The sequence below is a fragment of the Epargyreus clarus genome, unplaced genomic scaffold, assembly GCF_041222505.1.
Source record: "Epargyreus clarus isolate Ecla_fem2 unplaced genomic scaffold, WU_Ecla_fem_2.2 ptg000021l, whole genome shotgun sequence".
NCBI lineage: Eukaryota > Metazoa > Arthropoda > Insecta > Lepidoptera > Hesperiidae > Epargyreus > Epargyreus clarus.
In genome coordinates, this window is record NW_027332228.1 from 15,881,453 (window position 1) to 16,169,810 (window position 288,358).

A 288,358-nucleotide genomic window follows, 5' to 3' on the forward strand; every position below is an offset into this window, starting at 1 on the left:
TGTATTTTAAAAACGTTTTGTTTCAAGTTTTTCTTTGTTTTATAATATAGGAGTAGCCGACGAGCATACAGTCCATATGATGGTAAGTGGCTACTGCCGTCCTTGGACATCTGCAATCAAACCCAGATAGGATTACATATTCCTACCTGAGGTCAGCCACAGATGCGCCGTTACCCCTGGACTAAACTGGACTAAGCTGGAACGCCTCGAAAAACCATATTTCCCTTACCACACTTTTCGAACCAGAACACAACGCTGCTGTTATGAGGCAGAACTAGGTGTGGCGGTGGTGGCGCCGGAGTCGAACCACATAGGGTTCTACCACCTTAATTTAAACTATCCGTCCGATTTATTTAGTGTCAAAGAAAAAGTTAATCTATTTACAATATGCGTACCGAAAATGTATCTAATTAATTACTATTAATCCATTCATATAAAATTTACGTATCATCGTATGGTAGACACATCAATATAGCTCTGACAACTAAGTATAGTATAGCCATATCTTTATGAATTGTATTCTCCAGGTTATACTGGTGTACTTATAGACTGTAATACTGTAAAGTTTCATTCAAATCCGATTAATATAAGGCACAAACATCCATCCATACTCACAAACTTTCGCCTTTATAATATTCGTTGGATATTATAAATGTTTTGACGCAGTGCAGTTTCAAAAACTCCACATATCCGATTAATCTAAGTTTTTGTTTACAGTGGGAAATTATAAAACGATCAAATAAAAAAAACAACTTAGCGACTGATAATGACATACTGTTTTAATAACTTGCGCGACTACATTACTAAGTGAGCGACTACATCACTAAGTGAGCGACTGGAAATATAGAGAGGCAACTTTAGTATTAAGATAGATTAGGTTTTTGTAATTGAATTGGTTAGGTTAGGTTGGAACATATAAGACAATATAAAACGAAGCGAGCAGGGCGTGACAGCGCCCAGCGAGCGGGTGGGTCCAATCTGTATGAATTCAGACCTTACCTTAATTCATGATCAATGACATGTGCACACAATATTCTACTTATTATAGTATTTTTCAAAGTGATTTTTGTATTCGAAACACTTCATTTAAAATAAAATGCTGCTCAGTATTAAAAAAAAACATTTGCTAAATATTGAATAAAACGCAGGACGTAATGTTTACACTTAGAAAAATATTAGGTCGCTCAAATTAATGTTTGTAAGTTGCTGTTCTGTTGATTTCTCGTCACTCGCAGCCAGTTGCTCCCTTAGTAATACTATAACCAAAATTCATTATTTTTGTCATTCAATTTTTTTATTTGCAGTCACTCGTTTAAATACTACCCGTTTAGAATCCATCCGCAAATTTCATTTCCATCGTCAAAAAATACCTTGTTTGTGACAAAAAGCCCAGTGACAAATTTACAATTTAGCGACTATCACATTGTGTTTTACGGAAATTCGTTCCTGTATTGTATAGAATTGGTTATGTTAGGTAGAAACATAAAAGAAAATACAAAACTAATTGAGCAGGCCACACACATAATTCATTAATTTAATTCATAAATTTAATAGTTAATTTAACAATTGATAAAAATGTTATTTAATAGAATTAATTAGTAGCTCATTCGCAGCTTTACGGAATGTATCCCTCGGAGCTTTAGTAAATTAAACAAGTCGTATTGAATTCAACATTCACTGATAAATGACCCAAATCGACAAGAAGAGAATAATAAAGGTCATTCACCATCTTGTTGATTGGTAACAGACCCCAGATTAGCTTATAATGTACTGCGTTTCAGACATCCACAATAGCTTATACCTATATATACTTAAAAAATATTTTTTGCAAATCAGACGCAATAATTTTATAAGTATGGCGGAGTTTAAATTCAAGAGTAAAAAGATACCAAGGATAAATCGCAAAAAAATTACAATCCCAAAAAATGGATCTAATATAAATTATCCACCACAAGCATTTAAAGTGGTTCTGGTTTTGGATCAAAGGTAGCTCTTCATAGGTCTTCTGACGAAAGGTAGATTTAATAATTTATTGTTAATTAATAAGTGACCACATCATCCTTGATATAGGATCTTAAACTGAATATATCATTCACGATACGCGAGCCCTTATAATAGCCGCTTTTTGCTAGTTTAAACAAAATATTTTTGAGATCTATTACAAAGGGCTAATTAGAAAACAAACTTTAAAAAATCGCTACGAGTTAAAACAAACTACTATGAACTAAAAATAATAGAAAACAAGTTGTAACAACGGGGAACCCGCGGGGCTTCTAATAAATTAACTTTGTTGGCGCGCTGATGACGTAATTATAAGTTTGCGCCGCGTCAGATAATTAAGATTATTCTTCGCAGATTGTTTTATGATGGAACTTTTATATTTTTTTCCCTTAAAATTCCTGTCACTGTTTCAATTCGTATTTAATTAGGTGGTGTTTATTTAACCTTTGGTATTTTGACGATTTAGGAAGTACTTTTTTTGTTAATATTTAGGTAATGAATTTTGTAGCAGCAGTTAAGCAGTGATAGCTTAGTGGTCTGAAACTTGGAAGACCGAGCTTCCGATTCCAGGTACCTACTATGATATTCTAAGTTATGCGTGTACCTACTAGAAATAATATTACGAGTATTATTGCCTAAAGGGTGAAGAAAAACATTGTAATGAAATCTTCACGCCTGAGAGTTGGTAAGGCTTTATGAAGTCCATTCCTCGCCAGCACGGTGTACTATGGCTTGAAGCCTTCACAATCTTAGAGGCGCCCCATGCTCATTGTACTTGTAGCTGTTTTCAAATATCTACCGATGGCTGTGATCACTTCCCACTGGATAAATTGCTAGTTTGTTTGCTACTACAACTTCTGTAAAATACGCACCAATGTGCCTAATTGACAAAGATCTGACAAAACCGTTATTATTTGTCATCAGTGACAGTAAGTGTACAATAGTAAAGTTAATACAATTTTCTCTTTAACTTTGCCTTCTCAATTGAACAAAGTGTAAAAATTGCTATTTATCATACTCTAGAATATTCACGTAAATGACACTTGTGTAACTTACAAACACATTTCAGCCGGCATACTTGTCTGAAATTAGCAGAAAGATCAAAAGTAACGTAACACAGCATGAATTATGCACAAACTAGCGCTCGCACTCAGGTATGTTCGGCATCGACCATTCCCCGCATTCTTGAGAATGGCGCAATTTAAAAGCTAAGAGCGGATGTACTAGTAGTTATAAAATAATATCCCGACTGCTCAGAATTATAGCTTATGTTAGTAACGCAATTTATAGAAATACAATGATATCTCGTATTTTAAAATCAGTCATACCGTTTGAGATAAAGAGTAAGAAATGCATACTTTCGTAAAATATTACCCTCTGCAGTTACAGTTACAAGACCAATGTTAAATATACCTAGATGTTTAAATGTAAACTGTTTTTGAAAGATCGTAAAACATCAATCGAGTGCAGATGTATAACTAACATTTCTGACATGAATCAGTTTAACGTTTCGGTGGAAGACTACATATGACTTATGAGACGCCCATCTCAGTCCTGAGGAGTTTCAACGCATCTATAATCGGATTTACTTACATACCTATAGTTGGGTCAACCCACGCTAACCTAAATTCTATTCTAATCAGTGACCACAGACTTACGTCTACAACATTTTCCATTGAACCGCTTCAACGAGTTTTCTACTCGCTTGTCGCTTATACCTCAGACCATCGTCCGCTACAAGAACTTTTCTAATAAACGTTACCTACATCCGGGGTTGTCATGCGGTTCCGTCGCATTGTTACCAGCCCATGAAACCATGGGTTTGCTACGGTTTTAATCTTTCTGCTGATAGATTAGGAATAAATTGAATTAGGGTTTGGGATCTCTTTAAAAACTTTTCGTTTGAGGGTAGGTAAAGGGTAGGTTGGTTTTACATGTGGTTGATTGATTGAGGTTGCTTGTGCCTATGGAGATTAACTACAAAATTAAATAATGTAAATGCAAATGACGTAAGTTAGTTAAAAAATGATGTAAAGCCCTTTTCGTAATTAAAAATTGAGAAAGCAAATGGAATCGTTTATTTACGAAAACTTTTAATATTTAAAAGAGTATAATTTAAGAAATTCAGTCATTATTTTTATATAAATACTTATAATACACAAAGTTATGTTAAACGTAAGGTCCTAGTGAACGCGAAGAGTGTAACGCTTAAGAGGAATAATACACAAAACATATTAAAATTACACTAAAATATTGTTTATCCGTAGCCTCAAAGAACATATTTTAAGGTTAAAATTATCAATTCTTAGTTTTAGTGCTGCTTATAATTTAAAAGCTAGTGGTGTAATATAATACTAAAACAGAAAAATAAGTAACACCTTCTAATTACACACGAAATAAGAAACCGGAGGTTACATTCAAATTACATAATTTTTATAAAGTTAACACATAATGTTATGAACTCCGTTGATGACAGTTATTTTGTAGTGTCTCTTACTACTATAGTTACTATACTTGTTATAATTACGGCCACACTGTCAAAGCATTTTATATTTTATCAATTGACTAGCTTACCGCGGCTTCGCTTCACTACCTCTCAGTTTGATATAAATGATCACTAGCAAATTTAAGTTTAGTCAACGTTTCCATAGAAAATTCGAAATAAAGAGTATATAAAAACATTCATATATAAAAATAAAACGTTGTGTAAAAGTTTGAAGTTAATTCATTAACTAGTTTTTGAGTTATGCGATTACAAACAAACGGTAGGCGAATTTTTATCCAATAAATACATAGAGTTGAAATTACCTTACAGCGTGCATTCACGAAATATAAGCTTTTCTACGTCGAGAATTCGTGCTTTAATCGATTTTAAACCTTATGTTCGGTATTACAGACCCTAGTATTGATAAAACACGAATTTCCCTCACTTACGGTAAATTACGATTTTTTCTAACACGACACGCGACACCTGTGGCCAGTGTCGAATATTATTTTCCTCGTTAGCTCGCCGCAACTCGATACTGATAATCGAGTGGATATCGATTTCGGAAACCGTAGAAAGCAGAATGAGACGTTCGAATTTTGAACGCGTGTCACGCAGCTGACGTTTCGACGTTTGTGGGTTGTGGTGTAAAAAAAAACTTTATGATGGAAGTGAAAAATGGTCACTTGATATTTGGTGGACATCTAAACAACATCGAATAGAATTTGTAACAACACATCTGTGACCGTAGGTTGGACTTTAATCTTATTCAGGGTTGATTACAAATTTACAAATTTCTAGGTGATAGTGAAGTTTTGAAGTAGTTCTGAAGGTGGTAGAACCCTTTGTGGTTTGACTCCGGAGGCACCACCACCACACCTATTTCTACCTAATAACAGCAGTATTAGGCGCTGCTGTGGTCCGGTTTGAAGGGGGTGGTAAGGGAGACAGACGTTTCCGAGGCCTTCCAGCTTAGACCTCAGGGGTAGCGGCGCATCTGTGGCTGACCTCAGGTTGGAACATCTAATCCTATCTGGGGTTGATTACAGATGTCCATGGGCGGCAGTAGCCACTTATCATCAGGTGGACTGCATGCTCGTCTGCTACTCCTATATTATAATAAAAAGTGACTTCTTATCATCAGTTTATTGCTAATTTACTAATTAAATTTGATAATGTTCTTTGTAAGACTAAATTGTTACACTTCGTATACCAATGTATCCCTCCTCGCTCCTCTAACTAAAACACAGCAACGCTTAACACTACTACTATAAGTATACTACTACCATAAAGAGTTCTACCTTCAAATTTGGAATGGAAATTGAAAAGCCATCACCACACTTCGCATAAAAGCGTCGCTAAAATAAGCAGTTTCATAGTACTCGCGGTATCTGTGACGAATCTCTCATTCCTATTTCACGGCGCGCGTGGCTAATCGCTCGTTTTGTTCAAAGGTAGGCCGTGTTCCTAAACATGTATGTTTTACTTTTGTGGATGTCCCACTGCAAGAGGGCTGCTATGTAATCTGCTATGCTATATTTTTTGATGTGATTGCAACTTTAGCACGCATGAGGAATGGTTGCCATAGGTGTGAAGGTGGTATAAAATTTTGTAGTTTGATTCAAGAGGCGCCACCGGGACACCTATTTCTGCCTAATAACAGTAGTTAAGCGCTGCTCTGTTTCGCATTGAAGGGTGTTGCAAGGGAGACATACTGAGGGGCTTCATGTTAGTCCTCAGGTAAGTGACGGAACTGTGGCTGACCTCCTGTAGGAATCTAATCTGGGAATCTTTTCTATGGGGGACTATAGATGTCCAAGCGGCAGTAGGCACCTCACATCAGGGGGACTACTTTCCTACTTTAACACTATAAAAAAATATGTGATTGTCATCCATAACATTTGTACACTTAATTTGATTGCCTCAATTAGAGAAAACTGATTTACGAATTCTGATTCGGTCTGGTGTTTTAAAATTGTATATTTCTTTGTCTACGGCACCCACATGGGGTATCTTAGTATGGGAGTATAACAAGTAATTAATTTAAAAAATCAAAAACCCGACTGCACCAAAAAGGCTGAAGTAAAATTTCCAAAAGCAGTGAAATAGGCATTTCATTATTTTTATCCAGAAAGCCAAATACGAAGTTTCATAGTAGGTGTCTGCTTCAAAAACAAAAGATGTTCAAACAATATTATCCTATTTTATCCTCGTAGTGTTCATTTACGCTAATAAAGAACCTATGTGTAAAATTCCAGCACGCTCAAGTTCAGCGGTTTCCCTTTGCGTTGATCTCTGGCACAGCAACTCACTCATTTAGTCAGACAGTCACCTCGATGTGTATATACGAGTATATATGTACTAGCTGACCCGGCAAACGTTGTGTTGCCATATAAATAAAAAAATGTTAAGGATGAACAACCCTTATCACACTTAGGTGTAAAAAAAATAGATAGTGGCCGATTCTCAGACCTACTGAATATGTATATAAAAATTGGTGAAAATCGGTGAAGCCGTTTCGGAGGAGTACGGTAACTAACATGAGAATTTTATATATAAGATATATTATATAATGTATGTGTAATCTCCTCTTAATTTCCTTTATTTTGACACCCTACTCGATAGGTTTGGTTAACTTTTTTAAAACGTGTTAGTTACTATTTCGCGAAAAAAATCACTATTTCCGGTCTATAAAATATATAACTTCAGTAAATCAAAGTTTCGGTCATTATTTTACCTCGTTAGAGGTAGCATTTCATTATTTTTATCCAACAAGCCTGATACAGAATTTCATAGAGTTTGCTTCAAAATTGACGATTGTTCAAATTAATTTTTAACCCTTATTTTAACCTCTACGGGGTTGATTTTTCGGAGGGGGATAAATAAGTGCGTCCTTGTTCCTATCCAGAAAGCCAAATACAAAATTTTATAGTAGTTGCTTCAAAATTAAAGGATTTCAAAAAAACTGTTTTCCCCTATTTTACCCTCTTAAGGGTAGAATTTCCCAAAGGCCTTTCTTAGTACTTATTCAAGCTATATAGAGAACCTGTGTGCAAAATTTCAGAACTGTAAGGTCCTTGGTTTAGGCTGTACTTTGATTTCTGAAAAATGAAAAAGTCATTTAGTTAGTCAGTCAGTCAATCACCTTACTGTTTTATATATATACAAATATGTTTTTATAATCTCCGTTTAATTTCCTTTCATTTGATACCCTACTCGATAGGTTCGGTTAACTTTTTTTTTTAAATTTGCTACTATTTCGCGCCAAAAATCCGCCATTTTGATTTTTTTTTACTAACACCTATCTAAGGACACTCGGGTCATTGAGAAAAATATAATGACACCTTAACTGTTGAAATTCATCGAGCCGTTTGTTAGATCAGATCAAATAAAGAAAGACAAACATACAAGATACGCGCGAAAAACATAACCCTTCCTTGGCAGTCGGGTAAAAAATGACCTGACCAGTTACTCGCTACTCGATGCATAATTGCATATACAGCAGGTGCTTTATGCAATGTGGAGATTTGGTCGAGTGCGCGGAGTACTGTTGGGAAGTGCATTGTGATTGTTTGAATAGTAATTTGATAAATGAGTGTCCAGTTGGAATGGTAAATAGGTGTTGAGAACAAAATTAAGGTACACGTGGGCATAATAAAAACCTTAGTACATCAGTACTGTTGTGAAACGAAGAAATGATTTCTTAGATAGCGAAAACAGAATGAACAGTAAATAGTTAATGAAAATAAAAATACTTTGAAAAACATTTTCAATTTTTTAATGGCAAATAATTAAAGTTGTTCTATTTCTTTAATGTTATCTTTATTATATCTTATTCAATTACCATTAGTTTTTGTTATTTCTGAAATTTTCTTCTGGAAGATATTATATTAGAAGTATTCAAAGTTCATTAGACTGTTTATTCAGTACAAAGTTTGTTTTCTTTACGCAAAGAACTTTGTTAGTATATTATGTTAGTAGAAGTTTCCTTCAAGTCTGATTCTCAGATCAAAAAAGATAGATTAAGCCGCTACAACAAAAATAAGCTGCTCCTCTTATTTTTTGACGTTGTTTGTGAGAAATCAAGTATTGTATGGCTTTAAAGTAAATGAAAAAGGTTTAGAGGAAACCCGTATACCTGAGAATTCTGTCAATATAAAAGTTCTCAAAGGTATGTGCAGTTTGTCAACTTTTACGTAGACATCATGTTAGACGATAGTCTTCGCGCTCTGAAAGGAGACCCACTAATCGAAGTGTTACTATAATGTAAATACACTGTGCTTCAATTCAATTTCGTAAGGCGTTGTCTTTCATTTTTGGTATGAGGGTCTGATGTTTTTATAACATCCCTGAGTTCAAGTTTCTTAATAAGCGGTATTTTTAGTAACTTCAGAACTTGCGCACTTGACTTTATCTAAAGCTCATCAAGTTTTTGCTTTTCGAGTAAGCTTTTAAAAGTTATTAGATGTTATATAAAAGTTTTATGTTAGACCCAAAATACTAGAAGAAAATACAAATGTAATAACAGAAATAGCTTTGAAATGTAGTTGGGCTATTATGATGAATTTTGTGAAAACTTTTAAAACTCTCTTTGGTTGTTGAGTTTTAGGACGCATTGCAGTAACGTGGTGGAACATGTTTAAAACTTTTCTAGGTCGTAGAAGAGATTTTAAAAAAGTAGAAAGAAAACAAATCAACAAAACATAACCTAAAATTTTAAATTAAAATATGAATAATAATAAAATAAAATTTATAAAATAAAAACGTCGTCTAAAACTCTTTCTTACGGCATAGTTCCCAGAACGCTGGCAGCGTTTCCTCGCTGTACAGCGAGGCTAATTTTTTTCCGAAATTGCTGCCAGCCCTCTGATCACCCGATGCGAGGACAAGCCTGTGGGACACGGCTTTCACAATTTTGTTCATATCAGCCGAGTATGGACCCAATGTTTCAGTTCCAAGCGCCGCAAATTCATAATCATTTATAAGAAAATAGATTATTAGAAGTTATAAGATTATAAGATTCGTATCTGAAGTTGGCCACATATACGTTGCTCTCTCTAAGGGCTAAATTGGAAAGCCTGGAAAGTATGTCTCCCTTACCACACCCTTTAAGCCAGAGTACAGCGGCGCTAACAGTGCTCTTATTAGGTAGAAATAGGTGTGATGGTGGTGCCGCCGGACTCGAACCACACAGGGTTCTATCACCTTCTATATCTATGTTTAGATATGTTTACCTTCATCTTTAAACTAGATGATAATTAATTTCGAATACGCAAATAATTTAGAAAAATATTCTGAATACCTAAACTTTTATATAGCATTTTTTAAAAGGAAACAATAGATGGATACTACAGTTTACGTTTAAAAACTGCAAACGTTTACTAAACTGTAAATGGACTCTGAATTCGATTTCCATTCGGGTCCATTCGTATCGGAAAACGTCCGGTGCGGCCATATTTCCGGAATTAGGACGTTGCAACATTGCATTGCGGAGTTGCATTGAATTAATAGATTTTTGGTTCGTACCTAACCCGGATGTTTGTAGAAAAGTGCCGCCAAGTGAAAAACGCTTACAAGTCACAAAGCTAACGCTAACGCGGCGGTTTTGTATGACGTCATTTTGATTGGTCAATAAGAATTTTCAGAAGATTGGCCACGAATATGATTTTTTTTACGTACACGTAACCGAAATAAGTGAGTATTTTTATAGTGTTACCCTTCGCTCAATTCTTCTCCGTTGCAAAAAATATGTGAAAAGGTGGTAGGTAATGATATCGTCATAGTGAGTAATGTTCCACACACCATTAGGTTCCATCATCTTTAATTAAGATGGTGACCAACTTACATTTTGGTACAAGGTGGTATACCTTAGTCCCTAGGAGTGATTGCTGGCTTCAGGTAGAACCTATATGAAGTGAGTCACAAATGCCCATGGGAGGCAGCTTCAGGTGCAAGCTTAATTGCTCCAGTATTACCAAAAAATAACATGCTGACGTATTTCATTGATCCAGAAACTTTTTATATGGTTTTATGTATTAACACTTCAATAATTTAATATTCTTCGACTTGAAGGTAAGTTTCTATAAGAACCTAAAGCAATTTTAGGATCCAATATAGATTTTCGCGGCTAATAAAAAGATTTAAAAACTATTCCGTCAAAGCTCTTTATCTCACATACCATGCGGTCTTGTATCCGTTCGAAATAGCTTTATAGGTCGCCAGCAGCACCGGGTTCTAATTCCCAACCCTATTCGACCCTTTTAAGGGTTGTTTTCGCATGTGGCAGTTTTGACGTGATATAGGAACGCAGTGACGCAAGAATGACGCAGCCAGCCACCCGTGAAGCCTCGATAGCGATTTTACGATAAAACTAATAGACTTTTCGACTTGCGGTCTAGTAGAGTTTTGGGTGCAGTGGAAGTCGTTATTTTCTGATGACTTAATATGTTTTTGTCTATAAAGTATAAACAATTCCTTACGTCAGGTTTTTTACTTTATCCAGCAGTATAGAGTTTTGAACAGTGTTTTGGTCTGAAGGCTGTGTAGATAAAATATAATATTTTCATGAGGCGTTTCAACGTAGTCTTCAAGAGTATCAATGCACCTGTACCGATCTTAGTTTCCACTAACCCTATTTGACATTGACTACAGATGCCTATAGGCGTTGGTGATTACATAGCCTGAAGTTTCTTACTCATCTTCATAAAAAAAAAAACCTTAAAAACGTTTGCTATTAATTTTCATAAACGATATTTTGACTCTTTTATTATAATTATTAGATGTTTAAATTAGAAAATTTAACCTATAAAACAGATTCTATTGAACAAAGGGTCTATAAATAGAAATATTTAGCCAAAATCGCCCATACAATATTTTACACAACGAGTGTTTAACGCACAGGTTTAACCTATTAAAGTCTACGTTGAGACTTGAAGTACCTTAGTTATGTAACGAACGGAAATATAATTTTATTTATTTACATATACATATTCGTCATACATTACAACACTTTTATATCTTTTCATTACTGTGCTCCATTGTAGTTCCGGATTGTGCGGAACCCAACAATGGCCGTCACTCAGCGTCGCACAACAATACGCGTATCACGTGTTACGCCTGACATCTTATCTGTTGCTACTGGTATATATCCGGATATATACACATGTGTATATAGTATACTATCATTGTAATAAAGTAGCGATAGCCTACTAGTAGAATATTCGATGACTCAATTGAGTGATCCGGGATCTCTGTTTTTCCGATGTACTATGTAAACATGCGCGTATTAAAACGATTTTTCACATGTTTTAACAGCAAAGGAAAACATAACGAGGAAACCCATATGCCTAAGACATATTTCTAAAAAAAAAGAAAATCAAGGGTAATGAAGTCTAATACACACTTGGCTATTGACTTTGGCCTAATTCTTCTTATTGCGAGAGAAGATCCGTGGCCTGCAGTCGGTTGAAAGGTTGCCTATGATGATATCATTGTATCTGAACACATCGGAATACACACTACTACATCTAAATTGCAATTGAAGCTGTTTTCCATTGAGTTAAAATTAATGCGGACAACATACCATCAGATAAACTGCAAGCAGATTGACTCCTTTGCTACTGAAAATATTTCATTTATACCAACAACATGAAGGTGGTAAAACCCTTTGTGGTTCAACTTTGATGGCTTCGCCCTATTTCCGTCTAATACCAGCAATGTTCATGGCTGCTGTGTTCACGTTTGAAGTGTGTGGTATGTCAGACATACTTTCCATTCGAGGCATTCCAGCTTAGTCCTCAGGGGTAGCGACGCATCTGTGGCCGACCTCAGGTAGGAATCTAAACTTATCTCGTATTGATTATAGACATCCATGGGCAGCAGTAGTTATTTATCATCAAATGGACTGCATGCTCGGCCGCTACTCCTATATAAAACACATAGATATTTCCTTTTATTTCTAACACATAATAGCAATATACAATGTTACGTTCCTACCATTAGAGGAGTGTATTTCAAACACAAAACCACACCGCATTAAGCTAAAAATAGGTATCCCCGTTTAGGAGCATTATAATAGTTTCCTTAATAGGTCTTTGTTGGTCAAAAGCTTCCGCGTGAATATTTAGCAAGTTTTACCAAACTTTGTTACTTCCTAAAAGGCGAGTTAGTTGAGCTTGGGTTTAGTTTTAGAGTTTAAAATGTGAAGTTGCTTCCTTTGGGATACATTTTCCAAAATTAGAGTTTAAGTTTTGAGTTAAGATTTTTATTTTTTACGATCGTCAAGTGTTTTTAATTCGGTGTTTTATTTTTTTATGGATGAGAAAGATAGCGTAGCGCGTGTAGCTTAAAATGTAGCCTTCATGCCTTATGTTATCTCCAAAGTTTGGCAAAGTCTGGCGCGATCGGGAGTTGCTAGTGGTTAAAGTATTTTAGCAACCGAGCAAGAAGTTCATCTGATGGTTAGTGGCCACTGCCATATGGACACCTGCTATAAATTTCACATAATTTTAGAATCCCACCTAATGCATTACCTGTAAGGACAATAATTGGTATGCCTATAATAAGAATATCTCCCTTAACACGGATGTTATGAAGTAGAACTTGCCATTCAAACCAAAACCCAGTAGTGCTCAACACTGCTGTTATGGGGCAGAAATAGGTGTGGCGATGGTGCCTCTGTAGTCCAACCACAAATAATTCCACCACCTTCAAGCACTTCTGTGGATACATTAAACCACCGAAACCGATTCTTATCATTGCATCATTAAAACCTTGTCGGATTACCTATAACCCGTTAAGCACAGTGGTGGTATCTTCCAGGTTTCCTCTTATGGAGCGAGATTCGTGCAAGCAGGCAAGTAAGCAACATGTCACAAGCAACAACAAGCATCGCGGAGTCACAGCTACCGAGCTAGCTAGCTACCGAGTATGCACAGCACACATTGTTCGTAGCCGCAATAAATAAATGACACAGCTCTGCGCTTTGTTTATCTCGAGATGATATCGGGTGCCAGGATACTTTATAGGGCTGTTGCAAGTTATAAACGGCAGGTTATTTTTTTACTTGGCAGATTGAATCATTATTAGGTAAATGCAAATGTTTTTTTCTTGCGTACATTTGTTACATTTTTTTTTGTCTTAGGTCAAAGGAAACTAAAACATTTAACAAAAATACAACCGTGATCAAATATCCTTGCAAAGTATTATATAATTTACATAAAAGTTGGTTTGGTAGACAGTTCTGAAGTCGGAAATTATAAATTTCAGAAAATTGAAAATACATTACACCTACTCGTATTTCTGCCTCATAACAGCAGTGTTAAGCGCTGCTGTGTTCTGGTCTGAAGGGTGTGGTAAGGAAGACATACTTTTTCGAGGCGTTCAAGCTTAGTCCTCAAGGGTAGCGGCGCATCTTTGGCTGACCTCAGATAAACATATCTAATCTTACCTGGGGTTGATTACAGATGTCCATGGGCGGCAGTAGCTACTTATCATCACGTGGACTGAATCCTCGTCTGCTACTCCTATATTATAAAAAAAATCTTACCATTTTTCGGTAACAGTATCTACAATTTAATTTACACGTTATACATATTTTAATGCAAAAATATCCAGTATCTTTGCATTAAAACAATACTCAGTTTTTAATTTTTTATTATATTTTGGAAACCAAGTTACTCTTATAACTTGGAACACGCGCAAACTTGTCTTCGATAGCGTTACATGATATAGATCATCAGAGGTATCATAATCTTTTGAAACTTATTGTCTTGTAAAAAGATACGAATACAGCGGCGAGCAACCAGTGAACAATGTTTACTACTACCACTACTACTAGTTTTGTTTATATTTGGCTGAGGTAAAGGCCAAGAGTTACGTCCATTATCGATATCCAATCTATCCAATGAGTTTTCAACCAAAGATCTAAATTTGACAATGCTTTCCCCTGCTTTCTAAAAATTTATATATTTGTATCTTTGGTAGGAAATAATTTAAATCCTACTGACATCATCTTGGATTGATTGACGTTTCACATATTTTAGAACAACTTATTACCAATTGGTAATAATTGGCAATAAGCATCCATTTGTAAATAAGTCATGAATGACATTTTTCCTCTAGAAATCATACATTCATCATTTCATCATTTATCATCATTTGCTACAGATTGGGACGAACATAAAAATGATCATTGCAAAATGTAAGTAAAGAACTAAAGGTAACGATTATTGTTTAATACAGTAGCTTAATTTTTTGCTTACCGCAAAGCTATTAAAATAAATTAGCAGAAGTCATTACTGCATTCGTTTTGGAAAAAACTGACAGTAGCCTTTGCTGTTATACCCCGTGTATCTTTCAAATGGTCGTATTAATAACCACTAAGAATTAATTAAATTAATTTAGTCGTGCGAAATCTACATACAAGCATACAACCCACTAAGAAACCAATGTTACAACTGATAATATTATCCCAAAATTTATCCAGTCAAATCAGCAACATCTCAATTTAACCGCAAACTTGCCGCTAAAACACCGCAATTGTAATGCGAATTAATATCTACCAGTAAGTATTACGTTATTAGAATTTCATAGCCTCCAGAGAGCGAAGTTCATTAATAAAACTTAATTAAGTCCACATTAAGAACGTCAGAGCGGATTTACTGAACGTCACTTAAACGAATTAATGGGATCTGGCGAGATTAAAGGGAACACCTTTCGGGTGTGCATACGGGCCTATATTGTGTGCGTTTACGTCTCACGAAGAACGAGGAACGATAAGTGATTAGAAGTAAATATATGTGACAAGAATGTCATGAAATGTATGTGACAAAAAAGTTTACAATCAATTTTTAAACGAGTTAGGATCAGTCATATCACAAGATATAAATCATGAGGATAACTGGCGATCCGCATTGCGTAGCAGTCACCATACCGGTCTGACGCGCAGAGGGTCCCGGGTTCCATACCCGGTCAGACGGGTATATAAAAGATGAATTTAGGGTTCTGTTTTTGGGTCTGAATGTTTGTGTATTTGTCTTAATGTGTGTCAATGGCACCAACGACAAAGGGAATCCTAGTGTGGGGCTGTGAGTAAAAAAAGTATAGGTACCGCTTTCAGATTTACTTAGGCACATTTTCTATCATCATAACTAAAAACGCCATATATAGAATACCATATCGGTCTGACACATAGAGTTGCTGGTTTGAACTCCGACCTGGTAGACATCTTTTTATTCCTAAATAACGATAACATAAGAAATCTTAATATGAAGGTATGGCAATAGAACTCCTTAAGTATCAGTCTGATTAGATGTTTAAAATATCAAACTAAGTTATATTATTTTGGTTTAGGTTAGGTTTCGGCAATTGTTACTTGCTATACGCATTCTTTGAATTATCGCTTCATTTATTACTCGCTTACCGTGAAACCAGTCCTTTATACCACATGCGTAGTAACGACATGCGATTTCCTTAATTGGGTTCAGTGCTTTGTTGAACGTTATTCAAATAATGGATTGATTGCTTCCGAAGACATGTTGCTTGCTTCACAGAGAATGGGTTAATTAGTCAATGCTATTCGATTCAATCTAATGAACAATTTACAATAGTAGTAAGGCGCTAATGCTTATACTACGTAGAGTTTACTGCTAAACTCTACGTAGCTAAGCAAATACAATAAGGTAGATCTATTATGCTTTTATAGATAATTATGTGTTTATTTATAGGTAACGCATAAAGTGTAAGTACGAAAAGGTTAGTGAAATAAAATAAAATGTTTATAATATTTTGCAACGGCCGCTGAGGAAACTTAAAAATGTAGATTTGCAATGTTAGTTTTCTTAATAATTCTTTTAACTTCTGTGTCGAATAACTTTTATTTTTAGTGAAGTGTAAATAATATTTTAATTTAATATTTCGCAGTATATAAAAAAAAACGCGCTTTTAAAAATGTGATGTGTTCTCGTATATTTCCAATTTCAGGTAACTTTCTACTCCTCAGACTGAAATGCTTTGACCGCCTGTTTTTGTGAGAATAAGCCTCCAGAGTTAATGGAGTTTTCTGCCCTAAAGTCTGCTTAAATTAGTGTTCTATTCACTAACAAACTACAATTTAGGGCTTCTTAAATGCCTTAAAATTTAGGTCAAGGTGAAATGAACTGACATTGGTATAATCAGCTTCTGTAATCTGTATAGAATGGAAATTATGATTGAAAATCTGAAGATAATACCAGGAAAGGTTTAAAAAGTTAGTAAATATAAGATATATTTCATAAATAGATTCTGAAGCGGAACAAAGTCTGCCGGGTCAGCTAGTTTTAAATAAAATTTTGGTTTGGTTCCATTGACACTGGATTTCATTTCGTTTTTGTAAAAATAAAACATCATTTATTAGTCAAGAGTGTCCTCAAATGTGCGATTTTGTAAAATCAGAGGTCTGGGATTCTAAATCGGAATCCCGATCTAGAGACTGAGTTTCAACCAATACGCTATCACTGCCATTATTGCTGCCATAACTGGAGTATTTCCCAACTATTATTAATTACGTAGTCTCCACACTTCGCCTACCGCCATGTGTATTTCCTGTTTATTTTTATAATTAATAAAGAAAATAAGCAAACTGTCACATCAAAGTGGTTAAAAATATATCAGGATAAACAGAACCGTGTTTGATTTATTTTCGACTGTCACTCTTTTAAAAATGTCTAAACACGTTTATTTTTAGCACGACGCGGGAATCTGGAAGACTTTTTGTATATAGTAAACTTTTATTATGCTAAAGACAGACGAGCTTGTAGTTCACACGTTAAGTAGTCACTACAGCGAATGAAAAAAGTAAGTAATAAACAAAAGTTAAAAAGAAATGTTTTTTGATAGAATCTTTTCTTAAGTTACTTAAACGTAGATACTTTACTAATTTTCTATGTTCCTCTATAAAAATAACCACCTCTGTTCAAGGATATTACAATTTGTAAATATCTTAACTGGGTATGTATTACACTCAAAAAGATTAACATTTTAAAAGTAAGACATATACATAAAGTTCATATTCCTTACGCAACCTCCAAAATTAAAAAAAAACGCATAACTATTTATAGCAGACTTGGCACGATACTAACACCCTCGAACATATTGACACGCGCATTCCTATAATCGATTCAGGACACTCAAACAGTGACAGGTCCATCAGTTCGTACAATAATATGGCGCTGACCAGCATTTGGGAGTGCTCAAAGAAAATCCATTAAAAAGGAATCCGCTTACGGACCCAGATCTCCGTACAATACCGTAATCAATTCTGGAGTACCCTTCAAATATTTGGGGTCGATTACAGCATCTGTTACTCTACCCTACCCAGCTTCCAAACGCACACGAAACCCACTCTTACGTATTGCGAATAAGGGTCTATGCATTAAAACCTAACCTTTATGAGTTTCTACTTACCACATGCTACGAGTCTGGTTATTAATATACAATCGGACCCTTCGGCGTATTTTGAGATTTTAATGTTAACACTTCACTGCGTGGTTTGAGTTATTGGAAGTAGTGTGACCCTTCAAATGCCTTTAAACTTTTATGTCTTAGTCAGTACTTTAAGGAAGATCCTTTTCGTTTTTGTTTGTGTCGTGTGTGTGTTTTTTTAAGTATAGGAGTAGCTAACGAACATGTGGTCTCCATGATGGGCAGTGACCCCTGCCGCCCATGAACATCTCTAATCAATCCCAGATAATTTAAATATTCTACCTGTGGTCCGCTGTAGATACTTGCTGCCTCTGAGGGTAAAGTTGGAACGCCTTTTCATAATTATCTCTCGCTTACCACCAAAAAGCAAAAGATGATCTAGACAGCCTAACATTACCATAAAAATTCAGGAAGGACTTTTGTATTACACCTAATAAGTCTAAATATTACACATACCAATTCATGCTAAATAGACAAGCTGGTATGTTCTATGTCATTATACCAAAAAAGCTTGTAAAAATATCATCTAAATCTGAATAAAAACTTGTTTTAATTGATATTTCAAAAATATCCATTAAAATGATAGGTTTTAATTGAAGCAAAATGAATACATACCGTAATTATTTCAATGCAAAGTTATTATTTATAATCTCCTTAACTGACATAATACCACAGATAATACTATAATAAGATATACAAGTGGTATTGGTGTGCATAGGGGAAAATGCAATTAATTTTATCACAAAAGCCTTATTAGGGGGTGGAACAACGTAAGAGGAATGTTTCGTTTGTATTGGATATCTATAGAACAATCGTGTAAAGGGCCTTTAGAAAGCCTTAGTGGCCTTATGCCATATGTCCGTTTTTCTGTCTTATTGGAAAATATAAATGATTGACTAGCAGTACCCAAGACTTCGCTCGCTTTTTGTTGAATCATAATAAATTATAGCCTTTAGCACTCCTGAATAGTGTAGCTTTCTGATTGTGTAAGAATTTTCATGATCGGTTCAGTATTTAAGAAGATTAGCCCTTACAAACCCGTTTTTTTCAATTATGTGTCTTTCTGTAGAAAAAAGTAGATAAGTAGAAAAAAGTTAAGAATTTTATAAGAATCAGTACTTGTATAGGAATTAAACTATACAAATATACAACGTACCTATATACCTACAAAGTCGTAAACATACAGAAAATCCACTGTTTTCAGATTTAATCCTACCTACGTAGACAATTTATAACGCTCTTTAAAATTATAATGTAGATTTGATAAATGATCTAATAAAAATAGCTCTTTCACAAATTAATGAAATATTTCACGTAGCACACGAGGTGTTCTATATAAATTTTGAATGTGTCAGAGTTCGGTGTGAGGCTTTCATTACCCATAACGTATTTTGGCTGCGACTAGGGTTTGTGCACACTGTCGTCTACGTTCCGCTCACGATTGACCTTTAACATTTTGTGCCCGGTATTAATAATCAAATCTATCGAATGTTTTGTCTACACAGTGTTGGAGTCGCCATTTTCTTTATGCCATATAGAAGAGTTGTTTTTTTGATGAGGTGATCTCCTGAGATAATGCATTGGATTGTCAGACGAGTGTTGTTGCTTGTCGGAAAATTCTGTTGTTTGTCAGGTTTACTGCTTTGGCGTGTGTGGTTGTGTATATGCCAATATTCTATCTCTCTCTCTAGTTGGTCCCTCAATGCTGAGGATCGTGACTTCTTTGCTTTATAGCGTCTTTCCAGATATTGCGATTAGTGGCCTGGTGTGTCGCCTTGCTGACCGGTACCTTTAGATGGTCCGATACTTTGTCTGACCATCGTTTTGGGCTGCGTCCTCTGGGTCTTTTGCCCTCCACCTTGCCTGTCGCGAGTAGTTTTTCCAGGTTGTCACTATTTCTTCGGGCTATATGACCGAAGTATTTAAGTATGCGCTGCAGGCAAATACTGGAAAGACGTTAGGAACGCTCTAGGAGTAATTCCTTTTAGATGGATGCGTTGGTCCGGAAAGCCAATATGCCAATATTATGTTGCGTGAATAGCGGATGAGGTGACGAATATAACGACTGTATATAACGTATGTAGGTATATAACGTGTGTAAATGTATTATAACGCAGGCACGTGAAGAGCGACTAAATTTACTTCATTACCGTTAACATAACATGTACAATGTCACACATAAGTTACACAGTACACACACACACACACATACTGGGGTGCATGCTCCTTTGATTTTCCTATTAAACAAAAAAAAAACATTTTCATTGCACTTTATATCAAAAAGTAGATAAATGGTATTGCGTATAAACCCTATTCTAATCTGAGCTGAAAGGGCCAAATCTGTCCTCCATTGTGACGTAAAACAATGACCCTTACCTTACTAAGCCCGGACTTGAACCCGGAACCTTCCCGAGTTGAAATAGGTCATTATCGGCTTTCTCTAATCCTGCTTTAAGGGACCCACCTGACCTAAGACCCGGGGTCTTCGGTTTACTTTAAATTGACCAATACAGCATAATATATTGCAGATAAATTTCTTATATTGCTTATGAAGTTAGGAAGCTAATGCTTTTAGAAGGTTTTTTGACTCTTTGTAACTCCGGCGGTACTATCGCCACACCAATTTCTGTCTAACAACACCAGTGCTAAGCGCTGCTGTGTTCTGGTTTCTAAGATGTAGTAAGGGAGACATACTTAGCCGAGGCATTCCAGCTTAGTCCTCAGGGGTAGCGGCGTATCAGTGGCCGACCTCAGGTAGGAATATGTAATACTACCTGGGGTTGTTTACAGATGCCCATGGGCGGGAGTAGCCACTTACCATCAGGTGGAAAATGTAAAAATAGCAACAAATACTTAGCCGCCGCGGAGACCCACACAGTAAGTCTATCGCATATCCACACAAAGCAAGTTCATCTAAAAACCTACATCTCAATCAAGGACCCCACGCATTTCCCCACACTTCAACATACCCTGGCCGCTTCGAGCGATAAATCGGTGTGCCCTATAATTATTTGTCGGAGTTCATTAATAATGCATAACTCGATCAAATGTGGCCTGCTTGAGGACCGTGCACACAGGGTTAGTTTGAATTTAAATTAAATAGCCTAAGGTTGTGTCGTAATAGGTTTTTGTGTTTTGAATAAAATATAGAAGCTTGTTTTTAATTTTTATGGGTCTGTGTAGATCTCAAAGGTGTACTGATTTCTGCACTTACAACCCTATGATTTTATGCTTCATGTCGTGGATGTAATAACATAAATAACGTAATAAAGTTATTACAATCTTTAAAAAAGGATTCATTTCTGTTTCTCTCTGACTACTCGGCTGACTAAACTTTCTACGTATTACATCGGTATGAATTCTTTTTTTTTATAATATAAAAGTAGCAGGCGAGCATGCAGTCCCTGATGGTAAATGGCTACTGCCGCCCATAGACATTTGTAATCAACCCCAGATAGGATTAGATATTCCTATCTGAGGTCGGCCACAGATGCGCCGCTACCCCTGAGGACTAAGCTGGAACGCCTCGAAAAAGTCTGTCTCTTTTATCACACCCTTCAAACCGGAACACAGCAGCGCCTAACACTGCTGTTATTAGGCAGAAATAGGTGTGGCGGTGGTGCCGCCGGAGCCGAACCACAAAGGGTTCTACCACCTTCCATTCGTTACAAATACTTTTAATTCTGAGAGGAGACGCGTGTTATACGGAGTTACATAGTGAAGGGGTTAAGGACAAATGGGTTAAGGATGTCGATAGTAGGTAGGTACTACAAAGTAAATTATTGTAGACGATAAGTACTAAGACTAGTAGTTAGATGGAACTAAAATTATGTGAATAAAGATAAAATGTTAAATAATGTGGCAATAGCTACTTTAAACAAGAAATCATAACTTACTTTTATTCACTTCTTTACATGACAGTCATGTCAATACATCGATACTGAAATATCGATTCAGTCAATGTAAACGCTCTCTAAAATAATCGAACACGAGCGTGTTATTCTGTAAATTAAAACCTACCTTCGCACGCATAATCGACTGAATAAATATCGTGCAAGTACCACGTGTTCTCGATTCCCGCTTGGAAAATCCGTCGTGAGTCGCCTAATTTCACAGAATTGATCATTAATCTTTGCTTATTGGAAATATAACTATGAACGTATATATCTTGACTCTTGTTTTGCTGTGGGGATAGCACACATTGTTACATGGGGTTGATTGGAACATCATAGAACTGCGATTTGATATTGTACTACGATTCAAATCGTCTCATCAAATCTACGTTATTTGTCTTGCGACCTTGCATATGGGGGATCTGCAAGAGTAAGAGCAATATTCTGGTATTCCTGCTCGATACACTAACAGTGAAAAATATTATTTATTTCTGCGATTAAACAATAGTTTTAAATGTTGTGCGTTTAAAAATGCGGAAGGGACGCTTACACGAGGCAAGTAGTCCTCAGAAGTAAAAGTACATCTTCCACCAAGGTAGAAACATAAGATTATTTGGTGTTGCTAGAGTCGTCATTAGTTGCACTCATCATGCTCTTTTGTACAATTTTACAATTATATAAAAAAATAAGAATTTTCGGTACAATTCGCGAGTTACAATATTTTCCTTCACAGTTATACTAAGTAGATTTTCATACAGACGAATCCAAAATCTCGAAAAGTTAATAATGGAATTGAAACCAATGAAATTACGACTGGTAACACAGCAATACCTTATTACCGCTGCCTCTGATTATTCGAAAAAGACGCTAAATTGATTTTTAGTTACGGCGCAAAAGACTTACAAAGTCGAAGAACTTTCGTACATATTGATCCCAAGAAAACAAACATACTTCAAAGGATTTATATCAAAGACACGTGGTAACTCCCGGGAATTGATTCGCTTTTAAAATGTTAATAAGATTCTTGACTCGACGACGGGTTTATTTTCTGAAGACAATGATCCTATCATGATTGTATCGAAGAATATAATACAAGGGACATGAGGAAACTGTAGTCTTCATGCCACATGTTTGTTTCATCAATTAATTGTCATGTTGCAGTTAAATTTCTCTCTCAACATAAAAATCTTAGGCCGAAGTTACAACTTGCTGGCTATGCACTGAAGATTTTAAATACTAATAAAAATAGTTTTAATCTGTTCGCTAAGTGTGTAAAATTTGAAAAACATTTTAAAAATATTTTAACAACGCAACCATAGTCAGGTTTCGTTGACTTATTAAAATTAAAATATTCATTGACTAAATTAACACATTAACGTAACATATTAATTATTTATGCCGTATACGAATTTAGTTACGTTAGCTATTCCGACCTACTACTTTATGCTCTACCCTCATTTCTATTTAATATACAGTTTGATAATAGCTACAGATATTTGCAACAGTGTGATGTATATATAGATGCCAACAGAGACGGGAGAGAAAAGCTGTTCAATCGATAATACAACGAACATCCCTAATTCGCAGAGGAATTCTTCGACGTGACAAAGCATAACTTCGCTCTTTGAAACGATTCAATTCCTATTTTAATGCTCTTATATTGTTCCTAGAACGAGGTATTACCAGCTTTTCAAAACAATTGTATAGCAAAAGACTAACATAGTTAATTTATTTATTTGTGGAACTAATATGGTTTGAGTTATATTTTTTATATCAGTGATAGTAGGAGTGCTACATAATATGCTAAAAGCAGTGTTATGTACCATAGTGATTAGAAACATGGCATAACCACAGATTAATAAATAGTTACTAGCATAGCGAAGGTTCGAATGTTCGAATTATAGTCACTCGCCTCTGAGTTTTAAAAGTTATGTATTAGAAATTAACTATTACTTACAAAAACGGGAATGGAAAACATCGCGAAGAAACCTGCATTCCTGAGAGTTCCGTAATCTATCAAAGAATTAACAAAATATATTAAAAGTTCGCTTGTTAAAACACTTTACGTACTCTGTTATATGCATCGAAATAGGTGACACTCGAACACCTGGATCTAGGTCAGTGAATGCGGAGGCACTTGTTTCGACTGATGACACTTTAAAACACTTCGCTTCTTCGTCTATAGGCTACTTTTCTGCGTTTAACTTTAAGTACCGATATATTTAGATATTTTGTAGTTATATAGCTTTACTTTTATCCAAAGTGCCGTTAATAAGATTTTTGGGACGGTAAACCAAAAAAATGTGTTTTTTGTTTTACCCGCATTTTTGTGTAATGTTGAGATACTTGCAAATAATCTGTCGAGTAGCTGTCTGAACAATGACATGTATGTAAACGCCATGCACGAGTAAAGACTCACAATACTTTTATTCGCGCTGAAAAATACACCCCGCAGGAACGAACGTAGCGAGTACCGTATAAACTTGAGTATAATAATACTTGCATCTATTTGTCTGTTTTCAGTTTGCCGAATATATAAATTGCGTACTACAAAAGAAAGTAATTAGTAAATATTTGTATCTTTTGATCGAAAGTTAATCATTAATGATTAATACTTTCTGCATATTAAATGACGATTTCAGTTTAATATAGTTCGTAATGAATCGTGGAACTGGAGGTGATTAATCAGAAATTTTCAGCAATTTTGGATCAAGTGTCCACTGCGCACTGTTAATAAAACTCCTACAAATTACAGTGCGGCCTGCTTCGTCATTGTGTCCCACTACGAAAGATATAGCGGAAGAGATATAGTTTTAAGAGTTGGTACAACTTGCGAAAATGTAAACCTACTTCAAATTTACCTTCAAAGTAGCAATACATTATTGATCCATTTTTAATTTCCTCCATGCAGTTGGTTGAACATATTTTGTGTAATGACGGAAGAATTTTTTTACTAGGATTGTAGTAACAAACATTATGTAGCATTTGCTTAGCTCTTTTAGATTTTAAAATGAGTTTAAGGGCTAAAGATTCAGATATAATATCGCTTGTGGACTGAGTTCTCAGCACTGACAAAGTATCGAAAATTAATTTCGGGTTCCTAAAATAATAATTAACGGGTTTTAACCCGTTGGCTATGTGAATAGCAAACATATTTTTTTAATCTACTCGCCTCTATAGTGAAACACGTTCCTTATTCCCGCGAAATTATAGCTTCAAAATATTTCACGCATAATTTTACGGGACCGCAAATTAATATATCATATTTAATGAAGTGATGCAGTGAAAAAAGTCGTTAAACTTATTAATACGCGTACCTAGGAAATTTGATACGGCGTTCAGATATACGTAGATTACTTTCATATTGTCTGAAGCATTATATATTTACTTTATATCTTTCATACGAGATATTCTTTATTTCTTATTGGGCTTTCGAAGTAATTACACGAAAAGCTAATTACGTAATCTTCAAAGTTCTTGCATAAATTAGAGATTTATTAAAGATGCACTATAAATTTTTTTCTGAAGCATGCATTAAGGTTATTGTCAAAAGCGTGCGTTATATCTGTTAATGGATACGTCTTTTTGTTCCTTTCCGGGCTTCTAAGTAATTACTAATCTTCAAAGATTTTGCATTTGACTGAATTTATTTATATAATTTTATTAGAAATACGGTATATTATTTAATTAAACCGATTTAAGCACCATTGATGATGATTTTTCTGACTGGTTGCGTAATGATCTTTGTAGATCTTCGTAGCGATCAAAATTTAGGGAGATCTACGTTGAAACCAAACTAAAGTCTTTATTCACCTTACTCACAGGATTATTCTGTTTTTGTAGTTTCACAGGGAACGCCCCGCATTTTCAGATTTACTTAGCAACACTTTAAAAAACAAGAAACGCTTTTTACACTCACAGCCCCACACTAGGATTCCCTGTATCGTGGATGCTATGGACACACACATAGACAAATACACAAACACTCAGACACAGAAACAGAAATCTAAATTCATCACTCAGGTGTCTGTTTGGCCGTGGATCGAACCCGGGACCCTCTGCACGTCAGACCGATATGGTGATTATCATAATAGTCAAACACATTTAAATTGAAAGTAAAACTAAACCATAACAATACCACATTAAACCGATCTACAGTTTTTAATGACCTGAAACGTACATACATGAGAAAACAATAAAATATAAAACACTGCACATATTATCATTATGGACTCTATAAAATATTGTTTATGGGCGTTCTCACATCCGATCGGATTCGATATGTCTCAATTACGACGAGTTTAAAACAATAAAAGTTAATACATGAACTACTGTCGTACCACGAGCTAATAAACTTATAATAAATATAATATTGTCTGAAAATTTTACTTATATTTCTATGTCTCAGTGTAACATAAAGAAAAGGCAACGTCACGTCGTATCTTTATATATATATTTCTTATGTGCGTGTGTATGTCACTGAACTCCTCCTAAACGACTGGACTGATTTTGATGAAATTTGTTGTGTGTGTTCAAGGGGAGTTAAGAATGGTTTAGATTCACAATTTAATCCGTGGGAAAAGGTTTTTTTAATTAATTTTTAATTCGTAAGTAGTTACAGAATCGGAAACTATGCATTTGATCAAGTGATCTTACCATGATCTTTACCAAAGTTGTTGTCCTAGAGCCCACGAGGGTTTGGGAGTTGTTAGACCAATTTTCGACAGATGGCACCACTGTCATTCCAATGCAGGTACAAATATTCCGTTTTGCGGAAAAAATGCGTGCGAAGCCGCGGGCAACACTAGTTTTTTTATAAATGTTTAAAAAATTGATAACCGATAACCTTTATGGACTGCTATCAAAGAATAGGAACCGGGATGTTTTAACGTGCTCTCCAAGACACTGAACTTCACTGAAGTGAGTAATTAATTAATTTGTCCCATATTTCAAGCTTATTTATAAACTTCACAGGCCATTTACGTTTTTACAAGCCGTGGCAAACCGCCGCGTGCTTTTATTTTATGTAATAAAAAACCATTTTCGCTAAATTTACCCACTATCCTCGCTACTCGTTCCTCGCCAGCAGTGAACCCAATGTTTCAAAATCCATAAAATTGAATATATTATCGACAAGTTTCTTTATTCCGAGCATTATAATTTCAGTTGGTTTATTTATAGAGGTAATAATGTCTTCGATTTACATAAATCGTGTTTTAATTACACGTTAGAGATAATTATACGGGGCTTGTTTTATGATGAACGTTGATAGCGTATATTGTGTGCAGTCAGCCTTGAAGATGAAAGATACTAAAACTTTTTATTGCTATGATTTCGTTTTGTTTACCTTTTGGTCGTGAAGTATACGTGTACGTTGAATGAAATTGTTCATGAGATTTTTGTGTTTATGCCGGCTGATGTGACTATCTTAGTCCTCAAGAATGGCTACGTATCCACTACGGCAGTGTCCACTTTTTATCAGATGGGTTGCTCGCACATCTTCAATTCAAACAAAAAAAATAAGGTTTTTTAGCAACACATAATTTGCCTGGGATAATAAATGCCTGGGATTTGAACTTCAAACGCCTCGATCGAGAGGCCGAGTTTCTTATCCACTAGGCTATCACTGCATTGTAGAGGACTCCGGGATCTCCAAAGGAACGCAACCGGATTCCTCTTGGTTTTTTTTTCTGATCTAGCTAGGAATATCGGTCGGACGGTCCCACTGGTTGCTGGGTCTGACACTGCCTGGCGTAATTCCTAAAGGTGTCCCGCTTGGTGGTAAGATCTCTTCGTGGGATCTGCCTGGCTAGCTACCACCCTCAGGCCGAAGTCTACCGCCATTAACGATTCGTCGTATTTCGGTAGTGCGCCTGGGAGCCAGTTCATCCCTTTATCCTCCCCTCCCATCCTCTGTGGTGCTTCCGACGGCGTATCTTTCGGGTCCAGTGGGTTCTTCTAGGTGTCGTTGCTCCCGGAGGCGTGGTGTATTGGCGTATTGGGGGCCAGGGAGACCTGGTGAAACGGTTTTTTCGCTGGCCGCCCGCCGGTTAGTTGGGGACCCGAACCCGGGTAACACTTAATTAACCTCTGGCTCGGGAGGCTGTCCCGCCAACCGGTGAAAAATCCCGTTGCACGATTGTTCTGCCGGAGTAAGAGACCGGAGTGGAGCCGGGCAATCGTGCACGGGGGGGACCGGGGGCCCTTCCGTCCCCCGCGCCAGCCCACACCAGCCCAGTCCCACATTACCACTGAGAGTACGGCGCTACGAGACCCGCACCTTGTCCCGTGGGGCGTCGAAGGAGCATCGCAAATCCTTTCTAATTCCTCCTCTTTTTTTTAACCACCATCATGAAAAGGCATAATAAGAGAAAAGTGTACTCAGCGGCAACCTCCTCCACACTTACTGTGGACATGTGCAACATCAGGGGGCTTCATTCCAATCTTGATGCCGTCCATCACCACCTTGAGACGGCAAAGCCGGCTTTCCTCTTTTTGACGGAGACGCAGATATCACCCTCGGGCGATACATCGTATTTAGATTACCCCGGCTACAGTTTAGAACATGCCTTTAGGCGTCGAGCCGGGGTATGTGTGTATGTTCGGAGTGATATCTGCTGCCGCCGTCTCAGCTGCCTTGAAGACAAGGACCTATCCTTGTTGTGGGTGCGCGTGGATATTGGGGGGCAGACCCGCGTCTACGCGTGACTATATAGGTCCTACAGCGGAGATGTTGAGACAACTCGACTATTCGAGCACGTCCAGTGGGGGACTGACAAAATGCTGCAGCAGTGTCGTTCGGCGGAGTTGGTGATTCTGGGAGACTTTAATGCCCACCATATTGAATGGCTAGGCTCCCGAATCTCGGACTTCGCCGGAAGTATGACTTCTCCTTGGCATATGGGCTCTCCCAGGTCGTACCCGGTCATACTAGGGTACCTGATATAGAGACCCATACTGCGTCTTTGCTGGAACTTCTGCTGACCAACCATCCCGATGACTACCAAGTGATGGTCAAGGCTCCTCTTGGATCTTCTGACCATTGCTTCGTAAGTTCTTCTGTGCCCTTGTCGCGTCCCACAGGAGGCTCGACCTCCGGGGAAGCGACAAGTTTGGCACTACAGTTCAGCAGATTGGGACGGGTTCCGGGAATTCCTGGCCTCGTACCCGTGGAGACAGATATGCTTCGTCTCGGGTGATCCTAGCACGTGCGCTGACTCTGTGGCCGACGTCATACGACAGGGCATGGAATGCTTCATTCCAAACTCTGTCGTGTCTGTCGGCGGGCGGAGTCAGCCCTGGTTTGATAGGCCTTGCGCTAAGGCATCACGTCATAAGCAAGAGGTCTACCAAGCATGGGCATCAGCGCACGCGTGCAAGGATCCTAAGACCTCCGAGCTACGAACTGCACTTAACGCTGCCTCCCGTTCAGCAAAGAAGTATATGGCCAAGGCGAAGTCTAGGCACATTGGCAGAATTGGCGAGCGACTACTTAGTTACCCCTCCGGGAGTCGAGCCTTCTGGTCGCTGGCCAAAGCTGTCGAGGGTAATTTCTGTCGCTCCTCACTACCGCCCCTGCGGAAATCAGACGATTCTCTGGCCCACACGGCAAAGGGGAAATCCGATCTTCTGGGCACCCTCTTTGCCTCAAACTCGACTCTCGATGACAAGGGGGCCACACCGCCGACCATCCCGCGGTGTGAGGGCTCTATGCCTAATATACGCTTTACGCAGAAAGCTGTCAGGCGAGCTCTATTGTCCCTTGATGTCAAGAAGTCGAGTGGGCTGGATGAAATCCCCGCAGTGGTGCTGAGGACGTGTGCTCCCGAGTTGACTCCCGTCTTAACGCGCTTATTCTCACTTTCCTATACCACAGGTCAAGTACCGTCTTCGTGGAAGGTAGCCCTCGTTCACCCGATTCCCAAGAAGGGTGACCGCAGTGACCCGGCTAATTACAGGCCTATTGCGATAACCTTCCTGCTCTCAAAGGTAACGGAGCGTGTGGTTAATACCCAGCTTCTGAGGTACCTCGAGGATCGCCAGCTGATCAGCGATCACCAATATGGTTTCCGCAAGGGCCGCTCAGCTGGTGATCTTCTGGTGTACCTCACACACCGGTGGGCGCAAGCCGTTGAGAGCAATGGTGAGGCGTTGGCGGTTAGCCTGGATATCGCAAAGGCCTTTGACCGGGTCTGGCATAGGGCCCTTCGCGCGAAGCTTCCATCTTACGGTCTTCCCGAGAGGTTGTGCACATGGACAGCCAGTTTTCTGTCTGAGCGGCAAATCAAAGTCGTAGTTGACGGGTGCTGCTCAGACACAAAGCTTGTTAACGCCGGCGTCCTTCAGGGCTCTGTCCTCTCTCCCACACTATTCATTCTGCATTTCAATGACATGTTGCAAAAAACTGGCAGCATTCATTGCTATGCGGATGATAGTGCGGGAGATGCTGTGTACACAGGCCGTGCAAATACCTCTCGGACTCTCGTGGAGGAAAGTAGAAACCGACTTTTGTCTGAAATCGAGGACTCTCTGGAGCAAGTCTCGACATGGGGTCGACTTAACCTTGTTGAGTTCAATCCTACGAAGACACAAGTCTGCACGTTTACCGCTAAAAAAACCCCATTCGTCATAGCGCCACGATTCCAAGGAATTCCACTCACCATTAATAAAAGTATAGGGATCATAGGAGTTGACATATCGTGTGATGTGCAGTACCGGGGTCATTTGGACGTTAAGGCGAAGTTGGCGTCAAGAAAGCTGGGCGTCTTGAACAGAGCGAAGCAGTACTTCACTGCGGGGCAACTGCTTCTGCTTTATAAGGCGCAAGTAAGACCCCACATGGAGTACTGCTCACATCTCTGGGCAGGGGCGCCCCAATACCAACTTAACCCACTTGACTCCGTGCAGAAACGCGCAATACGAATCGTCAACGATTCGAGGATCTCCGATCGGCTAGAACCTTTAAGTTTACGGAGGGACATAGGTTCCCTCTGCGTGTTCTACCGGCTTTATAATGGTGAGTGTTCCGAGGAACTATTTGACCTGGTGCCTACGTCACCATTCCTCCATCGCACCACTCGCCGAAGGATGAAGTTCCATCCACACCAACTGGACTCGTGGCGGTCCTCCACGGTTCGGTTTGCACGGACGTTCTTGCCACGGACGTAAGATGTGGAATGAGCTTCCTCCCGAGGTATTCCCGGAGCGCTATGACATGGGGCTCTTCAAAAAAGGTGCAAAAAGAGCTCTCCTTCAAAGCCGGCGATGCATTGGCGACTCCTCTGGTGTTGCAAATGTCCATAGGCGACGTTAACTACTTTCCATCAGGTAGCACGTCTGCTTTATCGTCAGGTTCAAATATATAAAAAAAAAGAATATTAATTAAAGCTAAGTTCAGTTAAGTCAAACAAAAAGAAGCACCTGACATAAATGTAATTTTGGAATTGAAATAAAAACGGAACAAAAACACTAGCTCGATGATTCAAGGTAGATAAATCCGTTGAAATTTTAATAATTAATCTCAAAATGTCTCGATGTCGGCGATGTTCAAGCGTTTATCTAAAAACTGACGTTACAAATCAAGTACTAGACACCCTCGTCATAATAAAATTCAAAATTACGAGCTTTGATTCCATTAGGACACGTTCATACTGTGTAACTCTGTGTAAATCTATGAATTCTCAAAATTATTTAGTTACAAATAATATGTGTATATAATATGAGTATATACTGTAATAAAGAAGATCCTACACAATATGCCGGTATTGACGTGCAAATGCCAGTTTTCAACCTAAATAGCAATGAATTACAATTCTTATACTTTCAATTGATAAGCATAATTAATATTGCACAAACATAACACACAAATTTAAGTCCAAAATGTACAATTTAAGATGACGAAACCAGGAATCAAATGTAAGACTCTGTCCGTATCACACTACTATTTTAACCACCACTACATATGAATGTAATATAATAATGTTTTACAATAAATCAATACACACAATAAAATGTACAATTAACATACAGAAAATTTACAATCACATAGCTTACACCTATAAAATTATCATACACAAAATAAAAGTATAAAGCTTATCTTTGGTAATAAGTTTTTTGGGTCCAACTAAATCTTATCAAGTTGTAAACCAGCGTGCATTAGCCCTAATCCGGCCGTTAAAAGGTCCTGTCCGGTATTGGACACCTGTCGACATCCCGCTACAGATTTGTTCGATCGTATGATTAAGGAGTAGGAGCTTCGTAATTTGAAAAAGCTACTTTTCTTTTTATGAAGCTGCTCTTTTTGATAGGCTATATTGATATAGATAGATACGTAATAAATTGAACTTAGTTATGAATCTTCATTTTGGGAACTCAGAACACATTCTTTATACACATTCATTATATAGTATGTAATTAATAATTTGGTAATTTAATTGAAACAGCCATTTTAAAAACAAAAACATTACAGTATTAGGAATTGAGATCATTGACATAATCACAAATGGTTCAAATACCTTCAAATCAAGTTATAATACTTACCTAATGGGTTTACCATTAGGTAAGTACTATTAACAAATAAATAGTAATTTAAAAGAATATTCAGCATTACAGTATCACTGCTGGACTCAAACTCCCGTCAGAATACGAGTTCAAGTTCGTAAATTAGTAGTCACACACACACACTTCAGGGCCAAATCTTATTATATGAAAAGTTTAACCTGTATATAATTTTACAAAAGCTTGGAAAATCCAAAAGTGCACGACTCATAATGCTCATTTAATTATGAAATATAAAAAAAAAAACTTAAGTCGTTCAAAATTAATTGCCGAAAAAACAGCTGTAGTAGGAAGAAGGTACTGCACAAGCGCCCCTGGTGGAATAAATGTACATAATATCTATAGATATACAGTCTTGTAGTTTTCGTTTTTTATTAATTGCAATTAAACGACACTGAATTAATTAATCATTCGCATTCAGTGACCTACAATCGTCGATTAGAATTTAAAAAAAAAAAAATTAACTCAAATGATGGATTTTTTCACAAGTTACAGTGTTTTCAGGTTTCACACATGACGGACAGGAAATTTTTTTGACCTATTTTGGTGTTTTTTTCCAATTCTCGTGCAGTAAATCAATTTTTAAAAAGTATGGAATTAATCTCCATTAAATTATCTCGACAATAGTATGCAAAATATCTTGATTCCGTGAACTATCAAGGCTATAATAATAAAAATAGCCGCCAAAATGAAGCGTTTGAAAAAATTTTTTCGATCGTAAAGCACTCTCTGATGCTTCGCATCATGAGTCGTGCAAAAACAACCATATGAAATACTTGTTGAATTGTGAGAAAGTTTATGCAAATAGATGAAAAAGAAGTAGGTACACATAGTCTTAATGTTACTCAACCTATTGGATTCCCATAAATATTGCAACATTTACTCGATTTTACCCGTAAATGTTGCAAATCTTAACTTTAGCTGAGAAATTCATCAACTTGCTATAGGTAAACATTACGCGTAATTTTAGCGTTATTTAGTGAAGAATTCATCCTTTACAATAAACTGTATTGAAATTTCTTATCAAAATGCATTAGTCCATTCATTGACAAGAGACCCGTCTGTACATCGTCAGTGGGTTCGCTAATCCAGACTGCGACTCATCAAGCCCTGTCGACGCCAGTCTTCCGCCCTTCCTTAATAGATATAATTGGATGCTGGCCATTCGATATCGGGATCAAATGACAATGGTAATAACCCTTTCTTGGCAATCGAGTAAAAATATCCTGTGACTAAATTGTTGAGGGCTTTCAAAGATCTTGAACAATTCCTCCCACGAATTTTGTTGCTTATGTTTTACACGGACATGAAATGACGAACATATTATTGTTTTATAAGATGAGTAAGTGTTAAACACTAGTCTTTTCTGATTTGAAGGGTATAGTAAGGGTGGTAAGAACTTAGCCAATTATGCTAAGCTTTCCAACTTAGTCCTCAGGTATGGTCGGATTGTAGCCGACCTCAAATGAGTATCTGATCTAATCTGACCATGGACGGCAGTGGTCACTTACCGTCAGGCAGACAGCATGTTCATTTGCTATTTCTTTTTTATAAAAAAAGAAGTGATAAGTATATCCTTTCTTGTGTATAAATATTTTAAAACCACTTCATCATATTCCAAAAATCGATACAATCTTCCCCCGAACATCATCAATTAAGACATCCTTTTCATTTTAAGGCGATTAATAACGTGTGTCAAACATTGGTCCAAACCCAAAACATTGGCCCAACACCAAACATGCGCTGTTGGTGGCCCTTATCACTCCATCGTTGTTCTTGATTCATTAAGCCATGTCCGATTATTCGTGGTACAATCGAATTATCTCCAACATCGAATAGACGAAAACGATTGGGATCTGATCGTAAACATGTTGTTTTGACGTGGAATCGGCGGGCCACACACACTCATTCACATATAGATAATTACAGAAGATACCTATGTGAATAGATGAATTCTGTGCGGTACTGTTTTCCGTAAATTTTTAATTAATGTTTCATATTTATAGGAACAGAAATGAACAGATGGACCTTCTGAGGTGCTGGTCTACACTAATATTATAAAGAGGAAAACTTTGTTTGTTTGTTTGGTTGTTATGAATAGGCTCAAAAACTACTGGACCGATTTTAAAAATTCTTTTACCTTTTGAAAGCTACATTATCTACGAGTAACATAGGCGATATTTTATATGAAATATATTTGATAAATAGATTTTGAGGCGGTACAATTTTTTCCGGGTCAGCTAGTATTTGATAAACTTACTATGAAAGACGGTATAGAAATACAAGAGCAAAAATATGTAGCATACAAGATACACCATCAAAAATATTGTGAAAAAAAAACAAACGTCATTAATTCAATATCTCTTATTCTAATTTCTATCATATAACAAAAGAGGCAGTGTCACCAGGAAAACAAGAAATATTATTAAGTGCAGTATCGCACGAGAAAAATCGTTCATTCATTTACGTAAACTGATGTATTATATGTCGTTTAGTTAATATATAAAATTGAACTTAACTTTAATTAAAAGTTCTAACACTTAAAATGTTAATCTACATAGTTTTTGCGTGTTAATTAGTCACTCAGTCTGTTAAATGACAACAGCGTGACATTATTTCTGCAATAAAATGTGTTTTCATGCCTAAACACCATGTCTATTTATTTAACGACCAAACAGCTATCAGCAACTAACCGCTACAACTTTGACACCAATTTTGTCCCTTTAAAACGACTTCAAAACAATTATTCCGTACCTTAAATGCCCATTCACCGTTTATTTAAAGTCAAAACTGAATTTTCAATCAAGATCCATATCGCTGCACTCATTAAACCCAAAACAAACAGTATCCATTCTTAAATTAACAATTGTAAACCCATTCGCATCATTCTTGCTTCGCCCACTCCTTTGTCCAAGCTATTTAGGGTCTTGGTCTAAGGTAAAAGAACTTTAAAAGCATGAACTATTTCATTTTTGATGACGGTGTATTTTAATTTATTTAATACTAGCTGACCCGGCAAAATTTGTACCACCTCTGAATCTATTTATGAAATATATTTCATATTTACTCACCTTTTAAACCTTCCCTGGACTTCCAAAATTGATTCTAAACTAAAATTAGCCAAATCGGTCCAGTCGTTCTCGAGTTTTAGCGAGACTAACGAACAGCAATTGATTTATATATATATATATATATAGATAGATGTGGTTACTAATAACATTATTTGTAAGAAAAATTTTAAGCAAGACTGCTAAAATAACACTGTTTACATTTATGGCTTTCCTATATCGTGGGTATTATGGACAAAGACGAATACACAAACGCCCAACTCCAGAAAAGAAATCTAATCTCATCATCTAATTTTTGCTTGCTCGGGGTTCGAACCCGGAACTCGCGTGTCAGACCGGTATGATGTTCGCTCTGAAATCAGATACACATGTCATCTTTGCGCGCAATGCTTTCAGTATGCAAAGTCTAGTATAGTATTTACTACCGTTTTTCTGTTGTAAGTTGTATAAATTAAGCCCATCATTTCCTTCTTCAGATTCATTTGCTGTCTTCTTCCGCTTAGTATGTGTTTTTATATAATTTAGGAGTGGCAGACGAGCATGCAGTCCACCTGATGGTAAGTACCTACAACCGCCTATAGACATCTGATGTTCCGCTACCCCTGTGGACTAAACTGGAACGTCTCGGAAAAGTATGTCTCCCTTACCATACCCTTCAAACCAGAAAACAGCATCCTTAACGCTGCTGTTATGAGGCAGAAATAGGGGTGGCAGTGGTGCCGCCGGAGTCGAACCACAATCCTACCAACTTCATCTTCAAAATACCCAAAGCACAGTCAATTCTTTAGTTCTGAAATCACTTCCAACTTGGACCCGCGTTCTACGTGTAAGGTAAGTCACGACCGGCCACCGAGCCAAAAGCGACATTTGATAGTATCATTCCCCTTCCATTTGACCTGAGCGGACCTTTGAACGCTATTGGACCGGGTTTGTCTTTTGCATCGACTTGTTGAATTTACCCAGACTGAATTAATTTTGAGGAGTTTCCGCTGCCCCTACTTGGCAATGTGCGCCTGACATTTCTTGAATATCAAGTCCCTTTGTTATTTATCATGGGACAATTTAAATGGAGTCATGTTAAAAGTCACGCGTTCATGTTACTTAATAGTTGTATGTAAGGAAATTTATTTTCTCTCAAGTCAGTCTGTCTGGTATAAAATAATGTTCTAATTTCTATTGCTGATAAAATTCTCAATTTATCACTGGTGCCAAAATTTAGTCTCTTAGTATTAGTATTAGTGCTTAAATGTAATCTCTCAAATATAATAATACATAAAAATTAACAAATTTTAAAACCAAGCATTAGAGTACGTAAAATATTGAAACAAACTTTTTTTGCGTTGAAATTTATTTTTGGTACAAAAAAAGAAATAACATTAAAGCACCTAATTATATTTTAAAGTCCACCGTTGCTACTCAAGCGAGTCTCTTAAGGAGAAGTCCTGAAGCCAGCGAATCAATCAGGACCCTTATCGACAAAGGGCTGAGGAAGGCAATTCATCAACTGAAGGTCACAAGGGTTTAAGCCTGGTGGCTTTTTGTGGTGCGCCAAATTAATTTTGCTTACTTTGAATTCTGCCGTTTTATGAAACATTTATTTTGAATTGTATTTACTACGGAAAAATTTATGCGTAAAGTTTTTAATACTACCGTTTCCAGTCAAATGTAATAAAATTGTACGTAATATTATTTTGTAATATACAATTTTATAGTACTAAGGGGAGAGAATATTATAGAATTTTACACTTGATTGATTCTGTAGAATTTTGATTAGAATTTTGACCTGGTTACGTTGTTGACATGACGTTTTGAAATTGATAAATTAGGAGTTATGTGAATTTAACAGAATTTTTCGTTATAATCATTCATTTACTAACCTCACCGTATATATTATACTTAATACTGTCAGAACTTATTTATATTTGTATGAATTTTAAGTCTCCGGTTTGTCCGAGTAGTATTATAGAAATTTTGTGTACTAGCAATAATAATGCAGGTAAAAATATATGTAAATACCTTCGAGAGCCATGCGTTTGCGTGGCGACCGGTCAGCGTGATGCACCATCTACTCGTACTACACTACACCGAAGGTCCAAAAGGTCCCGTGACCACGAATACATATATCAATCAATCCGTCCGGTGACGACAATCGTAATGACTGTATGTTTCGTGTATTGTGACAGAAACGTCACTAAGAAACCTTGAATTTGTCACAAATCATAGATGTATAACCTATATGTCATTGTCATAAATAAAGTTTTCTAATCATTTTAACTTATTTTTTATTTCTATTTTCATTTATATTACGTAACATTATTTTACGTAGAACGTAAGGTTTTGCAAAAACTTCGAAGTCAAATAAAGGCTTTCATATATCAAACGTTTTAAGAGAACTTCTTTAAGAATGTTATCGTCGTTAATAAGAAGCTTGGATATTAACGATATCACATTTTTATAACGTTACATTAAAGTAATAAGTGACTCATTTGATACTACAGTTTAAAAACAGATGCGGGTAGGTGAAGTGGGGACGACACCTTGGCGGCGCTCGAATTAACAGAGAGCGACATTCTGGTCGGAGACTTCAGCAAGAGCAGTCGAATAACGGAGATACTTGTGTAGTTATAATACTTCTAATCACTAGTGTGAACTTACTTACGTATAATTGTTATATCGTTACTCTGTACCGTTTATGTGACTATATTATTACATGACTTCAAGACCTACAAGATGAGTTTGATTTCATCAGAAGTGTACAAGAACCAGCTCACAATCATGGACGGCGATTCGTAAGTACGAACATACTTGACACAGGAATAAAAACCGTGAGTTAAAACATTATTATGTCATATGTGAATTCATCTTGGTAGAATAAGTAAAAATGGGGGTAGATAAATGTCGTTGATGTAAGGGAAAACTCATTTGAATTAAGAAAATGGATAGATTGAGACTAGTAATTCAATGAAATGTTAATACCCTCTGAAAATGATATACTTAAATTTTGTGAACAAACTTTACTCTTATCAAATTACTTGTTAACATTGTAAACTGAGGTGTTTACTTCAAAATAAGTGCATTTTCTGTGAAGAAGTGTCTAAAAATAATTTTGCAAGGCAGTTCTTGTGGTAAATCTGTCCATTTGGTTAAATTCTGTGGTGTAAAAAGTAAATCCTAATTGTTCGAAAGTTACACCTACTTTGAAATATATAGAAATACACGTACTTATGAAAATATTTTAAGGATCTTTAATCTTAAATGTCAGGCTTTATAGATATGGGAACCTAATGGTTGTTAATATAGGCTAATGTACGCCAGAAATTGCATACAGGTTAGATTTGAATTTATTTTTGATAACTTTTAATGTTTCAAACGGGGTTTACGTATATGCGTTTGTTTTTATTGTATGGAAGGGACTATGCGGTAGCAACAAACGCAGTTACAGAGTACAGTATACCTACTTGATATAAGTGACACGTTTATTAAGTTGCAAAATTTTGATTATTCATAATTGTACAGAAATGTATAATATCTACGTGGTACATATTTAACTGCCTGCAAAAAAGTATCACGACCACGGTATTGAGTGGCTGAGTGTACCCAGGAGGGAAATGGTAAATGAGTTTAAGGTTTATTGTTTTTTTTTTTTTTTTTGGATATTAATTGACTATATTTAAAAATAAACTTGCATTCACATCTACATTGTTCACATTTTCATTTTATAAATCAATGAAAGTTTCCTTTTGATTTCATATACTTGATACGTAATTGTTATGAAAGAAGCATACGTACGTTGCCAAATTTAGATTTCCATCAATTCTAGGCGAATTCACGCAGTACTGTGTACTACTGTGTTTTGACTCCCATAAAGTATAAATGCACATTAGTTAATGATCTATAAGAAAACTGAGAAACTTATGCGCAGCGGTCTTTGGAATATTATATATAAAAATATCTCTCTTATCTCCCATTCTACTTCAGACTGACTCACTTATACATAATATTAAATGTCTGTTTTAAATTTAGTATGCAACGTTTCGTTTTGTATTAATATTTCTTTACATCTCGTAATTTTAAATCTTTAAATTTCAATTTGAATTTGACACATTACACGTCCTTTTGGTTTGAAAATTGGGCACTATCAAATACTGGTAAATGAAGTTTGTACCTTAAACGTTGAGACGCTTAGACTATCGATATTATTAATTATGTGAGCCATTTACGAAATGATAAACGGGATCCACTTTGTATGGGATTGAGAATAAATTATTTTAAGTAAAATAATAATAATAATAATAATAAATTGATGCTTTTATAACTTGAGCTTAGTTCTATTTACAAGTTACAGCAATTAAGTTATTATACGTATTAAGTGAGAAACGGTCACTGAAGCCTACATAAATTTAGATAGTCTCTTGTATACCATATTTAAAATGAGTCTTGCCTGCGACTTTGTTCATGTGGAGTCAGAATATAATTTGAATTGCATTTTTAAAACGAGTCTTGCCTGCGACTTTGTTCATGTGGATTCAAAATATAATTTGAATTGCATTTTTAAAACGAGTCTTGCCTGCGACTTTGTTCATGTGGATTCAAAATATAATTTGAATTATACAATGCCCTCTGTCAAGATCACGGAGTACGTTAGTAATTTGGAATTGTCCATTACCTGGTCATGTAATGTTTTTTAAAAAAAATGTATACTTTTGACATCGACTTCGTAGTTTTGGTTTTAATGCATTTTCAAATATACAAACCGACAGACAATTTTTCTTTTTCAAATATATTCGATGTAAACACGTGAAGATTTCATTCTTATTATATGTATATCATAGCCAAATGAATAATAATGTAATCAAATAAAAGCATAGGTACATTTCGATGGGATTTTCTTATACAATAATTTACTTTTCATATAAATTTCATACGGTTCACAATTGCGTCATGTCTAGGTTTCTCTATAGAAACATCGAGCATCTCCTTGAGAGTGTTGGTTGTAAATGATACATATTATATTAATATAATCTATATAGATATTACGCACTAATATAATTTTTATTACAAACTATATAAAAGTCAGGTGAAGCCGAGGCGTTTGAAATATATATAATAAATATGAATTGTTCGGTAATAAGGTGTATCATAAGATAGTTTGACTAACTGTTTGTTTGGCTGGCTGGTATAAAATCATGATCAACTTTAATAGACCTTTTTCAGGTCATAGAAATTTTAGGTTGTGATTGATAAGGAGCCACATGTTATGTAAAACAGTTATAGTTTTAAATCTGACGATCGTGATGAGACAAAATTAGAATCGGACAAGATTATTAAAATCATGTCATGTCATAGGTATTTCAAAATTTTTAAATAAATCTGACCGTTCAAAGTAGGTAAAAATCGAATTCAAATATTCCGTTACATACATACAGGTCAAGTTAATAAAAGCGTGGCAAAAATAAAAGCGTGTTTAAAAAAAATCTTTTATCAGTTGTAGACACAAATAAGTATAGTTAAATAATGGCCGGTTTCTGAAGTCATTTTTCTTGGTAGGTAGTTTACGAGTGTGTATTCAATAACACTATCCGTTTGATAACTACCTACGGAAAAAAAAATCCGCTTCCGAGGAACTCAATGTAAGACAAGGTCTGTTTAAACTCCGTTTAGATTAACGGACCATTTTAATGTGTTTATTCTTTCCATAACATTATTTGAGTTTTTTTTTTTTTAAAAAACGACGTTTGCGTAAAGTCTAGCAAATCTTCCTTAGTATAATGCATAACTTTTACAGTAAAATAGCCCAAACTATAACTTCCTTATGGGAATCTTAATTTAAAACTTTTGGTGAAATAAAAAAAAAAAAAAAAAAAAAAAAGTTAAGTAGTTAAGCCATACACAATTGACAAGTATGTCGCTGACGTGAACGCATGGGTCCTTTGCTTTGTTAATTAAATTTTGAAATTCATGTAATAGTATGTATTATTATAACTGAATATAAATTCAATTTAATGTAATGAAATTTCTTTCTGACTTTCAAAAGTGGGTTATGTGGCCCTACTTTGAAAGAAATAATTTGAATTTGTGATAAATAACGTAAAAAAAAAATTGGGTTCATACAACTTATACGTGTTATATTGTGTGAAATTCATGGTTAGTTTACCATTATTTAGTCTTTAACTTTGATATCATTCATTTCAAATATTCACGATATATTATTATTTTGATACTGCTTCATCAGTTGATAAAAGACGTACATTGGAAAGGCAACTATTTGTATAAAATAACATTGTAATAATTAAAAGAAGTACTAAGTAGTAATAAAATAATTTTATAATAGTATTTTGAGTCGCACAGATTCATTTAGTGGCCAACTATAGATCTATCTATCTATCAGTATAACAGTTATTGAACAGGTTGTTGAGCATTCCGAAATGGACTAATAAGATAAACGTCGTTATTCTGATGCGTAACTTTATCGAATCAATAGTTGTTGGAGATTTAACTATTGGACTTAGAATCCAGACATAAGTAAAGTGGGCAGCTAGATGTTGTCATTACTGTAGGTGTAGGAAATTTTTTTTAGTTTGATTTTTATTTATCTGTAGTTAAGATGGATTAGTGCAGATGCCTCGAGCAGTGTAATGTTCGCGGGTGTCTCTTGGTGATGCATATGGTTGGGTGTATGTATGTATGTATGTTGGGTGGATGTATTACATTGAGTGAATATTGCATTTTTAGAGTAAATTTGAGTTGAGCACTGGCCGAATGTTATCGTAAACAAGGTATAAAAACTGCGGTGATACATGACTAGAGTGATCCTATATGAACATCACCTAGTTTAAACCGTGTGTTTTATTATTTAACAATGGTCTAATGCATTCGCTTCAATACCTGTCGCGCATATGACATTTATGTAAAGAGTCCTTATGAACTATGCCTGCAACAGAAATCCGTGGTGAACACTGTTGGGGCAGATTTATAACCTAGGTGATACACAACTAGTGTGATTCTGTATGAACATCACCTAGTTTAAGCCTTGGTTCGGATCAACAGTTCGGGCTTTTTACATGCGAGTCGGTATTGCAAGAAAATGCGTAGAGTTTAAGCCATGTTTTTGATAAACAGTTTGGGCCTCTTACGTGCGAGTCGGTATTACAAGAAAATGTGTAACTCTTCTGGACTTAGGCATTAAACAACTGGTTTTCTTTTGCAGCTCTTGCATCAGACCATACACGATCGAGGACGAACGTGTGAGCAGGACGGCCGAATGTTATCGTCGTTAATAAGAAGCTTGGATATTAACGATATCACATTTTTATAACGTTACATTAAAGTAATAAGTGACTCATTTGATACTACAGTTTAAAAACAGATGCGGGTAGGTGAAGTGGGGACGACACCTTGGCGGCGCTCGAATTAACAGAGAGCGACATTCTGGTCGGAGACTTCAGCAAGAGCAGTCGAATAACGGAGATACTTGTGTAGTTATAATACTTCTAATCACTAGTGTGAACTTACTTACGTATAATTGTTATATCGTTACTCTGTACCGTTTATGTGACTATATTATTACATGACTTCAAGACCTACAAGATGAGTTTGATTTCAAGAACTATAGTAAATAGTTTTCAAGTGTTGATTTTACTCAAAACTTGAACTTTGGTCCTCTGGCATATTATGCAAAGGCATAATCAATAGGAACCTTTATCCATGAAAGGGGCTGGGGAAGCAATTCATCAAGGGAAGGTCAGAAGGGTCTTAGGCTGCTTTTTGCGACGCCAAATTAATTCCGTGTCAGACATAGGGCAAGGTGACAACATGACATTTATGAATTTATTAAAGGTGGTAGAATCATTTAAGGGTGAAATATAGGTAAAAGAAAAATAGTTTACCGGTATGAGTTTTGGACTATTTTACTAGTAATCTAGGTTTAAACCTATTCAGGCGTATACAGACTTGAATTTAAAGCCATAAGGGCAATAACTATTTATTAATATGTGATAAGGGTCTGTGTACAAAAGGGTAATTTTTTGATTATCCATATTTTCAAAGGGATTTTTAGTGCATTATATCGTATCTAGCTTAGGCAAAGTAATTCTTTGTATACAAAGAGGAAACACGTAATTAGTAGAGTAATAGTAATAGGAAGTTTTCACCAAATCAAATCGTAATTCTTATTTGTATTACTGCGACAGTATTAAAAAAGTAACCATATTGTGGTTTGCTGATGAAAACAGTTATTTTAAAAAAAAACTTAAATTATAATCACCAAAATAATTTCCACCAATTTCTTATAATGACAAAAAGTGTTAGATAATTATGAAAATTATTCTGAATATTTAACCTACCTACAATCAAATGTATCGGCTTCATATAAATAAACTTTATTATACAACTATGTTAATCCAAAGTTTACATATAACACCTGTTCCAATCCGAATATTAATCAAACGTGTTTACAGCATTAAGAACATATTGTCATAAAGTTTACTAAAAGGGTATCTTTATTATAGAGGGTTTAGGTGCATTTATAGTAACTTAGAGACCAGTTTGATCATCGGCGAACGACAAGCGATAGATATCAGAAAATTTTGCACGATTTATTTAAACACTAATATGCTATAGAAGTGTATTATTTTATGTACTTATATCCTTAGTAGAGATTAAGGTCTTTTTTAATTTTGGAATCGAGTTTATAATTAAGATTCAGACTTTTCATTAGTAGACATATAGTTGTATCTAGCTAATTCGAGGATATATGTAAATAAAATTAATTTCTTTAGTACTTACCATGGATAGTTGATGTCTTGCTTATAACCTAGAGAATGGTGGTCGCCAGTATCATGTTCCACCGCTGGACACGTGTCACTTTGTAGTATCATACTTTACTATACAATATAGAATACAAAACGGGTCGATTTTGTAACAATTTGTGATATTGTTTTGTCTTATAATTTTATGCAAATGACATTTATTTCTAAGCGACTTTTTTGCTTTCTATCTCTTATACTAACAGTAGAACAAGTAGGTTATCAAAAAAATGGTTACCTTCGTAACCCTGCGGTAGCCGAGGGCTATTTTTATTTTTTATTAAACAACATCACCTGCCTATTTATGACCCTACTATTTTAATGGCATTATAATGTATTTAAATGTATGCCCAAAAATGCCGGTTGAGATGTGGTGGCTTTGTAAGCGGTTATAAAAAATCATATTCTCGTCATAAAATATTTTTTTTTAATTGGTAACGTTGTTTTAAATTGATATTAGTTATCAATATACGAATACTACTGTTATATTATTATTTAAACAATGTGTGTTTCTATCTTTTGCAGTTGTAGTAAAAAATAATGAATTATTGTTTACCAACGGTGAACACATTGTTTAGGTATTTGACATACGAAGCTTTTCCTGTGTAGCAGTCGTAGCAGTCTGCTATATAAAATGTCCCGGTCCAATCCCCAGCCAGGCAGACACCGATATTTTCAAATCAGATTAATATTCCCGGATTCACAGATTATTTTACAGGCGGTTGCAGAAAGTATTATGTATTTCTTACTTGTAGCAATCGCATGTAAGTATTTTCTATCTATCCGCTATCACTAGCGCCATACGCACAATTATTCACGCTACTAGGTGCGAAGTACAAACCGACATCAAACACCTGCGGTAAAACATTCCCCCTTCCGAATTAGCCCTTACATCGGACGAAGGGTTTATTATGCCCCGCATGCATAGACGGGTTGTATGCATTTGTAGGCATGATAAAATACGTAGCTGAAAGTCTATGTACTGTTCTAATCACTAACTTTCAAGTGTATGTTTTGTGAAAGTAATTGAAATATATTGAGGGCAATAGTCATCTTAAATTAAAAGTAAGTACCTATAATTAAGTGACATAGGTAGTTCGGAGTACTTTTCAACCGACTTCCCAAAGGAAAAGAGGTTATCTATTCGTCGCGTATTCAGCGATTATTTCGCGATGATGCGACTACAGAAATATGTACTAAATCAACATTTATTTGAATTATTTTTTACTTTGTGACAAAGCAGTCGGTTTTATTTTTATGTTATTTTTTTTTAGGTTTCTGTTATAAACATTTTATAAAGAGTGGAGTAGTAAATGAGCTTCCAATCCTGATGGTAAGCCGTCAGGCGATGGTAAGCCTGTGTACCTCAGCTATCTCGATATAGAATCAGTTTTACATGAAGCCGATCACAGATTTACAGAAGCGTTGCCACTCCCGAGGACTAAGACGGATGCCACATATTTAAGTTGCCGGCTTCAACACCCTTCCACCTAAACGGAGAACTGCTTCACACAAAAATAGCCTGAAATAGATAATGGTGGCATCTCCCCGGTTGACCCATACTGACTCCATTACCCGCCATACATACCTACTCGTACATACTCATAAAAAGTATAAGCATTAAAATCGCTGCTTCTCACAACGTACCCGGCTTACTTGCATTGTTAAAAGTTGGTTCTCCAATTTACACGGGTGTCATGGCGGTATTTTAACTTTGTCTAAATGTGTGTCGAAGGAATTTATGCGTTTTGTTTGTAGAACCATCGTTGCGTGCTCAAAGTAAGTTTGTGACCCGTCGGGAATAACGTTTAGTGGATAGTGGAGTTTGTTCGTGTGTAAAAAATAACTACATTCATAAATCCACATTACGATTTTTCAGTGATGATGGTGCAATGGATACACAGATGAATACTTAGACCTAAGACAGATATTCAGATTTATCAATTACATATGGCTGTCTGGCTGGCCATAGATGCCTTTCTGCCCCTGAGGATTGAGTTGGAATATCTTGAATATGAGTATCCCTCTAATCACCCAACAAAACGGAACACAGCAGCGCTGAACACTGCTGTTATTAAGCAGAAATAGGTGCGACTTGTGGTCAATGGTTTAGGACAGGAGGGAAGTTCAGGAGGCACCATCACCTCTGGAGTTGAACCACAAAGGGTTTTACTACCATCACAGATTTAGCTTCAGTAATTTAGGTTTTGATATGATTTGTATCCATTCGCTTTTGTATATAAAATGGATTGAAAACTTACCTCTAAGCTATTGTAGTCTTACGTATTTACACAAATATTTCACGTTTCGTTTGTGTATTGTGAGCAAGTTGTCCAATGTCTACGGCTGTCACGTCAGTATTGACTGTGTGTGTGCTAGGAATTTGAGTTAATGGTTTAAGTGTATTGTGTGTGAGTCATTGTTGGGCGGCCTGAATGTTTGTAACTCTATTTGTATTTTCTAACCTTCTGTCGCGCTTTGTTAAGAGTTGGAACTTGTATTTGCATAGAGTATTCTATATCATGGCCTATTTGTATTGCATAGTTGTATTGTAATTTTTTGTATTGTTTATGACGTATTATTATTATATTACGATTCTTTAATTACATAAACGTAACTGATGTTTTTAAGTATATATTTATGTTAGCGGGGATTTCCTGACTATCTTAATTTCTAACGTAAGCGAGTGAGATTGATGAGGCTAAAAAGATACAGCTATTGAAATAGTACAACTTAAAAAGTGACATAGATGTGCAAACATATGTTTACTTATGGTCAGATGGACTGCACTATACTTTAATCTTCTCACATCATCTGGAACTGGATGTTAAGGCTGCTTCTATCATTGTAAAGATAAATGATATAAGGTTTACAGCAGGTAAGCACACATAAATAAAAATGCCAAAAACACAGTTAAACATAATTTATTTCATATTATTTCAATTATCACAGATCCATTTATTTTAATAATCATCACGTTAACAAAAATATATATAGACAGTCTACGGCGGTGATGAATCCCGTTATAAATCATGCTTAGTTATTACATTTTCTACGTATCTTGCAAAGTATTTACATTCGATTACTTTATATACATAGAGAAATAATCTTTATTAGCGGCATGCTTCGTCAAGCTAAAAAGTGACTGACAATTATTTGAAATATTCTGACACATTTAAATGTTTATATTTACAGACATTGAAAGTGTCAGATTCTTGCCTAGCAGTCAGAGTAATATTTTCCTATACAATTTATATTTACTGTAATACGGTTGTGCAGGCGCAGACATATTTTTTTAAGAAACCAACGAGGTTTCGTTTGCATTATAGCTAATAATAACGATTATTATTAGCTATAATGCAATTTTGAATTATAAAATTATTTTGTAAGGCACGACACGTGTCTGACACGCTCAATGTCTGTAGATATAAACAATCCTTTATACTTAAATACTTAGTTGTGTTTAATGTTTTTAATTTAACATTTATTTATTGCAACTTATCCGTTTTACTTTGTATTAATGGTAATTCTATTTAGTTTTTAGTTATAAAAGTAAAAATTTACAAAATTTAAAAAACAGCAAAGCACTATTCAGGTGTGGGTTCGTTTGTGTCTAATAGGAACTATTGCGTAGCATATTACCGTTATAGTTAAAAGATTAGTTTTTATTAAAGAACTTCTGGAGGTCTATTCTGTACATACGTTAACGAAGTTTCGGATCCGTCCAAAACTTAGCTATTTCACTATCGTAAATAGTCATCACGAACCGATTAAAGAATTGATGCATTTTTTTCAAACGCTCTTAAAGCCAAAAAAAGGTAAGTAAGGTGTAATAGAAGAACAGTTAACTTTTCTCAAACACGAAGTATAAGTGCGCTTCTCCACTTCGAAACTTTGGATATCTTGTGTACAGAGTAGACACACAAATTTGCATGAGTGAATGTATGTGAGTGTATGTGTTATGACGTCATTCACTTAAGATCCAAATGACGTGAAATTCTTAGTAATAGTACATCGAAAACAGCTGCAGTAGTAAGTTTTCTGCTTTCCTATAAATGCACCTTGTGACTTATCATTAAATTACAGTAATTAGGTGTTACTGTGTTTAGGCCGCGATACTACTGACTCTCTTAATAGTATGACAAAAATTACAATAAGTTATACTTAAAACGGTCGCTTTTTAACTTGAAGAAAGCCGCGTGAAGTTTCATGAATAGTGTTTAAATATTTCATAATAAATGCAGTTAGCTCGTCTTTTGTCGCTAAAAGTAAACGAGAACTCGCTAAGCTATTAGGAATTTGACAACATTAAGCTCAAGACACGAAGTATTATAGTTATTGCCAAAATAATGCTGTGGTTTCACATTTGGCACGTAGTTCTAAACGAAATACACTGAAAGTTCATAAAAGCAAAATAAACATAAACCTAGCATATACATCTGATACACTGAACACTCAAACACTTATAAAAAATAACAAAATAACCAACCATACACCAACAGCGTTGGCGGTTTCTTTTAAAGACATGAGGCACTATTATTGCTACTACAATATAATTTATTAATCCATCGCTTATCTACAGCAGAGATGATTCTATACAAAATAGACTACCACGATTTTACAACAGGCCGATGGCCAGAACTAATCTAATATAACATTTAGTCTACAGTACAGAGTCCGAATACAGCTCGAGATTAGTCTGAACATTTACCTTACGAATTCATAACCAAGACGGTCTACCTTGTAATAAGTCAGCGGCGTCGTGCCTGTCCATCTGACGTAACGCGGTGGCTAGAGAGTTGGTGGCTGTGGGGCCGCGCTCTCTGCACTCCCACAGCTCCAAGATAGCTTCGGTCGGCGAGCTCTTTGTGGCGAACCACGTCGTATAACGATCCACGCCGAGCCGGGACGCGAGCGCGCGCCAGTCGTTACCGCGAGCGTTCGGCGGATCCAATATAGCGCATAGCTGACGTTTTATTCGTGCATTTAATTTGAATGGCCCCTCCGCACACTCGTTTACTCCAGTTTCGTTCACTGTTACGTTCCGCTTCGCACTCCCGTCGCTGCCTTCCTCGCTGCGACACATTCTAGCCTCTAACAGATTCTCCGTAATGTTGAAGCTGCGCTGAGACTCGGCGCGCGGCGACCGGCCCCGAGGTGACCGACTTCGGGTATCCTCAACCGATATTCGGAATGTTTGCTTATAGGACGGATTCGTCCGCTGGCACACGGATATAGCAAAATCAATATTGTCGCAGTCGTGTGTCCTCTCGACTCCGAAGCTGCAGTGCAGTGCGTTGTAATGGGATGTCCACACGTGATTGAATGGGATCTCCTGATAAGCGATTCCCGGCTTCGCTTTCCAACCTGGGCTTATGTTGTCTAGATTCAAACATAAATTGGAACCGCCGTCTTGGAAAAGCAAAGTTTTCGGGCGGTCGAGCAACACGCCGCCAAGTTTCTTCTCTTGTTCTTGGCAATAGTATGGCGCGCACGGAGTGTCCTCAAAGATATAGAGCCTAATATTGTACTCCGAAGAAGCCTCGTTTAGTAGGGCCGGGGCATATACAGCCAATTGGAGGGACTTTACGGCCTTTCCATTAAAACTTTCACCGACTAGAACGAACGTTGAAAGCAAGTCCGTTACGAGGAATATTTTGTCGTTGTCGAGTTGTGTGAACACTGGGGTGTTAATCGTCTCTTGTCCAAGACCGACGACTTTCTTCCATTGCGGTTGACTGTTGTCAGTTTTTGCGTTATTATGATCGATGCCGTACAAAGCGAGGTTCCAGAATCCATGCTTCAAGCTAGCGCAGTGAGGTATTTGCAGAATAACCGACTTGTTTAATTGGAGGCGCGGTGGACCACACTTAACTACCGGACTCAGTTGCGTGATGCCTGCAGGCAAAAAAAGAATCTTTAAACAAAATGGTCGTATAAAACGATCTATGTTGAGACCTCATCCGCCTAAGGCCCGCTCGATATTGCTTTGCATAAATTACGCCTCTCGATTTCATACCGTAATTACATAGGTATCTTAAATTCTACTTGGAAGTCCTCGCTGTATGAAATGTTGGTTCGTTATAATAATTTAATAAGCGTTCGAGTTAAAGTTAGAATCTACAAGCAATTCCTGTCTTTACACGTGTTGCAACAACTTTGGTATCAGATAATACTGCTTTATACATTAATATTCCATTATTCGTATTTGCAGCTATCCAATTAACACTTCGCAAACTCACAGAAACTTTAAAGGACTAAGATTAAAGGAATTATAACTGGGATAATGCCGTCTCCAACTGAGAAATCATGTCGGAAACAGAATGTCAGGAGAACTTAGTTGTTTGTCAAGACTAAGTGAGTTAAACAGAACACTGGGTAATTATCATCGAGAGAAGGCTAACAGACGAAATGTTTGTTATTAAATAAGTTACGGAATTTTGAAATTTAAGATTAAGCGAAGCGAAATAAATGGACGCTTCAATGAATACTATCAAATGTATTTAAAGATAATATAAATTATTTGAGAAATAATAAATCTCGAAAAATCCTATCGCTTATACGCCAAAGTGACAAAATAAAATGGAATGTTACTATCCTCTAAGTTTGAAACTAAGTTAATTATTTGTTCAATATTGGAAAAAAAAGAAATAGAATTCTCAAGACCAAATTAAACAAAGATCAATATAAGATAGCTTATCGGCAAAGTAAATAAAACAAATTTTACCTTTCCCGAGCCTTGGCCTGTATCTGTCGTCCTTGACAACCGCCACGTACATCTGTTCCCTGCGACCCCTGCTGAGTGATCCCTCGGGAATGGACAACGCCACGCCGGCGGCCGGTAACGCCAATCTTGATCCAGCACTGGACACTGATAGGGATTGGGATGTTGGAGAATTTGAAACTAGTTCGGCCAATTGGAGCGTTACTGATTCGTTAGCGGCATCGTACATTGAACCAGCTGGAAGAAATATTCGCGTAAGAATATCACATTAGACTTTAAAAGTTGAGGAACTTTAATATGATTTAAGAAATGAAATTTAATTAGTTAAATTTTATTTATTAATTTAATTAGTTTTATTACTTAGTTATGCTGTTTCATGTAGATAATATGATATAAATTGTACGCAAATAAGATAACAGTTAAAAAAGTATATCAGACTAAAATGAAATTTAATTTTTATCAAATTGTAGCTCAGTAAATTCTAATTGAGTACTTAAATTGAATGCTAAATTACTTTTAGTTCCTTCTGACTTCGTATTGTGCCATTTTAATAACATCAACACAATTTCAATTTAACTCAAATTTCACAATTTCGTACGTCAGACTAAAACTCACAGAAAGATGTTTATTTGAAAAACTTTTCGCTGGAACTCGTAAAAGTTTAAATAGAGCGTTTGCTCGAGATATTTGAGTGGCATGTTTAACTTTTATGACTGGTTCTGAGATTATACTTACAGCTAGTGAAACAACTCGAGACTGAGTGCTCGGATTCGCTGTAGGGCTTGCTGTCGTACTCATCACTTTGGCCTTTGCTCGAAGCGCAAGGCGTGACTTGATGGTCGACCGGGGACGCGTAACTGCAAGAAGGGCATAATTAGTTCATCCTAGAACCGAGAGCTTCAGTTTTAATGATGTAGAACGCGTTGTCTGAGCTACGCACCATTAGAGCGCGGAGAAAGATGTATTTGATATTCGATTTGCTCTTTTCAAGTACAGATTTAGTGTTCGTCAAATAAGTAGACAAATGTGTGCTCAATATCTCAACGTCGCTGCCTAATGAGGCATGTTTGGTAATGAAGTATCTGCTTAAGTGATTCATTAAGTAAGAATACAATTAGAAGACGTGGAACTACAATATAAGACTATATAAGTTACCTTGCAATTTTTATAAAATAGTATTATGTTTCATCATATTTTCTGTACATTTATAAGAAAAACCATGTCACGTTAGACCCAATTTTGTACAGGAGAAAATGTTAAAAGTGGCTACCAATAGCACTTAACGAAATTAGATCTACAGTATAGCTATGGGAGATGTTAAGAGGATATAGTAATAAATATAAATACAAAAGTTAAAGTGATAAAATTTGCCGAGGAAATACAGACTCTATCTAAATTACAGTCTTCAGAGAAATTGACGGTGACATTATATTTACATTAAAATTTCATAAAGAATTTTTTTATCATAGCTGTTTCCAGCTAGGATATTTTTAAAAATATTAATAGTGAAACAAAATAGAAAAAAGGCCGAAAATTTTCTCCTCTATACATACGAAGGACTTTATAGGTATATTGGTCCTGGTTCTAAAGTTTCTTGAGACATTGTTGAAAAGTTGAACGTTGTAGATAGATTGTAGATTTTGAAGTGTAGAATATTAATTACATACGTTTGAGGTGTACCATGCATGTGTTTCGAGGATAAGGAAATTAGGAAGGCTAAAAGACGAACCTGTTAGTAAGATGTGGAACATCATAATGATGCTCCGTCCTGGCATCAGGTTGTGGATGCTCGTATCGTGGAGGACGGTGCTGCATCAGATCCGGTGCCAGTGACAGCGACTGCTTCTCCACCGTCGGGTACATTTCTGGTTGGAAATCTGTTGGTAAATGACTAAATTTTAAAAGATTTCTCAGATTGATAAAATTGATGTGCTGAGAATTTACGAACAAAAATTTGATAAATAAAGTAGTGTTTGATTAAATGCCATTTAAAGGATTCTTGAGCCTGATTACTAAGTTATTGTCCTTTATGAATGTGAGTTTGGAACCTTGTACAGGTCAGTACTCTTTTCAAAACGGCAGTTTTATTATATGGCATCTGCTATATCCATAGTAGGTATTAAATCAGGTGGTACCGAAACCGAAGCATGAAGGGACCTCTTTTAAAAATTAATAGAAAATTTAACCCATTGTTATAAAGAATTTTGTTTAGTCACGTACCAGTCCTAGTCATGGTGTACAAAGAGTGATCTCTAGTCTTCCTTTGCAGCAGTTTGTAGACCACCGCTGCACCAGCAAGGAACACGACGACTGCGACTGCGATCCCGATGTATAGTGGAATGTCGCTGTGTGCTGCTACTGTTGGAAAATATATTTAACAATATCGATTCGCACTTGTGGGTTCCATGGACACACACATAGATTGATGTACACAAATGTCCAGACTAGAATATATGTCTTTTTGTCATTAATTAATCTTCCGGTACGAGTCAAAGGAAACTTTCGCACAATATATAGTATAATATATAATAAATAGTATAGTATAGAGAGTGTTGCCGTTATGGATCACAGTTTCAGAGTATTTGATAGAAAAGTCAAGAGTTACACTTGACGATATAGACATCAAAATTTAATATAATAGCATTTTTGGGTTAACAAATCATTTAGTTTAAGGGAGAATAACACTGGAATTTGAAATGTGTACAGTGTGAAATGTATGTTTTATGACTTTTATGATAATAACTTAATTTTATTAAAAGACTAATATTAAGCGATATTATTGCAGAATAACAAAACTTATTTGACCTTTGCTGAACTGAATCTGATAATTTGCAAATTTAAAGATTTATTAAAGCTCACACGCGACCAGAAAACTTATATTACTGTGAAAAATATTCACTGAAGAAGATCATAATATGATTCTGACTCCTTATTGTTCGACTTCCATGCAGTAATGTCTGTCACAAACTTCGGCAGATATGTTCAGAACTACTTATTCTCATACACTTCCGAAGTACACTTTGATTTGTTTGAGAAAGATTGAGTTCCCGTCATGGAACCCGGGCACAGAGATGTTTTCCGAACTTAGAAAAGCATAAATTACGAAGAGTTCCCCCAGACCCTTCGAAGTTTTACGAGAATATTGCGTCGTCACTTCTAGAGAAAAGTTGGTTCTTTCAAAAGATGGGTTTTATTGTGGTGTATTATAAGTGGGTGTACTCGACCTATATGTGCTCATAACAGATTATAAATATGTAACTGATGTTGAATAGAATAGGTATTCCATCTGAAGGGAATTAGAGGGCATTAAATAACTTTCGGTTTTTACAGTAATATAGAAGAAATAAAAGAGCATATAATCACGAAGTCATCTTTCAAACTCTTGATATCAAATAGGAATGGAGGTTTAGCTCAGAACAATAATAAGCCAAATTATGTCAGAATCAAAATGTATTCAAGGAATATCCTTTGCACACTTTGGAATTTTCTTATGGAGAAGATTTTAGCTCATTGGTAATTAACGCTAAATTCTTCTTCACATCTTTGGAACCAGAATATAGACAGAGTAAGAAGGCTTGTGAAAGGCAGACATAGAAGTGATAATGGTGCCGTTCCAATTAAGTTAATAATTTAGTTAATAATAGGTTGATACCACCCTAACATACTAAACATAAGAGAAGGCGCAATTAAGCCCTCGCATCTTCAATTGAATTGAAGAACACTGTGATATAACCACGTAATTATGAAGTACACCTACGAAAATGTATACGCTTTACGAGTATGGCCATAAACAGGAAAACGACCAAAATAACGACAGGGTTACCGCAACATTACACAATGACGCTTAATAAAAATATAGAGTCCTAAAACAAAATGTATATTCAGTTCGGCTATTAAACCAGTCAAGTATATTCTATATAGAAAGAGTATATGAAGATTTAATAAAAAACGCAAAACATTTTATATATTATATATTTTATATAATTTTCTATACATTTTATATAATATTCTTTGGTATATGATAAGTCAAGTAGACCTTATGGAATACCATGCTTATAAGTATTATTGGTGCCTTAATGTTCTGTCTAACAAATTAGTGTACAAAATTAACCAATCGTTGTGTAATCTACTGTCCCAACATTTATCCACGAGGTTCTGTTTAGAGTTGATATTATTATAAAGAGTTCTATTCCTTCTCTTCTTATAGATATTGAAATAAATAATAGGTTAAAACCGCAAGTGATTATCAAATGCGAATTAAATCCGAATTTATTAAAGTCTACGTATCTACATCAATCCTGTACAATTATTGTAAAGACTTTTTTAAAAATCCAGACCTTTAAGAATTATCATTTGGAGGAGTCTATTTCTTTCCCTTGTCTCTGACGTCACAAACATGTGTCGTCTAAAACTTAACCAGTATCGTTGTCTAAATCATCTTAGACGAAATTTTAACGTGAGCTTTTATAACCGACGAAATGGGATTCGGGTTTCTTACGACGAACCTCAATATTATTTATGTCATCGTCCCAAACTTTACGATTGGCCCCGCGACGCATTTTAACGAGTTATTTTTTATAATTTGGTGCCGTGAAAAGGATAGGGAATTAAGGGTACACTTTTTAAGAGACATTAAGTTAAAATGTTTGATGATCGAATGGTGCGTTTATGAAAGTGAAGAAGACAACTAGCTTATAATATAGAACGAACTGTTATCAACAGAAAAAATGCTTTAATGAGCTAAAGCTATCGTAATCCCATACAGATTTAAAATATTTGCACGAAAATATCATAAATATTTTGGCATAACTAGAATTGTGCCTGCAACATTTAAATAATTGTTGCCACAATAATGCCGGATTATTTGAAACACGTTTTTGCTTTTAGTAAACATGAGCTCTTTTTGTTTAAAATGCGTTTTTTACATCAATTTCAACTTTATTTATGCCTATAAATGTGTTTGCAGTGTCATGTATTCACATTACATGTTATACAATGTTTATAGTAACAAAGCTTTTTATAAATACGTTCGTTACGCGTTTCGATACAAACGACCAATTTATGTTGTTTATTTATATTTTTCCGTGGGCCGATAATACTAAAAAAACGTAACTATCTCTGGAACCAATCAGCCTGTACAATGAAGCCATCGGCCGCTCGATAACTCGATAACGATCTCGGGACGTACGTAATTAAAAATATAGTGTGAGGGTCTGGTTCACTTGGGGCTGTTACATGCAACACAATGTTGAGCTGAATGAGCTGTGCATCTGTAAAGGCGTTACCTAAAAAGAGCCTCGTGGAATGCTTTGTGAGCTCGAGGATAGATATCGTGAGGTGTTGAAGTCTAGATACTTGGATGTACTCAATATAATCGCAAGGGAAAAGGGTGAATACGCTAGTATGTTGGTCTGAATGAGCTAAGCGTCTAGAAAGGATCTTAATGGGGGCAGGAAGAATATATTGCGGACTTGATAAGCAACATCATGTATTGAAATGGGGTCTTTAATTTCAAGCTGAGATTTTATATTTCTAAATTAAAAATCCCAATCTTTTGAGTCCAGGTGTTGTTTGTGTTTATGCTGCCCATGACGCAGATTATTATTGTGAAGTTATAAGTGTACATCATTTTCATCTTTAATTTCATTTGAATTAAATACCAGCATAATTTATTGTAACCATATAACATTAAAATAATTACATGTCTATCTATATTTTCTTCCCTATGTAACGTAAAAATTATACGTCACTAGAGTACGAAGTGGAACAAAGCGTTCAAATTAAGTTAAATGCCGTACATGAAAGAGAATTTTATATGATGTGATAATTAAGTAGATTGCGATCTTGTAGCCGCGGTTGTGTTGTGGACTAAAGGAGCTTTTGCAACTACAGGAAGAGTAACATTATAATTTATTTTTAAATAATATGAGTACATTTAAGGATTTTGCACTTTTCCTGCCTTACAACGACAGTGGTATGCACTTCTATGATCTAGATTGAAAGGTTAGGTAACGCCGGTATTTAGACGAAGGGTTTCAACATAGTTCTCATGGATAAATAATTCGTGAAAAATTTCGAACAGGACTCCAACTTTGATCATATTTAGGTTTAATATTCGTAGCTCAATGGGCAGCAGGGAGAATCCCAATAATAATAGTATTAAGGTTTAATTGGCACATGGCCGGCATAGATCAGTAACTATTACAAAAACTTGCAAAAGAAACCTTATATACAAAAGTCGCTCAAGTTGAAAGTGCTAAATTCATAAACAGCAGTAACACTGCAACAGATATCTGCAGTGCATTACAGATTTACTGCACACTGCAGTTGTCACGCAGCACACGTTTGACCTAGATCGAGTCGCGAGATTAGGTTGTCCTAACTGAAATGGATCGTTGTCATTTTAAAACTTAATATTGGGTGTAAGTATCTTGGGAAATTTAAGATATAAATGGGTAGGTCGTGGAAATTAAACTGTTTTAGTCTTTCTCGTAAATGGCCCTTTTATTTTCTGTTTATATTACTGTTTCTGTCGTTGTTAGTAAAATATAGCGCTAATAGTTGAATTTCTTCATAATTACTATATTTGTTCATTTCTTTAGTATCAACTTAAGAAATAAACTGACATAATGGAATTTAACGTCATCTAGAGGATCACAGAATTAACCATTCTCCTCAGACCTAACTTCTTTTAACCTTATCGGAACTCCCCCGATGAGGTTAGAGCTCGTGGAGCATTTTCTGCCAACTCCTTGACCCGACTTGAAATACGCAGAATAAGAAAAAGACAGTTGTCATTTTTAAGACAGCTATTCCGTGCGCATTGGCGGAAAAAATGCTCTATGACTTGTTATGATTAGTTAACAGTAAACATAGTCTTTTCAAAAAAACTTTCAAAATCGATGTACTCGTAATAACAATTTTTTGTGCGACATTCAAACAAACAGACAAATATCATTTTATACCCGTATTGCTACTAGTAGGCAACAATAGAACAATCTATACAGCCTAATGCCTGTAGCAGTCGGCAAGCAAGACACGTTTGACCTGGATTTACTTCCAGATTAACTTCGTACTAAACTGGAGCTGGGCTTTTGATGTGAACAAAACCGATCGGCTAGAAGTAACGTGAATCGCATACATATTGATACTTTAAGTCCAGCTACTGGCTTGGGTTTATAAAATCCGCTTCGTGTGTTCCTCCTTTTTTCGTGTTAGCGGATGGTAATGTTTCTAGAGCGTATGTATGTTTCGGGCTTTGGTACGTCCTAAAGGCCAAACGCTTTGATGGAGTTAACATACCTATGAGGTGATGAGAGATTCGTGTTGGTAGCGCAAGTGACACTATCTAGTGTCGAAATTTAGATTTATTTTCCTATTTTTTCAGCATGTAATGTGCATCTTATTCAAGCAGTTGGGATTTTCTTTATGTAAAATTATGTTTGTATGCTATATTTGAAGTTTTCGTATCATATGTGTTAAGTAGGTTGTGAAAATAGGGTAGGCAAAAGTAAAATGATTACATGAAAACGTGTTCCATAAACAAATGACACATCAAATTTAATGGCGATTAGTGAAACGGCATTCTCAATTTTATATAAAAGTCTTATTAAAGAGTTTGAATATTGTTTTTAACCAATAGGATTTCCTTATAGGAAAAATTTAATAGTGTCGATCTAGTCAATTAACATAATCGATGTACAATGTTTCCGTTACTGGTTGAAACTACTCCTCAGTATCTCCTAACATGCCAAAAGCAGTTTAACCCTTCATCATTTCTAAACAGTTTGAAAACGATAAGTGATTCATTCCCAAAACAGTAAAACCAATCAAAACCTCAGTACAAGCCATTACTTCCCATTCAATGGGTTGTAGCAACGCCGTAAAATATGCCATATCGATAAATCTCTAATATAAACAAGTTTCAAGTCCCATGAGTTTTATGGGCGGTGAATGTTTGGAAATCTATAAATCTTAACATCCGCTACTTGGTTTCGTTAACTAAAACCTCGTAAAACCTTAACGTCACCGGAATTAATTTGCGCGTGATACGTGCTTATCGGATTAACGCATCAAATGCTTACCTTCATAAATACCTTTTTGACAAGCTCACAGGGTATTTATGACCATGATAAATTATTCTCGCTCGTAAATAGTGTCCACTTTGAATATTTTTATTATTAAAGAAAGTAATTGTGAGAATTTTTTTGGGAAACGTGTCTTGAATCCGCAATGGGTAGTTACATACAGAAAAATAATATTTTAAATTTATCGTAATGTTTCAACTTCAATTTGTATTTTAAAATTGAGATTACAACATTCGATGTCGTAAGAAATTGATTTATATCCTAAACAGACAACAATTTAATGCGCAGGGCGACGTCCATTTTATTTTATGCCAACTTTAACTTACAATAAAGAACTAAGTGAAGAACGAATCGGTTGGGGTCTGATGCACCCCGCTGTCCGTGGAGGGTTAATGTTGAAATTTGTACACTGTGTAAACATTTGTCAGTGCCAGTCGTATATCCAGCTCCGTGAGATTGGAGATACTGAATCCAATCGTTTACAGACCCTTGTCGCTTGCCCATAACGTGGTAGGAGGCCTTCGGAATTAAATTCCCAGATTGAATATTACACGGGATTCTGGGCATAATTCTCTTAGTCCTAATGGTTATTGCTGCGTGTACGGTTACAGGGATATGTGAATGCAGTTTGCGATCCCCCGCTGCGCTCTCTCTGCAATATCACAACAAATCATGTACGGAACCCACCTCCAGTAATGAGAACTGCGTCTATAAGCCCTTGTCTGTTTGTTTTGCGAAGTTTTAGCGGGAAATGGATGGCGCAAATTGAATTTGGATTGCAACGGTCGTTTGACTTGTAAAGTTAGAGTTAGACTTGTAACGTTGAAAGTTTAGTTATACAAATTTTATAGGATTACTAAGATTAAAATTGTTAAATCATTAAGGGTTCCGAACTACTTATGCTTAAATGGTAATATTTAACTTAGGCTTCTAATCAGGCTATTTTGCGGTTGTAGTATTCATATCGTATCGTATCGTATATCGTATGACGTGATATTAATGTATACCTATAATATTAAAGTAGGTTATAATGAACAAAGCTGCTAAAATCTAAGCAACTGACACGCAAAACAAAGGATGTTAATTGTAACCCTACCATCTAAACCGCCATAAACATCGTATGACAAGCCTCAAACGCGCGCAAACTCGAGCCTCCTAATGGTATCAAAATTCTCGTCTACACTATTTGGATGTTTAGCAACAAAAGATGAAAAGCGGCTATAAAATTTCACCATTCCCCTTTGTGTGTGGCAATTAGGCTAATGAAGCCGAGCGGGCTTGTAAATGAATGGCCTTTCCCGTTCTTCGCATTCAACGTTCACCTTTCATGTCCGTAATTTACTGATGCCTCCAGAGCATGGAGTGAATTAGTCGGACGCATGGGTAACCGAATGGATTCACTGGATCAATGATGTGTATTGATCTCATGTTTTTCATTAGCCCCACTTTTATTGGGTATCGTTACTGACATACATTTAAGTGGATTGCGTCTTTTCTGTGACTTAGCTAGCTTTTGCTACAGCTAACAAGAAACTTAAATACAGCATACAACGAATAAACTAAAAGTTTACAACAAATCCAAGTTATCATCACGACTTGAAATATAAGTACGAAGATTGAAGAGCACGTGTTCTGTGAGTCCGCTTACTTTTTACAAAGTATAAAAAGCAATTGAAATATAGCAATAAACTAACAACAATAGAAAGTAAACTTTACAACTGATTCAAGTAGTCTGATTTCGTAAATAAAAGATTGAAGAAAATATCAAGTTAAAACAAATTGAACGATATTTGATGATCCGAGAGCTGAATATCCATTTCATTGCCTATAAAAACAATTTCGCAAATCCAATCAAGTTAAATGGATGATATGAGATATGATCGGATTGTTGAAAGCTGAAAGATGATATCCAATAACAAGCGATCAATCTGTTGTTCAAGATAAACAAAAACAATTTATAGGGAAATATGTCAGAGATTGCAAATTTATTTAGCGTGAAAAGCGAAAGCGTTTGCGGGAAGGAAGAAATTGTTGAGTTTAACCAAACACACGGGGCCGTGGGCTATTTATCAAAATGTTCGATAAACAGAATAGGAAATTGAAAACAAGTCAACAGGGGCCACGAAATGATTTATTGCCATTATAAACAAAATACTGACTGATCATTTTACATTTAGTGTATTGGATTCGGCCCGCCGTGGTGCACTTTTTGAGAGGGAAGATTATATTAGTAAACTTCTAATAATTTGTCATACGAAACTATTAAGTATCAAATAGTATTTGATATATTTAATTAATAGTTATTTTCACTGGATATCGTTACGATACGTAAGGTTTTCATAAGTTTGAGACTTAAGGAAATAAGGAAAAATATATTGTAACTCTAAATAAAAGCAATAAATCCCTACATAAGCAACATTTTATTTTTGACTTGATCTTTATTACTCTTGAGCGATTGTGGTTCGTAATGAAACTTGAAGAAATGAGATTTTCACTTGAGAAATATGGTCTTTATATAAAACAGAATCTACGAACAATTTCTCAAGCAACATTCCTTATAAATTGGTACAATGGACCAAAGAGAATTACAAGATGCTCAAATGGAGCGCACAATATTAATTTAGCTCATTGTGGCGGAAACGCGCCAAATGAAGCATGCTTCCATTCGTCCAAAGAAATTACAACAATGAAACCGTCTAATTTAGCGACAAGGCGCGTAAAGATATGAAACTTTGTGGGAGTTACATAAGTATCATAAAATTTTAGGCCCTCATCTATATTTAGGCGGTATGATACGACCCAGATGGTCACGGTGCCCGATTTTAGTATCTCTCGAATCTTTTTAACGTGACCACCAGAAAGAGAACCCTTATGTTTCTTATCTTTGCTTTCGGGTCGTAAAGTACCCTCGCAAGGTACGGTGGGTCAACGTAAGTTGGTAGGTAAGGGTTACGCCGATAGCCTGTTATAAAGACCAGTCTGTGTAACATTTCATAGTTATGAGCGTGCGCGGAAAAGGAAGTATATTTTTAGGCGTACGGCATCTGGTTGAACGAAACCGTGTGCTTTTCACGGAATTGGCTTAATTAACATGTCCCTGGTGGAAGTTTCATTTGATTCAGAGATCCCTGACAGCGAATCATAACTGGGTGAAATTTATTTAAATTTACATTTATATTTGGGACTGGTTAAAGGGTGACAGATAATAAACTAAGAGTAGCAGGAAGTGTTGGTGCGATAAAATTGTTTAGTTTATGAAGATGCGGTCTTTGAATTTAGTGCGGCGGCAGATTGGAAGTCAGATGCAACTATCTAATAAGAAAAACATTAGAGAAAGGAATATTAATATCTCACGTCACATCAACTGATAAACTTATGTTGGAATTTTAATACGTAACAATTTTAGTAATAAAAGTAATTAATTAGTCTGTTAGTTAAGAAAAAGTAACGATATGTTGTCTAAAAATATATGCAGACATTTCAAGTAGTAACTTATCATAACAGTGACCAAAAACCATTTTATTATCAGTTACGACTGATATTTAGTTTTTCAGAAATAACAATAGTTACCGCCAGAACATCTCAAATAACAAAATGTTTGATATCGGTTCCATTTCTAAAATTACTTACAATATATTTACGTTTTGTATCAAGAAAGTTCCAACATGACACCGAATGATATTGAATTAAATTAAAAAATAAATGAATAAATAGATGAAAACGAGAACTCACCTCCATGTACTCCGCAGTAATCTCCAACGCAGTCCGCATGTTGGGCATGAGCGCCGGAACAGGGAGTGTCTCCAGTACAGGACCTTCGTCTGGTCTGCCTACAGTCAGCTCCACAGACAGTCCACTCCGACCAAGCGCCCCAACGACCCGGAAGAGCTGTGGGGAATAACAAGGTTATAAAATCTTAAATGCAGGGGTTCTACCTGAAGAAGGTCACAGATGCGTTGTCACTCTAGATCGTCGCTTCATGGGTAAGTCAGCTGGCAACTACACCAGTTACACATATTAACAAACTCTAATGTTGATTGACAAACAATCCACGCAAATATAAGTCTAAAATTTAAATAAAATGCACAGAAGACTTTCTACACATAGATTTAGCACTGATGAGGGATGAAAAGGGATGAAAATATGAAGTGAAGATGAATTTCAGAGAAGTATAGGTCCTCCTTCAGAGTTTTAGAAAAAGTTGTTAGGGTAACTTTTGGAGGTTTGCTACTTGACATATTATTTTACAGACATAGATGGTAATGACCCAACCGCCCTCGAACGGCGAACTGTATACTTTGTTTATTTTTATGTTCTTGTAATTCAAAATTGGGAACATTACACAATATAAGAAACGTAATAATAATGAAGAAAGACATATTCATGATCAAACATATCTTCGGTTGTCTGATTTCAATTACATAACAAAGCAAATAAACAAAAACGAAATGTTAAAGAAACAAAAGAAGTACCTAACCAATTCTGTGTAAAAGATATCAATTTATCGATGAAGCGTAACTTTTGCTTTATCAAGACGTAGCATATTCGGCGAATTTGAATCCATTACACACATGAGCGAGGCGTATGAAATTAATATGTTGTTCGATTCCATGTTTTAGTGTTATGGAGCATGCGATCGGAACATTTGGGCTTGGCTGTGTTATCTGAAACTTCCGTGCAAATCGTCAGATTGTTATGTCAGATGGGATGGTTTTACGAGCCAATAAACATATTTGTGGGTATGTCACGGAATATCGAAACCTTGAATTTTGCATTCGTCGAAACAAAATTACACAATCGTATATTTGGTTTCTTATAAACTATATTATACTTATCGTACAAGATCAGGAATTATAATAAGTTAATAATAATAAGTTAATAATGAAAATAACTAGGTAGTTAATTTGGAAGGTGGAAAGACTCCATGTGGTTCGATCGCGCGGCAACACTGCCACATCTATTTTTGTCTTAAACAGCGGTTTAAAACTGCCGTGTTCGATGATGATACTATGTTGTTTTTAGTTATGTACAATTACATACAATTTTCCGAATTCATTCTTAGGAACAGCACCGCATCTGTAGTTAACTGTATAATCTCAAGTAGAACTCCAATTATATTTTTCTTGAATACATATATCCATGGTAATGGAACATAAAATATCTTCGAATTATATGAAGAGTTTTATTTTAAACTTTCGCTATATTTTTAAACGTAACTATATGACTAGGTATACTTTAAGAATTTTTCCCACTTGTTTGGAACAAACGATTATTTCCATTAAATTCATCTAAGGTTTCTTTAAATTGAGGACCATATGGGTAAAACCTTATCATAACTCAACAAGGGCAAACACTTCAACCCCTCGAAATGTAACACCCAACTTCCGATTAACACCTGTTAGTTTGATAACCCCCAGAAACCTAATTCCCCTATATTTTAAACAATTTCCCGTAGTATCACAAATTATACGAATACTTTGGAAGGTTATCGAAGCCTTAAAATAGTTAAGACTAAGAGATCTCGTAAAAATAATTATACTTGCGAACCCCACACGCCTAACAATTCTTAAATAAGTTTTAGATGGTGTGTGAAGTCTAAAACATCCTGATTTGACCAGCGCGGTAGACAAATTTGCCCCCGAGACGAGAAACCCTTGCAACCTGAGACGAGATAAATTATAATTTTTGAACATTGGTCTAAATAACTAATCAAAGAAGGCAGTTGTGAAAGTAGCATTCAGTATTCATGATGAATGTCAAAAATCAGGTCACCCAAGTGTGATCCCAATTTTACGTTTCAAGAACAAAATAACTGAAACCTTATAAATGAGTTGGAAATTCGCATTTAGGTTTCATTCGTTTTTGCTAAATATTCACTGACTTAGTTCAGAAATAACTCAGTTGTTACTTTCTATTATTACATTCCTTTTGTACAAGTACAATATTTGAAATATCACGAATTTATTTTCGTGTTAAACTCGTCCATTTATAAATACCGTATCTAATAATACAAACAGCGTTAACTCTTAAGGAATTGCTCTATAAATTGAAATTAAAACACGATGGCCGCTGCCCTTGCAGGCGAGAGGGGAATAAATCACGTGTTTTTTACAAAACAATAATAGAGTGCGTCGGGTCCATACTGGGTCTGGGTGGCGCAAGTTATAGCTTTACGCGGAATATATCGATTTTTACTAGAATTGTTATAAAAACAAAAACCCACCTGCTTACAAATATCTGAAATAGTCTTATGTCACTCCCATTTTTAACACGCTTTTATTAGCTTGGGTTGTGTATGTATGAATGTAACTATGAAACGGAATCTTGGAACACGATTTTTATCCACTTTGAACGTTCAGTTTAATTCAAAATTTTGAAGAATTATCATAAACCGACAATACACAATTTTAATAATTTTGTATTTATCGTTCCTTTTAAATACACGATGTAAAATACAGCCTAGGTTATGCCATACTTTACGCGAATGTAACGACAGCTCATTATTATCACGCTTTTATTAGCTTGACCTGTATGTATGTATGTAACGGAAACTTTGAACTCTATTTCTACTCACTTTGAACGATCCGATTAACTTAAAATTTTGAACTTTTATCAAGAACCGATGACAATACACGATTTAAATAATTTTATCCTGTTCTCCTCATCAGGATAGTCAAGAATCAGGATCAACGATTTTCCTTGTGCGATTTTAGCGTGGTATTTAGTTTTTAAACTATAATTGTTTATTATATTAAAATCAGTTATTCGTTATGGTTTGCATGGCATCTCAAAGAATGAGACATACATACATGTTTCGGAACATTGTTAATATATAATTGTTATATTATTATTTTTAATTTAGATAAAGGTTTTGGATTTTACTTTAATATGTGTAATGTTGACAATCTCTTATAACAAGTACCATACTCCTTGAAAGCGCGCATGTGTGGGTGTGTTGAACTATACGCATTACATGTGTAAGCCGTTTCTTATTAATTAATGCGCACACACATAAATCAGTCGAGGTTCGTTAGAGAAGGAACAACGTAAAGGACTTTCACATTCAATATTTCTTTTTTCCCCAAAAAGTTTTCGGAGAAGTAAATAAATTGTAAGTAATTGCGTACCGCCGGCCTCACGGACCCGAACGAATTGATGGCGGTCCCACACTCCTGATCAAAGGCGGTTATTACAGCTTGTAAGGTGACGAACCTTCATCAATCGTTTTGGATCTTGGTGAACTATGCATCAAAACTTCTCCAGTTACAAAGAAAACTTTGTCCAGGAGTGGGACTTTACAGGGTTAAATCAAAATAATAACTACGTACGTTTACGTTTACCTAAGATTAGACAAAAATATGTTGATTATGCTTGAGTTGTGAAGTTCTTTAATTGGAACAGGAAGTTAGTAGACAGTAAAGGTAACAGATAAGAAGATGACTCTCAAATATTATGTAAAATATATAAAGCTATATAAATAACTATAAATATATAATAAAACGTAACAATTGGCGAATTTATTGAATCTAGTTAGTTGCTTTTATGTACATTTGCAATGAAAGAGGAATCGTCAATAATTGCGGGGAATGAATAACAACTATTCGTGATAAAACCTCTCAAACAATTAAAATGATAAAGATACGTATCAAATTTATCCGAAATGAAAAAACAAACATCCCGAATTGTTACGTAATTCATGAAGGAGAGTGGGTAACGGTACAAACGGTACGCATTTTTTAGTTAAAATTTCGTGTATGGAGACGGAAGTTATTTCGAAAACGTAAGGTGTGCGTGTCGCGCCAAGAAACAATCTTTCTATATATTTACATCAAGTATAAAGTACCAATAAATATTGCGTTATGTAAGGACCTTAGTCCTCTTCCTCCTCCTCCCTAAAAATCCTTTTTGCGTCTTTTGTGTATGTATTTCATATAATAGTATTTAGAGGAAAGGAGGAAATAGTATTTAGTGGAACTACTATTTAGAGAGTCTAAAATAATCTAGAAATTGCTTACGGTAATTACCATAATTCTTAAAAAAAAGTAAAAATATTTCTAATATTTCTATTTCAGTGATTTCCGTTAAGAATAGGAATATTTAAAATTTATATAAGTACATAACTATTTCTGTCATTCTATTCATATAATTTTAAAGTCAGGTACGAAAAAAAATTACATTAATTCAGTTTAAAGTACTTCAGTCTACAGTAATTCTATACTGGACTCTGATACCGTACAGATTGTCTATCTGTCTGCATTAGCACCACATCCGCGGTTCATTGGACGAGTACCGACATGTGTTACCAATTAGCGTTAACAACGATCCGTCCGCTTCATCTGAAGCGACCGCACTTGATTAGATTTTATTGTCTACCACGTTGCTCTAGTTTACATGTAATGTACATACGGGCTTTTTGTTCCGTCAACTAGTTGCCCGATAAGTTTAATTACTAATTGGTATGTGTAATTAATTCAAGCTCTAAACTTGTTTGTCAGGTGACATTTTTATCGCTTGTTACAAAGCAGCGATTTTCCGTTCTTACATTTTGTAGTCAATTTTGATATAATGTTGATTATGATAATATTTTATTTATCATGTAATACAAATATATACGCTGAATGAAACCCGAGTATGCGTGAGACATAAAAGAAAATTGTTGAAAAGATATACCGTAAAATGATCTAAGCTTCAGATATAAATAATATTATCGGAATAAATATTGATGTACAAACTTCAAAGCGCCCTTAGGAATAAATTGTCAGTCACATACTCATATTTGCATTAACAACTGCCACGGACAAAGGCTCAGGGCCTTAGAAGATCATGCGTGTAAATTCTAAAGTGCTGTTATTTCGGTTTAAGCTTCCAGTTACTTTACACAACAATTCTATTGTGAGATGTTTCATAAGTGCCTGCCGTACTGCCATAACATGTCACAAAGACCCCCGGAAATTCCACAGTCCTTACAACGGTGTGTTACAAGGAGATGCTAAGTTCATCTACTCTTGCTTGTGATTTTACTGTCGCTATGAAATACTCTACCGCTTTGATGTGACCAGTACTGAGTTTATGAGCTTTGAGAATTAAACGCCGGGATTTTTATGGTTAAGATGGAAACGAAAGATATGGTGCAACTCATTTGAATTGTAAGGATTTAGGCACGTGCTCTTTATGTTTTATTTCACTTTTGAAGTGCTCACAATTGGGTGGTTCCGCTTTCGTGTGCGGTGTTTTTATTAGAGTTCTTGTTAGGCTCGAATTGTTTTGAATTTAGCTTAAGCATGGCTTCTCGTTTCATAATAGTTTTATTTCAACACTTTTGAGTTAATATAATATAAGGGCAGTGAACTGAGCGCAAATAATTTTTCTTCTGTTGGGTTGAAAAACAAAATCGCTTTATATATGAGACTACTATTTTCATGTAATTAAATTCCAGTGTATTACTTTTGACATTGATTTTAATTTAATACGAATTCGATCCTCTAACATAAAGCCATAATTCTTTGAACGTAAATAAGAAGAGAAATACTCGTAGAATAACGATATAATAATAATATGTTCAAAATATTTTTAACGACCTCATTAGACAGGGTACTTACCGATCAACAGTTGTTGTGTGTTATCGTAACCTTGGTGATCCATATTGTATCCATCTTCAGGAAGCAAGAAAAGAGGCAAAATGTTAAAAAAGGGATAAAAATAGCAGGCGAGATATACCAGGTTTTATACAGGGCTTTCATAATATATGATTTCTTATTACGCTTACATTAATAATGTGAGATCGATAAAAGTATTAACATTAAGTAAGACCAAGTACCTAAAATGTATTGAAATCTAGAAAATAGCATTCTTACGAAATCAAACCTGATCTCAACTATATTTTGACGTGACAACGTCTTAAATTAGGTTGCGGCTGGGAGTCACTTATGAAAAAGTGTAACGCCCGGTAACGTTACGATGAGTCACCGAACGAGAGAGAGGCCCGCCGAATGCCTTGCGTCTCTCTCCCACTCAACTATGATCGGTCTGCCGCGCGCGCAGCACTAGAGAATTAGGCGCATTGAATCGGCGCATGCTTGTGTCTCTGTCTTTGTCTTTCTCGAACGTTCTTGGCGTTGGAAAAACAAGAAAGCGTCACAATACAAGTTCACACGTGTGGTTAAAGTATCGTCAGCTGTGTCTGTAGTGAAAATATGGAGTGCTTAGATTCGTCATTTTTTCTTTTGAAAAATGCAACCATTCCATCAGTATTTTCTTATGACGTTGTCACGTTCAACTATCGTCAGTAAACCGACTTTACAGACTACCGATTTTTTTACAATAAATAGAAATTCATGATGAATGTACCCGAGTACAATTCCTATATTATTGCTAACGATCATTCCTTTTATTAACAACGTTAATCACATATCAAATAGCCAATTCACAATTCCTATATTCACTTGAATAATGTCTTCTCCCATCATTTTTGCCACATCATCATCATAAATCATGCACGCCAATTACAACTAACGCAAAGGCGGAGCTGTAGTACTAATTATAAGTTCTCTTTGTGTGTTCGCATCAAAGGCGTTTGACATAATAAGATATTTCTCAGCTACTCTTACATTTCGAGTAACTAAGGTAATGGACTTGCTTCAACACCGGCGAATAATAGACTGAAACTTCACCGTAGATATGATGAATATGAGAATGGAGAAATGCAGCTCGTCAAAATTAATTACTGACATATCTTCGAGTACCAGCGATAGCACTAAGCAAAGTTTTATCTCACTTAATATAAAAGTCAGCTAGTACAAAGTATTTTTAAAAGTCTTCATATCATAGTTTAAAGTTTACTCGTTCGTGATATAGCAAGTTGTTATCTAGTCCTAATTTTGTAATAACGTCATTTAAGTGTAATTTATTACTCATGTTCTCAGATTCAAGATGGTCAGCTTCTTTGAAGAATCTATCTATCATTAAAGCTACAGTGTTACGAGTAGTTACAACTTCATTTATTATAAGCTCGATATTTTATTTATTTAATGTGTTCCAATTTAAAATATCGTGTATATAAATTGTTGAATTAGTACTTACCACTTTGACAAGGTACGCATTCAGCAGTTCTCTGGACATTTTGACCCTGGCAAGGTGCGCCGCCGTTGAGAGGGTGAGGCTCAGTACAGGTGCGGGTTCGACGCTGGCCTCCAGCAACCCTTCCGTTGCACCGGCACTGAGTCCAAGGACCATAGGAACTCCAGCCGCCGTTGACTGTAAACATTATGATACTTTTAGTTATGTTAGTACAAGAATCGAGATACTCCTATACCCTTAAATGTAATATAAATAAATACCTATGTATAAATATAAGATGCCCTAAGTACCACCTAACATCTTCGTCCTAGAAATGCAATTTTCGTAATTGGTTTTACTAAGTTTGAACTTTTTAGCAGATGAATTACAATGGAAGAACTTGCAGACATTGAAGAATAGTATTCTGACATAAAATTTAAAATATATCACAACCCAACAAGAACCAACCGACGAATATGTGAGGCATAGCTATTAACATTAACTAGTAAGGAGAAGAGATTATCAGTCATCAGTTGAATTCATCTTTGTTTGTAGAGATTAAATCTTGTGCATTCAGTTGTTTATTTTCATTCCCAACCTACCTCCCTCGTCGTTGCATTTGTCATTCTACCCACACGCAACGGCCTTTACTGTCTTCGCCGGTAAAAATTCAATTTATTGTCTTTAATTAACATTTAAAACTCCATTTCGATTTTAATGAAGCTATAAAGAGTTTAATTAAACGAGTTTCGTTTACGATAAAGTGAAACGAACTTACATAATTTTATATCTTAAAGATCGTGTCAAGTGGACATGCAACGTTGCGTGTGGACCTAGGTGACCTAACTACCTTGTACCCAGAATGCCTAGCCATATGCAAATGAGGCCTTGTTAGCGCTTTTAGTTGTTGGTTCGGGTCAATTATTAATTTATTACGGTAGATTTGGCCAACGATACGGACATTTCGTGTTTAACTCAGATTTGTGTGAACATTTGCACGCCGTATCTCAAATATGCACATTTAAGAAACGCTAAGTTGAAATACAATAAATATTAATGGCTGTCCGTAATTCCTGTAAGACTCGTTGGATTTTTATATATTCTCATTGTTCCGTAGGTGGTTACATTATTTTGGAAAGATATGGATGATTTTCCTTTTGGGGTATTCGCGGAGTTCGTCTAAAGAGGTTTAAAATTGGGCGAAGTATATCCGATTCCAAAAAAGGCATAAGCACAGGAAACTGTTTTGTTATTGTTACGTTGCCATAATGATTTCTAACATATTTTAGTAAATTATAAGATAATTAAATTAAACTTAAATAAAGCTTATGAAACGTACAAAAGCAAAAAATAATTACACTTCTTTACAAATAGCGTTGTTTCAATATTAACTTTATAAATATACTGCTAACGCCAGATTTATTTTTAGCGAGCAAGTTTCCTAAACACTGTTGACTGGAAGCCTGGTTTTAGAAATGGTCCGCTCCGCAGAAAATTAGATTCCGACCACAACAAGGCAGGAACAAATCGTGTCCTGCCTTTGAATTGGGCACGGTAAGTCTACGGTACGTAGTATACGGTGCGGTTTGGAAATCATTTTGCTACAATGGATTTACTGACCCATGCTGGTTTGAGTTCGATTCCTGGTTAGGTTGGTTTTGGGTTTGAGTTTGTCTTTGAATATAGAAAGTGTAATAAAAATATTTTATCAAAAACATATTGATATTGCCTCTCACTGTTGCCCTCTGGAATTCAAATCCTAGACCAGCATTTCAAAGTTATATGCGTTTCTAAATACAAAAACTAATTACTTTATTTATTTATTATTTAAGCACACACAATACAGATACAAGAAACAAACTTGCTTCAACGATATAGAAATTACCGTCTGGAAATGTAAATTACTGAGAATTCTCAATGCAATGAAGTAAGCTCAATGGTAATATCTGGGATTTGAAGTCTGGACCTTAGGTAGGACACCGAATTAGAAATCATTGTAGATTCAATACGTGAGAACATACATACATTAATAACTTGGGTCTATCATCATTTGATCCTGATCATTTTGTCAGTAGAAAAAATGTACCGTATATAATATCAATCAGGATAAAACGCTACAACAAAACAACCACACGTGACCTACATGCTGTTAAAAAGCACCCCATGGTGTATTACCATAATTTCTTCCATCTCCGAAGGATTCCCTAAAACGCAGTATAATAGCAGATACTTCCCCAAATTGCGTGTAATAGCCGAGTAACATTATCTTAACGGTTATAAATTGTCAGATTTCACAGCTACACCACATGTTGCCTTGGATAAAGTTCTTGTTTACCTACAGGCGATACGCGAGGAACTAGTTTCATGCGAGCATATATTTTCAACAGAAAACAGCTTAAAGTGTATTTACTCACACAAGAATGTAGTGGACTTGGGTTTTCAAACAGAAATTCCTGAAAATATTATTTTAGAGAGAATAATCAGAATTGAATCTGTTACATACTAGGAAAAAAAGGTTTAAAAGTGTTTTATTTTATTAAGATATATTAAACTAAATAAACATGTACTGAAACATATTGACGAAATTTGACATTGTGACAACGCGATTGTGTTACAATCGAACAAATGGCCAGACAAACCAATAATATGTTGTGGTTTACATTAAGGATCTTAGGATAAGGTGCAATGAGACCTTTCTTTTATTTTATCAAAAATATCTTTCATCCAGGAAAGTTACTCGCTTTCAATACAGCAAGTTGATGCAAGAACTCTGAAAATTAGAATTAATGATGATATTTTTTGCCCCAAAAATTTAGTAACAAAAAGTGTATGACGTAGTTCGTTAAGGACTTGACGTTTTTTAATGATTATTGATGATTGCAATGAAGTGGTAAATGAAGACAAGATCTGACTTCAAATACAGTTGCAGAAACGGTTTTTGTATATACGAGTATAATAACTCGTAAGTACTTTTATTTTTATTAGTTAGACTTCTAAAAATAATTAAAACTTGTTGTAATGAAGAGTTAGTTTCAAAATTCCTGTTTTTAAACGTCTATTGGTAACATATCATGGAGAAGGAGCGAGAGCTACCCTAACCTAACCTAACATCAAATTCCATGACAATCTTGCTACGAATTTTAAAAATTAGGAGCAACGAATTTCACTGTTTACGAGAACATAGTATTAAACCGAGGTTTTAGTATAATACAATCAAACCGTCATAAGACCAAGCGAGCAAGTGACCGATGAATGTATACCGACCACCCGCAGTTCATAATATAGGCGTTTTGTGTACAATAAAAATTGATTGGCCCATTAGAGTACGGGATTGTTATTAACCTATTAAAGTACTGTTAATATAAATAAAGATCTTAGATGCGTATAAAGTTAGGAATTTGGTTTTATGCTGATGGTAGATATAAGGCTTGAGAATTAAGTAGCTCTCAAAAGCTTTAAGAATTCCTAGAAATCTCGTTAATTGAGTGTTAATGTTTGTTTCAAAAGGGTATCGTTAAAAGAGTAAAAATAATGCAGATAGGCTATTTATGTCTAAAGTTGGTTTCTATTTTGAAAATGTGATGATTTCTTTCTCCATAGAATAGCGTAAAATACAATCAATACGGAGGTATTACATACTTAAACAATTTAATTATTGTCTACGTATTGCTGTCCGCTGAGAAGACTCCATCTTTATTGCCTTTCAGACTTCCCTAGGATTCCTCAAAATAGTTTCTAATTACAGCAAACTTTTAAAAATTGAGAATTGTATTGATGTTTTGTTTAGATTTCAAATACCCAAACCTCAACTTGGGGTAGAAGTAATAATTTTTATACAGCGTGATAAAATGGTGGCTTTCATTGCAAATAATTTAGATGACAGTAAACAATGAGAAGAATTTCATAACTTTTGTTATGAAAATGCGTTTCGTCCAAAAGAGGAGGAGCCATATTACCGCTCTGTTCTTGACTTTTAAATATTTTCACATAAACTTTATATGCACATCTTGATTTTACAAATGAAGATACACTTAATGAAGATATAATTAAAATAATTTATTTCAGTTCTAACGAAAATGGAAAGAATGTGAATTGACCTATGAGTAGAATTGTGACATTTTAATATGTTATAGTTACGTACCTACTCACGAAACGCGGTTTTTAATTTCTTTTTTGCTGATATTTCGACCCAGTTGCACGGATCGTGTTCACGGCGAAACATTATATTTACCAGTATGACCATTATAATACTTCCTTAACAGCTAAAGAATGTGAATAATCCAAGCATATAAAATCAGCTTCGATAACATAATCACCTAAACAAACAACTCTACATATAAACTGGTCAGATCGATCAATTCGCGTGACTGTGCCCGCAAGAGGATTAAAAAGCTGTTACAATTTCAAAACATGTTTGCAAGGGATTATTAATTAATACCACAAAACACATCGCTCCGAGACTACAAGGTTACTTGCTTGTCAGAACGTAAGCTACGCGCGATAAAATAATCATGCTAACTATGATTGGAATTGTAAAGTAAGCTAAGTGGAGAAGAAACAGTTCTAATAGTTTCTGTTAAGGTAGAATAACTCGTTATGAATTAAGCGCGCTACACTGTTTTCGCTTTGTAACGGCTTTAGGTTTGAAGTATTTGATTTTCAGACCCTCCATACAGGCGTTCTAATATTTTTCCAATATGACATCGATTCCATTTGGACTTGAATAGGTATAAATGTTAATGTGTATACGAATGAACATCATAAAGGCTCATATTTTTTTGAAGGGCACTTTTTTATTTAACCTGAGATAAATACATGTAAATCATAAATAAAGTAAGTTTTGAATTAAGTTTTGCTTTTAACTCGCTTTAGTTGATCGCTGTTAGTCAAACAAAAGAATAAGAACGCACGCAATATATAAACGTAGCATTTTCTACGCTAAGCACGTTTGCCTGAAAACATGCGTTCCTTATCAAGATTTCAGGAACCGGTGAGCTGGTGAAAGGACTTTTATCCGACAATTGCTTAAGAACACGTCAACTTGTAATTCTATAGGAAGAAGGAAATGTAAATAGAATTCCTAGAACTAAATCAAGTTCGGAATAACAAACTTACGTGTTTAGATTTTGAAATGGGTTTCGAAATATTTTTTGTTACTTTTTATATACTGAATACTAGTTGTTAATCTAAACCGGTACTAACTATTTTGTTTGATCCGATATTAATTATTCAAATCATAATATGGCTAGTTTTGACCGAAATATAAAAATACTCTTATCAACGTTTATAAGCTTTTATAGCGTTTAATGTTAACATGAATATTTTTATTTGGAAAGGTTTATAATATCAGAACGCTTTCATAACGATAAATAATATTATAGTTTTAAAGGATTTTTATTTATAGAAGAAATTACAGTACCTATACTACTCTTAACTGGCAACGTAAATTTTAGAAAACCATAGAAATTTACCACATCATCAGTTTTAAGTATAGTCCGTAATCAAAGCTATTCTATCACTTAGGTTAATGCGTCCTTTCCTACACCTCGATATATCATATGATCTACGAGCTGGTCTAGTCTAACGCGGCATCTAACAAGGCGTCTAGGCACGTTTTATTATTTCATGTATAATTTATCTGACAACCGACAATTCCCGATGCTGTTTAACGCTCATTTCACCCTCGCTTGTTCGTAATAACTATCTTTACTTCAGTGAGATCAAAGGGCATGCGCCGATGGCTTGCAATTATAGCAGCGCAAGCGCATGGGAGAATCATTAGGGACGCCGTATCGCCCACGCCACGTTGAAAATATGGCGCCTGCCTAACTGATTGCAATCGCCACCTCTGACTTAGCACGTCCGAAATCTCTGTAAGTGCCTGTAATTTTTTTATCAATTAAACGAAAAAATGTTGAAAACTTGGTCCTTCGATCCGAAAAGTTAAGATGCGGTCTTTTGGGCAGGTCGATCCTTAAAAAGATAAACAATTGGAATGTTTCTGAGCGTAAATAAAACAGATTTATTTATGTCAGATGTTATAACTAATAATAATTTAAGAACACAGGAAAAGTGAAATCAAGTACTCTCGATGTTTGCGATCTATGAGATCTATTAACTGTAGCATATATACGTTTTTTCCAACAGCATGAAAAAGATCTAAAGCAACATCATAAAAGTGAAAAACACCGCACTGTTGATTCTGGCGAGATAGAACCGAACAGTCAACTCGAGCAGACCGTTAGTGGTTTAGTTAGCGAACAGACGAATCCGCGGGAAATTGCTTGTTTACACTTTGAATTCCGGGTAAGGCCCTTGTCTCACTGGACTGTATACTAAACGTAATCGTAAATGGAATGTAAACAAATATGTAGATTTTTTTCACAATTTAGAATTAAATTACTGAATTATTACTTTGGTATCCAACCCCCGCTACTTTTTATTTATTTAAAAGTTTTGCATGTTTTCAAATGTTTTATGCCAGATGGAAAACCTATGAGACCTCTTAAGAGGACAACACAATTAAACATATCTAGAATTCACTCAAGATAATAAATAACAAATATACGAAAGAAATAAATTTAAAATGTAATAAGGATGATGTGGTACAACAATCGAATTTTAATATATTGATCGTAATAATATTACTTAACGTTCATTAAACATTAATCTCAATAAAACTACAGAAACGACATTACCTATCTTGAAATGTCAAACTTAACTTCGTCGACCCAACTTAAGTCACACACACTTACACACATCACTCATACAAACTGAGTACCTCATTAACTTAAGGGTGTCTTCATTTGGTTATTAAGCGTTACACCATTTCGCTGTTAGTGGCACAAGTGGTTTAGATACGCAGGTCCTAATTGGAATAGTTATCCCGGTACAAGCTGAGACCAATTAAGTTTATTAGAGGGCTCGGTACCCTTTATTTGGACTACGGGATTCTACGGGAATTGCAGCGTACAGATTGGTCTGCCGCTATTGTTGCTCACAGACTAGTGATTGTTACGTTGTTGGGATTGTGGCGTCCTATTTATGTATATACTGTGAAGTGTAGTCCTGTGGCTTGTGTTGTACGATTTCCAAATTTAAGTGGTCGTTGCGTGTTGGTTAAGTTACGCCAAGAAGCTACATGCGCGCTTTGATGCTGCGAAGGGTGTTAAAACATCTGTCCCGATGGTTATAAACGGATAGCAAATTATCGGATATGAACCTTATAGATATGTAGCTCTTATAGTTTAAACATATCCTACACCGTGTTGTGTTGAATTTATGGAAAGAGAATTTTAATTTTCGAAAGATATGAGAGGTCCTTACCTCGGAAGGCAGACGATAGACAAGTATTTCCTCAGCATTCGTGAACAAAAATCTAATATCAATATTGTAAAGCATTTGTTAATTATAATCATTAAAGGGTAATAAAAGCAAACAGCAAAACTTAGATTATTAAATTCCACGGAGAAATTCATTAGATTCGCTAAATTGAAATCGCTAAAACAGTTTTCCAAGAATATCCAGCTTAAGGGCGCTACGGTAATTATTCCAGTCATTTTCCACTACGCAGAAGCGTATAATTTTAGTTTCAAATGAGACGTTCTATTCCTTGAACTATTTAGGGTAGTTCAAACTAAGCCTATTCCTAGTGTTACTCGAAAAAGAGCAATAATTCAAATTATTTTTAATATTTCTCAATTATACTAAATTGTTATTAATATTTCTTCTTCATAACAGCAATGTTAAGCGTTGATGTATTGGAGGGTGCGATAACTCCCTTTTTTTGTCAAGGATAATCTTATTAGGATATTCAATTTATTTGCCATTATTTTCTAGTAATGCTTTTAATATTTAATGCATTGATTATATCACCACTATTATTAAACGTTTAGAGTTCTTAGTAACAAGGTTTAAAAATGACGTACTTACCATACACCGTCAAGAGAGCGGATTCTGAAATTCTTTTGCCAGCAATGTTTTCGGCCACGCAGCTGTAGTTCGCCATGTCCTGATAACAAAAGTTCAGTTAAAACATATTTCTATTATTTACTTAAAGTTTATTCAAAATATTCGTAGGTATGTGAATGTTATAAAAAGTATTGGATTTTTAATTTTACCCATATTTGGCTAGATAAATTGTTTTTACTTTTAAAGGAACCCAGCAGTAGGACAGAAATTATTGATGATATTATGTAGTCTGCTTCCGTAATCTCTTTCATTTGCTCTGCACGAGGGCACTACGGTGGAACCCAAACTTCATGATGTGGAAAGAGCAGTAAAGAAATAAAAGGAAATAGAAGTAAGTGAGATAGACGTATCCACTAAGAGCATCAACACAAAATTTCACAACGACGAACAGTTATGCAACTCGTAGCTACAACAATTTTGTATGAAGACACTGATGGAGATAACCTCAGACATTGTAAACAGGCGACTATAAACATTACATTTAATTAAGAGAACGCTCCCGACACACTGTGATACTGGATGGTGTTAATACTCGAGATCGTAGAGGAGGAACTTTAAATACGACCACTATTTTTTAATATTTGCGCTTGATATTCACCAAGTGAAAATCATCAAGAAAGTTTAATATCAATTATTGTAGGGGATTCGTCGCTACAAATCTATTATTATTTGTTAAATTTATATCAGTATCATTGTTAACGAACATTACATTTCAAATGTTTATATCATAATTAGTTATTTACGAACTTATTCGTATTCTATATTAAATTTCAAAAGTCTGTCATTCTTAAATTCATTACTTATTATCATGGTTTAATCAAATTAATTTATATCGTGGTCGCTAATTGGCTAAAAAGAGTTGATATGTTATAATTATAAATGCGATAATATTGTGAAATTGCGTTTAAACTTATGAGTGTTAGGAACATCTTCGTATCTGAATATGAATATGAAGTTATTAAATTTATTTTAGTAAATACTGCACTATTTACTGAATTCTACTGTACTGAATTCTCTTGTATTTAGAAGGTTGAACATAAAAAAGAGCAATTGAATTTCAACCCGGGAGCTCGCGTGCAATAATTCCATTAAGCTGGATACAAGCGTAAACACGGTAATGAAACAAAACCGAAAACAGCATCGGGATTCAGACCGACAAATGTGGCACTAAAATTAAATTAATTGTACAAGACGGATATCTCTTACCATAAAATATAGGAGTAAATTACCACAGCCTTTACACTTTTATCAACAACTTGGTTCTTGAAAGGGTGCGTCGGACCGCGGCAAAAGGAAGACACGCGAGGCGACAGCGACTTGTGTCGCAATTAATAAATGTCTGTCTTGCTCGACTAATTAGTCGCAGTCGTCGAGATAAAATAAACAATTCGCGACAAGATGCTGCGATTGTCTGTGACACCGAGGTGGAGAAACAAACAGACGCAGAGGAATTAAAGACCATTGTTGGACTATCTGATGCGATTTAAATTGAAGGTCGCTTGATCTAATTGCTATTAGGCAAATGTCAAGCCTTAGATACGCGTAAGTGGCCAATTTAAATGCAGACTAAGAACTAATTAAGCGGGGGCTGATACAAATCGATATATTTAATGAGTCTAGAATGCAACTTTATTTTACGTTCACAAGTTACCATAAAATATATTATAATGTATATATATATATGTATATTATAATCGGCCTCTCGATCGAGGGGTCCGAGGTTCAAATCCCAGGCACGCACCTCTGATTTTCAAATTTATGTGCGCATTAGAAATTAATTATCACTTGCTTAAACGGTGAAGGAAAACATCGTGAGGAAACCTGCATACCTGAGAGATTTATAAAAAATCTTAAAGGTATGTGAAGTCTACCAATACGCACTTGGCCAGCGCGGTGGACTATGGCCTAATCCTTCTCATTCTGAGAGGAGACCCGTGCCCAGCAGTGGGACAGTAATGGGTTGATGATGATGATGATGATGATGATGATATTATAATGAACGTATGCGATATCTTTTCTTTAATAAATTTAATTAAAGTGTAACGACACAAAATTATAACTTTGTAGTGAGAACTAATCAAACACATAATGATTGTAAGTTAATACGAAAAAAGTTGAGGCATACGGAGTAATGTTTATTACATAATTTAAATTATTAAAAGATTGAAAACTAAAAAAAGATAAGAAAAATGTTTTTTTGTAATAACCAAAATTTTATAAAAGGAACAGATGTGAACATTTATAATGATCCTCACAAGATACTTCACCCATATCAAGATGAACAAAAATGATTTACATATCGCAACATCTGATTCGCGTAATAATAATGCCATCAAAGTAACAAGCCCAGTTTGGCTGAATGGGAGAGTGGACACGTGTGGCGGCGTGAATGAGTCACATCGTATGAGTAACCGAAATAAAGTGCTTGAATTTAACCACATTAGGATTTTGTACTCTTTCAGCACTACTTTTAAGGAACATTGTAGATGAGATTTTTATATCAAAGATTTAAAAGGATTGAAACGTTTTTTACGACTTACATATTACATTTACAACACATGTTTCATATAAGTCAATTATTACAATCATTGTTTAAATTTGCGGTAGCTTAATAATGGCGCTATAAATAATTTAGTATTAATGACTATAAATTTTAACAGATAGTTTAATTACAATCTAGACGATTGTAGATACATACTTTAATTTCAAGTCAGACGATTTATGATCGTAATCACAATTAAAGAACAGTAATAAATCGTTATCTATGTAAGTGATGTGAGAAATTATTCAAACAAATGTGTTTGTGAACGCACTAAATCTAAAGATAAGTCAGATATAAATTAAGCAAAGTGAATAAATTGATGTTTCCACGATTTGAATAAAGCCATATTTTATTCGAATTAACATAGTGAGAAGCTTGTTCAAAAGAATAATTAATCACTCAGCTTGTCTGCGAAAAGTTTTATTCAAAAGTTTTGAAAGCTATCGTGAAGATTCTGAAAAGTTAATAAATAGGACAGTTTATGTTTAAAGAAAAATCTGTATCTATTTATTATCTATAACTAAAAAGATTTAAGTAAAAGTAAATCGAAAGCAACGATTAAAGCATTCCCGTTAATTCGAGAATAAGTGATACCTTAAACAACCTTCTTTTATTGGACGTAATTTGTAATGAGAGTGCAAATATTTAGTCATTAGAGGGCACTAAAGGAAAGAATGCTGAGCTCCGGCGTCCGGACAATTGCAGTTAAATGGAATAAGTAAGCAGGAAGCATGAATAATGCAACGATCAAATGCATAAGCATTAGCGAAGAAATGCAACGGACTTTTTAGGTATTCGTAAGGAAACAAGTAGGGATCTTAAGAAGTTGAATATTAATTTAAGTAATTCAGTTGATCTTAAGGAGACACTAGTTCGTAGATATTTTTAATGAACTAAAGGTTGAAGATTAAGTCGCAAAGCGCTTTGAAAGTATTTAAGATAAACTCTTAATTTGTGGCATTTCTAAATACCGAATATATTTTTATCACTATCATACAACTCTATTGATGATATACATAAAATATTCATATAAATATATAAAATATTTCATTTAAAGTGCATCAGTTCAGTGATAGTATAAAAACCTCTTATAATTTATTCTACAACATAATTAATGGTAAATTGATTATAATGTCACTTACTTGTAACGTAGCTCTTGATATAAGTAAGTTGCCTTCAGCAGATATCAGAACATTGTGGTCTTGTTGTAGAGGAGTTCCATGTTTCAGCCAGGATATCCTTGGAGGAGGAGCAGCCGCAGGTGGTGAACATCGGAGGGTTGCAGCAGAACCAGCTTCAACTGAAGTTGCTAGTGGGGATACCGCAAATTGCTTCTTCAAATCTGTTAAAGAAAATTTAATTTGTAAACGTACGTAAAGAAAATTTAGTTTGTAAAATTATGTACTTACAGGACGGTAGGAATAGAATGCATCGGAGTTTACTTGCAGTATATGTTCTGCTTTCAAATATGCATGTAGAAAGCAGTACGAGTTATCATACGACGCACGTCGTGATTAAGTCAGAGTTTAGCTAATTAAGCCTATGGCATCATGTTCTTAAAGTGAGTAGCTTCTGATTATCATTAGTAAGCTATGACCTCATGATTTGACACTGATAAATTTATACATGGTGAATTCCTATAATTCTCAAGATACCCATTTCCAAAATAAAAGTTGATAGTCCCAAATTGTTATTTCTGTAAGATTTTGACTAAAGGAAACTTTACACATTTTATGATGATTAAATAACCTCACCTGAAAATGTATGACTTGTACTTAATAATAATAACAGACGATTAATCACTTATGTATTTATGGCAAAGTAATAATAAAGAAACGGATTGGATAAACTTATAAGGGTTCCTTCACAGTCTACGGTGACATAAAAGGCACTAGGGTCATACTTAACAATTGAAATAATATGCCTTTTAACAATACAATGAATAAAAAGAACCCGCATTCGTTTATGATTGACAAAAAATAATCGAGCATGTCATGTGTAATTAAACGTCAATATCAATCAACATGCGCCATGCATGTTCAAGTCTATGAGCTAATCCAATAATTGATGTAATTTGAACAATGTCTTCAATATTGTGCAATATTATCCTATTTTGTGTGGTACCAGTTGGAAGAGAACGCGAATAAATATGAGGATCAATTTATCATAAACCGCTCTGTAGAGTCTTAGTATTGACTTATTTAAAATTTTACAATATAATTTTGTAAATCAAATAGAAGCATCGGATAGTATATTTTTAAAATATATATACCTAATGTAATTATATGGTTTATTTTAAAATGTTATTTTTTTTTTAAATCTGAAGGTGGTAGAACCCTCTGTGGTTCGACTCCGGCGGCACCACCGCCACACCTATTTCTACCTAATAACAGCAGTGTTAGGCGCTGCTGTGTTCCGGTTTGAAGGGTGTGGTAAGGGAGACAGACTTTTTGGAGGCGTTCCAGCTTAGTCCTCAGGGGTAGCGGCGCATCTGTGGCCGACCTCAGGTAGGAATATCTAATCCTGTCTGGGGTTGATTACCGATGTCCATGGGCGGCAGTAGCCACTTACCATCAGGTGGACTGCATGCTCGTCTGCTACCCTTATATTATATAAAAAAAAAAAAAAAAAAAAAAAAAATCGATGCAGCTTTTCTGAAGATAAATCATAAATATTATTAGCAATAGTAGAAACATCTTTAACAAACTAAAATGGAACCAAATAGGCTATAAAATTCGTGAATTTATCGCTTATGAAATAAATAAGTGTCGCCCGAAATTGCAAGACAAGAATCAACATCGTAATGACCAATTTTCTCAAAAAACTAAATTACCTTCATCCGCTTCCTCCTGTGCCTTGGACGCCTATTAGCTCCTGGCTTCCCACGTCAATCCTAATATAAAAACGTAACGAGACCGATTATATAATGAAGACCAAACCGTCCCACGGGATAATTGCTTCATTAAACAATTAACTGCTTTGGCGCTTCGATTGGTGGTAAATGGATTAAGGAAATTGGTAGCAACTAATCTACAATACGGAATCAGGAAGCTGATCTGCTGATCTGATCAAAGCTTTTGGGGCTGGTTATTGGGTTGTGTTTAGTAATACTCGTAGATGATAATGGACGTATTAAACCTTTTTCATATATATTTGTCCTTATCCAAGAAACTAGCCGAATTATTTTGTCCTCTATATAAATAATAAATTTATATAGAGGATAATTTTCCGGAACTGTGTTCCCAGAAGCAAATTCGCGTCATCGAATCCTAAGTTCTCATCGAATCCACAGATTCTTAGTTCTATTTTTGGTGTTCCAAGTACCGCGACATAAATATTGTATGTTTTGAAAGGTTCGCGAGCTAAACTAATATTCTCTAGTCCTGCAAAATGAATGTTTCAACTCTTGAGTGCTTTAGCGAAGCGGGCTATAAATCTGGCGTGTGCACGCTCCATTACTCGTTCTCAGATGCTATATGTTTGTTTTCACTGACGGCTCTCAGAGCAACTGAGGTTTGGATATCTGAAGAACTTCGCTTCAACGTTTGTAGGTAATCTACTAATTGTTTCATGTGAAGCTTTTTGTTTAAGTGTTTTTATTTTGTTCTACAGAATGTTTAAGGTTTCTCGCGCGTTTTGTAATTTTCTTTAGTAACTTTTAATACTTATCTTTTGTGCATTGAAGCCAATAATCCCAACAAATAAATAGGTCTGATACCCTCATATTATGGAAGTTAAATGTTCAAGTTTGTTGGATCGTTAAGACTTGTTGATATTTATTCCTTAAATAGATTGTCAATTCAAACAAAGTTTTGCGTCCCTATTCGTCTTCTTTTACGTATCTCCAAGCTTTTGTCGTTCAATTGGCTGGACATACATCGGATGAAGTTATGAGTGTACTGAAGTATATTTATTATAATATTAATAATAGAGCAATAGTTTGAAAAGGTTACAGAATAAATTGAGACACCTGACCTTATTTCTCATGAGAAGCAGACCGTTAATTGAAAGAAACAGGAAAACACACGCGCCTGGCAAAAAGACGGCACATGTAAGACAAATGGAATGGTGTAATGCGGATCGCATTAAAAGCTTCGCGCAAGTCACAACAGATAAATCCCTGACAGTATAAATTATAACTGCCACACCGTTTATTTTTCGGCGGACTTACATTCGCAATAAACCACACATGACATGTCCTGAGGGAAATGATATAGGAACCTCATTAACTTTGAAATTGTTTCTTGAAGACGCCGTATTATTTAGGAATGAAATAAATGATAGGAATCGCTAACATAAATAAGAAGTGACTTAATTTAGACATAGTAACGCTTGATGGTATAATATTAATAATAAAGTTAGTCAGTGATTTAGAAAAACCTACTGAAGAAGACAATAAATATTTTTTAAGTTCCACAGAAGCTGACAAAGTGGTCCGTGTACAGAACATTTAGAGTACGGAGTACATTAAGGTAACATCATTAAAGAGCTGGGGCATAAATTACTATAGACTTTCCGTCTGTTACAAGCGAATTTGAATCCTACTAAACGAGACGTAAAGAATACATTTCTTTGAAATTATTAGACAAAGGCTATAAAACAAAACAAAACTAAGTAAATTCGGCAACGGTGGCACAAGAATAAACACGCACAGTTGAAACTCATAAACGTCTAAATATACACGAAGCAGAAGCGGGAGACATCCCCACTTCTAATTGCGCAGAGCAACGTGTGTAATACAAACGCTTTAAATTCTCATCCCGACAGTTTTAATTGTTCAGCGAGAGCTTTAAATACGCTCTCAAGTGGCATAGATGCTGCTATTAATGATAATACCTACGGAATCGTGGGTACGCGTAAAAGTGTCACAGCTAAGTCTTCAGACAAAGATTTACCGACGCCTACTCCATTCGAATGTTATATATCTTTACATGGAAGTTGTTTTAATGGTCGAACATATGTTGTATAGCGATAAGGGCTTTACATTACACCGAAAGGGCGTAGCATAAAAACTGAATAATTTACGGTATACATAAAAGTCCAAAGTAATCCAGTATGGGAGTATGATGTTAAGTACGCTCATCTCCGAATTAATGGCCATGTTTCATGTTAGTCGTAATATTATAAGAGCTTAGACACTGAAACATTTTTTATCTTCTCTCATGTATACTGTACAATTATCGATAACATATGAACTTCTACACAAATTAATAGATGTATGGGACTTTATATTTTCTACAAAATCACTATAGTTGAAAGACATTTTGCACCAAACGTTATTTTTGTAAAATAAATGTTTCATAAATAACCGATTCGAAGGCTATGCTATAAACCTCTATTCCAAGACTTAAACCGTAAATCAGTGAAAATGTAAAACTGCTAGTAACTGATGAGCGTAAATGATAAGTGGGAGTACAACCGGTAGCGTATGGGCCCATAAATCCACCACGTTTCATTTCCTGAGTAAAATTCGTACCTACGGAACCGTAGGGAAAGTGGAAAGGGCTTCGAATATGGATTAGCGAGGTAAGCCTGTTAGTAATCCATTACGAAGATTAGATGCAAGGTGTTGGTTGTGGGCAGAATGAAAACTGGAAAACTAGTAAATTTTAACTTGGAAAGTCGTTCTTTTATGACTGAAAGCATGAATTAGTATAAGGAATACAGTATTCTTTCCAGATACGAGTGCTAATACTCAGATTATACTTTAGTTTATGGACTTAAATAACCTAATGAAAATATTTTGCCCGATTGTACACTAAGATTTTCAAACTAAACCATTGATGAAAAATAAATATGACATGCATATATTTTGGAAATTCATTCGAAAGCTAATCGAAATAGCGGGTCTGTTTCTTTTTATAAACAATTCTTGGTATATACAAAATATGGAATCACTTACGATGAAAACATTTTAATTGTTGTTACCACGAATACACGCTAACAGTTCATATAATTATGTATATTGATTGTGCAACGGCTGCTCGTACTCATGGCGATAGTAGGCAGAGAGGTTAAAGATCAAACCGTAAATATTAAAAATCAATGGAAACGGCTGTCGAACGACTATAACGGTTCTAAAATACTATAAAACCATTTATTAATGTGGCTATTAATTTGAAGGGATAATGCGGAATACGCCAAGTTAATACACGAAGACTAAATTAAAAAGTTATGATAATTGCAGGTTGTGTATATTTTTTGTGGATGTAAATTGAAAGAAATAAAACGTAAGTTATTGCGTATCATTCATCATGTTTACAACGTGTTCTTGGTTGTGTGGAGCTGCCACGCAAACGATAGGCGACAGGCGCTCAAATATAAGTTAAGCGATTATTTGATTTTTGTACCAAACTAAACTTCAACTAATGTCAAATATATCGCTGCTGTCAAACGTCAGCATTTTACTTTTCCATTTCGTTCTGTCGGTAAAATACGTACAGTAAATATAGATATGTATTTGTATAGCTCATCCAAGATTTCCTTTGATACTACGAATAAATCAATTAAGTGTATACCTGTATCCACACTGTATCCACAGTAATTAATTAGTAAATTCATCTTTTTAACTTACAGCATATTAGATTTTTGTAGCATATGTTTCAAATGCGCATTTTTAATACCAATTCATAGCATGAATTCATGTTTTACCATAAGGATTACCAAGGACACTCGTTACAGGTACTCGCTAGTAGTAAGACCACTCCTTCAGCAAACCTACGCCATGAAAATCGATTTCGAAATTTCAATCCTACTCGAGAGCTTCCCGAAATAATCGTAATACGTACCCATCGATGTATTACGGCGCACAACATAAATCAGACAAACGGTCCGCTCGGACATTTATTTAATATGCACAGAAGATTTACCTCCGGGTCGCCTGGATTTAATCGAGGGCTGCCGTAATGGAGTTTATAATGTAAGTGCAGTCATACATCTTTTCTCGGGGATATGGAGGTCTATTCTGTACGCCTAAATCCGTAGGTTCGTTCAAGTTTCGAGTTTCTCACTATGGGTTATATAATATGGATGTCGATTTCTGATCCTGGACAATTTATAGTATTAGTCTTTTGACAGCTACAATTTTAATCTGTAAGGCTTTGAACATATCCGCGAAAAATTACGTTTGCCCATTGTTTAATTGGAAAGTTACGCCAAATCTAGTTTCCGATGGAATCGATACTTCATAATAATAAGATATAGCTTTTGCCACAAAAAGGTTCCGTATTTCGCAAACATTGTAATATTCCCGAAAAAGGTATTAAAAAGTTAATCCAGAGATCTCATACTACGAGTACTATCCTTAAGCCTTATCCTGCTTCAAACAATAAATTCCCCTTGAATATAATTATTAAACTTGACTTGGCAGATAAATCGACAACTTCGTTATTAAATTAGCTACCGAGTACAAGTACCTATCAGATTTTATAATTATTGTCAAATTAACGGACTTTGTTAAAGATAAAGTTGATGAATTTCCTCTTGAGATGTTACTCATTAAGTGAACAAGTTTTAATCCAGCAGATGTAACTTCAAAGACATCTTGTATTAATTAAAATTGGCTACGAACTTAATATTCTACCGACGGATTTATGAATCTATGGTTTGGCATATTTTGGGAGATATGAATTACATTTTAGACAATTTTACCGGTATATTAATTAAAATATGATATTTTTATAGTTTGTTACACTTTATTAGTGTACAGTAATAATTATAATACTGTTCAATTAGTTTCATGCAATAGTTAAAGTCTCTCTGGTGAGCTGATCTCAAGGAATGTGGAAATGTTAACTATAAACTTTTAACTATTTTAAAGTTCAATTAAAATATGGAAAATATAAGTTATAAAATCCGTTATTTTTAAATTACACAAAAGGTACAAGAAAGGACATCCAACCACATAATTATATCGAATAGAACAGCATACAACAAACAAGCGAAAAAACAAGCTACTTCCGCTTGTGCCAAGCTATAAAAGAAGCGTCATGGTTCAAACACGCTTCAAGAGAAATGGAAGTGTGTCAGTCTATATTTACCGACGGAAACTCTCAAATTATGAGGTTCGATGAAATGTTGCATCACACCCCATTTGGTCCGGAAATATGATTTTTAAAAGCTATTCCGATATCCGATTCGAGACTATCGTCCTGTTTATTATCGTTGATGTTTGTATTATACGAATAATCAAGTTCTTTTAAGGTTTCAATCTTCAAAAGACTTTTCATGACTGTATAAACAATTTGAAAATGAACAGAAAGTGCCCTAACATTCAATCCGATTCATTTATAAGATTACTAAGCTTTAGTGTTTATACGAATTTATCTGTATAATAAGTTTTATGTAGTAAACTTTTGAAGTTTAGTAGATAAGTTATACTTACAGGCTAACTCCACAATAGCCGGCTGACTTCTGATGTCACCACGACTACTCCAAGCGTGACATGTGCACGAAAATCTGTCTTCACCGAAGTACTCTTCCAACTGATCCCTAGTCACATTACACTCCGCCTCGACGATTCTCACACCACTTTGTGGATCCACAAACTCGAACTGAGTACTAGCGACGGACCGTACATCGTTACACTTAAAGTACACTTGCAAAGCGTTTGCGGCACGACACTTCAACATGGCTGGTTTGTTACGAACTACGAAAGCATGTTGCGGTTCTAATAGGAATATTGGGAGATCATCTGTTGAGCTCTGGAAAAGATGATCGCCTGATAATGACGGTAGTTCATCTGCATCTTCTCGGTTATCGTGATCATCTTCTTTGTGACTTTCATGGTCATAGTCTTCTTCTAAATAATCTCTATGGTGAGGCGGTGGGTGGCTTTTTTCTGAATTGTAAGGGTCTAAAGCCTCCACACCGGCTGGGTGGGCGTACTCCGGCCGAAGAGGTATAGGTGGTGTTGGAGCTGTAGTCGTGTGTTCAGCTTCAGTAGAATTAAAACCATCTGTAAAAAAAGAAATTTAAAATGTAATGTATATCATAAAGTTTACATTTATTAAGATGGCTTAATTATTCTACTTATTTATCAATACGGTCTTAACATGAATGTGCATAACTACGGCAAGCATTATAAACGGCTTATTTCATTGCTATTATTAGTTGATATGTTCTATTACGAAGGTTGGATATAAATTAGTTTTGTTTACTATCTGAACTAAATATCTTTATCGTGTTGGAATGCAGAATGTTAAAGGTTAAGTCCTGACACACAAGATTTATATATGTTAAAATATTCTGTTATAAATGACATTATAAATTATTTCCTATTGTTTACAATTTTCCTTACGATTATCTATATTAGTAACTCGTAAATGTTATCTTGTAACTCATTAATCATTAGTGAAGTTATAATTACGTAGTAGAAAATGCCATTTGGAATTATATACCCATACACCTAAGCAGCTGGCTTATACAGATGCTATTCCAATAAGCGTTAATAGACTAGCAGTCCTCCTGAACTTTAAACACGTTCTAATTGGAGAACGTTAATTATGCCCCGCGTCAGTTAAAATAAACGGCAACTGTCATAATAACACGTACCCTGGAGTACCGACATCGATTTCTCTCAAAGCCCGCACCTGGCTTGACGCTTCACTCACGCCTGTTTACTTGCAAAACATAGATATTTGGATACTGTGTACCCCACTTAACGAATCCCTCGCCGTTTGATCGAAAATCAACCAAAAGCAAAAGCTGTAGAGTCAAATTCGTGTCTCCGTTCAATTTTAAGTCACCCTCGATAGAATTTCGCTCAGAAATTGTTGTCAGTACATCAGTGTATGTTACTCTTCCAACAGCGTTGACAGTAATACCTCTAGGTTTGTATTATTATTTGAAGAGTAGAATGGTACGAAAATAAACCGCAACTTGCGTGAAGCGAGGATAACTTAATTAGTTTCACTTCCTTTCAGTATATTTCTATTTCCGTTTTCGTGGGGACCGAACGCTATTTCCTTCTGGAATCTATTTTTCCTTAATGGGATTTGTTTCGAGACCTTTTCCCCGTTCTACGGTTGTGGCTATCGTATTAACGTCATTAAAATTCCAATTCCCCTGAGAATTCACAGATTTTATAGATGCTTTGTATAATACTTATTGTAATTTTTATTCTAATGAAGTTTCCGTTTGATGTTGTTGTCAGTAACTTGAATCTTTCTTAATTGAAAGTTTTAATGCCGTCAATAGCATCTTGTAGGTAAAACGTGGTAAACAGACTTTTAGTACTTTATACATTTATTTATACGGGAGTTGTGAATATATCAGCTTAAGATTCAATTATATACGTGCAGATGCAGAGTACACTATCGTAATTAATTGGATACGAAATTTAATGTGACATACGATTGTTATTGCGATCGTCATAAGGCTTTAGCCGACCCATTAATCTCAAGATATCCTCCAGACGCTTTGTCTCATTAATACGAAGCATATTAATTTGAACTGAATATTAATGCTCAGGAACTATTGTAACGTTACTATGGCGCTATCAAGTTTCAGCTTCCAGTTCCCAAGAATATTATACGACCATTGATATTGACGGAGGTAGTCCCTAAACGAAGAAACTTTATGTAATCACGAATGTAATCAATATTACAGAGCTTTGGCCCTTGTCACACGTTCACTTATTCTGACGTAGGTAAGTTGATTTGGAATTCTGTTAGACGTCGGATCGGCCAGGCATTTGATTAAGACCTGTTTATCCCGCGTCGAACGTCTATTATCGTTTTGGATTGTGTAACCACTTCATCAGCGACTGTGCGTCAAGTTTAATTGGTTTTTAGCGCCGATTTGATTAATAACAGGTTTGTGCCCTCTCTCACTCTGGCGCAATACCAGAACGTTGTATGATAACGCACGAGAACCCTTAACAAAATTTTAATTTACATTCACTAATTGATACTCATTATCGACGCCTGTCGCGTGAAGATGATTGTGAGCTTTCTTACATTTTAAATCACCGCTTTCGTCATTTAGGTCGCCCTTTATATCGACCGTCCACGGTTCTTATAAGTAACTGCGTTCAAGTGTTATCTTGGCAAGTGACGAAACTCCATTTACAAGAACACGAATTGGTGGCAACTATTTCTTGTTAGCCGTGTACGCTATAAAATGCATTGTTGTCTTTAGTTAAAGGCGATTATGGCTTGTACGATTTTAAATGGTGATTGAAGAAGTAAGGTAAGCGATGTTACTGGAAGCTCAACTAAAACCAGTGGATGCAAGTCACGAAGCGATTGTAAATTGTAAATAAATGTCTGCGCATCGGCTGTGTGAACGCACGGGTATAGAAAGTTCATGAGATCAATCAATGGTATGTCTTTACTTTCAATGTTAACAGATCATTTCAATTGCAATAAGAACCGCTCAATCATAGCTGTAACGACCATCCGTGTTGAGATCCCAATCGGATTCGAATACCGCCGACTTAATAGACACAATGTTTTCTTAGTTTTAAAATACTTCGTCTTCAAAACAAATTCGAATGGAGCATATCAGAAAATTAATGGAAATGGAGAAATGCCTTATCGCTACGACACGAAGTGAAATATGTTGTCCCTGATGAATGTTCGAATTCTTGAGGTGTTTACTAACGAGATCTAAAAACAAACTGAAACTCATCAAATTGGCTTTATCCGCCGTTGAATGTTTGAGAGAGACCGCCTCCTGTCATTTCGTCCGGTATTTGGATAATTAAGGTTGAATTCGATGCTATTCTAGATAGAGGAGGACTTTATTGATGGGAAATACTTAATCAACGTCTGGAACGAATTCTCAACGGTCGGCTTCATTCAGTCCATTCGCATTACTTATACGTACAATGGAAAGAATTGCTACATTAGCATTACGTTCACGTCTTTTCATATCTACCGTATATTATTGAGTCGTATTTTAATTTTATAGATTAGGTCATTAACTTAGAGATTTAAAGTTGATCCTCTTACAGACATTTAATATTTATTATAACGAATGTCTATCTATTAATATGTGAGAGCACTTCAGCGTTATCTAACCACTAAACCTGGGCGTTGCATTGAAATAAGTTATTGAGTAATAGATGCTATTAAAATTTTATTTAACGACTCACTCACATTTTTATCACTAAACATTATACAGGCGAGCAATAACACATAATAAGTGGTACTCGATCCAAATATGGAACGAATAAAACAGTGAGAGTCTAATGGTGTAGATATCGGCCGTTACACCCGTCTGTAGTGCCGTCTGTTTTTTTAGTGCACCGATAAACCCGAACAATATTATGAGCTCTGGAGGAATAAATCAAGAGCGGCGAGTACGTGAGTTCTGATATATCTGTTCTGGGGAAGGCGTCATAAAACATTCAGGCGTGGTGCTTTCGCATCCGCCGAGGCGAAGACGCTTCACTCAACTTGATGCAGTTTACTCGTAAATGCACTTAGCGCCGAGAGAGACATAAAAAGATGCACTCGAACTAGTTAATGGAGGCGTGGGCGGCGCGATTTGCTTTACGTTTCCGTAAGTAAATCAAATGTTAGGGGACATTAGGGCTCATGAGGGACTGCTGTTATTGTGTTGTGAGTCATGCTTAATGGGTTTAGCTTTTAACTGTTTCATTGTCTATTAATGGATTTACATTTGTGGAAATTTAAACAGTCGTGGTAGGTTTTATCGCTCTGTATATGGATGCTGGTAGCAATTAATTCCAAGATTTAAGCATGATGTAGCCATAATAATTTATTGTAATTACAAACAGTCATCTTTGTTTCTTTTATTAAACTAACAATTTAATAAATTACTCTGTCAACATAAGTTAAATAATTTCGCTTTAGAGCAACAAACGCAAAACCTCGTATATTGGTTAAATATTAAGATTACCGGTTTAAGCACTGCTAGTATTATTGAATAAAATCTGGGTGTAATGACAAGACAAAATCTAACAATAAAGCTTGCCTGTTGTGATCATTTTCTAATCAGTAATTATAATAATAGTAATAATTCGTAATAATAAATAGTAATAATGAAATTGTTAATTTATTTAAAAATAACATTATGTTTATATGAAATTGTTAATTTATTTAAAAATAACATTATGTTTAAAACGATATGTTTATTAAAATAATGTAAGCATAAACCCTAAAACGTTTTAATCAACTGATTGTCTTTGGAAACAGTTAGAGTTGTGCACGCATTCCAAAACCGAAGTTCTTTTAAAAGTAAGTGCGTTAATACGTTTCGTATGAAGAAGCGACAAAAGTACCGCTAATGCGAAAGCTTCCAAACCTCTTCATCCGCATTAGTAAAGTAACAACAAGGTGCAAGCCCAAATCTAAAATTACCTTTGAGAAATAAGACCGACGAATTCTCACCCTTAGTGCAGAAAAAATACAAAGGGCGACCACACCTACAAAAACGCTTGAATAGCCACCTTTACATTGGAAATGTAACACGATACATACAAAGAGTCGTCGAGTGCCAGTCAAGAGGTTCCCAAACAAGATAATCCCTTTGTTAGTCGAGTTATAATGGCATCTCCTGGGAGTCTCTAGCTATTATTTTCCGTTTCATTCACGCCAGCTGCGAGTTCGAGTTTCGTATTTCAACGTAAATGGAGTTTAAATTTCTATATCTGATGTACGAGCACTGTTTCCAGTTGATACACATTTGTTCGTAATGCTGCTGTTAAGAATTTCTATGGTATTAATATTTCTATAATCCTAGTGGGCCCTGGTGGACGACATTTCACCACAAAAAGGTTTTTGACTTAGACGATGCCTCTCTCTCAAACATTTTGGAACAATATTTACAAATTTTCACATAATTGTGTTCTATCTATAGTGATCAGATTAGAATTTATTAATACATGTGATTATTATTTATAAAATCTTGATCAATTTGTTTCTGACTACCATTAACATAAGCAGCTTCACTTTAATAAAAACTATTTACAGGTAAAAAAAAATCATTTTAAATTTTCGAACCGACAAAATTTAATCAAATATTAAATTGATCTTACTACAGTCCAACAAATTACGCTTAGGCAATAACATCGTTTAAATAATTATTTGGTTGAACAGGCTCTATTCTAATCATAAAATTTTATCTGATCATTCTCACACCTCGCGCTTCTAAATTGCTGTAATCGTAATAAAATTGATTTGCTGCTTCGCTTTCATCAATTACTGTTGCTAAGTCACTTGTTTCATCGTAACTTGGTCAACGATGGGCTACAAAGTTAGAAATATAAGTGTCTTTATTTAAACAAATTTTTAAATTTTAAAGTAAAATGTCGATCTAATCTTCAACATTCAAGTTCCTAGGTTTTTTTCCATCTTTTAGTGTGTTATATTCGCTCGCCTTGTTAGGTAGTTACTCGATGACGTTGAAACAACTACCCTAGTCCCTGCATCTTAATCTCCGACGTATTTATCTGTGAGTGAGTTTGAATCTTGAGTCATGAGAGACATAATACCATTTCTATAGATAGCTTTAATGGGATAGTCGTGTTCGGAAGTAGCACTTACATCTTCACGATTAAGTGTTTTTTGCGAGATCGTCGCTTCGTACCTTCCTTTCTAATCTACAACATTTCTTTGAGCTTTAGGGATCATTGTATACAAATCTATTTTGTTTTATTTTTAAGTGAATCTCTGATGCTGCTGTCAAGATAAATGGACATTTGTTACTTCAGAAAATATAAACTTACAATTAAATTACTTCGATTTTTTAAAATCCGAGTATAATGTTCATTTCGTGACGACTAGAGCTCTTACTATCCTTTAATCATATATCGTATTCTGGAGTGTGGGATTATATACTTATCTATCTAATATATCTAAAATAAGTCTGCTTTATAAGTGTAGATCCTGTAACCTTAAGTATAAGTAAATCACTGGATTTGTGGTGTAAGCATTATGTATTTTTGAAATATTATATTTCTAATTACATAATCTCTTTACAAAATCAAACTTGTCTTCTTTAGACGAGATTTCTAAAATAAACTATGTCAAAATAAAGACGCAACAGTGATCTCAGCTTTAGCTACGGAACCTTACACACGACTGCTCCAAATTATTCTTCCAAACATTTTTCAAGAGACTTTTTTTAAACGAGGAGTGTTTCAAGCACCTCCGAAGTTGGCGACAGCTATCTCTTTTGTCGTACCCACTTATCTAATTTGAGATTAGGTGAAAAATCCCTCAGTGAATTTTTACGTTATCTTTTAATTTTTTAGACCCTCCAGTTTAAGGGTGAGGTGCAAAAACTTGAAAGTTTTGGGTCTTCTTTAGTGTGTTGATAATAGTCGCACTTTTTATGATTTCTTTGTGTGTATAGAATTTACACGTAAATGTAAGTACGTTAAGGAAAAATTGTAAGACTGTATTAAAATATACATAGTTTTTTATTACATGCTGTTAGTTCTCAGCAACTATCAAATCAATGTAATAATAATAATAGTGGCTTCTAATGAATATAAAGTTTAGTAAAATCAAATTACTTAATAACAAAATGTCAACTCTAACTACGCCGTTGTACATAATATATGTACACATAACCGTTAAAAATGTTATTATCTACATACATACGAGTATCTCTGATCTCTAAAAATAAAAAATGAAACAACAACAAACTTAAATCACGGCACATTCGTTTCACTAATCAGAATCTCACGACGTATCTGATACGGTAGCCATTACGGATGACAAATGAAAATAAAATCACAATGCGATCGGTAACAACAAAGTACTCACCGTGTTTGCTGTCTGCGACCACCGCGACCACCCATAGCAAGAGGAGCGCACTCCCCCGCGCCATCTTCACATGCGCGCGCGCATCACCTAAAACAATAACCCTTGTTTGAGCATGGGAAAGCACCAATATTTGTATTTGAACACTTTGAGAACCTTAGACCGGTTACAATACAATCGAGAATCGTTTACACGAAATGTATTTGTACAGTTTAATAATGTACAATCTAAAATGGGTTTTATTACATCGTTTTTACGGTAGACAATAAAATCTCTTGACATGCAGTTCGAACGGAACAATACTAGTTTGTATTTGTATTGAACTGCATTAAAATTAAAATCTTTTGAGCGTTATTTAAGGTCGATATTGGATTGCCTTTGGAACCTAACGCAAAGAGGTCAAAGTTTGGACAGCAGGTGCCGCAGAGTGGATAATGGGCAATAAAATGTGCGCCACAAAATAAAGAAACGAAATTGATTTTGAAAGAAATGGCTTTGTGACAAATCGCTTGTATTGGAATAAATGAATTTTAATGTTCATAAATAATAATCGATGTACATTTACTACGAAAAATGTATACAATGATGTATTCCAAAAATATTTCAATACGTGAAGCAGTTGAAACCACACCTATTTTGCTTTATAATAATAGGGTTAAGCTGCCGTATTCCTCCTTGAAGGAGATATTATGTCTACAAGGCGTTCTAATTTATTGGTCAGGAATAACATAACTTATCTAATAGGATATTACTTTATATCTGCAACTCATTATAGATCTTCGTGAGACACTTCTTATCGAGTGGACTGCATGTTCTTCAATTTTGACCCAATCACAAGAAAGTAAAATGTCCAGATACCATTAGTATCATATCTTTTAACACATATGAATATTCCACTAGTACCCCGGTTATACTCACACAAAGTTACTTTAACAGAACAGACACTGTTCCTACAAATCCAAACCACTTGTATGAGAATCCATCATCGTTGGTCAACCAACAACGGCGCATTTTTGTATGGCACAACGCCGTAACTAATTGATCCCTTTTGAGATTTCGAAAAAAACAAACGAAGCCGCAGGGCACAGAAATGTGGTAAAACCGCTTCTAAATCGGCCGAATTGTTAAATAATAGAGACTGGAACTAATGGATTCCGAGAATAGGTGGATGAACTAAAATATAAAGGTTTTCGTATTCTGTTAGATTTGAGGTCAATTTTTAAAATGAATGCCTTCAAGCCTCATTCTTGTGTACACTACTACGTCTACTAAATTATCTGGAATAATTTATTACACTGTTTGAAGTAAATCTACAATAGTACAATACAATATAATACAGGAAATTTATTATGTACGTAAATAAACATATATGTAATCGTACATAGTCTACTATTATCGCAAATGATTTACTATGTGAGAGTTTTTGTGAAAAAAAAAGAAAGTGTTGTTTTTGTTTTTGGCCTTGATGTAACAGTTTGTGTTTAAAATATTGGGTCTCATTATTAAAAGGCTTTAAATATGTATAAAATAATTACAATAAATTTTAATACATTCTTGATGTCTTTAAATATAATGCATGCGAATTATTCTTAAATTTTAACAAAAACAACTTAATAACTTGTCTTGTATATAAGAAACTCATCAAGTTTCTTTACATGATATTAAGTCGTTTATTAGTAATATATCCTTCAAAATAACAACTATTTTACCCTTAACGAAATGTCAACAAGTTTCGTAAGACACTATATAATAGCCCTGCAAATTAATATTAAAGTGACAATGTTAATCTTAAGGCAATAGATAAACAGAATCTGAGCTAAGACCATCAATAAGGCCCATTAGGATCACTAAGGAATTTACGTTACGCAAGAGAGCACGTGGGCGGTCCAACATCAGATAAACTTGACGATAAAATACAGTAGCAACAGCTTTCATAATTGCCTTATCTCGTAGTGATAACGACTGAGATACGTCTGTTGGAAGGATTATGCAGATTAATGTTCGTGTACACGCCATTAATAAAGCTAGAGATAGAAAAATGCATGGGAATATTGTAGAAAATCTAACGAATACTGGTTATGATGTTGATAGTGAATTGTTAAACGTGGGTTCGAATTTACTTCTCATGCTTATCTTAGATGTAAGAATTATCGTACACATCTAGCATCTTGTTATTGTGAATAAGATGCTTGGATATTCAATTGTCGGACAAGAGTTTTTATACGTTTAACGTTTGATTCATGCATCCTAATATTTTATGAAACATAGGTTTGTTATTTTTCTTTCATAATAAAATGTCAAAGGTATTTTGCAACAACGACTAAGTATAAACTGAATTTGATTTATATTATCGTGCTCGTGATTAAATTATATAAATAGAAAGCAAACATGTTTCAGTGAAATAAATAAAATACTCTGAACAATAAACCTTATAAATGTGTCTTATGATCGTAGATTAAGCGCGAGAAATGAGTATAGCAAAATCTGAGCATGGCTGTATGACAGGAAAGGCATAACAATCAATTTTGTGTGTAATCCAAATACCGTCCCAGCTTGGGTAAGGCAGGTCCTGGCAAAGTGCCGGTAAAGGCTATCCAGCCTAGGTGTTGGGTTATCTAAAACAATATTTCGAGGCGCAGGCCGACTTGGTTTAGCGGAATAGAACTGAAATTTGGCAGAAGTTCCAATGTTCTGCTTGTTAGATTATATTAAAGAAATAAAATATGTTTCAGCATTATTGAGGAACATTGTATTTTTTATCAATATTATAAAGTAGCAAAGGTGCATATTTCACCTAATGATCAGAGACTACTGCCGCCGTAAGGTTAGGCACAAGTGCGTTGCTACTCATGAGGACTAAGTTGGAATGCCTCTTACCACGCTTTCCAAAGAGGAACATGGCAGCAGCAGTATTAAACTGCTGTTAGACAAAAATACGTGGCGCTTCCGAAGCTGAACCGCAAAGTGTTCTACCTTCTAAACGACCACTACAATAGACTTATGTAAGGCTGTTCTATATTATGAAGACTTATGTTCATAATTACTTTGATTAATATTACCTGAGAGAGGTACACAACGCAAACCGCAATATCAATAATATAACACTGAGTAAGCAAAGCAAAGAGCCGAAGAAACCACAAATCAGCGAATAAAATGTATAGCCGCAGCGAATCGAATTAGCCGTTAAATCAACAAATTGCTTGACTTTCTCATCATTAGTTAGTACACAAGTTGCGAGAGTAAACTGCAGTGGATCTTCAGATTAACTAGCATTTCTCAATACCTTAGTCTATGTTGCTGTGTCAGACGTGCTGTAGATCGTAGATTTGCAGGTAATAAATTTAATTTGTATCCGTGAAATCTTTATGTTGAAACCCTCTTGACTTCGTTAATGGTTACACAATTTTGTTTAGAGTGTTAGCTGAATTTGTTTCGCCTAGCTTTTTCAAAGTATTTATAAAATTCTAAAATAGTTAAAAAAATATAGTTATAAAATTCTGAGGGTCCCATTACTGTCCAGGATTCTCTTGGCGGAGCAGTCACCATAATGGTCCACTTCCGGGTTCGATTCTCGGTTAGGTAGATAAGCGTTCGTGAATTCGTCTTTGCGTGTGTTTATGGCAGCCACAAAATAAAGAATCTTAATGTAAAGATTGAGTTTTCTTCAACTATGTAACTAAATTATTCAATATTTCTATTTTTAAACTAAACGAGGTGCGAAATAAACAATTTTTCCACCTTCCACTGTATGGATAGTATTTGCAGTTTCCTAGCAGAAATGGTCGAACGCCATGTAAGTGAATGTTCTTACACACAAGACATCTTCGACATGTCGTATATCTTAGGTTTTGTAACTGTGAGTTGTAGGTTTACCTTATACGAAACGTCTGAACACATCTCAATTGATGTAGTAAGTGTCGTTGGCAAAGGTAAAGATTTCAACTGCCACTTTCTTATTTCGTTTCAAATAAGAAGTGTACTGTTGTATATATGGAAGACTTTATTACCCACAAGTAATTTTAACTATATATAATTTGCAAGACCGGATTCTTCATAGGTTTTATCGACCATAATAATAATATCACTTGAGCACCTTGGCAAATCATTATAGGTATTAAAATCTTATTTATTTTAACTACACAATTGGGCATGATTTTAAATGATACAGCGTAACTGACCAACGTTTGGGCTTCAATGATAGAAAACAAGTTATCATTTAAAATTATCATATTCTTCAACTCACATCACGAAATACCAAACCTTTCTCTAATTAAAATTCAAGCACCTCATGTTTCATAACGCGAAGTTTTGTACAGAATGTAATATACTGATGCTATAGCGTATTACGTATTCAGCATCGTTTTATTTCCATCATATCACTCATTCTCAGGTCCAACGTGCAGGAAAATCTCTAGACAGTGCGTGATCTGCATAATATCGGAACATGCTAAATAGCAAGTACGTGCAAAGAGGTAAAAAGAGGGATTTGTCATGCTACGAGAATATTTTTCATTTAGGTTCAATTTGTCTCTTTTATTGTAAAATATGTTTTCTTCTGGGTGTTTTATGTCATTTGTTTGTTACGTATTATTTTAAGCAAATTCTATGAAGTTGTAGCAAATTAACATATAATCTTCTTTACGGGTTACTACCATTTGGATACCTGGCTTGACTACATGCGTTGTAACTTGTTACCCCTGAGGACCAAGTTAGAATTCTTATCAATATATGTACACAATTATCTTCCAAAAAACTAAGTTATTGCTAAAATATTTTATTATTCCATTAATACCGTCAATGAAGTCAAATGCAAGAATACCAATTTATAATCCATTATAAATTTTCCTTTTCCCAATATTGACCTGGCAAAATTCAATGTATATTGAAAAGCTTCTACAAAATTCTATCGCACTATTATTTTGGAACACAGTTTTCAGTTTTTGCTTATTTTTTTCGGTTGCCATATTTTTCTTTAGTATCCACGGTTTACGGCTGAATTGTTCGAACTGTGCAAACTTTTCAGTACGAATGCGTTGTTTTTGATACGCGAGCACTTTTATTTTTATTTTTAATATACTAACGGATATTTTCAAAAAGCAACGCTAGAGGAAACTATTATATATATTCTAAAATAAAAGTTCTACCAACACCACTCTATTACGAAGCTTAAACTGTTTTCCTACAGTGTTATTTCTGGAATTATTTCTAGAGCGCTGTTAAATTTTTACAATAATAATTCTACAATTACTTCAACCTTCTGGTATTACCACACATTAAGTTAAACTTTTAGTTGAGAATCTATTTCCATCTCTGCCATATTTTTAACTTCTAGTATTACTACTTCAGTGATCTAATATACTAACGGATATTTTCAAAAAGCAACGCTAGAGGGAACTATTATATATATTCTAAAATAAAAGTTCTACCATCACCACTATATTACGAAGCTCAACGAAACTGTTTTCCTATAGTGTTATTTCTGGAATTATTTCTAGAGCGCTGTTCACTTTCTACAATAATAATTCCACAACATAATTCTGGAACCTTATTGGAATTGTGGAACCTTGGAACATAATTGCGGAACCTTGATGGAATTATGTTAATCTTGTGGTATTATCACTCATTGTGCTAAGCTTCTAGTGTGGAACCTATTAACGTCTCTGCCATATAACTTCTAGTATGATCATTTTAGTCACTCTATTACTAACTCTAAACTTCAAGCATTCTCAACTATAATGTTGAGATATCTTGAACAAAAGAAAGCGCTAGTTGTTTACGAAGGCTCCGATAAGCGGCGGAAGTGGCTTATCTGAATGAAACGCTGGCCTACGCACTCGGGCCGTCCGCCAAATGTGTGTGTTCTTCATTGTAAATGTGTTTTGTTTGTGTAAAATGAAATTGTGAATGAGTCACGGAAAATGACTCTGTTTTCATATGAATGTATTACAGTTTTTTCTTTTAAATCTTTTGCTACCAGCTATTTCATATCCATGTACATATTCTGAAAAATATTTTTAATGTGAAAATATTTGAAGAGGCTTATAAATCGATTGAAATTAAATATACGAAGATTAGATTAGTCAATTTTAATGTTTTAATTTGGCGGTCTTAGCACACTGTTTAGAATAATGAAAATCAAGGCTTGAAAAATGTGAAAAAAATTTTTTTGGACAATAGTGTTACACACACGCACATAAACATAGTTGATTACACAGTATATCGTGTATGTTTTTTTATAATATAGGAGTAGCAGACGAGCATACAGTCCACCTAATGGTAAGTGGCTACTGCCGCCCATGGACATCTTTAATCAACCCCAGATAGGATTAGATATTCCCACCTCAGGTCGGCCGCAGATGCGCCTCTACTCCTGAGGACTAAGCTGGAACGCCTCGGAAAAGTATGTCTCCCTTACCACACCGTGGTTACACCTGGCGCACACATAAATTTCAAAACGTGACCTTTTGTGTCTTTTTTGCAGCACAATGTGGAATCCAAAAATATATGTATATTTTTTACTGGCACGACTTGTAGGATGTAATTGAGTTACATCTATTAATAACATCACGTTATTGATTCGATTTATATCTTTATCGTGCAAAGTCAGTAATGGATAAAATTGGGTCATCAAAAGCTCCGTAAACAAGCTTAAAAGCTTTTGCATGTTAAACAGGGTCTCCTGTTACCATGTTACATGAAGTAGTTTAATGTGTTACTTGTAAAATAATACTTAGAAAGTGCTTTATATTATAATTAAATGTTTAACAAATAAGGATGAATAAGGAAGTTGGCAATTAGTTTAATTGATTCTTATAAATGCTTTCATATAATCAGATACAAATAATATTTTTTTACGTCCATGTAGTCGTGTAATAAATGTACCTAAAGCTTTTTTGACAGTGTAATGTCAGATAATTTGTTAAGTTTGGATAAAGACGTACCTTTCGTAGAACCTTTCTGTATCACAAAATACGGTCATAATTGAATCGCGAGTAAGTCTGAAACTCATAACACTTTGAAAATGTTTTATTATGTATTGTTTGTAACAGCTCTGAAGAGTGAGGTGGTATTGCAGCCGAACCATTCCCTTAGGTTTTTTAACGACAAGTGCCGACACTGCCGATACTACACCCAGCGATATTTTCTTGAAAATCTAATCTACTATTACTAATCTTATTACACCTTTTTATAATATACGAGTAGCAGACGAGCATGCAGTCCACCTGATGGTAAGTGGTAACTGCCGCCCATGGACATCTGTAATTAACCCCAGATTGGATTACATATTCCTACCTGAGTCAACCACAGATGCGCCGCTACTCCTGAGGACTAAGATGGTACGCCTCGGAAAAGTATTTCTCCCTTACCACACCCTTCAAACCGGTACACAGCAGTGTTTAACACTGCTGTTATGAGGCAGAAATAGGTGTGGCGGTGGTGCCGCCGGAGTTGGACCACAAAGGGTTCTACCACCTTCTAAATACCTTCCAAAGTAGTACCTACTTATACAGCAGCTGCTTTACCTCGTATAAGAAAGACGAAACTCATTTTTACTTGTAGCATATTAAACTTATAATTTGTTTAACAATAACTACGTATTTTTTCCAACAATATTTTTTTGCTCATCACGATTTCTGCTAGATGGACATCTTGACAATGACTCATTATCTCATTTGTACGCGCGGATTTCAACATGAGTTGCAAAAGTAACACTTTAACCCGTAACGTCTTTTGTTAATTAAAAGTTAAATGTTAATCCATTCAATGATACTAATTTATTAGGTCTTAAGTTATAAGACATATTGTTATATCTTCAATGCCCATTGAATACAGCTACAGACATACATACATAAATACAATAATACATAAATATAATAATAATAAATACATAAATACAGCTGGTTTTGAAATTTTACCACTTAATCCGAGGTTCCGAAGTTCGAATTCCGGGTGACGGCCTGTGGGTTTTATTTGTTTGTGGTTTTAAGTTGCAGAAAATAGTAGAGATTAATTTTATTTATCACTGCTTTAGACGCCTAAAGAAGAAACAATTCTTAAGAAAAGTTCTTAAGGGTAAGTGAAGTCTATCAATTCGCACTTAGCCTGCGTGGTGAAATATGGCTGAAAGCTCTCTCACTCTATTAGGAGACTCGTGCCCAGCAGTGGAACAGTAATGGGCCAACGACATTTAATTAATTTATGAGATTTTATCTTGTATCGAATTAGGCTCTATAAATCTCCGTTCATGTTCCATATGACCTTAGTACTGATTGGTCTGTGTAGCAAGGCATTTGATCTCACAATTAAATGGTTTAGAAGGGCTCAAGGTTTCGTTAATCAAGATATGATTAGAACCAGATAACCAATGGCTGTGAAACACTGTGATGCATGGGTCATGGGCTTCGCCACCTGATTGGTGGAAACACGAGTTACTGGCCAATGGGACCACTCTAAAGTTTGATAAATTATGGATGTTATGGCATGCCATTTATACACAACGTCACTTTTTTTTTTGTATAAGAATGGAGTAGCAAACGAGTTTGCAGTCTACCTGATGGTAAATGGCAACTGCTGCCCATAGACATCTGTGACCAAATCCATATAGAGTGGATTCATCTTGAAACTGGTCCTGTGACCAGATTCACGTGAATTCACATTGATATCACATAGATAGATGGTCACAGATTTTCCTCCTGTGGTCTACAATGGTCATCAGTCAGCATCTACACCTTTCCATCGAAATACAGAACTTCACGTTAGAAATGGGTGTGGTGGCGGTACCTTTCCGATAGTACCATATCTACCACCATTCAACCTTCTTAAGATCAAATTTTACTTTTTTTAGTACGCAATTGAAGATTTTCTTGAGCCGTAACAAACTATTTGAACTATTTGAACAAACTATTTATTAACAACTCATAAAATAAAATTATTCAATACTTGCACAGACTACATGATTATTATAGTCAATGTCAAACACGATTTTCCTACAGCTTGGCGCCGTATGTAATAAATATTTATCAACACAGTCCAATGGAATTACAAAACTTAATGTTATGTTTACTTTATATGTTCGAAGCTTAAGATAAATGCAGTAAAATTGCAAATTTACTGTAAGTAGCAAACTGGTGAATATTTGCGTTGCGTGCCTGTTGCTGTTACATTTATTACTAAAATGTATATTTTATAACTATTTGTAGTGGTTTTAGATCTTAGATATTTCAGATGGGAAATCAGTCAAAACATGTCTGATTAAAATAAATGCCTTCTAAGTGACGATTCTTAATATAGTGAAGGAATACATTGTGAGGAAATTTATTAAGTCTTACCATCCACTATTTATACACCATCGCTATCAACAAGACATTTTTGTCCCATCTCTGGGCAAAAGAAGTATTTTAAGATTGAACAGGGCTTACTATGTATAATTTTAAGTTCATATAATACCTTCGAGAACTTCATTGTTTCTTCTCTTTGGTACAACGTAGGTCTATGTACATTTACTTGCGATATTTTCTTTCCCTTCCTCCTTTAGTAACAGAGCGATAATTGGTTGAATATTAATTAAAAATCAGATATAACCAAGGATTGAGATTGGATTGAACTGAGATCCAGACTGTGAGAGGCCTTATAACCACTAAAACTGCTTTATAGAAGTTCTACATTATGCCTCTATAACATAAAACAGTCCCAATTTAACTTTGTTCGCTCTAAAATAACAAGCGTAGTTTCAACCCTGAACTTTTAGTTTAGGCTATCCAATTATCTCATAGAAAAGGTAGCTATAAACAGTAAAATGATGGATCATATCTCCCTTCAGTGTCTTCAACGGTACCGGGACCATCAGATAAGTTGACCATTATCCAGAACTGGGTTAATGTCCCCCCCATTATGGTGCCGTCACGTGGCGATGGCTTCGGAGATAGGGAACTAATAAGCGAGATTTTGTAACTTTTCATAGAACGGCCCTTGTTATGGGAATTTGTGGGATTGTAAAGTGTCTTACGCTTTCTACGTTTATAGTTCTACGCCAGATGTAAAGATGATATAAACACCCATATCCATGTAAAAAGATGATAAATGATGATAAATACCTCGAATCTACGAGAATCTTAATTCATCTACTTGCACGGGGATCGAACTTAGAACCGTTTGCTATTAACTCGTAGGAACTTTTGTAGTGTCAGGCTGCTACGGTAACTTCAGTGCTATGCGTGTGGTTTTAAAAAGTAATGCTTTGAACACTCATAAATCTGGAGTAGAATTCAGTGAGTGGGCACGATACGAATGTCTAGATCCAGAGCATGAATCTAATATACTCGTATCATTTAAACATTTAAATGTGCATTGATGGGGATGGAACCCGGATCCGTATTCGTGACAGACCTGTATAGAGGACGCTATATCGCGACATCTTCAAAGATTTAACTTCAAATAAAATATGGAGAAGCAATAAGAAACAATATTCACTTATATTTAAATTATTTGTGAAGAAATCACAATATATTCCTGTAGCGGCGGTTCAGAACCTATATATAAGTATCTACTATTATTTAAGATTAAACTTAAGATTAAATATGAAGAAATCGTAAGAAACGTGTAGCGGCACTTAATTCAAATTTAGCGCTAAGCGAACAAAGCTTAGTTACTTAGCTACAAACATTTCATACAACAATACCTACTAAACATTACCCAACAGTTTACAGATAGTTACAAACTTTGAATAGCAAGTAAAAGGCACTTAGAGGCACTGTGATAAGGCGATAACTTTGTGACCGATATTCTAGTGTTGACAGCGAAGTAATAAATCTGTGTAATAGGTATTCGGATAAATGCATTTGTCCTCATATTCTACTGATAAACTTGATGATAACGCGTTTTGTATAAGACGTTTACATTGGAATGAAATAAACAAAACTTTTGAGTGTACACGATTATTTTAAAGATTTTTTGTGTAGAAAGTATTTTATGTCAAAGAAGCCCTATATATATGAGTAGCAGACGAACACGCAGTCCACCTGATGGTAAGTGGCTTCTGCCGCCAATGGACATCTGTAATCAACCCCAGATAGGATTAGGTATTCCTACCTGAGGTCTCCCAGATGCGGTGCTACCTCTGAGCACTAAGCTGGAACGCCTCGGAAAAGTCTGTGTCGCTTACCACACCCTTCAAACCGGAACACAGCAGCGCCTAACACTGCTGTTATTAGGTAGAAATAAGTGTGGCGGTGGTAGCACCAGAGTCAAGTCACAAAGGGTTCTACCACCTTCAAATAACATCAATGCGCTTAAATAGGGATACATTTGCAAAAAATATAAGGACTAGTCTATGATAGGTGTATAGGAAACTTTTTTGGAAAATTCTTAAGAGATATTGATAGTGGGCGTTTTAAATCAATTGGCGTTTGAGTTTTATTAAGTGGACGATCTTGTTTTTAGTTGTTTTGATTGCAAAAAGTATATCAACGAGCTTATTGTAATTCAATTGCGGTTGTACTGCCGCTACGCTTATTTCTGTCGTATAATGACACTACATAACAGACTTACATTGTATGTAGCATTCCGTTTTAGCTCTTACATGTTACTATGGAACCCTATAGCACAGTGATAGGCGAAGAGACAAGAAAGTTTTAGGTTCAATTCATGATATACCAAAAAATACTAAATGACGATTGAAATCTATTTCTAGACACTTTTAGACCCTTGTTCTATATGAAAGTCTCTACGCTTGTTTGCTATTTATGTAAGAATAAAATAGAAACATATTATGATACAATAAGTTATTTTATGCTGTAACGCATTCATACCATAATATAACGAAAATTTGTGAATAGTCTACAAAAATATGCTTTGACATACTTGTAAACATTTTACTCATAAACGAGAATAAATTGAATTATACCTCTAATTTTCCATAATATAAATCCAATAGGTAGTAAGCACCCAGAGCTTAATAAAATCAACCCACAAATTAAACTCCAGAGAGCTTTAAGCGTAGGATTAACCTCTTTGCGGGATTAAATTCGAAATAAAAGTTTTAGCAAAGAACGAAAATAACTAACTAGAAATACTGAAGAGCAGTGAACAAGTTAAGCATCCTTATCTATGAACTCGCCAGTTTTGAGAATATTTTGTCGGGTTCCGTATGTCCATTTTAAAAATGAAACCACTGTTTTTATAATATTCTATATAGTATTTTTAAATAGTAGTAGTAGTAGTGTTGTGTAAGATTCCGTACTTTTAAGGAAAAAATGAAATTAATATAGAAACACATGCGCATCTGCTATGTAAAAATAATGTGATTGCATATGTAAATATTTTGTTAATATTAGTTACATTTATGTTAAAGGAAACTGGGATTTTTGGGCTTTTGGATTGGCGTTACATTTGATGTTGACACCCCCAATTAGAATCGGAGCCCTATTTACAACCAATTATATTAGGGTACCAATTATATAAAGATTGTTGTAACTAATTTAGAATGCCTCATAGTGTGTGCTTTACCATAGATATCTTTAAGCACAATCTATTAGCGCTACAGTTTCTATAAGGCAATCATCATCATCATCAACCCATTACTGTCCCTCTGCTGGGCACGGGTCTCCTCTCAAGATGAGAAGGATTGGGCCATAGTCCATCGCGTTGGCCTAGTGCGTATTGGTAGACTTCACATACATATGAGATTTTTTTATAAATCTCTCATGTATGCAGGTTTCCTCACGACGTTTTCCTTCACCGTTTAGCAAGTGATAATTAATTTCTAATACGCACATAACTTTGAAAAATCAGAGGTGCGTGCCTATGATTTGAACGTCAGACCCCTGGATCGAGACGCCGAGTTTCTTAACCACTAGGTTATAAGGCAATCACACAAAACAATTTCACTCCAGTTGAATTTATAGTACTTATGTATTGAAAACTTTAGAATGTATTCAATTTACATCAATATACATATTTATGTACATTATTATTCTATAGATGAGTTTTTAAGCATAATAAATCGCCCTAAATTAGTTTTAAAACAAAGTATAAGGCTATGTGGTTCTCCTTAAAACGCTTTTCTTGTTATCAAGTCTCTAACGTTTAAACTTTTACTCGAAGACTCATCGAAGAACGATATTGGGAAGTTCATTGATACAGCTCGAAACTCCGAGCTATAAAGTGACAAAACTTTCAGTAGACCGCAAAGTGCCATGATCGTAAAATTTCGAAAGCTTTTAAGCTTAACGTGTGCATTCTTGTCGGAAATAGCTAGGAAAAAGCTTGTTAATGATGTTTTGTTTAATGGCTCTACGATTGGCGCTAAAGCCTGCCGATTTGAGTCTTGGGTAGATTCCAGACGGCTTGTATGATGAATAAGCATTTGTGTTGGGTTTGTGTTTGTATACTTGCGTTTGATAGCCCTTGCAATGTTTATTTCATGTCTAATACAATTACTTTAGAATTACTAGCATAACTACTTAAGTATCAGTACATACACGATAAAATAAAAGTATTAACCGACCTCAGAAAATAATATGTGTTTCCATATAATATTCATAAATGAAATCATACACCTTCTCTTTCCACTTTTTTAAAATCATTCGTTTCAATATCCAAAAATGGAAATGGAAAAGTTCTAACTCGCAAAAGCTTAAAATTCAAAAACCAGAGGTATAAAACTCAACTGAATATTTTTGTATTCAGGTACACATTTACCCAATTTTTATTCATGTTTTAAATTCTGAAATTTGTTAATAAACTATTTATAATTGAAAATATATTTATTTCTTATATGAAATAATATACGCGGAGGAAATAATTTGGTAAATTGTAGAGTATGGTACTTTATCCCTTTTTATGGCATAGAAGATTATGCGAAACAAGTATAACCAATAGTATCTAGTAAATTTTTGTCACTTACAAATGATTAGTAATTATTATTATAATAATTCCAGTAAATGTTTTATGAAAAGAATAAGTGTAGACAAAATAGCCGATAAGTCTATAAAGCACAATGATGTTTTCAAAATATTTTAATGCACATTCGTACCGGAGGCTATTCAACCGAGCCATAATAAATCTGTAAGACAAAACAATTGAACACGATCGGAGACTCGGCGATAATAAATAATGCTACACACATCGGGTGTCAAAAGGAAATCATTAAAAATCAACTTACACCACTAATGTAATCCACAACAAACAACACTGCTAATTAGTCACTCACTAATCCCATTCAGTTTGTGAACTGTTGATGTATAAACGGTTCTTCACATCACACTGAATACGATGCGAATACGAAATCAAGTTTCACTTCACGTATGTAAATGGCACCAATGAAAACAGTTTCCACCAATTCCGCGGCAACGCGCGGCGAAGGGGGGCGAACAAACCGGCACGTCCGACCCTCACCAACGTCGAGATTCGACTGCTACGACCGTTCCAAACAGAGGGGACTAGGGAATGGAGAGGGTAGGGACGCCGGGGGAAAGGGAGGCTCTCCAACTGAGGAGATAACTTTTGATCTTTTTGGTACCATAGAAGATTTTAATGACGGAGTCACATCTGGAGATTCGTCAGAAAAAGTGCACGTCACAGTCCTAAGTGTTAATGCATGTCAAGGGCTTACTGGAAACGATGTGTTAGAAAAACCGAAACGAAGGTTGCGGGTGACATTTTTAAAAATAACCCAAAACGACGTCGAAGACAAACCGTCGGATTGATTGGCCATAAAACGTTGTCTCGTAACTAGAAAAACGTTTTAGTCTGTATTTGATTAGAATCTCAGACCGTCTGCTCCTCGGGAAATACGAGACGGCGGTATATTACGTTTGGATTCTTCCGTATTATTTTCACATCAACGCAGACATCTCGTGGCAGATATTGCATAAGGCGGTTTTTGTCGCAGCCCCGCACATGTCAGGGGCTGCACAAAAGGCCAAGGAGCGGAGCAGGTACAAAAGATCCCAACCCCGCTTCGAGTTACAACGGATTCATAGATTAATGACGGGAACATTGTGGAGTTAAGAACCCAAAAATTTACAACTGCATTGTGTTGTACGTGTAACAAAAGGGCACAAAAGATAGGATCGGCTTCTGTTATTACCTTATCGTTTATCTGTACTCTCGGATTCTCTCACTTTCATACAAGATCTATTATCCCCGTGGATTTCTTCTAAACCATGATCTAATTCACAGATGTTTGGAAGGCGTACCGTTAACTAGCCAACGAATACTTAAATTGTTTTTTGAAGCATCTAATAAAAAAGCCAAATAATATGGTCGCTAATTCTATATTCGATTTAACAGTATAATATATGAAATTATTTTCGGTTAACATTCTTCGATGTCTTCAAATTTCTTTTTACGACTTCCGTTTTCAATAACGAACGAAACACGTTCGAAACATAGCTACGTTAGACCTCATTCATTAACTTGATGTATTACAACTTCCATAACATTGTGTGGAATGTGTTCTTAGGCAAACAGGTCAACCGTGAAACATGTTACTTGAAAAAAGCAAATGTATGGAATACGAAATGTGAACCGTAGATGTTCATTTGCATGGAAACGATTGCAGAATATTTAATATGTAATAAATATGTATTAGATCCTAATCAAATACTCGGTTCATTCATTATGGTAAATCTATTAGAATGCTGTTTTCGTTTCAGGTAGTGGAGACAATAAAGGACATGTAGTCCATCTGGTTACATCATTATAAAAATTCCAGTTCGTATGGAACCTTTCATACGTTACGAAAAATGTGACTCAGTAATAAAAAGCAGTTAAATCTTCTGCGATATATAAAAGGGTGAACTTAAGCAAAAATGTGATTTTTGTACGTGTTCAAGTGAGTTGAAGCTCATTAATGGACTACTGTACCAAAATTATGATTTTACAGACTTGTTCAACTCATTATTTAGACTTCGTGGCAGCGAATCTTTAAGCCAGTTACGCCTCTATTACGTCCACGAAGAGCAGCAAGGTTAGCAGAGCTCCAAGGTACAGTAAATATCATCATAACGTAAATGAAATATCCACTTGTGAAAAATTACCATTGAAAGCTACCCTTACCAACAACATTGATCAATTACTGTCGGAAAGATCAATCTAACAAACTTAACATAAAGTAACACTCGTCTCGTCAGTTCAACTACTTTGAAACGTGGAAATCCCGATGGTACGATAGGCCACAATTCTCACAGCGCAAAACGATTGCAGTTTTACAAACAATGGCTACTCAACATTCAATGGAAACAGCTGACCGAGGATAGTTTGAAGAAAGGCAGCGGGTGCAGCGCTAGATAAATCATCAAGCGCTACCGTTGAAAATGCTGAGACTTAAGCGGTTTACGCACTGACCATCGTAACTTTGTAAGATTAAACTATTAAACGTTTTTCCATAATGCTGTATTGTAACAACAACATGAATTTGTAACAAGTGTCGTGGGGATGATGCGCACAGTCTTAAGGGTATAATGAGTAATGGACGAGCGTTCATTTCTCAGCGACGCCCTTAAGTTTACCCGCCATCTGTCATCGCCGTCTCTTCGCGACTAACGGCTCTATGCTTCAAGTGTTATCTAGACGCCGTTACGGGTGACGTGAATTTACTTTAGACTCAATGGCACCATCAGTCATATGAAAAAGCGATTTTTAAGAGGTTTGAAAGAACTATATGTCGTGTCTATTTAGATAGTTGTTGTAAAAATACAAGTGTAGGAAACCAAATCTAAAGTAGATACTGTCATGTTTTTTGGAAAAAAAATGAGAAAATTAGTTTGCAGACGTTATGTCTGTAGATAGTAGTATTTATTGGAATATTACTTTAGAGTGCGAGTACGTATTTCATAATATCAGAAAGTCTTTTTAAAACTATTTAAGATTAGGTACTAATTAGTTACATTACTTAATTGTAACAATGTTTTAAATATTATGGTCTTAACAACTGTTATTTTCTTAATCAAAATGCGATTAAATTGAAATTCTTAACAATTATTAAAATTCATTATAAAACAGGTGTTTCCATAAACGTACAAAGCGCGATAAAACTGAAACGCTCCTTAGGAAATATTAAAAAATCTTGTAATAAAAGTTGAGACGAGTCACGGGCAGTAATGAGTAATGGAAGCTTCATTTCTCAGCCTGAAGCTCACCCATCACCTGTCATCGCGTTCTCTCATACCGTCGTCTGTAACGGCTTTATGCGTCAACTTTATCTACACGGTATGAGTGAGTGTGAACCGCTAAAATTTAGATAACGGTTGACTTAACTCGCTTTTTTGCTATGCACGTGTATTTATGGCTTTGTAAATGACGAATTGATAGACACTCAAACTACATTTGGAACTTCGATCTATTTTATTTTGGGAGTTGTTATTTGTTATTATGAACATCTAACTCACAAACTGTATTTTGATCTCTAGCATATTTTTAACAAATTTAAAAAAGGGGTTTTCAAGCCGATCCTACTAATGTTGTGTGTGGTGTATTAAGTTAAAAAAACATATCTGTCATAAACTTACGTTTATCTACCCATTCCTTTGAAACAACGACCCACGGATTACTTTTTTTGATGATTTTTGAATCTACATTAAGGAGCTTTTGGCGTGTCAAAATGTATTACACATGCTCTCCCCCGCCTTCAAACCATAAACTAAAACCAATTTTGGGTCGCTTCTAAAAGTTTCGACCGAAACTTAATTAGTTGCATGTTAACCCTTTGTCGTATTTTTTATAGTCTCTGGGTGGTGTTTTTTCATTAGCCTAACTGCCTCAACTATGTATAAAATGATATTAAGTATGTTTGTAGCTGGAGATGTTCTACAAATTGTATCGTCCTAATTAAACGAAACATGATTTCGATCGTCCTAATGAAACATTTTATTATTTGCTTCTAGTATCGCGTGAAATGGTTCGTTGATGAGTCTTTACTATTTGTGAACATTTACGATAAGCTTATTTCAATGATATGCTTCTGAAACACCACTCTTACGGTATAAGCCTAGGGTTATGTGAGATACGCTATTTGTGTATTTTCATTTACAAATGCTGGCAGAGACACATGATTAACTTAGTGTTTAACAACCGATTATTTCTCAACTGCAAGCCATATGCGTACACCCGTTGCGATTGCAATCTCGTCTCTTATGGCCCCAGAGAATTTATCACCTTCACTCGTATCCTTAATTTTCACCGCCGTGTCCGATAAGTGGATTTTTACAAATTACTTTTTCAAGATTCCGTATATTCGAAAAAAGGAAACTTAAGATTTTAATGCTGCAATTAAGGACTTATAAAGTTGGTATTAAACATTTATTAAATACCTATCACCTACCTACCTTTTAATAATATAGATGTAGCTAACGAGAGTCCACCGGATGTTGGCAATATATGCAGAAGACTAAGTTGGAACGCTTCGTATACGTATGTCTTACTTATCACGCCTTTCAAAGCGGAACTCTGCAGCACTTAATATTGCTTTTAGTAGGCAGAAATGGATGAGGCAGAGCGTTCTACTACTTTTGATACAATTATTATCAATTTATATGCTTTGTTTTTGTTACATATTTTGATTCAAGCAGACCGCACAATGTAAAGCCACATGTACATAATCAATCAATGAACCAGCAAGTGAGACTTATATCATTGATGTTTGATTAGTATTCAATACATGGCGGCTATACGTAAAATAATAATATCAAATTAATTTGCAAACATACCGCATCATATTAACAATAGCCATACATCAATATTTACAAAATTACAACGCTCTCGCATGCGTTGCATGCATACATGCACAGGGTACACGCGTTTGCTTATGGTAATATAATTAATCATTTGATTTTGTGGTTGATTATTGATCCGTATTGAATACTAAAAGTTAACATCTGTCAGCTTATAATACAAACCAATTACCAACCTGTTTTCTTATCATTTTTTTCCAAAGCCAAACTTAGATAAAAATGTTGCTACACAAAAATGAATAAAGAAGTATGTTAAAATTCAGAAATATGATGAAAACATTGTTAAGTTAGATGTTGTTTATGAGAACCTCTTCTATAAAATATTTTAAACCTAAGCTAATTTTTGACTCGATAATAAAGATAAAGATACGGATCACACGTAACTCAAGTACATTTCGCACTTAACCATACAATTTACTTATGAGAATGCGGATCCCTTACAGCAATTTCATACTTGATTGCTCTTTTTGTGCCTTACCTTAACGGTAAAAGCCTCGGAGCTTTCATTGCTCTGTCACTACCATCTGATAAAGATACTCATAACGTAATCGATACATCATAATTTAATCAATTAAAATTCTCACCAAGTTAAATGGAATCTGAAACGAATTGTGATTATCGGGAACTGACAATCGAAACTTTTGTAGATATTACTCAAGATGACTGTAGATATAATTTTGAGAATCTGAGACGTGTATTATGAATGGTAAAGAGTGAAAGGAAATGTATGAACATATTCTTAACATATTTAAGCTACTTACTCACTTCCATCCATCATCCATGGAAATGTGTTATCTTCCATACATAGGACGCGAATCCTAAAATAAGTTAACGAATGCTTGTTGACAAATGCCTAACTATCTTTAAGGACTAAGTCGGAAGGCCTTGTGTTTCTATATCTCCTTCTTCAGCGTATTGTATGTTTTTGTATCGCCGCAATAATAATGTTTACGTCTATTCGATTATTCGATTACTATTCCCAACAAAAATAGTTTTTCTTCATTTATTATTTCTTACTCTTCTTTATATCCATCTTGTCATTACATTGGAAACAATGACCTAATTTTCAAAAGTAAGGAAAGTTTCTTCTCGATTGGACGTTTAAATCCTGCCGTTTTTAACCGTGAATTATTCGGAGATAATTAAAAGGCTCCTCGTTGATTGCTTCCCCCGATTTCTTACAGCCTCCTCTAATTAATCCATACAAATTGTTGGATCTACCGTGCTCTTGATTGCTTGCGGTTTCTTTTTTTCTATTTTCATAAATGAGTGATGACCTACTAATGCATTTTTCAATCCGTATTTAAAAACTTTAAGCAGAACCCATTAACGGTATATTTTACCCGACTGTTAAGGTTTATATTTTTTGAGCGTTTAGTCTTTCTCATACCCTGCAGCCCAAACGGCTTGATTTTAACATGATTAAATGATGTTGGATTAGTTTTAATTGTGAGAGTAACAATAGGGGATATTTTCAAGAATTTAGATTGTTTAATGACACGTTTAGTAAATGTTTGCTATGGAATGTTTAGTTAATACGATAAAACGTTCTTTCGTCGTCGTTAATTGTACTAATAAGTAATAGCTTTGTTATCGTAATTGTTTTTTTGTTATCGCTGTTAATATAATTGTTTAGTAATTACTTCTAATCGTGTTTTCTTATCTATACCCCTTTTAATACTAAAGGTGAATACATATAATATATCTTTAACATATAATTGTCGTCGTCGTTATGTCATTACTGTCCCATTGCTGAGCGCGGGTACCCTAAGAAAGGGGTTTAAGATTGTTTAAGGGGGTAAGGATATAGTCTGCCGCGCTGACCAAGTGCAAATTGGTAGGCTTTAACACACTTTTGAATATTTTTTTTAGAGAATTCTCGGGCGTGAATATTTTTTCACGATGTTTTTCGTCACCATTAAGGCAAGTGACCCTTAATTTTTTAGACGAACACAATTGAAAAATCAGATTTGCTTGCCAGGGATTTGAATCTTAAACCCCAGGTACTTTCAGTTAGGCTATTACTGCTTTATACAAAATATTATATTATATACTTACATTGTTACCTACAAACTTGTTTAATTCCTGTTTCGTAGTTAGGTGTTTGAACAAGGAATTATGATCGTGCTAAGGCGCAAATCCCTCGGTTTCCCCCAGCTGCAATTTATCTCCATGCTTACCGCACCTTTCAAGTATAGTGTTATATCATGGGAATAATGGATAAAGATTGGTGCAATAACAAATGTTCAAGTTACATTGAACATGTTGTATTATAAGAGTAAATAATATTTTTTCTAATAGATGAATTCCTAATGGTATATCTGTTGCACACATAATTAGCCAGAAAAGAAAACCTAATTGGTAATTATTTTGCTTGTCTCCGAATTGAACTCGAGACTATTTGCGTGTCAGACTGGTTTGATAGACGCTACGCCACGCGGGTTGGCTTACATAAATCCCTAGCATTAATAATACACGGCACATATGCGAAAAATTATAATACGGAAAATTTCATATACATACTAGCTGACCCGGCGAACGTTGAGTTGCCATATAAATAAAAAAAAATGTTAAGGGTGAACAATCCTTATCACTTAGGGGTATGAAAAATAGATAGTAGCCGATTCTCAGACCTACTGAATATGTATATAAAATTTGGTGAGAATCGGTAAAGCCGTTTCGGAGGAGTACGGTAACTAACATTGTGTCACGAGAATGTTATATTATATAAGATGTGTTACGCTCCAGTTTGTCTAAATTTGGCACAGGTTCTACTTTAAACTGTTCTCATTAATTTCTTCGAGAAAAGTGTGGCCCAATTCTTAAGTGGGTTTTCATACCTGAAGTAAATGGAACGGTATTTACCTTAAAGCTCGAGTCTAAAGACTTCAAAATACCTTTCCTTTGATTAAAGCATTTGTTATTGATTCGCAATCCGACAAATGTCCTACTTAAAACTACTTCAGACGTTACAGTAATCTGAGGACAAAATAAGGAATATTATTTGTGGATAAATCATGCTCGTATACCCCTTTCAAGAGACATTCCTCCTAAAAGATAATAGCACTAGCTGATCCGGCAATCTTTGTACCGCCTCAAAATCTATTTATCAAATATATTTCATATAAAATATAGCCTATGTTACTCGTGGATAATGTAGCTTCCGGTCACCATGCCGGTCTGACCTGCAGAGCGTCCCGGATTCGATCCCCGGCCAGACAGATTTCTAAATGATGAATTTAGATTTCTGTTTCTGGGTCTCGGTGTTTGTGTATTTGTGAGTTCTATGGACACACACAGAGAGTGTGTGTCCATAGAACCCACGATACAGGGAATCCTAGTGTGGGGCTGTGAGTGTAGAAAGCGTTTTTTTAGCTAAACTACAAAGATTTCTAATACCTTTAATAATAAACTTTTCAACATATTCTTGAACCTTAAGACGAAAAGTTCCTTCAAAATATTCATACAGCTGTTCTGTTGCAAATATTTTAAAATTTAATCATGGTAAGTACAGAATACAATGTAATACACATTACGGTGTATGCGGTCGTCATTCAAGGCACAGACAACCATAGAAGGAGCGCCTTTCTTCGACAATTCTCTGTATATTCACCTTTTCTTGGGATCGCTTGTTGTAGGCAACGAACTATCCTATGTAGGGTTTGGTTTCACAGTAGGCATGTTACTAGAAGCGATATGGATAAGATCTTTCAATAATCTTGTAAAATCATGTCAATAATACTTTCATTAGTAAGAATTAGTATTGCAGCATCAAACCTCAATTATTGGCCAATTGATAGGGTATTCTTTCACAGTGAGAAGGATTTAAGACTTGAGCTTAGTCTGATGTGTTGGCAAATTGCGCATTCCTCTAAAGATTTTAGAGAACTCTTAGTCATATAAACTGGCTGATGATTTTCTTCCCTGTTAAATCACGTCATAATAATTTTCTGATGTGCATTTGATGTGCATACTTTTAATTTCTTTAAAACGGAAGAGGAGTTTAATTTCAACTTCGTGTGAACGTCGAAATTTATGCCTTTAGGTTATCACTGAAAACCTTTGAATGACATAAATCTATTCAGAACACTGAAAAACTAAATGTAAATATTTAGTAAAGCCAAATAAAACCCAACCGTTCGCTAAAATGTTGATGTCTTCATTTTCTGATCATAAAATTATCGTTATTCGAACACCTCTTCATCGTAGGACACCTCGGTAACATATTGTTATGCAAGCATCGTTCCTTTTTACTCATCCGTCCGCCGTCAATGCACCGTCGCTATCAAGAATTTCTTCACGCTCGCCTTCCTATCTCTATGCATTGGCACTATCTTCTTTATGACCAATTTGCACTAGACTAAAGAATTGAGTTTCAACTGTTTTAAGAAATTCTATTCCGTTCCGCAGTACGTTTATTGAGTTGCTGGTATGCGGTTGCGGTCGTAACCTGTGATAAGATCTGGGATGTAAAAATAAACTTTATGCTCTTTCTCGTAGTGTGATACGATGAGGGAAATTGTGACTTTTGTAATCAAAATAAAATTATGTCATATGTTATATTCATTCCTTAATGTTTTATTTGTACCCAATAGACTTTAACGACAATGTTCTTTATGTCCCACTGCTGGGCTTGGTCACTTCTCACATCTGAAGAGGGGTTGAAGTATAGTCTATCACGTTTCTCCTGGTCATTTTCTGTAATTACCAGTAATTATTACTTATACTCATACAATGATATACTGGATTATGACCTATTGGAGATAAAACTTTTTGTAGTAATTTGATTAAGTAATGATTATCAACTTAAATTGTATTATTTAGTAACCAGGTTTAATCAATACATGCATTCAAGTAAAACGTGTATTAACCACACAATGTTATTATACTATCAAGAGGTCACGGGTTATAACCGTGAATACATTTACCACATTTGCATCAATGAATATGAATTTTGATGCAAGAAAATAAATGTTGCAAGTTTCCAGAATGTAAATAGATTTTATTAATAACATCGTGGACGATGGATCGAAATGTCATATTAACTATGAAGTTAAGCGAAGAATCACATTTAAAACAGAAATTAATGAATTAAATTTGAAACGAATTGAAAAATAGATTTAGATGACATATCTGTTAAAAATCTGTGCCGTAAAGGTAAATTGTGAAATGGTTTCAAAATCTATGGAAATAGAAAAATTATCTCAGACAGTGACACGTAAAACTTCTTTAATATTAAAAAAAATGTATAAGTAATACATGTTTTATATTTATAAGCAAAGGAATGAATTTCCAAACTGTAGAAGAAACATATTTGACATAGTATTTTTGTGCATCTTTTTTCTTTCATTAATTGTAGGTTGTAGGTATTCTGCCCAATTAAGATACATAATGTTATTTATTTATCATTAACAGCATACATGTTTAAAATTTTAAGTTTGATATCTACTTACTAACTAACTTTGATATTACTACTAGAGTAAGTACTCCTTTCAATATAAGTTCAATATAACTTTGTAATAAGAAAATCAATGAACGTTCACACAAAGGCTAAGACAATCGCTCTTGCGTATCTTATATGCGGAGATTGTAAAAATAAATCAGAATTGAAATTTCACTTATCGCTTCCCAAAAACGATACAACATAAGCAGTAGAACTCAATAAATCAATCAGTATCCTGATAGTAGGCGATAAGTTAAACAATACAAAATACTTGGCTGCCGGGCACATGAAAGCTTATCACACCGCTATCGTGTGTCACGACCTTAACGCAACCGAATTGCAGCTTCGTAACAAGGAAACTATAAATATAAATAAGATCACGTTTTGTACGTCTTAAGTGTAAGTAAGACGCGATAAAATATAACGTTAGTTAGCAGGCATGTGTATGGGAATAGAGATGTAGATAAACTTGTATATACTGGAACGAATTGGTAATGTTGTTTGGTTTTGCAATAAACTTTGCAAATCTGTTTGCCCTGATCGGATTGGTACGGAATTTATAAAATTACATAACTCCAGAACTCCAGATTACAAATACAATTTAAAGTTAAGATGAATTCATATGTAGATACAAACATAAACATACACAACACACATATATCCCTAAGACGAGTCATTACAATAATGTAGTATACGTATGTAGTAGCCGCATATATGTGTAGATGTACGAGTACATGTGTGTTTAGATATGCTTCATAGGATTTCACATGAAAATGTATGTCGAAAAAAATGCTATGATTTATTGTTGTATCTCGTGCAGTCGGACAAGTCAACTAAAATGATATCATCGCTCGCCTAGGACCGCCAAGGGCGAAACTCAGCCATCGAGAAAATTAATCCCTATGCATTTCTAGCACATATTCACATCACTGGAATAAATTTGAACAACTGGATTACGTTATTGTTACTTTTAAACACGGGAGTTATAATTTATTGACATAATCAACAAGAAAAGCAATACTTATAAACACTAACAATAATGTTAATTAATAAAAAATGGAACAACATACAAATTATGAGTAGAGACAAAATGTTTTAAAAGTTATTTTTTCGATACTGTAACAATATTTATGGGAATAATAGGAACAGGAGCTATCATAAATTCAGCATTCCGTCCCAAATAATTCCACAATAAACCTTTTCGTTTCCTAAGACCTCGTGACCGGTCGTACCAAGCGCGCTACCTTTGACCTTTTCTACATCTGAAGACATTTGAATATCTGTTTGTACAAAAACATCGTTTTAAAGTACAGTTTTAATATTCTACGTGACTTCATAGCGAATCGATTCGGAGGTTCCTATTAGGGAAGGTTTTTTAGCTCTGCGTCCTTTGTTAAAGAGTAATCTTTCGTAACGGTTGCTTTCCGCGAGCGAAAAGGGTTATAAAAAGGTACATTAGAAGCAGTTCAATTTGAATATTCCAATTTACAAAGTGAAGTCTGCAACCCAAGATGTTGATCAAATGGAAAGTGAAAAGTATTTGGGTTATCATCGAAAAGAAATTTTAACAAGAAGCTAATGCTTATGTTGATTTTTGTTTTGTATTTTGTGTGGACTCAAAAAAGATTATGAGGCATAATAATATCATGAATTCAATATTGACTGATGATTGAAAATGTTTTCTTATATCACAATACGTATAGTATCGTTAATAACAAAAATAAAAATGAACAAACTTTAAAATATAACTATGGTTGGGGATTAGAAAGAAATAGATTCTAAATAAGTATAAATCAATAGACCTTTAGTATTTACTATTATCACACGACACGGCGGCGTAGAATTGTCAGGAAACAGTCAAGTCAGTATTGTCCATACTATTGATTTGGACGACATGTGGTCTGTGTGAATAAAACATATTCATATTAATTTGCGCCCGCTCACTCAGCTATGTGGTTATGTATGAATAGGCATCATGTTATCGAACCATATAGCACTAAAAACATATACATATAAGTTCTGCACAAGAAAAAGAAGCAATCGCACGCTTTAAGTTGACAAATTTAGGTGCTCTTACATATAATGGTTTTGAAAAAAGAAATGATACGAAACCTTCAGTTTATATTATAAGTATAGTAGCTTTCGAAATAGTTATTAACGCGTAATCTCAAATTACAGACAGTGTAGTAAGCCAGGTTGAAGTTCGGAAATCCAAACATATTTAGTTGTAAGCCCCGCAAAAAGGCATTAGCAAACCCGACGGCACTAACATAATAAATTATAGAGTCTTCGAAGCAGATAATTCACTCGGGCTCGAGCGCCATCAGTTAGCTTCCGATCCGTCGATAAAACAGGTATTGAGTTACCGCCATGTTCCGATACATTATCTCTTTACTTACAAACAAATAGAGGCAGAATCCAGGCTAAATAAGTGGTATTGCGGAGAAATAAAAGTGGCACGAGCGCGGTTTTATTGTGACTAGTGAGGCGGTTTATTGTTCTATCAATATTTTTATTATCGATGTGCGGTTTATGAAAAATCGATAATGGTCGTAAATACGCGACGTGCTTTATTGGCGCGACCTGTGATGGAGTGCGGCGAAAATGAGAATTCAATATTGTCGCGTAGGTTCTAAGAATAACTTGATTATGGATGAAACTATTAAATTTTATGATCTCAGCGAACTATTAAGCGATACTCTATTGTTTTAATGAAAGCCTGATCGATTTATATGTATTATGTGTTATATTGAAGACAATATAGACTCATGAAAATTTTATATAAAATATCTACATTTCGGAATATGATTTACGATATTACGTTTAAACATTCATGTAATAAACGTCGAATTGAAAATGGTTGATTTTTGTACACATAAAAAGCTTAATTTGAAAAAAGTATAAATGAACTGAGTTTTCTAATCAGTATTATAATAAAAACAACGTTAGAACAACGCAAATAGTCGATATTAAATCGATAATATAATTTTCATCGACAATGTGAACAGCACTAATATGCCGTAATAAAATCTTGGTGCCCGATATAGTGGTTGAATTATATATGCTTAGCTTCAACCGTCGACGGGACCGCACTGTAATTTGTCTTGCGACTAACTCTGTATCGATATGTTCAGCTTGCTATTATCAGGTCTTTCCATTTACGTAATTATTGTTTCTATGTTTTGTAAGGATTTAATATAATTCTGTTATCGTTGTTTAATGTACTGAAGTTTTAACGTGATGGAGATTAGAGTGACGTCTTCCTTTTCGTGAGAATCTTATATGCTTCGAGAAAAGGATGATACACCCATGCCGCTTTTTTGTTCGACTTGGCGGAGCACTACCCTACCCCCAGATGAGTATGATGCAAGTAAATTGAGGTAGCATAATTTATTTTGAGTACTTACTTGTGTATACAATGGGGATACGGTTGTTCTGTATTTACAATATAGTGTGTTTCGTGTTATGTTTATTATGAACATACAGCGATACAATTATATATATTCAATACTAGTTTTATTTTAAATGACGTAAACATTACTTTTTAATTTGAAAAAATATGACCAAAACTCTTGATATTACATTTTTAATTTACTTAGTTCCTTAGCTCGACAATTTGCAAATGCAGCGTTGGTCCAGGTTCACGTTGCATTTCGAGAGGTAAGGCAAGATTTAAATTGGACGACAGGTGCTTTGCTTGCAGATTCAACCTCTCAGCAAACTGAGTATAATTTGGAGTGACTCTAAAGGTAAGCGGATATAATAATTTGAAAAAGATTTAATGCTTTGGCGCTGCGTTGAGTAGTTCCGGTTCATTTTGTACCTGCCGGATCGGATTACATGCAATTCCGCATAAACGAGGGATGTATTTTCAAAGGTAATATGGTTTTTATTTCTTAAGTGGTTATTAAATTAAAAAGATTCCCAGGGTAATAATTTCCCTTATGAGAATTAAATAGGAACGATAAAAGAAACAGGAAAAGTATTATAATGTTTTCAACAAGGTGGTAACGTAAATACTGTTTATGGTTTAAAGTACCAGGATATCATATTCGTCCGCGGCTATTTGTATACAGGGCGTCTCTAGCGCTACCGGTACGGTTGGCTCACGAAGCCATTTGTCTAGCGCTCGAGGCATTGCAATTTGCGTCCATGAAGCACGCCCGCTGATTTCTACACCACATTATGGGATTTTGTCATCTTACTGTAGGTAACAAGGTTATCTAATACTTTTTACCTTATCTGAATTCACAATTTTATTTTCAAAGCATTGTTATTCTTAATTGTTGTTATTTTCAATATCGCCCGTATTTCTCATCATATATGCTCAGTCCATAAAACAACAGTAAATGATTGCAAGAAGCTCATGAACAGAATCTTAAGTACCAGGGCATCATATTCGTCCGCGGCAGTTTGTGTACGGGCGCTCGGCTCGTGTGCTACCGGTGCGGTCGGCTCACGAAGCCATTTGTCTAGCGCCCGCGGCACTGCAATTTGCATCCTTGAGGCACGCCCATTGACTTCCACACTGCATTACACCAACATTGTTCCACAAACGTTTATCTGGACGATCTTAGCGATCGGATTTTTCGTGTCGTGTCAGCCCGCAGCGATCCGTCCCGTTGACATTTGCATGTTGGTTGTTTTATTGTAACTACTGGAAAAGGTCTGGTTTATTACGTTTTGTTCAATGCATCGCGTGTCTTTGAACCTAGGCTGTTTTGTCGTCCAATTTGACTTTGATATTTACTTGAGTGGAACGGAAATTCTTTACGGTGTCTTCTATGGAATAGACAAACTGCATTATGAGCAATGAGCAGCTGCTCTAAAGTAAATACTAGACAGGTGTAGTGATAACCCAATTGGTCGTAATTTTGGTGTCTCACGCAGAGGGTTTGTATCCCAGGCATATAATTACGAGTATATTATTTTTTGATCGACTCAGGTATAGATACATAATATGTAGATTGATGACGATGAGTTGTTTCGGTAGAACTGCTAACCTCAGATGAAAATTTCGAAGTAGCATAAAATAAATGATCGACAAAACATTAAACCTTTCATCGTTACCAGTTATCGGTAGTTAGCTAATTTAATCTTTACTTAAAACCAAAAGCAATACTCGACCTCGGGTTAAATTTTCGTTGAGATTTTCTCAGTTTGAAGTTGGTATCTCGATTTTCCATACAAACAAATTGAAGCTACAATAGCTGTTTTACTTTGGAACTTTCTAATTGGCTGTTACTTTAAATAAAGCGCTCGTTTACTTAAATACGTTTAGTAATATGATTGTAAATGTGTAGCTGATATTAATTTTAGGAAAAATGTTTAAATAGTATTTACGCACTGTGTATCGTAAGTCTGTTTTCAGGTTCGATTCCAAGCCATGCAGAGATGAAAACACGGAGTTAATTATGAAGTTAGAGTTAGATTTAGAAGTGAAAGTTGGCCTGCATGGTTATTTATTATGTCATTTGCATAAAACAAAATTAAAACATAGTATAAATTAGATTAGATGTATTATATAAGACCTGCTCAAAATATAAAAACGTATATTTCACATTTATTTAATCAATCACAAATAAATTATTTGCATTCAGTAAGTATCTACGCATGTTTGTATATGTGTACTTCTGGACTAATTTATAATACTCCATAGTAGTTTTATTTTTATAAAGCTAGAACCTGTTTCTCTCGACAATGGAAATTAAACTGTTGTTCTCAAATATTTTAGTTACCATCTCGGCGTGCGGGTGATAAAATTCAATTACACATTTACCCCGCGATCTTCCTAATCACCATGTTTAAAGCAACAAGCGGCTAACACTCGGCCATTATCATAACATAGGCCTGAATCAAAGTATGCGAAGTAATCAACGCTTAATTATATGTTGCAGACGCGACTCCGCTAGGGTTTGCAAAATTATTAATTTACATGTTGGAGTCGTTGTTGCCAGTATTCAAATTTCTTCATCTTAATATGAATGAAATCAAAAAGTCTTTAAACTACCATAGACAAATAATAATATAACGTAGGGCAGAAATGTTGATATTCATTCTAATTCTAATCTATTTAGGGTTTTTAGCTGGTCTAGGTGGTCTTATATTATTTTTAGACATCTTCATCCTTTTGTCACCTTAAGAGTTTGTCTCATCATCATCATCATCAACATCAATCCATTACTGTCCCACTGCTGGGCACGGCACTCTCAGAATGAGAAGGATTAGGCCATAGTCCATCGCGCTGGCCAAGTACGTATTGGTATACTTCACATACCTTTAAGATTTTTTTTTATAAATCTATCAGGTATGCAGGTTTCCTTACGATGTTTTCCTTCACCGTTTAAGCAAGTGATAATTAATTTCTAAGAGTTTGTCTGAAAGGTGTATATTGAAAAATATACAATGAAAGGCTGCAATTAATCTTTACATATTCTTATTCCATCTAAGACAGTTCATTAAACTTTACTTATTTTACTTTTTAAATCCTATTTTATACCAAATCAAAGTAAATTCCTGACTGTCACTTCACTATTCATCTGCAATATTATCTACTGTTAAATAAATTATTATATCTAGGGTTGCTCCATTTAATTAATCCATGATTTGTTAATGACAGCGACTATACAAAATATGAGTGTGATAGCCCTAAACCCGACCTGCATAACGAGCACAACAGCTTTCACACTAATTCGAAATATAATTATACGTATATGAGCTGAATGTAGTGTTCCATAAGGACGAGAATAGCATGCATGGGACAACGAATATGATCACTTATGTTGTTTGACGTATGAGTATCCGAGTTGGGCTCGTAAAACCATCAGGACTGGAGTTGAGTATTGAGGATGTAAAAAACAGTAATTCAATTTTATACTTTATATATATTCATTTGTCACCTGTAATGTACCTGTTATGTAAATAGCTGGGATTTTGTCGTCTGTCTTCGCGGTGTTTAGAAATTAATGTATAATTCGCACTATCTACTTTATCAAATCATTTGTGCATTTAAATAAATTTTAATTGTTTAGAAAATCATGTAACAATAGTATATTTTATGCCTTTTTTTATTCTACTACCTATTGAACGAAAGCGCAGAACTGTACTATCGGGTCTAAGAGTTTCATATATCACATAAGTTAAAAATAAGAATGGATTTTTAAAAATCATCCCCTACAATGACTACCCACAAAATTAAAGCTTCATAAGGCCAATCACGATAACAAACTAATTATTACGGCATTAACTGTGGTTAGTAGATATTTGCCTACTTGAGCTACTGACTTTCGTGTATTCTATGGCCCAGTACGAGCTGAGTTACTCGTAAAACCATCACTCTGCGGGGCAACTAAAGGCCCACGGAGCGAGCGTAAAAGATTAATAAATATATTTTATAGAGATCTCTTATGAGTATGTGGAACGGATTATTGCCTTTTGGGTTCAGCCTCATGACCTATTTGTGTAGGAGACGCATGTGACAATTTGTTGTTAGTAGCAACAAGAATGTAGGTAACGTTATATCCGTCCTATTTTAAGGTAATTTATAAATTTTAATAGGTATACTAATTTCAACATGTACAATTTAATTTGTGTTTTTTTGTTTATATGAAACCTTCAGTGTTCCTTCTCTCAAATATTATTTCTTTTATATTTAAAACTTCGAGTGAAATAACAATACAGACTTTAAATTATATTAATGAAAAATATGTGTTAACAAATGTCTCAAATCCCAATTCGACTTAGCAAAAAATTTAATTACAAGAGCGCTACGAAAAAACATAGTAACCATCATGAATTTCCTTATTTTGTTATTCGAATTGGCCTTACATTCTGGAGCGACTATTTTGACACAAAAAATCCATCCATACAGTAAAAAAAGACTAGACAGACATACGCAAATAGCTAAGCATATACGAATTGAAAATAAAATAAACCGCAAACAACTAGCAAATGTTACGCATGTAACTTGCAAGAACCGTAATGGTACTATGAATTTTAATGCAACCAGGAGTTATCTCGATATACCGTCAGATAGGGAAGATAGGGGAAAAACTGGTGATAGCCTTTTAAGCCGTATTTACGTTCTGCGAGCTCACCAGGAACAAGACGCGGTAAACGATGTAATCCAACAGTTTAACATTTTTCTTCATTCTATACGTTTGATATGTAAAATAGAAAGATATTTCACCACCATAAAATTGAAGTAAGCCACAAAAAGCTGATATGTTAACTTTTGCACATTTTTAGAGAAAATTTACGTAAAAATAAAGAATACTGCGTAATTTACGTAATAAATAAAAAATCAAACATTTTAAGGACATTTTAGTACGGACACGTGGCAAAACGCTAAATAGCGCAACAATTTCAATATCCAAAACTTGTTATTCTTTCTTGGTATCTATCTATGTATTTTACGCATCTAAGTTCTGTACATGTAAGGTAATTTATAAATTATCTCAAGTCGATCTAGAATGTATAAGTGCTAGTTAGATGTCTTCTCCTTTCCTGTCTTCTAGCGTTATGCGAATTCTGGAATCCGTTATGACGTCGATGAGTCCTTCGTCGGCGATTTTACATATCAAGTAAGGAACTTATGCGCACAGCAATTACTTAAGCTGTATTTAAATTAGAAAAGGAACAAAAAAGCGTAATAGCAATGCCAACTTAGGTTAAGGAATTAGTGTCTACTTCGTAACTACGAAATCGAACTTTTGACAAACATTTCCAGATATTGGTAGTCATCTATGAAACAAAAATTATCACTATAGTAATGTTATTAAAGATTGTTTCTACTTACTTATAAATATACTTAAGCTTAAATCTTAAAGTCAAGTGATTTAGAAGTGGTAGCAAAATCAGTAAACAATGAGTGACTAACGGTTAACAACAGTACATAAATCGAAAATGCAATAAATTTTATAAGTAACCCTTCATCCAATGTATTTACAGACTGAATTTCTCGTAGACGGAGTAAGCTTCAGTTTACAAAACATTTTTATATTTAGTCCTGGCGAGGAAAATGAAAGACGTCGAGACGTCAAATAAAACATCAGTTAATCCCAGCGGACAGGCGGTCTCGAGGAATATTATGATTTATTAAACCGAACAAACAAACAGGCTTAGCCTGAAATATAAGAAGGGTCAAGATGTGAAAAACTGTGTTTCTGTCACTGAATTTTCGATAAGCGCCTTTCATGGACATTTTTCTTTCGTTTTCGCTTCCTGCAAATTCCGGCTGTCAAAAGTACGTAAACGGTCAAATTGATATTTTGTCGAAGTCTTGAGCAAGCAAAAATGATTTATTTTAAGTCATTACAATCATTGTATTGTTTTGAAGATTTTTAACGAAGATAAAACATGCGCACTACAAATAAATATAACAATGAAATAATTATTGTTAACCATAAACTTTATGTCCAGTGTAACTTATGATTTAGTTCGCCGTTTTGAAACAATAAAAATAAATATTGTCCGTATTTATCGACAGTGACATTTCGAACAATACCTTCTCCGTAACTTTTCCTTGTAAGGTGCTTACAAGTTGGCTCGGGGGCACGAATCATATCTTAAACGGAATTACAAAGGCAAGGAACAATTCTTCACACGGACCCCACAATATAAATAAACTGTCATGTCCATAGACCTAAAACACCGTTCTGCAAATAAATGCGGGGTTTCGCCTCGGGCTGTGGTAAAAATACGCTGCCCCGATCCTTCAAACGAACGAAATTCTTAGGGACTTTTTTCTTTATTTAAGTCATGTTAAAATAGACGGAAAACGTGGTACACATAATGTTTTAAGTAAGGAAATGATGAAGTTAGTTTGTAGTTTAGTGCCAGCATTAATTTGTTGTATTGAATGTTTTTGAAGAAGATAATGACTGACTTAGGCATCTTGAAATTCATTAAATACTTAATATAAACTAATAATACACATAAATTATTCAAATATATTTTACTAAGGAATTATTTAACACGTTGAAACGTAAAAGTAGTTCTACTTTTGCAAACCATTCAAACTTTTATTATTTCTTATGTTAGTATTTTAGATTTTTAAAACAAAATAAAATGGCTTTTCATTTTCATTTCAAACATTATAAAATTTAAAATTACGTATTATTTATGTGATAATGGATTTTTACCAATGACTCCTAATTACATAGTGATGATGTGTGAAAATACTTCAAATATGATCAATAATGGATGGTAATACGACTATCATAACTCAGCTAAGATATTTTCTATAGAACAGTCTACCCCGATTTTTACATAATAATAAGGCAATACATCAATGTGTTTCAGAAATTTCGTAGGCCAATGTGAAAAGATTCAATTATCGTCTCCAAGATGATAAATTCTATACAAAAGCTTAAGAATTTTGGCTTTAGAAATGTATTCTTGTGGGAGGTATAATAATTTTCATGTAGGTAATAAAATACGTTTCAACACTCTTCAGATACTTTATAAATATTTTTGGATTCTCGTAGATTTACGAAGCTTTAAAAAGATTTCATGTCAGATATCAATCACGACAAATTAGGCAGGAAAAATAAAATATTTTTTATAGCATAGTCGAAGTAGATCACAAAATCGATAAACCCAATAAACATGGTACTACTAAATTAATTCCAACTGGTACAAAAAATTAAAAACACAAACAAGATGATGAAAATCTACAGCGTTATCTAAATGAAGATACAATAAATTCCTCAGATCCAGAACCGAAATACTAAAAAGTGGGTACAAAAAACAATACCTTCTCATAGAAGTGCCATAAAGTTCAATCAATCAATGTCCCTTAAAAATAAAAAGGTGGGCATGTACGACCCACGTAAACTTTGGGATATCGAAAAAACTTGGGGCTGTATATTTTTTGTCCGACCACATTGGGGATTGTTCCGAGCGCCTATTAGGGACTCTTTCTATTTTAAACCCAAATAAGATGCGAGTTTCGAATCAGAAACATTTAAAACTGACGACGATTTTAATTTTCTAAAGCCAGATGATGATAAATGTGCGATGGTGGTCTTCATTTCATTAATTGGTTGCTATTTGAACGTATTGCGTTGAGTACGCAATTTTTAATACCACTTTTATTAATTTGTTCATACCATACTTAGATATGTTGAAACAACATTCTTCAATTTTATATTACAAAGATTGTAAAATAATGATCTATATATGATTCATATATCATAATTTCGATACGTATTAATGTACAAAAATATATAAAATTGCGGAAGTGCATTACCAATCAAACTTATATTGAAAAGTTTATCATTTTTAAAAAGCGATTGAAGAAATCGAGTCTCAGCGACTTAAAACGTTTGATGTTCATAATGTGTAACAGAATTCCCTTCAACGTTATTAAGGTATAATTCTCATTTATTCCCCCGCGCATTCTTCGTTCCGTCTTCCATGTAAATGTCTTTGATATTCTCACATTTGATACATGCATAAGATTCCATATAAAAATTATGATTACCTTCCTCTTTGACAAACCCCATATATCTAGCACTTAGTTGAGCTCCCCTCTTTGCACTCTGATCCTTGAAATGAATGAATATTTATAACGGACGAACCGTACTTTTATCGTTTTCCCGTGGATATTTTACTGAGTTGTTTTACTGTGGACGAGTATAATATGGCGCGATGGTCGATATTATAGCTTAAATATTAAAAAACTGTAATTTCTAGACTTAATACCTACTCACCATAGCTGTCAAAAAGTGTCTGCAATATTTCAAAATCTAAATAAAAAGGACATTCTATAACTTTTTTTATTGTTTTCATGATGTAACTAATATTAACCAAAAGTGGTATGGAAATTGTAGAGCTACAGATTAATATTTTTTAATTAGAAATAGGAATGTTAGTCCACTATTAAATATCAGTTTCCATTCAGTGGAATTCCCACTTTGGTCACAATAGAACAATTTCTTTATTATTTTTCATACCTGTCGCGAATCCGGAATTTGGAGAATCATTCCTTCGTTCAGAAATAAAAAGCACGCGAGTTTCATTAGAGGAGTAAATTAGAATTCGTGTGTGGACGTCGCCAAACTTGGTCGCAACAGAAGTATTCGAATACATTTTGTTTATTATACTTTCAGATTGCGAAATTCCGGCTTCAGTAAAGGGCGGTATTGTATTCGATCGTTACGTTTCTTATATCTTCTTCTTTGGTTGTGTTCGACTTTTGAATTCGCTTATTTTTCATCAAGTTTTGATCTACCCGCATTTATAAAATCGATGTTTAAGATAGGAAACGTTTTCTTAACCACTATCTATATTAATATACGGAGGATTATTTATGTTTTCATAAATAATGTTTTTAACGTCAATTACCTAATTATTAGCGGTTACGTACGTAACAGTCGATCTATTAAACTTCTAGTCGTAAGCTAGCCAACTACTGTTCACCTACTTCACTTTTACTACTTCGAGTGCCAGATATTTAGTATTAAATATTTTATGTTTTCCTTCTATCACATTTATATCTGAAATCGCGGCACAAACTTAGTTTTATCTATAGTTATTAAAAGCCACAACTAGACATGGCAATTTTCTTATTTATCAGGCAATTAGTAAGCCAGTTCACTCATAAAATTGTAAGTGGTCGACTATTGAGTGATCCATTGAAATTTTCATGCCTATTTAGTATTGCGCTTAACAACTTTCTCGATTAATTAACGGCTATGCAGATTTTAGAGTGGCTGTTCAAGTTTGACGACTGTTTTTATATTGCGGCTTTTATTTTTAATAGAATTTTTATGGAATTGAAATAGCTAGCGAGTATGCAGATCACCTGATCGTGCAATGCAAGTATTGCCTTGGACATTTGTGGAAGGTGATAGAACCCTTTGTGGTTCGATTCCGGTGGCACCACCGCCAAACCTATTTCTGCCTATGCTTAGCAGTGTTAGGCGCCGCTAATCCTATCTGGGGTTGATTAGAGATGTCCATGGGCGGCAGTAGCCACTTACCATCAGGTGGACTGTATGCTCGGCTGCTAGTCCTATATTAAAAATAAAAAAAAAATAAAAACCTGTAGTTAACCGAAAATAAGACGAGAGTTCTAAGTGATGTGTTTTGCAGTAAATGGAGAAGTAAGTTGGAATGTATCATGCAAGTGTATCTCTTATTACACCCTTCATATAAGCACAAAGTAGCATTTGACACTGTTATATGCTAGAAATAGGCGTGTAATTGAGGTTTGAAATATATTGAACGTACTTTAATACGTAATTATGTTTTAAATAAACCTTTTTTCCTGATATCAATTCGTCAAAGGGTTTCCTGATATCAATCAGTCAAAAAGTTCATCTACGGTTTGTGGAAAAGCCGCTTAAGAAACTTATGTGTCAAAGTAGCGCTTGTAATGATCGATCATGCTTGTAAATAAACGTTTACAAGGTTTACATGGCTCCGTTCGTTTCGACCGACCCTTTAAATTGATGGGAACAAAATCAAAATATTAAATACGTTATGTTACATTCGGTAAATGAACTTGAAGGTTATGCTCGGGCTTAACTAATTTAAATTAGTGAAGGCGTTAGTAGCTGTCAGAATCTTAATTTTAAAAGATTGTTATAACTGAGTAATAATATTTATGTATATAAAGAGTATCTGTGTATGCACATATTTAATGATTTACAAAAAACGTACTATAATAAAAAGTTTGTTTGAGTGTTATAATTGTTAAGCTAACTTGTCTTATAAACAACTCTACAACGTATAGGTTTCGTAATATTTCACTTAATTGTTAAAACAAGTGATATTCTAATACATATCCTGTAAATTTTCAAAGATATATAACTTGAAAAATCAGAGGTGCTCGGAATACGAACCTATGCTTGCCGATCGAGGCCGACTATCAAACAATACGTTATCGCAAAAATACATTGTTAAATCACCACATCAACATAGATATTTATCTAAAAGAATCATACAAAGTCTTTTAAAATCTTTTATCCGTCTCTAACTTCACTCCAACAAAAATAATTTCGCAGAATCACAATTCTTCCATTCACGAAAGCTTAACGACCGAATCTGCTATAACTCCGATCGAATGGCTATTATTAATTACAACTTTGCCGTCCACATACGAACGTTCATATAATAGTCTCTTTAATCAAACTTTGCCCATTTTATCTCGGAGGACTTAGGTGCTTGCGCTATCATGAACAAGTGGGAGGTAAGCGAGAAACTTTGAAAAAAAAACCTACTACTTAGGCTAAGTTCATTTTATGTAAATCGTTAAAGCTTTACTGGATTGGTAGGATTGGACACGGGTTTTCTATCAGATGGAGAAAAGTTTAGGTTACAAACTAGAACACTGACCTGTGAGGATTTCTAGTACCTACAAACAAACACCTTTGAGAACTTTTTTCAGAGAACTGTCAAGAATGTATGTTACGTCACCTTTTCCTCTACTTTTTTATATTGATAGATTTTTGGGTACTCTAGGCTTTGCTCCGGATCCCCAGGCCCTAATGTGTAAAATATGAAGCGAAAATATATACCATAAGTGTATCATGAAATAATGAAATACGACGAAAAGTTAAAAAGTTTGCTCTTATTAAGTATCTAAAATAAAACCTTGTAACGAGTCTTATTCATTGTTAAAAACAGATTACCAAATTAAAATTTGTTCGTTTATACTGCCATGTGAAACAGTTCCATAAAACCTTGTACTAGGCGTGGTGCTTATAATTTCGTTATCAGCTCATCTCTTTCGGGGCGCCGACATAACTTTTTGTACTCCCCTTTGTCCTATCGCACGCAGATCATTCTTTTCTTTTATACGCGTTGCTTCATTCTGTTTAGGACTTGAACATACTTGCTTTTTTATTACGATTTTAGTATTTATCAGGATTTTACGATAGTTGGCTGGTCTAAAGATACGTACAATTGACTATTAGCTGTTAAAAATATACTACTATGCCTATACCTATCTAGAGAGATCTAAGTAATAATATTTTATCTGCTGATTGCCAATGATAATAATATTCTATCTAACTATTATATATATGTACCAGTTTATGATAAGTAGCAGATAAATTTATAAATTCATAAGAGAACATTTTTATGCATCTCCTTGATAAATTTTTGGTTTCTAGGGAGCTATGAGATCATGAAAATTGGGCCTACTTGGTAGTGTTCGTTACAGAAACCATACATACACAAAAAAGAAAGACAATATAAAACCATACTTAAGAGAAAATGATGTGTATGTACATAGAAGAATAGTGGCTGTTATTCTAGGCACCACACGGCCACACATGTATCCACTACGCGTCTTTTGCCACTTGATTCTTGTGACTGAAACCGAACTCTCGACACTCGATATTCACACGTCCATTTCAAGTATTAATAAAGCACCCGCCACGCTGACAACCACCGGCTTACACAAGTGGAACTGTGGCCTGTCATTTGTGGTTTTTGTCAGTGGCTCGTGTGCAGGTGTACTTATGTCGATATTAAAATTGTGCAAAAACTGAAATCGGAAGTATGAGATAAGTTTTTTTTTTTTGTATAGGCACCAAATTATGTGTAAATTCAGTTCTATCTGAGCTTTTTTGGCAGAATGAGTCAGATCGTATTCTTAATAATAATATTTTTCATTTTATTTCATTTGCCTTAATAACGTTTGAACGTATTGCTTATGACAAATATATAATTTTAAGTAATAAAAAATCATAATTTTTTAAATGAATTACGTAATACGAATTTATTAAAGTGTCAAAAATATTTGTTTATGGCGCACGTGTTAAAATTAGTCGCTTAAACTTATTCGAATGTAAAATGTCTGGTAGTCTGTATAGGGCCTTATTTGTAGCAGCTTTAATTTTTTTGGGACATTTAATTATAGGTTTAGCCGTTTCGCTATTTAGTATTTTTTGGTTGACCTTTTCATTGTTGTTTGTGACCTTGTTAGAAGATGTAAGTTGAGAAGAAATATTATGTTTGTGTATATATAATATATTTCTTTTTTTCAAGTAATCAAATTTGGTTTCTATAATAATGTAACATAATTATAATTATGTTACATTATTATATTGTAAAATAATTAGGTAAGTACATATGTCTATTTTTACCATTTCCAATTTTTTATTAATTGTTCAGGCTATTTCGGCTCAAATTGCATTGGCTGTGCCTTTAGATGAAGGTTTTTCGAAGAGATACAAGATTTTATACGGTAAAATATTTTTTCTACTAATTAAATAGTATATTACTGAGGGATCCTAAAACCTCAAAAAATATGCTTAATAATCGTGTGCACCAATGTTTCCTATAATTCCATAATCTATGAATTCCTTCCGTTTATATTCGCTCAATATTTACTCATGGAAAAGTTAATAACATTCTCCAAAAGTTTCTCCGTCGCGATTAATGTTAAACGCAATTCCCAAACGAATACCGTTAAATCACGTGAAACTAATAAAGCATAAATCTAATCCGTATTCTAATATTAAAGAGTGGTTCCGCAATTTAACGAAGGTAAAAGAATCTCTAGGGATATCAGTACATTGATAAGACCCTAATCAAATATGGGATGACCTTATGAATATTGAAGGAAAAACACCTGATTCCGCTTAGAGTATACGTATCTATTATATTATAATATATGATGGTAAAAAGTACGATACCAAATCTTCTCCTAATGTTTATAGTAAATTCTTTGGTCTATAATTTTGAAACTTTTTCTTAATATAGAAGTAGCACATGATTATGCAGTTCACTTTATGAGAATTCTAATAATTTGATAAAGTCCATGGACAATATGGACATCTTTAATGAACCACAGTTGAGTTTAGGAGTTAAGCCTGAGGATGTTGGCCACAGAAGCGTTATTACACGTGTGGATTTATAACGCCTCGATAATATGTATTTTTACACAAAGCGAAACACAGTGCTTAACACTGCTATTATAAGCAGAAATAGCAGTCGAAGCGTTCTACCAGCACCAAGTAGTAGAACCAGCATGGATACCAGTTTCGGGCGCTGAGGTTCCACCGTCATATCTGGTGGATGCCATTTGACTCACATATAAGGCGACAATCTTTGTTCACTATTAAGAATTATTTGCTTTGTACAACTACAGCTGTGACAATAATGCAAGATTTAAATATGCATGCGTACACGCATGTATAAAATATTATTTTAACAATCTAAAATTTCCTTGGTATCTGAAATGAATCGTATCAGTGTACCAGGCACCCATAAAACACCAAGTTCGCGATGGATGTTCTACATATGTATGTACCTACATACGTATGTATGTCCGTCCGTCATGTTAACGTTTGCGCCTCACGTATCACGTATGTAGATGATGTATTGATGCATCACTCAGTGTCTGACAAAATCTATGGGTTAAGAGGTCGGTGGCGTGTTGTGGGGTAACTTGATGATATAACTAAGGTTCGAAGTCTTGTATTACAATAATTTTAAATTCAATCCGCTTATTAAGTTGTTCTTGAAATTAATATTTGTATTTACTTAAATTTTATTATTGTTGTTAGTCATACTGATATATTATATAGCATTTTAGAGTTAAATTGGATAATATCCTTACGTTCGTATTAAAAAAGGTATACCTACATATATTGCTAGTAAAACATTTTTATCATAGATTTACAAAAAAATGCTATAAACTTTAGATAACTGCGAAAAAAATAATACAATTTTAAGAAACACTCAAGGAAAGCTTTCACCTTTCAAGTACATCATAAGACTTGCCCAATTAATACTAGATGTTGGAGACGAAAAACTCCAAAAATATTTCCTTTGATTTAAAGTAACATCCAAATACATTACCATGAAGCTGTTACTTTGTGATGCACAGGGCTTAATTGGACGCATTTGCACTGATGGCTTTCACCAGATAATGTCAGCTTTGACGTCCACAGATAAGGCACGTTCGGCTAAAAGGGTGCTAAAAACAACACGAGTACTGCCGCAAATTCAATTAAAGGACCCGCTTGAAATAATATTGAGAGAGATATTCGTGACGAGCTGTGCTATGCGGTTTCAAAAGTGTAAATAGAGATTTCATGGAGCTTAAATTCTTTGGCGCGGAACCCTATTTTTTTCTTCTATAATAAAAGTAGCCTAGGTTATGTATTGTAATATGTATTTACGTTTTCTAATAATATCGCTAATTGCCAATGAAACTGCCGTCAAACTCAGTCTAGCCCTTTCGAATTTTAGCCGCAACAAACAGACATACAGACAAACGGACAGAAAGACAGACAGGAAGACAAAAAAATGTTTTTGTTTTGTTTCCCATATAGACGTTATTTTGATATAACAAACAGACAAAAAAACAAGCAGACAATTTTATATTATTTGTATATACTCGTAGGTATAAATGTGAGAGTTTGTTTGTGATGTAGGAGCTTTCGGAGCGGCTAATGATAGAAAGTTCAATTTGTTCCAATAGCCTTTAGGGATAGAATAACATTTGTGATCATATTCAAACAGGACTTTATGAATTTCCAAAGTTATATTATTTGCTATCAGGATTTCAAATAATTTGTTATTTTAATCAAATTACGTAGGTTGTCTCCATTCTTGTCCTATATTCCTCAGATAATTTTATAAAGACACTTAAATATGTATAATAAGGGCTTATTTACCTTACATTTCTCCATCGCAGTTACTACTCTACTCTACTGCAAATTGACCATTATTTTCCAGTTAATTACATAACATGTGTTACCTAAAGTAAGATAACAAATCGTAACATGTGTAATATTTTTCAAGCGTTTGTATGATTTTATATAAGTCTCATTCTTTGGCATAACACACAGCCCAAAAAGCTTGATGGATTTTAACATATGCGGTTTCGTTAAATTAATTTTAATTATGGGAATCATATAGGCTTAATATTTATGCAGTCGAGTCTGTATGAGAAGCATGCGATTACACAGCCCACCTAATGTCAATTAAGTTCTCTCTAGGCATATGTGTAACTTACTGAGTAAGACAGGAATCCTATCTAACATCACTCACAGATGTATTACTATCGTGGGGAATACACTGAAATGCCTAGCATTGTAACATATGTCCACACATTTAACCATAATACCTTAGCATTGCAGTTATTAAATAAAAATAGGTATGGGGTTGATAAAACAGGTGATGTTGAAATTATCATTTTTTAGACAACACATTTTTAACTGTGTCGATTTCATTCGTAGACTTGTTCTCCGTTTTTTCAATGAATTATACTAACTTAAGAATCATATTCATTAGAAGAATTCTTAAACAACAGCTTAATTATTGTAGGGAGTTTGCATAAATATTATTAGGAAATATTTACATTTCTTCTTTATTACCAAATTATATATTCGGCATAAAATACGTTGATTAATTCCGATGACTCGAAGAAAAGTTTTCTAATTCCATCAAAGGGAAACGATATCGAATTTAACTTTATGTTATGTTTTCAAACACAATTCAGAATTTACCGCCTTGTTGTATCACGAGCGCAATACGATCGCTAACAGTTAACAGCGTTAGTGTGAACAAACGGAATAAATTAACATAGAAATAAAGAGAAATACAGAAATAGTAATCACATTTCTGTCTTTCACGACATTCCTTTAATTTTTCATTGTGTTTCAATGATAAGTAGGTATTCCGCTTCTAAACGCTTTTCAATATTGTAGGTAATAAAACTCTTCGAAAGGATCTTACGAAAGGTTCCCAAAGTGTGTGAAGTCAATCACTTCATCCTTGGCCAGCGCGGTGGACGTGCCCAGCAGTGGGATAGTAATGAGTTGATGATGAAAACTCTACGTGTTTCGATTCAAGGTGTAACAGCAGTGTTGATTTTTTCTAATTTGAAGGATGTGGGAAGTGACAGACATTTATACAAGAGACCGTAATCCTTATGGGCAACAATGTATATATGGTAAGTATCAGGTAGGTCACCAATCTTCATTAATTTACAAACAAATAAATAATTAGTTTAAATTATAATAAAATTTAGTTTTAATATCAATGTTTAATTTCTACTAAGAATACGTACACCAATACTCTATAAAGTTACCCATTGATATATCAATATTATCGCGCTCGTATCCTCGGTGGTAATAAAACAAGACCCTTATTTGCGGTAACTAAATACTCGCGTCACGAGGGAACCATTTAAACCGATGGCCGTTATTACAAACTTTGAAATACAAATCTATTAATATTCATTTTCAATATTAATAAACAGTTTATGATCATTATTTTGGAAAATCTAAATACAGGGTTAAGTTACTTAGCAGTTTATACGAATGTATCGTTAATTTTAATTTATTTAGCATCGACACATTGACGCTAGTTGTTTTGGGAATCTCATTAGTGGTAATAGTTTGAAACGGATTAGGTTTTCAGGTTTGGAATTTCGCTTAGCTGTGATTTTCTCCATTTACCTACATCTCTGGCAACGTTGAACCTTGAATAGGACACTGAACACCGCGTTAATTAACGAATTCACGTTAAAATGTAGGTACTCATTTTAAAGTCTCAATGTATTAGGTAGACACGTTCATGGTTCCATAAGTCATCTCGACTGTTCCAATCTTTTAATAGCAAAATATTAATGCTATTCTCCTTTCATTTAGAGGCATTTATAACGCATTGAAACTTAGTCTTCAGGCATATAATAATGAATTTGTAGTTAACTTTTGGTAGTACTCGAATTTTACTTAGGAGACATAGAAATGTTGGCAGCCATTTACCATCAAATGGACGGCATGCTCGTTTACTACTTCGAATTCATAAAAAGGTACAATGATTTGAAAGAGATATTTCATAGTCACCCTGTCTCGCTCGCTTCCTTTTAGAGTCACGTCTTGTTAATATTTCAAAGCTAATAGGACTTTCATATAGCGTTTCGTCAATAGCCTCCCGCTCTGAAGACAGGTCACAAAACAAAACGAATGCGCTTAGACCAGTTCTCGACTCGAAATGCGATTTAGATTTATTCTCTCCGCTTGTCCTTCTATTTTTTGTCCGTCTGTCTGCATTGTTGCCTTTGAAACAATAGCCATAGTGTTGTCATATCCGGAATTTATCATTCTAGCACCATCAGCGGAAACGCGTGGTGATATGAGTTTATAATGTGGCATCATGGCCTTTTTACTCTGTAACTGTTTGTATGGGTAATCCGAATGACATAAGCGCCATAGCCATACACGCAACGAATACAAAATCGATATTGAGCATGCAAAGGTGTGGTCTACGAAATTAACTTTCTCTTTATTCGAATTTGATATATCTTGTCGATGTCGTGTTTCCTTGTTGATTCGTGATTGGCCACGCCTTTGTTTGAATTTGAATTATTTTATCATACTTGTATATGTACGTTCAAGTAGTTGTCTTGTATGTTTTCTATAATACACTATCTGTCAAGTGCTGCTGTATTATGGTTTAAAAGCTGTAGTACATTAAAATAACTTTGACTTGAGATTGGAACTTCCACCTAAATTTGACAGCATAATAAATTGTTACTTTTATAATGTTATATCAAACACTTTACAATTTTTTACAAGATTTCACGAATAGCAGTATATTTAGACGAATTACCATAGTAAATAGTCTTTTCATTTTTAACTGACTTCAAAAAAGGAGGAGGTTTCCCAAGCCGACCGTATATATGTTTTCTTATTACGAAAAAATCGGCGAAACCGCGAAACCACCACCTGTTGCAACATTTGACACACATCCATCTGCGGATTCCAACACATTCATTATAGCACCAAACGCATCCTCGTCATTCACCACCACACATACATCATTCAGTCTACTCATTAAAACGTGCTATTCACTTCTGTGGAACACGAGGCGTGTCAAGTGGCACCTATTCTTCATACTTATCTGCTCATACATATGGAATGAAAGTATTTTAGGTTTTCGATATAAGAAATTCCCATTGAATATGAAATTAAGTTTCACGATCTTCACTTATTTTAATGACGACCTGTGCGGTGAAATACTTACGGGTTAGTTATTCCAGGTTCGATTCTCGGCCAGGCTGAAATCGATGCGACTTATCTTAAGTTTCTTCATCTTCACTAAGGCACAAAGCATAGGTACTAGTGTCGCACTACAAGTGTCTTATACATAAGTCAAGTCAAGCATAACATTTGTCAATAAAAAATCTCTAATTCTGTTTACACTGATATTATCTTCTTAATTCTTTTTAAACGTCAAAATATTAAAATATTATACCTAAAATGACATAATAATATATGGTACCATAGATCCTACTGACGGAACGTATAACGTTTATGTGTGTGTGAAATGCCAAAGTGTGCATCGCTAGTGTTACTGCTAATAATGTATCGATATCGATTAAATAAAGATATCAATAAGAAATTTGTTTATTAGTTTGTTCAGTTAGTGACTTAAAGAGGATACAATCGCTAAAGATTAATTATACCGGTGAAGACCGCCAATAAATAAAATAAAGAAAAACATCAATGCGCGCAGATATGTAGCTATGAAACAAATTCTAGTAGTTACTTGCTACCTGTATAATAAATTGATGCAGTTTATGGAGTTTTCATATCTTTTGGCAGGTGTAAGGGGGTTAAAACTATGAACGTTACTGATAAGATTTTTGAACTTTTTGTTCAATCATAATAAAATATAGCCTACTAGTTTTTGCCCGGAGCTTCGCCCGCGTTTAAGGGAAAATAATATAACATACTAACATACATAAAACTGAAAATTCGTACCTTCAACTTTGCTAAAGATCATCACTTGATCAAATGCATAGTGTACGATTTAATCGATCTTAGATCGCCATCCCTAGTTTCCGTAGGATTTCAGGGATAAAAACTATCCTATGTCCTTTCTCGGGTCTCAGATTATCTTTGTACAAAATTTCATTAAAATCGGTTCAGTGGTGGGCGTGAAGAAGAGGCAAACAAACAGACAGACAGAGTTACTTTCGGATTTATAATATTAGTAAGGATAGTAAGGATAAGGATAAGGATAGCACTCCTGAATAGTGTAACTTTCTGACAGTGAAAGAATTTTCGTGTTCGGTTCAGTATTTTCGAATGTTAGTCCTTACAAACAATCAACCAAAATTACAAACTTTACCTTTTTATAATGTTAGCATAGATTGGCCTATGATATAACTTAAATAAAAATAAGTTTAACAAGACGTTATCAAAATTGACATAGATAAAATCACCCAAAAATTTATCGATACTGTCAATACGCAACACCAAATCACAGATTAATAAATAGTTACTACGTAAACCAAATATTTGATAGAAATAGATAGAGATAGAAATAGCAACAATTCACGTATTTATTAATTTTTTTATTTGTATTTCTGTGCATTTCTAGTGTTTATGTGATAAAATTCGAAGATTTTTCCTATCTTTTGGTATATAATACTTTTGTAATAAGTGTAGAATATTGCATTTAAACAGCTAAACAATAATGTAGTGCTTACATGTGAAATGAGTATTTTTGTGGGTTTTCTTTCTTAGATGTGTTAATCTAGGTACAGCACACGTAACCATGGCCAAACACTTTTACTAAACACTGTTTTAACTGTTTATTACTAGAAATCTTTAACAATAAGCGAGATTTATTTTTACGATAATACACGTCAGGCTGATACAGGGTGATAGCCTATACGTGAACGGTCTCGCCTGTCTATCCCGGTCTAACACACACGTATACTATGCTCTGACTCTTTCGGATTGCCAATCTATTAGTATAATATATCTATGTATGGTACCGTATAATAACGACTTTTTAAATTAATTAACTGACAAGTTCCAAAGTTTCTGACATTTTGTATGTCGATGTCATGTCAAGGTTTCTTCCACGTTCTTATGTGCCTTGAATGTGTCTTCATAAGCATGGGGAACACGTGTACGTTTTTTTTGTTTGTATCCGCAGAATCGATACATTTGTCGTAGTGTTTTTGCGGCCATTGTAAAACTTTGGAATCACGTACGAATTAAATAAATAATTTATAAGCTTCGACACTTTTTGGTTTTCCTCTTACTGGGCATGTTTGCTAGGAATCAATATACAATCAGATATATAGACCGGAAATAGGATTTAAGAATTGCAAGAAATTGTTTGAAATTAGAAGATACAATTTTATGCAACTATTGTTAAAAACAAAATAATGTGTGTCAGTCTTTGTCACATTTTCTGTAGGTAGGTAGATGTAAAAAAAATACCAAAGTTGTAATGTCACTTATTAGGACCAGTCGCCATCTTGGCGTTGATGAGATAATACAGGCGTCCTGTATGGGCTACCCCGTTTATGGTCCCATGTCGACCAGCCGTGACGCCGCGTGTGCTTTGTGATATTGTGAAGTGCATAGAATCTATTCGTCAGTAAGACCAGGCCGTGTTTATTTCATTGGACTCTGTGAAAGCGCCGTGTGCACGGACGTGATTAAAGTCGGCAGTCCCACTTGGAAGTCAAGGTAGATGGTTTTATTTACTCATCTGTTGCGACGAAGATTGTGTTATATCTCTTACAGTTCTATACATAATACAATCTGTATGTACTGCACAATGTCTCAAAATGTACACCGAGCCTTATCGTAGTACTTTGATTCAAAATAATACAAAATATTATTAAAAGTACTAAATATAATATAAAATAGTTGCTAACATCGTAGTTTATTTAGGCCTAATTCACGAAATGGTTTCTGACGCCGTAAAAGGTCAATTGACTAAGTGTCTAATTCTAACCCTAAAACTCATATCTTTATATGTATGTTGTGTATGTTCAAGGGGACTTGAGAATGGTTTAGATTCACAATTTAGTCCGCGGGAAAAGGTTTTTTAATTCGTAATTAATTTTTAATTCGTAAGTAGTTCTTGATTTTGGAATGTTTCACATTGGATTCGACAGACCTCGCTACTATAGCAGTCTCAAATATTCTATCTATTTTTCAAACCCGTAAGTGATAAGGGTTGTTCACCCTTAATATAGCTGCATAGATTTAGCTTTGTTTATAGGTATAAAATTAAAACAATAAACAACTATATAATTACAAACAACGTAACATACGTGAAATTAGATAATTTTTAGATATCTTTAAACCAACGAAATTCAATACACTAAACCCGGTACGATATTTTTCACATTTCATCGTGTTTTGTGTTGAAATCCAATACCAGAGAGTTGATGAATCGAGTCAATATTTTGAAACTAACCGGAGTTAATCCCAACACAACAGCGCTTGCTTATTTAAAAAAACATCGCGTCTAGGGGTGGGTGCTAAAAGTTTTTGTTTGTTTGGGACAAAATTTTATGTAGAGGACGTCCGGGGAGCATCCAGGCGCCAGTATTAGACGATATTAGAATCGAATTGAACATTAATGGAACATAAAAATGTTTACCGGCACATAAATTATTCTCAAAGGAGCCGATGAATTCTCGATTCCACGACTAATGTTTTATTACTAATGGATGTCGGTGGACTCTATAATTTCCCATGAAAATTTATTAGCATCGCTCGTAATATACGATTCAAATTCAAGATTTTTAGTGGCTGTAAATCAACACTTGAAATTCTCGTGAGCATCGAATATGTAATGCACGGTTAACAAAACCGTGGAGCATTATCAATTGTGGTCTGAATGGTGGAGGAAGGTAAAATGCAGTAAATTGATATAAAGCGGTTTCGAATCGCCCTCGTGACAATAATTTGGCCCACGCGTCGGCGTCCAGAGACTGTGACAATACTCTTACATGATTTGAAGGACTACACGAATAATGATATAGGTCCCGGAGGACTTACACAATGCGTCGGGATAATAATAGTTGTAGATTTGAAAGTAATTTGAATATGAATGGCACCCTCCCGCGCGGTCCTCGTAATAACAAATATGAAGTGTTGCTTTTGTGTTCCCCCGATGATTTTGACTTTGGTATACCGATTGTGTTCGGTAATTGTAGGTATAGCTATACGGCTATACGTATTCCAAGGTTAAAGTTTGGGAGTGATGTTATTGTTATTTTGGGGCTGTATCAAATTCTGTTTAAAGTTGCGCTGGGTTTGCAAGCTTCATTTGTTATGGATTATTATACGTATTAAGTTTTAAGTGAAGTATATTAATGGACCCCTATTATACGCTCTTATCCCTGCTACTACTTACTTACTGAAAGTGTTGTTCATGAAAATGTACGATCACAGTAAGTTTTGCTTTTCTTCAAAATTTCATTAAAATCTTAAATATGGCATAGATTAATTCTAATATAGCCAAAATAATTTTCTTATCTCACCATTTTGTGGTAGCTCTGTAATTGAATTAGGGCATATAGACAACTCTGTATTTACCAGTCTACAGATAGTAATGTTTTTCGAACTAATAAATGTTTAAACATTATAATATGTCCCATTCTTTGACCCGTCCTACAGCCCAAACGACTTGGCGGATTTTATATGTGTCTTTGATTGGCTAAACTGCTTATATAATTCTGTATAGATCCTGTACAATAAAATATTTTTAAACAGTCAGGTTTTTCATTTTAAAACTATTACCACACGCAATGAACAAACAACAATCCAAAGTCCGTTAGAGCACTGGTCAGTGTTTTGTTTCATATTGATCGCGGGGCGAATTTTTACACATGCTCCCTACAGTGATACATGTCGCTTTCCATATGCAAATTAGTTTGTCCCCCCGTATAAAAGAGTATTTGTTTTGCTTGTCCGACCGTCTGCGTTGCGTTGCATCTGGATTTATGTGTCGTGTCAGTGCTTGCTGTGATTTGGTTTCATACTAGCACTGGTGCTCAAAGAAATTTGTTATGATTTTATTTGTAAATGCCGTTGAAATGATTGTTGGATGTATCTAGGTTTTTTGGCTGTTAGTTATACATTAAAAATATATCCTACGGAGTGTGGTAGTATGTACGACTGTACGTACTCCTAAAATTGGTATCGAGAATAAACGTTTAACACGCAACTTCTCGTCATATTTGTATTCCATTTTAAGTTAGTTTCAGATGGTTAAATGTTTACCCAATTCATGGAGGATTGGGTAAACATTTAAGGCGCAACTTCTTTTCTCTTGAGACTAATTCTATGTAATTTTGATTGCAAATGTTACTTGGATTGTATGCATGTTTACTACTTAACATAGAAAGAACTCAAATTGTATTAAGACCTAAATGGTTGGGGTACGAGGCGTTAAGCCTATCGTATTTTATTATTGTAAAGGGAAAATTATTTCAATTAAAGGCAAAATATGTGGTAAAAAATATTGACATGAAAACATTTCGAAGAAGTGTAACTGCTAAAAATATTATAGACTATCGTAACTTAAACGAATATATTAATTAAACGTGACCTACATTTGTAAAAATATTTTGACAGCTATAATAAAAATTCTGTTTTGTTTTAAAATAATAAGTTTTAATTTAAGTTCCAATATCGCTAACGAATCTGTCATGGTGGGAAATAATACTAAAATTGTGTTCATTTACAGTAGACTGGATGTCAACTCTTTCAATCATCTGCCGGAACTAACCAATTAGGTATTCTCATTTCATTAACGAGTTTGTTAATTTTGTGAAATGCAATTTAAATCAATATGCTACATACTTACCGTCATTTAAAATAAAGGGATAATTTGATTTTTTTATAATATAGCGCAGAGCATGCTGTCCACCTGATGGCAAGTGGCTACTGGCGCCCATGGACATTTTGCCCATGGAGGATTAGATATTCCTACCGAGGTTGGCCACAGATGCGTCGCTACCTCAAAGGGGAAAAGCTTCGGAAAACTATGTATCCCTTACCATACCCTCCAAACCAGAACACAACGGCGCTGCTGTTATGAGGCAGAAATAGGTGTGGCGGTGGTGCCGCCGGAATCGAAACACAAAGGGTTCTACCATCTTCTGAATTCAACATTATAGAGACCAGACTATTTGCTAGCTTAACTAAAATAAATACCATGTCTATATATTTTTTTTCTCGTGGTAGGAAATGTTCTATGGTTTGTAAAAATATGTCTGATTAAAATTCGTTTTTTAATTACGTTACAAATAACAATACAATGACATTTATTTATGTTAAAGTATTGTTATATTCATGACGCTTTCTACACAAAAGCTTCTTAGGAACTAAACTAACCATTATGTATGGCTTGAAATTGAAGCTGGAACCCTTTCAGTGTTATATTGCTATGGTTACGGTATATCTGTGAACTTTGTTATTATAAATAGGTTAGTTCTAAACCACCTTGAAGTAGAGAAAATATTAATGAGCCAAAATATTAACTCTCCATAACATGATAGAAATTCCGTGACACATTTCTGTTGCTAAATAACCAAATAGAAATGTCACTGAGAAAGCTGCAGCTAACGAACCTGTCATTGTTGATATCTAATCTAATGGCAGTTCTGCTTCAGTTGCAGTGCCTGACCGGGTGTTTACGAATGGCACGGATTTTGTGGGAAATTGGTTTAGATTTTTAATGGGAAATCTCCTATTTTGAGAATGCTTAGGAAACTCAAATGCATTCTATATAATGTTATGTTATAATGGAAAGTACGGAATAACCATATTATTTAATGTTTAATACGTTATCAGCCTTGAGAACTCCGTTTCATAGCCTTCATTGCCAAAACATGAAAAAGAGAATTTGGCCTTTTATGGAAGCGAATATTTGAATGTTAAAAAATTGTAATTTTAAGATTTACCTGCTATATAAGCACAGTTATTCCGTTCTTGGCCGTTCTTGACAAGTAGTATGGTGGACATTCCACTAAATCCTATTACTCATAACCAACGTATAAATCGTATTAGTAACATTTCATTGATTAGCTAAGAACCAAACTGTGACCAAACTTTATATAAACAAAAACAGTATAATGAAGTGATAAGCACTACAACAAAAACATTATTAATCTGAAAGCAACACCATAAAAACAAGACGCGTTCTACATAGAATACACACATAGGTACACACTTCGAAAACGGATTAAAATTCAAATTGGAAATTGATTTGAAGTCGGAATTAATGAAGCTGTCATTGTTGATATCTAATCTAATGGTACTCCCGACGCAATCTGATATGTGTGGACGATTGGTTCCAATTTTGAACGAAACGTTGCAAACGCGGGTATTTCGTGAATTTCGAGTAAAGCTCGAATTTGCATTAGGACTCGTACACGTTGAATGCGACGGACCTTATGGTGCGTTTGATTTTGAAATTGAATCGTGGTTCTTTTGTGTGATATTTGTAACGGAATTGATTTTGGGAAACAATTGCCTAATAAACGATTTAATGTAACAATTACTTTCATCTAAGTAGAATTAAAAAAAAAACATCCGCTTACAGTCGCTTGCGTCATGGACTTCTAGTATCGTAAAAATAACAAGTAATGTAAGAAAAATAAATTGTTTAGAAGTCACAGATAATATACAATTTAGCTTAACATAAGTAACAATAGAAGAATCAGAACAGCTTATTTTATAAATTCACTGTAGCCCATCGATCAATCATTTATGTCAAGTGATTTTGAATCCTACTTGAATTCGTTTACACATATATTGTTCCTGAAGAATTATAATAAATGTCTCCTAGTTTTATTTAAGTTTTATCACAATCTTCATACCAAAGCACAATAACTTTACTCTATGTTATTGAACATAAATAGCTATATCGGTCTAAAAAATGGGATCTACAGGTATCAGGAAAATATCACAGAATTACTTTCATCACCATACACAACATGTGCAAAGGCAATAGAACAACAAACATGCACTAAGTTTAAACCAAAGCCCAGAACAATCAATACATTGTCTGCCTTTGAATTATTTAAACGTGAGAGCTCGATTACTCAATCAAATGAAGCGTTCGTACTTCCCTCGTCCCTGCTGTCACGCGACGTGATATGACGCGTGACGCCGTGACGCCGTGACGTCTCGCTAACTAACAGATTCCTTTTAACGAAAGATGTGAACAGGGATATGAGATGGGGAGAATTTCTTGTGCAAGACGTTTGTTATTTCTTAGAAATAATGAGAGGAGGAAGAAATAAATTTGTGGAACACAATTGATTATTTGTTCTTGTTCTTTGATTTTCCTGTTAATAAATTCGTTTTGTATAATTGAGATGATGAAATATTTATATGAGTTATATGTTATATGTTAGAACAATCGCAGTAATAGAAATTTATCTTTATTTCCCGTATTAAATAATTAAATACATGTTATAAATATATAGATATATACGATGAAAGAGCGAAGACACCGTCTGAAGATGTATACGTATTGTAGGTACCTACTTTATTTATTAAACAGATAAATCGACAACACAATAAAAAGAGCTTTGGTGGAAAAAGTAAATTGGACATGGCGTTTTTTATAATAATGTGATCATTTCAAAGGCTTGTCAAAAATAATGGTTTAGGAAACGCACATTCCTATCAATCGTGCGGCGTGACAGTATGTGATATGATTCGTGACAGCGTGACATCTCGCTTAGAGATTTTTGCATAAAGATTTTGAATACGCATTGTTTCGGTAACGTTAAAATATTGGATGGGGTGAGGTTTGTTAAATGTCATGCTCCATTTCTTTGATTATTTATTTAGTGTTTCAGAGAGTGTGAATTTTGGTATATAAATAATGATTTTAATTGTAGCTACATAACATAATCTTTGAAATAAGAGAAGTTTGGAAACATTCAAAGTATTCAATAGTTATTTAATGCTGAGAATTAATTAATAATTATTTTTTATTTAGAATTAAACCCAATAGTAAAACAGTCCAATACAATCTTCTCTGTCACGCATGGACACACACATTTGCAATCTTCCTCTGCATCGCCCATTTGAAGGTGAATGTTTTTTGCACATTTCTTATTAGTCCCATGTTAAACTGTTCCGAGAACACTTCAAGAGGAAGTTCGTTTCACATCTTAAACGTACGCAGTAAACCTAAATGTGGAGGAGCACCACGTGTCCAGATGATGAGGACAACACCTCATCATTCGGCTTGTTGTGTTGGACTTGCGATAGATAAAGGTTAACCAGAGTATGGATTTTGCTTTTGGTAAAACAAAGTTATTGCTTATAACAATTTTTAATTTTAATATATTTGCTTTACATAGCACGTTCACCTATGTAAATACTGATAAGCCTTGACAATCAATTTGAAATAAACCTGTGATTGTAAATGTAAAAATTCCAAAAAACGAACAAAACGCTAGAAAATCGTAAAACCCCATTCAATCCGCGACGTAAAATAATTCGAATGCAAATAAATTGACGCCCCGCGTCGGGTGCAGCGCAAAAATATCATTTCGCTCAAAATTGTCACGTCCGTCGGATTTGACGCGTGGCGGGACGGCACGTGGCGGGACGCGGGACGCGGCACTAACAAGCAATCGCCCTTTAGAACGCAGTGACGTGACATACGCGCTTTGTGTTAGCTCGAACGTTTTAATAAGGACCCTTTAGCGCTAAAAGCAATGGGGGCAACATGCGTTAAATTGTGATTGGTAGTGCTATAATAAAACGCACTCTGTTTTAATGTAAGTGGGACGTTTGATTCACTTGTAGACACCTGCCTTATACGTAACATTAAAATTTCGATTTCGATTTCTACATAATCCACATGACTATTTAATTCACTATCCCCTGTTTCACTCGTAAATAACATGGCTGCGGTCGTTGTGGTTGATTACCGGTATGGGTAAATTTTGTATTGCAGTGGTAAATGTGTAAAGGGAAACAATATAAAAGTGGTTTAACAATTTGTGGCTCGCGTGTGACGGTACCATCGTTCCGTTCTTTATGATTTGTAACAAAACGTTATTAAACTGCTACTTGTACTTTGGTAAAAACCTTGCATTACTTGCAATAACCTATACCAATAAATATGTATGTACATATAACTAGCAAAACGGGAACAGCCTTACACAGATTGTTAAATTTACGCTAAGCAAACGTCTTGTGCGGTAGGGCGGTGGATGACCGCTTTTAGTTTATTTACGTTTTCGCGCTTCGAAAGGCACGTTTAAGATTCGGAGCACTTTGTAAATAGCAGATAGGTAAATCATATCGGAGGCCTTATATAAGGACTCCGGAGGCACCAACGCTTCGTGTTCTGGTTTGAAGGGTGTGGTAAGGGAGACATACATACTTATCCGAGGCATTCCAGTTTAGTCCTCAGGGGTAGCGGCGTATTTGGAAGTAGGAATCTAATCTTATCTCGGGTTGATTATAGATGTCTATGGGCGTCAGTGGCCACTTACCATCAGGTGGACTGCATGCTCGTCTGCTCCTGTTATATTATAAATAAAACTTTCCAGTAACCCATAATGTCGCCCATCTCTGCACTGGAGCAACGTGGAGGAAGCTCCAGGCCTCCCCTAATCACGAGGAGTGACGCTTAATCTATACAAAAACATGAACTCACTTAACGTTGAATCCTTTTCATAAAAACATTTGAAGTTTCCGTAGCATCCTATTGACCTGTATTGTTGGTTAAATCGAGGCTCTACAAAGTAGAAAGCTTAACGAATGCCGATACTATCTCAGTCAATAAGACTTCAGGATTTAATGAGCTCGTTATAAAGTTGCTAAGCGATGTAGTTAGGATGGGGCAATTTGAATGCGATGGCGATTTATATTGTAATTTAGTTGTAGGTCTTGTTAAATGGGTAATCGTGTAAAAGGAAAGTGTTAAATGTTTGAAGCTACAGGACGGGTGAGCAAACCAAGTTTCTTGGAGATAAAATCATACTTAATAAACAAAGATATGGTAATAGGGAAGTTTGACCCAGGAATGGGACAGCTGACTTGAAGGTTCGAACCTAATCAAGATACTTCTCAAGGAATGAATATACTTTCCATATGTTTGTTCCATATGTTGACATTTAACTAAACGTGGTATATCTTATACTAATCGTACTTAGTATAATAGTAAAGTTATAATAGAAAGTAAGTTATATTTAAGTTATTCATTTACATTTGTTTCTTATTTATTTTCCTTATATTTTTCAAGCCCTCATCCTCTATTCAGCCGCTCCAGACGATAATGGATATGGCTGTGTTTTATGAAAAAAATCCGGTGCGAAACCTTATATTCTTAGATCGTCCCATTTATATCAGTTAGGTCTAGGTTAAACCTTTATTAAGATGTTCCAAGCGTTTCCAACTTGGGCCCGGATCCCTAACGTTCTCACGACACGTCGCCGGGGTTCCGTCCTAATTAATTGGAGGAGACTTTTCATTCGATTGGAGTCGCGGGTGGCGGAATAATTATGGGTGTTAAAAGTTGTACGCGACCTACATCGCTTGGGGATACGCTAGGAAGGGGTGACGCTATAAAAGTTTTACTTTCCTTTGTTGTTTGCGAGCTTGGTATGAAACTACATTTATATCTCTACAGAAGGCAGTGATAGCTTAGTGGTTGAAACTCGGCATTTTAATTAATAAGTCCGAGGTTCAAATCTGCTAGCTATACGCTATAATTAATAATTTAACCATAAGTGGCTAGTCTCACGGGTCATCTACCCAACCACGGTGCCCGATCTAAACTTCGTAAATCAATTCCCAGATTTATAAGTCGGAGTTATAGCCTTAATGGTATATCACCATTTATACAATAAAGGTAATGCATACAGTTCACCTCTGTAATCGACCGTCCGAGTTCGAACGTCTGTAATCGACCAAATTAATTAGAAGTCTTTCTAAATTTGATCACATTAAAATATTCTACCAGTTTTATCATTGAACGGGAGTTCTACCTCAGATCGACTAATGTAGGTAATACATTTTTAAATAATTTCGTAATCACATATTTCATCCAAATCCTTTACACCACACGCAAGCCCAACATGGTAATTAAGATAACTTGTAATTTACATAAATACCGACAAGACTTTAAATGATAAGCAATTTTAAATATGATAGCCTAAATCGTATTTATCTTAATTTTAGACGTCTTTACAAATAGACACGAGGAACATGACAAATGCTATGTTAATAATTCATAACATATTAGTCACCCACCATTAGTGTGTAAGCTATAATAAGAATAGAGAATTATTATAAACATAAAACCCTACCACTTAAAAAAAATTAAAATTTTAACAACATCCCACAATTTAGACGAATCCATCGATACCAAAAAGTTAACAAGCTATTTGGACTTTACGGGGTGCCATGAGACAGGACATATGCTCGAAGATCATTAGGTACCCTCTGCTTTCGGGTAATATACAAGATACGAGTATTAACAATGACTGAACGTATTAAGAGTAAAGGTTTGGGAAGATTTCCTTATTACACTTTCATTACTATTTACGTATTATCATTATTACATGCTGTGTATTTAGCACCCTTAGGAAAGAACTTACAACGCTTCCTTAGTAACTTATAAAAAACTTTCTTTTCTTTTACGTTCGATCGTTACGTTACGATCTTTTACTTTTACGTTCACTTGATTGATTACCTAGTATTTCAGTTCGTCAATGTAGACATTTATTATGAGGACTAATGTTTTTATTCTAAGTAAGAGATTATTTCTGTAATGCATTGGAATTTCTGGCTATGTCTTGGCCATGTCATTGTATTAATAATTAATAGTGATTACTTAATATCTTACTAAATTATCACTGGTAGCTGTTCGCCTGTAATAAGACAATTTCCTAACTTGCCCAAAAGTTAATATCTTCAGACGGCCATTAATTCTCGCATTCCAAAGTTCTCGCGCAGTTTTTCAAGCGAACAACTCTCATATTTTATCAAGGTAACTAGCGAAGCAGATTTTTAGTTTAACTTTCCAGAGGCACATGCTATTTTGTCTGTTACCTAAAGATTTCTGAGGACAAGCTTAAATATATTTAAAGTTTTCTATAACTGCTTTGCTTAAACCTACTTACTTGTTACTACTTGCTTTTGTTTATCGAGGATTCATACAACTCATTGTTTCTTTAAATAACATGATAGACATTGTTCTTGAATAATAATATAGTAATATTTATTTTAGGGGAATTTATTTAAGTACTAATTTGGTATAAGGTAATACTAACCACAAACAACTTTTATTATATTGCATTTTAAAGTTCATAGACATGCTTCGACGGTTTCTAATGTTTTCTAATAAGAACTCAATATTTAGGGCTTCAAAAGTAACCTACATATTCCATTTTCAGTATAATGTGCACGTTTTGACGGTATAAAAATTTAATACCCAGAATTTAATTGTTTGAGTAGTGAATGAATATTATTTTACAAAATTGGTATAACTTCGAATTCGTAGAGCGAAGCTCGAATTTTATTTATTTATAAATAAATTGCAGTAAAATAAGTTCCAAAGCAACCGAACGCGAAATATTTGCGCAAATTCTAGGTATTCCAGTGAGTAAAAACTGAATTTGGTTTTAGTGAATTCTCGGTTTTTGATTCAGTAAATGAATTAAGCTCGAATTCCTCGGCCGAGAACGCTCGCAGCCTCCGCATAAAGTGGGCATAAATAGCGCGCTATCGATAAGGTGCAGCGCTTGGTGCTTTACGAAGCGTTGGGATGTCGTTATGATATTTCATGAAGTGGTCTTATTTGATAGGTGTGAAAGCTTTAGGTGTGAAGGTGTGTTAAGGCGTCCTCGAAATAATGGGATGATTTTTGTATTGGATCTGGTACTTATTTAATTTGCAATTAAAGTAAAATATAGTTTACCAAACTATAAAGCAGACTGGCTAACTAATGGAATGTAATCATCGTCGCTTACAGACATGTTCAACGCCAGAGGAGTCAGTAATGCGCCGCCGGATGTAAATAACTTTTTTTGCACCTTTCTTAAAGAACGAACAGACGCGCAGAATATTATGATGTATTTTTATTGAAATAATTACATGATCTTCGGTTCCTGATCAGTGGCCGTTGATTGCATCATTAGTTAGTATTACGCCGTTTTGCCACCTTTTCATTGATAAATTATTACCCGACGTCTATTGTCCAACTAATAAACTTTGTATAATTAAATCAAAGAAAGTATATAAACGCATAAACGTGCGTTTATGTAACGAAAATTTCGTGAGCTAAAATATTTAGCGTAACATAGCTTGAATATTTTTTACTAGGTTTGAGTTTTTTACAATTTTCATTTTATACACGATTGAATTTCTATTTTATTGAAATTATGATAAAACCAAATCATTGCCTATAGAAAAGAGTGTTAATCCAACAATTTTCCGCCGATCGAGTCCACAAACCACCGCCCCGGCGTCGGCAGGACTATCCATATATTTCACGGGCGGTCTGCATTTAATAGCCCGGCGGTTCCCCGATAATTTTATTATTGGCGGATTTTTAGGGTTCCGTAAATAAAATTGAAGCCTAAAAGCCACGACAATAGCTATGTAGTCATAGAATTGATCTGTTCTGTATTATATGATAAATATTTCAGATGACCAATGTTAAGTATTTTTACATAAAACCTGACGCAATATATAATGGAGGAATCATTGATGACTGCCAACCAAATAATAAAAACAAAAATCAGTACAGGCTCAATATTCATATTTTGCCTAGCGCTATTTTCAATAACAACTCTTACATTCCATTTATTTATCTTTAAAGTGAAGTGAATTCGTAAGTAATCTGCAAACACAGTTCTTGTCTATGTAACAACATTTATATCCGCAATTAATTCTATAACTTACTCATTAAACACACTTAATTCTACGGAACCCTTCATGTAAGATTCCTTCTCGCACTGGGTCTTTTTTCTCATCTGCTGATGACGTCCTTGCTTTTATTGAAATAAAAATAATACCGCTAATAGTAAAAATCGCTTCGGGTGGTCTTTATTAACGACTTGGGGCATTTTTTGAATCGACTGTGGTTAATTGGTGTGATTATTTATTGGTTGGGTCCTCAGTAAATAGCGGTTAATGGCTAACGAAACTTCTCTATTTCTTTGTTAAGACGAAATTAGAAGTATATAATATATAGATGTTCGATCTGATGTGTAATCTATAAGAAATCTGAGTTAGGCTATTTAGCAGAATAATAATTTGATAAATCCTTTAAAATTAAAAACAATCCTACAATTAAATGATCATTCCCTTCAAACTCACATTCTTTATTTAGCACATAATCTAATTTTACACAGACATTATAAAGTGAATCTCATAGTGGACTTACTTTTAAAAACTTGTCAGTTTATCATATTTAAAATGTATTTATAAAAGTCTCTACGTAAATTATGTTAAGTTTTAAATGATCAACAATTTGGATATACGTTATTTTTAATCAATACTAAAATATATGGAAGAGGTTAATTCATAGACCCTTTTAAAATTTCGAGGCGTCTGAGAGACATTTCATATCTAAATGTATTTAGAAACATTTAGCATTTATCATGATAAAACGTCGTCGCGTCTCGTATCGAATTTCATTAAAAATAAGTGCCGATAAACATTAGTCGTGGGAAAGTAACTTAGAGTAAGCGTATCATTAAATGATGACTATATTTTTTTAAATTAACAAATATGACTATATCGAACTTTATTAACTCCCCATTTCTATGCATAATTATGACAATGTAACAAATTACATAGCATCCGTTACTGACATTCTAAATACGTCCTTCTTTCCATCACTGGAAAAATCATAATGAACGCATATTTAAAATTGGTAAACGTTTTCGCAATGTTTTTGTGGTAGTTAAAAATTTAAACACTAATTCGTATTTCAATATCACAGAAGACATTATTGCATTTACCAAAGTTATAATAAAAGCAAACAATAAATTTGTCGAAGTTGTTAACGATAGGGTCAAAATGAAATGTGTGGGTTAGCAAGGCACAATAAAATAAAACGGTTGAACGGATAGATCCGGACAATGGTGGGGTTCAAATCGATTAGTAGCGTGATAATGGTCTTACTGTGTGGTGACCATGTCTTTGAAAAGCCAATAGGAATGAAACATTATTCGAGCTTCTGAGAAGGAAGATTGCGAAATACAGTTGGTAATTTTTATTATTAAGATTAAACTATTTAATGTTTTGTCTACAAACAATTGAAATATGCTAAATGGAAATTTTCAAACTTCGACCTTTAATAGATATAAAATGAGTAGATTAAATGTTCATAATAAACGTTAGTGTTTTAAAACTGTATGTCACGTTATTTCAAATTTGTTCTAGATCGTAGAATAGTTACTTGATTTTTGGACACATTAACACAAATATCTTGCTCACCAGCTACTCCATGACTTTAAATGATTCACCAGACGTTATTTAATTTGTGAAAAAGTATTTAATGTCAGAGCAGAAAGAAAAAAAAATGTTTTATAACAGTTCCACTTAAATTTTTTTTTATAATATAAGAGTAGCAGACGAGCATGCAGTCTACCTGATGGTAAGTGGCTATTGCCGCCCATGGACATCTGTAATCAACCCCAGATAGGATTAAATATTCCTACCTGAGGTCGGCCACAGATGCACCGCTACCCCTGAGGACTGAGCTGGAACGCCTCGGAAAAGTCTGTCTGTCATCTGTCACATTAGTGGAATATCTTGATTTTTAGCAACATTTACACAATGACGCTGATAGTGCTAAAACAAAACAAAAACTAAATTAGTTACTATGAAAACAAATCAACTCTAGTCCATATCAGGAAACCAAATGTCAATTTTAGCTGTAATGGAAATAGATTTCCAACGTGACATTCGAAATGGACTAACGGGTTCAAAAGCGGCGTTCCTGTTGTTTATGACGAGAATATCCTGTTTGACATTTCACGATCCGAATATTGAATCGGCAGTATTGATTTCAATTCCTAAAACAATGATTACCATGCATGCATTTCATTTCAACGCGAATATACTTGTAAAAGACACGTACAACGTGATGGTAGGCTGATAGTGGCAATGTTTGTATTATGTCCTGGTATGAAGTAGGTAATATGAGCAGTACTTATACAAAAGTAATTTATTTTTTTAGTAATTTTTATCCAAAGTTTACATTGCCCAGAATTGCATGACTGCTTAAATATTCACCAGCCTTTGAACTTAATTTAAGATATTGTAATAAAATTTTATAGTTTACTCGGATATTGAAGTAAAGGAATTTTAAATTTCTTTTCGATGTTGCAACTCCGTGTCAAGTATGGCTACCCTACCATCACATAGCAGATCACTTGCATCGATCAACGTAAGCCCCTTACGTGTAATGAGCTAGAGATTACTCTGCTGTTTTTTATACGTACACGTGGTGTGCCGGCTTAATTTTAAATAGTAATTAAAAGTACGATTGACGTTATGTTATACTGTATTACTTACACTGTTACTTCTAGACTATGTACAAACTGTACACGTGTTTCTAATTCTTAAGTATATTGAAATTGTCTTAAAATATGTTCATGTATGTAATGTCATGTTTTATTTTGAATTAAAAATACTGACAATTGCATACGAAAGTACCGACTTAACTGATAATAGCTTTGTTCTCAATCACTTGTAAAGAAAACAATAAAACTTTACTTTGAACACATCGTAAACTAAATTCGGCAGAAATATCCAATGCCATAAATCTCTTCTATACCAAATGCTCGTGAATCAATCCAAAACATTGTGACAGAGCTACACGATTTTAATTTAGAGCCGGCAGTCAATAAAATCACACACTCAAATCGGAACACAAAGCTCGGAAATAAATCATTCATAACATTCAACACTTGCGATGAAACGATTGAAAAAAGTACGGCCATTGAATCGTTAACAATGAAATTCGCTATAAAAAAGATTCGAAAAACGGCGTAGTTAATATAAGCGGAGCGATTAATTAAAACTGTTTTCTTTGATTGTTTTATTTAAATCAATATTTTTTTAAATTTCAACTTTGCATGCTGTAATTGCGTGTATTTTTTAATGGCATCATCATAAGTAAAATGAATTATGTAATTTGTGTAACTTTTGCAATATAAGTTTCTTTCCATGTTATTTTATGTATTTCAACGTATTCACCAAAGACTGATACGGCACAATCTTATGTAGAAGCTTATTAAGCTTAGTGATTGCATAATGACTGTATAGTCATTATAACCTTGTATTAAATTCATAACAAAGAATTAAAAACAAGAAATTGCCTGCAAGAAACAATTATTATAATTGAACAAGTACATTTTCAAATGGTTCCCAACCATGAGAGGATATGCAATAAAATACAGTAGCTTTTGAAGCAATTCTAATATCAATAACGGAATGTAAGAAACAAACTGAAACGAGAAGTAACGATAACCGCTTATCCCTTGTTCCAACAAGAATTGCCGTACAAAGCTCTCAGTTTATTCGCTAAAAATAATAACAAACTGTAGAACAATAACTTGCCCATTGTTTTATAATGCACATTGTATCGCACTGGAATAAGGATGTTTCACTCACCATAAAGGACTTGTGACAGTATAGCCCTGAAAATATACAGAAAAGTATTTACGAGTGCTATGCTGGATTGATATTCAAATTTGAAAATGATACCTTTTATTATCTTCGATACACAGATAACATGCAATACATATTTTAAATAAGTAAATAGATCAATGAACCCAAAACTTTTTTAAAAACCTATCATGTGTAACAAACAGTTGAGCAACTTAGCAAGAAAGACTCAAACCCTTAAGTAAAAACGTTTGAAATGTAAGTTACTATTAGTGACGTATAAGTTTATGTAAATTAAAAAATATTTGATATTAGTTGTTGCTTCTTTATTTAAATTTCATTTTTAGTAGTTTTGCCAAAAATATCGCTTATAGTAAACACGTTCTCGGTGGAACTAATATAAGGATGTGCCACTCACCTTAAAATAAACTCAGTCATTATCAAACCGTTCCATTCAGCTCTTGCTCCACATTTCGTCCCGGTTTTAATTTTTGTTTTTTCGCTTAAAATTTTACTGCTCATCTTTATTAAGAATTTTCGTTTTGTTATTTTGCCATTTCAAGCTGTGCTTTAAGTTTGCGGAATGGAAATATTTACAGTTGTTGGTTAAATTACAGCTTCATACTAATTATGATCTCCTAGCTATGTTTTTTAAACATTTGAGTACATTAAAACGAACCGCGCGTTTGAAAAAATCCGAACGCAGCATTTGTGCATACTATATTTATTTTAAAGAAAAACTAAATGATGGTTAAGCATATATTGTATTTCAATGTTAAAGTTATTTTTTTAATGTAATAAACATTAAATATTATAGACAAACACATCGTTCTAATTACAAGTACCACCACTTAACTTAAGAACATATTAAATAGCATTGCAGTGCAAACAACAAACAAACTGTACGCAAACTTTAAGATATTTGGAAATCTTGACACGTCGCAGTACTTTCGCGTACAAATAACGAAAATTAGCGACAAGACTTTTATGTTTTACAAACAGCTCGTAGCACCAAAAACAAGAAACTATTTAACGTTTAACTTTCGAAAAGTATTTGCTGTGAAAACACAAGTTCGAGTCTCGAATGACGAATAAATAAAACTGGCTCAAGAAACGTGCCCTGAGGAACTCTTTAGGGAATTTAATGCATAAGACGAGGATTTCGCTTCGTTGAGCCCCACACTCTTTATTGCTTGCTGATATTAGACCGGTAAAAGTAAATACAAATAAATACAAATACAAAAGTCTTTATTTGTAGAATAAGGTGCATACATTGGTGTTACAGTCAAGAATTTTCGCTCATTCTGCCATAAATGGCGTACAAATATAATTTTAAGTCGCATTTTATGAGTTCAAATTATTAAATTGTAGATACTAATATTGGAAATTATTATTAAAACGTTAATAAGATAAAATGTCAATAACAATAAAATGTCACATAAAGATAAAAATGAATAATGAATAATGTCAGTGGTATCACAATAGAAAATGTCAAAGGAGCATCCGTGGACAATCGTAGATTATTATTGTATTTCTAATTCAAGGTTAAGACCAAAACATTTCAGACCACTCAGCAAATCATAAATAATCATAATATGTAACTATTCGTCACTGTTGTTGAGAAACTCGACTAGACTATAAAAACATTTGTCAATTAAATATGTTTTTAAATTTCTTTTAAAACTGATAAATTCCTCAATATTGCGTATATTTTTTGGAATTTTATTATACACCGTAGGCGCTATTCCAAAGAAACTTTTTTGAAACCAACGACTTTTTGCTGGTAGGCAGACAATTATTCGTAACACCAAAATTAGCATATTTGCGGACGAACCGCACGCGATCTTACCATTGCTTTGCAACAGTTCGTCGAAAACGGAAGCCCATTACCGTTTTTACTAATTTACATGCGCCTGTTATCTGTAGCTGGGGCGCAATGTATGTGTTGCAAGTTTATTCGTTTGATAATTGAGTGGGAACTGATAGAAACGGGGCTTGGGACAGCAGGCATCTGCATTAGGTGTTATCGAACCCTTATCAGCCGGTTGTGTACGCTCGGGCAAGCGCATTCGCTAATCGCTGCATCGTTTCTCCCTATAGATTGTAGTAGATAATAACATGAGGGCCTTATATCCGGATTGAAGGGAGACCCAATAGAGATTAGGAGCAATTTGCCGAGCGTTGCCAAAATAAGATATCTCGTGATTGAAGGGGAGAGACACGGAAATTATGGCTTATATATATTAGGTCTGCTGACTCATAATAAGTTTCAATTTCATTTTGATTTATTTTTATTCAACCAACTTGATTTATTTTTGTCAATAGATCTTGACTGGCTTAGAAATGAGTTTATCGTGATATAAAATTTTATTGTGATGTAAAACTAACTTTGATTTTCCATCTCGTAATATTTTCATCAATATTGAGAATAAACAAAGTACTTTACGTGGATGATAGAATTATGTTATGAAATCGAGTTTACTGTTCGGCTCGTGTGCCCTTACGTAATTCGGATTCAAATATCGTCAATAACACGAAACGCGGAGCTTCAAAGGAATGGCAAACAAGGTTCATCCTCGCCCTCATTACGTAGGCACTTTTTGTTTTGCCCGTCCGCATTATACGAGTACTGGATTGATTCGGATTCGAGTTAGGTCGAGTTTTATGCATTATACATGTGACCTTACAATCATACTGGTTGCTTATAGCAGTTATATGCGCACTGCTGGATTTGGAATTGTGTGGAATTTGCGATAACAATGCAGTACAAAGAGATGAAACCAATTTATTTCCTTTGTTCCATCATTTTTTGTTTGCCTTTATCAAATTATTCGTTTTTTTTCTTTAAGGTAATATTTTTAACATGTTGAAGACAATACATATTTATAAAACCCATACAAAATATTTACGCGTTCTTTTCGATATTATAAATATTAGAGATAAAAGTTTTCAGTGTTAATTTACCATTATTAGAAGAGAAAAGAGATTATCATCTACCTAAAGATATGTTAAAACTTAAGTTAGGTTATGACGTCATATTCATAAAAAAATTATTCATGCAAAAATTTATCAACCAGATCAATTGTTATGAACAGTATGCGTGGGTTACTAAGAAAAGGACTGATGACCTTACAATCAACTTGAACATGCGAGGGTTATCGCGCTATAAGCCAGGGTTTGAGACTCCACGTCACTCCGCTGACTTATCTTGACGAACATTTACATGGAAATCCGTAGGAGTCGGTACCGTTAGACCTCCGTCCTTTATCGAATGACAAGAAGGTATTATGTAAACGAACACTTTACACTATTCATGTTTCAGTCATAGACCATAGAAATTTTAACTGCTTTCTTTATACTTTTCTTAGTTGTCGCTAATACTACTATCTTTTTACATAGGCATATTTCTTTTAAAACATGGGTCAGAATAGAGTAGTACCGATGCATTAGTATTGTATGGTCCTATCTTAAATTATATTTTAGGGGTAATAAAATATAATTCTTTTTGTTTTCAATTTATTGATTATTTATAATTTATGATTCACAAATCACGAAAACTTGAACTATTTATAGTGATTAAATACGTAAAAGAGAGATGAAAACAATTTTACGGTATGGCTTCGGAGATATAATTATCGTAGAAACAATCTACTCAGTACACGCCGTGCAAATGAAATATATAAAATACTTGCACACCACAAAGCTCAATGCAACTCCTAACAATGCATCTATTAAAATTATTGCGATGCCAAAAGAAATTAGAATTTCAAACAATGAGAAACAATAACAATGTAGCGAAGGCATGCCAGCTAAACTTTGCTATGAAATATGCAGATAGTTTTGAAGCGCGGAAAAACTGGATGGAAACGTTGGAAGTTTTGAGAGATAGTCGAAAGCGGGAATTTGTTCGAATGTTACCACTCCCGGTAATAAGTCTGGACTCTCGGTTTTGATGCACTTTGCTTATTTTCTTTTCCAGACCAACTTTGATTTCATTGGGTACTTTATTGCCAATTGAATGATGAGCATCAAAGTTAGTATTAGGGCTCGAACACAAAACTGCGATGCGACGCGATGCGAATTCGCAACGCAGAAAATTGCGATGCGAATTGCTGCGATGCGATATCGTGCGGCGTAGCGTCTCTCAGGGTGACCAACAACAACAACCACTGTGCGATGCGAATCAATTCGCAAGTTCTTGCGATGCGTCGAGGGAGCTCGCAGATTTTTGCGATGCGACGTCGCATCGCAGTTTTGTGTACGAACCCTTATCCAGTTATAGCACAAAAACCACACTTTTGCTTCGTTATCAATTGTTTATTTTACTATGGAAAAATTATTCTAAAAAAATCGAATTTTAAAGAAAAATTATTTCATCACGTAACCTAAAGATCTGATTAGAGATTCAAGATTTTACTTCTTGTTTAATGTTTTTTATTAACGCTCTAAGGTTCCTGCTTTATTTGACTTTTAAATGTCTATAATGAATCCTGACTATTCATGAAATGATTATTTCCATATTCGGGCATATGAAGTTATTCCAGTTAGCGTTGAGTATGATTCACAGAATTTTTAAATATGATAATTATGTGGACAGAGTAATTATAAACTTTGTAATTAATATATTTTAACAACAATTAAGTCTTATTAAACTGAATATAATAAAAATATCAAAACAATATAGCTTATCGAGCTAAGTGTGTCAAAATTAAAAATAGTCCTTTTTTGTTGCCTCTCTTAGATTAAAATTATGGTAAACATTCAGTGTAAGAAATATCAAATTTTAATAACTATTTTAGCATCGATGACAAAATATAACATTTATATTTACACCATTAAGTCAGTAGTATTTTGTTGCGGATAAGTTAAACGTTGTTGTCACCATTATGGCCTTAAAAGCCAGTAGCAACTATTCCCAAAATTGTCATTTTCACTCTACTAGTCCTAGAGTATTCGCCATTACCACAGTTGCAGTATGGAAATCATTATATCTATTGCATACATCATTGTATACTAGAATTCATTCAATGCATACCATTTAAGGAATTGTCAAATTACTTAGAATACAAACAGGATGTAGTTTCTCTCAACATTTAAACTTAGGTCCAGTAGGCTACAGTATTGAATTTCTTCTTACATTTTCAACGACACTCTCATAAGACTAAGGTCCATTTTCACTTGTGTGGGCCTCAATTATGCGACATTCAATTTGTTCGTACATGCCTAGAGAATGTAATCGTTAGGTTGATCATAAAATAGGTTTTATGTCAGTAATTTACTGTAATGTTACATGAATTAAAATAAATACAGTAAAATGTATAAATCCAGAACCGTCTATGTGCTAATGAGTTGGAAATTCCTTTCAATACAACTTTATGGATAAGCGTTGAAGTTATGGGAAGTGCCTATTATAATAATTGTTATTACTAATAGCGTTGAGTATTATCACTCTCGTTTTCATTACATCTTAATATTAATAATTTTCACTGAAACTCTGTCATGCAAAACATAAATATAAAAAGTCGACGAAAAAGGATTAAACTTGCTACGAAAAACTTTGGTACTTTATAACAAAACTGCTAATTGGCTTTGCCAAAAAAGCTAGTTATATTAGCTCTGAAAATTTTAAAATAAGAGAACTAAACAAAACATGGTAAAACACATTGTTTTATAGTAAACAAGTACGGATTAAACTTAGCAATAGATGTGGATCAAAAAGGTCCGCTGGAACAAATCAATATTTATGCGTTACGCCAGAAGATCACTTAGTATGCAACTGAAATCTTATCATTACATGCAATATTTCTTAGTCAAGACTATCTGGGAGGATGTGACTAAGTGTGCCGGCGCATCCATCAACCACTTCTTATCGTGTGTCGCACTTGGCCTTGAAGCAATTCTGCAATTTAACACATTAACCGTCAAATGTGAAATTGTGATCTGAATTATTTAAGTGCGCTAGAATATCTGTCTCTTTCTTAAAGGTTTTGGTAGATAAGTTGTATGTACATGAGAAGTGTCTATTTAGAATTGTTTTTATATAAGTTGAGTAGCAGAAAGTAGTCAATTAAAAGTTTATTGCTACTCATGAAAATTCCTCCCTAATCCCTAAGCGACTAATTAGCAATGCCCCCTTGTTAATTGATATTGATTCTTTTTTACATCACTCCGGTCGGAACGTGACTGACGTGAGTGCTGCCACTGCAACCCAACTATTAAGAAATCTGTTATATACGAAACTTACTTTAAACAGCTCTAACAACTACTACCGTATTCACTTTACAGTCATGAAAACACTTGCGCTTAAAGCAGTTAGTGCGAAGACAACCTTTTATGATTTTGTTCAATATATAAATATTACAGAATCAATAATCAAAAAAATAAACAGATCGCTAAGTGCTTTTAAAACTGTCAACTAAAAAACAAGTCAAAAGCTTTTCAAAAATATCTTTCGTCCGACACAGCTTTTATTTTTGTCATACCAGAGATTACAGTGAGTATGTAAGTCCTCAGTTAAGAACTAAAAGATTAATTCCTCAAACATCTTGCGTTGTCCAGTTCAAATGAAAGTAATGTAATTAACATAATCCCTTGATAACAAATCAACGCTTACAACTCGGCTTGCAGCTTGCCTTAAAGTTAACCTTTCATATAGGTTACTTAAATTAACTTTCGAAACATCTGATCGTGTTTGAATAATTAATCGATTGAATTATGCTTGTCGTAAATGTATGACTTAATATCAAGGCTTTTTAACATATTTTTTCCTGTTTTATCCACCATCGATTTGATCGTTTTTTTAATAAACGACACAGTAAATTATTGATTTCATAACTCCAAAAAAAAAAAAACAAAATCATAGTAAACATATTTCATATATTTTTTAAAAAGTGGGATATTATTTCTAAATATTAATTTCATGATCACCTTTGAGTCTATTACTCGTACATGTTTTGTCTTCAAAATTTCAAAAAACTTGGGCCTTTTCTGAATTATTATCCGAACCTATTGAATTTATTTTTTAATACAAATAGAAGAACACTGTCATTATAACACATTCAACGACCATCATTGATGGACCGAGCAATAATTAGCGCAATACACGATAATGTTTCACAAGAGCCACTCGAGCTCCAAGACAAATGATAACTGACGTGACAGAATTAGCTTGACGAGTTATTTGAGTTCAAGCAATTGTTAATTTCCTTCAATGAGCTAATGGGCTAAATCCTCTTGTGTTTTGTAATTGGTTGATTGAAGCCCCGGTGGTATGGAGAAAGCATGTCAGCACTTGAGGAATCAATTTGGAATAGACAATCATGTCGTTCAACGCAATTCATGAACGAATCATATCATTGAGGTTTATTGGTTGATGCGTCTCTAAATAGTTAGAATATTCATTGTGACTGATAGAGTTACTTTGACTTTTTTAAATAGTAAGCCGTTCATTGCATTTAAGAATTTAAGTACTGTGATAATATAGTAGAGTACTCAGTATGCCTTTAAAGTATTTTACTTGTAGTGGCAACTTTGTCCCTATTGGGACAAAATTTTGCGCGTTTAATTTTTCGTAAATTTTTCATTTCACATTTTTGAGATAATTTTTATAGAGACGTATAAATAAATACGAGATATGTATTTATTTGGATTAAAGTTTTCATTAGTCTACTAAAGAATACACATATATATATATATATATATATATTTTTAAAGTAGTCTATATTTTTTCACAGTGCTTAAATTCTTTCCTTGTTCAGTTTCATCAAAATCGTTAAATAGTTAAAAGTAATCTAATAATATATCCATAATACATCCATAATAATTGAAAATGGTTCATTTCCATTTAGTTTATACATATTACTACAACATCTTAAATAACGATTGAATACGACGCGTATGAAATATATGTAGTTAAATCAATTTCACTGACCTTACTAACAGCTTTAATTCAAGTGTCTCTATTACATGTAGACAGCGTAGAAGATTGATAAGTGACCACACAATTACATACCACTTTTACATGCGTGTAAACGCCGTGAAATGCAATAATGTTGGCTATGTTAGTGTTTCTGGCACGCGCCGACGTCAACAGTGAAATTAAATTGGCATTGAAAGTTATATATGTACTAGATTTCTTACTTTGTCTTTATGATGGTCAAGATATGACAGTGTTGTGGATACAAATGATCTTTCGTGGCTTGTTTTTAGCGTGTATGAGATAAAAAACGCTACAGGAAAACGTCGTAACCAACATTATCAACCCATTACTATTCGACTGCTGGGTTCGGGTCTTCTCTCAGAATACGACGAATTAAGCCAAGTGCATATTGATAGACTTTACATACGTTTGAGAAATTTTCTTTAAAGATCAGGTATGCAGGTTTCCTCACGATGCTTTCCTTCACAGTTTAAGCATGTGATAATTAATTTCAATATGGATAAAGTATAACTGATAAATGTATCAGGTAACTAACACATTAGGCAAGTCTATGATGTTAGATATAAGACGTGAGTTAAACAAAAAAAATGAAAACAAATACGAGTATATCTTTGAAATATTAAAAGTGCGTGTCTGGCATTCAAACTTTGGCGCTCGACCGGGACGCCTCGTGCTCTGCGCGCAAAGATGTAAATTTTATGATACTACCAACCAATCACATAAACCAAAATAATTAGCAGTTCGTTAAACTTTTTGATTGAAACTAATCTTAGCAAGAATTCACGAGTCGGATCGTTAAGAGCTTACTTTACAAATCTTCACCGAAATAATACGAACCATTTAAAGTTCTGCCGTCTCATTACCAAAAGCGGGGCTTACTCCGGAAACCAGTCCTATTTCGTTCAGGAATTCCTTTTATCCTCGCTTATTGGGGCTTTTACGATCTTTTTAGGGTGCCGATAATACCCCAGCTCTCTGCTTCTTCATTAGCTGATACATTCGTATCATTAACGCTAAGGTCACAACGGATTGTGTTTAAGCCGAGGTACTCGTAAAATCTTTTTAATTTATAACTCTTCTTGGTTTCATAATATTTTTTGAGACGTGATATTTGGGTCTTGTAAATAGTATCGGTCTCATATTGCAGGCTTTTTGTTTTAAGAATATTTTATTTAAAAAAAACGAGGAAGGATAAAGAAGTTGGGCGTCATCTAAAATGTTCTCAAAAGTTTGTCAATGTTTGCATTTTGGGTCTAGTATTACGAAATAAATTCAAAATTGTAGATGATCAACTAGTAATAAATGTTATTTATCTATTTAATTAGCGTGGAATTAAGTGGTGGATGAAATAGGGGTACAAGCTTATGTATCTAAAAAAATATACTTTTTCAGTAATAAACCTTCGCGATAATTTATTTTCATTTCATACTAATATTATTTCAAATTGAATTATTAAAACTTATTTCTATAAAATTCATTTTATTATTTACATGTGTACTACCTAACAAAATTAATATACTCTACAAAACATTACTTATAAATTATCGGTATTCCGAACGCTACCGTTTGTCAACGTACCACAATAGGAAATAAGTATTCAATAGGCTATTAGTTACAAACCTCACATTTCAATGGCCCGTGAAAGTACACAGTATTGACACCGTTATCAAGTAGGACATCGTAGTGCAGTACTGATAAAGGTTCGCATCCTGTTGAGTTGATATGAATTGGTATGTCATTCTTCGAAGACGTGATATGATCTACATTGCTCTTATTGAATACAAATACCGTACAACTGTATGCATTTACATTGTAATACTGAATAATAAGAAATATTAACTGTAATGTTAAAAGTTTATTTAGACGTAGAATAAAAAAGATATACAAAGTCTATCGCAAAATATATTTAAACACACTATTTGACGGCAAAAATAATTTATGGAACCTAAACTTTATTTAGATTTTTTTTTATTAAATTAGCCTGCATAGGACCAGCATAGTAGAGACCTATGTTTAGAGTCTATGTCAGCAATACAAGAGATCAAGTTGCAGCAGGACGTATGGGTTGTAGATATATATAACACGTACATACATATAAGATTTTTAAATTTAAAGGTCTAATATAAGAGCGATAGCCTGCTCTAGTGGCTGCTGAAGGTTACTTGTTGTCCTAGCCCGGTACTGGCGACCGCTGTTGCCTTCCGCTGCCTAACGACTATAAGTCCTTTATTATCCCTCTTAGTTCATAAATTATTTAGCTACTTCAAAAAAGTAAAAAAAGAAATGCGTAAAAGAAAACAGATATCCTCAACAAAATATGTATGGCACGCTTCATTGTAAAGTATAAAAATGCGTGGTATCTTATCGCCTTCCTACTTAAACGTCCATATACAAATAGCACGTATTTTGTAAGCGCTTAGCGTCCACAAAAGTATCGAAAGCTTCCGCGATATCTTTCCAATCAAATTGTTCAATACCGATCGGCAGATAGCGTTCCTTGGTTGTAACGTTAAGTCTGAACCACAGTATAACTGCCGCAACAAAGTTATAGCAAATATATTTACATTGATGAATGTTATATGAAAACATAAAGCATCAAGACAAGTTGTTTGTAACTCGGGTGGTCCATAGGTTACCGAGACAGGTCAGTATTTGGAATCGCACAGAGTCACACTATTTAGATAGTAGACAAGTCGACCGCTGAACCACAAAATTATAGAACCAACATGTTACAATGTTTGAGATTATTTATAGTAATATTAAATTCAGTTAATATAGTTATTTTTCTACGGTCGTAAAAGTATTATCCCGTTGTGAGGGCTATTTATAAGTTGCTATCTAAATGAATCGGATCATTTTCTATTAATAAGAGGCGTAAATAAATTGAAAATGTATAATTCGTAACCGGCACTCCCTTAAACGTTGTAATGTAAACGAACCTTTACATTTTGCGTTTATTCAAATCACATCCTCTACACGACACCTTTTTAAATCGGCTTTTTCAACTCAACAAATATTGGTGTTGGTCAAGAAACTATTATTTAATCTCCACTCCTTGTGTCGGAAGTGGCATTCTGAGAAAGATCCCGTTAAGTTAACGTTGTACACGTATCATTGTTGGTTTATCAATTTATTTACCTACGTGTTATTTAAGATAATGGTGTTTGATATTTTTTGTATCGAGGTATCTACGAAAATCTAATGGAGTTGATACATTTGAATTGTTATTTCTAGAGTCGACATATCCTTATGGTTTAATTCATAAGGTATTTAATTATAGGATGTATAAACATTACAATGAAGGACTGTAGCAGGTAACCCTCCAACATATTGCTTGCTATTTAAATCTGCCAAAACATGTTGTGAACTGCCAAAAGATTCTGCACGAAAGTACGTTCGCTTTGTTATCATTCGCTAATTTGAGCATTGTCTAATTATCTCCTTCACGGACTTTCCACATCACTACCATCAACAAAATCTTTAAAAACTTCGTTAACATTACCGTTTTCATTTCCATTACTGTTTTCGTTGGCGTATCAGTATCTGAATTGTAAATTGATGCCGTAATGTAATCAATGCTGTCTAAGATTTACGGTTGACTAGGATTTATTTTCGTTCCTGATCCAAGGAAAGGTCCTAATTGAAAGTTACTCGGCAGAGTGACAGGGGCCCGTTAATAAGTCCGCCAGCGGCCACAAGCTGTATTGTGCTTTGTTAGTTGTCAGATTAACGTGGCTCCCTTGGCGCCTTCGTCCAACTAAGTAACAAACTAGCATTGTCTAAAAGTCGGGATTTCTGACTCCATTGTCAGGTTGCAAGAATAATGAGTGAGGATTTGGTCGAACGTGTTTCACGCGTACATTTGCTTTGTTGGTAAGTTGATAGCAACAAGTATCTTTTGATGAACTAGTTTAGATAGAAACTGTGACTAATTCATCATCAACTCATTAATGCTGGACATGGGTGTTCTCTCAGAATGAGAAGAACTAGGCAATAGTCCACCGCGTCGGCCATGTGCGTATTGGTAGACTTCAGATATGTTTGAGATTTTTTTCTCTCAGGTATGCAAGTTTCCTCGCGATATTTTCCTTCACCGTTTAAGCAAGTGATAATAAATTTCTGATAAGCACCTAACTTTGAAAAATCAGAGGTTTGAGGCCGAGTTTCAGGAGGTATGTTCAATTAATTGGCATATTTCTTTCTACTTTATCATACTAGTGGAGAATCTCAAAAGAGTATAAGAAGTCAATCGCCTATTACATGTATCACATAATATGTGTCTGTTTTCATTTTATTAGTGTGCTACAGAATATTGTATTTCACTCACTAAATGGGTAAGTTTTCAATTTTGTTCCTAATTACCCACTAGTTTGTTTACCTTCTAGTAATTTAACATTTGGTAAATTCCTTCAAACTGTAACATTGTCAGAGGCTTCATTAACTGTAACTCATCAAACAAACAGCGAGACGGTTGTAACAAACTTCTCTATGATTGATGCGGTTTGTACTTAGTTGTTTGAGTTGTACTGGTTACATATTAGCTATTTCTTGGCTAGTTAGTAACTAATGGTGTCTGTGAGTGATATCTTCGTATTGTGCAGAAGTTACAAGTCGTCAAGAAGTTACGACTCGTTTCAAGGACATTTGCTATTAAAAATTTTGCTTTAAAATAATAATGGATTTAGATACTTTGTAACTTGGTAGCGTTTACCCGATGGCAGTCAGATGTTACATTTTTATGATAATTATCTACTTGATAGTGATACTAAATTTATCTTATATATAAAATTCTCGTGCCACAATGTTAGTTACCGTACTCCTCCGAAATATATTAATTTAACTTTGAAAGTGTAAGTTCACTACAGATATAACAATATCCTATAGTATCTTTCACTTATTGAAATGAATGAGTTTCAGTAGTTCGAATGATTGAGAGTCCTCCCAGCTGGATATATTGAAGCTCAGTGACTCCGAGCAAAATCAGATAAGACCGCATAAATATCAAGTTACGAAACTGACCATGTTTAAATAGCAGTAAATGCCGTAATAGATTTATGGGAACATAATAAAACATGTAACCTGTTGCCCGGACCTGTAGCTCAATAACCTGATGAATTATTAGTTCGTTGTAATATACAAAATTTACGCGAGTGAGCTAATGGTCGCACACAGATAAATCAAAGCAATAATTGCTTTGATTTATATCTTTTGATAATTAAATTAGCACGACACAAAGGGAGCAAGAATTACTCATGTCAAGTAAATTGAAGAGAATGATCTCATTGCGAGAGGACATTATAAAATCGTTGTTTACGAATGGTATTGAAAGTACATTGGCTTGGACAAATTAGAATTGACGCCATGATGCATCGGAATGCAAAAGGAAGATAAGATAAGACAAAGCGCATTGTGGATGAACTGGCACCTAACGATCAATGTACGTGACAAAATTTATTATTACATGCAGATGGATAAAATATTTCTTATATAAAGTCTATGGTACGGGTACTTACAATATTGGTTTGGAAAATATATCTAAATGTAGACCTTTACACCCATTTTGATGGGGCTTTAAAATAGTAGTACGATTTCGGTATTGTACACGTACTTAATTTTAGCTAAAAAAATTGCAAAATGTTCAGTAGCCATTTATAAGGGAATACAAATAGTTAACAAAGTAATTAACTATTTGTATTCCCTTGGATGTCTAATCCTGTAAGTACAAGACTAATTGTCGACCATAAAAAATAATGTTGCAGAAATGACTAGAGATCTTGAATCCTTATTAAAATTCCAAGAACCTTTGAACATGCTTTCAAGAGTGACTAAAGGGAACTCGGTATTATCAGAAAATAATACCGCAATACTCGTATCAACAATATCATAGTTATTGTACACGTTGGTATTACGACCATTGGTATACTTGTAAAAGCTTATCCTGATTTACGACTTCCTAGAGCTCCTAGTAACCCAGCTACTAGCTAGCCTATGCCCATGATCCTTAGATAAAGAGGTCAAATGGCAAATATAAATCAGGCTTTCAATCTGAACTTCCGTATATGTAAAACTTTTATAAACCGGAATGGATTACAATATGTAGTATTATCGAGATTTTCCGGTACGTTCATATTAAAGTTTTGCTTGTTAGACATACAATTTCTTTTCTTCGCCTTAAATTATATTAGACTACACTTTTTCTTTTTAAAGGTAATAGAACTTTTCGTTCGTCGACGGTGGCAAATTACTGTTGGTGCTCTATGAAAGCCTTATTATATACTGCCTGCTACGATGCGATTTTCTTAGTCCACAGGATTTTTATAATTAATATGTACAGTTACAAACATCGGCTGTATTTGTCATTACTAATGTTTCATCCGTAAAAGATATAATACTAATTTAAAAATATTGACAACCGTGAAAGCAACAAAGTTACGTCATAATGGCTTAAGAGCGCATAGTGATCAAACAAACGTTCATTTATAACTTTATTGTGTGTCACGCCGATAAAGCGAAAGTTGCAGATAAAACACATCTAGATAAAGAGAACAATAACAGCCAACAACGCACACATAACCGCGAAGACAGCAACACCATTCATAATAATGCTGTAATTGCAATTCCTCTAGATAAGAGAGAGTAACGACATGTATGACACTTCTGGGAGATAGTGCAAGTCAAATGTCACGAATCGATAGAACAGAATATTGTAATGCTCGTGAAATTATCGAGAACGATGTTATCGGAACACATAATAAATTCTAAGAGGTAGCCGAGCGGCGCCTGCGCAGCATAAATCACAAGTTATTACTTAAGCAAGCTATTCGTGCAGGCCCTATTATGGCCTGGACTTTGCCTCTTTATGGTCTTATCTGACTGATATCTCAGACCATCTCGGCTTGCATCTGAGTCATAGCTGGTCGCTTGTTTTATCGTGTTGTAATATTAATTGAAAGTTCCGTACATTACAAATAAAAAATATACTTGAACCAATAGTGTGTCACATTTTACCATTATATGGTATTTAAATAGAATATTGTAGTTTAAGAAATAAATAATGTTTTCTATTTTCGTGATTCAAACTAGACATCCTAATATTGGTAGTATCTGTGAACTTTAGGGGCACATACAAAGACAAGACAATCAATAAGTTACACTAGCAAAATCCGAAAATCGACGTCTAGAAAGGATCGAAACTGAAACTTCATATATAATACTAGTATCATGACCGCGGATGTATACCAACACTACTTATAACAAAATATTTAATATGAAATACAGCTTCAATAAGCTAAGTGCAATCGATTTATATACCCAGAATTTCATGTAATGTCTTAGAATTACAGTCAAAGTCAATGCTCAAATAAGTCTGTTCCAATCCATATATCTTCCATCGTTCGATTATTCAGTATTCAAATGTGATCGTTCCTAAATAACTCCACACATGTGGAACCGAACATATTTCGATTCTATTAAGTTTCTGAGAATCGTTAAAAGACGTTATAAATCGGCTCTTTGAATCAGGATTTTCGGAGACAAATTTATTTTGAACTTCCCCTCCCGTCTCATGTGGGATACTTCGGTAAACGGAAAGGGACGTTTCAAGTTGATTGACAGGTCTGACGTTATTGGACGTTAGCAAGTCAATGGTTAATATATCGTTAGCTTGTGTTCTGCATAGTTATTAAACACGTTGTAAAGGTCGACGCACTTCGATTGTTATTGGCTCTGATATGGCAACGTTTGTAATAGAAAATGTTGTTTAACGCTCATTTGCAAGTTCATTTGAATCATCGGGTGAATCACGTGGACCTTACAATGAGATATGGTAATGAGGACATTTTTACGTATTTATTGATCCGCCAACAATAAGAATGTGCGTAAATTTAAAATTGAATTATATGTAATTCGATATGGCGCCGACTTAATTTTATTTTTTGCCATTGTTCAGTTTACAAGAACGCGATGGAATTTTGTAATACAACTTTTCGCTTTTTATTTTAACGTATTATCCATTGTAATGCTAAGTATCCAGAAATATATAATTCACAATTGTATAATCGCAAAAAGTGTGGTAAAAAAGAAATAAAAACGTGTTTAAGCTATTCTATGAAGTCCATGATCGTATAGCTATTTTAGTTAGTAGTTTAGGTAGTTTAGTTTTAGTTTAGTAGAAATAAGCAACTGTCCCATTTCTTGGTTTAGATTGCTGATCAAGTATATTAGTAGACTACACATTAAGATGAATATTATTGAGAAAAAACTTTAAAAACATTTTTCTTTAGCGTTAAATTAATTATTGAACGAATTTATAACTCACGAATAAGTTTGAATTTTTTAAGGTTTCCTATAACCTTTATATTTTATTCCTATAAACTTACCAAGATTTTCAGAGAAATCGAAAACGATTCTATCCAACTTGATAACATTAAAACACCTAAGTACTAAGTAACAAATGAAGGTCAAACCGTAAAACCTTTAGCAACTCCTACATCTGTTCAAACGTCCAATCTGTACCGACCGCTAATAAAACACAGTGTGTTGACACGCCGAAAGGTTCCACTGATATTTACAATCGTAAACGCCTAATTGATAGACCATTAGGTTCCGTTACTGAGATTGTGGAAGGCTTACACGCCCACAATATGGAAGAGAATGCACTAGCTATTTTGATATGTGTTAAAAACGCAATATTTGAACATTTTTTTTTATAATATAGGAGTAGCAGACGAGCATACAGTCCACCTGATGGTAAGTGGCTACTGCCGCCCATGGACATATGTAATCAACCCCAGATAGGATTAGACATTCCTACCTGATGTCAGTCACAGATGCGCCGCTACCCTTGAGGACTAAGCTGGAACGCCTCGGAAAAGTATGTCTCCCTTACCACACCCTTCAAAACGGAACACAGCAGCGCCAGACACTACTATTGTTATGCTGAAATAGGTGGAGTCGAACCACAAAGGGTTCTACCACCTTCAAATCATTCAAATTAATAGTGTAGTTTAGAGTACACTGTTTTAATATTGCTAAATCTGCTGTTATAGTCGTCAACCCACTGTCCCGCTGCTGGGCATGGGTCTCCTCTCAGGGCGGAAGAGGTTTAGACCATAGTTCCCCACGCTGTTTACTGTAGTGCGAAATGTGCCTACATTTGAGAACTTTTTAGAGAACTTTTAAGCGTGTTAGTTTACGCCATAGATTAGTAAAGATTACTCACTCCTAACAATTAAATGTAGCCAGTTTTAAAATTAATTGAAATAGTTGCGTAAAAAAGTTTTGCCTAGTCTCCGCGCTAAAATTTCTCTAAAATATTTGAAATACTTATTTATTTATTATGTAAATTACGTAGTATTTGTTATTTATTCGTAAATCTTCTTTAAAAATGTTTTTATTTGTCAAGAATTAAAAAAAAATAACTGACAAGTCAACCGTTTGTGGTTTCATTCAATTTCAATGCGGCGAAGTATCTTTACTAACCTATGGTTTCCACACGAAGTTTTTTTTACAGTTTAGAGAAGTAATAATAATGTCCAACAACATTTAATATATTGGAAATCAGAGGGCAGAGGCCTGATATTAGAATCACACCGTTCAATTATGTCTTTACGTGGAAATGAGTGCAAATTCAATCAATTATTTAAAAACAAAACGGTACATGATTTTAGAATTGTGTTGTTCCTTGAAGTGGCATTGGCATAGGCCCGTTTTTTCTTTCATTTTGATACTATCATATATTTTTTTATAAAAACATAGTCCTAAGTCAGCAATTACTTTACAACTGATTTTAATATACTTAAGTTTCCGGAAGTAAAATGGAGTTAAAATTACTATGCCATGACTTAATAACGCCTGAAGCCAGGAACACACATCAAACTTAATTCAAAATTCTCTAGAAATTGTTGATGTAACAAAGAACTTGGTAAGTTGAACGTGTGTGTATCGCTGGCATTACGTCGTGACATGAACTTGATTGGTTTACTAGTTGGCGGTAGATTAAACGACATGTTAGCTTTAGAACTTTTGACTAGGGATGGCCATTCTTTACGAAAAAGATCATTTCTTGAATCGATTGGAATCAAAGTGCAATAAATCGATTCTCCAAAAGTCGTTCTTCGATCTTTCAGCTAGAATGGGCGAAGATAGGGAAAAAATCGTCATCAGGACCAAACAAGCACCGAAATACGTATTCACTGAATCGATCCATTACTGGAGATCGATTGAAATAATCGTATTTTTTTGGCCCAAATGGTAGATTCTTCGATTAATCGACCTCAGATCGCCATCCCTAATTATGACGCGATGACGCTTCAAGCGACTGGCGATGTTATTGCTATAGTAATAGGTCACGTGACGGTCGCAAAGAATGATGTTCGATAATGGTATGTACTCGTAATATGTGTAATTTTTGTGTTTGTGTAAGTTTGATAAGTTAAATAACTACATAATTTTTACTTTTAATTATGTTTTAAGTAAACTTTTTGTTAAAACGGGAGCGACTTTGAGCTTGAGATTCTTGTTCAGGAAACATAAAGTATAATAATACTAGCTGACCCGGCAAACGTTGTGTTGCCATATAAATAAAAAAATGTTAAGGGTGAACAACCCTTATCACTTAGGAGTATGATAAATAGATAGTAGCCGATTCTCAGACCTACTGAAGATACATATAAAGTTTGGTGAAAACGGTAAAGCCGTTTGGAGGAGTACGGTAACTAACATTGTGACACGAGAATTTTATATATAAGATGTAAGTGAAAAAACAGAATCAATACACTACTAAGTATCAACAAACTATAGACAAAATAAATTCAAAAGAGATAAAGAATTTAGCATATAACTCGTGTTGCATATCAACTAACTTCAGAATGTCTATGAGAAAAAAACAACAGGAAACTTCATATAATTTGCTATCCCACTATCAGTTTTAAAATCAGCATCTTTATAAAAGCACCTTTGGAAAGACTATTAGTATTTAACTTGCATGTACATTTTAATTGACTATTAATATTCATTCGCGTTAAGAGTTTTATTACTAATATATGCATTAATATGCTGCTTCTGTACGCAGTCGGCACTTGAAAGGATAAATCTATGCGTATATAAAAATAAATAAAATTGACGTGTCTGTTTGTAATGTCAAAATAGTAGCTTTTTACTAAATAGATGTGAAAATATATACAATGCTTATTAAAAAAAAAACATTATTTTATTGTCTGTTTGTATTTCTGGCTGTATGTATGTTTTTCTGGCTTATCTCCAAAACGGCTATACCAATTTTGATGGGACTTTCACTGGCAGTTACCTTATGGTTTGAGAAGTAACTTAGGCAACGTTTATTTTAGAAAAAAATAGGGCTCCACGAAAATAATACCCAAAGTAAAACCCTGGAAATGTCGAGTATTTATACTTTTAAACGAGAGTAAAGCCGCAGGGCACAACTCGTATATACCATATACATATAAATATATATGTAAATAGGCATATAGACGCATAGAGACTCGGTCGAAACACATTTAGTGCCATCTTATCTGCAAATTGTATCTAGCTTTATAGGTAGCAGCGCCTTGAAAGAAATTAAAATCTAGAATATTTGCCATAATAACAATAAATTATGTTCATTATTTTTTCCCTAGAAATATTACAAGAATGCAGCTGGTTTAAATAAATAGGTGTTATTTTTAATACTATATTTTTTACGATTATCACTATGATAAATACAGCAGATACTGCTTGTTTAAATTTAAAAATATTTTTAACGACTATTTGGAAAATATAATATTATTTAAATTTAGAATTTGAAATAAGACTACTGTTTCATTTCTGTTCTTGGGGTTATAGAAGTCAATGGGCGGAAGTGACCGTTTGACATTAAGTCAAGTTGTTGGCTTCTTTACAACTACGTAGATTATACCCGCGACTTTTGTGGGATTTAAAGGGAGCGTACACAGAATTTAGTTTCTTAATGAGGAATCAACTATTACTACAGAATATTTAATTACTAATAAAATAATAACGGAATGTTAAAAAATCTCGCATTGTGTTAAAACAATATTAAGATTTGTCATTATTAAATATTATTAAAATATCTTCAATGAACAGAAACAGCCCCCTTACAGTTGACTATAAATTTATTTATTCCCACTGCGGACACCCCTCTGTTTTTATAAGTGGAAAAGGCCTGGAAACTACTGTTCGAAGCTAATCCAATACGGATTGGCGTTGAATGTTTTCTAAGCATTTATAAGACTTAATATGAAAATATGTTATTATGGATGTTATAATTTTCACTCTCTTTAACGATATTCTCATAAGTAAGCTAATATAGTTTATTGGACATTAACTTCTATAACGATTTCTATTTAATAGCCCTAATTTTCCGTTTACAATTTTATAATAGTAAAGATCAATTTTCACTTTCATTTGTGCAACGGTCTCATAAACACACATTAAAGTTAGTTTCATTGGCTATTAAAATTCTATTCTCCAACAATTCCTACTTAATCGCCCTACTTTTCCATTGAGTGTCAATTAGGCGAGCCAAGTTACTTATTATCACATTGAGATCGTTAGAATAGTTAGCGTTACGATTTATCGGATAGCGTGAGTGTGGAAGTGCCTTTGTGTTTTGGTTTTCGATAGCAATGGAAGTGTTAAGTGCGTTTTGTTTTTCACTTGTTTCGATTTTGGTTAGTACGCCAAAAGCACCGGGTTTTTGTTTTGGTGGGACTATCGCTCTGTTAGTAGCGAAAGGGTAGCACGAGATGGTCACTGCCAGACATGGTTTTATTACAACTCGCCATATAATTGGAGTATAATGTAAGGTCGGCCACAAGATGCAATCCAATACATTTGTGGAATTTAATTCATACTCATTTGCTTTTCTATAAACTGACTTACATATGGGGCCATCTTAGTCCTCTACAGTGGCAGTGCATGTGAACGACTTCAGATAGACCATTATATACGGTATCTATTGGTACGTATATAAAGTTGGATGTCCACAGGCTCCAGTGACACTTAGGTATCATCAAGTGGACTTCAATTCACAATTCAAGCAAGCACATTCGCTCCAACAATCTTATAAAAACAGCATAGTTATTCCATCAATCAGAGGTCACTCGCTACTACGAATTAACGCCGATGCGGTCATAGATCCTTCCTACAAAGACCATTGTACTAACTGCGTTAATTTGTTGCTTGAATCTAGGTCGCAACCTCGTCCTGTACTGACTTTACACCCTAAGACGTAGGCTTAAGGTTTAAAAACAACTTGGAGTGAAATAAATACGAGGAATTCTTTTAACGGGACGTATGTAAGTCTGTTCTAGTTGTAGTTAAAAGTAGGTAATTGTAGTTAAAAGGTAAATTTCTATGTGCATTGTAGTCTACTTCAACTACTTAGACCTACAATGTATGACCGTCCGTATGTGGTCCATCTGTAGTTAGTATTTTTAATAACTAGTAACTTGATTTGATAGATTTATATCTATAAGTTAGTCAGAGATGCAGAAACACACATCGTTCGATTGCCAAGTTATCACTTCCATACTTATTTCAGCTTTATAACAGCAGTGTTAAACGTTGTCGATCATTTACTATTGAAATATCATAAAAAAAATTTAAACATTGTACTTAAGATAAGTCGTTTTAAAGTTTTAATTAACAAAGAGCAAAGATAAAATTAACTAATATAACAACAAGTGGTAAAAGGTGGTGGTTTAAAGGTGGTAGAACTCTTTGTGGTTCGACTCCGGCGGCACCACCGCCACACCTATTTCTACCTAATAACAGCAGTGTTAAGCGCTGCTGTGTTCCGGTTTGAAGGGTGTGGTAAGAGAGACAGACTTTTCCGAGGCGTTCCAGCTTAGTCCTCAGGGGTAGCGGCGCATCTGTGGCCGACCTCAAGTAGGAATATCTAATCCTATCTGGGGTTGATTACAGATGTCCATGGGCGGCAGTAGCCACTTACCATCAGGTGGACTGCATGCTCGTCTGCTACTCTTATATTATAAAAAAAAAAAGTATAGGTTAATATGACATAATTATGATATGAAATATGAGCTTCTAATAGATACACCGGACGGATATCGTGTGAATCATCGAATCATAAAACTGATTTCAGAATTTATAACACACGTACATCCGATACGATCCACGCATCACATCGGAAGCTGAAACTATAAAGCATAGCTTTCGCGGCTTGCGAAATAATGTGTCGTCTTTGCGTATGCAGTCTCGCAGTCTCTTCAATTATAACATTCGGGTGTAAACAATGACATAATAGAACTATCAAACTTTGTCTTTTTACAATTTCCATAATTTTGCATTCGGCGAATATCATTAAAGTTATTCTACAAATTCTAAATGCCACAAATATTTAAAAATAGGTTTCTACACTCACAGACCCACACAAGGATTTCCTGCACCGTGGGTGCAATGGACACACACAAAGACTAATACAAAAACAACCAGACACCAGAACAAGTATCTATATTCATCATTTAGATGTCTGTCTGGCCGGGGATCGAACTCGGAACACTTTGGGCGTCAGACCGCCATAGTGACCGCCACACGGTTATCGTATTACCGGATGATTTAAAGATCAATTCAAAAAGCATAGATAGAGTCGTGAGCTTATCTAGTTATATTCAACATAGGTATGCGCGTATCTTAAAATCATTGTACTTATTAATAAATAACTACTCTACTAACTATACTATTACCATTTCTTTATTTTCTCGATGACAGTTCTTTGTAGTGTTGTGACCAAATAAGCAATGCTATCGATCGCATATATTTATTATATGTATTTTAAACAAAGACATATACAACAAAGCTTACGCCGTAAGACATAAAAATAAGCTTCGAAAAATTAGGCATTAAGAAGTAGGCATTATCAATCAAAAATTTATACGTGTAACATCTTGTAATGAAATATAATATTATAAGTATATGTAACGGGTCCGTTCTCGTGTTACGTTTATCGTTATCATTATGTATAGCACATCACTACCTGTCCACGAAGTACAGTATTATCTGTGTGACATTTTAACGTAAACAACACAAAATGTAGGGCGTCGATCTGTCATCGAGTAAATAAAGAAATGGAAATAGTATTATAAATAATTCCTCGAAATGGTTACCATTTATCACATACCAATCGCATTCTTAACCATTATCAATAACACGTGACAATCAAATAAACTTACATCAACCGCAACACAACACAAGAACAAAACACGTTAGAACAAAATTGTCCAGAACAATCCAGCTTAGCTTAGAACAACCGGGCTTTGCAAAAGCCTAAGTCGGACTGCAGCGTACGGGCAGTGTTCCCGTTTTTCTAACATTGTGTTTGCTTGTTCAAAACGTGTGTGAGCGATGCTCGGTTTTTCACTGAATAAAATCCAATAAATGTATTCTTGTTTTTAGTGCTTAGGTGGAGACCCAGGTTCGATCCGTATTAAGGTAGTTTTAATATAATAACGTTATTTGATCAAAAGTTGCCATATTTAAGATTTGGTGCTACGACTGACGTATATTTTCTATATAGTTTTGAAGGTGGTAGAACCCTCTGTGGTTCCACTCTGGCGGCACCATCGTCATACCTATTTCTGTCTAATAACAGCAGTCTTAAACACTCCTGTGTTCTGGTTGGAAGGGTGTGGTATAGGAGACATACTTTTCCGAGGCATTCCAGCTTAATCTTCAGAAGTAGCAGCGCTATTGTGGCCGACCTCTGATAGGTACCTTATTTAATCTGGGGTTAATTACAGATGTCCATGGGCAGCAGTAGACACTTATCATCAGGTGGACTACATGCTCTGATGTTACTCCTATAGTATAAAAAATGGTGTAAAAGTGACTCTTACAGAGACCAGAGAATTTATCCTTAGAAAAAAACGGATGTTGAATAACTAAAGTCAGTAACATTGCAATGTAACTTGATATGTTAGTAGTTAATTACACAGCTAGTTTATATTACGGAAGTAGTAAAACGACCATGCGGTCAACGTTAAGTTAAGGTAGGTTCCAGTTATTGCTACTTAATTTATTTATTTCATGCTTTCTTAGCGTAAATTGAGCAAATAATTAGAGACTGGCCCACTTTTCACCTGCTCAATTCACCTGCTCAATCCCTGTCTCCCCCTAAACGAAGCTATATCTCCAGCACATATAACAGGAACTCTAGAAGTTGATCAATGCGTTGACAACCCTGAAGACTAAGTTAGAATGCTTCATAAATATGTAATGCCTTAAGTTTATATATACCAGTACAATTATTAACCAATAAACATAAAACTATGTTACTATATTCTTACAAATTTTACAAAATTATTCGTCAGTACAATTCGGAACGTTACCAAAAACAGTTAACCCAGAATTCCATATTTTGTAATTTGAAAATCAAATGAGAACGACCTTTGCTTCAAGTTACAGTATTACATGCAAATTACTCATAATGTATGGATTGACAAACTCACCTTTGAATATTATAATAATTATAGGCGGTAGAGCCCTTTTTGGATTGCCTCCGGAGTCACCATCACACTTATTTTTGGCTATAAGCAATACTGTGATATCGAGATTTGAAGGGTGTGGTAAATGACTTAATACGAAAAATTCCAATCAACGGTGTGGCAAGGCATCCCATCCCATCTGGTATATTGACGGTAGCACTTATATATTATGGGTTGGTACAATTCATCTGATGGTAAATGGCTGCCGTCAAGAAAAAAATTGTAGATTTTTGAATTAAGAAGAATATCTTGCGATAGCCTTGCGTTATTCATTGTATTCAAGTTTCTTCAACACTATGTATTTACACAGTATATGTTTATCTTTCTTATATATAAAATTCTCGTGTCACAATGTTAGTTGCCGTTTTCCTCCGAAACGGCTTTACCGATTGTCACCAAATTTTATATGCATATTCAGTAGGTCTGAGAATCGGCTACTATCTATTTTTCATACCCGTAAGTGATAAGCGTTGTTCACCCTTAATTTATTTTTATTTATATGGCAAGACATAGTTTGACGGGTCAGCTAGTAGTGTATAAAACTTTTATAAATAATGGAAGCACATTTTTTGCAAATCTTATCATGATTACAACAAAAACTTAGTTTAAACGGTGAATGTTTTCGCAATTAATCCACTAAGGACAATATGAGACTACAATTCCCTGTAAACAGAACTATTGCAGAGAGGAAAGGCTTACCTTATAATAGCGTCTCACGTCCTTACCTTGAGTAAATATTAGGAAGATGGGAACAGTCTAAATATATGTTTTAATGACCTCTGTTCAGTGCGCGATTGTGATGAATAATAATAATCATTATAGTATAATGATAAACAAACAAAATTATTTTATATAAAAATATATTTTGACCAGATGAATTATATGCAGTATGGAAATAATAATAATAGGTAGAATCGTATTGTTATCGTATCAATCAAATAGGTCAATAGGTGTAACATTGTAAAACTTTGTACATTTTTAAACTATAACAATTTAGGATCATTTACTTAAATACGACTTAAATATTTACAACCTAATAAAGATGATTCTATTAATTCTTTTGCAATTTAACAGAATTTTCAAACAGTTCTTTTCGTACAAATTCCCATATCTAACAGTAGATAAAGGTGCCAATTCCAGTTCGTTGAGTCCGCAGAGCATAGAAAGATAACTATTCGCATTCGAAAACAAAGCTAAATCTGTCCGAAAGTTTAAACGAATGTGGTCGCAAGTTCTATAAACTGTTCCGAATCGAGATCTAAATACCGTTTTCAATGAACGCCGGTTATTCAGTCGTGACATGAATGGGAGTCCTTAGCGCGCAGTTATTTAATGCTCCGTCGCTCACTAAAGACTCGCTCGCTCCTAGAGGACGCCATTTAGACTAAAAGTAGGGTTCAAGTAGATAATATTGCCTCTCTCCTTCACGCCAGTTGAACTCATTACCGGTGAGAGAAAAGGATGGAATTGAAATCTAGGAATGCATCTGACTGCAGCCGATAAAAATGTTTGGAGCGTTTCTTAGATAAAAAGTAAAAAAGACGTCGTCATATCTTTCGCCTATTAGAGTAATAACTCTTAACATCGTCTACAAGAAAATTATCTTGTCTTGCCATATTTTGTCGTTTAATATTATGGGCCAGTGAAGCGCAAATTGGCATAAATTACTTGACACATCTTTCAGAACTATGACATACATAATTATTATGTAAGTACGTTCCTTATGATGTTTTTGTTAAGCATTCAAATATTAGGATATTAATTTAAATAATTCTTAATAGGGAACTTATAGGGAAATTGTAGTGGCAAACTAGCATGCATATGATTATTACCGCCCTTAGACATCTGTGACCAAGTTCACACAGAACAGGAACTACCTGATTACCTGAAGCAGACCATAGATGCATTGCCACTCCTGTGGACTATAATGGACCTCACATGTAAGGCAGCGCGCATCAACGTTTCCTTCGAAACTCAGAACTTTATTATAGAAATTGGTGTGACAGTGATGTCTCCCTGGTGGTGTCATGTACTATGATATGATAGGAAAACGAAGCAGCGATCAGCACTTGTGTCATAGTAGGAAATAATCGAAATATTGCCAAATGGAAAGTAAATTACTCGTTTCCAGCAGAAGGCATCTTACTGGTTTTTTTCTTGGATAGTTCATGCCCATTATACTTATTACAATTTTGTTTTGTTATTACGTCGTGTAGGTGCTATGTCAATCGAACACCCATCTCGGTAACAAAAAATCTTTTTCCAATTACCGGCACGAGATCCGTGGATAGAATCCGGTCAGTCATTACGGTTCGTAATGCTTGAGCGGTGTTATTGTTATTTTTTATCTGTTTCGATAAATTCGATGGAAAGTTGGAATAAACATGTACACAAAAAGAGCTGCTTTAAAAAAATCAATAAGGTTGAAATATGTATCATTAATTGTCATACCAATACAAAAAAAATAAAAACAGAAATAAAAAAAAATATATAACCATTACCATCACACTCCAACCTATGACCAAGGATCCCTAAACCTCACACCAATTTTCTGAAGAAAACGTTTTATACAAAATGGGATATTTATAGAACATTTTTGTGACACTGGCATTAAATGGAAAGATACTAAAAACCGTTTTTGTGATCATTCTCCATCACATCCAAACACAAAAACGGCCAAACTAAATCAATTTCTAAAACCTAAAAGATAAAAGTTATTGTTGAATGACTGTCGTGATCAACAATTGTTGAGTACTTGTCCGAAATATGTTTCGTAAGATAAAGTTAAAAAGCGGATGCAAAAACTATAATCCATCTGTTAGGAAACCACATAAAAACGTTAGATGCGTTTTTGAGTAGCGTCGTGCTGTTGACCGCAAAGCCGACTGTATATTGGATTTTGGATATTTATAAATCTATATTAAGTATGTATAGTTATGTTGGAGTTTTTGAAATAAATAGCATTTTTAAGCTTTACTTACTTCTATGGTACCAAAAAATATCATATGTTTTTTTAATTAAAAAAACAATAAACCTGTTTTAGGCCTACGCTTGATATTTGGCTTAATCTTAATCTGTTAAACAGTTAAAACAGCTTCAATTTGTTGTAGCCGCCAAAATAGTACATTACAATACGAGGAATAAAATTTTTTTCTGATAAGTGTGAGTTTGCAGGCCGAGCCGCAGGCGAGGACTGCAATCACACGAGTCAGAAAAACATTTTCCGTCCGCGTGTTGTATAAAATTTTATATTACGGGGTCGGAAATGGGGGTTTTGCGCACGCGAAGCGTGCGTAAAACGTACATTTACGCACGCCGTGATATAAAAGATTTTAACGGAGATTCGGGGAAAAAATATCAAAAATATGGATAGATGGAAAATATAAATATTTTAACAGTACAAAATTGTATAATTCTCCGGTGTTAACATTATTTTACACCTAAATTAGTTTACATTACAATGGATCTACTAAAGTTCACCTTTCTGTGCTTAATTTCCTTATACAAATCTATTCATAATGTGTATTTGTACTGCCTTTTCGTAATTTGCACGCATAGAAATTAAATTAGATTTCCTAAGACTGCAATTAATCCAATTTAATAATTCACGAACCTCAACATAGCAGCTCCTTAATACCCTAGGATACTTGTTAGATCCCCCCCAATGGGTTGCCACCTTGTCGTGGTGGGGGGGCTTGCGTGTCCTTATGATCCCTGAGGCTATACGGCAGAGTTACTCATACCGGAAGGCAAAGGGTGAAGGACCAGACTAAGAGCGACCCAGGGGAGCTCACCCCTTAAAAAAGACGCAATATGGATAAGGTCAATTGTCAATGTAGTCCCCAGGTGGGTACCCGCAAGGGAGAATCCCACCCCTCTGCCACGGCGGAGGGCAGCCCCTCGTACTCTGGGGGGGGCAGCAATTGCCTCGTAGGTCGGCAATCCGTCGATCTTCGTGAACTCGACCACAGCAAACGTTTAACGGACACCGAGACGCTAAGTGAAATGGACAAAAGGCCCGCTGTAGAAACGGCGGCGAGGAAGGCTCGGCCGGTTAGGAGGAAGGCAGTAGCCCCACCTAAATCTGCTTTATCATGTGACGCTGATGAGCTGTCAGACTGCTCAATAATGTCGACTGTGTCGGGACAGTCAGAAGCTACGTCGGTGAGCACCGCACGGAAGAGGGCGCTGCCGACAAGTAATAGCGAAGGCGAGCGGCCCAAGAAGAAGTCTGTAAAGCCCCGTTCAGGCAAAGATGACGACTTCTTGGATCCCCTGGTTCCAGTGGCGAAAACTAGGTCGAAAGCCTCTCTCCCTACTACTGAGGAACTGAGCCGGGAAATGGTAGAACAGCACACCGACGTCCTAGGTTCTCGAATAATAGAGAACCTAGAGATCATAGAAAAGGTCGCGGATAAGTCCCGCAACCTAAAAGGGGACATGGTGCGCGCCATCCGTGTCGCTGTGCGCAAAATTCAGGCGGCGTCAACCGAGGTTGTGCAGCGGGCTGCCACTGCACACCTTGAGAAAGAGAATGCCACGCTGCGCTCTCAGCTAGCTGGCCTAAATGGTAGGGTGGAGGCCCTTACGGCAGAGCTGAACCAGCTACGCAAAAACCAGGCGCCGCCCCGAGTTGATGCGAGGAGGGCTGGGATCGGAGAGGATGCTCTCATGGATAAGATTGGGTCCATGATTGACAAAAAACTAGCGTCCTTTAGGGATGAACTTTTCCCAGACAGAGCCATTAGGCCTCCCCTAGGGAAGAAAGCCACGCCCGATGCAACAAGGCGTATAGAGTCGGCCACAGTTTCGATGCCGCCGCCGGCCGCGTCGACCTCGACTGAGCCTGCCTGGTCCAAAGTTGTGGGGCGGAAGGCCAGATCTAAGGCACGCATCTCTCCTCAGATTGAGACAGTGCGGAGGCAATCGCCAAGTCAGGAGCGTACCAAACGTGCCGCTCACCGGCAACCTGCAGTGTTGGCCGTTAAGACGCCCAACAAGAAAGCAGCTAAAAAGCAGAGGCTCCCGAGACTGCCAAAATCAGCGGCAGTCACGGTAACAGTTCCCGAGGGCTCAGTCATCACTTATGCACAGGTGATGTCGACGGCGAAGAGCCGGATAAACCTGCCTGATTTGGGAATTGCCGAAATCAGACAGAAGAGAGCCTTAAACGGTGGCTTGCTCTTGGAAGTGGCTGGGGAAAGATGCGCTGAAAAAGCCGATGCCCTTGCAAGCAGGCTGCAGGAGGCCGTTTCAGAAATGGGCGCCAAAGTGGCGAGACCCAGCAAGCAAGGCGAGGCCAGGGTGATGGATCTAGACGATTCCGTCACCCAACAAGATGTCGCTAACGCCATCGCTGCAATGTGCGGTTGCCTCGCTAGCGACATCAAAGTCGGCGAAATCCGCAGGAGGCCTACGGCTTTGGGGACGGCATGGGTGCGTTGCCCACTTACGGCCGTCCGCAAGCTGGCCACTGCGAAGCGGATTCTTGTAGGCTGGGTCTCGGCCAGAGTGGAGGTGCTGCCTCTCAGGCAGCTGCAGTGTTACCGCTGCTTCGAGATGGGACACGCCAGGCACCAGTGCACTAGCGCTACGGACAGGAGCGCTCTGTGCTACGCATGTGGTGAGCCTAATCACAAGGCGAGCCAATGCGGGGCACGGGCGCCAAAGTGCGCATTGTGTGCTGACCTGGGTCGTCCATCGGACCATCGTCTCGGCAGCAGGAACTGCAAGCCTCCGAAAAGGAGAACACGGGGCAGCGGCGGAAACCAGAAAGTGGCCACGATTGCCACTTCGACACGGGCAGATGGGCCTGCGCATGCCAGCGCTTCGTCCCATTGCCCACCAGAGGAAGTGATGGACACATAATGTATAGGTCTCCGTCACTTAAAATACTGCAGGGGAACCTGAACCACTGCCGCAGGGCGCAGGACTTGTTCCAGCAATGCCTTGCGGAGTGTTCAGTTTCTTTGGCAGTGGTGGCGGAGCCCTATAACGTTCCTGATCATCCTCGGTGGTTCCGGGACGACTCGCACTCTGTTGCGATATACTGGGCAGGCGGCGAAGGAGACCCTCCATGCTCCAAAGTCCACGCAGAGCGGGGTCTGGTCGCAGTGGAGTGGGGTCCCTTGTCCGTACTGGGGTGTTACATATCTCCCAACTGTAGCTTGACAGAGTACGAGTCGTACCTGGGTCGAGTGGAGAGGTGTGTTCGTGGCTGCTTGCCGCGACCCGTGTTTCTCTTGGGAGATTTTAACGCCCACTCCAGGGCTTGGGGTTGTGGCAGCGATAACGCTAGAGGTGAGGCTGTACTAAATTGGGCGGCGGGACTGGACCTGCGCCTATTGAACCGGGGCTCGGTCAGCACGTGCGTGCGTTGGCAGGGGGAGTCGATCGTGGACCTTTCGTGGGCGACTGCCTCTGCCGAGCGCTTGGCAGCGGGCTGGAGAGTGGCGGAGGAAATAGTAACACTGTCAGACCACCGCCACATCCTGTTCGACGTGACTTTAAGGCTCCCGGTTCACACTGGCCGTCAGGGCGAAGGACTCCCGCGACGATGGGCTTTAAAGCGGCTGGACCGAGACATGCTCGTCGCCGCTGCCCACGTCGTGGACTGGTCCGGAACTGCCGTCGAAGATGCAGACCTCGAGCGACAAGCTGCCCGACTCCAGGCGGACATGGCCTCGATTTGCGACGCTGCCATGCCGCGGATTCGATCCGGCAAAAGGGCGCCGGTATACTGGTGGTCCGAACATATTGTGCAGCTGCGTACGGCTTGCCTGCAAGCCAGACGCAGGTATACCCGCGCCCGCAGGCGTCGGACCACTAGTGCCGAAGAGAAGGAGCAAAGGTACAGGGAGTACCGTGACTCGACTGTGGCACTTCAGGCTGCTATCTCTGACAGCAAGTCTCGAAGTTGGTCGGGACTATTGGATGGTCTGGACAGGGACCCGTGGGGACGCCCGTATAGAATGGTGTTAGGCAAGCTGCGCCCACGGGTTCCGCTGTTGACAGAGACCCTCGATCCCGACTTTGTCGCAGAAGTCATGGAAAACCTGTTTCCTTGCCCTTCGGATGGCCCTGATGCCGTGAACGGAGTATTGGTCCCGTCTGTGTGGTCAGAGACGCACAATGTTACCGAGGCTGAGCTGGAGTGGGCGGTAAAACGGCTGGCCGCGAAAAACACTGCCCCAGGCCCAGACGGAATCCCAGGTCAGGCTTGGGTAGTTGCGTTGCCCGTGTTGGGGGAAAGATTGCGGCGCCTCTTTACCAACTGCCTTCGTTTTGGGAAGTTCCCTGCGCAATGGAGGGTAGCGAAGATGGTGCTCCTGCACAAGGCGGGTCGCCCCATGGACTCACCAGCGTCCTACAGGCCGATATGTCTGCTGAATGAGGCAGGAAAGATCTTCGAGCGGATAATTGCCGTTCGCGTCAGCAGACATCTATCGTGCATTGGCCCGGACCTGTCCGACAATCAGTTCGGTTTCCGCGTTGGGCGCTCGACAATAGACGCCGTTCTTCGCGTCCGAGCGCTCACGGAGAGGGCTTTTTCCAGAGGCAGAGTAGTCTTGGCAATAAGTCTTGACATAGTTAATGCCTTTAACTCTCTGCCCTGGAAAGCGATAAGGGAGGCCCTAGTACATCATCAGGTGCCTCCCTATTTGCGAAACGTTTTGGCGGCCTATCTGTCGGACAGGAACGTCATCTATCCGGGCCGATACGGAAGAGTCCATGAAAGGGGCGTCGTGTGCGGAGTTCCGCAGGGGTCAGTATTAGGGCCACTGCTTTGGAACCTCGCATACGATATAGTGCTGCGCACAGCGCTTCCTGTAGGAGTCACCATCGTTTGCTACGCAGACGACACCTTGGTCCTGGCGGAGGGAGAGTCCTATGAAAGGACGGCGAGGTTAGCCGAACTGGGAGTGGCACGCGTTGTTGACCAAATAAACGCCTTGGGTCTTCGCATAGCATCGAGCAAGACCGAGGCGTTATGGTTCCACGGCCTAAGGCCGAATGTGAGACCACCCTGCATGTCAGTGCGGGTAGGTGACGCAGTCATTGAAGTGGGCAGATACTTAAAGTATCTCGGGCTAGTGTTGGATAGCCGCTGGAATTTCGACGAGCATTTTAGCCGTCTCGTCCCCCGGATTCATAAGGTAGCGGGTGCGTTGCATAGACTGCTGCCTAATCTCGGGGGACCGAAGGAGGAAGTCCGTCGCCTCTACGCAGGTGTCGTGCACTCTGTCGCGCTCTACGGTGCACCCGTATGGTCGCAAAGACTGTCGGGCTGCCGGCGCCGCGCGGCCAAATTGAATGCCGCGCAGCGTTTGATCGCGATCAGAGTCGCGCGTGGGTACCGTACAATATCGTACGAGGCGGCTACACTCCTGGGGCGGTTCCCGCCCCTGGACATTCTGGCGGATATGACCGCAGAGATCTTCTTTAAGATCCGCGGTCTCCGCCAGAGGGCTGATCCTCAGACGGTTAAAATGCTTCGGACGAGAGCCAGCTGGCGCGCGTTAAGACGCTGGCGTGAGCGGCTACAGGAGCCACGGGGCGCACGCCAACGTGTAGTCCGTGCAGTACTGCCCAACTTCCGAGCATGGCTCAAAAGGAGGAAATGCGTCACCTACCGGCTGACACAGATGCTCACCGGACATGGCTGCTTCGGTGAGTATCTGCATAGAATAGGCAGGGAAGCGACAGCGCAGTGCCACCACTGCGGGCATGCCCAGGATTCCGCGCAGCACACGCTCGAGCACTGTCCAGCGTGGCAGTCCGAGCGGCGGATCCTGGTGCAACGGATAGGACCAGACCTCTCCCCGGAGGCTGTCGTCGCGGCAATGGTCCGTTCTGGCGAGGCGTGGGATAGCGTGGTTGCATTCTGCGAGCGCGTTATGCTCACCAAGGAGGACGCCGAACGGGCCAGGGAGCGCGCCGATCCCGCGCGGAGAAGGAGGCGCCGAAGGCGCAGATAGCGCCTCCCGGCGCGGTGTCCCTGTAGTCCCGGGACTAGAATAGGGCTACGGTATCCCCTGCCTGTCGTAAGAGGCGACTAAAAGGGGGCTTCCGGGGTTGCGGGTGGCAAGATTGGGAGGTCGAGCCGCCCGGTAAGCAACTCCGAGAAGGACGGCGGTGTGTGTGGTCGCATACCGTCGTAAACACCAGACGGTGTGGCGAGTCCTGGAGCTTACCTGGGTGGAGCCCGAAGGGGCGACGCGTTCAGAGGACTCCGGTTGCGTTCCGTAGGAGATCCCGGAGTCCTCTTGGCAACGTAGAGGAAGGCCACCGGGGGGGTTTTAGTGCGGTAAAAATCCCACATAACCCTGTGTCGCTCCCACGGCACCGGGTACCTTTTGAAGGTTTCCCCCTCGTAAACAAAAAAAAAAAAAAAAAAAAGGATACTTGTTAGATAGGGCCATAATTTGTCAACATTTCACTATCTAGAAATTAGAATTGAAACATTGTAAATGGTAGTGAACACCTGCATTTGGCAACAGCTCTACAATGGTGGTTACTAAACCAACCCGTATGGTTAAATGTTTATTGCGATAACGGAATTATAAAATTTGTTCCTATTATTGTTTCAGTTGCAACAGGTGTTGAAAACTTTATGGTTTTAGAACAAGTTTCGGCTACGTAAACCGTTTGATAAGGCGGTTTGCGCACGATTCGCTCAGAGCACGATTTGTGTTGAGCACAGTGAAGTTGCGGAGATATTAGAGAATAGCGTGCAATTGGTAGCGACAATATGCAACACAAATATAAAAAAGTATTAAAGGTGGTAGAAACCTCTGTAATTTGACTTTGACGGCACCACTGCCATACCTATTTCTGCCTAATAACAGCAGTGTTAAGCGCTGCTGTGTTCTGGTTTGAACTGTGTGGTAGGGGATTACTTATTTTTATGAGGCATTCTAGCTCAGTTCTCAAGGAAAGCAGCGTCTCTGTCGCCGACCTCGGGAATCATCAGGTGGACTACATGATCCTTTGCAACTCCTAATAAAATTACTTAATTATATCAACAATATTCAGATGAAATAGCGGTCATGAAAGCTAAGTAAAATTTAAAACCAAATCCAGCTAGTTACTAAACTGGTAACAAAATTGAAATTTCATAGATTTCATCTAGATATTTGAGCCGTTGCATTCAAACATCAAGGAACCGGGCATCGGTGGGAGATAAATATCGATCAATATCCACTGACATTCCAATTACGCTGTGAACGTACTACGCTGGAAAGCCAACTTCGAGATTGGTTTGACTGGGAGTGATATGAGAGAGGCTATTTTTCGAAATAAGTCCTAGCTGAGATTCAGCGTCAATTCTTCGATACATTTGAAGATTAATAATATTAGATCCGTTATAAGTAAGTCATTCACGAGATAAACGAGTAACAGCAGGAATCTTAAATTAAATGATGACATGGAATTAACAAACTAGTATGCACTGTGCAAGCCATCTGATGGCGAGTAGTTATTGACACCACTTCGCCTTGAAGCATATTCACACAGACACACAGATTGTTATTACTCCTGAGAATTAAATAGAAATGCTTCATTCGTATCTTTTTCTTGTCACACGCATCAAATATAAACGTGTACTGTATATGCAGACAGGCAGGAAGAAATAAGTTTAGAAGTATCGCTTCTGCAATTAATGTACGAACAATTCTGTCAAAAAAATACATTTACTTTTATTTTATCCTTTTTAATATTTTTTAAAACAAAAGACATTTTTAAGCTATATTTTTTCATTTATTTTAGCTGGGAGTCAGACTATTACCTTCACACAAAAGGCGTGAGTGGACCAATGTTGCCGCACTAGTTTAATTGTTAGCCTCTGATTTACGGAGCGTTTGTTATCTCGGCCCCAGCATCTGTTGGGCGTTACTTGTTTTCTTCTAAAATATTGGAATCGAGTTTCCTTAAGAAATGTTATAGTAGACTGTAGTACAATCCAATTTCTTATTCAAAGACAGCATTAAATGTGTTCACAGCATTAGATTATCTAAGGGTGATTGGTTGGTTGATGATTGATCCTTTTACATTTGAGTATTATCGATCTTTTTTACCAATGTGTAACCGCACATGGTTTTGTGTGCATAAACCTCAAAGCCGAAATGTTATTCAAAAAGCCGTTAGAAACTTTATTTTAGAAGATTTTTATGTCATAACATCTTACTTTACAATTCTAGTTTAGAAATCAAATAAAACATTAATTTTGTAATACTGTGATTAATGTTTACGGGGCTTGCAGAGTGAATAATTATTTCTACAACTCATAATATAGAGCAAGAAATAAAACTAACGAACCATATGGCAACCGGTGCCATGAGAAAGCAATGCCCTTTTAAAGCAAAGCTCTTAGCCTTAATACAAACTGATTGACAATCGATATTGCTGCGTCATCACAAAACTGCTCGCCAATCATCAATCATATGCCAGACGGTTAACCAAATGTATATATTTATATATGGAAATGATAATGGTTCTGTATGTCTGTCTTAATTGGGAGTGACCATGTGGTAGGAATAACTTCAAATTCGTTAGAGCTACAAAAATTATATGACAATGACGTAACTACGCGTTATCGATATCATGGGAGGTCATGTGGTAAAAAAATTACAATGAAGAAAATAAATGCGCATACCATTAAATAAAATTATAAGCAGTGTAGTCATAGATAAGTAAAGATACTTCGCCGCCTTAAAATTGAATGAAGCCACAAATGGCTTATTATCGTAAGTTCTTTTTTTGAATTATTGACAAATAAAAACATTTTTAGAGAAAATTTGCGAATAAATAACGAATACTGCGTAATTTACATAATAAATAAATAATTTATAATAATAATTTGAAATATTTTAGGGACATTTTAGGACGGAGACGTGGCAAAACTTTTTTACGCAACTATTTCAATTCTCAAAACTGGGTACTTTTTCTTGTTAGGAGTGAGTAATCTTTACTAATCTATGAGTGTAGTAACATTTAAAAATTTCAAAGGTATTATGCGGACTGTGGACTATGACATGGGGCTCTTCAAGAGGGGTGTAAAAAGAACTCTTCTTCAAAGCCATGCATTAGCGACTCCTCTGGCGTTGCATATGTCCATAGGCGACGGTGACTGCTTTCCATCAGATAGCCCTTCTGCTTTATCGTTAGGTTAAATATAAAAAAAAACATCGTCATGCCTATTTAACACGCTTTTTGGCTCTATATTGGTAGTGCTGTGTTCTAGTAAACTTATATCAATGCAGGGATACTTACATGAGACATTTCAACTTTATACTCACCAGCAGGAGCATTAATATAAGATACAATTCATTTCCTATTTGATTTTAATTATATATCACTATGGTCGGTTTTTTTTTAAGTTTGTTCAGAAAACATAATAATGACGATAATGTTTTCAATTTATGAATCACTTTAACTTAACAATTTCGGTCTGATATATCGTTACCGTCGATGAATGTTGAAATAAAAACGAGTTCGAACGATCTATAAATTTTAAAGAAACAATAACAGCCAAAGGTTAGAGCGAGTCATCAATAAATCACTATAAAGGGGAGCATGTTCAACACAACAATAGTTGTGGCAACCCTGGAGTATTGTCACTAACAAATATTCCTTGGCATTGTACAAACACGATCGTTTGACAGGTAGATCGATGTTGCCAGCATGAACTAAGTTACACATACGAGTAAAAAGCTATATTGATTGATCGCGTAATTTTACTAGTGAATATATTTTATTAAATAATGGCGTAATTATAGTGTATTATAAAATATACGTATGTAACAAATATGTGAAAATTAATACTATTTTCTGGTACTATAACAAGTAATGATATGAATGAAAAACAAAATTATTTAGGAATTATATTAGTGTATAGTAAGGCAAAATATATAGTATAAATATATAGTAAGGTTAAATAAGGGTTAGATTACTTAAGTTCTTACCGTTTCTTAACAAAGAAAAACATAGTTGTATCGGATAAATATTTTTTAAATACCTTAAAATTTGACAAAGAAGGTAAATATATTACCGGACTCTAATATTATTATTTGTCTATAAACTAAAAACTAAATGGTTTAATCGCTTGATATTAAAATTTATTTCATCTCGCAACACTATAACCCGCATGGGGCTCCCAAACAATTAATGTAATTGTCATCGACTATTAACGCGCAAACAGCTTTACAATTAAGCAAATGAAGTTGACCTTTTAAGGCGTGATCTCTCTATTACTAAGAACATGTCATAAATATTAGCTTTTATAGATAAATCTTTCTAAACCCCTTTTATATGCTATTACCACAAAATAAAAGTCATGTGCTATTACGTACGCATATCTCTTGATAAATAGGAGAGGCGTGGAGTATACTTTATCATGTTGCTTTCCTGGTGAAGAGGAGTATAGGAGGTTTAGTCAACGAATCTGTGATCAAAGTTTCCTAACCAATGATTCCTGTAACTAATTTAAGGTTTAACTGCTATAACAAATTTGAGGTTTAGTATAATTTGTGAAATCCATTTGAACGGATGGCGTATCGTGTCTTTCTGATTTTATTGATTTTCTGATTTTTATGATTCCCAAAGTGATAAGACAGAGTTAGTAATATTGCGGCATTGTCACTTAGTTCTCAGACACAGTATAGCATCTGTGATCGATTACAAATACATTTCCTGGTTGGTCCATAAAAGGCAGTTACCACCTAATATCAAGTGGGTTGCATGTTCTTTTTCGGCTATTCAATAAACATATTGATCGATGTTTTATTGTATCCCATCACGAGTCCCAATAACATAATATAATAACGGTTCACTTTGATTTGAACACAATTGGTTCACAATTTTTTGCCCATTATTTGTACACAAACTGCCATACATTAGAACTACCCACACGTACGAAACACAAACAAAATTTCGACAAACAATGCTTAATAGCATCACGATTCCTTTGTATTGAAAATATGTAGTTGATGAAAAAGCACACGTTTGTAGCACGCACTCGAAATCGTAATCAAACTAGTTGATAGAGCATCGGTTTGGTGCGCACGCGCCGACTTCAAACGTACCGCTTTGTGGCGCGTACTAGGCGATGACGCAAAGATGGAATAAGTCCTAGAAGCGTCACTATTTTAACATGTACTTTTAGATTTACATATATTGATTTGTATTTTAAAAATAAATAACTAATATGAACCGAAGTACCTAAATATTGTTAGCTAATCAAAAAGTGTATCACATCAATACCGAATAATATCTAGCAAAACAGAAACGGTTTTTAATAATAGTGAAAAAGGGAATTTAAAATATTTAGCGCATTTTTATGGCTTTAAAAACGCTTTGTTTCAGACATTTCCTGTGATAATCATTCAATACAAACCGAATAAAAATAAGTTTAATGCCCAAATAAAATTTTAAATAAATTGTAACTCGGGATAGATCAAATCGATATTACGATTACCGTTTAACATGGATGTTCAAAATGTGACAAAATATAGGCAATAATGTTTTCACATGTCTTATCTGTTAAATGTTTAATATTAATCTATGAACTGACCACCATGCTTGTGTATTACGTGACGGAAGTATGTTAGTCTATTGAAATGTTAGAATCGTGGAAATAGATTCCATATTTTTTATGAAACGAATGTCGTAAACGAGCTTGCACTGCATCTGCGTTTAAAGGTGGTAGAACTCTAGATGGTTTAACTCCGGTGACACCACTGCCACAATTATTTCTACCTACTAACGGTAGTGTTAAGCGCTGCTGTGTTCTGGTTTGAAGGATGTGGTAAGCGTAGAGATTCTTTTTCGAAGCATTCCAGTTTAGTCCGCAGAGGTAGAGGTGCATGTGTGGTCAACCTCGGGCAGGAATCTTATCTGGGGTAGTAACCACCGCCCAAAGACATATTATGGCATCAACCCGAAATAGGATCATGTGGAATCGACGATCAGCCACAGAATGTGGTACCTTTAGAACTATGCTCATCAAGTGGTCCTTTAGGTTATTGTTCAAAAGTCGTACCGCATTTGTGGCTTAACTTCAAGTAGTATTCTCTAATAGAGCTTGATTACAGCATTCTATGAACAGTAGTGATAACTAGCTTACGACATCTTTTGTAGTAAAATATAAACACTGAGTAACAAAGCACAACTTAAGCTGTTGACTTTAGAAGCATAAAATCGTTTAAAAGTTATTTAAGAATAGTAAGAAATAATTTTTGAAAATGCCCTAAACATAAATGCCTTAATAAGTGAGTTATAAGGGCAACACACACACAAATTTAAATAGGTAAACCCCAACACAATGGTTCCGCTTACGCAAACGGGGAAGGGTTCCAAACACACCTAATATAGGTAAATTCCCTTATTAACGATGAAATATCCATAGCCCCATGGAATCAAATTATACTCCCTCTGTTTGTTCAGGACTGTCCTGTAAATACACGGTTGTCCCTAAACATTCCCGAATCACGTCTTAACGTGTGTTTAATGTATTAATGAGTTATACGAGTGATTGTTAGAAACTTGTCTGATTGGGTTAGTTCTTGCAGTTTGGGTGTCTATTGTAGTTCGTAGCATGTTTGCTTGGTTCTTCTATGGTAGTTATTACTTAAGTATTCAAACAAATAATGGTTAGGATATCTAAATATATGTGGATGATTTATTGATGTGGATGCTGGCCTACATATGAAGCGACTACTTTAGACCTTAGGAGTAGTAATGCATTTGTGGTCGAATTGGGAACCCAGGTATGCAGTCGGGTCCGCATTACAGATGTCCATAGGCAACACATCTATCAGGTTGACTGCATGCACATTTGCTACTCTAATCTTATAAAATAGGTTTTCACATGTAGGATTAGATAATTTAATTAATTTTATAATATACCCTTTTTAATAGAGGCTTTAATAAATAAAAATTAATCGAGGTCATAGATACACGAAATATTATATGGTCATGAATATAAGTATTATTTTATATGTATTGCTTTCTACCTGTGTGTTGAATTATTTTTATGCAACACTACTGGATACTCTTTATCTATGGTGTTTTGTTTCTCTCTAGTATCTCTGTCTATTACTGATTCCTGAAATAGGTACTCCTTTTAAGTTATTTTAAAATCGGAATAAAAATATAAAAAAAAACATTAATATAAAATTGCTTGTTATAATACACAAGAGACTTAAACTAACTAACGATATAATCATATATATGTAGGTATAGTTTTCCTTTCACTAGTAATGCAGGGCGGTTTAAGTAAGTTAAAGGTCCGGTCATAGTTCCAAAGTTATCTAATCCGGTTACTTTGGAACTACAGTTAAGATGTGTATCTTTATAGCTTATTAGTAAAATTTGTAGTAACAGTTTAAGTTTGTCTATGACGTAGTATAATAATATTGTTGTAATGTATAATCCTATTATACTACAAATATAATACCATATGAGGGTTTATTTGAAAAACATATTACTAGCTGACCCGGCAAATGTTGTGTTGCCATATGAATAAAAAAAATGTTAAGAGTGGACAACCCTTACCACTTAGGGGTATGAAAAATAGATAGTAGCCGATTCTCAGACCTACTGAATATGCATATAAAATTTGGTGAAAATCGGTAAAGCCGTTTGGGAGGAGTACCTACGGTAACTTGTGACACGAGATTTTTGTATATAAGATAAGTCAGTGTATCTTATAATAAAATTTATAATAAAATGTATTAATTTGAAGAAGTAAAATATTAAATTAAAAAATGCTCTATGTAAGGGTTACAGAAAAAAAAACAAAATGCACAAATAAATACCAAAAAATATGACTGGATAGGGTAATTTAGGAACAAAGTTTCTTCTAGAGATATTTTATAGATACAATTATACTTGACTTCAAACATTGGTAGTACCTACCAATGGTAACAAGTAAGAATAAATTATGTAAATTAAAATAAAACAACAAGCAATCAAATTTATTATATTTTCTCACATAACATTCAACGTTAACACCAAAATATATTATCACTCGTAAAAAAATATCGCGAACGTGTTAATTAAGTTTCCGTTTTTATTTCACTGGTCGTAAAATTAATACTCGGAAACCAGTTAGCGACACGTCCGCTAATGAGAAGAATCGTTTGGTTGGAAGCAAATAACTCGGAGATCGAGATAACACGGTATTGAATAACTGCAAGGTTTGACACTAAGGTAAGGTACGCGGTGTTTATCTTTATTTGCTGGAAAAAAACGAAACAAGTCATTAGGATAAGTGTTATGTAACGAAATAAAAATATTGTTGTAAATATTAAACTTTTACGATCTGTAATATCAACTTTCTGAACATTGGTACTGTAAAATGTTCGAAACAGTTATGAAATGGGATCCGAAAATGGGACAAATATTTTGTAGACGTTTTATGAGCAGATACTTACGAGTATAACAGTAGGCAGTTATGTTAATATAAACTATGTTACTAAGGTGTAGAGTTTTATCGAAGTAAACATTTTCGAAAAAAAAATCCGTAAAAAAAATAATCTCAGCAACTTACTCATTTGTATATTAATATAAGTATTGCTTATATTACATGTATTTTTGGAACTTACAAATTATTATTACTATCTACTTTGCCTTACGTTTTAACATGGGTATGTTCAAATAATGTGCAAAAGATTTTCATTCAAAGCCTCTCTCATTCAAAAGCTTTGCATTTGCGACTTCTCTGGTGTTATATATGTCATGGTGACGGTGACTATTTTACGACTGATTTTACCTAGGTAGAGAATTGGCTAGTTAAGTATATCTCTATGCATTTTAAAGAACCTAAGGCGCTAAATTTGAAAAAATATCACTTACAAAGAACTCTACATTTTACCGCCCATTTGTTCTTTCGGCAAAAATCAATTAAAACTACCAAAACCTCTAAATTACCAATATTCTTCAGTCTATTAACAGAACAATACAATAGAACACAAAAGTCGGCATCATAAAGTACCAAAGTAACATTTGTTTCAATTTTTTTGCACTCAATCGATTGTCTTTGATGTGGCCTAGTCAGTGGTTGGTAACATTTCTAATAAGCAAATTCAAATTCAAATTCAATTTATTTATTGCTCATGCTTATTATTATAGGTCTTACAAATTAAATATAGTGCAAGCATGCACCCTACTAGGGTATTGCAATTTAATATTTACAAATTTATTTTTTAACACGAAATGTCTTATTATTATTAAACAATTTTTTAAATTAACAGAAATAATTATATCTATTGTAACATAGTCGAGATAGAATTAATTATACATGTCAATTATTTTAAAGAATTTAAAGAAAACTTATACTATCATAAAGTCTGTTTAAATTAATATAGATTTAATTAGTAGATAGAAAAAGAATACCATACTATTTTTAAAGTTTTATAAAACTTTGTTTAGTAATAGTAGTAGGAGTTGTTTTATAAATTCATAGAAGTAGTAAGTAATGTTTATATTGATTTCAAATATACATAATTCCATTGTGAACAAAAAAATAATTATTAAAATAATTATACAATGTCTTAAATAATATTACATTAAAATAAAATAACTTCAGTTAGTTTCATATTTTGCAATTTACATCCAGTGTGATCATACTATAAACTTTATGTTCTACTAACCAAAGGTTTTACACCCCTGTCGTTATAAAAAAACTAACCGTGTGGTAAGCAAAAAGCCTCGTTCCGTTCCGACTTTGGGTGGTGAAATACAAATTATAGCGCGTAACGAATGATGGTCTGACACCACCCAAGTTCACATGGTTATGGTATAGAGGATTTTACCTAAATATTTTTTGTTGAATAAAAGCTGCGCTATTTATGGACGCCACGTTACGTAAAGTGGTCAGCAGATTATTTATTAATAATTAAATTTGCATTTAAGAAGTCCTTATTGAAAGCCGGCTACTGATATGCGTTACTGTACGAGAACTGTATTGGAATGCCTGTTTTGTCCATGATATTCGGATCAAATTTTAACTCGAAAAATTTTAAAAATGTTTAGTAGACCTATATTAATATGTGTAAATAAAATATGTCGCATTTGTGAGGTGGAAGACGCATAGACTAATTTGACTCAAATCTTATCTCATTTGCACGAAACCCTACAATACGCCCTCGGACAGAAATGAAGGCCAAGATCCTGACCCTCCCGACAAATATATTTTACATAGTAATAGTTTTCAGTAATTAACCAATCTACCAATCTGCAATTTATAGTTAGAAGCCTTAAAAATATTGAAGATACGTAGTAAGCATAAATCCTCATCATCATCATCAATCCATACTGTCCCACTGCTGGGCACAGGTCTCCTCTCAGAAAAGAAGGACAAATAATTACGTGTATATACTTATCACGAGCTCTACAAATTTACATACACTAATATAATAACAATATACTATTTATTTCATGCGATTAAAGACATGCCATACAGAAAACCGGATTAATACCGAGTAAAGTCAACCAGATTATAATATCTAATTCTGAATCGGAACAAGTATCTAACATACTAAGTAGTAATAAGCAAGTTCAATAGTAACGGACAATGACAGAAATAAGTTGCTTTACACCGTGAAACGACTCCAGATAAACCCCCACTGTGACGTGATTTAATATAATAGTTCTCTGACATAAAACTATTAGAAAGCGTTGAAAATCACAGAGGAAGCCTAGGGAATCGATACAGAGTTATAATAGCGTAGAATAGGCCAGATAAACACTTTCTACACTCACAGCCCCACACTAGGATTTCATGTATCGTGGGTACTATGGACACACACATAGACGAATACACAAACACCCAGACCCATAACAGATATCTAAATTCATCATTCAGATATCTGTCTGGTCGGGGATCGAACCCGGAACCCTTTGCGCGTCATACTGGTATGGTGACCGCTCCGCCACGCGGGTGGTCAAAGATAGTGCAATTAAAGCACTTTCGAAGAATATTCCTGTACAAAATTATAGAAGTACAAGTAATCACCATAGAGTCATGATGCGTAGAATAGATAACAAAACGCAATTGAGATTAGAGGTTGACTGAAGTGCGTAACTGTGTTTCAAGTCAGGTTACAAATATATTCACTAAGATTAGTAATCTTCGTCAAATACAACTTTAATATAATTACCTTGACTAAATATCGTGGGAACTATTTAGGTCTCGTTAGAACTGAGTTAACACTAACATCCTAACCTAACATACTGTATTAGTTACTTGTATCACATATCTTGTATTAAACAGAATAACGTTAACGTTGTTTAATGACAAGAACGTAAGTTGTTAGGTTCATCCTCCCAATACTTGACTATGCTGATGTGTGTTATCCTGACATTACCGAGGAGCAATTAAATAAGCTTGAGCGTCTCCAAAATTTGTGTATTAGATTCATATTTAGACAACGCAAATATGACCATGTTTCTGAATATCGCGCGAAACTCAAGTGGCTCCCAATTCGCCTTCGCCGGAATGCCCACATTCTATCTCTTCTTTATGGCGTTTTATTTAATCCGAATACCCCTCCTTACCTCAAGCAGCGCTTTCAATTTCTTCACTCATCCCATGATCGATCCCTTCGCTCTTCTGAAAACCTTGCTCTCTGTACTCCTTCCCACTCTACTTCCTTCTACAAGAAATCCTTCACGGTAGTGGCCATCCGTCTTTGGAACTCCCTTCCTGTTTCCATGCGTAACGCTAAATCCTTATACTCATTTAAAAATCTGGTTAAATCTCATTACTTACAACTATAACTCTGGTTATAATAATTACTTCTTCTTTATTTTTTTTTTATTTTTTAATATTATTATTATTATTTTCCTTTGCTATTTTATTTTTCAATCATCTCTCTCATTATATTTTAGTCTTCTTCTTTTACTGGTGCTTAGTGTATGCTATATTTTATTTATTCCAACATGTTATGCTATCTTAGTCCTATAATTATATTTATTATTATTATTTGAACCCTACCTATTTTTCTATTCATCCCTACTATAACTCCTCACCTAAAGGTTGTCTGGAAGAGATCGCTGGTTAGCGATAAGACCGCCTTTTGTATTGCCTTTTAAATTAGTTGTTTATTTTTTACAATAAAGAGTATTGATTTGATTTGATTTGATTCATGTTGGTCAACTCTGTATATTAGTAGGTACCAATATATTCTCCCTGTAGTCTCGGGATTAGAATAGGGCTACGGTATCCCCTGCCTGTCATAAGAGGCGACTAAAAGGGGCTTCCGGGGCTGTGGGCGGCATGAGTGGGAGCTCAAACCGTCAGCGACCCCGGGAAGACAGCGGTTTGTGTGGTCGCATATCGCTGTAATTACCAGGTGATGTGAGAGGAGCGTTAATTGCTCCCCACCAGGGCAGACCCCGATAGACGGGCATCGCTTTAGGAGGACTCCGATTGTGTTCCGTTGGTTTTGAAGGTGGTAGAACCCTTTGTGGTTCTACTCCGGCGGCACCACCGCCACACCTATTTCTGCCTAATAGCAGCAGTGCTAGGCGCTGTTGTGTTCCGTTTTGAAGGGTGTGGTAAGGGAGACATACTTTTTCGAGGCGTTCCAGTTTAGTCTTCAAGGGTAGCGGCGCATCTGTGGCCGACCTCAGGTAGGAATATCTAATCCTATCTGGGGTTGATTACAGATGTCCATGGGCGGCAGTAGCCACTTACCATCAGGTGGACTGCATGCTCGTCTGCTACTCCTATATCATAAAAAAAAAATCCCGGAGTTCTCCATCAAACGCCGATGACGGCCACCGGCGGGGTTTTAATGCGGTAAAAGTCCCACATAACCCGGCATCGCTCCCACGGCGTCGGATACCTTTTGAAGGTTTCCCCCTCGTCAATAAAAAAGGTATCAATATATGTGATTGAGTTTTAAAAAATAATTGTAAATTGCAGCTCTATTTATTTTTATCTCTATGGAAATCTCTACCGAATCTGGATGATAGCGCAGTTAAAAGTGATAGAGCTATATTACTTCAATTTACAATAAGCCTAAGTTTTAAATAGGAAAATTATACGGATATAATTTTAAGTAACGAGTACCTGTGGAGCCTCTTTGTTTTATACGACACGATTGTTTAAAGAGACGACGCCGTCAGAATTACTGTAATAAAGTCAATAAAATTGTTAGGTATTTTTAACTGTATAAAAAATAAATTTTGTAACGTTACAAACTTGAAATAATATTACAATAATAAGTATACGTGTATTCTATCCCACGTCACCCCAGCTAGGCTGAACCGAAAATTTATTTCAAAGGAACACTGGATACTGTTGGAAAAAGGAAGAAGTAGATGATGGGTGGCTACCTAGGCCTTATAAACATTTCAAAAATATCGAACTAGGGTTGATTCGGGGGCCAGAATCATAAGGCGTTCCTTTGCTGTACTGTACTCGTGCTTTGTACTAAAATGTTCCCGAAAAGTTTACCTAATTTTGCTTGAGATTTTCCTTTCAAGAGACATACTTCCTCGATCAACTTGTGAACAATGAATACCACAAACCTATTTTACACACACAGAGGAGTATAATCTTAGTAACGTACTGTTGTAAAAAGGGTTACCATCGTACCGTATAAAGGGTCGTATGCAAACTGCAGCGGGCGAGTCCAAATAAAAACTATTGTATAAATCCGTGAGTCACGCGCGTACATATGCATGAGGGAATTAAAATAATACACGCCGTATGCAGGTGAGATATGGGTTACTTAGACATTTGAATATACTCTGACCTTCCGTTTGTCTGCCAATTTACATATTACACTGGTTCGTAGGACTTAGGTAACTTAGCTAGACGTTGTAAGTAGATACAATGATATCCTGTAATAATATGATTTGTGGCTAGCATTTGAGTTTCAAGCACTATTTTTCACTTTCATAAATTAATGCAGAAGACGAGTTTTGGAAGGTGGTAGAAACATATAAGTTCTATTTGTCAGGTGCCACTGTCACACCTATTTCTACTCTGAAGAAATTCATGCGTTTTGGTGGAAAGGCGTTAATGCAGGTGGGGCATAGTCATGAGACAACCAACGCAATTCAAATTAATGGGCTTTAGGCGGAATGTCTGGTGTATTTGGGAAAAATACTCTTTTGCAAGGAATTCTAAAATTAAATTAAATTTAAGAAATTAAAAATCTGAAATAAAATTTTAAATCCTAAATTCAAGAAGCCGTATTCGAAACACTACGTAAACCGCTGTACGAGACCGATCGATCATTTGGCGGCTCTTAAAAGAAGTTAAGTACTTACTTTGCACCATAGATCATGTGTTTCGTAGAAATGACATTATAACATGCCTGGCGTATTTAATTGCATGTATTTCTATTTTGGCACATAGTTCTGAATGCAATAATAATTTCCTTGAATATCAAATTAAAAACCAATTATCACTTGATTCAATTTATGCTTATGAATCACAAATTATATCGTAATGTTGTTTTACAAACTTCTTTTTCGTATCTCTTTTAGAATTTCATAACATAAAATCAACATCGGCTTATGCTTAAAAATGTCTACATCGGCTTATTTTATTAATTATTTATTGTAATAAAAATTACTTTGCAAAAAATTTCTCTCTAACTAATATACAGGAATATCTGTTTTACCACCTTCAAAATTAAATACTGGTGGTGACTTTCAACTCCATATATAAGTTACTAAAGTCATTTCTACAGATTGTTTGATCTGAGACTTTAAACAAAAATCGCTTCGACGAGGCTTGTTAATTAAAACCGTCAATCAGCGGCGGCGGTCGATTTAGTCCTTTAGGGCCAAAGAGTAAGTTGGAGAGGCGGCAGTTTTAACTCTATCACTGTTAGGTGAGTTTCATACAACTGTTAGATGTGAAGTAAAAAATAATAAGTTAGATGTAAAGTAAAATAAAAGTATAATGTAACAAAAATATTATATAATGCAGTATCTATTTACTATTGTCCAAATCCATTTATTAAATTATATTTTTATAAACCTATATTTTGTTACATAAAATATCTATTTAGCTATTTTTGTACCACAATATTTGTAAGGGTTATTACCGTAAAAATAATAAATTTAAAGGTGGGACTTGAAACCATTAAATAAAAGAATGAGAGAAGAAATTGCAAAGATCTATTGTAAGAGAAATATAATTTAACTTTTAACGGCTTTTAACCGTATCTAGAAATGATAATTAAAAAATCTCATTTCTCTAGTAATAATGTATTTTTATAAGAATGGGTTCTATAAGTAAGAACATTACCTTTTATAGTCCGTTTGGCTCTTGCCGTCTTTTAACACTCATGGCTCCACGTTGAAGTTCCCTGCACCATGAAAACCATATACATTAGGCACAGAAACGTGGATATGTTTATGTGTTTACCCAGGCTCAGAAGAGAGATCTTTTATTAATATTTAGATATCTACACGGCCGAGGATCGAACTCAGAACTCTGTAGGTATTACACTAGCCCGCTGTAGTTCAACTCGGCTCCGGTGGCACCACCGAGACATGTACATATTTCTGCTTTATAAATGCAGTGTTCAGCGCTGCTATGTTCCAGTTGAAAACGTGGTAAGGGAAATGTACTTATTCGAGGCGTTCCAATTTAGTACTCAGAGGTAGCATCACATCTGTGTTCAATTCAGGTAGGACTCTTATCTAGGGCAATATATTCATGGAGCATTAATTTACTACTCGTTTGCTTTTGCTGATTATGAGAAAAAATATTTTTGTGGCGAAATTTCCTCGTAACATTCAAAACGTTTATAAGAGATTATGAGAGTTAATTATCAAAATTCGGTTAAGGCCATCCACCTCACAGCAGTTACTCGCTTGAACTCCTTCATCAAATTATCCTAATTATCTAGTTACGTCAAGTGTGAGGAACTAATGAGATATGCGCATATATATTAACCACAATGCGGTCTATGCTGGGGTCTATAAGCACAGTTAGTTAAACTATATTCTAATCATGTCAACATATTAGTATACTGCGTAAAGTCTTGGGTTCCATTCCCGGGTAAGGATTTTAAGAATTTTATTTAGTTTTAAAAATATCACAACGCCCACATGATAATGTGATTAAAGGGTCTTTCGTTCGATTCTGCAACTCAGAATTTTAGTATATATTCGTAAATATGTATTTCTTATAGTTTTAACAATATTCTTTATAAAGGTATGTAGAAATATTTTTTCCTTTAATTTTTTGTCATAAAACAGAAGTAATTACAAATATCTTGATTCCGTGAACTATCAAGGCTATAATAATAAAAATAGCCGCCAAAATGAAGCGAAAAAAATTTTTCGATCGTAAAGCACTCTCTGATGCTTCGCATCATGAGTCGTGCAATAGCACGCAGTCCACGTGATGGTAAGTGTCCACTGTTGCCCATGTCGCGTTCAGTTCAGACTTCTGTTCTAGATCTAGATGTTGGCGTTATTTATGTATGCAGCTAAATTAGCTGAACTCTAGCTAAACAGGAAAACTTAATACTAGTAGAAAGCTTCAATTTTTTATTTCAATGCAATGACGCTTCTATTTACTTGTTACTCTTAGGCCAGCTCTCGTAAGTTTCAGCTAATGATGGAAACAAATAAATCGACAAATTAAACCCTTGGAACTTTATTGCGTTAACGTTTAACGGTGGCGTTAACGAGACAACAGTTTTATGGCGTTGTATTGAAATTATTGTTATTGCGTCACCTGTTTTTGGAAATTTAAGATATTTTCAACGCTAAAAGCATCTCGGAGGCAATGATTAAAGAGATGATGATGGCTTGAATTGCATTTAAAATGGCTTGAGAAAGGTTGCTGATAGAATTGTATGTTCCAGGTGAAGGAGGAAAATTTCTCGTGTATTTATAAATTTGAATGAATCAGATTTTATTTTAGATGATAATACACATAGAATGCTTCTAAAATTGGAAGACTAAGGGTTTCATATGAAATATATCGTTAAAGTTAAAGGCTAGTTATTTCAATAGATATATTTTAATTTAAACACCGCAACACATGGGTACCTTACAAGGATATGAGGATTAGTACTTAATTAAAAAAATAGATCAGGTTAATATTATGGTCGTGTACCTACTACTTTTAAAGAAGATAATTTTGTCAATAATTTATATTTTATCATAGCATCTACGAAAGTTTAAATACTAAAATAGGTGTTTTCTGGACGAGTAGCATTTATACCCGTGTAACGTTTATCTAGTTTTTGCGACCAAATATTAATAGCCCTGGTCAGTGTAATCTGTCATCGTCTCAATATTTTTTGCTGATTTGCTACTACGACAAATTGGGAGGAGCGCACTCTCAGCTTACCGAGATGCTATATCAATAAAAAGCAAAAAGGAAGTCTCGACCGCAAACAACATTTTTTACGATCGAAAATTAATATCTAATTATCTGGGCCTGTAATTTAGCAATTTATTTAAACGAAAACGTTAAGCAAACAATCATTGAGTCCATTAAGGCAAAAAACAACAGCGGTTGCGAAGGCCCGCCAAAATAAGAAAAAAATAGTTAATACTGCGAATAAAGATTGATGAGGAATCAATCGGGACATGTCCCACAGATAAAGGCAACGTCCGCACAATCAATTTTAATCTGGGAACACCGCACGTGTTGAACCCACCTCTCTTTCTGGCTGGTAACAATGCTGGTTGTAAAGAAAGGGAGGGAGACACCAATAAGCCTTGTATCGGTTTTGATGAAGGTGCCATTAGCGATGACGCCAGCCTACTTTCGGAATTAAAGTCCGCTAAAGGAGATTGAGTGAGGGCGCTTATCGGCTAAGACAATGATGTAAGCGAAAATACTGATATTGCAGTACCGGATATAATAATGTAGGTGAATTTTGGCAAAATATCCATTGGAAAGTAGAAAGTATATGTAAAAAACATACAAAATGTTAAATAAGTTTAAATACATGCATATAAAACAGCCTACTTTTATAAATACTGGGTGAAAATGGAATAATTATGTTTATTATTGTAGTGTACAATATTATACAGTATCTATAAATGGATCGTGGTCGTTTAAACTAAATATTGTACGCAAAATAAGTACTTAATCAAGTTTATGTGCAACACTGACACCTTTACGATTTTACCTAACCGTCAGCTTATTCCAGAACTTATTCAAAATAATCTAAACGGCACATTAACTGTCACATGTCAATACTAACTGTCACTAGACAACGAACAGTTGAAATTAGCAGGTACAATTTCTCTTTAAGCAAGCAATAAGCGGGCATACGATACAAACCAACCGGCTTATAAACAGAAAACTATAAATTACAAGACCTATAAATCTAAGTGGATTAAAATCGATTTGTAGAATGAAACCAGTTACCTTGAGTATTTGCTTTTAGTATTGATGTGCCACGGCTTATGATTGATGATACATTACAAAGCACTCGTACTGAGCCAGTGTTTACTATAAATTCAATGGAGAAACCTCTAAAGCAGACACTTAAGGGTGATAATCGATTGCTTTTCGATTTAAAATGTTGCAGTTTATACTTGGACGACCAATCCAAAGTAAATAACGGAGCTAAAAATAGTAATACTGATTTATTATACGCACAAACGATTAATTTAAAACATCTCACAGCATTTGTGAATATTAAAATCCAAATGAAATCCAACGCAAATCTTTACGAGTCTAAAAATAACAATGAAAACGAAATAAGTGTGGAACATAAAAGCGTTTCAACAAACTTTCTTCTCTCATCCGCTCTTTGAATAATACATGAAGTTATATAAACATTATGAAGAAAATCAAATTGTGATTCCATTTTCTTTGTCTCGTCTATTAGACGGGGAAGTCCAATGCGTTACAATACAGTAAGCCTCTAATCAAACAGTCTTAGAATTTTCATACATAATACAGGACGTAGCTTCGTGAAATTAAAAGCCTGGGGGTATTTTCCAGCTACCGTTAGGAAGGTGCAGGGTTGTTTTAACACTGAGTTTACACGGCGAACCCCTGAGAACCGCCAGATGTCTCTAGTGTGGTGTTTGAAGTAGACACGGAAACGGTAATTTTGGATGCGGTATACTTATCGAAAAAACACTTTTATGTTGTAGTTAATAATAATTAATAATATTTTTTTGCTAATAATATACTGCGTATATTTATAAGAAATATTTTTTTTAGCCTTGCAGATATATTGTCAAGAGTTAACTTATTATTTATTTCGATAACCATAAAATATTGAGTCAACATGTAAGAAAAATACATTCTTTATGTAGGTACTTGTATGTATGTACTCGTATGTGAGGGAACACATGATATCACCACAAAAATAGATATCTGGCGGGTTACTACCATCTCTTAAAACAAGATTATTTTAATCATACATTGAAATTTCGTACCACGATCTCGTTAAAGTAAGATTGTTTAAACAATATTAAAACAAGTGGTTTTGTGTGAAATCATTCATTCTTTTGTACCGAATTCGTACCATGAAGTGACACAAAATATCATAATTTAATGTTGTACTTATGTCAAATTTTGCAATGACGATTAACGTCAAACGTTCCTTTGCACTGGATAATAGTGTTACACTTGAATAACGTTTTAAAATATATTCAACTAAAAATAATTGTACACGAAATTTTACTTTTTAAGCAAAATATGTCAATTTCAGTTACTTTTATACAACTAGTACTCGAAAACTGGATAAGGGTGTCTAAATATTTACTTAATTTAATTAATAATAATAATATGTATATGTCAAACAAAATTAAGTAAGTCTGTATAACTGCGTATGACGGAACACAATCAAGACTATGGTGCGAAAGAAACGACTCTAGTGTTGATGTCTCGTTTTCTCTTGGATTAGGAATAGACAAATTATTCATTATTTTACATCACTCGGCAGGAATAGAACAATATTGTTTTAAGGAGGTCGTGGTACGAATCAAAATAATGTTGATGTAATATTGAAATAAAACATTCCGGAACTATGACGGTTTTTAAAAGATGGTGGTAGGCCCCCTGAACTGACTTAGTATTTATGCTAACTGTCAATTCTATACACTGTCCATGTACACGAATTACATGTTTCTTACTATAATTTCCCAAGAAACTTCTTACAGTCACTTTTAAATGCACATCCAATACCAGATCCTTCCAGAGAAGTCACTAAAACTTCCTCACATCATTCGGCAGTCCATTTCCATAAAACATCGCCTCCGTATTTTCCTTTCTCGATCATGGTCGAAGCCAATGGACGTTTATTAGCCGTTCGCTAGTACAGGGGTGTTTTTCCAGGGGGCCGGCGCCTGCACTATAAAAAATTCACTCGGACTGCCTTCCGTTCCGGTCGCATCGGTTTTTCTTGTGGAAGTTAGCATCGAGTTATGAATTTTTAAGCAGCCATTTACTTTTTCGACTTCTTAGGTCTTCGGGTTTCGAATTTTAATATTTATGGGCCTTTTGATATTTATGTTTTGTACAGGTGCCTGATTTGTGGTGATATATTTTGGATAGATCATTGTTTCAATTATAGACGAGTCACAGGTTTTTTTGTAACTAAGTGTACAAAAAAATGAGCGAATTCAATGGATAAAGTTGGCAATTCCGTTAGTACATTCAGGAGCTTATTAGTTTCTAATTGTAGAGAATATTTAACACTTTGCAATACCCAATCGCTTCGGCAATCATTTATTGCTGGGAGATTTGTGGAATTAAAACAAACACAAAATCTAATGATAGAATCCTTCGCGGTATGACTCTGCCTCGTTTATTTTCTGCCTTGACTAATTTTAAGTGATGGAAATGGTGTAGCACTAGTTTCTTCCCAGAGATAGGAAAGGTAGAAAATACCCGCTTTGCGTTACTTGTTTCTTTAGTCTTAGTTGTCAATGACGTTGTTTACTTATACAAAACTAAATTTAATTGGAATTACATCAAGGAAACTATTGTCAAGTATTTTGTTCAAACAGGAATGTTTGGTTACGGTAATTACATTTTCCCTTCTCCCCTTTGATACTATTGGTATAGTAAGATAAACAGGGACATGGTATCAGACTGTAATTATTGCTTTAAGTCGCTACGTAACAGTATTATACAGGGTGTCCCGTAAGTACTACGACAAACTTGGGGAGAACACAGGTGAGGGTCTGCCCTCTCTGGGAAAAAAAATACCTTAGTAAAAGGGTCACCGTTTTTGCACTATCAATTGTTTTAGATTTTTTGAGAAATTCAGCCCTCTTCATCTTCTTTCGTTAACTGCGTGTACAAATTTGGTGATGCAGTGTTTATTTTTTCTGTGAAATACTATCAGATAGTTGGTCTATTATATTGAAATATAAATTGGTTAAAAGATGTAAAGGAACCATGAAAAAATAGGGATATTTTTAGATTTCAATTTTTTACTATTTTTCCCTCAACTTAGACTCGTCGTGGTGAAAAAACATGTACTGGACTATAAGTGTACATTTCGCAAAAAAATATGTCCAGTTAATAGAGATTTCAAAAAGGTACCCAATTTTGTCGTGGTACTTACGGGACACCCTGTATAGTACGTATATATCATTTAACTGATTCATGTTAATGCTGTTCAGAATACTACTAATCCCGCAGGATCTGTACTCATATGTAGCATTCGAAATATGGTCCAAATAGGGTCAAATATTTGGCCATCTAACAAACATTCATGTGGGGGAATAAGTTTGGAACTAAAACACAAATACTAAGACACCAAATTCTCAGTTTTTACTGACGATTGAATCTTGAATTTAATTGAAATGAATAATTTGTTGAACTACACGTGATAAATTGAATAGCATGAAAACTTTACAATTACAACTTATTAGAATGTTAACTATGTATTAATGTATACTGTATAGCACAGTATAAATCCATATTGGTTATCTACGCACATACTTGTGAAAGTGAGCCTAGCTAGATGCATGTCTAGACACATTACAAGGTTACTGTAATAAATGTAATTTCAAATATTCAATACGAATATTACGAGATCGAGCTATTTCATTAAACTAGCACCCAGACCCATTGAAACAGGGACATTGAAGCGGAATACAAGACACGGAACGGGCCACCACCTCATTAATATTGCGCCATTCAATGCCTTGTCTTTATGTTTGTGGGCGTTTGAATAGCGAGTGTACTCTCTTTGAGGCCTGTTAGTTCTATCTAATATGTTAAGGGATTCTGTAAGAAAAAAGTACTTTCTATCGTAGGTAGGTCATTTCATAATTAATGCTTTAAGCTTTTCTGCTCAATCTTTTATTTATTATATTTCTTATTTATATCTTTCCTTCTTTGACGTTCATTGATTCCTTTATTTCGTAGTTCATTCTGCAAATTCATTGTAAATTATTACTAATATATATATTGTGATGATAATTTAATTAACCTTATACATTTTTTCATTTATTTTTATTTCCACTGCTAATATTATATTTTCGAATTTTCTATATCTGTTTTGTTGCCAAGTTCTACAACTTTTTAACTTATGACTTCGAAAATTCAAGTTCCAATCTATGTCACTACTTGATCTTATTAATCTTTTGTCGTTTTCACGTGAATATTTCAATAAATATAATTTCAGAAAATATAAATATTTTGATGATAACTTTTTGGTGTTTATTAGCTCATACACAAGCAAGAATATGTATATTTTTATACAAAAATATGGAACAGATTACCGACAGTAATATATTTTTGTTCTCGTATGCCCATAAGTTACAAGTGGCACACACCGCGGTTTGCGCGTAAATTGAATACGCCGACCCGCCTCTTACCTGTACCTCATTGTGCCTGAATATTGAACGGCCCGGAAATATGGCGCCCTACGTCCAGGTTCAATACCTGTCTGAAATATTGGATTAGATTTAGGAATTTTAGTATACTAAATTCAACATTTGTTGATTAAGTGGCATGTCTTCAAGTTATTTGCTTATAATATCATGAAAGTATCATATGTAATATTTCATATAAGCCGTTTCTTTGTAATACTGCTGCGTGTCTCTGAAGTAATTCTTATATTCATGGTTAAAAACGCGTTCGTCCACCATCAAATATATAGTTTCCCTTCTTACAGCAAATTTCCTATATTCTAACTTAAACATTGAAATAAGGCATAGGTACTATTATGAAGTATTACAACTTAATTCCCAAAGGTAGCGAGGCATCTGTGTACAATATTTTAAAGAATTGCAACTGAATTTAGAGTGTACAATATATATTCATGTGTATTGATGTGAAAGTAAACAATTTAGATCTGGTGCACCGTATGCTCATTTATTGTTTTTCTTATCTAAAATAATGTTCAAGTTAATGAAAGCTAAATTCTAAGCTTTGAAATCAATCATATGTTTTTAAATCATCATCAGTATTTCCCAAGAATGAATTTATAAATGTATTTATGAATTGCTTCAGGAAAATTCGATGGCGCTATAGAACTGATCATGTGCAGTATGGCACCCATAAGTCACAAGTGGCACACACTGCGTAAATTGAATACGCCGACCCGCCTCTTACCTGTTCCTCATTGTGCCTGAATATTGAAGCTCCGGAAATATGGCGCTGCGACCGCATCGGTTCAACTTGCATCGTGTTAATGGTAATTTTAAGCAGCATTTTAGCTTTAATACGATGCGGTATTATTTTGCCTTTAATAACAAACATGAAGCTATTAAGCTACAAGCTATTAAGTTGTAAAAAATTGTACACTGATTTATACAAGGCTTTCCAACTTTTTATTGTAATTGAATTAGAAACTTGATGCTGCTTAGTATGCAGGCCACTTGGTGGTAATTGCTCACTGTAGTCGATTACATTTTAACCAATCCTAAATAGGATTGGGGAAATTTAAGCAGTGAAGAAAGTGACTCTATCTTACGCTACCATACTAAACCAGAACACAGCAGCGGTTAGCATTAATATTATAATTAAAAGTATACGTATTGGATCCCGAAACAGGTGAATGTTAAAAAGTCCTAGCTTAAATAAATTTATTCATATTTTAAATTATTAACAACTTTTTCAATAAAAATAGCAATAAGTAAACATCAACGATCACTATCTAACACACTGCAAGGCTTTCCTCTCAGAGTAAGAGGGTTCTAGGCCACAAAGTCCACTTTTCCTTAGGCCCCAAAGTCCATTTTTCTTTCGGTATTTAAGGAAAAGATAATTAATTTGTAGACCGCACATGATTCTAAAACTCAGAGGTGCTGGGATTTGAACCCCGCATCCCCGAATGAGTTTCTACCAACTAGGATATCGCAGCAATGTATTTAATTTGTCTACCGTTCATAATTGCATTTAATTTATTCTTTTCACGCTCAACAAAACAATTCCGTTAGTATCGTACCCATTTAGTTGTCTACCTTATAATCGCCATTTAATTTAATACCAGCATTTCTACAAATTGCCGTAAACGCTGTAACTAGATAAGCGTTGTGATTTAGCTGCGTTAATTACATCGATTACAGCGTTGTAGCGGTAACGGCGACTGGCGTTATTCACGCGAACGCAATTATAACGATAAAATGCGGTATCGTTGCCGCTGATAATTAGTTAATTGGTTGAACAAACTGATACGATGTGAATTGGAAGTGACCGCTAAGTTGTTGACTAATCTGACCAATCTGTTGGAATTTGAATGACAAGAGTCTACGAGTAGTTGTGTCTCAAGATCATCAGAACTGCGTGTAAGTTTAAAACAAAGTCCGTATTTTGTTTTAAGAAAATGTTGCATTATTTTTCTATAAGTAGATAATATTTTATGCCTCTTTTCTCGAAATTTAAATTTAAATAAAATTAAATAATCAAAGTGAGCAAAAAAATACCTTTTTTTCTAAATTTCGCTAACTATAAAAGAAAATTTAGGAAGAAATCGGATAAATTCTCTTAGTAATATACTACAATACTTCAAAATAAAAACTTTAATTCATTTTTTATACATAGGTAAAATAGCATAACTGGGAGCAAAGGGCCAAGAACAAGAAAAATAATTTGCGGACATTTATGGTAAGCTTCCTATTTACTTTTTTCAATTATTATAAAAATGTAAAGCTATGTTATATACAGAAATGCTTTGACGACGTGTTCAGTATCAAAGGTATATGTATATTTGTTTCAAAAGAAATACTCAAAAATTAAAAAAAAAATGCCTTACAAATATAACCAAATTGAATTACCCAAGTAGAATAAAAAAAAACATTACCAGTAAAACGTTTGCAAACCATCTCGGTACATTATCGTCAGTCCGCATAGGACAATATCGTATTACAAGTGCTATATGAGAAGCGGCAAAAGCACATTCTGTTTATTTGCAACCACGGCACGTGCCAGATTATTTAGTCATCAGCAAGCTTCCCTTCTTCTTTTATTCTTTTCTACCATAATACTCGTAGCTACGCTACGAATTTAGCACGTGTATTTGAAAAAAAAAATGTAGGTATAAAGATTTTATAACTCGCAGAAAGGAATTAAAAGCACGCTTAATTAGAGGCTTCTGTGAATTGTAGCCTATCTACAAATTTAAGCAAATTCGAGCATGGTCAGAAGTTGGGTGGGTGACCGCTAGTGAACCACGTGTCCACGCTTCGGGATGCGCGTTAATTAGTCGATCATTGTTGGTATCATTCGACAGCAGTCGTTAAACCTTGTCCGAAATGTTATAAGTAATTTAAAACATTGGACACATGTTGGCCACCAAACAGCACCCCTTACCACCAATTCGCATTAACACCATGTGGTATAGTATGCGCCAAACCTCTCCTAGTTTTAAAGAGCCCTGTGGCCAACATTGGTCCAAACAAGAGACGACTAATGTTTCTACGTTCGCTTGAAATAGCAGTGTTGGAAAATAAAGTGTAACTTAAACTGTAGACGGAGCTCACTCCACTTATAATTTAGTTATAACTTAGTTCCCATTTGTCGTAGCGTGTTGAAATGTTTCCGGTTGACTCATGCCAGTATTTTATAATATTATGAACATTGCAGCAGAAAGAATAGAGTTCAAGTTTACAATACTTGCACAAATCGTGATGAAATCTGATATCTGTTGCACGGTAAAATTTAAACCCTTTTTCCAAACTTCATGTTAAGTTTAGTTTTATCTTCAACTAATTTTCAACTTTTGTAAGTTAAAATTGAACGTAAAGTTTATAACGAATTTCATTTCAAGAAACTCATTAACTACAAATTTTACATACCGTATTCAGTGTCAACTTTACATATTTTTTATCATTTATAATATTATTTACAAATTCAATGTTTTTATTGTAGTTTAATGCTATAACAACGCCCTGACAATATATTAAAATATTTGTCAGATACAACTCTTAGCTTCAATCGGAGTGTTAGCAATAACAAGCATGGATGTCCACTACCATTTCACTGCAAGAGTTTCTGATAGTAAAACTACTTGTACTGTAATATATAAAATTTCAGTGATTGAAAAAAAGACATCTTAAGAAAAAAATACCATGGACTACAGTGACGGTTTTACAACCTCTATAATAGAAAATACTCGTGTATTCGCCTACGTGTGCAAATCTATGGCCAAGTTGCTTGTAATATATTGATTTATACGCGTTATAATCATTCGGCCAATAGAGCGCCACTTGTCAAATTCCTTTGTGTAATAAACTGATAATTGGATAATAACTGCCGTTATAAAGGCAATACGGTGCAACACTACCTTTCAAGGCAGCTATGCTTCGCCGAGTCAAGGAGTGCTAAGACTAATATTATCACCTTTAGCAGATATTGGTATAAGTTGTAAAAAGTAGCGAAATAATCGGAAAAGTTTCCTTTATACTTTTGCTGAGACTTAATCACCATACTTACTTAAATATTTTGGTCTAGTTTTATCCGTAATCCTCATACATTTAAAAGTTATAGTTGTTTAAAAAATACCAAAAAGTATAACATATATTTTTTCACTCTATTAAAATCCGCTGGCCACGTTCAAACTTAAATGAACACATAACTATGACGTTATTTTTTACGAATTAAATAATAATTATTAAATGAATGATTTACGACCAAACGTTTCGCTACCGCTTATAAACTGTACCACAGGCCTCCGCAAAGATAATTTGAAGCCTACGTCGGCAACCGGTGTTTGCAAATTGATTATACGCTATGCACCACAATCGGTAGTAGGAATGCGGCCACCTAAATGTTATTGTGGATAAAATACGTCTCTTGTTTACTTTATCTGGACCGTAAGTTTACTTCGATTGTACACAACACCGGCAGTTGTTCGATATTGTAAATTTGGCATTTAATGTGCCTAGAGTTCTTAGGTATTTACTTTAAGTAAGCGAATGTTACAAGCTTACTCAATTTTGCTAAACTAAATATTTACACGTTGTTTTTGGCGCTATTATGGGTTAGTTTTGATTCTGGAATTATTAGTTGAGTAGTAGTATTAGTTGAGATTCTAATAAGACTCTGGCAGCCTATTTCGGAGAGTTCCTGTAGTAACCATAACTATCACGCCAAAATATGTGTATGTGTGTGTAAAGTATCAACAATTTAATTTTGTATAAGTCCTATTCCAAATTTTGAAGATTTTGATTTATTTTGCCCTATATATCTGTTGAGTACGGGTTTGCAATAAAAACTCCAATTGAATTTTTCTTCCTGTATTTTCTTTTCTTGACCATTTACAATATTCTTTTATTTTCCGGAGCGTGCCGGACCCTATTTTTAGCCACCTTAAGTGGCAAAGTGAGTGTTACAACCGACGGGGGGCTAACGCAGCAGTCCCGTCTCGCTCACTTCCTATAGCCCTCTCTTTCTATCATGCATCTCGCTCACTCGTGTCCCTCTCTTTCTAATTTTACTTTATTTTTATTTCTCTTTATTTATTTACATTAAATACCTTATTTTAAACATAGTTGTACATTATTTTTCATACACATTAAATATTCTTATACAAATCAACAATCTTACGTACTAAAAAACAATAATAGGAATTACAATTTATCAAATATTCTTAAATCTATTCGCCGTCCGCAACATCCTCCCCCCGGCGCAGCTCCGTCGTAGCCCTCCCTATCTGGAGGACGGCGAGCTTCACCACGGGCCTCCTGAAGACTCCACCCCTGGTCCTCACGTCTGCTGAGCGAACGATGCCGTCGGGTCCCTCGTGCACTCGCTCGACGATGCCGCGTGGCCATGTGTTGCGGGGTAGCGTGTTGTCGACCACGATGACCAGGTCGCCGACCCGTAGTTGTCGTGATGCCCTTGTCTCTTGTCCTCGAGGTATCAGCGTCGGCAGGTACTCCTTGACCCACCGCCCCCAGAACTGGTCCGCCAGCGCCTGTGCTTTTCTCCACACGCTGCGGTCGGCTTCCTCGCAGGGTCCCGTCAGCGGCAGCCCGGTCGACGACCCAATCAGGAAGTGGTTGGGGGTTAGTGCTTCTGAGTCGGCGGGATCCACGGAGACGTGCGTGAGTGGCCGAGCGTTGACACAGTACTCGGCCTCCACCAGTAGGGTTTGAAGGACTTCTTCTTTGGGTGACTTCTCGTTCAGTGTGGTGCTCAGCGCGGTCTTGACTGACCGCACGAGCCGCTCCCATGCCCCGCCCATGTGCGGAGCCCCCGGTGGGATGAAACGCCAGCTGGTTCCATACTGTAGACAGAAGTTATGTAGCTCCGGACCCCATGCCCGGTACGCGTTTCTTAGCTCGACGTCAGCACCTCTGAAGTTCGTTGCGTTGTCTGAGAAGATCACCTGTGGCCATCCTCTTCTGGCGGCCATCCTTCGGAGTGCCATAATTGCCGAGTCGGTCGACAGCGATGACACCAACTCCAAATGCACTGCTCGTGTAGTTAAGCAGGTAAACAGTGCGCACCATCTCTTCTCATGTCGGCGCCCAATAGTGACTGTTAGGGGGCCGAAGTAATCCACGCCGCAGTAGTTGAACGGTCGATGCCCTGGACTTGTCCTCTCTTCTGGTAAGTCCCCTCGTGGCGGTGTTTGCGGCGTTGCTTTCCTTATTTTGCACAATTGACATTCCTTAGCCATTTTTCTTACTGTCGGTCGTAGTCGAAATATAACGTATTTTTGTCGCAGCTCGTTTACGACCCTCTCGTTGTTAGCGTGTCCGGCGTTTCGATGGTAGTCCATCACTAGTAGGCGTGTGAAGGGGTGACCACCATCCAATATTATAGGTCGGTTCGAGTGCGTCGACGTCTTAGAGGCTCCTATTCTGCCTCGGGCCTTCAGTGTTCCTTCTTCGATGACGGGGTCCAACTTCGCTAGTTTACTATGCCGGTGTAAGTGCTGTCCAGCCCGCAGTCTACGTAGATCTTCGCCGAAGGAGTCCTGTTGTGCTTGTCGTATCCACCGCAGCTCGGCGTCTTGTATGTGGGAGACTTCTAACAGCAGGCTTCTGTTCTTTGTTCTTAGCTTCTGTACGTAGAGTTGAACTAGCGCTGTGGCCCTTATGAGTCGTCTGTAGGCGGAGAACCTCGTTATGTCCGGCAGGCAGCCCATGCGGTCCGTGATGTCGTCTGTGGTGATGGTGTACGCCGCCTCTTCTGAAGTGTCACTGCTTGTAGCTTCGGTGGGCCATTCCTCCTCTGGTAAGCTCAGGAATGACGGCCCGGTGAACCATCGGTCTGCGCCAGTGATCTTCTTCGTTTCGATTCGCGTGGCGTCGTCGGCTACGTTGTCAGCCGTGGGCACCCATCGCCAATCTTCCACCTGGGACAGCTCGCCTATTTCCGCCAGTCGATGCGCCACGAACGGTGTGTACTTCTTCTTATCGTTCCTTATCCAATGAAGTACCGTCTTGGAGTCCGTCCAGTAGTAGACTCGCCCTGGTTTCCATTCGTGTTCCTTCAGGATGGTGCTCGCCATACGCGCCCCGATGAGTGCTGCCTGTAGCTCCAACCTGGGAATCGTGAGTAATTTCAACGGCGCCACCTTAGCCTTGCCCATGACTTGTACAACTTCCACGGTGCCATCCTTATGGGTGATCCTCCAATACGCCGTGGTTGCGTAGGCCTGTTCACTCGCGTCGTTGAATATGTGCAGCTGTAGCTCTGAGCTCGGAGTCATGTCGCGGCTGTAGCAACGTGGTAAGGCCAAGTTCGAGATGTCTTGTAGTCCGGCGACCCATTGCTGGAACTCTTCGGCTTCCTCCCTAGGTAGCTCTTCATCCCAGCCGACCTTCTTGACCCATAGTTGCTGTAGCAATATCTTCCCGGTGATCGTATACTGGCTTACGAGGCCCAGGGGATCGTAGATTGACATGACGGCGCTCAGTGCTTCACGCTTGGTCGGTGCTCGCTGTTGACACTTGACTTCGGTGGGGACCCTCTTAATGTCCGTATTGAAGCCTATGGTGTCTTCACTCGGGTTCCACCTTAGTCCCAGGGTCTTCTCCGACTGGTGTGTCGTCAGTTGCACGTTGACATTCTTCGATTTCTTCGTATCGGGAATACTCGCGAGGACAGCTGGGCTATTGGAGTTCCATCCCCGCAGATTGAAGCTGGCTTGTTCGTGTACATGAATGACGTCCCTTATGACCTTTATAGCTTCCTCTTCTGACTGAAAGCTATCTAAATAGTCGTCCATGTAATGGCGTTCCCTTATGGCTCGCGCAGCTTCCGGGTATCCCTCTTCGTAATCGGCGGCATTCTTGTTTCTCACGCTGTGAGCGAGGTACGGCGAACTCGAGGCCCCAAATATCATTGACGTCATCTTGTACTTGCGCGGGGCTTCACTGGACTCGTCCCGCCACAGGAACATCTGGGCTGGTTGATCTTCGCTACGTATCTTCACTCGGAGGAACATTTCTTCTATGTCCGCCGTCACCGCGATCTTCTTTTCGCGGAAACCAAACAGGATCTTAATCAGAGACGCCAACAGGTCGGGCCCCTCCAGCAGGTAGTCGTTCAAGCTGACTCCGTTAATCTTGGCCGCTGCGTCGAATACCATTCGTATCTTGTTTGGCTTGTTAATGTTGACAACCGCGAAGTGAGGTAAGTACCACTTGACGTTACTTCTTTCTTCGTTGCCGTCGCATGCTTCTGCGTAACCCTTCTTCAGCAGGTTAGCCACTTGAGCGCTGTATTCCTTCTTGAATGTGGGCTCATTTTCCATCTTCTTTTCCAATGTGCGTAACCTCTTGTATGCTTGCTCGTAGCTGTCGGGGAGTGTGGGGTTGTCAGTTTTCCAAGGTAGACCCACTTCGAAGTGTCCGTCCTTCCGTCTGGCGGTCGCCTCGAAGATATCGCTGGCTCTCTTGTCGTACTTGTTAATCTTCTCTTTCGTAGATACGCCGAGCGAGTCCACGTCGAAATGCGACTCGACGAGCTTCTGTAACTGTATGTCGCCCGTGCAGACGTGAAGCACGGCCGCCTGGTCCTGGTAGACGAACCTCCTAGGTACCGACCCATGTAGAACCCATCCCAGCTTCGTTCTTGATGCGGCAGGTTCGTTCTTCTTGCCGGCGCGCAGCTGTCGGGACACTATTAAGTGCCAATTGTCGGTGCCTATTAGTATGCGAGGTCGAGCTTCCCCCGTGCTGATTTTCTCCCTTACGACTCGCAGGTGTGCATACCGCTCCAGGTTCTGAGGTACGCGCTGATGATGCAATTGAAGTCCCTTCACCGTGCGGGCTGTCACGGAGTATGCTTCATGTTCGTGTAGACCTTTGATTTGAATCTTGACCGCCTTGCTGTCGATTCTTCTTTGTTCATTGATACCTCTTATGTTTAGAGGTTGGTTCGGTCCGCCGCTGGTGAGGTGACTTGCCAATTCTTCATCTATAAGGGTTACCGTAGACCCCTCGTCCAGGAGGGCGTGCGTCCTTATCTCCCCCCGTGGACCGCTGAGTTTTACTTCACATGTCTTCAATAGCACCGCTCTTGGTGCCACCTTTGATGTGACGCTCATGACCGCTGCGGGTGCACCCTGATCTGTGCACTCAGAAGTCTCCACCCTCCTGGCGGGCTCTGCAGTCTTGTGTAGGATGGCGTGATGCTGCATGCTACACCCGTCGACTCCGCACGGCTTCGCTCTGCATGTGGTTCTACTGTGTCTTCGTGTCATGCATTTGAAGCATAACCGCTGTTCCTTCGCCCAATTCCACCTGTCGTTGATGGTGAGTTCCTTCAGCTGAGGGCACTTCGGAGTGTGATGGCTTGTAGACTGGCATCGTAGACAGCTAGGTGCTCGCTCTTCACGCGTCGATTCACTCGTAGAATAGACCTTCTCCCGAGGTGCTGTCCTCCTTACTGGCCTCTCCCCTCTGAGAAGCCCCGGAGCGCTGTTCCTCGCCGTGTGCGTGTAGCGTAGTACCCTGTCTGCTTCTCCCATCAGGAACTCCGAGAGTATTGTGATTTCGTCGCTGTATGCAATCTTCCCTTCGTTGATCGCCGCGTATTCCGCCCATTTGCTCACCAGGTGAGGGCTTAGCTTCTCCATTACATCCCTTATCAGTAATGGATTTCGTAGATAACCACGGTGGTCCACACTCTTCATAGTGTAGACGACGTTCTGTAACTTGATGGCCAATTCATTCAATTCGCTGCTGGAGTTGCCGACCTTGGGGAGTCTCTTCAGTTCTTCCATTGCTTTATCGAAGATATATTCAGGTCGACCGTATTTCATTTCTAGCGTCTTCATTATGCTGTCCGGGTGAGTCGCCGTGTACAGTTGAGAGAGCACTGTCTCTCTCGCTTCCCCACGGAGACTGTTTCGAAGCCGCAATAAATTTTCTGTGGCGCTGAATTTGTAGAGACGCGTCGAATCTTCTACTGCTGCTTTGAAGGGTAGCCACTCCATGACGGACCCGGAGAATGCTGGGAGCTCCGACGTTTGCCGCGGCGGGGGTCGTACGTGCATCATCTTCTCTAAGGCGTTTGCTAATTGTTCGATGCCCCTTCCCCTCTGCCGAGGCCGTTCCTCCCCCCGTACTTCTAACGGGGGAGGTAGGACCTCCTGTTCCCTGTGTACTTGCGCTCCGGCGTGTTCGTGGCTCTTGTTCACCCAGTCGTGTATTCTTTCTTGGTCGCAGATAGTTTCCCCCCCCTCTTCCGCTTCGATCGCAGAGATTTCCGCTTCTAGCCGCTTCTTTACTAGCGTCTTCTTAAGTTGTATTCTTCTCTCTTCTAATTCAGCTAGCTCCTTTTCCGCTTCGTATTCGACTAGCCTAACTCGTGCCGCGACGCTGACCGACGAACGATGCGAACGTATACTGGGCGCCGCGCTATATGCCGGAGACGTGGGCCGGCATATAGGCGACTTGGAGCGCGACGGTATCTCTTGCGACGTGGGGTGCTCGGGGTGTGCGGTGCTGCGTACAGGTGAGCGCTCGAGGACCCTTCCTGGTGGGATCCTCCCGACGGATGTACCGGCGGGCGTCCCGGTGAGGACTGCGGTCGATGGCGATCTCGGCGATTCTTCATATATACGGTGGAACAGCCCCCGCCCACCTGGCGGAGGGTGCTCCGATTCGCCGATGCCGGACTCGGAGTGGGTCTTCTTGCTTCGTGTGTTCATTGTAGACGCGCTGGTTGCTTCTTTTTTTTTTTTTTTTCTGTATCCGCCGATCGAAGGACCAATGTTGAGTACGGGTTTGCAATAAAAACTCCAATTGAATTTTTCTTCCTGTATTTTCTTTTCTTGACCATTTACAATATTCTTTTATTTTCCGGAGCGTGCCGGACCCTATTTTTAGCCACCTTAAGTGGCAAAGTGAGTGTTACAACCGACGGGGGGCTAACGCAGCAGTCCCGTCTCGCTCACTTCCTATAGCCCTCTCTTTCTATCATGCATCTCGCTCACTCGTGTCCCTCTCTTTCTAATTTTACTTTATTTTTATTTCTCTTTATTTATTTACATTAAATACCTTATTTTAAACATAGTTGTACATTATTTTTCATACACATTAAATATTCTTATACAAATCAACAATCTTACGTACTAAAAAACAATAATAGGAATTACAATTTATCAAATATTCTTAAATCTATTCGCCGTCCGCAACAATATCTATAAGTTTATTATCTATAATTTATTTCTAAGTTAACTTCGACCAGATTATGTACAGTTCCTGTTAACATAACCTCCATCTCTAATATGGTATAGAAATAACAGGATCACTAACAGATACTCCATGAAGATTATAAAGATAACACGTCAATTAAAATTGCGCGCGTCTTTAATAATTACGCCATTAAAACATACCTTTTAGACGACAAATTATTACAACTCGCCCCTATACAACAGTCGATTATACAAAAAGTAATACCACTCGATACAGAAATTATTTACAATGTAAACTGTTTAAATATTCATCGATCCTGTCCTAAAAAGGGCATCAATTCGAAGTCTAGGCTGGAAAGCAATTAAATGCTAATTACAGCCATATTTTTTCCGTCGACCTCATCAGAAACTTGTCATCTGGTCAAACAAGACATCGTAGCAGACTTAAATATGTACATTAATTACAAGGCAGATTAAAAAAGAGAAAATTAATCAGATTGAAAGGATTTGATAAGTCGCACAGATTTATTAGAGTTTTGGTGATATGTTAAAATAACGCGTGATACCTTCGGGATGACAGCAATTGGAGACTAGAATTTATTGTCTGAAAATTATATCTACTAGCATAGATATACTATTAATAAAGACATTGTTAGTGGTATATCTATATCTACTAGATTAGTAGACTAAAATACCATTTAAAAAATATTCAAATTTGCCTACCAAGAACTTAGTCATTTTCTGCCTATTGAAAATTAAACACTTTCAATTTTTGGTGGGTAAAAAATTGATAGATTGATTATTAATAACCGTTGTACGTCTTCGGGGATAGTAACGAATCCGTGGCTGATTTTAGGTAGAACTCTTAATGTAGGGTTGATTACTAATATCTATGGGTTGCCCATCTCTAGTGGCAATATCTAGCAATATCTACTGGCAACTTTTCAATAGAAGCACTGGTTTCCAGTTTCCTACTTCCATAGATGATATTTCCGGACACAAAGTTCTTTAAAACCTGGCCCTCTAAAAGGAACATTTAACGACCAAGTACCAGTACAGTATTTAAGACCTACGTAAATAAGTTCTCCAAGAATGCAACGCTAAGCTGTTCGCAGCACAAAGGGCAGGCGGTTCAGCTGACGCTAAGCCTCTTACAGTTGTTTACTGTTCGGTGCTGCTAGCACGGCCGTTTGTTCGTTAGTTACATATTGGCAACACTAAATAATAGCTTTTTTGTAATTTCTTTGGCAAGTCAATATATGGTTTAGCTTAAATCTACAAAAAGAAATTGAGTGGAGGTGTTTGTCCGTTTGGCGCAACAGGCATTATATTACGCAACATGCAAAGCGTCCTGGGTTCAATCCCTGCCAAGAAAAACTTTTATTGATTTCTATCCTAAGTCTGGGTGTATGTCCATAGCACTCGCAAAGTGAAATAATAGAGTATATTTCGTGCTATGCTGTGTACCATCAATCTATTACTGTCGCACTGTTGGGCACTAACCTCTTCACACAGTTATGAAATTTGAGCCAAACTGTTCACTAACATTAAAACATAACCTAAAGCTTGTATCTTTCCTAAAAATCAGAAGTGCATCCCTGGGAGTGAAACCTCAGACTCCCCATTGAGAAGCCGAGCTTCATCCATTAGAGTAACTCTAAGGCAGTGATAGCCTAGTGGTATGAAACTTAGCCTCTCGATCGAGGAGTCCGAGGTTCAAATCCCAGGCACGCACCTCTGATTTTTCAAGTTACGTACGTGTTAGAAATTAATTACCACTTGCTAAATGGTGAAGGAAAACATCGTGAGGAAACCTGCATACCTGAGATATTAAAAAAAAACTCAAAGGTATGTAAAGTCTACCAATACGCACCTGGCTAGCGCGGTGGACTATGGCCTAATCCTTCTCAATATGAGAAGAGACCCGAGCCCACCAGTGGGAACAGTAATGAGTGATGATGATGATGAATAACTCTAAAATTTTAGAAACTTTTATTTATTAATATCTATAATCATTACTAAGCATTAAAAAATGTTCTTATCTCTCCAGTCCACTCACGCGCATATTAAACTGTATCACCCGTATCTGATGAGCCCACTCATCTGCCATAACAATGCAAAACAAAGGCGTGAGCACAGCCATCGTGCGTTGAAGAAGACATTTCGCTGGTAACTACTTGCGAGGTCTTGTTTGTGGGCGGCGGTAACGATTCGTTGGGTGTGGTGCAAGTTATAGGAGTGCAGTAGGTACTTATAAAATAATAATGTAATAGTGTTATAACTGTGACAACGCTGGAAAAGAAATCAAAAGACCCACTTTTTAGAAGATCCACTTTCTGTTATCTATGTATAAAAATCTTTCAGAAGTATTCATTTTATAGAGCTTTATTTCATTTCGTTATTTTCCATAATCGATATATACTAATAATTAATTAACTCAAACAACATTTGTTTTGGACAAAAAGTTAACAGGTCACCGAATGCGAATCATATTTAGATGTACGAGTAGTAACAAAATCTAATAACTACATCTAAATCGTTAATTATAACCATTACATCCATTTACTTGTTACATAGTTAATTGGAACGCTGAAACACTGATTTCGTGTAATATGAAGCTACTGCCTTCGAGCATTGCTGGAATTTCGTATGGCACTCCCTGCTTCTTGACATACGTAATATATTGTCATGTGCTTTCTGAAATTAGCAAGTTTTGAAGGTGGTAGAACCCTTTCTTGTTCGACTCCGGCGGTACCACCGCCACACCTATTTCTGTTGCTGTTACGTTCCGTTTTGAAGGGTTTGGTAAGGGAGACATACTTTTCGGAGGCGTTCCAGCTTAGTCCTCAGGGGTAGCGGCGCATCTGTGGCCGACCTCAGGTAGGAATATCTATCTCTATCTGGGGTTGATTACAGATGTGCGTGGGCGGCAGTAGCCACTTACCATCTACTCCTATATTATAAAAAAAAGTAAATTTTATTGAACATACATAAGATTTTAATAACTAACATATTCGCTGACGCTTATAACTCAAGCCAACGAAAAATCTTTGAACCCAGTAATGCTCGTGCGATTGAGTCGTCTGATCTAGATCGTTTCTTTGAGATCAGATTAGCTCCATATATAGCTTGCGCCCGCCGACCAGTAGGCTTTAGATGGAGCTGATAAAAATGTTGTCTCTACTTACTTCAGCTGGTACCCATCGATTGAATTTAAACACGGGTACAATTTTTGTAGAGTACTTTGTACTGTGTGTTTGGAATGATAGATTATGAGATAAAGAATGTTAAGAAATGGCTTCGAGAAATATTCAAGGTACTCTGGAAGAAGAATCCAAAATTATGCAATGTTTTTGTTCATACAAAAACATTGTTCATACAAAAACATTGCTCATGCACAACAGAGCTCATGCTCTAGGCGTAGTTGTAACACCAGAAGAATGAGTGCTCCTGGCTGCATTTCAACCCATGTAGTGAGTAAAAAATGTAAGGATCCAAGAAAAATAGCAACAAGGATCAGGGTCGACCAAGAGATTTTTGGTAATATAGAGAAGAACCCTTTCGGAGAATAAGCAATTATAAAGGGAGGATCTATTGAGAAGAGTAAAAGGATTAAAGGACTGAAAATAGTCCCAAGAGCATCTATAAAACAATAAAAAGAGGCTATCTAAACGACGATGGTAAAATATAGATGGATTGCAGGCAACTCTGGAATAAGCAAAGCATACAAAAGAGATTACAAGTGAGTTTCACAGTCAGTATCGGATAGAATAGGTTTATATATTTTTAGAAGAAAATAACAGCCCTCAGCATTGGACTACTGCATAAAAATGTCACATGACAAACAAAGTATTTTATTCCTTTCCGATTTTCCTTTAGCAGTAGGTACGCTTGAAACTATTTTATGCCTTCCTTTTGAATATATTAGCATTTAAATACATTTATTTATATTACTTTACGATATTTATTTATTTGAATTCCTGCAATGAAGTATTGAAAGTAAAAGCTTTAGTAATATGGAAATTTTGGACGGTAGTATAGACCTCCCATGTTGAATTGACAAATCAGTAAGATTTAAGATCAATTACAAATCTCATAAATGTTGCAAAGACTAAAGTTATTGCGCTCAATTTGCTTACAATTACGGCTTATTCAGAGGCGGTGGTAAAGAGACGAAGGTTATAATATGCTATGACATGTGACTCTTTAAGAAAGCCGTAAGTAGAGCTATTCGTCAACATCGATAATACATTGCAGAATGCCCTGGTGTTGCAAATGTCCATATTGGTCATGTGCTTTCCATCAAGTAGCCCATCACTAATCTCTACGATTAATTATATTTAAAAAATGCTGCCTATTTATTTTCACAATCACTGGTAACAAACACAACAGAACCGCTAAAACACAATTAAGTGTGGCGGTAATACTTCCTCAATAAAACCATTAAGAGCTACAATCTAAAACAATGTACCTTACTAATTTGATGAGGCAAATACACTAAAGTTATCGCATATTGAATGTTAACGTTCCAAAACAATTCTTAACCCGATTGTAAACCCTTTTGTTTTGTAATGCGTTATGTAAGAATTTAGGGACGGGCCTATACATGAGACAATGCCAATGAGTTATGTAGGTCCAATCCAATGCTCTTAAGAACAATAGATTGTACGTGCTCTGAACATGATTTAATTATTTCTATTGCGTCACTGTGAGAAATGGTGAAGGGAAATGAGAGGTATTTGTTTTGGTGTACGGGAAGGGGCACGATGTTTTTTTGAAAATGTTTTGCAATTTGATGTTTTGCAAGTTTTACTAGAAATCCTTTATAAATATTTAAACTTCAAATTAGGTTCAGAATTAGATTTTTATAGTAACATAAGAGATATTTGTTTTGGTGTACGGGAAGGGGGAAAGCTGTTTTTTTAAACATGTTTATTACTTATAGCATTTTGTTTTGCGATTTTTACTTAGAATTATTAAAAATCTTTAAACAGAAAATTAAGCTCAGGATTAGATTTTTATCTGTTTAGTATATGTGGTGTAATATGTATAAAGAACGTTCATTAGATATCTGTAAAAAATGTTTAAACCTGTACAAATATGCTTTCAATTAAATCTCAAGATATCTTTTGCTACGCACTAATTGTGACGCAATAATTCACCTGTCAAATAATTGTATCTATGAGCATTACACCTGTAATAATTATTTCAGATTGGCGTACAAAAATATGCATCCTACAAGAAACACGGTGCATTTACAACGCAATAATTCAAAGCAACGCAATTGATATTCGCCTCGATATAGCTGATTAGACACCTGTCCCGCAAACAAGGCATATAAATGAGCGTACGCCGCTACAAACTCGATCACATTTGCCGAAGAAATACACTAAAACAATGCTGGTGGGATAGACTTGCGATTTTTAGACATTACTAGTTCAATCAACAAAAGAAAAAGTGCCAACAAAGAAGTGAAACATATGTATAGACGAGTAGAAGAAATCATAAGGTTTTGATACGAGTAATAAACTTTTGATCATCATGATGCAGAAGAATTCACAAGTAAACGTCACGAATTAACAGTAACAGGTTAAATTTCAATCAAAATTCAGTTTCCGCCGTGACCACGATACATTCAACTGGGTTGAAAAATCAACAGTATACAAATTAAACCGTGATAATCCGTTCTACTGTGAAGTGTCCATTTGAATCAGTACGAATTCTTTGGATAACCAACACTTGATAAATTTTAATTATACCTAATGATGTAGCGTGCCTGTAAAAGTAACATATTTCTTTAATAACGAACTAATAGAACGAATAGGACGCACTCACAAATCTAATATTTATTGCATGCTATTACAAAAGTCGCAAAATCGCACAGAAAACGCAATACAACTTGTAAGTTAAAGCTATTTTGTTTACGAGTTACAGTAGGCGCGTTAATGAGACAAGCGCGGTGACATACGCACCTTCTATTTGTTACAGAACAAAGAAGGAATAGAGGTGCTAATGTCGTAAGAAACTTTACGTGCATTTAGTTAGCGGCAGGTGGTTTACACGTTTTTGTAAAGCAATTGTTGTGTCAATTTCAAAGGAGAATTGATGAGTATTTCCTGCTTGCAAGTTATTTTACAATTACCTTGGTTTTATAAAATGTTTCTTTATTTTTACCGAGATTTGGTGGGTGTGCTGGGGCGATGGAAAAATCGATGACAAAGTTAAAGATTTCTGTTGTTTTCATGAGAAATGTAAATCGTACTTACGCTCAAAATTGGTTTACTTTATTTCTTAAATATTATATTCATAGCCCCGATAAACAATCAAAGACGTAGTTTATTGTATATATTTCATATCAAAGACTATTCTGCTAATTAACATGCATTTGGCCGTACAAAGAGCTCCATGCCAATTTGCCAGGCTAAGTATCTAAGTGCTATTCTTGGTTGAATCAATATTCAAATAAGCAGTTTGGTTTCAATATAAATTTTCGATGCATGTATCCATTATGTATTCATTGATCAGCGGACATTAGTCCACTGCTGGACATAGGTATCTCCCAAGGGGACACCACTGAGCCCATTCTTTCGTTCTTCTCATTTAGTTACTTCCCGCTACCGAGTAGGACGGCGTCTTATATGTACTACAGTGAGTTAAAATGCCTTTATGATTAAATTGTAACAAAAAAACTTATCGTAAGTCCCGTGCTTATATCAGTCTAATTTCCTGTACTTAGTGAGACGTGACATCATACTTCGATACCGCGTGTATCATTAGATACCACGTGTGGCTTCCCATAATTCTTTAAATATTAAATCGCTTCTAATAACTGCGTTTTCCACTGATATCAATTCATATTACGTTTCCGTGTATCCATTACGTCCTAGTACAATTTAGTATGGCCAAGGAATTCAGACGCTGCCTTGCATTCAGATTGTGTTTATTACATATTCAAGTGCTGTCGATATTGTTCCAGAAATAGGTAAAGTTGTTGCTGGGATTATTACTATAATGCAATCTGCGCTTTGATCTGAATAGCAATATAGTGTCTTGATTCCAGTTGCTATTTTATTGACAAATAAAATTAACTTCCTGAGATTTTGTAAGTTTGTGTAAAATCAACTCGGCGTTTCAAGACTAGTTTGTACAGCAGATAGAATAGGTATAATGTACTACAAAGATAAAGGTACTTTTAATATAAATTTTAGTTATGTTTCTAGGCTTTTTAAATACGCGGACTTTTCATTAAATGAAGTGTAATGATTAAAAATAATGATTTGGATTGTGAACCATTTTTCTTTGCTAATTGATGCAAGTGCTAAATTATAACTACGTTTACAATATTTTAACAAATTTATTATTATCCCATTGCATAGCTCATAAGGGTTGAAGGTGACCTTGCCAGAAAATGGGTGATCATGTGGAATTACTTTCATTACATTATTAACTAAGTAAGTATACTTTTTTATTTTTTTATATTCTTTCGGAATGCGGACTTACTCGTAAATACATTAAATTCATTATTATACTAATTAGCCTCAGTATATCCAAAGCAAAATTAAAATAACACCATACAATTTTCAGGTCGCCTAATTAATATTCATGAATTACGTTTTCAACACCACTGTTTAATGGTAAAAAATATAAGCAAACTAGGCGTTTGAACAAGCCTGATCTAGACATCGCGTGGTTCTTGCTAATAAATCATACATTCGTTACACGAATAAAGGGCTAAACAAAACCTTTATAAACAAAGGCTCCGTTGTCCAATGAACTTGGTAACAGTCCCTGGACACGTCCAATTGTTATGAATCCAACGTTAAATTGTAGATGTTTATAGAGACAAGGAGTTGGGTAACTGAGAGCTTTTTAGGGTTAAGTACCCAAACTGTAAAGCGGAAGCTTTTTGGTCCTGCATCAAAAGTGTACACGTTACCCTATTACAAAACCTCCGCTGCCTGTGCGTTTGTCACAGGCCTATTTTTCTTGAGCCTTGATAGTAGTAGTAGTACCTAATAGTTAACAGGGTATACATAATGATGATGACCGTGAAATACTAAATATAAAAATAAAAAAGCTTAAAAATAAACAGGCGTTGCCATGCAAGAAGCTGCTATTCGGTGTTTTTCGCGTTATCTATTGAATCATGCTGAAGTATCTTAAGTACAATATATTTACTTTTTGGCTCTATTCATAGCAAATATAAAAAATATGTATGTGAAAATTTGGTGGTACGGAACCCTCCGTGTGCGAGTTCGATTCACACTTGGTCAATTATTAATAACAATAAGACGACTCGGAGTCGTATCGTTCGTGCAAAATAATAAATGAAGATCGAGTTATGACACGTTTCTTATGAATGCGGCGACTGTACGACGTTGTTTACTTTAAGTACGTTTAGTATTGACGACTACGATTCTTCACTAAGCACGACATATTTTTGTTATATGTTAATGGTCATGTAGGATCGATTGATATCGAAATTGCAACAAACTGTTTTTTAATCTAAAATCTCAGTAATCCATATACTGATGTGACACTGTCGCTATTTCGGCTGTGCGGGTTTGAAGGGTGTGATTGGGTAGAGACGACACGAGGCTTTAGCCTTCAAGGATTACTGCTAACCCTAGAACTTAATCTATTTCTTATTCTATGCAGAATAAGTTACTGGTGTCAATAAGTATCAAATAATAATTATAATCAGATTGTAAACTGTTCAATTCACTACTCTTACACTATTCACAGTTCGGGTTAAAATGAATACTTACATTTTGTTGTATTTCTTAACAGTTACAGCTTAGTCGCGTCGTAGTCGTGTCATTGCGTATAAGTGTTTTAACTTTTGCTTTGCAAATTTGAATACACTCGTAGCATCCCTAGCTCACAATTCCATTTCTGTTATTGTTATATTTGATAAAACAACAGTTCTACGTCATGTCGCCAAGAAAACTAAACAATATGCCGATGTAGCACTTGGGGCGAGGAGTTAGTTAGTAACAGTATAACGACTTGGAATGTTTGTCTAGTGTGATTAGTTTGAGGTATTTACATAGTGAAATTGTAGAAAGCTGGTGGATAAACTGGAACTGGATTGTTTGATGCATGTAAAGTTACTATTCACATTCATGTGGGGTACGTTAGTTGCAATGTGTGTGAAGGTGAAGTTGAAATATGTAGGTGATGTCAATATGGCTTGACTTGAGAGGTACCACCGCTACACCTATTTCTTACTAGAAATAGTATTTCGGCGTTTCGGTTGAGTGTGGATGCCTGCTGACTTACATATTACGCAACCATCTTAGTCCTCAAGAGTGACAAGCACATCCGTGTTCAGCTTCAAAAATAACCTATTAGGTAAATACGGAGTAAGTTACAGATGTCCAGATGGTAGAGGTTACTACCGCCCATGGATATCTGTAATCAACCTCAGATAAGATAAAATTCCTACCCGTGGTTGGCCATATGCGCTTTGGATTACCTCACCCTTCAAACCAGAACATTGCAACGCTTAAAACTCCAGTTATGATGCAGAAAATGGTGTGGCGGTGGTGCCTTCGGCGTCGAACTGCAAAGTATTCTACCACTATAATGATATACCTAACAATCACATTAAAGATCAAATTCTAAAAATGCAAGTCACATTCTGCATAAATCTGAATATTCCGTCTGATACAAGAAAAAGCAGGAACGTAGCCAAGAATACCAGACAATGCGGGTCCTTCACCCGTGAGTTAGTGTTAATGTAAGCATATGTGTTTATACAACATATTCAGTTTGTTGCTCCATAAGCGTCAGATGCGTCTGGAGAAAGTTTTGCATACGTAATCGTGAATAGTAAGCACTAAGCAAGGAGAATGAAAATCTTATTCGCGAACCCGCGGTGCAGAATATTGTTAGTCTTCTCAAAGCTCGTTCTAAATGCTGATGATGCATAATAATGAAACTCTTCTATGGGACACAACAGCCGATAAATATGTTATAAATTACTAGGAAAGCCTATGTATATATGTATAACTTACTTTTTAGCCCTATCATTTTTAATTGTACTTTTATGGCGCGTTTTTAAAATGTGGACTAAACCATCTCCTGAAGTATTCCTCGAGCGCTATGGCATGGCATATTTAAAAATTATACGTAAAATTGGACCAATTAAAGGTTAGCAATGTATTGGCCACACATTTGGTATTGAAAATGTTCAGAAGGTGACTTTCTTTTTAGTATTGTATTTCTAGTATTGTGTACCCTGTCAGCATTAAAAAAAATAGGAATGTTGATTTGAAGTAAAGCCAATCTATCTGGTCATCATTACAGTGAATGGCAGATTTACTTCTTACCGTGTAAACTATAAACAATGTTAAATTAGTATCTAATTAGGTATTAATAAAATCAGTCCTTAAATTTACCTTGCTTAGGCAGAAAACCGTATATTTAATGCGTTTTGCAGTGCATAATAACGCAATTTGTTTGTTACTTACTTTATATTTACGCATTCATGCTGCATTCATTCACTTATGCCAGTGGAATGGCGCGGAAAATATTGCCAGCAATTTAGTAAACAAGCACGCCAATTGTGGCGCTAGTGTGCATAATTTAGCGGTTATGTGGTAATTCTATGGTCTATGGTTGATTGGGTTGAGAGCTTAGAATATTGATCAGTTAGAAAATGTATCCATAAATAATACAAACTGTATAGACATTTCTTTAAAGTAATTTATGTTAGAATTCTGTCTTCATATTTTAACAATTGTTCATTGTTGTTTGTTGCAATTAGTGATGTAAATTATTTAAGGTTTATAATCTCGTACGTAATTACGAAATTTAAATTACAGAATACGATGTGCTTGTCTGTGTGTTGATGATCTGCGTGGCGTCTCCGTAGTGTTCAGAGTTTGATCCCCGGCTAGACAAATATGTGTATGATTTAAATTTAAGTTTTGGCAGTCATAATACTATGAATGAGGCTATTAATGTAAAAATCCTCAAAACATCAACAAAAAAGTTAAAATAAGCACTAGATTATCACTATAATAATTATATGCGAATGAAAACTAAATCAACATAAAGTTAAGAACAACGTACACGTACAAATTGAATATTATTGTGATGGTTATAATTTTGCAAATAATACTAGAATCTTAATAATATGTTATGCCAATAATTTAATATAACTTCGCAACACAAAAGGGGAAGGGGGTAAGAATGTACTGAACTGCAATATTGTACATAGTTTTCAAACACTGGCAAATTACAAACGATTCAACAACTTTAGCAATAGCAATCACAGTCAGTCCTTGCTTATAGAGCTGTAAAATTTCATTTTAATATAACTACTCGTAGTTAGGAAACTTCATAAACGTTTCCAGCATTTAATTAGTCTATTGCGATCCTTTAGATACTTTTGATAAACTATGTCGTAGATCGTATTATAATTTAACAACTATAATACGTTTGTTTTAACCGAATCATGCTTATTATAGATACCAAAAAATATGTTTCTGTCATGTTTTCCGTTGCTAAAACAATGGCAAAATGAATGGATTAATGTTAGTATCTTAGTAACTAAATAAAAGCTTTTCATAAGAGGCACTGTAACCTCTGTAACTCTCTATTCAACCACTTTCAGACATTATCTATAGTCAACCCAATCCTATTCGTAATTTCATGCTAATTAATATGCGTAGCAAAAACGCCTGACCGAAGACTTAATGAAATTAGAATTCTACCACAAACCATCAAGATGCAAAGCCCGATCAAGAACAACTCGGCCGCTCAGTCGGTTAAACCAACTGGATGCTCTTACACTCCGTGGATTAATTAGAATTGTAAATGATCCAACGGTAAGTCCAAACGATCCTTCCAGTTAACTTCGAATCACAATGTTTACTGTAAACAATCCTTTTGAAGATTAAGACGGAATTGAAACGCCGCCGGAATATTTATAAGGGTTAATATTTATAGGAAATTTCCAAACGCCTTCGCGTGACTTATTTGTCCAGCCTCAAGCGTTTGTACGATATGCGATGAACGGTATCGTCTACAGCAATATCATGTTCTGATATAAAGTCACTCCTCTTTCTGCGGATATTGTAGGAGATATAGGTAGAACTTTGAAGGTGGTAGAACCCACTGTGGTTCGACTCCGGCGGCACCACCGCCACACCTATTTCTGCCTAGTAACAGTAGTGTTAGGAGCTGCTGTGTTCCGGTTTGAAGGGTGTGGTAACTTTTCCGAGGCGTTCCAGCTTTGTTGAACAATATTTTGTGTACCGTATAGTCACTAAAAAGTAGCATCATCAGTGTTTTTGATGACTTTGTTGAGATTTCTATCCCTTCATCAAGATAATCGACGGTGGTGTGGCCAGTCCTTAAATGCCAACGGCAAATTGTCCCGGATTTTTCGAGTCAAATTTCCCTGCTTATTGTTTTTCAGTTTAACTTCTCCGATGTTTTGGGTTCGACGAGCCGAGAAATTGCTTGCCTTCCAATGTTGCTAACTTTTAAATACTTTTTAACGTCAATTACAGTTGCTTCATCTGCTTCGTTTGTTAGGTAAGTAATTTCGTTATTATTATAGGAAAGTACCTTTTAAAATAAGTATCTTTCAAATTTAATTTTATTCAGGTCAATACAGCTTCAGTAATTGTTAAACTTTCTGAATTAATGTTAAACTTACACATAGATAAACGAACCAAATAGCCGCCTAATAGTACATTTAATCCAGAGAAGTCTGTAAAATTACTAAATTAACATAAAATCAAACAAGCGCGCCGTATGACGAAATCAATAATTAACATAATTACGTTTCATTTAAATGTTTATGAATGGTAGAAGCTAATAATATAACTGGGTCTCAATATTCAGAATATAACTTAAGTAAAAGATTCTGAAATAAACTTATTATTGAAACAACACACCAATAACAATAAATAGGGACAAACCGACAGAGAAGTCAATACAAGATTCATTTGCATAATACAAATCACTATCTAGCCGAGTGGAAACATGACATAAGCAATTCACTGCATCTAACAATATTTTCCTGCGTTTAAGAAGCACTTCCTGTGCCATTACTGAGAGCATTTATTTGCAAAATATATTGAGTCTCTAGAGTACACGGCGACGTCATTGTTTGTATCTAACGTGTTTGTCAAAGCAATCGCTTGTGTATTTGTAAGCTCTCTTTGAACTTTCTCTTGCTACCTTACGTAATTGTGTACCTAATGTCTTTGTTTTAAATAAGTACATTTTCGTCGTTATATTTTCCATAAAACGGTATTTGTAATCAAGTCTCATTTTTTAGCTGATTCAGTTCTCACGATATATATATTGTCATTTACTTACGTAGAACAGCCAGTATTCCTATACACCCTAATGTTTTTTTTAATGACACCATCGATCGGATGACCTTCTTATGTTTTGGTATCATCTTTAATTCTTTGTACGACTAAACTTTCAACGTCTTTATTGTTTTCTACTCTCCATAATGAAACGTAACTGTGTATAATAGGATTATTATTATACAATAATATGGTAATATATATTGTAACAACACTTTTAAAAAATCTCTCAAGCTTGGTTGCTTTAATATATTTTTTAATCTCAATCAAATCCATCCTCGAAAATGGTTACGCAAATGGCTTCCAATTTCCGCGTATTCTAAAAATCAACTCGCAAATTTGCAATCCTAATCTGCTGATATACTCGCCTCGTCTCCCTATTCCAATTACCTAAAAACGGCCGCCCATTCAATTTGGACCCGCAGACGTAAATGTTCGATGTATGGACACTATATCTAGGTAGATATTGTGTTTAGTGTACTTCTCGGTACTGACTACGTATTCGATATGTAATTATAATATCACAAAGAACTGTTATTTTATTGTTGTTGTTATCGATCTGTCCGCTGCCGTTTAACTTTTTTTATCATGGGCATGAATCTACCAGCTACCGGGCTACTGTGGTTACAATTGTGCGAAACGGTGCAGAAAATTATGAGATAGTGGCCAACTAAATTCGAATGTTTCAAAATAATTTGTTTAAATCTAAAACTTATTTTAACCTATTTTGCGTTGACGTGGTTTTCTAATTTTGCACAATTAGATAAATCTAATCATATGCAGGAGTTTAATTAATAAGAGTTTTATTTTACATTAAAAAAATTAAACCTGAATACTTATAAATTCAGTTGCTGAATAAAATGGTAGCGTAAAACACCTTCATTAATGTGTGCAATTTCCTGTTAAGACAAAATTGTCGGTTGCCGTTTTGTATGAAAACTAAGGGCTCATTTTGTTATAAAGAGGGTCGATTCGGAAGTGAGTAACGAGAATACATCCGCTCTCACATTTCATATCGAAAGTACGCACCATCAGTTTGTCTGGCATCAAACTTTTCAAACCTCGCTTAAAGTTTTACTTTTATTATATTAAAGTTGCAAAATCCCACGGAAACTGTTGTTGTTTTAGTTTTGGTATAGAAAATAACAAATATTACGCGAATATATTGTGTTAGCTCTATAAAAGACTTTACCTACGTGTGTAAAAAGAAAGAATAACTTTTTGTTCTGACTATAAAATCACTGTATCTCTACGTAAAACAAAAATAAAAATATACTCGTAAAAAAGTTATGGTTTTTATATTTTGGTATAATGGTCAAGTAGGTATAAAAATTGGGATAAAATGTATCAATTATTTAATAGTCATACTTGGTATGAGATTTTAAGTTTTTACAAAAAATTTTTATCAAAAAATACAACCGACTTCTACTAAACCAACATTTATTTCAATTATTTTTTACTTTGTAGTGACATAGAAGTCGGTCGTATTTTTTGTTAAAAAATTTTTTTCACCCTTTTTAGTGATGATATACTAACATTTATATTAATACAATATAAAATTGCAAAAACGTGATCATGAATGAAGGTAAGGTCTGAATTTACATTGATTGGAACCGCCCGTTCGCAGGGCGCTCACGCGCCCTGCTCGCTTAGTTTTTTATTATCTTATATGTTCCAACCTAACCTAACTAAATAGTCAATGATGAACTGGCTTTGCAATTTCATTAGAACCTACACCAAATATCTTCAAACACAACTCAATTATTCCCATCGGTTGAGGAGTTACATATTTTGTCTCCGAGACACATTATCAGATCCTTAAATAGTCAATGATGAACTGGCTTTGCAATTTCATTAGTACCTACACCAAATATCTTCAAACACAACTCAATTATTCCCATCGGTTGAGGAGTTACATATTTTGTCTCCGAGCCACATTATCAGACCCTTTAATAGTCAATGATGAACTGGCTTTGCAATTTCATTAGAACCTACACCAAATATCTTCAAACACACCTCAATTATTCCCATCGGTTGAGGAGTTACATATTTTGTCTCCGAGCCACATTATCAGACCCTTAAATAGTCAATGATGAACTGGCTTTGTAATTTCATTAGAACCTACACCAAATATCTTTAAACACAACTCAATTATTCCCATCGGTTGAGGAGCTACATATTTTGACTCCGAGCCACATTATCAGACCCTTAAATAGTCAATGATGAACTGGCTTTGCAATTTCATTAGAACCTACATCAAATATCGTCAAACAAAACTCAATTATACCCATCGGTTGAGGAGTTACATATTTTGTCTCCAGAACCCACTCTGATTCTCATCATATTTAAATCGGACCAACTTGTAGCAATTGTCCACACACGAAATTAAAGGCATTAAAATAGGTTCATAAACGGCGAAGTTATGGCTGTTATATTTACATGGGTGGAGGAGTTCCTCTCATTTTCTCCAGATTCCATCGATGGATTCTAACCATATTTAAATGGGACCAATTTCCAGCTCGTCCCTACACAATAAAAAAGAATTATTAAAATCGGTCCACTAACGGCGGAGTAATTCGTGTACATACATAAAAAAAAAAGATACCGGCCGAATTGATAACGACCTCCTTTTTGAAGTCGGTTAAAAAATGACAAAATGAAATGAAATGTTTTTGTATTTGTTTTTTTCTACTACGAGTACAGGAGAGACATTTTTGACATTAACTTTTTTACGTATTTTCACGTAACTTCAATACACGAAAATATACAGAACTTTCACATACATCAAGTGATCCTCACTACACGTAGGCAATGCTTATTTGCATGCCGAACAAGACTTAAACCGTGTACCATATATAACTTTTAAGAAAGCCATTATTCCTTGTCGAAAAAATAACGGCCAACATTCTTAATTACCTGTTAAACTGTACCACAGATTCATCAATGTACCGTCAGGAGAAAAATTAACTTCGTACTTAAAAAGATCGATCGTGGTCTTAAATGGTAAGCGATTTAAAAAGTTCATTCTTTTAAATGTGTAGTCGTGACAATTTTGTGGGAATATTTTGAGAGGCCTTTTGGTTACTTAGTAAGTTAGTTAGGATTGTGGTCAGATATTTCAACAGAATTTGTACTATGGGTCTTTGACTATGGTCTAATCTTCGAAAAGTTTGATTGCAAGATATTTATAGAAATTACCACTATGAGATCTATCTCGTAGTGGTTAATTCTAGTCAATCAAATCATTACAATAGCCATAATCAGGACATTGGTACCAAAATCTATCTATATTACTAAAACATTGTTCTAATATTTTACTGAAGACAGCAGATTTCGTAGTACTGCGTTCATTAAAAAAAATATTTTGTTTTCTTTGTCTGTAAATAAAAAATATAAGGTAAATAAAAATAAAGTAACTTATATTAAACAGACTGTACTAGTAATATTGTTTAAATATCTTGAATATCCGTTCACACACACACTCCGTTTAAATTCCATACACATACACTGAAAGTAAAAAATGTATAAACTATAACAATACCCACAAATCGAAGCAACACTTAATACAGAATTCAATTAAGCGAGCAATGTTTGCGCCCAACATAAGCATAGCGAAGCGCCGAAGCACAGAAGCAGTCATTAAGCGTTCAATTAAGCAAAACGCATCGCTTGTTTGCGATACACTCGTGACGATATTTGCGCGCATTCAAATGCTGATGCGCCGTTGCTCAGATTAGGGGACAGTTTTCAATTGAATTTGTTGGATTTAATTGAATTACTATGATAATTTTAATGGTTTATTATTTTTGCGATATACTAGTGATGATATTTGCGCGCATTCAAATTTTGATGCGCCGCTTCTTGGATTAGGGACAGTTTTCAATTGAATTTGTTGGATTTAATTGAATTAATGTACTATATTTTAATGATTTATAATTTAAATTTGGTATTCGCTAAGAAAGATTATTTAACACATCTTGCTCTAATTGCCTATACGTGAAATTAAAGTTTCTAATAGGCTACCGTCACTCATTATTTTCAATGCGTTTATTCTACATATGAAATGTTAATTGATATAAATGTCCTACTGAAGAAGTGGTCATTATAAAGGTCTGACACGCTATATAGTTCTGGTTCAATCCCAGGTCGGATATCTAAGTTTTCTATACAGAGTCTTTTTTGTGTACTCATTTTTATGTGTCTCCATCACACAAAGGACAAAAGGTTTGGAACTATAATTAAAATAAACTATTCGTTTCCACTCTTCTATTTCCACATTGAGTTTCTCTGTGTGATTCGAACGTTTTCGAAAACACGTAGAAAAATCTATCTATCTATATGAAATATTTAAATGCTTGTCTATCGACCCCAGCACCTTTTGCGTGACAGACTGGTATGCTAACATTCAGGTCGTACCTAAATATGTGTTCATATCCGAATATGAACGAACACAGCACCATCTTAAACGATATAAACGCTCATACCACGTCACGTAACTTCCTAGACAGACTTCCCGAGTTGTAGCACAATACTATTTATGAGAAACTACTAACTACTTGTAAGTCTTTGTCATAATGCGCAATGCTCTATTTCAAAATATAATTATCTATATAAGTACTATAATTTCTAGGTGTAGAGATGATGAACATATATTGATAACAGGGTACCGTGTATATTATTCTAGTGATTAAATTGAAGGAATATAACACTGTCAATATAAATGATTCGAACATTACAAGGCTCTACTGCATTCATTCATTAGGAATACGGAATACGGACTCATTCGTTTTATGTGTAAATTGATTCAATAAAGAGGAAATTGTTAATTAATAGTTTTGTATATGTACACACATATCCCAGTCACAGAACGGTCACGATAAATGCCGTCATTTCGAATTACAATCTTTATTAAATCAACTTACACGTAAAACATTAAACCCGTAAGAACGCACCGACTTCCGTACATTTTGATGAACTGAGCACCTAAAACCCAAAGACAGTGAGCGATTTCACCGGCGTTTTAAAAGAGAAAAATTGGGCCATAAAATTGGTAGCAATAAATTGTAAAACAACAACATAAGCTGTAAACGTTATGTAAAAGATAAATGGGTGGTGAGAATTGAATCGCAATGTTTAAAGCATTTCAATCCAATTAACTCGGTAGCAGATAAAATTTCTTAAACGTCTCTTAGTAACGTAAAATAAATCCACGCGGGGGCTTAATAAATTCGTTTTAATTAATTCAAACAAATCACGGACAACTGTAGACCACGGTCTCAGAGCAAAAGAAAAAGATAACGCCTGACGGAACGTTGCATTGACGCCCAACTTGCATGACAGTGACTTTAAACGCTACAGTCGATTTTGTGAACGTTGCTAATAATACTATTCTGTAATATTCCAATACAAATTTAATTCAACATAAATATATAACACTCATACAATCTTGAGGTGCGACAGTTTAATTTAAAGTAAATGTATGTAGTGTTTCTAAAATACTTAAGCTTAATGTTCAAAAGTGCGGCGCTGCTGGTACTGTCCAATATTCTATTAATACTTCATTGCTGATCAAGCTTTCATCATAGTAAAATGATCTTACAGTGGCTATAACGTACCTGTTTTATGTAAGTAAATGGCTCCATCGATATAGATTAACGCATGAAAACATGCATAATTCGTTTATAATACAAAATTTAACAAATTTGTTATTAAAACTTTATTCAAGGCGCGTAGTCTGTATTTTTGGTTTAAGACTACGCTATAATTAATATACTTATTAATGCAAGCGATTTTAGTTCTAACACCTTGGTATCAAAGGACGATACAGATACAGAAGGAACGCGCTCAATAGTTTATCTGTCGGAGGAAATAATTTCCAGCCTCCCTATCAGGTATATCTCGTTTCAAATATTTCCATTGCCTCATAAATACTCGTATACAATATTATTAGAATGCAGGTTTGTTTGTATGTTTTAATAATAAGCAATGTATATATTTTCTTAATCGTATTCCGTATACAGAACAGTGATAGCTTATAGTCCGGGGGTCTTAGGTCCGCATCCCAGACACAATGCGCATCCATTTTTAACTAACTTCCCATAGGAAAGAGGTTATCTAGTCGTTGCAATTTTATTTAATAATATTTAATATTTAATACTACTACCAAAAAAAAGAAAATAGAAATGAAGCTTTCTATACTTGCCATCTACAAGCAAGACATACAGGAGTAAATACCTAAATATCCATACCTTAATATAAATCTAAATTTCCCATAGTTATTTACCTGGTCAGAGATCGAACTAGAAACCCTCTGACCGCCTTAGTGAAACTCCTGAAATGGAATTGTGACCGCTAAACCATCATCAAATCTCAGTACCTATTTATTAGCCCGATTGATATAATTACGTTCCTTTAAATTTAGTACCATCGCGGAAAAGATTAATATAATTTACTGAAGAAGTAACAATTATCTCACGTTAGCGCAGATGAACCCGCGGTCACGTGTAAGTCCCATATCTCCAATACTCCCAATGCCTGGACACAAATAAATGATCAATATTATCTTAAACCAATCTCGGCCGGGTGCCTACATTGATATAATCTGAGACGCATCTGTCACGTCTTATTAATGGTGTGGCACAAATCGTGAGAGACGCGCGGGTACCATTGCCCGGAAAATACAGAAAATATAGCGAGAAGAAACGCCTCTTGTTTTCTCTATTGTTTTGGGAGGTAAGAAGTGTTAAAGATATTAAAGTAGCATTTGAGCATGTAGTTTGCCTGATTTGATGGCTACGGATATCTGGATATTGACGAATTATTAATACAATCTTAAGTCATTTTTGCGCGGCAAAATTCGTAATTTGACAATGATTGCCTATAAAGTTGTCGAATTTTATTGATTTGTCGCGAGGAGTAAGTTTAAGTGCCCGAAGTATATTTATTTTATTTCCTTAGATATCTACAAAAATAATATATATTTTGTGAAAAACTCAATCATCGCCTTACTACGATTGAAAATTAGTAGATATTTAAAGGGATAGGATGATGTAGGTAACAAAGTTATTTTACATCTGGTGTCGTAAAAACACAATATTATCGCTGCTAAAAATAAATTTCATCAAAAACAACAATAGCCTATAAGGAAGATGGTCTATAATTACCATTCTTATAGTAGACTCTGTCCTGTCATGTATTATGAATGACGCGGCACAAATTGTAAGTGGCATGTACGAAAACAGTATTTTGTTTGTGAAGAATTTGACAATTTGTTGTTTAGGTTAAGGATATAGAATTTTCATTATATTGAAGAATTAATTATAACTTAAGTAGTAGTCGCTTTAAATTTAGAATGACGGAAAAAACATGATAAATTAGTACAAATAATTTACGTAATTGAAGTTAATTTGATTTTCTCACTATATTATTGAGTAATTATTATTTGAGTAGTATTATTGTATTTGTTTTTATTTTTTACTTTTTTTTTTATTTTTTTTTCTTTTTTCACTATTTCTGCATTTATATGTTTATTAAATTACTGTTTATATACATCTATACGTACAACATATATCTTATTTTGTTAAATATTTTATTTAGTAAAATTATTTATATTTAATTATATCAATACCGTCCTCGCTGATCTCTGTTTGACCTAAAGGTTGACTGGTAGAGAATGCTCATAGCATTAAGTCCGCCTTTATACCATATTTTAGGTATATTAAGAATGAATAAATAAATAAATAAATAAATAATTAATAGTTTAAATAGTCAATTTTAGATACTCGTAAACGTCTTATCATGTTAAAATGTTAGTGTAACTTGCAGTACTACCTTATTCTAGAAGTTCTTTTCCATTTGTTTCAATTGATCGCTCTATAACAAAATGGTCGTGAATTCATGTTGATACTGTTTTTTTTTTTTGGATTATGCTGCCTTTGCGATGCGCCTCTTATTGTTGCAGTTTTAGCAATTGTAGAAGTTACGCAGTAAAGTGTAATTGTACTCTTTTTCAACATTACATAGGAACTGTAAGAAATAAAAAATTATTTTGCATTTATTTTCATTGAAACTTACGCTTAAGCTTATAACATATACTTAACCGCATACTCTTTAGAATCCGGCGTCACTTATGCTACCGATGCCATATGAATGCGCGATGTTATTACGCTTAAGCAGCATCGCGGTAGATCAATTGCGGTTGACACAAATTCTTTCGTTGTATTGTACATTAGCTGAGAGACGGAAAGAATTCTGCTAATTACCTAAATTTTTATTTTTTAAGGAAAATCTTTATTTGAAAATAAATTGTTGGCCACGATATTTACATGAAACTTAAGATAATCTTACTGTTAATACAAGATTTCAAGTTTCATTTAAAGTTCAAATAGTAAGGAGTTGTCGGCGATGTATTAAAAGTTGAAAATTAACCGATTGATGCAGAATTTTCAAATTATTTGATTAAAGTCTACGAGTGTGTCTATGTAGTCTCAACACCATCAACCCATTACTGTTTTGCTTTTGGTCACGAATATGAGAATCTCTCAAAATGAGAAGATTTTATGCCATACATACAGACAGCATTCACTGAGCTGTTCAAATTCTCCGCATTTGATCAGCTCAGTGTATAAAATGTTTATATTTTCGAAACTATTTTTGGTAATTCTCAGGTATATCGTTTCCTGACATTGTGTCCTATCTTCTGTTAAGTAGTGACTTTTACCAACGTGATTTACGACCCTAAAATAAATCTATTACTGCTTTTCGCATTTAGTCTACCAGTACAAAATTATCCGTTACAGAAATTTTAACGATCGGATGAATTTCAACACGATTACGACCGATAATTAGTTTATAGTCCTCATTAACACCCGGAGCGTTCACGACTTCCGTGATAACGGTATGATCATTTAATTTCTGAAACTAATTCATTTAGGGTTAATGTTAATGAAATATGTTATTTTTTTCTGAAATTAAACTACAAATATTAAGAAAATATTATAATATAAAAAAATCAATGAGGTGAAGTGTAATGGTGTCATAGTTGACCACTTATTCAGATGATGTGAGTTTGCATCCCAGACTGTGACAAAATCCAATCATTACAAATTACAGATCATTTATTTTAACGGTAGAGGAACAATCGTAAGTGAAATCCTCCAAATTTGAGAGTTTCTCATAAACCTCTCAAAAACTTTACAAACACGTATATCAAATAGATCGTTGACTAATTTGATCAGCATGGTGGACTTGATAGACTACATATTAAAGCCTCATTCTTAAAACGCATTCCTATAATAATTATTTCTTTCAAACTACTTATGTCTTTCATTATGCAAGATTCTATTTAAGTACGGTCTTAGATAACTCTGAAGCGAGCTCACTTCATTTCACCTTAATTATTGTTAACTTTACTATCTTACTCGTCTAACTTTTACTTTGAACGTAAGTTAGTATTTTAGTCTTTATTTCTTTCTTTATATTTTCATTTTCATGTTACCTACACCGACTGTATTGTTAGGTAGATCGGGGTATATGCTTGTTCTTTTTATTTCTTTAACTAACCCCAAGACTATTTTTTCCTGATGTTTACTATGGACGTGTGAATTATCATCACCCTTCATCTTCATGCTGGAAGAAAAAAATGTAAAGCCTCGTGCAAATATATACTAGACAAATAAGAACATAACAAGTAAATTTCACTGTAGTAACTGAAAAATGTGACGCAATAAATCCACCGTAATTATGGCAGATTCTACAGTTGAAAATGGAGTTTTAAGTAGAATTTACTTACTAGACTTACGGCGTGTACCGTTTGCTATTTCTATTGTACAAAGAGAACATTGTTATATATTGTTGCAAGTCGTGGTACCCATATAAATGTCACCACGTCTCTCTCATTATGGTTACAAGCGAGTCAGACCACGTGTTGCGAGTCTAATTGGAACTTAATGCACCATCTGCCGACAATTATTTCCCATTTTTACTTTTTACTTCTGTATTTAGAATTGTATTTTTAATTCTACTTCTGCATTTTTGCATTTTTTGTATCTTTCATATTTTGATAAAGTATCTACGAAAAGGAAATAATTTATTGACATAAACTATTATCGGACTCCTATAAAGATACTCGAGGCACATCGAGAAATAGTTTTCTACAACCTTTTTGAAACTTGTCAAACCCAGGAAAATTTGTTCCGGAACATGGTCCAAAAAAGAGTGCCCGACGGCTGCCACTTGTCACATGCACAAGCCATGGCTCGCGCGAACTACAGCATCGAAACAAAACTAGGTTCACCTACCATCCACTTCGTTGTACAAAGTGTCAAGTTTTGCTTTATAAACTGCTATAGTTTGTATTAAGACAGAGTTAATTGTCCATAGCAATATTAAAGTTTTTCTCACGAATTCTCTCGTGTTTTATTACATTTGTCCATAATCCGTTTTCTAGCGGTCTGGGCTAGATAATTAATTTTACCTAGAATTACTACATCTTAACTCGCGCCAAATACGTTTCAGTTTTAATCGTGATTCACATCTTTTCTTATAATAGTAATATTGTTACTTATGACTCATTTTTTTCTTTTAGTATGCCGAATATATTTATCTACATGAAAAGTAACCGAAAGAATAATGCAACTAAGCTTATTCATTTATTATGATCATTGAATGTCGTTTCTCAAAAATATAACACAGTAAAAATTTTATTACAAAGTGTTATCGAGTTAAACTAACTATACACTCATATTTCTGTACGAAGCAAAAATCAGCCCTGTATTCGAGGCTTGATTAAATTTTTGCGACTGACCGCGCTTTATGCAAAATACGTCGTGCGGAAGGAAGTCAGTTGGTAAAGTTTATTTAGTTAACTCTAGCCGATAAAAATGATTAATCGTTGAATATGAGTACAGAGATGGAATGCCTGATCAATTTATATTTTCGCGTGAGTAAAATGTTGAAAGTATTCCATTTTTCATATACATACAATTACTTTTGTTATTAAGTGAAACAGTCCGAAAAAGTGACGCGAAGATAACTTATTAATTAGTCTCTTCTACATAATATAACTCTGACTGATAGACAACTTGTAGATGTTCGTTACATATCGTAGATGAACAATTAGATTTTTTTTTAACAATTTTTGCAAATAAAATAATAAATATATTGTAGGAGTATAATTTTTCAAAAGAAATGACACCGCATGAACCATGAGATTTAGCCAATGACATGCCGATAATTCTTTTAATTAATCATGAAAGGCCGAATGATTGTGAAGAATCTATTGAATGGCATAACGGTGTATTAAGTGCCGACTAAGTTATTCATATTTAATATCGTAAACGCAACTTAGCGCATTAACTCGACACAATAGTCACAGATAACAATTTCTAGTTTAAGTTGTTCTCACATTTCATCGCCTCTCACTTTATCTGTTTACAATAGGAGATATGACTTAAAAAGCGTCAAAGAAAATTTCTCGCCGTTAGAAGACAATGGTGGCATTGTAAGCAATTTAGGTTAGTGCAGTTCACTCAACTTTGTACCATGCTCCTGCGGGATATACAGTCCCTTCGCTAGCTACTACGCTCTCGTTAAACCTGGATTATTACTAAACCATCACCCATTTTAATATCCATTGCTTCTTTTGCTCTATGTCCGATTCTTGTCCTTCATTGTAGACCAGCATTGGAAAATTCTTTATATAATTTAACGTGCCTGGAATTAATTTTCGTGCCCTTGGTACAACAGTAACCCGATACCACGGAACCTCATGTGGTTTACTCGACAAACACAATATGAAGTGACTATTGACTATTCTCGTTCCCAGCGCCGGTAACTTTTTTTAATTTTGCATTTTCTATATCGAGGATGCGTTTCGAGTTTCAAGAGGGCTGTTGGACTGTTTGTCCCTTTTATTAAATAGGAAATAATAAGGGCTCTTGGAAGTATGTATCGAATTACCGGCGGTAGTAAATGATTGACGGATGATCTGATCCTTCCTATTGAATATTTCTGATTCAATCAACCCTTTGGCATTGAATGGGAAACAAAAGGATGATAAACATATTCTTTATTTGCATTGATACGTTTTTTGTAGATACACAACAAATCGATTGGTATTTTATAATGTCGTTGAATTCTTGTCACCAAATTTCCTTTGGCTTATATGTTAGTAATTTAATCATTGACTATATTTACATTTGTCAATTTTGAAGTAATAGTATCGAAATAAGACAATCTCTTCTTGTTTAGTATCCATATGATTACATTCGTCTTCACAGACCACAATGTCCAACTTACCAATTATCTTTATTCTTATTTTTAATTAGTAATATTCATTACTTCTACCAATACACCGAGCTTTTCGAATAATATCATCCATAATAACTCACATTATTTCATTTGATTAAAATTTATTGGCGCTTCAAACACAATTTTGATTATATCCTCATTTGACTCAACTTTTGTTTCTACATTCCAAGTGATATGAAATCAATTTGGTCGCGTGGTGCCAGGCTTTGACGCGGTTTCTGCATGACACGCATGAATTTACTGAATAGGCTCTCTAATGGTTACTGTTTCTACGTATGAGTACTCGTTGCTTTGTTCGTATGTTGATATGGGAGACGAAAAATATTAGTTTCATATTGACTTTATATGCGTTGTGTAAGTATGTGTGCGTGTGTGTATTTATCTGTTTCTCTATCTATCAATGCGTGTGTAAAATGTGTACCTATATGTCTATTATGGATTTTGTTCCAATAATGTAATTAAATACAATTTCTATTGTTACGAGATTAGATATATACTTGGTAAAACCATTGCTATTAATTTCGATTTGATAAAAGAAATTAAATAATACTCGTATCAATCGGAAAATCGCTATTCAATGCGATGGCGCTATCAGCTTCATTACAATACATTTGAATAAAAAATTACAATTCATTACTATTAAGTAAATGGTCGCTGTCAATTATTATCTGGCTCCAAGTTTGTGTAGGTCAATCAAGGTTATCTATCTGATCGTCTCATCTAATCTCCCGATCTAATCGGCTATCGCTTGCGATACCTTATCTAATTTCCCCTCGGATGCAGATGCAATCTCATCAACACCTGACTCGGTTTACTTATCTAAATGGATAGCTCTAGGGTTCTTGACCAGTTAGCAAGAAAAAGTTTGTGTAAGGAGAGAGCTGCTCGAAATACTAATTATTCTTACTGCTCTCAGGAAAGTGCTTTCGACCATTTCAACAAAATCAACGGATTGTTGTACTCTTATCTCAGTTTCTTAGAGAGAAATATTTTAGTCTGGTTCTTATATATGTATTATGTATATATTTACCATTCACTTGATTAGAGGGTAATTTACCAGTTCCGATCTTTTTAGTTGCCGTACTGTAAAGATTGTACCGTCATATTGATCATGAAATTTCCTAACAAACCAATAATCCAATTTTATGATGAATTTTATCAAATATTTATGATACAATTTTAAGTTGCTGAAAATAGTTACCTTCTGATTTCCATAGGCAGAAATGACGCCTTAATGCCGTTAATTCAGTTTCAGTTTGCTATAGAATCTATTATGTATGACGTCCGTATTCAAATTCACGACAAATATTTTTGATAGCCATCCTATTTGGCATGTTATTTTTTAAAATAAACTTTTATCTTATCTTGTTTTTACTTGGTTATATATGCGGTTACAGATCCGCAAACATGATCAAATTTTATCTTATCTAACAGTTTAAAGTTAATACCAGACTTTTGTCTATAGCCAAATAAATGGTTGCCATTAGAATCTCTATAGCAATCAGGTCGCCAGCGACTCCTCGCCAATTCCCGCATCCGGGTAGCGTTACACACAAGAAAGCTACTGAAACATTAATTACTCTGTGATCAGACAACGCTGTGAAGCGCGACCCAAGTTATAAGTGATGGCCAAGTTATAAGGTTATAAGTGAAGTGATGTTGAGAAATGAAAACTTATAATAGCTAATGAAACTGAGGATTTAAAAGTAAAAACAGGCGATACAATAATTAGTCTTCCGCGGAACGTAATTTATGTATATGAGACTAAACAGAATTTCAAATGAAAAGTGAATCAAATACTACAAGTAATGTATATTAACGCAATATAATCGTATTTAGACAATTGCATTAACGTAATGAGTAAACTCTATAGTAATTATACAGACTTGATAAGTACGTTGCTCATCTATCATACTCATCTATTACCATCCCCAAATAGGTTTGCGGTTCTGCTAATGTTAATAGATACTCTGAGGTGAAATGAGTATTATGTCTTAAGTATCTATATTGTGAATGTTTTTAAAGCTTATGTTAAAGGATTTTTCATGTCGAGAGATTATTTTATTATTGTCAAGATTTGTTGGACAACCTTATGATGGAAGTAACGTACGTTACTTGTTACTTTGTAACTTTAAATAAATCTCATCTTTAGGATGTCATTTTTGACGATAGTAACATTACGTACGTAGACAGTAGGTACGTAGAGTTGAGGTCAATATATCAATACCCAAAAGATTTCAAATTCGATTTCTGACTAAGAAGACATTTAAATAGTTATACTGTTGGTCGAGGTTTTTGTGTAGTTAAGCTTTTGTCTGTCTGTAAGAGTGTAGAAGCATTTTCTACTTAGTTAAAGATTACCACATTGCATGCACTAGATACTGTAGTCCCTTGCACCACACAACATAAAGCGCAAGACCACAAATGGATGGAGTCCATTTAATCTCGAGGGATTTAATTGCAGCACCTTACAATTCAACTCCAGGAACCATTTATTGGCAAAGAGATTTATCGATGGCGTCGCCAATTGCTTGGACACTTTCTTTTTACGTCGTTTTGCCGTAAATCCTTTGTCTTGTGGGACAGTTGCTAATAAATGTACGAGAACTTTAATTTATTTACTACTGCTAGTAATGACTTTTCTATGAGCAGGGAGAGTAACGGTATATTGACGGATTTCTTTACAAACTAATATTGTTTATTTTCATTGAGTTCGTAATCACTCACAATAGAAATGAAATCAACTTTGATTACGATATAGTCGTAATGTGAACATATCTCAATTACGATATTTAAACTTGAAAGTGGTAAAACCCGCTGTGGTTTGATTTCGGAGAAATAAGTGACGATATTGTCACTTATTTCTGTCTAATAAGCAGTGTTAAATGCTGCTATGTTCTGCTTTGATGGGTGTGATTATGGCGACGTACAGATCGGAGGCGTTTAACTTAGCACCTACTCATGGGTAGCAACGCATTTGTGACCAACCTTGGGAAGGAATCTCATATCATTTACCATCGGATGGACTGCATATATTTATGTTATATACGGAATTAGATTAAAACATTATATCGACTGTTTAAAAACTGCCTAACTAAGAATGTTGGTACTATTAATTATTCCAATAGAACTCCAATACTTTGTTTCTTTTATATAGATGTCAATATCCGGCAGTGACCTCTTACTTTCAGGACGTACTCGGTTCCTACTCCAATTTCATAAAAATATAGAGAGAAAATCCAACTGCTACCAAATTTATTCCGTGCAAAGTCCTCTTCGTTATGCAGGAGCACGGTGTATGAATTCCTACGAAGTAATTTTAGTTAATTTGTGGAGCGGATTCCATATGAAAATGTCCATGCCACAAAATACTGTGATAGTAATGATTCTAGTGATATAAATAATAGTTTCTCGCGCTATGAGTCCAGTGTTTAATATTTAGTCTTGAAGTTATTTGGGTATAAGACATTACCTCTCGTGAGTGAATTTCCTAAAACGTTCTTGAAATTTGAAGTATATGAACGTGATGGTATTTGATGGTGGTTTATGGTTCGATTCCAGAGGCACCACCATCACTTCTATTTCTACCTTATAATAACAGTGTTAAGTACTGCTGTACTCTGTTTTGAAGAATGTAGCAAGGAAGCCATATTTATTCGGGGCGTTTCAAGTTAGTCTTCAGAAATACCGTGGTTGAGCTTCAATAAGATTGTAATCGTATCAATATGCAGTATTAGATTGATTATAGAAATCCATCGGTGGCTGATGTTATTTATCATGGGTGGAGTGGTGCCTTTGATACTCTTTAAAAAATACCCATACGCAGCAGTGAAACAGTTACCGGTTTACAAAAATGAAATGCGTTGTAAAATAAAAATCATCCCCAATTTTTAAAGCAACAAATTCGCTCGGAAGTGTAATAAAACGCCCGCTTGCCACCGGACATAAATCATAATTAACATCGTTTCACACGTGTACCCGATATATAATAATTAGTAATTCCACGGCACATATTTCTTTTATAATTAGGGACGCCCGGTGTTCCGATGTCCCGATGTCCCGACATGTGTACCCAATTACTCCACGTTACTAATGACCGTGAGAAGCCGTTACCAATCATTTTTTCCGTATTAATTCCTTTAATGTACGTTTCCTTTTTAATAGAAAGGGAAATTTCATCGCTCCCTTCACTGATTTTGTGGCTCATTAAATGTAGGATTAGGCTTATTTATGGTGGGTATTTCTTTAATATCAGTATACGTTGGTGTGTTTTGAGTGTCGATATTTTATGCATAAATTCCGTTTCATCTAAAGATTTGATTGTTTCCTTCACCACACTTACGGAAATTAATTCCGATAGGTTTGAGAAATATTGGCGATTTTGTCACATATGTCTCCACTAGGATTCCTCGCGTCATGGGTAAGATGGAAACACACAAAAATAGATATAAGCTCCCAGACCCAGAGCCCAGGGAGATTGTCCTATTGTGACATGACATTGTGACTGTCGCCCATGGACATCTGTAATAAACCCCAGATAGGATTAGTTATTCCTATCTAAGGTCGGCCATAGATGCGCCACTACCCCTGAGAACTAAGCTGGAACGCCACGGAAAAGTCTGTCTTCCTTACCACAGCCTTCAAAACGAAACACAGCAGTTCCTAACACAGCCGGTAGAAATAGGTGCGGCGGTGGTGCCGCCGGAATCGAACCACAAAGGGTTCTACCACCTTCAAAAGCATTTGTACTTTGTACTGTGTGTTAGACATGCAAGTGTGTGCATTATTAGGTTGAGTTCAGTAATAAAAGATGCATCTTACGGACAACACGCCTTTTATTTACGGATTATCATCGAACCACATTACATGGCCATGAAGGCACACACTTGCATGTCTAACACACGGTACACATTAAATGCAGTATTTTTTTTTCTATAACGCATCTGAAGAAGTACAGCTTCTACGTAATCAAAAGCAATAAAAATAAAAAGCAGATGTCTGGTGCCCAGTGTGTAGGGTCTCTTTGACGAGCGGACGCAATCGAAACAGAAAAACATGACATCCCCATTTCCGAAATTGGCTGCTTTTATCGCGAGCCGCACACCCCTTGATCACTCTACTAAGAGTACACAATTTTGCAAAGCACTAGAATCAACGACATTCTGACTTAATATGTACTACTAACTTATAATAATATACTTACCTACTATCTTTATTTTAGGCGTTTCATGTCTCAAGTTTTAATGATGTTAACGTTAACACAAACGTATTTGTCATATACTCCCCACTACTTGGAGGATGGATGGATTAACAATGAATTTCATGTAAATTTCAGGTGCTTCGAACCTGTAATAAGTCGCGAAATTTCAGGTGCATCGGAGGGCACGAGAAGCCGCCGGTTCCAGTTGTCCTCTTGTCATTTCGTTTTGTCAAAGGTTTTATATAGTCGCTGAAAACGTCCAATATGCCCACTAAACTCTACCTCCGTCTACCAATTTCGCATCAGAGCAGCATGGTGGCGTATGCTTCAAATTTCTGTTGTGGAATAAACTGCAGTGAAACATAAGAAGGGTCGCAGTCCACCAAAGCTGTCCTAAAAATAACCTTTATTTTGAAATTTTGACGGCCGTCCAAATGTCAATTAAAAAGTACACCCGAAAACCCATCCCTCATCTGCTAAAAAATTAACAGAATCCATCACGTTGATAAATATACGAGTGGCAGATTGCACCCCCAAACTTAATTTAAAATTGAAATTTTTAACAGGCTTTACCTAAGGGTGGGACTTTTGACTCGAATGATATTCACGGATTCATAATGTGACCCATGACCCAACAATAATTATAATTAAACAAATTAGGATACAATTATAGTGGACTTAAACGTAACGCTATAATTAATCACATGTTTTGAGTAAGTCGGTATTATTATAGTATGAAATGGAAGTAACAAACAAGCTTATAGTCGACTTGATGGTAAGTGGTTACTGCCGCTCATGTATAAAACACGTTGCGTTGCTACCCGTAAGGATTAAATTCTAACACCTTGTGCTCTACGCTGCGTTTCTATTTTGCTTTGAAATATATTTAATGCATTTTTGTTTCGGGAATTCAAGTAAAAAACGATCGTACAGATCACATGTCATGTTGTGGTAAGGCAGAGTGACTTACCTTGTGTAAGTATATGCAAGTGTATCATCATCATCATCAACCCATTACTGTCCCACTGCTGGGCACAGGTCTCCTCTCATAATTAGAAGGATAAGGCCATAGACCACCGCGCTGGCCAAGTGCGTATTGGTAGACTTCACATAATTTTGAGATTTTTTTTTAATCACAGGTATGCAGGTTTCCTCACGATGTTTTCCTTCACCGTTTAGCGAGTGATAATTAACTTCTAAGACGCACATAATTTTGAAAAATCCGAGGCCTGGGATTTGAACCTCAGACCCCTCGATCAAGAGGCCGAGTTTCTTAACCACTAGGCTATCGCTGCTATATGCTGTTGCCTTCAATGAACTACAAGCTTGTTTGCTACTTCAATTATACAAAAAATGAACAAAATAAAACATGCAATAAAGTCTCTAATCTTCATAATATACTAAACTGATTAGAATAACCAATTAAGATTAAAGATGTAAGAGATAAATACAGATATAAAGCGTAAGCAGCATTCTAAGCTTATCTCCACGCTGATACGACTGATAGACGTAGCCAAGACACTGAGTGACAGCTCTGTCACTTTATGCCAAATGCTTTGATACGAAACGTCGCAAGAAATGTAGCTGAATATTTAGTTATTTTCTATTTCCATAGAAAACACTATTTACATACATCTCTATAAATAGATAAAATGTAACGCTTTTTACACACACAGACGCACACAGGCTTGTAATTAGATGATTATAATGAAAACATAAACAGGCCACAATTAATTCCAAATTCATTCATTAACATTTTTGTTCAGTAAAGAATCGAACCTGGAACCCTTCGCTTGTCACACAAGTAAAGTAACGCAAAATTAAAACGAACAAAGTCGGAAAGAATTTCTCGTAAATTGATGAAGTCTTACCTAAATACATGAAATATTTTTGTCATAGTCAATTAAATTCAAAAGTCCTCCGCCTTCAAAGTCATATCCTGTACCCAAATCAACAATTTTCGTCCAATTAGAGAAATTTTGTTTGAAGAGTTTTTGACCTCTGATATGGGTCATAGGTGACAGGTCGATGTTATTTTTACCGGCTTCGGAAAAGGGAAGCATTATATAACACGCGGCATTCAATATATTATATATACCATTATCAGTATAGAAATAGTTTATGTAACTTAGATTATTTACCTCATCGAAAATTCCCGTTAGATCAATGTCGTTATCCGCTATAACCAAGCGTATTCCGCACAGATAAAACATACTATATTCATTTATTTATATATTATTTCGTATCATATCATAGAAAAGGTGGCAGAAACCTCTGTGGTTCGACACTGGCGGCACTACCGCCATACCTCTTTCTGCCTAATAACAGCAGTTGCTAATAAGCGCTGGTGTGAGAGCTATGGGTGTCGTAAGGGAAACATACTTTTCCGAGGCATTCCAGCTTAGTCCTCAGGACTCAGGACAGGTTGCGGAGAACCTGTGGTCGGCTCAGGTAAGATTCTAATGTTATCTGGGGTTGATTACAGTTATCTATAGTCAGCAGTAGCACTTATCAGGTGGACTGCATGCTAAGTCTGTTACTTCTATACTATACATAAAAATAATCAGGAAATATTGGTAATTGCATTTATAAACATCAAATATAAACCAAGTAGGTATACCGATAACCTGCAATTCCTGCCACTGACCAAACGCTCAACATTTATGTCCCGCATAGGATACGCTATCGTGTGATTAACACCAATATGTGCTGTACATATGGATATTTTACGCAGATTTGCATCACTCCATCGTAATGGACTGAAAATTTAACGACCACCCAGCTTCCGTTCAGTGGCAAGTTAGGTACTAGTCATATCGGTAACGACTAAGCGATACTTTTAAAAGGTAAATTAAGTTTAAGAACACCGTGGAATACGATTCTATTGTATTGTACTGTGCTGTAAAGATAAAACAACATCAATAAATTTCATAAAATATTCTTAACCATTAGGGGGTAATACTAAATGCTAGATTTAACTAAATGATCCTAAATAAGTTTTTTGGCGTAGCCACGCATCCACGGCCATTTTCAGGGACCCCTAACCATCAGGTGGCTTTAATAGCATGGCATTTTTTAATTTTATGACAAAAATAATTTTATCGCCACGTTGGTCAGTGACTTGCATCATTCTCGTTTAGTTGGGTATCGGCATTAGAGATTTTTTCCGTTTGAAAGATCTAAGTTATATTCTTCAAATTACATGGATTATGAATACCCATTACATCTATTTATATAAAAAAATCCTCGCTTCTCTCTTCTAGCCCACAGTGTACACTTGTCTTATTTGTGGTTTTCCGTTGTATGGAAATAGGTTACCTCATGTTGGGTAACCAGCAAGTTGTGAAAGTACTGTATGTTCACACCAACAAATTATTTAACTACTTGTAAGGGTTAAGTGCCGACATCCGATTAATGTTTATTTATTTTAACACACGACACTCGTCTGGTTTACAGACAGTATACATAAAACATTGCGGCTTAACGAAAAGATTATTTATAAATAAATAATTAACGCTAATAATACAGGTATGGTAAGGGAAACATACTTTTTTGAGGCGTTTCAGCTTAGACCTCACGGGTTGCGATGCCATCTGTCGCCGACATGCAGGAATGTAATTTAATCTGGGATTGATTACAAACGTCCATGGGTGGCAGTAGGAACTTACCATCAGGTGGACTGCATGCTCGTCAGCTACTCTAAGATTTAGTATGACATGATACTATGTGGCATATATGACACATACTTCGTACTTTTAAAATGTCTTTTTATCTACTTTTCTATACAGGATAGTCTTAGAAATAGGATAACCGATTTCCACGCAATTTTCAAATATTGCTGACGTAATATTACCAATGCCCATAGGAGAATATCTGAAGTTTAGAGCACATATTTTAAGTAGCTGTTAAAAATTACAGCAACCAAGTCAAGTAGTACGAAATACGAATATTTCAACGGGGAGCTTCCCAAAATTCGTCGCTGAAATTCCGGGAATGACACAGCCAGCTCCTTTCCGCATAAATACCGGGCATTCACGACACGACTTGCACCGCACTTGTCCAATGAGAGCATTGCGGTTAATCATGAGGAATTATTACGTGTATGCATTGAATATATATGCAATTATAGAAATAATGATAAGTAGAGATAAACGAGTATATTTTTTCAAATAATTATGAAGACAAGAGAATACTAAAACACAATCACTAATATAACTATAAATCCCAATACAATTGAAAAAAAAATAATAGCGATCAATAAGGAATGAAATTAATGCTATGAACAATACTACAGACAATTATTAAAAAAATAAAAAATAAGGGAAGCAAGTTCAAAATAACGCTATTTTCGTACCATTTTCCAAAATAAATATTTTTATTTCAAAATCAATAAAATACAATGAACATAAGACAAATGTCATTAGAACGGAAATTAATATAGTAAACATAAATAATACGTTCACCAGCCTACATAACTTGGATAATTATAGAAAATAGATTATTATTAGCGAAGAATTTAAGCGAAAATACAGTAGTAACTAAGAAGCAACATTGAATATTTCAACAGAAAACCAGACTAAATTCCCGGTAAAATAGTGGCTTCTCGTCGTACCTCGTAAATACCTGTGTTGGTATTTCACGTCTAAGTACACTCGTCTTCAAATGAGCATGTTCAGACGAACTTGACAAGGGTAGCTGCAAACTTGGTCTTAGTGGAAGTAAAGTTGCAGTTGTTCGTGAAGTAACTGTTTTATTTTTATAATTTAGAAATAGTACGAGCTCGTAGTTCAGGTGATACTACGTGGTAACTAACATAGACATAAATAAACACTAAATAGACTTATAGGAGTGGAGACTTGAGGTCGGCCACGGATGCGTTGCTACCCCAGATGATTAAATTAGTATCTCTCGTGTGTTTCCTTTATCACACCCGTCGTTTGATTTGCAGGGTATCACCACCATATTACCACTTTATACAACCATGTTAAGCGCTTTGTTTAGTTTTAAAGGTGAGTTGATGAAGAAATACAGAGATAATCTTAAGAGACAGTTCAATATCGCCGTCTGAGTACACTTAAGATTGATCTTAAGTACAACGGTATTTTTAGGCAACATTATTATAAAACAGATATACTATAGAAACTACTTACCTTTACATTATTACTTTACTTTACTTACTACATGCTCATTTCCTTTAACTCCATGAATGATAAAAACTGTCACAATTTACAAATTTCTATTACGCCACCCAGTTCCACAAAGACACCGAAAGTTTCTCACGTAGAACTAAAAGCTAATAAAGTTGAACCTAGTTACGTCATCCATCTTTAGCACTGTTGTCACAGTAAACACACGAAATAGGTTATATCATTATTTACAACCAGCACTTTGATAAAGCTGATTACAGCGTATGGGATTATCAAACAATAAACTTTTAGATTAATTAAAGTCAACAATTTGACGTGTGTCTGTGTATCATGTTACTTCATTATAATTTTTAGATAATAGGTTTAGGCACGTATAATTTGATTCAATAAAGGTTATAAACTAAAATGCATCTTTTCGGGTAAACAGTGTTATTTCTGATTGTTTATTCATTTCTGCATTGCGCTTGTATGGGTTTGAATTGTTTCAATTTAATTAAAAAAATTATAGCACTTTGTATAGATTGCCGTGGTAAAAGTAGAAATAGGATAAAAAAATAACTGCACAGAATGAAACTAACATTGATATGTTAGTACCACTAAAAGTCAGGTTATGAATCATTATTTATTGATAACGTGTCATTAGCAAAACATTGTTTTACCATACTTAATGATTGACATAAAAATGGAAGCAAAGTATAAAGTTTAAGAAATACGGATTACTTTGTGACTGGAATAAAGACAATTATTCTAATATTTTCGATGGCTCCTTTGTTCGCTAAAAGTACGAAGGACGATAGAGGTAATAAATATGTAGTAAATAGTAGTTCTGTTTGTAATTATGAAGAATACCAATTCCATAGCCATCAAAACTGGTACACTTATTTAAAATTGCAGTTATTTCGTAACTGTCAGTGTTATCAAGGAAATACCCTATAATTATTAAATAACGGTAAAATTTTGTCTTGACAGCATTCCTAACTAGGTAGGCGGAGTCCAACGTAATAGCAGTTTGCCTGACAAAGAGGGTGCCAAGTAATTTAGAAAATAAGTTTCTTGGTATATGTACGAAGTATGACGTTAAAATTATTGAAAATATTGATTATTTTCAAGTTTATTGCACTGTCCTACCTTAGATCTGTTTATTACAATTACAGTAAACCTAAAGGGTGAAGTTGGCCAAAGCCAACTTTATGCAGGATTCTTTCTTTTAATAATAATTGTGTGTTTCTTCAATAATTCTTTCGTGTCATATTTAGCTTAGTGACACTTATTGCGTAAGAGAGTCTTTATTCAAGATTAGATGGACGATATCCATGTTTTTTACCTTCAAAATTCAATCAATTGAATCACAATAAAGATTGAAAACTAAATTTCGATGTACACTTAATAAATACTTTCATATATTCTACTACAATTATAACTAAAACGGGCGTGGCTGTACCGGTAATATCACAGATATCGATCGAAGAATCCTTAAATAAACTATTGTAAGTTAATTAGAGGGGAACATTGATATGATACATTTAATTAATGAAATGACAGGCCAACAGTATCTATAATTGGACAGAAATTTCCGGTTTCAAATGGAGTAGTGGAAAATACACACCATTTCTATGTACCTATTTATCACTACACGTTCGGAAGGTATTCGGGATATGACAAGACTGAATGCCGCCAATGAATTTCATACGCAGTAGAAATAGTTTTTATTGGCATGAATTATAAAGTACTAAGTCTTCATAAAAAAGAAATTAGTGACAAGGATTTTCTTTATAATATAGGAGTAGCAGACGAGCATTCAGTCCACCTGATAGTAGCAAAATCTGTAATCAACCTCAACTAGGATACTACTATTACTACTACTACTACTATACTACTATTACTACTACTACTATTAGATATTCCTACCTGAGGTCGGCTATAGATTCGCTATCCCTGAGACTAAGCTGGGATGCCTCGGAAAAGAATGTTTTCCTTACCACATCCTTCAAACCAAAACACAGTAGCCCTTAACGCTGATGTGATGAAGAAAAATAAAATATAATAATATTAATACTTATTTTAGAGTTGAATAAAAGTATTGTAATGTGTGACGCCTGGGAGTTTCTTCACGACAAAGGTTTCAACGGTGTGTAAACTGTATACATTCAAGTACCAGCATAGTATACCTTCCTCAGATTATAATCCAAGTCCTTTTTATTCGAGAGAAGACTCGTATTGGAGGGATTGATGATGATGCAACTTGCGTGTTAAAAGTTCTTGTTAATGTTGACATAAGGTGAGAATATGTAAATTTGATGATTTTGTGGCTAAAGTATTACCAGTATTAGGATATTGCTTTTAATGACCCCCACTCTTGTATACATTTCTATGAAAGTAACTGAAATCTAGAAACCTATAGTAGATGAAACAGTTGCACAAAGTACTGAGCTAACAGCATTCAGGTCACGCAGCGTGGCTTCCAGCTTCAATTTGTATTATGCATGAAGTGCATTAGATCGCTCTACACCTCTAGAATTTGCTGGATGATATTGTTATTGTTGTTGGGGATATTTCATCATCAAATCGTTACTGTCCTATTTTCAGGTATACACTTCTATCAGGTTAAGTAAAGTAGACGTTCTATACTTTGCCATTTTGCCAAATGTTCTAGCTAAACTGCAGACATTTTTAGGATCTTATGAAAATATTTTAGATATAATTTGCACGAAGATTATTTTTAAGATTCTAATTGCACTCGAATTACAATAATAATTGTAATAAATATGTCCAGGTGAGAAAATAAATTAAGATAATGAACAAAGATTTATAACACAATAATTTTTGAAACTTTATTCTAATTAATAATGACCATAGGCTAAAAATTATTCTACAAAACAATAGCAATAAAAATACTATGTACCCAAAAATAGCCTAAATTACACAAAGTAGACGATGCACTTGGTCCTAGTCATTTTATTCGAGTCACGAAGATACTCTCCAGATTCCACTTGTATTATGCAGCGCACCAGATCGGTATACACTATTGCAAGTATAATAATAATTTTGAATACACTATACATTATTGTTATGTTTTCGATGATGATATTTTTTTTTTATACTTAAGTTATACATTCCTTTGCTTTTGGTTTTGCCCTATTCTATTTGAAATTGTTGGACATTTCTCTAGAATTTCAGTAGATATATAAGACATTACTGATCACCTAGCTTTGCCTGGAGAAAATAAGGAATGACGTAGGTATAAATTAAATTGTGTCTTACCACATTTTACAAAAAAATACTAAATACTCAGATCATGGAACATGTGAAAAACTGAAATTATTTGCTGAAATCCGGTGAAGCTATTATAACACATACAGATTCCAGTCACGTGGTAGCGCAGTAACAGCGCCGCTGAATACGAATGTACTAGCTATGTCTCAATTTGTTATGCATGGACTATGCAACGATAGTTTAGCTGCACTGGACAGAAACGAAGGAGTTTCATTTCTATTATCATCGGAAAACACTAATATTTCGCATGCTTAAAAATAAATAGGACAAAATTTGCAAGATACTGATCGCATCACTAAGCGAACGGAAAATAACTAAAGAAGATTTTGATGAACGTGTCTAGGTAAAAAATACAAGTACTAGCTACCTCTAACTGGTACCTGTAACTTTTAACTAGACAGGGTTATGTTACAGGATTATACAAAATAAAAACAAATACCAACCAAAACACACTAAATATATTTCATTTTATGTTGACTGACATTAACACAGTACAAAATATATTTCAGTAAATAGGTCTATATAAAGAAGTGATTTTTCAGAAATGCGTAAATAAAATAAGCTGTCTTTTCCTTAACAATGTGGCAAGTAAGTAACTTCAATTTTGTTTACGTCTAAGAATCCTATTATGGGGCCTTTTCACCTAATATTATACATACCCGAGCGGCCCTCATTATGCGAGGTCATCCCAAAAAACAAGGTGGAAAATGTCCGCTGAAAGCAGATGAAGCTATTCCGGAGCGTTCGTGGCGCGCGTTGAATACAAATGTTTGGATGGATCAGCTCGTACTCGTGTGGGACAAGCTGTGGGTTTGGCGCTTTTAATAATGTTTTTGATGTAGATCGTTGTTTTCAGTACCGTGGAGGAATTTAAAAAGTTTTAAGTAAGTAGTTTAAGCCTGAAATATTTCAGCAACAATAATGTAATTATTAAAGAGTTACACTGAATTTGTAAATAGAGAATAAAAATAAGTTTTAATATAACATAAACACAAGGTTTCAATATTTTCATATTACAAGCTTTAATGTAGTGTTTCATATATATAAGAAATATTTCATCCAACCATAGTTACGTTTTTTGATGTCAGTATTACAAGAAGTGTTCAAATTATTGAAATTAATAAATTATCAATATTTTGAACAAAATACAACAAACATAATCGATCACTTGTATTTGGTCTAAGACTTACTTATTCTACTAGAGTACAGATACGTTACATAAAATCCGTCATAAATTTAAAGGACATTTGCAAGATCGGGCCAGAATTAGAGTTAAAATATTTCATCTTTAGACATATTAAAGTTCAGATAACAGTAAAAATAAGTAGTAATGAAAAAGACAACCAACAAGAAATTATTAGAAGACGTGGATCTCAATATAATAAAGGAAATCGGTAAATAAATAAACAACATGAGTACGGAAGCAATCATGTGAGTTTTCTTGGCTCTTACAGAAACTAAACACGTCGTAAATATAATGAATACAATCGCATTATTAGATGATGTTCCTTTTTGACCTCAAGCGGCTTAAGATGGACAGAAATGAATTATGTATACTACAGTTTGTTTATCTATGAAGACGGTCTGAGGCCTTATGACTAGTTATTTGTAAAGTAATACAATTATCAATTTATTATTTTACGTGATATCTGTTGTAACGGCGAATGATAAGTTTTCGTTAAAAGTAATTTTCAATTTTTCGTACAAAAAGCTCTGAAATAGCTTATATACAATCTTTGGTTATTGATTAGGAGAAAAAAATAAGATGTTTCTAACTATTCTTCTTGTAACATTTTTTTCTACCGCCTAATATATCTCAACATATTCCTCCACTTATATTAAAACGATACATGACTGTCATCTTCACCCGAATATCAATTCCATTTTTTTACAAAAATCAACCTGAAACAGAGGTGTACCTCAGGGGAGATGAGTATGAACAAAAATATCAAATAATACAAAAGGAAAACTTGGAAAAAAATCAACTTTTCTTAGAACGAGTAACCATGGGAAAACTAATTCAATCACGCTAGTGTGTTCTCCCTCTGGAGTTAACTTTGGGGTGAAATTTCTTTCTTCCTGAAGTTTCGTGATATCAATTGATACAAATCGCTCTGGGGGCTGGATGAGGTAAGAAAATAATCTTTGTGATTTATGGCTTACTTACCTAATGATGTGAAAAGTTGTTCCTATAGTTTATTAGTTTGGTAGAATTATCCGTGTAGGTTTTTTCTACGGAAGTATAGTTATGCCTTCAATATATTTACGAACGGTGATCACAACAAATATAGTCTTATGTGACAACATGAAGTATTGTGATTGAGATAACTATTTATTTTAACTTAAGGTAATTTAGTAGTTAGTACTTTTTTCTATAACATTCCAAGCCTGATAAGTTCATATATTAGTACCACGTTTAAAATAGTAACAGATAAAACAATAACAGATAAATTTTGTTAGACATTTACACCTGCTCCTAACGTGTTTTCGTGATAACACACAAGCACGATATTTTCTCTAATATGCAATATATATTTCCCTTGTATCAATCTTTTTTTCAAAGAATTATGCTCCGATTTGTGACTTTAAGCCCATATTAGCGTGGGTCCAAAATCGATCGCTGCATAATACAATGATGAGCACTAAAAAGGGTTTATGAAATATAAAGATTCTTAATTGGAGATAGACGCTTGTAGATTTGATAGGTAATAAATTGCATTAATATGTATGTTACATTATTTGGTGTTCCCAAATTAAAGAATACACCAAAACCAAATTTTTGTCCAATTGAATCTACACAAATATATTGCCATGTCAGACATGTACCTGCGTAAGATTATCCGGGTCAACTGCTTTGGGGCGGTGTGCAAATAAATTATCCGCCATCGGATATCCGTACTCTAACCGCCTGTGGCCCATGACGTAGCTGGAAGGTTATTTGCTTTGAAAGGGGTTTTTAGAAACCCTATGATAGGAAAAATGAAGGTAAACTAAGTACCGTGACTCAAATAAGCAAACCATCTTTTTGTTTCGGCTGGGTTTATCGCTGTACCTGACTTCGGCTTGTTCGCAGTATTTATTTATTTATTTATTTATATATTTATTGTAAAAATAACACTAAGTTAAATTACAACAGGGCAGACTTAATGCCTAATGGCATTCTCTACCAGTCAACCCTTGGTGATTGGAGAGAATTTGCGGCAGGTGTTAAATATACATATACATTAAGGATAAATAAATAATATACATATTTTATACATACATACATAAATATGTTTTAAATATAATAAATAAATATACATATAAGTGATAAGAGAGAGAAAAAAAAGAAGCTTTATTTGTCAGATGAGGTGCTCAGATGCTCTCGGACAAGTTTTTTGAAAATAGCTTTGCTGGGTGCTTTTCTGATGTGCACGGGCAGGGCGTATTAAGTATTGTCAGGTAAAAATACTTACACGATGTCCTCAACCTTAATTATAGGCAAGAATTTTGATGAAAAATCGATCATTTGTAAGAAGCACCAAGAAATATGAAAATTTCGTAACATCGAAAACAGAAGAAAACGAAAGAAAAGAAAATTTAAAAATTACTGATATCTCAGAAAGGAACCTCATTTACAATTGAGATGAAAACCTGATTGTTTACGAAACATTTCATAATGCAATCGACTGTAGTTAAATCACGTTTTTATCTTGAAACAATATTTTGTATTGGCTTAGCAGAAGCGCCCGCGAAATGAAAAAATATACATACTTCAGATTTTGTATCGAATTCCTCCCGGGATTACAAGAGACATTTGCATAATGGAAACGATTTTGATCCTTCTGTTGCAGCGTTTAAGAATGAAGACGTTCGCAATATTGTATTTGTTCCAAATATTGATACAAGATTTGCTATCAATGACATAAGCGACATTCGTATTTCAGTCTTTGGAGATAGAGTTGATGGTGATAGCATTCGTGGAGTTGTATTCCAGATGGATGCCAGATACAAGTCTCCCGATGAATGGGAAATTAGATCGTGGAACGCGAGTGGAAGCGGTATTATAATAGATAGGATTTTCTTATGAACGCAGCAAAATATTTCTTCTGTTGCTACCAATCCTCTTTTGTTTTTACGAACGAATGATCAGGAAACAATTGAACCTTATCATTACGTATTTGCAAACCATCGACTTTTTAGTAAATGTAAATTTAAGATTATCGACATGTGACAATAATTACAAGTTAGTCGACAGACCTTCTTTATTCAGGATCTATCGCAAAGATCTTGTTTATAAAAAAAAGATTTTATAAAAAAAACATTATTGACAACTCTGTCTATTCAGTAAATCCAGTCGACCTGAAGATTCACCATTCGAGGAAAAGAATATTTAATATTGGCTCTGGCCCATTGAACTGTAATCCCCTAAACGAAATATATTTTTATCCAAAGCCAGCCAGTAATAGAAGATTAATATTCTGTTTCAAGATTACGGAATCTCATATTTAACTTCCAATTTTTTCAGATTGATTTGTGACTTTTCTAAAGAAAACTAAATAGAAAAGAAATAAATTTATTTTAATAAGACGTGTAATAGGCTTTAAATTAAATTAAAATTTTATATAAAGAACTTTAGCTACAGGAGGAATTACATTATTATTATTAGTCATACCTTTTATTTAGCAGAATTGGTTTTATACATCTGAGAGATTTAAATTTCTACGCAGTTGACCGATATAGATATTTTTTCATTAACGTTTTCGTTTGAAAGGCAGATAGATATTTCAGGCACTACATCCCGCTTGTCACTGTTTTAAGTAATAGATATTAAACTGGGATCCTTTGAACATTTTTCAAATTTCGGAGCACAGATTATCCGCGAATTTGTATTTTCACGGAGAAAAGAGCAAAAAGCAACAGAATCTTAGTTAGTAAATAATCTAGTACTTCAGTCAGGAAAACGACATAAATGAATCTGCTAACAAATAAATGAATAAAACTATACAAATAAGTGGCATTTTTGGTTCTAATTTAACTTCAAAAAGTCTCGTATTATCCTGTGTGCCTTGCACTGTGGTGTTAATTTTCATAAACGGAATTTTATTTGAAAATAAAGTATAAAAATACTTCGATTTTACGCTTACATTTGAATCGTAAACTTGAAGAATAGAAATTTAACTTGTGTTACTTCTAAGAGTTCTCACTTCTATCTTCAATTAAAGCTTTGTAATCATGTATGGCTTCGTCATAGTCAACACAATGTATCACGATTGTATTGTTTCTTATTGACGGAGAAAAACTTAAAATATTCAAGTAAACCCATTGAAATAGTATTTATTTTTACCAAATCTTTATCGCTCTTCAGTTTAGTTAGACTAGACTAAAAACTATACTAGACTAAAGGTAGACATTTAGCTAACCACTGCCACCTTAAATCTACCACTGCGTTTTCTAGTTTTAGTGTAAGAACACCATTTAAATTATTAGTTTGATTCCTGTCCTTCAGAACAGAACTCCACTTGTTCGACAACGTTCCTCTACAGTTCCTCGATTTTACATCTAGTAATTTCTTGTAAAGTAACTTTAACTCATCAAAAACATTCAAGAACCCATTAATTTCAACGCCAACCGCCATCTCGAAGTACAAACAGGTGTAATTACTGTACGATTGGCGACGTGACGCGCCGAGCGAGTTCTAATCCTTAGTTCTAATTCATTAGATTGTCGACGCGGGAAATCGTGTTCCATCGATTTAGGTACTAATGTTTTCTGTGTGCGTACTTATTCTGGTGAATCTGGTGGATTTTTTTTCATCATTGAATGCAGCTTTGAAACGAGCATGCCGCACACATGATGGTATGGTACAACTATACAACCCCATGGACACCATGGACAATGGACATCGGTAATCAACACCAGATAAGAGAAAAGTCCTACCTGAGGTGAGCCACATGCGTTGCTACCTCTGAAGACTAAGTTGGAACGCCTTGGATATGCATGTCTACTTTACCACACCATTCCTTGCTGTCATTAGGCAGAAAAAAGGTGTACCGATGATACCCCACCTATTTACAAACTTTTATTTATCATTACTTAAATTACTTTTAAACGCGTATATAAGACATTCCGACTTAGGTAGTCCAAGAGTATATGTGTTATTAACTTCAAATTGCATTTACTTTTGATCTATATTAATTTGATGAGAAGTAGCTTTGTTTATTTGTTTGTAGGACAGCTTTACTTGTAATCAAATCTTCCTAGTTATATCGTTTCGACATAGAATTTATTAGCCAGAATAAGATTGAATGGCGAATGCAGCGTGAACGCGGCAATTACCTCAAGAGCACCATGTCACACATCCTGCTAACACTAGACGGAGTAGGGATGGGACAACTATGGATATATCGATAACTATTTTTAGAAAGGTATAAAAATGTTCTTTAAATGTGGTGATTTCTGTGATGTCGCAAATGTTAATAGGCCTCGGTTAGCCAGATAGTTACAGGTTATGAACTGGAAATTATTGTCTGATTACACATATAGTGCCACCATTTTAACCCTCATGCGTTTGATACACGCCTGTGATCGATCGGCTTCAGTTAGAACCCCTGAATTATATCGAATTGGTTGCAAACCAATCGACAGTAGGTGACGGTGACTTCTTACCACCAGGGGCTGCAATTTTCCTTACTACTTTAATCTTCCAAAAAAATTGATCATTTTTTATATTTGGATACCTTTGATTCCCTTTTCACACCTGTTCAATTCAAGTCAAAATTCTGTTCAAGTAAATTATGTACACTTCAATTAATACTGTGCGATATAACGTCTACCCTATTGTAGGATACGCATCCACCAGACGGGCGGATGGCTTTAATCCCACAGCTGGGACAGACAGGAGTCTGAACGATCGAAAATCTAAAGACGATGTTCGCACTAGCTGTAGGCCAAACAGATCAGGCACATACACGGCACGTACCTTAAATCTGCATACAGCCTCGATGACTCCCACCGGCGATAGTTCACAAGCTCGATGGTTGATGATGTCGGGTTCTGGGATGATGGGGTTCGAAATTTTGAAGAATAACGGATTCGTTAGCAGCGCGCGCGCGTCCGATCGGTGTTCGGTTAGGAGACGTTAATACGAATGTGACGTTTGTGACGGCCGTGTATGACAGGTGAAATTATCTGTCATCCGTCACTGTCATGACCATAGGCGAGATTAGAACATCGAATTAGGATTTGTATTTGATTGTAAACAAACACCTTACGGTAACGGAACATCCCGCCCACCAAAATACCTATGGTATTTTCTGGTCAATCGATAACATACGATATAGATAATGATAAACGATACTAATAAACGATAAATTAGGATACGATAAGAATAGATACGATTTACTTAACTAAGCTTACGGTATAATTTAGAAAAATAGCCTAACTAAATCTACGACATGATGTGATACGATTTGCTTAACTAAAGTTACAATGTGATTTAATGCGATGTGATTACTAAAGTTAGAATACGATGTGAAAAAATTTTAAGCTAAGAAAACGATACGATTTAAAACGATTTAAGCTAGTCTTCTATGGGAAGAAGACAGAGCTTAACCAACGGTCTTTGAAGGAGATGATTGTTTGCGGTTTTAACCACAGCACTTCTTGCTATCCCATCCGCACCGAAGTGGAGCTTCACCACTCTGGCGAGAGCCCATTGCAAGGGGCCGCGATTGTCATCTTTAATTATCACCATCGAACCTATCGATAACGGTTGAGAATCCTTGGTCCATTTGGCGCGTTGCGTTAATGAGTTTAAGTATTCGTTTTTCCATCTGGACCAAAAGTTCTGTTGAAAAGCTTGTAACAGCTGCCACCGATGAAGCCGATTTATATTTATGTTAGAGAGATCCTCATCAGGGACAGCAGTTAGAGGCTCTAAAGTGAGAAAATGACCTGGCGTTAAACAGGAGAGATCGTTAGGATCAGAACTGATAGGACATAAAGGCCGCGAGTTGAATACCGCTTCGATTTGAACGAAAAGAGTTGTAAGCTCTTCAAACGTTAGAACCTGATCACCGACCTCTCGATATAAATGTGATTTTGCCGCCTTTATTTGTATTTCCCACACGCCACCGAAATGGGGGGCACCCGGAGGGTTGAATTTAAACTCAATATTCTCGGCGCTAGAAGCGTGATGCATGAAAGACGATAGTTGGTTTCTAGCGCCGACAAAGTTAGTGCCGCAATCCGCATGAATAACATTACAACGACCGCGGCGTCCCACAAAACGCCGTAACGCAGCGATAAAGCCTTCGGTTGATAATGTGGATACGACTTCTAAGTGGACCGCCTTCGTTGCTAAGCATACGAATAAACACAAATAGGCCTTGTCTAACTTGGCACCGCGATGAGAACCGAGTTTGATACGAAACGGCCCGCCGAAGTCCACTCCTACTATAGAAAACGGCTTAACTTGATTCAGACGAAATGATGGAAGATCGCTCATGAAAGGTTGCAATGGGTGTGGGTTCGTTCGGAAACATTTAATGCACTTAGAAAGGCGACGACGAATAGTGCGTTTAGCGGCGATGATCCAAAACTGTTGAAGGAGTAAGAAATGGGTAGTGTTTATACCTGTAGGACTACCATGAGTTTACAAAAGTATTACTCGCTAGCGACTGCGTAAAATAAATGTATGAAAAATTGTACAGCGCCTCTGGTGGTTACTCGTAGAACTAAAATCCGTAGTGACGTAACTCGATACGTAAAAAACCTATCGAAATCAAATCGCTAGCGAATGTCATTATGATCTATTGCCATACAAATTCGGTCCCATGAGTCATTAATTTGACAGACGTTGTCAAGAAATACCGTAACGATAGTAGTTATGTTATTCACTAGCAAAATGACAATAGTTTTCTATTTACCATTTCTATAGTGGCGTTTCTATGCCAACTCATGGTAATGCTACTGGATGTAAATCATTTCGATGAATGTGATCAATGATTAAGTCGGTAAGAACGTGATTCGAAGGTAGGAAGGCAGGATGTTTATGTTCATATTCTAATCCTGATCGAGAAATCCTGCCGCCCACCCTGAGCACACCCTGCTCATCGAGAAACGGATTGAGTTTACGAAACGGTTTAGATAATGGTTTATTATTTTGCAAGTTACATATTTCAACTGAAAATGAATAATTTTGAACGTGTTTAACGATTTGCATTAATGATTTATGACGTTCAACATTATTAAGAAAATAACTACGGTTTGCCTGCTTTGGATGTCGTGAATTGTGAATAAAACGGTTGAGAAAAGTTAGAGTTTTAACAATTTTGCACAACGAAGAAAAACGATTTAATAATGTGTCGATAATGTTACCTTCAGTTTTTAAGGGTTCGTTGATGTTACCTGAAACTAATGTCACTGATTTGCGTTCCTCCGAAGTTATAATTACCTCGTCATCAGTCGTATTATTTATGCTGTGGGTATTTAAAGGCCAATATTTGTGATCATCAGCGAGCCAGCGGGGACCCGCCCACCATAAGGAATTATGAAGAAGATGATTAGGAAACTGTCCACGCGAGCAGATATTGGCTGGATTATCGCCAGAGGATACATGATGCCAACATTCAGGACGTGTAATGTCTTGGATATGGCTTACACGGTTTGCAACGAATGTGGCCCAACGCGATGAATGGGAGCGCAACGACAGTACAACTGTTGAATCCGACCACAGATATATAGCATCGATTTGTATACGATTAAGGTAGGTTTCACGCACAAATGTATATAAATCGGAGAGAAGCACGGCCGCGCATAGTTCCAACCGAGGCAATTGGATACGTTTAAGCGGGGCTACTCGAGCCTTCGCACACACAAGGAAAACTTTAACTGCACCGGTGTTACTAGTAACGCTTAAATAGATAACAGCGCCGTATGCTGTCTCTGAGCTGTTACAGAAGCCGTGCAGCTCACACGAATTAGTATTATCACATGTTAATTTACGCGATATTTGAAGTTGAACTAATTCCGGTAACTGATTTTGATATGAGTTCCAAGTACTAATGACGTCATTGGGAGGAGGTTGATCCCATCCAATACCGAGAATCCAAAGCCTTTGGATATACGATTTGATTTGTATTGTAATAGGCGCTAAAAATCCCAATGGGTCGAAGATTCGAGCGAGTTCACTCAGAATTGAACGCTTAGTACAAGGCCGATCTAAAGGTTTAAATTCAAAAATAAATGAATCTGATGAAGAATCCCACTTTAGTCCGAGAACCTTTAATGTTGAGAGTTCGGAATTGTCAAGAGACACAGACCCCTTAAAACAATCAGAATCGGGAACAACTGAATGGTCAGAAGAGTCACGTGAGTGATGTGTGGATACGACATGTTGTTCGGATTTTATTTCATTTGAAATTAAGGATGACAGTCTCGGATTGTAATCCGACGAAGTATGCACTAAAGTGGTAGAATGTAAACCTATTTTACCATATTAAAGGCAGCGGGTTGATTGGAGGTTCCCTTTATGCGTTGATTAAGAAGCGATTCCGCAAAAACATCTGCGGCGAACAATAGATCGATGGAACCGGGCACGTCGAAGCCGGGGTCCGCTAACGGTAACGATTTGATATGTGACCAACCAGAAGTGTTTAATTTAGCGATAGGTTGATCACCACATATTTTTGTAATTACGTGCATATCTAAATTATAAAGAATGTTATTGTTTGTACCTACACAGCAAGTGACGTCACCAACAAGTGAAGTCGGTACATCACCGAGACCGCTTACGTTGGAAGTACCCCGATTAGGTATAAGATTTAAACGTTTAACAGCTGAGTCCGTTATAAAGTTACTTTGGCTACCTGTGTCGAACAAAGCACGGAACGATTGCATAACACCTGACGCATCCCTGACTTGTACGATCGCAGTTGCAAGCAAAACGGTTGTGTGATGAGGGGACCTTAAAACCAAAGACGATGAGGATTGATTTGATTCGATTTTATCGCGATGGAGTAAGGTATGATGCTTACGTTTGCACGTACGACACGAAAATACCGATTTGCAGTCTTTTAATTGATGAGAAGGCTTCAAACAATTAAAACACCAACGCTTATCACTGGCGATCTTCGTACGTTCATCGATCGATTTATTGATAAAGTCAGAGCATGCTAATATTGAGTGTAAGTTGTTACAGAACGGACACTTGCTTGTTGTGTACGGAACCGTATTTGATATCGATGTACTCGCGCCTTGAGGTTGATTATTCGCAGCAACAAGTACATGCGACGTATGATTGCGTTTAGTTTGCGTAGGTAATAAATTTTGCGAAGATTTATTTATTTTATTTGACTCAGAAAAATGTTTATCGCGTAATAAAGCTTCACACTTAGATTGTAAAAATTATTTTAATTGTTGATATGAAGGCAATTCACATTCTGAATATTTTTCTTCGAAGTTACGACGGAGACCCGTGTCAAGTTTCGATAGAATATGATACACAAGAACGAAATCCCATTGATTAATCGGTAAGTTAATTGTTTTCAGAATGCATAAGTTTTCTTCAAAAAGATCAAGTGATTTACGAAATTCATAAGCGTTATTGCATTTAAATTCGATGTTTAAAATATCGCGCCAACAAGTAAATGCTAGATCGCGTTTATTCTTATAACGCGCGATAAGCGCTTCATACGCATCACGGTAGTGTTCATGAGTCATAGGAAATGTTTTAACAGACGATAGTGCTTCGCCGCTGAGCGAAGAAATGAGATAATGAAACTTCTCGGTATCGGTAAGCGAATTCGAGTTGTGTATTAATGCGTTAAAAGTACCGAAATATTCAGGCCATTTTTTGATGTTACCACAAAAATTCGGAAGTGCAATTTTAGGTAACCGAATATTTGATGACGTATTATTACAAGTTTGAGACGATTCGATTTTAGTTAAATTACGATAAATAGATAAAACTCGAAAATACATATCATCAAAACGTTCCTGAATTTCATTATCCTCATTTTCAGTATCATTTAAAATTTCTAAAATTGTAAAATGAGCATCTTCGAAATTAGCGGCAATTTGTTTAACTTCCTGATGATACGATAAAAACAAATCTCGCTGCGATGAGTCATCTGTGGCCAAGATACCTATTTCTAAAGCCTTGGTTAACCGTTTAAAAGCGATAGTTCGTTTCCTACGCAATGAAGGCAAATCTTCATGAGTATAATCGATATCAACCGATTTTGATTTAGATCGTTTAAACGTACTTAATTTACGAGCCGAATGTTTCCTTAGAATCGACATTTTTAAGAATTAATAAAAAAAAGATCTCGTAAAAATATATATATTTAAAACAATTTCAATTTTATAAAAGATTATTCACGATGATTCACGAAAGCAGTTGGTATAACGGAAATTATTTAAACACAAAAGAAAAAATCGATAAAATAATTCCACATATAAACAAGTATTCGATTAATTTAATCGTTTACCAACGGATGCTAGTACAATTATTCAAACGGTGCGAATGCAAGTTCAAGTATCCGAACGCGCTTCGCAGCGCCGACGCGTAAGAATATCGAGATACCTTCCACTTTGTGACAAAAATGTTAAAACTAGATGATTGTGCAAATTACAAAAACTTCGATTCTATTTTCTAATTTCGAGAATATTCTTTGTAAAAAGGGTTATACTACGGGAATAATGATGAACAACGTATGTAAAAGTGATATTATTGAGAGCCGATGTTAAATTAAGCACCGATAAAGTGAAAAGTGATTGCCTAATTTGATCTCACAATAATTAACGATAAATACTACGTGTATAACTACGATTAATACGATTTAAGAACCCTGATCGATGGTGATAATTAGTTTGTGAACATATTTTAGTGTAACTAAGTACGATATTACTACACAAAACACTTGATATGTACTTCTGACGGGATGGAATAGCCTAGAATGTGATGGATAAGTACAGTTTAAAACGATAGTTCGATTATAAAATTCTAAGCTAGCGATATGACCAGAAATACCACGTATGTTAATTACACAATTAGATTAGGTGGGGTCCCGGGTTTCGGCACCATAAAGATGTAGGATACGCATCCACCAGACGGGCGGATGGCTTTAATCCCACAGCTGGGACAGACAGGAGTCTGAACGATCGAAAATCTAAAGACGATGTTCGCACTAGCTGTAGGCCAAACAGATCAGGCACATACACGGCACGTACCTTAAATCTGCATACAGCCTCGATGACTCCCACCGGCGATAGTTCACAAGCTCGATGGTTGATGATGTCGGGTTCTGGGATGATGGGGTTCGAAATTTTGAAGAATAACGGATTCGTTAGCAGCGCGCGCGCGTCCGATCGGTGTTCGGTTAGGAGACGTTAATACGAATGTGACGTTTGTGACGGCCGTGTATGACAGGTGAAATTATCTGTCATCCGTCACTGTCATGACCATAGGCGAGATTAGAACATCGAATTAGGATTTGTATTTGATTGTAAACAAACACCTTACGGTAACGGAACACCTATACAAATAATTCTTATACAAATAATAATAAGCTAATAACAGAACTACAGTTATGTTCCACAAATACCAATACTTCTTAAGCTAATAACTATTCTTGTGGAGTACAAAAATATCGATAACATTATAACTTTCTGAAATCTCGTCACTACTTAAGAATTTCCAATATTTGGTGTTCACGTTCAATTAGTTCTCACGCACAAGCGACGTTTCACGCATGACTATAATTTCTAATTGCAATCAACTTCAACGTGTAAGTGCCAAGAATATCAATATGAAATAAATTATAGTCAATATTACTTATTAACTAATTATATTACTTATTGAGCGAGGTTATTATTGTGATTATTATTTAGTGTAGATTATGATAATTGTGTATTGAGTTTGTTATTTCATGACTCAAGTATGGTTTTTAAATCAGAGAAATCGCATGTACAGTCACGAGCATAAATATATGACTATGGGCAGATCAGCAAAAATATGTGACCCAATAACGAGTTCAATAATATATGCCTGCACGAACGCAGCAAAAATATCTGACAATTATAGGCCACAAAAATATGTGATGATAACGTTGATCATATAATTGTGACATGTGTTATGACATGTGACGTCAACTAAGGGGCAATAATATCTGACATAATATCTTTGATGTAAATATCAATCAACCTACCAGTCAAAGGGGCCAATGTATTTTTCCGGAGAAAGAATATGAGCAAAAAACACGTTATAAATATTTTTTCATTTTTTTTTATTTAAGTAAGAAAAAAACAGGGTTAAAGACAAAGACAGGATAAATATATTTTAACAGGGTGAATTTTCCAAATCCGAATCTATAAGGATTAGCGAAAAATGTTAAAAGGAGTTACGAGGCCGATATTGATAAAAACTAATACTGCATCTTTAGTTTTTAGGGTTCCGTACCCAAAGGGTTAAAAGACAACCGGAAAATAAGTATTATACTTATTTTTATAAAATAGTAAACATCTGGTGGTACGGAAGCCTCCATGTGCGAGTTTGACCCGTATTTGGCGAATTTTTAAAATATCCCTATATACGGGGATCGAACCAGTTCATTTTGAAAAAAAAATACACACCTTATATATTTCTACTATCGGATAGTGTCCCTTATAGGGATTAAATTCTGGGATTAAATGACAAATTATAGGAAAAGCTTCTATTTCACCCTGTATACATCAGAAATTATATGTCCTAACGACTTTTACAATATTATATTGATTATACTTTATTAAACTAAAATGGTTACGAATATTCTGCTAAGACAAAAATATAAAAAGAAGTTACCGCAACAGTTAATTGATACATGTAACTTTAATTATTTATATTATCAATACCAAGTTCTACAATTAGCAATATTATCGGAGAAATAGGTTCCATCTTTATGATGTCGCTTTGATATATTTTTATCGTTAAAACGTGGGTAGTAGATCTTTTTATCCAACGCTGCCGAGTAACGTTTAGGAATTGATTGATAGTGTATTATTAGAAAACTATTCAATTTCTTTTTATTATAGTATTATTTTAATTAATTATTTTGTATTTTTTTCATGATGTGTTATTTTTATAATAATAAGTTCTTATTTATAAAGTCACTGGCTGATACGATTCTATGATTTTGCATAAAAAAGAAAAAGAACGCGGCTTGACGTTCGAGTTGTATTTTGAGCCGGAATAACAAAAGTGAATAGATTAATATTGTCACATATTTTTGCTTTGTAAGGTGGTCACAATTATTTGATCAACGTTATCATCAGATATTTTTGCTGCCTAGTAATGTCAGATGTTTTTGCTGCGTTCTTGCAGGTAGATATTACTGAACTCGTTCTTGGGTCAGATATTTTTGCTAATCTGCCCATAGTCATATATTTACGCTCGTGACTGTACAAGTTCACGAGTTATTAAATGAACAAGAGACATTAAAAGAAAAAACATAAATCTTCAAGCTAATTAAATTTTGAAAATGCTTTATTGTCTTACTTTAATTAATAAATAATGACTTAATATGAGAAAGAATATTATACAAATGTTCAATGTTCATCAGTTGTCCATAATTATAAATATCGATAATTTTCGTATATTAGGCCATCACTCTTGTACAAAGTATTAGCACCTACAAAGTAAGTCTCATCTTGTAGAGTACATTCATTTCTCAAGCATGGCTGCGGTGCAATGAGTGTTCTTAGCCGTGAAATACCGGGGTGTCTGAGAATAAGGGCCATTTTTAGACATTTTGCTAGTTCTTAAGAATCTTTTGTTACAGCAGTTTTTTTAAAGTTGACGTGTTTATTCACCTTATTTCTGCCTAATAACAGCATTTTTAAATTTGTTAAGCGATCTTGCGTTCCGCTTTGAAGGGTCGCAACGCAGTAGTGAAAAATAAATAATGTTACCTGCTTATACTATGTTATTTTCTTTCAAAATCTCATTAAATTTAAACATTATTTATGTGAAAAATATTTAAATATCACCGGAAGAATAAAATAACTTTGTAAATTATAATTTAATGAGTTTGTATGCAAAGTCTCGGTTTAATAGATGCAAGTGATAATTTAAAATTTAAACCATTTAGCTGGCAGGTTGAAGTCAGGAAAGCCAAAGAGTTTGCTTAAACTTTGAAAGTATAGCGATAACTTAGGTTGTAGTCTAAGTCAAAAGCGAAAGAAATCGCGGTTTACAAGTTTATTTACCTTTAGCTTTTATAATTAAGTTCTATAAGGTTTTACAATTCTTTAAGCGATTAATGTATTTTTCTTTACTGATATTTGTAGTGGACCTTTAAGCTGTAGTGGATATTAAAGTTTGTAAAGCAAAAAAAAAACAACTTGCATTGAGATTTACTGAAAAATTGTCAAACTTTAAGCATCAGCGTTTTTGTATTGCTTTTTTTTTGTACTTTTTATACGTGTGTTTCAGAAATAGTTAAATAAGATATAAGGAGGTTAAATATTCTTTAAAATTATCTAAAATCCGGAACGGTTGTGTAAAAATCCCTTGTAGTTTTTCCCGCTGTCTCTTTATAATTGATATCTAAGTAACACAATACAAAATTTAATTAAAGTTTAGCTGGGATAGTTTATTGGTTCGCTGAGGTTTTGTTTTATGAGGATGTTTCGTTTGTTGTGTAAATTATTATTCAAAATGTTAATGAATAAATTGAATAAATTTTGTTTATTAAGTGATTTGAACCTATTACTTAGAATTACAAATTATTTTAATAAAACTTGTCAGAAATGTCTTGTAACGTGCCTAAAGATGTGTAACTATTTCTAAAATGTGTTTTGATTGAATAATAACATCCGACAGGAATTTAAAATAACTAGCTAGTTGGAAATTTGAGAAAGCAATTTTCTTTCACCCTTATTTTACTTAACAGATTATACAAAATGGCTTTTTATCTCGTTCACACAGAACGTCAATGTCTTTAACACAGGAAAAGCTATTAATTTACGTATTTTCACTCAAGTGTACTTTATTATTTTATAATGTTTTAATGATGGTAAAACTATGTGACTTTCTTCTACAGTGGCACCATTACCGTCACTCACCCCCAGTCACCACCTGCTTCTACATCAGAGCAGCAGTACAGCTCAGCTGTATTCTAATTTGAAGGGTGTTTGACATGCTTACATTTTGTGTCATTTCATCGTCGTAGAAGTGGTAACAGATCTGTAAATGATTGACTTTAGTACTCCGATCTCCATATAGTATAGTTTCGTTACGTTATTAACGTCCATATATTGCGAACACTTAACATCACGTGGTTTGCAAAACCGTTCGCTACTTCTACTCATTCAGGTATTTAGATTTCTGTTTCTGGGTCTGGGTGTTTGTGTATTTATCTTTGTGTGTGTCCATGGCACCCACGACACAAGGAATTCTAGTGCTAGTAGGGGCTGTGAGTGAAGAAAGCGCCTATATTAATGTTATGTCTGAGTAATGTTCTTTATGGATGTAATATACAAGCGACAGCCCGCGCCGTCAACCACCAGTCTCTGACAAACAACGGTCGGATTGTCGTTCGTGTGTCATTACCCTTAGTTCTTACTTATAGACCTACTTGCGCTTTTATACAGTGTTCTCATCTTTTATATTAAATGGCTTTGCTATAAGTATTAAGCAATTTTCTCTTTAGTCAGAACACAATAGCGTTCGAGTATTAAACACGGGACGTTGGCGGAATGCCTTTGTGAAACTTTAGTACAAGTACAATGAGACCAGCTCAAAGACACGAAGCAAAGAACAGAACAGCTGTAGGGAAAGTACTTTTATGTATCAGATAATAATTATGTGAACTGGGGACTGGGATTTCTTTATATTTGTTCCTATTTAATTCGCAGCTAATCAAAGTTAGGCCTGCTGGTTATTACTGCAAGAGAAAATAAAAATTCACTGCTGTCCTTCTGTAATACAAAAGTGCACTTAGTAACATCTATGTAGTATCTAAAGATTTAACTTTTTATATAATAAGAAAAAACAATTCACTAGTTTTAGTATCGATCTAAATCAGGACAAAAGTTCTAGCAAATGAACATCGAAGTATCGTTTTTTCTCTGTGAACTAAAGGTGGTAGCTAGTAGCCTCTGTGATTCGACTCCGGCAGCACAACCGTCACATCTATATCTACCTAATAAAAGCTATGTTAAGCGTTCTTATATTACGGTTCGAAGTGTGTGGAAGGGGAGACATATTTTTCCGAGGCATTCCAGCGTAGTCATCTGGAGTAACACCGCATCGTGGCCGACCTCATCCATGGTCTGCTAACCCTATATTATATAAAAACGTAAATTGGGACGTCTTATTCATCGGTATCTGCTATATACCATCACCTAGAACTAGACAACTTTACTCGTTATATAAAAATAGAAATAATGTACTTCGTCAATTTACAGAGAGTTAGTACCTTTAGTTTAATTACTTCTAGGCGTTTAACTGTTTCGTGTAACAATAGTTACAATGAGCGTCTCAAGAATGTCTTTGTTAAACTTCAGTAAAGACGCGATGACGTCAAAGACGCTCAGTAAATTTCTGTTTATTGTTAAAGTAGGTACTGTAAAGTAAGTTAGTTTTTTTTATAAAAACACTTAAATGCCAAGCAGTACTTTTATATATACGTAAGACTGAATTGCATGTCTGGGATTTTAAATTTGTCAATTTGTAATGCATCTAATCAGAAACAAAATGTAACCACTACTAAACACTAAACTAAACCATAAGTAACGGAATAATAGAAACCTAGGGATTTGTTATTAGAGTGTCAATAGATCTATCATAATGTAGTATGATACGACTTATGATAATTTACAAAATTCAGAAAGGAAATATCATTTTCTAATGTAGCTGCATCAGAAACAACATGTAATTTAACCTAAGTCGAACCTAACGTGATAACAAAACCTAACAACCTGATTTAAGATTGTCGCTAATAATTTCCATCATAGCTAACAAAGTGCAATATACTTTTAATCAAAGCAACTTATAAGTTGTCTCTATATTTTTTGTAGCATTACCATAGTTATTTGATTGCCAATATATTTATCACACAATGCAATCATATGATAATCGTACATTAGTAAATTCAAAAATGAAATCTCAATTTCTTATGTAGTTGCATCAGAAACAACATGTAATGTAACCTAAGTCGAACCTAACATGATAACAAAACCTAACAACCTGATTTAAGTTTGTCGCTAATAGCTTCCATCATAGCTAACAAAGTGCAATATACTTTTAATCAAAGCAACCTATAAGTTGTCTCTATATTTTTTGTAGCATTACCATAATTATTAGATTGCCAATACATTTATCACAATGTGCTATGCGCAATCTTATGATACGTTAGAAAATTTAAAAATTAAATCTCAATTTCTAATGTAGTTGCATCAGAAACAACATGTAATGTAACGTAAGTCGAACCTAACATAATAAAAAACTTAACGCTCTAAGATTGTCGCTAATAACTTCCATCATAGCTAACAAAGTGCAGTAAACATCTAATCAAGGCAGCCTTTTAAGTTGTCGCTATATTTTTTTGTACCACAATTATTAGATTGCCAATATATTTATCACAATGTGCTATGCAATCATATGATACTCGTACATTAGTAAATTAAAAAATGAAATCTAAATTTTTAATGTAGTTGTATCAGAAACAGCATGTAAAGTAATCTAAATCGAACCTAACGTGATAACAAAACTTAGCGCTCTAAGATTATCGCTAATAACTTCCATCATAGCTAACAAAGTGCAGTAAACGTCTAATCAAGGCAGCCTTTTAAGTTGTCGCTATATTTTATTTAGGAGTAACACAATAGCGTCTTTGAGACTGTAACGAGGGACGCTATCGAATGCCTCCTTTGTGAAACTTCAGCTAAGAAACGAACCAGCTCAAAGGCATTCAGCGATCAGCTCTATTGCGCTGGTAAGTGCTGTTGCGCTATTTTATAGGAACTATTTACTAAGTACTTACATGTATTGGACTCAAGATTATTTCTGTTAATATAAATAAGGATTAAATCATATTCATCAATTTTCTAAATTGTGTTTAATTTTCATAGATCCAGTAGAATGTTACAATATTTGTATAACAATACATACTAATTTACATGATTTAAAATTTATGCATATTTTACCAAATGACAGTTCATATAGAACAAAGTAGGTATAGTTCGCCCCAAATTGCTAGTCCGCTGTGGGTTGTTGCGAGCAGGTGTAGTCATACATTTTGCTATGGCGACGCGATTCATTTCTATATTCAGAGCGGACTAGCAGTTTTATGCGTACTATACCGCTATGTAAATATGTATCGTCTTAATTCATTTTTCTTTGTACCAATTTGAATATTTTAGAATTCCCACATCATTAGGTGCTCGCAAAAGATTGTCAAAAGTTTTATTTCTGAGGAAACAAACAGAACATCTGCTGCAGACAGTTGTGTGAACTCGACGAAAATTTTCCGAGCAAATTTATTCGGCCCCAAAAAGAGTAAATTACAAGAAATATTGTCAACGCCAACTGTTCACGGTGAAGTTTTCTCGATACCAACGTGCACAGATTAGCTACCGCGTATAGCGTTTGCCGCGGATTTGCTTGTATTTTTATTTTAAAGTTTT

General features: G+C 35.4%; 2 protein-coding genes across 5 annotated transcripts; both read right to left on the bottom strand.

The window, feature by feature from the left end:
- Window positions 1-47,616: 47,616 nt before the first annotated feature.
- LOC140751042 (netrin receptor UNC5B) lies at window positions 47,617-184,135 on the bottom strand. 4 transcript variants are annotated; one of them, XM_073084856.1, is made up of 13 exons: window positions 184,117-184,135; window positions 96,389-96,475; window positions 89,032-89,604; window positions 81,791-81,990; window positions 78,068-78,146; window positions 70,160-70,333; window positions 68,680-68,733; window positions 62,813-62,968; window positions 53,214-53,351; window positions 52,723-52,870; window positions 51,729-51,850; window positions 50,997-51,230; window positions 47,617-50,167 (listed from the first exon to the last, which is right to left on the bottom strand). In XM_073084856.1, the coding sequence occupies exons 2-13, from the start codon at window positions 96,450-96,452 to the stop codon at window positions 48,990-48,992; spliced, it is 3,120 nt and encodes a 1,039-aa protein (XP_072940957.1). In that variant the 5' UTR covers window positions 96,453-96,475; window positions 184,117-184,135; the 3' UTR covers window positions 47,617-48,989. The 4 variants fall into 4 exon arrangements, with proteins under 4 accessions (XP_072940957.1, XP_072940958.1, XP_072940956.1 ...); XM_073084857.1 differs by lacking the exon at window positions 184,117-184,135 and adding an exon at window positions 110,547-110,788 and having other exon boundaries at window positions 53,214-53,348; XM_073084855.1 differs by lacking the exon at window positions 184,117-184,135 and adding an exon at window positions 110,547-110,788.
- A 38,305-nt stretch (window positions 184,136-222,440) lies between these two features.
- Window positions 222,441-227,957, bottom strand: LOC140750867 (uncharacterized). Its single transcript, XM_073084590.1, has 6 exons — window positions 227,248-227,957; window positions 226,522-227,148; window positions 226,106-226,284; window positions 223,527-225,718; window positions 222,882-223,073; window positions 222,441-222,761 (listed from the first exon to the last, which is right to left on the bottom strand). Exons 1-6 carry the CDS (start codon window positions 227,955-227,957, stop codon window positions 222,441-222,443), a joined length of 4,221 nt encoding a protein of 1,406 aa, XP_072940691.1.
- Between the last annotated feature and the right edge of the window lie 60,401 nt (window positions 227,958-288,358).

Bases quoted from the DNA above. Each gene is read 5' to 3' on its own strand.
- LOC140751042 (XM_073084856.1), bottom strand. From the start codon at position 96,452: ATGGCGCGGGGGAGTGCGCTCCTCTTGCTATGGGTGGTCGCGGTGGTC. The intron at 70,334-78,067 runs GTAAGTACGTCA...TAATGTTTACAG, and splicing joins CGCTCTCTTGACGGTGTATG to TCAACGGCGGCTGGAGTTCC. The intron at 50,168-50,996 runs GTAAAATTTGTT...TTTTGCCTGCAG, and splicing joins CAGGCCAAGGCTCGGGAAAG to GCATCACGCAACTGAGTCCG.
- LOC140750867 (XM_073084590.1), bottom strand. From the start codon at position 227,957: ATGAACACACGAAGCAAGAAGACCCACTCCGAGTCCGGCATCGGCGAA. The intron at 227,149-227,247 runs GTCCGTCATGGA...GCTTCGAAACAG, and splicing joins GAGCTCCCAGCATTCTCCGG to TCTCCGTGGGGAAGCGAGAG. The intron at 223,074-223,526 runs GTAAACGAGCTG...TTCTGTCTACAG, and splicing joins ACGCTAACAACGAGAGGGTC to TATGGAACCAGCTGGCGTTT.